The following is a 251,540-nucleotide window of genomic DNA, read 5'->3' as shown; positions in this document are numbered from 1 at the left end:
TAAACTGCTTTCTTCCCATGGGGTTGGGTTCTAAATAGGTTTTTTGAGGGCAGACATGGCAGAAAAATGTTATACTCTCTTTGCCGCCTGTGAGGGTCATCAGATCTGCATTGCACACACTTATATGTGGACATTGTGGCTCCACTCCTGCTCTCCAGATCAGCTGTATGGGAACTGCTTCATCTTCCTCATTACATACATGTGTGCGTGAGGAAAATGGGGAGGAAGAGCACAAACTGCAATTTTGCAGTCTGCAAATTCTGCCCACTTTTGGCTCTGGCCCCGAACACCACTGGCATGTGCCTCCCAACAGATTATCCCTGACTGAATGTGATCCTCAACAGAAAAATGTTCTCCAGCCCTGTGGTAATCTATACTTTGCCTCCAGGTTTTAGCTTGTGAATATTTTTAATTAGCACACACAACTTAAACAGCTTATTAAAGTGGAAAACAAAAATATTTTCATTTAGGGAGTATCTACTTAATTAAAATAAAATATGCACTACCCAAGCATAAATAAGTTGCTTTGTTTTTAAAGGAACATTTCTGCTGATTACTGAAGACTGGCCTTCGTTTAAAGCTGACAGTTGCAAATGTGTTGGCAAAAGTTATAGTGTATCTGCTTCACGCTCCAGATCATCAGTGAATGTGTGCCCCATTGTAAAGAAAAAAGTATTACTGTACAAGAAAGCCATCATCCTTCATTAAAAACCTCTTTATACTCTACATCATCAGTATTACGCCTATCATCTAATCTACCCTGGCCTCAAGGCAGAAAATCCTACACATATATGCAGATAAAAAATTATTTCCTGCAACACAAATACAATTTTGGTTAGATCACGACTGTGTGCAACAAATGGATAAGAAATGTACTAAAATGTAATTGTACTCATCATTGCTTACAGAACAGCAACAGAGTTTATTATTTCCACAACAAAGCAGTATTTGTTCTGGTGACAGGGTGTTTGATATTAAGACATTTTTTCACATTTACTTTGTCATTCTGTTTTTAAAACTTAAGAACATAAGAAAATTGCTGGCAGATCAGACCAAAGGTCCATCTAGTCCAGTATCCTGTTCTCACAGTGGTCAGCTAGTTACTGATCCATTATCCCATGATTGCCAAGCTTTGTCAAGAGTTTTCGGTGAGAGACTTTCTCAAAGGTTTTTTGAAAGTCTAAGGGTGCAATTCAACTGCTGTTTACGCTGGGCTGAGGGGAGTTGGATATGGCGAAGCTCTGGCTGAGCCAGAGAAGCCCAGCCTGGCATAAGGACAGCCGGTGGATGCCGGCAGAAGGCCTGCAAAAGGGGTGTTCCAGGGATGTGTCACCGGAGGGGCCAAGGGGGGGGACTTGCATGATATCCAGCACCCATTTGACTCCCTCCTGTGGCCCTCTGTCACAGCAGCCAGTATGTTGGCAAAAGAGGTGGCAGAAGGAAACATATATGTTATTTCTTTCTTCTGCACCCTGCTGGCACAGCCAGCGTCCTCCCCTACAGATGGCTTCCAAGCGGCAGCTGGATGTGGTGGTCCCTTCTGCCAGCTCCACCTCTGCCATCATCACTCCCATCAGCCTCCTGTAAGTTGGATTGCTCTGCCCATACACAATGTCAGCTAGGCCATTGTGGCTAGTAGCTATTGATTGGTGAGTGATTCTAGAGCTTGATGGATATTTCCCTTTCTTTGCAGCATGGCATATACCTACTTGTATATTTCACATATCTTGTAGTATGTAAGGCAGCAATCCTAACCCTGCTTACCTTGGGGTAAGCCCATTGAATTCAATACAACTTACTTATGAGGAGACATGATTAGAATGTACTGTACATTTGGTATTCCAGAGTATTGCAGGTGACTCTACATGGACTAAGGAAGGTCTCCATGTCTGTTAAGAAGTAGCATAGCACCCATCCACACAAGACACTAATTTCTCTATGACTTCAAGTTGTCGGTGGACATATTAGGAGCTCCATCCTCCCTCACCCCCACCCCAAAAAATAAACTGTGGATACAAATAGTCCAGTTCCAAAAAATTCTTATAAAAAGGGTGTTTCCCAAGGTCCTTAGTTCCTCGGTGAATCACCATTGTGCTTTTCCCTCTTTCATCAAGGTGCAGGATTTTGTATGGGGTGCTATCGTCTTCCCCATCCTTAAAACAAGCACAGTGTGAGACCCCCAGGAAAGAGGCTTCTGAAGGATGAAGACAGATGATACTGTGTTGGGTTTTGTGTATGTGTGTGTTCAGTTTGGATAAACTTTTGTCAGCTCCTTAATTCATAGACGTCCTGCTGATTCTCAGTCCTTATATTTAATTATTAGTTCGCTTATATGTTCACAAGATTCTGAGGCTGGGAGTTTAAAGAGCCCAGATCCAGCTGGGAAAGAGGCAAATAGATGAACTGGATTCAGGGCAGAAGAGGAGGAAGAAGAGCTGGGAAAGAGCCACATGAAGGGCTGGAATTCCTGGGTACTCTTCTACTGCCCTGAAGAAGGTAAGGTCTGTCTTGAAGTTTTTTCTGCCTCAAAGGTACCCACTCCTTCACTGCTGCAGCTGGTTGGTTAGTTCAATGTTCCTGCAGCATATTTTTACTATCCTTTCCAGTGTGGGCCAGAATGTCCATGAACACCTGTCCACAAAAATTGAAACAGTTGCTCATGTGGTGGTCTGGAGCTTAGGTATCAGGTGAATGCAACTGTATAATTGGTCACTGATTAAAATTGTGTGTAAGTGGTGTATATGTGTGTGTGAATCTTACAGAGGTCATGCAAATGCAGCCCCCGATTCCCTGCCCTTCAGAGTTGTTCCCCCCACCTGAAAAGGATAATTTCAAGCATGAATGTTGTTTTCTAGGTGTGACACTTGAGCCATTGTATGTCTGTGGGTTTTCCAATTTTAAGCTATTACCATGCCTGAAAAGCCAACTGAATCTTTTTTTTTTACCAATCTTTGTTAGCTTTTAAAAAAAATTAATGTCCCCTTCCCTAATTAAACCTAAGTGGTGTGCTTTTGTTTAATCGTATATGCAACTTGTAGTTCAGGATTCAAATCAGATTCTTAAGGCAAAGTTTTGAAGGGAGAGATGACAGTGCCTGTCGACCTAAGAATGAAGGCCTGCTTCTCCTCGAAGGAGGAAAGCTGATACTGGCGGTGGCTGAAGTCTCCCAGTGTGTGCTATGTGCCTTCAAGTTGAGTACAACTTATGGCGACCCTATGAATCAGCAATGCCCAGTAGCATCTGCCATGAACCACCCTGTTCAGACCTTGCAAGTTCAGTTCTGTGGCTTCCTTTATGGAATCAGTCCATCTTTTGTTTGGTCTTCCTCTTTTTCTACTCCCTTCTGGTTTTCCCAGCATTATTGTCTTTTCTAGTGAATCATGCCTTCTCATTATGTGTTCAAAGTATGATAACCTCAGTTTCATCATTTTAGCTTCTAGTGACAGTTCTGGTTTAATTTGTTCTAATACCCAATTATTTGTCTTTTTCACAGTCCATGGTATGCACAAAGCTCTCCAGCACCACATTTCAAATGAGTTGATTTTTCTCTTATCCACTTTTTTTCACTGTCCAACTTTCACATCCATACACAGAGATCGGGAATACCATGGTCTGAATGTACCCTCCCCCAAATCAAAGTCACCGTTTGCTGAGTCACTGCCTCGCTTTCCCTTCCACCCGTCAGTTCCTTCTCCTCCCCTCCCCCCTCCCCTTCTTAAGTTTCCATGGAGAGACTTCCCTCAGCAGCCTAAAGAAGAGAAAAGGGCAAGAGTGACCAGAACAAATTGGAAGTGGGGACCTGAGAGACAGACAGGGAACAGCAGGCGCTGCCACATAGTGAAGACCGGCGCTCACAAAAGGCGGGCTTTTGTTCTCTCGCTGGCGAGCAGGTGGGTTTTGCATGCGACTGGCGGCCGAGCTCCAGGCCACAGGTTTGCCGGAAAGAAAGCAGCAACTCAGCTCTCGCACTCTTTCTTCCTCTTGGTGGCACAGACCTTCCGCAGCTCCGGCTGCTGGGCTGAGGCGAGAGAGCGCAAAGATTTGAAAGGGAACCCCGTGCGCTCTGGGATGTCCAGAAGCTGCATTTGGCGGTTTTTCTTTGCTGTATGTGGAGCAAAGCACATGTGAGAACTAAAGGGATAGCAACAAACTGTTCTAAACTTTTTTTTTTTTGTAGTGCCACTGAAAAGCATCCTGCAAGGTCCCTTTTTTGCTTTGCATGTTATATATATTTTTTTCAAGACAGGTACAGTATAGTAGTGCATGTCAGACAAATGCATTGATTTGGCTTGAGCAAAGAAGAGTCTTGTGGCACTTTGTGGCCAGAGGTTTTTGAAGGCAGTCTATGAATAACCTTGGCTGTGCCTGGATAGATCCTCAGTTTAGTTAATTTGGGCATGGTGTTGGACAAAACTTGAACATGCTCGTTTTTGAGGAATGCAATCTGAGTAGTTTCTTGATTGTATAAAGAAATGCATGATTTTAATATTTCTTGAATTCTTTGGCAGAGTGATGCTAGATGCCCACATCAAAGTGAGGGATTATTATAATACTATGGGACTGCCTGATGTGATTGGAAATGTAGAGAACTAACTGACATGCAGTAGATTGCAGACCTGCCACAGTACACACCAACTAAGGTTGTCTGCAGCCTTATTATTTTGCAGGAGGGTTTCAAGTGCATACTGAAAATTTATATTTGTGTGGTTTAAAGTGCTCTGTGAACCTGGTGCAACAAATCAATGTTTTTTAAAAAGGCCTTTTTGTCTTTCGGAAAGTGATGGGGAAATGAATGAATGATTAATGGGAACATAAGAAGAGCCTCCTGGAAGAGGCCGTGGCCCATCTAGTGCAGCATCCTGTTCCCACAGTTGCCAACCAGATGCCCATGGGAAGTCCGCAAGCAGGACCTGAGTGGAAGACTCTCCCTACCGGCTTCTGGCAACTGGTTTTCAGAAGCATGCTGCCTCTGACTATGGTGGCAGAGCACAGCCATCATGGCTAGTAGCCTTTGATAGCCTTATCCTCCATGAAAGATGGAAGATATCTAAACACTGCTCAAGCAAATCAGGATGAATACTTATTCCCATATAACCTCTCCACAAATTGAACAAATGTTCAATAAAGACCCGATGTAGTCTAACCTCCATGTAAGTTTTGTGTAAGCAAATCAGGATGAATGCTCAATAAACAGGTCATCTGGAGGATGCGAAAGTGTGCACTGGGCATACCCTGGACAAGTGATACAGTATACTTGATTCCTTCACTCTTTTCATTCTTTATGGTGAAGATACCATGGGAACTGGGAATATTCACATCAGCCAGTGCAAATATGTTGTGGTTTTGATGGGTGCATACCATCGAAAATATGGACCTCCACCCCAGTGTGCCTAGAGTATCTCTACATTTTCAACTATTTGGACTATCCTTAAGAAGACTGAATTGCTTAGGCAGCCAATCCAACACAAACTTACATGGGGGTGAGCTTCACTGACCTCAGCAGGACTTTCCTCCTTTTGAGGAAATATGCATAGGATTAGATTGTTAATTTACAATAAGTATACTTCTTTTTTTTCCCTTATGGGAGATGTGGGATGTATTGTTAATTGTTGTTGTTATGTGCCTTCATGTCGATCATGACTTATGGCGACCCTATGAATCAGTAACCTCCAATAGCATCTGTTGTGAACCACCCTGTTCAGATCTTGTAAGTTCAAGTCTGTGGTTTCCTTTATGGAATCAATCCATGTGTCCAAAGTATTCAGTTTCATCATTTTAGCTTCTAGTGATAGTTCTGGTTAATATGTTCTAACACCCAATTATTTGTCTTTTTCGCAGTCATGCGCAAAGCTCTCCTCCAACACCACATTTCAAATGAGTTGATTTTTCTCTTATCCGCTTTTTTCACTGTCCAACTTTCACCTCCATACATAGAGTTTGGGAATACCATGGTCTGAATGATCCTGACTTTAGTGTTCAGTGATACATCTTTCCATTTGAGGACCTTTTCTAGTTCTCTCATAACTGCCCTCCCCAGTCCTAGCCTTCTGATTTCTTGACTATTGTCTCCATTTTGGTTAATGACTGTGCCAAGGTATTGATAATCCTTGACAAGTTCAATGTCATTGTTGTGAACTTTAAAGTTACATAACTCTTCTGTTGTCATTACTTTAATTGTCTTGATGTTCAGCTGTAGTCGTGCTTTTGTGCTTTCCTCTTTAACTTTCATCAGCATTCGTTTGAAATCATTCCTGGTTTCTGCTAGTAGTATGGTATCGTCTGCATATCTTAAATTATTAATAAGAGTTACATTTGTCCATAAATGCAGAAAAAGTGGGAATCCCCCAACCAGCAGTACTTTTTAACTTGTTCATAAAGTTCTGAACTGGGCTCCTTTTGGGAGGAAGGGAGGAATATAAATGACCTGGAGGATGAGCACTGAGGTGGCCAAGTTTGTTGATGACCCCAAATTGTTCCGAGTCAAAAAACAAAGGGGGATTGGGAGGAGTCCAAAAATATATTTTCAAAGTGGGCAAATGTGGTTCAGTGTAAGCAAGTGTAAAGTGATGCACACTGAGGCAAAAAACTCTGTCACATATACACTTGTGAGGTAGTTGTGGATAGCTCAGTGAAGATGTTGGCCCAGTGGGTAGCTGCTATGAAAAAAATTAAGCATAGGAATTATTAAGAAAGTGGTAAAAAAAACCCTTATACACATTATACAAAATTCTGTGTGGTGACTGCCACACTTGGAATATTGTGTACGGTTCCAGTCAATACACCTCAAAAAGGATATTGTAGAGATGGAAAAGATTCAGAAAAGGCAACCAAACTGATAATAGGGCTGGAACAACTCTGTTATGAGGAAAAGCTAAAACATATGAGGCTTTTTTTGGGCATCTAATTGGCCAGTCTGGAAACAAGATGCTGGACCAGATGAGCCATTTGGGATGGCTCTTGTTATGTTGTGTGGCTTTTGCAGGATTTCAAAACATAGCATTGTAACAGATCCTACTTTTCAACCTGCTACGTTTCATGAAAAGGGCCTAGAGCTACCTCTCCATAATTTGCTGACAGTGCTACTCCAGTGCTGGACAAGATGTTTGTATTTTTGTCTTTGAAAATAATAAAGAAAAGTTATAAATAAAATAGTTATACAATTTTGAAACTGACCTCTTACAGTTTAGAAAGCTTATAGTTATTTATAGTGCTGATTGTATTTACAGTATTTGTCATGCTTGGTAATGTAACCAAAAGCCACATTCTGCTGATTTTTATCTATAACAAATGACTTCAAACTGGAAATGAAAGAGAAACATACTTTAAAGCTAATAGGTGGAAATTCATTTTATTATTTATTTATTTATTTCATAGCTAGTACCCATGCAACCTGTTAAACTTTGAAAAAAAAGTTAAAGGCACTTACTCCCCCAACTCTGTCCGACCTAACTATAGGCAATACATCAAGCTCAGAGTGGTACTGCTTTCAGCTTGGCACCCAGGACATCCAGAATGTTATTCACACACAGGTTGTAATTTCTACTTCATTGTGTTTGTCCATGTACACACAGAGTCCAAATTCAAATGGAACTGACTAAGAGTTTTGTGGCAACTTACAGATGGATTGTTTCATAAGCTTTTATAGCCCTGGAGCCCATGCAATTGGCACCTTAAAGATTAACAGATTTGTTTTGGCTTAAGCAAAAGCTTATGACACAATAACCTTATTAGTTTTTAAGGTGCCAGAAGACTTACCTGTTTTGCTGCAACAGAATAACATGGAAAATGAGAAAAACATATGAACACTGATACTGTGGGAGCTGCTTACTTTACTTTTATATCTATGTATTGTGCTGGTATAGCACAGTGGGGAGGAGAGCCTGGTTGGGAGTCCAGAGTCTGTGAGATCAAATCCCTGCTTGTCTCTCCTGGGTGCCAAGGGCCAGCTACAGTAAGTGGCTCAGGGGTTACGTGCCCTGCTACCTGTGCAGCCGTGGGCAAGCTGCATAGTCCCAAGGAGCCCAGTTGCCCCCCAGCTGGCAGTTGCGGACAAGGAAGGGGCTGGCTTGTGCAGCTGTAGCAAACTGAGCAGACCCTAGCCAGCTGGGGAGGACTAGCCTCAGAGGGAGGCAATTGTAAACCCCCTCTGAATACTGCAAACCATGAAATCCCTATTCATAGGGTCACCATAAGTTGGGATCGACTTGAAGGCAGTCCATTTCCCATTTCATTGTTATAAACCACCCCTCAAAAAATCCAGCTTTTGCTATGGTAGCCTACACCTGAGAAGGAAAATTCAATTTAAACTGCTTACCATGAAATCCCTATTCATAGGGTCTCCATAAGTCAGGATCGACTGAAAGGCAGTCCATTTCCATTTTTTCTAGACGTGTCCAGCCAAAGATATTATCACCTAAATTTTACTCCTTTCCCCAAATGTCTTAATTACTAGTAGTTTTCAATAGTCTGAAGGTTCTTGCCAGCAGACCCCAAAATAAGATGCATTTCTAGAAGCCATTTCTCAAATATTTTAGACAAGCTCTTCTTGATTATAACAATTTACAAACTTTTAACACCCATTCACAGCCACGGAAAACAGATTTTGCAGTCTTTATTTTTATGTTAATTTTCAAGCCCATCTTGAGCATAAAAGGTGATGCTTTTCACCTTACTGGCTAGGAATCTTTGGATATCCAAGAGACCTCACTTCTCTCTGTCCCAGAACTTTTCTGTGGACTTTTCCCCTCTCCTTCTTCTCCCTTCTCTCTGAAGAGGTTCCCTCACCTCCAACATATGGGACCCCAGACTCGCAGAGCAAGGACATGCATTAAACTGGGGGACGCAAGGTTCCTACCAACCTTTGACTGCTGTTATGTAATGCCAGGTCTGTAACGCAGAAGACCTCACTCATCCATGACATGATCTTGGATGGGCGGGCAGACCTGGCATGCATTACGGAGACTTGGTTGGACGAAGCCTCTGCTCCCATTCTTGAGGCCATGTGTCCACCAGGTTTCCGTTATGCACAGCAGCCGAGGGTGGGAAGGCGGGGAGGGGGCGTGGCAGCCATCTATCGAGAATCCTTGGTTTTTGCAAGACCTCCTCTTCATAGGACTCAATTCGTTGATTGTATGTACTGGAGGTTGGGCCCGAAGGGCAGTTTAGGGATCTTACTGGTGTACCGCCCACCCCGCTGCACAGCACATTCCCTGGCCGAGGTGCTGGAGGTGGTCTCGGCTGTACGGGCATTGTCCCCAGAATTGTTAGTGCTGGGTGACTTTAACGTGCATGCCGAGACCACTCTCACTTTAGCCCCTTGGGATTTCCTGGAAACCATGGCTTCCTGGGAACTGCACCTTAGTAATATTGGGCCCACCCATGTAGCCAGTCATACTCTTGACCTTGTGTTTGTCCTGGGAGAGGAGAGAAGTGGTCTGAAGTTGGGAGTGGTTTATTCCACCCCTGTGTCACGGTCAGATCACTACCTGGTAAACATGAACTTCTCGATACCATGCCCGCTCCGCAGGGGTGAAGGACCTATTAGAATGGTCCGCCCCAGGCACCTGATGGATCCGGATGGATTCCTGACTGCGCTAGGGGAATTGGAACCTGCTGAAGGTCGCCCGGTCGAAACCCTGGTGAAGGAGTGGAATGATGGGATCACCAGGGCATTAGACCAGGTGGCTCCGAAACGTCCTCTCTCCCTGAATAGAACTCAGCTAGCACCATGGTATACACCGTGGTTGCGTAGTCTGAGACAGGAGGTGAGGCGACTAGAACGCCGGTGGCGGAAATCCCGCTCCAAAGATGTCCGGACACAGGTTAGAGCAGCAGTAGCTGCCTACCAGGTGGCAATAAAGGCAGGAAAGAAGGCTTTCTTTGCTGCCTCTATTGTGTCTGCGGAATGCTGTCCCAGGAGGCTGTTCCAGGTGGTCTGAAGCCTGGTCGGTCCAGTTGCTCAGGAACCGTTGGAACAGTCAAAGGCCTCCTGTGACATATTAGCAAAGCACTTCGCTGATAAAATCGAACACTTGCGGAGCTCGATTCCGTGCGCCGTGGATTCACTGAATGAACCAGAGTTGGCCAGTTGCATGCCGGTAAGTTGGGATCGGTTTCGGCTTCTCCCTTCTGAGGATGTGGACAAGGTGCTTACAACTGTGAAGCCTACCACTTGTCTAACTGATCCTTGCCCATCGTGGCTCCTTATGAGCTGCAGAGAGAAATTGGGCGAGGGGATTAAAGCAGTGGTAAACGGATCCTTGAAAGAGGGTGTAATGCCATCAGCCTTCAAGGAGGCAATTGTAAAGCCCATCCTGAAGAAGCCCTCCTTGGATCCCCAAGTTTTCAATAACTTCCGCCCAATTTCGAATCTACCATTTTTGGGCAAGGTCATTGAGCGAGTGGTGGCCAACCAGTTGTCAGCACACTTGGATGAAACAGATTACTTGGATCCATACCAATCGGGTTTCAGGACTGGTCATGGAACTGAAACAGCCTTGGTCGCTCTGGTAGATGATTTGAGGAGGGCATTAGATAGGGGAGAATTCTCCTTTCTTGTCCTCCTCGATCTCTCAGCGGCTTTTGATACTGTCGACCACAGTATCCTTTTACATCGCCTGGAGGGATTGGGAATTGGAGGTACTGTATTACAGTGGTTCCATTCCTTTCTCTCCGATAGGTATCAACAAGTAGCATTGGGGGAGGAGGTTTCAGACCCTTGGCCTCTCAACTGTGGTGTGCCACAGGGCTCTATCCTCTCTCCCATGCTGTTTAACATTTATATGAAGCCACTAGGGACAATCATTAGGAGATTTGGGCTGCAGTGTCACCAATATGCAGATGACACTCAGCTCTATCTCTCGTTTAAATCTTCACCAAAGTCGGCTGTGGAGACCTTGTCCAAGTGCCTGGAATCCGTGAGTGGATGGATGGGAAGGAACAAGCTGAAGCTGAACCCCGATAAGACTGAGGTGCTGCTTGTGGGAGACAAAGGAAGGTTGGGAGATGTTGACTTGAAGTTCAGTGGGGTGAGTCTACCCCTGAAGGACCAGGTCTGCAGCCTTGGGGTTGTACTTGATTCCAGGCTGTCCATGGAGGCTCAGATTTCGGCAGTGAGCCGGGCAGCCTGGTATCAACTACACCTCATACGAAGGCTGCAACCCTACCTTCCTGTTCATCAGCTCCCACTGGTAGTACACGCCCTGGTCACCTCTCGTTTGGATTACTGTAATGCGCTGTACGTGGGGTTACCCTTGAAAACGGTCCGGAAACTACAACTTATACAAAATGCGGCGGCTCGACTACTTATGAACAGTCGCCACCGGGATCACATCACACCAGTGTTGTTCGATCTACACTGGCTTCCAGTTGTTTTCCAAGCCCAATTCAAGGTGTTGGTACTAACCTTTAAATCCCTATACGGTCTCGGCCCAGTTTATCTTATGGAGCGCCTTCAACGCCACCAATTATGCCGCCCGACAAGATCAGCCACACAGGGCCTTCTCTCAATCCCGCCGACAAAAACAGCTAGATTGGCGGGTACTAGAGAGAGGGCATTCTCAGTGGCGGCCCCCACCCTCTGGAACTCCCTCCCACAAGATCTCCGGCATGCCTCTTCCCTAAATACATTTCGTACAGCCTTAAAGACCTGGCTCTTTCAACAGGCCTTCAGGATTTCCAGGGAGGGTTAATTACTAAGATTGGAATGCCTCCTACCCTGTTTTAATATTATTGTCTGCTGCTGTATTGTTCTTATATTGTTTTTATATTGTATCATTGTATTGTATTTTATCATATTATGTTTTAACTGTTGTACGTCGCCTAGAGTGGCCATTGGCCAGATAGGCGACACAGAAATTAAATTTATTATTATTATTAAATCTCCTCTCTCTTCCCCATCAGGGTCATCAGTTGGCATTGCAAAACGCTCCTCCTATCTCTATTTTCAGCCCAATCAGGCCTCTTTTTCTTGGGAAGACTTGATCTCTTTATTCCTCTTGCCATGTCCAAAACTCTTCCAATTGCTTTCTTCCGACTCTTGCCCTAAGCCCAAAGTGAATAACAAGTATATTCCTAACATAACAAAAGATCTTGACTTATATCAAATAACATGGAATAACAACAGGGAGGGCTGTGATGGCATCATACCTGGGAAAACCACCCTTCAGGTGAGACCAATGGTCCATTTTCCCCAGGTAGGATGCCATCATGTGGGATGTACCAAAGCAGCCCTTATAGGGAGGGACCACCCACTGATTAGTCATGAGAAATAACCTGTTACAGAACATGCCTCCCAAAAGAGGCATCAGCAGAAGCGTAGCGGTCTATCTTATAATGCTTAATGAATGAGTCTGGAGTAGACCATACAGCCGCTCTACAGATACCTGCAAGAGGTGCGTTGGTTGCGAAGGCAGCCATAGTAGTGGCTGATCTGGTGGAATGCACCGTTATATTAGTAGGCACTGGAAGGTGAAGAGACTCATACGCTAGTGTAATACAGGCATACAACCAACACGACAAAGTAGATTTAGCAACCTTCTTTCCTAGGGTCCTTTGGGTGAAAGGATACAAATAATGACTCCATTAGTCTTATGTCCTGGGTTCGAGATAGATAGGTCTTGAGAACTCTGTGAACATCCAGCGAGTGCCAGGCCTTCTCTAATGGATGGACGGGCTTGGGACGAATGACGGAAGAACAATGTCCTGGTTGCATGGAATACTGAACTGACCTTGGGGCAAAAAGATGGATCTGGCCTCAATACTACAGAGTCCTTATGGAAAATGCAGAGATGGCGGGCTGATGACAAGGCTCCCAACTCTGAGACTCTTCTCGCCAATGTAATTGCCACCAGAAAAAGGACCTTGAAGGATAACAGTCGCCTTGGTACTGAAGCAAGAGGTTCAAATGGAGGGCGCTGTAGGGCTTGTAGAACCTTTGGCAGACTCCATGAAGGGAAATGGTGATGCATAGCTGGAGAAAGGAGAGTAGCCCCTCTTAAAAAATGTCTGATAAGTGGGTGTGAGCCCAAGGGTTCAGCAGACGAAGAGACTGCCAGAATTGAAAAGATAGTGGATGCATGACAACGCAACTTGTTCGCTTTTAGACCCATTTTCAGCCCTCTGTACAGGAACTGCAAAACCTGTTGTACAGTAACTTGCGAAGGTAAGAAGCCTTGGGACGTGCACTAGTTGGAAAAGGCAAGCCAGGTACTCTGGTATATATGATTTGTCGACGGCCTCCAAGCTGCCAGAATTGTGTCAACCACTCCTTGAGGTAGCCCAGAGGAACTCAGCTGCCTCCGTTCAAACGTCAAGCCGTCAGACTCAACCAGTCGGGATCCAGATGCCAGATTGAACCCTGTGAGAGAAGATCCAGCCTGACAGGCAACCTCCAGGGTTCTGTTACTGACAGAGAGAGAAGGTCTGAGAACCACGGTCAGCAAGGCCAGAACAGGGCTAGCAGGACCACTTGAGCCCCTTCGCGTCGCAGCTTCCTCAGTGTCCTGCCCAGTAGAGGTATTGGGGGAAGGTGTACAATAGGCCATCCGGCCAGGGTGTTATCAGTGCATCCACAGATTCTGCCGTCGATTCCAGGTACATCGAGAAGTAGTGGGGCAGGTGGCAATTGCGACTCAAGGTGAAGAGGTCCACCAAGAGAGTGCCGAAATGACGCTGAAGAAGGTGGAACACCACTGGATGAAGTTTCCACTCTCCTGGGCTCACGTGCTGCCTGCTGAGCCAATCGGCCGTTACATTCAGAACCCCACTGAGATGTTCTGCCCTCAGTGATAGAAGATCCTCGGCCCAGTTGAAGATTTGGGACGCCTCTGTTTGGAGAACTTGAGACCTGGTTCCCTTCTGCCTGTTCAAATGAGATTTCACAAATGTGTTGTCTGTCCGAATGAGCACATGCTCCAAGCTCAAGATTTGCTGGAAATGTCGAAGAGCCAGATGGACGGCTCTTAGTTCCAGCCAGTTGATATTCTACCGAATGATGAAGACGAAGGACCCTGTCTTCCCTGGTACTGAGCTCTGCCCTGGAATTGCTGTTTGTGCCAGGGTGCCCTGGAGTAGTGGAAATCGGGAACTTGAGAGTCACCGCCTCACCCCCCAGGCCGTGCCCCCCGAAAGGGCTGGAAAGAACGATGTGGGGCAACCTTTGAAATGATCTGCTGTCATCTTTCCTGGCTGTGGCTAAAGCTGGCTTTCGGTTGTCTTTAGGGTCTATCAAAACCGCTTTAAGAGCCTCTTCTCCAAACAGCAAAAATCCCGAGTATGAAGCCGTAGACAGGTTGGCTCTGGCTGTGGCATCAGCATCCCAGTGACGGAGCCAGAGAGTTCTCTGAGACACTATTTCAGCAGCCAAAGCTTGTGCTCCTTGGTGGGTTGCATCCAAAGTGGTGTCCGCCACAAATGCAGCTGCTTTGTGCAACTTAAGAAGAGCTTTCTGAAGTTTGGCTGGATCCGGGTTGGAATCATCCAAAAGGTCATCCAGACACATCATAGAGGCCCTTGAGAAGATAGAGGGGGTGGTAGAGGCCCGCATGGAGTAGGCAGTGGCTTCATGGTTCTTATGCAGAGCGAAGTCCAATCGCCGCTCCGAAGACTGGGAGTCTCCTTCTTTCCGGAGGAGAGACCCGGATACCAAATTCGAAATTGGCTGATCCACTCCCGGGACATTCAGAAAGGACATGAATTCAGGGGCCAAGGAATAGATTCTGTTGGCTAAAGGCGAGAAGTGAAGTGGGCGCAGCTGGCGGATCCATTCCTCCTTGGGCAGCTTGTTGATGGGGTCTGGCACAGGGATAGAGTAATGCACCAACCTGGGAGACTTGAGAACTCTGGCCCCTTTCACTGGAGGGGCCATATCTTGTGGCTGTACAGGTTGGATACCGAGGGTGTCCATAACTCTGCGGCAGAGAGGAAGGTAATCAGCTGAGTCAAAAAGATGAAAGGTATAGTTCTCCTTCAGATCAGAGTCCCCACGCCATTCGTCAACTTCTGCCTGAATAAAGGGCAAATAATCCTCCATCCCCAAGGGTTCACTGTGAAGTCTGCCTCTAGGAACATCAAAGGGATTTGGAGAGGAAGGCGGAACCTCATCATTACAGCCATGAAGCCCTGTGGAGCTGGACTGCCAGTGAATAGCTTGCTGAGGTGATATACTGGTCTGAGACAAAGACTGTGCTTGAGAAAAAAACCCCAGAACATCTCGCAACTGGGACAGAAATTCTGGAGTCAGATGTAACCCCAGGGGGGGGATCAGGGGGTACCATCTGTCCTTGTGGAGGCAAATGTGGCTGAATGGGAGTATCAGAATGGCGCGAAGCCGTTGTCATTGAATGAGATGGGCATTCTAAGGTTGTTTGGCTGGGAAACCCTTCATACTCGTCCTCAGATGAACCAGTAGGTGAGTGAAAAAGCGTAGATAACGCCTCCTGACCATGCGCCTCTGAGGCCGGGACAGAGATGTATCGGGCTCATTTGGAAGTGCTATGGGTAGATAGGTGCTTAGTTTTGGCGACAGACTTGGAGTGGAGCCTGGAGTGCTTGTGCTTTGTGTCTTTGTGTTGCGCTGGGGCCTTGCACTACTGGATTGCCCCTGTAGCCTGCGCTGCCTCTGGTTGCTGATCTGCCATTGTCAAAGAGCTAGATACATGCACACAATGGGTAAGGTGCGGTATCGCTCCTGCGCACTAAGCAAGCACGAGCAAAACAATAAATCTGATGGTGTGGTATGCCAATAATGGAGTCAGATACACGCACACAATGGGTAAGGTGTGGTATCGCTGGTGAGCACTATCCAGGCCAGGGGAAAAGGTCTTGATTCAGTATGGCACCAAGCAGCTAGATACACGCACACAATGGGTAAGGTGCGGTACCGCTACTATACACTGTCCAGGCAGGACTGCAAAAAAAAGAAGAAGTCTTGGTTCAATATGGCACAAAAGCTGTTAGGCACACACACAATGGGTAAGGTGCGGTACCTCTACAGTGCTAGCCACTTCAGCTCCTTATTAGATTGCTGTAGCCAAGTATTATTTATTTATTTATTTAAAATACTTATACCCCGCCCTTCTTCCGAGGAACTCAGGGCGGCTCACAATTAAAACAATAAACAATCAGAACAACCAATATGCATGTTAAAAACAATTAAAAATAGATTAAATCAAAATAGATTAAAACTATAACATTTTCAGTTAAAAGCCCGCCTAAATAAAACAGTCTTCACCTGGGCGCGAAAGGACGATAGCGAGGAAGCCAACCGAACCTCGCTAGGGAGGGAATTCCACAATCTAGGGGCAGCCATTGAAAAGGCCCTATTCTGTGTCTCGGCAAGAAGAACTTGTGAGAAAGATGGAATAGTAAGGAGGGCCTCACCGGATGATCTTAAAATCCGGACAGGTTCATAGAGGGAGACACGGTCTAACAGATAGCCTGGACCTAAGCCGTATAAGGCTTTATAGGTCAAAACCAGCACTTTGAATTGTGCCAGGAAACAGATTGGCAGCCAGTGGAGCTGGTATAACAAAGGAGTAGTATGTTCTTTGAACCCAGCTCCAGTTAACATTCTGGCTGCCGCTCTTTGTACCAATTTAAGTTTCCGAGCAGTCTTCAAGGGCAGCCCTACGTAGAGCGCGTTACAGTAGTCTAATCGGGATGTAACTAAGGCATATGTTACCGTAGTCAAGTCTGACAGGTTAAGGAACGGGCGCAGCTGGCGCACTAATCTTAATTGCGCGAAGGCACTCCCGGCCACAGCAGAGACCTGCGCCTCCAAGCTCAAAGTCGAGTCCAGGAGTACTCCCAAGCTGCGAACTTGAGATTTCAGGGGGAGTGTAACCCCGTCCAGCACAAGTTGAATCCCTATTCCCTGATCCGCCCTCCGACTGACAAGGAGCACCTCTGTCTTGTCAGGATTTAGTTTCAGCTTGTTCATCCCCATCCAGTCCATCACTGATACCAGGCAGCGGTTTAGGACCTGGACGGCTTCCTTGGTTTCATTAGGTGGAAAGGAGGAATAGAGTTGGGTGTCATCCGCATATTGGTGACACTGAACCCCAAAACTCCGGATAACCTCTCCCAGCGGTTTCATGTAGATATTAAATAGTATGGGGGACAGGACAACCCTGGGGGACCCCATAGGTCAATGGCCAAGGGGTCGAGCAGGTATCCCCCATAACCACCTTCTGGGTTCGCCCCTCTAGGAAGGATCGGAGCCACTGTAGCACCATGCCTCCAAGTCCCATCCCAGCGAGGCGACCCAGGAGGATATCATGGTCGATGGTATTGAAAGCGGCTGAGAGGTCCAGTAGAACCAACAGGGACACACTCCCCCTGTCCAGTTCCCTGCGTAGGTCATCCACCAAGGCGACCAAAGCCGTCTCAGTCCCATAGCCGGGCCTGAAACCAGATTGAAATGGATCTAGATAATCCGTCTCATCCAAAAATCTCTCGAGCTGGGCAGTTACCACTCGTTCTATTATTTTGCCCAAAAAAGGAATATTGGAGACTGGATGATAGTTACCTAATAATGAAGGGTCAAGGGAGGATTTTTTCAGCAAAGGTCTTATTACAGCTTCCTTTAGACAGGGTGGTAATCTGCCCTGTTGTAGAGAGGCGTTGATCACTTCCTTGACCCACTCGACCAGTCCCTTTCTGGCATTTTTTATAAACCAGGATGGGCAGGGATCTAACATACAGGTGGTAGGACGCGCCTCTCCAAGGATTTTGTCCACATCCTCAGGTTGAACAAGTTGAAAGGAATCCATTCTAATTATACAAGTAGAGACCGAAGTTACATCCACAGAGACTGTATTAATTTTCGCGTCTAAGTCAGAGCGAATCTGAGCGACTTTATCTGCAAAATATCGAGCAAATTCGTGACAGCGGGCTGTTGAGTAGTCAGCATCATATTCATGTGGGTCAGAACTTAAAAGACTCTTGACCACTTGGAACAGTTCCGCAGGACGAGAGTTAGCAGATGCAATGGTGGTGGAGAAGAAAGATTTCTTCTGAGCCCGCATTGCTGCGGAATAGGTCTTTAAATAGCTTCTAGCCCGTTTTCGGTCAGATTCGCTCAGAGTTTTCCGCCAACGTCGCTCTAGTCTCCTTTTTTCGCGTTTCATCACCATCAGCTCTCCAGTAAACCAAGGGGCAGATTTAGCTCCGATCCGCGGAAGGAGACGCTTAGGAGCGATTGTGTCTACCGCCCTGGTCATTTCCTCATTCCAGAGGTCGGCCAAGGCTTCGACAGAATCACCTGCCGAGGTGACAGGAAAGTCCCCAAGAGCCGTCAGGAAACCATCTGGATCCATCAGTCTCCTGGGGCGGACCATTTTAATCGGTCCCCCACCCCTGCAGAGGTTCTGAGTCCCAGTAAGTCTAAACCTGACCAGGTAGTGGTCTGTCCATGACAACGGAACTAATGAGAGTTCCTCCACCCCCAGATCACAAATATCCCGTCCAACACAGAAGACAAAGCCCAAGGTATGACCAGCGGCATGAGTGGGGCCTGATATTACTTGGGACAGACCCATGGTTGCCATGGAGGCCATGAAATCCTGAGCCACTCCAGAAAGGGCAACATCAGCATGGATATTGAAGTCGCCCAATACTACAAGCCTAGGGGACTCCAATACCAACTCCGAGTATTATAATATAGTCAGTATATCTAGCCACATCAGCTCCTTATTAGCTTCAGCTCCTTATTAGAGTGCTGTAGCCAAGTATAATATATTTTTATAGGTAAAAAACAAAGGGGAAGCTATAGCGAAGCGAGGGGAGAAGTACAAAAAACGCGGGAAAGGAAGGAAGACAAACTCCTAAACAAATTCCATGCTATAGAGATATGACTAGTCTCGGACGAAGGCAAGAATGAACAGGAGTGGGAGGGGCTTGGTTGTCTTGGATCTTGACTTCAGTGCATTCTTGCCTTCGGACTCTATATGGCACAATTACCCACATGATGTCATCCTACCTGGGGAAAAATATAATTCTCCATCTTTGGAGATGGTATGTGTTCCCACCACTCACCATATGCTCAGAGGCACATGTTACAAATTCTTCCAAGCTACACAGCAAGTGGATCGGACTGTGAAAGACCAACCCAAATTGTGTTTGCATTTTGACAAATTTGTAGGGCAGTACAATATCTCAGAGAAGAGGTCAGGTCTCCTGCTTCCCTGCTCCCAATTTCCCTGCTTTTTAAAGTTGGATAGAAATATCTGTTGGCTATAGGTACGTTCTTAAACCAAAGGTTTTCTGCTTATTAGTGAATTGGTTTTAAACTTTTTAAACTGAGCCTGTTGCTAGTGTGCTGTTTATTTTTTTAGTAAATATGCTAATTGACTTTTTGATGTAATAAACTTTTTATTTATCTCTTTTGTCTTTGTTAACTCTTGGGGTGTCAACCTATGGAGTGCATCCTGGTCTCAGTCACAAAAGATTCCTAAAATTGAGTGTCAGGATTGCACATGCGAATTTCAGGCTTGTGTACAAGGTACACACTTCATAACAGTATGAAGCAGTTCCTGGGTTTGGACGTAGCCTACATGAATGAAGGGTAGAACCTTATGCAGATAACAGGGCATTGATAGCCTCCATGATTCTATTTAAGAAGGTTTATGGGACAAAGTAAACAGGCTACTTCCAGGAAGACTATTGGCAGAAGAATAAAAAAACCCAAAATGCAGGGAGTGCCAGGTTAGTAAATGGAATTGCTATTGGCAAAAGGCAGGGGGTACTAAAGGCAGAATGCAGGGTTAGTCTTCATCCCATCATGTAAGTTGCTGCTGCCCTGGGCTCCTTCTGGGAGGAAGGGCGGGATATAAATTTAATAAATAAATAAATGGATGTGCTGTACTTTAAGATAAAGCTTTGCTGTGTGTAGGTAATCCTTCCTCTTCTTGCCCCTGGCACCAGATGGTCCAGCCCCCACTAAGAAGGATCACATGTGTGCCTGTGTGCACAGAGATGCATAGCATTCTGCCAGTGGTACCTGCAATATATGGAACCTCTCCCTGCCCCATGCCCATCATACTAATGGATCATTTTGCAAGGGTTTTGGCAGCAGAAACGCATCAGCACTTCCTTCCCATTTTACGATTTTAGACACAGCAGTGAATTGGAGGACCACTCTCATAACTAAAAAAAATTGCAACATGGAAAGAAGCCTTCAGATACAGTAGTGTTTCACATACAAGTAGAGGTGGAGCAAGATTATCATTATTTTTTGTACATTACCATATGCATAAGTTGAAAACAAACTACTATAGTCAAATTGCTGCATTTTAATATATAATAAAATATTTTGTGTGTGTGTGTGATGGGAATAAAGACTGACATAAACTATTCCTAATGATTGGCGGCATTTGATCATGTATGTAAAAACAATATTTTGCTGCCACTATCAAATTATCAATCTGCCGCCCAGTGGAGCTCTTCAGAATTGTCCGAGGACTATTACACTCTGGCCCCAGGGACATGGTAGATCCGTCTGAGGCCCGGTGTAATGAATTTGCTAGGCACTTCCAGGATAAAATCTTTAGCATCCAGTGTTACAGCAGGTGAATCAAACGAGGTATCTAGAGCACAGCCTTGTCCTGATTTCTTGGATGAGTTGGTACAGTTTGAGGACGCTGACAAGGTGCTTGGACAGGTTTGTGGAACCACTTCTGTGCTGGGTCCTTGCCCTTCTTGGCTAATAAAAGCTAGCAGGGATGGAACAGCCGGCTGGGCCAGGGAAGTGATTAATGCCTCTCTGCGAGAGGGGGTGGTCCCTGGCTGCCTGAAAGAGGCGATAGTGAGACCACTCCTGAAGAGATCCTCCCTGGACCCAGAAAATAATTATAGGCTGGTAGCAAATGTTCCATTCCAGGGCAAGGTCCTTGAATGAGTGGTGGCAGGCCAGCTCCAGACACTCTTGGATGCCTGGTTTTGGCACGGAAACAGCCTTGGTCGCCCTGTATGATGACCTCTGTCAGGAGAGAGATGGGGAGTGTGACTCTATTGATTCTCCTTGATCTCTCAGCGGCTTTCGATACCATCGACCATGGTATCCTTCTGGGAAGACTGGCTGGTTTAGGAGTGGGAGGGACTGCTTGGCGGTGGTTCTGCCCCTACTTGGCAGGTCGGCTCCAGAAGGTGGTGCTTGGGGAGCATTGCTTGACACCCTGGACTCTCCAGTATGGGATTCCTCAGGGGTCAGTTCTGTCCTCCATGCTGTTCAACATCTACATGAAACCATTGGGTTCGGTCATCCGGAGCTTTGGAGTGCGTTGCCATCAGTATGCTGATGACTTGCAGCTCTATTTCTGCTTTTCATTTTCTTCAGGTGAGGCTGTCAGTGTGCTGAACCGGTGCCTGACTGTGAGAATGGACTGGATGAGGGCTAATAAACTGAAGCTCAATCCAGACAAAACTGAGATGCTGTTAGTGGGTGGTTCTTCTGACCGGATGGTGGATGTCCAACCTGTCCTGGATGGGGTTGCACTCCCCCTGAAGGAGCAGGTTTGTAGATTGGGGGTTCACCTAGGACCATCTCTGTCACTTGAGGCTCAGGTAGCCTCCGTGGCATGGAGTGCCTTCTACCAACTTCGGTTTGTGGCCCAGCTACGCCCCTATCTGGACAGGGATAACCTGGCTTCAGTTGTCCATGCTCTGGTAACCTCCAAGTTAGATTACTGCAATGCACTCTATGTGGGGCTGCCTTTGAAGACGGTTCAGAAACTGCAGCTTGTGCAAAATGCAGCAGCCAGATTGGTAACAGGGACCAGACGGTTCGAACATATAAAACCAGTTCTGGCCGGCTTGCATTGGCTGGCCTGTATGTTTCCGAGTTCGATTCAAGGTGCTGGTTTTAATCTATAAAGCCTTACATGGCTTGAGACCACAATACCTGATGGAACGCTTCTCCCGACATGAACCCACCTGTACACTATGCTCAACATCCAAGGCCCTCCTCCGGGTGCCTACTCGGAGGGAAGCTGGGAGGCTGGCAACAAGGGAGAGAGCCTTCTCAGTGGTGCCCCCCAAATTATGGAATGATCTGCTTGACAAGGTGCTCCTGGTGCCAACACTGTTATCTTTTCAGCACCAGGTGAAGATATTTGTTTGTAATGTTTTTAATTGTTATAAACTGCCCAGAGAGCTCGGCTATGGGGCGGTATACAAATGTAAATAACAACAATGCTGTTAGTTGGAGGGCCCTCTGCTCAGATGGTTGATGTCAGACCTGCCCTAGATGGGGTTACACTCCCCCTAAAGGAATAGGTCCGTAGTTTGGGGATCTTATTAGATCCGCTTCTGTCACTTGAGGCTCAGGTAGCCTCGGTGGCACGAAATGCGTTTTACCAGCTTCGGCTGGTAGCCCAACTACAACCCTATCTGGACAGGGAGAACCTAGCCTCAGTTATTCATGCTCTGGTAACCTCTAGATTGGATTACTGTAATGCTCTCTACGTAGGGTTACCTTTGAAAACGATTCGGAAACTTCAGCTAGTGCAGAATGCTGCGGCCAGAGTTCTTACTGGGACGAAGAAATTTGACCACATAACACCTATTCTGGCCCAACTGCACTGGCTTCCAATATGTTTCCGGGCCAGATTCAAAGTGTTGGTCCTTACCTATAAAGCCCTTAACGGCACTGGACCGCAATATCTGATGGAGCGCCTCTCTCGCTATGTTCCTACCCGTTCACTCTGCTTGATGTCTAAGGCCTTTCTCTGGGTCCCAACCCATACAGAGGCCCGGAGAACAGTAACAAGATCTAGGGCCTTTTCGGTGGTGGCCCCCGAATTATGGAATGCCCTCCCAGATGAGATACGCCTGGCGCCTTCCCTGTCATCTTTCTGGCGGCAGGTAAAAACCCACCTCTTCACCCAGGCATTTTAATGTATTTTATGCTTTTAATCTTACTTATTTTATTTCTAGTTTTCTTTTACTTTGTTTATATAATGTTTTATATTGTTGCGCAATACACACTTGCTGTATTTTAAATATTGTGGTTTTATCATGTTGTACACCGCCCTGGGAGCTGCTAGCTATAGGGCGGTTTAGAAACGCAACTAAATAAATAAAATAAACAACAACAACAATAATAATAAATGTATGGTTTTCTTTAAAAGTCTTAAACAGAAAGCTGAATATAAGTATGCATTTCTCAGCTAATAAAAAAAATTGAAACACAATGCAGTATAAATGAAGGCAAGTTGGTACTGTTAATTTTTTTTATCTTATGTTTCTAGATGTATACAATTGTAATTTAATTGGAAGTTAGGATTCTGTCTCATACCACAATCTGAGAGCAACAGCAATCACACCCTATGGACAAAGCAATTTGGTTACTGATTGTGACACAGTATGTATTTCAGGTAAGATGTAGTGTCTTCTGCTTTATATCTAGCAATATTTATCGTGCTTTATTTATTATATTATTATTTAATATTATTATTATTATTTAACATTTCAATTATAGCAATACGTTATTATTTACCATGGTCCTTGCATTGCCCCAATAGTACTGATGTTGAAATCAATGAAATACATAGTATAAGATCTAATTTTGTTTGGGGAGGAAGCCAATTTACAATGTGGTAACTTAATTTGAAGATCAAATGTCAGAGTTTCTTGAACAAAAATAGCTTCTATGAGAGGAGAGAAAGGTGTGTGTGTTCAGGATCAGAACTGTGGTAGGCAGGCAGGCATTTCCCCTCCCATGGTTCCAATAAAATTGCTCTCTGAAGCTTCTTTGTGCATGGGAAATATAATAGTTCCACTGGCACTAATAGAAGCTTCCCTCCAGGGGCTAATGCCAGCTATATGTGTATTTTTATTTGGAGGTAGCAAAGCAAAAGTATTCTGACTCCAGTGAAATGTAGAGCTTTCTAGAATGTTCATATAGAATTTTAGAAATTTTCTTCATACCAGTATGTATCAGAAGGTTGTAAATATTTTCTTGAAATCACCTACCTTCTTTGAGACTGCTCTTGTTTACATTACCAGGATATGTACAACATGCATTAATTGACTCACAAAGAAAATAATATTTTATACTGTATTTGCAAAATAGAAAGAATATGGATTAAGTTTCATTTATTTGTCAAATTAGGATTTGAAATGTAACAACGTTGTATAAATGTTAGGGTTCAATACTTTCATAAATTAGAATAATACAATTTTTGTCCTTTAAGATTGTTCTTGTCACGTATAATTTTGCTGTACAGCAATTTAATTATTAATTCCCCATATACAGTATGTGTGGAATAGCTGTCATGTCAAATTATAATACTGTATTTCTGAGACATATCAGGGTTGTCCCACCGGAAAGGTAAGGAGTATTCAAAGACTGCTTGAATGCAGACATTGTCTGCATTATCTCCTTTGAAGCTTCACAGCACAACATTTGGCAAACAGTATCCCTTTACAGCAACATAGTGTGCATTATAACCTGACAGACTGCTAAGTTATGGCATTAGTGGTTATGCATCCCATGAGACCTGCACTGTCCCCTTCTCTTCATCCAAACCATGCCTTGTGGTGAGAGGGGCAGCAGTAACTGAGAAGGCTCTTTTTGAAGTCTCCATTCCTTTCTGATGTGTCAGGCTCTAATGACACATTAGAGGCATTAGGTGCCCTGGTGCAAGAGCTCCTTGCATCTGGAATGATTTCATGACTATGCTCAACAGTCCTGGAAAATGTAATTTCCAAGGTGTCCTGTTTCCATAGTGAATACTCATACACCTTTGTAAGCTATGTGTCCCAGAGGATCCTTGCTGATCTGCACATCTTCAGAAGTTTAATTTATTTTCCTGGTCAGAGAAGAACCTCTTGATAAGATGGCACTTTAACCCAGTTGAGTATTATGAACTGGAGAAGTTCATGTTCTAAACTAGGTAAACATGAACTTTGATAAGCAGTAACAATACACCATTGAGCAACTGTTTTAGAATGTTTTTCAAATTTACAGTTGCTTATCATTTGACATACACCGCATCTTTGCATTGCAGATATCTGGTGGTCTGAAGTGCAGCCAAGTAAAGAAACCATCTAGAGCAGTTTTGTTGGAGTGGCCAGAGTTTCCAAAAGGGAGACATCCAGATTTTTACATTGTAGCATACCGCTTCATTGATGACCTTGTTCAAAAAGTAGGCTGTGTACTTCATCATTACATGTTTCCAGAAGTTATACTAATTACATTTGATTATAGAATTTGGTAGAAAATGTTTGTTTCTTAAAATAGCAATGTTGGAAAAGATGTCTTGGTTGTCCAAAAAAGTTTAGGAGAAAATGGTTAATCTTTGAAAAGAAAATGTGTATCCTGTGGGTCGAAAATTAGTAAGTGTAGAAGGGAAGACATTACAAGATGCTTTTAGATCCTCATGGTATGATGTGATCTGACCTTTATTTCTCCTGAACATAACAGTTAATAAGATTAGAAGGTGCATTGTACTTGCTAGACTCTATAGCTCTTTTCGTTATTGTGCATTCGAACAGAAACGGCACCTGAACAGCTAGTCAGCAAAACTTAAAATAATCAAAGAGATTAGAGACACAAGGGAGGAACTTGGTTCTAGAAATATTACAGGGAGGGAACAATATGCATCTCCCCTGAAAAGGCATTCCAGAACCTCAGAGCTGTAACAGAAAAGGCCTTTTTTTTCCTCATAGAAGTGTCCACATAAGATTAAACTTGAAGCAGGTTCCCATTATTCAGTTTTAAAGTTGAGGGTTCTTGCAGGAGATGCTTTTTAAGTTTAATTAATATCCTGGTGATTTGAGCTTTAAAGTTTGTCTCTTGATGACACTGCAGAAGAGGGCCTTCTCAGTGATAGCATCCACCCTCTAGAGCACTCTGCTTTGGGTAATTCATGAGGTGGTGACAGTAATGTCCTTTAAATGCCTCTTAAAACTCATAATCCATCCAAGCTTTCCTGGACTCTTACATTTTTAATTTTTGTTTTGTACACTGCTCAGTTTTATTTTTGATATACTTGCTTTTATCCAGTTTTTAAAGTAATTTCATCTATTTGCATTTTTATTGTTATACTCTTATTGTAACTTGTTTCTCGAACTGAGCCTGCTCAAAGAAAAAATGATGCATACTAATTTCAGACTTGCTGGGATCACATGTCCCACAAGGAGGCATTTACTACTTCAGCTCTTAGTAGCCAGGATTGGCAAGAGTCAAATGCACAAAATGCAATGGTTAGGCTCTGTACTTGTGGAAGGAACAAGATCGCTTGCCCCAAATATTAAATGCCTAGAATTTCCCGAGGGGCTGGTAGTTATTGGGCAGAACAATGTTTCTCAATGAGATGGAAAATAAGGGCACAATATCGCCATAGTTAAGCATGTCTGACTTTTATTAATTACTATAGGAGAGAAAAATTCCCTTGGTGAATTCTGACTTTTATACTGTGTTTATGTATATGTTTATGTATTTGGATATTGTTTATGTATTTTGCTTTGTAAATTAATTTGATATATGTTTATTGTACCTTGTGTATTCTATTGTAAACCGCTTTGAGATCTTTTAGATAGTCAGCAGTCTATAAATGGAAATAATAACAATAATAATAAAAAAGCTGGTAGCCAGTGCAAATATGCCAAAGTGGGTGTACCTGTTAATAGATGAGTAGCAACATGCTTCATGAGATTTAAGTTTCTGTACCATCTTTTGACTAGCCCCACCCTACATTTAAAGCACATGGCTTCCCCCAAAGAATCCTGGGAACTGTAGTTTGTTAAGAGTATTGGGAATTGTAGCTTTGTGAAGGGTACAATACAGTTCCAAGGATTATTTGGGGGAACCAATGTGTTTAAATGTGCTTTAAATTTGTGGCGTGGATGTGACTCCATTATAATTAGCTGTAGTAGCACCATAATCCCTTGCTCTTTTCTTGCCATTAAGACTTTGGTCCTTTCTTTCTGGACTCATCTCTACCAGGCTAAAGAAACCACACAGACTGCATGGCACAGACTGCAGTGGTCATCAGTTTATGACTCTGGTACATATTGGATATATAATCAATAGCATTTTGAATATATTCACTATCCTATTATAAACACTAATCCATACTGTAATCCTAGGCATGCTTAGTCAGAAGTAAACCCTGCTGTTTCCAATAGGGATTACTCCCCAGTAAGGATTGTCTTTAGGATTGCAGTCTCAGATACAGTGCAGTATTAATTCAAAATAAAAATGAATAACACTTTTTAAAATTATAGAATGTGAAAAGAGTTTCTACAACTCAACTAAATGCACAGAATGTTACAATTCTTCTTGAAGAAGAGAAGAAATATGATGTGATGGTGCAGTCACTGAAGAATGGGAACATTCTATATGCAAAATCATTCAAGACATGTAAGTATAACAGTATAGTACATTTAACATTATTATACACTAGACTTGTGTTCAAGATGGAAAAAGTATATGATTACTTTTAATATTACTTTTATAATAGCCAAGTTCACAATGTTCCTCATAATAAACAGAAGCACTCACCCCCACAAACCCAATAACTGTATCTATTGCTTTTGAAATGTTATTTTTCATGGCATGAATATTTTTTTCTCTTAATCTGATGACATTTTCTAATTTTATTTTCCTATATGTCTTTTACAGGTGGAATTTCAGACAATATTATCAAAACACAGGTGACAAGTACTAGTGCATTGTTTAACTGGAATATACTGGCTAATGATTTTTCTGTTGAAATTACCCACAATAACATTTCTAAGATGTTTAAACATAATGAGGTCTTCTATGAATGGACAGATCTGAGACCTGCAACTTTGTATACTTTTACTCTTAAATTTAAACAGCTTCACTTGGAATTTATTAATGTGTCTCAGAAACTGGATGTTCAAATTGAAACAGGTATGTATTTTAATTTCTTATTGTTGCTATTCTTGGTCTAAAGCCATCTAATGTAGTCCTGAATTTAGCAATAACCAATACCTGGTTGGAAGAGTGCCTAGGAACCCCATGTAGGCTCTTCAGAATTTTTACAAAGAAGGGTGGAATACAGTTATCACCAACAAAAATATGAGTAAAACAGAAATCTATGATTCAGAGTGTGGCATTTTCCTGAAAGTTAAAAAATAATTAACTATAGAATGTGAAATTCATTGAAAAGGACAGAATTCTAAAACAGTTTTAGGAACGCTGTTTAAAGAGAGTGCCACTGGCTTTGGTGAAATGTAGATATATTTTCCTATTGGGTTTTTAAGGGTAAACATCTCTCTGACTGCTCTGAAAAGCAATGCAAGAACAGGAAGCTGTTGTGGTTGTAGCATGTGGTTGTAGCTGTACTTTCTTTGCTGGTCCTGGTAGTCTGTGTGGACTAGCAATGATTGAGACTCCACCTGGATTATAAATGCCTGTGATTTCAGAGCACTGATCATCATCAAAACCAGGGGTGGGGAACATGTGGCCTTTCAGATGTTGGACTCCAGCTCTCATCACACTCTACTATTATGGCCCACTGTCAGAAATGTAGTCCAACAACCTCAGGAGGGCCACAGATTTCCCAGCTTTGCTCAAAACACTATGACTTGGATCCCAAGTTTAGTTAATTCAAGAAAATTAATGGAAGGATTCCTATACCTTCCCCTCCCATAGCTCCTTTCCCCCCTGAAAAGCCTGTTCTGGATGGTTGGGTGTGTGTGTTCTCGAACAATGTGGGTTGCGATGCAGGAGGATGCTAGGGGAGGGTTCTAAGATCAGTTTACTTAAGGAAGTCCACAGAAGGAAAGTCACCCGCCGGCAATGTATCCCACATTGCTCCAGAGATGCATTTTGGAGGTCATAGGTGGCTGCAAGTGGGAGGGAATGGGAAACTTTACTTCTTTTAACTTCGTTAAGTTAGCTTAGGATCTAAGCCTATCTTTACAATTGCCCTAACATTTTAGTATTAATATGGTATATAAATAAGCCCATTAATAAACATAATGCTAGTAGGGATGTGCTTGAATTTCACAAAATTTGAATTTAACACCAGATTTCCTATTTATTTATGCTTTTTTTTGTCTGCGTGGATCCGGGTTTTTTCTAGCCATTTTCTGTGGCTGAAGCAGATTTTTTTTAAAAAAATTCAACTCAAAAATATCAATATTACTATTGATATTTCTCACAAAATATCAATATTAATGATATTTTAAAAATATCAATATTAATATTAATATTTTTGCAGGAAAAATGAATCAGTATTTATAGCAAATAGTGAATATTGATCCCTGATGAAATGGTACCAGAAGGAAGTTCAACGGAGTGAAAATCGAACTGGCACCAAAATGTGTATCCCATTCCTAAATGCTAGTTATGGTGTAGATCAATGAAATGCAATGTGACTATAGGCTTAGTTATCCCAGTATAACTAAAGTAGTCCTTTAGGAGAATGCTATAGGAGACTTGTATAAAATATAATGGTCTCATTTCTTTTAGTAAAATTAATGGATGAAGTAAATATGCATAATTTAATTTTTATCATATATGAAAATAGATTGAAAAATACTTTGGAATATTGTAATTATATGTCTCCTCTAGGTTTATGTTCAGATGGCTGGACAGCTTTCAAACGGGGCTGCTATAAATTAAGTAAAGAAAGCAAGCCTTGGGGTGTGGCACAACAGAACTGTGGATTATTTTCAAGTGGAGCCCATCTTGTTGATATAAGGAGTGAAGAAGAACATACATTTCTGACTTCTTATCTGCAGTCATTCAGTCAAGTAGTCATGTTATGGACAGGTCTTAATGATATTAAGGTCAGTATATTATATCTTAGATATGTTATGAAAATCACCATAGAAGATCTGAGTTCCAAACCACCTCTGCTATGGATTTTCTGTGTCCCATCTGTAGGATAGGTTTAATGGTGCTCTACTTCACAAGGGATTTTATATAATGCATGTGTTAAATTATAAGTGTAGTATGATACAGAGCTTGGAAAAGTTACTTTTTTGAACTACAACTCCCATCAGCCCCAGCCAGCATGGCCACTGGATTGGGCTGATGGGAGTTGTAGTTCAAAAAAGTAACTTTTCCAAGCTCTGTATGAATACATACCAATAATAACTTTCCCTGAAGTGATGTTCCAACTGTTATTGCACAGGTCAGTTAACTGTAGGACAAACAACAAAACCTTAACTTTGGTGCTGTATGTATGTATGTTCATTAAATATCTCTATTCAGAGATTTTCAAGTTTGATCTGTCTGAAAATTTACTGCATGTATCAGCTTCAGCTAATACAGCTGTATTGTCTGTGTTCATAAGAATGGGCTTTATGCTGAAATGTTAGGTAAGCGTGCAACTTGAAAATATTTAGAAATAGATCTTCAAGAAGTTTACATATGCAAGTTGGGAGTGCAACACCCACCATGCTATGCAGGTTGATGCTAGTAGTGGATTAAAGACATATATCCTATATAGCACAGATGGAGAACCTGTGGCCCTCCACATGCAACTCCAGCCAATATGGCATAATGATCATGGGTCAGGAGAGTTGTAATTCAACAACACTGGAGGCTCATAGATTCTCCATCCCTTCTCTATGGTGAGCTACAATATTATTGGACCAAACATCTGTGGCCAGTGTCATACTATTTCCATAATTCACTCTGCTTCACTTCTATCTGTTCCATCCTGCATCCTCTTTAAGAGTTCTGCATCATAGGGTACATACAGAGCAGCAACCTTATTATGCTGATAAAAGTTCAGGCATATAGCTGTTCCTGAGCCCCATACCAGTCACTGCCAGGTCACAGTTATTAAACAATTATTGAAAGAGCTGTCTGACATTCTAGAGGTGTCCATGGTGCAGAAAGGGTAGCTAGGCAGCTACCAGCTCAGCCACAAATCTTTAATTGCACAAGGCCATGGTGGTGATAGTAGTGTAACCACTGTGTGGCATTTCCCAGCCACTTACTCCATCATCTGGTTTTCTTTGGAACATGAATCAATGCTCTCCAGCTCTCTGTTGCTGCTGAATGATAGGAGCCTCTCTTGGGACTGCCAAAATCCAGCCATTAGTACTGTAATGGGACAGCCTAGATGATGCATACAATGTGCTGAAATCATTTACATAAGCTTATAATGGTTTAGTTTGTAGCTTAGTAGTGCATAGAAGGAATAAGTTCTCTTTTTAAAAAGGGTTTCTTCAACCATCCCTTCTAGACAAAGCATCGTTTTCTTATAAAGCAGAGTACGATACAAGATAAAATGTCTGGACAGCTAGCCAATGTGTTATGTTAACTGTTGATATGAAGTGAGAAGAAGATATGGAGCATTTCAGGGAGGCAGCAAATGCTGTTTCCAGAGGGCAGCAAATGTAGCCCCTAGTGGACAGCATAAACAATAAGGCCATGGGAACAAGTCTTCTCCTTGAAAACAAAGTGTATAAAAAGCCAGGTTTAATAGCACTCAGGACCCCTCAGCTCTGCTGGAGTGGGGGGTTGAAGAAAGCAGAAGAAAACCATCCATCTATTCCATCCATGACATCTGATGGGTAATGTATACTGACATATATTTCCATGTACTTTGGAATTTTGGCTTTGTGATATGATTTAGAGCTTAACTCAGTCCTCCATCTATTGTAACTTGTTTTAACTAAGATGTGCCTTCAGAGTCTTATACTTTGATGTGAAATGGATATCCAGCAACTTCTTTCATGCTGATATATATTTCTGTTTTTCTGTTTCTATAATAATGCCTAAGAATGCATTTTGTTAGTTGTAGTGTTCAAGTTATGAATAAATAGCATATATTATAAAGACTGTTCTGCTGTCTGAAGTCTGACTCCCAAAAAGAAAATTTCTGGTACCTCCCAAGACTCAAGAATTTTTGAATGGAGTCACCTCTATTCTCCACCTACACTAGATGACTGCTGTTGATAACCTGTATGTAGACACAGAGGAAGGGAGAAAGCAAGAAGCCTCGACCCTATGCATTCACTGGCAAGGGGGCTAATCTTGCTGATATCAGATGGGGCCCAACATGGGGCTCAATGGGACAGAAGCAACAGTACCCTGAAGAGGAAATTTGATAAACAGCAGCAAATTGAATTTTCTAAATACTGGTCTAAAGTGTTGACAGAACTTTAGAACCATCAGAAAAACTCAGGTGACCTCAACCAGAGAGGGTTGGGAAGTAGGGAGAGTTGATATATATACCCCTGTACCTCAAGGTGCGACAAGTCTTGAGAAGACACACTTTAATCTTTTTGCTGTAAGAGAAAGCTTGAGTGGAAGAGAACCTGTAGGCAGAGAATACATAGTCTTTGAGATGACAAATGGTAACTGGATGACAGGATATCTCTATATGACCATATTATATGTGGCAGATGCAGATGAAGCCCCAGGATGTATGTATGCCCAGAACTGTGAACTTGTGAGAACAGATGTGCATGTTAGAACCAGAGAAGCAAGAGTGGCAGCTTGGTTGGGAGCCATGCCATAGCATCCACCTGGAGTAACAAAGTATGGACCAGTGACTAAGAGAAACAGATCCCTGGGTAGATGAGGGTACACATTACACTCCATTGACACCAGAAGAACTGCCAGGAGTGGTCAACAGGAATGACTTGGCACGAGATTATGAGATCCTGAGAAGACAATATCTATTGATGAAGCAAGAGGCCCTGTACCCACTCCCCTTGAATATAGAGACATGTCTCAGGCATTGCCCATACAAGTAGTTAGAGTTATTGTGGGATCACCACCAGGCATGAAGAATGTAGCAATATGGATCTCAAAGAATGACAGCTACAGAAGGAGTAGTTCTAGTTCCCTCCACCAATATATGAAAGAGACTGATAAATGTATTAGTACCAGCTCCATTGGCATTTACTGATAATTATTGGGTATGTGGCCAAAATGTTGGGGTGATGCAGTGGCTGCTTTATATTTGAAAGCTCATGGACAAGTAGCAGTTGCCAATTTGTAACCAGTGTTGGCTGCTACAGAAAGAACTGAAGGAGCAGCACTAGCATTTTGATTGGGTATGTGCTTAGCCCAAGAAGCCTATGCTACAGTATATGGCATAGTGAAGAACCTGCTGGGAGGACAAACCTTAATGCTAGCAGTGAATACAGCCTTGGAAGACTTACCTCATGACTGCACGTGAGCAGAACAGTGTGAAACTGTTGACTCGAGCACAGAACACTCTAGGCTTAGATCTGCAAGAGCGTACACAGAGAGCATGTGAGATATCAACTGTGGATAAAGCAGAGGAAGAGAAACCTACTTTCAGAAGAGGGAGATGGCGATCTAATCTTCTTCTACAAGGTGGACTATCACAAAGGCTTCACAGACCCACAGAACTCTCACTGAGACCGAGAGAATCAGCTCCCCCAGGGAGGTCCAATGGAAGACCTGAAGAACATTTTCAAGAGTGTTATCAATTGAGATCACAAGTGAGAATACCACCATGTTACGATGGAAATGAATTTTGTGAATGAAGGGCCATTTGGGAAGTGAGAGGCCACACAGCAAGTGCCACTACCCCCCAACAAGGAAGAGGAAAAGGGCACCGCTGAATCATCACACCATCAACCACAACCGAACCAAGTTCACTTATTAAAACCACAGAAGCAAAAGCTGTGTATATACATTTATATATGTCAATTTGTAGCAGCAGCACTAGTGAATGAAATTGCACAAATTGATTATGTTTCAAGGAGAAGCCACTGAGGAAGACTTTCCTAAAGTCGAAACGCGTCTGGCTCCTTTGTTACTTTTATCTATGCTACCTGCACATTGTGATATGGCAATTTATACCATAATGCAATGGATACAATGTTCTGGAAGAAATGTGGTGTGGCAACCCATGCTAACCCTACTAATGGTTGACATACAAGGACTGTATGTAGACACGGAGGAAGGGAGAAAGCAAGAACCCTCAACACTATGCATTCATTGGCAATGGGGCTAGTCTTGCTGATATCACATTGGGTGCCATCTGATATCGCTGGTGGAACTTGTCTTGTCTCAAATGGCCGTGGCATAGCAAGGGATTTTTTTTTTTGAGGGTGGGTGGTGGAATCATAATCAAACATTGCTTCCAGGGATTTTATTTTAATTAATCAAATTATAATCTACTTTTAAATTAACTTGAATTCCTCAAATGGAGTATAATAATAAAAAGTTAAAAACTGCCTTTTAAAACAACGATGTAATAACTGAATCAACAAGTGATCTCATATGGTAGTAAGAGAAAACCCAACAACTCCCAGTATACTGGTAGGTTAATTGCCTGCCTAAAATATAACATTTTGGCCACATACCCAATAATCTTACTCAACAAGAATAAGGCATAACACTTGTTTAAAATATGTCAGGAGTATTGTAGAAAGCAGTTAACTAGTACAATTTAAGAATTTATTTCAGTAATTTTGATTCTTGCAGGAAGAAGGACATCTCTCATGGACAGATGACTCTCCATATTTTGGAAAATCAGAGTTTTCTTCTCTACCAACGGTCCCAGAAAATGAAACTGATTGTTATGCTTTCCAACAAAATCCGTCTGGTCCAAATTATTTATTCATGGCTTTTTTCTGCTTCATCCCATTGCCATATATTTGCAAATATGAGTGTAATTATTTTATCCATTATATCAATGTAAAACATTTTTCTAAAAATATCCTTTTTATGAAAAATAATTAAAACTACCTGTGTAGAATTTACATTTGAATTTAAAATTTTAAATTGTCCTTTTCAGTGCCCTCTGTTCCTGAAAACTTCACACTTAAGGTGCAGGATGTAGGCGCAAATGAAGCAGTACTTTTTTGGAGCAGTTTGATTGGTTGGCTTAATCCAGACTTTCAACTCATTATTAAATACTACTTTGAAGAGTCAGAACAATATTTTGAAACTTTTGCTCTAAATTCGACACACACGAAATTTTTGAAATTGTGCCCTGGTCATTTTTATAATTTTTTATTATCAGCAAGGAGCCCTAAAGGGGCACAAGTTAGCTTGCATCCTGTTGTGATAGTAGAGACAAGTAAGTTTCAATAAAATAAAATATCAGTTTGATATTTAATATAGATGCTCCATGGAAAAATAAAATATTGTGTTTTGGCATGTTATTTAAAGCTCTGAATAAAAATTCAGAATCAAATATTGGATCCAGACTCAGTAATGCTTGGACTAGACCCACTGAAATCAATGGGACTTGTTACAGAGCAATCCAACTTGTTGAAGGCTGGTGGGAACGAAGCCAGTGGAGGTGGAGGTGGCAGAAGGGGTTGCTGCATCTAGCTGCTGCTCGGAGGCCTTGTGGAGAGAAGGATGCTGGCTGTGCCGGCAGGGCATAGCAGAAGGAAAGAAAATACATGTTTCCTTCTGCCAGCTCTTTTCCTGGCATACCCACTGCCATGATGGAGGGCCATGGGAGAGAGCTGAATGGGACCTGGATATCATGTAAGTCTCCTCCCCCCACCCAGAAAGCCCCATTTTGGCAGGCCTTCTGCTGGCTGCCCTTCCGCCAGGCTGGGCTTTCCTGGCTGAGCCCGAATGAGGGTCTGCCATATCCAACTCCCCTCAGCCCAGCATAAATGTGAGTTGGATTGCACCCTTAGTTATGAGTAACTTAAGTCCCATTATTTGAATGAGTTTAAGCATGATGAGAAATCTGCATCCATTATTAGTTTTACAGTTTTAAATGTAGTACTATTTTTTGTCTTTTGATTGTAAGCTACTTTGGACAGGCATTTATTCTGAAAAGCAGCTTGAACAAACAACTTCCTGTTCATGCAAGCTGCCTTTGCCCAATATTTGTTGATTTCCCCCATATCACTTCAAAGTTGCGGTTGTAGAAAATATAGAAATGGAGAAGTGAAGATTATTTGCTGCTTTTATGTAAATTTTGATATTGCAGAAAGGGGAAATGCCAAATTAAATGAGTTGGTTTTTAAGAAATTCATTGTCTATAATAAAGCATCTTGTCAACTGCACTACAACCATTCATAATATAGATTGTAAATATTTTATTTATTGCAACTTCTGTTTGTCCACAACTATTTGTACCAGCAGCTACTCTCATATTAGAATTCTAATTTCCCATCTTTTAATCATTAGGACCGCTACATTTACTCAATGTAAAGGCAACACAGGTGACATCTTCAGAAATAGTTTTGCAGTGGGATTCTCCAATGAGCTCATGCAACACATCTTTTCATCACTATCTAGTTAGCATCTTGGATAGTGGAACAATGAAGTGGGAAACCTTTCTGTTTGGAAAAAGTAACATTTCTGCTGTAATTGGGAATATCAAGCCATACCATCAGTATCAACTACATGTTCAGAGTGTTGCTAAAAAGGGAACTCTAAGCTGCTATGAGGATCCTACACAAGTAATTACAGGTACGTAATTTCCATTTTGTAAACAACGTACATAATTACTTTTAACTGGTAGTGCATTTAGGATATATGTACTAAAATAGTAAGACATAAATAAAATGACATTTACTTAATGGAATTTGAGTATACCAGCAGCTACTGAATGCAATCCGGTATGTAGGCATTTAAACAATATTTCAATCTTGTTGTTATTTAAATTTATATCCTGCCCTTCCTCTGAGAAAGAGCCCAGGGTGGCACACTAAAAACACTCTAAAACATCTTAACAACAATTTAAAATATATTAAGACAAAACATCTCTAAAAACATATTAAAACAAAACATCTTTTTAAAAAGCTTTAAAAACATATTTAAAAGCAATTCCAACACAGATGCAGACTGGAATAAGGTCTCTACTTAAAAGTCTTGTTGAAAGGGGAAGTCTTCAGTGGGCACGGAAAAGATAACACAGATGATGCCCATCTAATATTTAATGGGTGGGAATTCCAAAGGGTAGGTGCCACAGCACAAAAAGTCTTCCTACGTTGGGCAGAACAGACCTGATAAGATGGTATCTGTAGGAGGCCCTCACCTACAGAGCATAGCGATTGACTGGGTACATAAGGGGTAAGACAATCTTTATTTAAGATATTTTTCTAAGCATCCAGATTTGTATTGCAGGCTTAATGTCACAATTATGTCCCCAAGTATAAGGTCAGAGAACAATGTGTTAGATCTGGACTTTGTTTCCCATAAATGGAAGAAATTCTTCCATCCATGAAAGGGGTCTGATCCAGTGGAGGAATCCTGCTGGTGAAATGAGTCCACCGTCACCGTGAAACCCCTTCTGTTGCCAAACATCTTTTCTGGCGCTGTGTAGGAGATGAAGCTGTAGAGGAACAGGAAATTAGTAAGAATGTCTCCCTCTCCCTCTTCTGCTGTTGAGGGTTTGGGGTGGAATACTGCTTGGAATGCTACCATCTACCAGTGGTAGCAAACTCTGGATCCAACCCTTTATACTTTGATATTTATACTGTAAACCGCCCAGAGAGCTTCGGCTATGGGGCGGTATATAAATAAATAAACACCCATTTTGTCCCTGACTAAAATTTAAAGTGCTAGAAGCACATCCAAGTTATTACAGAAAATACATTACAATTTATGCAACCCTTCTCCAATTTTAGTAACCAAGAAAAAATGTAAATATTTTAAAGTAATTCTTTTTGTGAAACTATTGTATGACTGAACCAATGCATGTCCTTTCCATCAGTGACTGCATGTGTCTTTCTCAACTGAGAATCAAGGTTTAACAGTAGAGCCAAGAAATAAACAATTTTGTCTATCTGACGTACACTGTAGATGTAATTTTCTTTCTTTAGGTGTCAGTCCACCTACCAATGTATTCATCCATCCAGAAGATGTAGGAGAGGACCATGTAATTATCTACTGGAAACTGCCACAAGAGGGCCAGCACACTTATATTCAAGCACAACCATCTGGAGTCAAGGATAAAAGCATGGTGTTTTTAGTAAACAACACAGAGAGATTTAAAATTGAATCCCTGATTCCTGGAATGACTTATGAAATAGGAGTGGCCACAGTGATCAATGGAAACAGGAGTGATCTAAATACCATTCAATGCACTCTTAGTAAGACTTTTTTAAGACTGTTTTCTTAACTGTTATTTTTAAAAGAAATATTATTCGGTTTTAAAAATGGAACTCTTCAAATAGTCCCATGTCAGTAGCGCAATCCTTCACATGACTGCTCAAAAAAGTAAGTTCCACTGAGTTAAATGAGGCCCAATCACAATGGGTACAGGATATATTTATTAGTAGCAGTTGCCATCAGGAATTGTACTTTATAATTCAGTTGGATCAAGATTAAAACCGGTGAAGGTCATATGGAGAGATCCAACATCACATTAGTGAACATAACAGGGCTTCCCCTTCCTCTGCTTCCCCTACAGTCCCTGAACCCCCCATCTGCACTGGAGGGTACCCCAACCTTCCAGAGCAGATAGATTTTGCTGGTGCGTGGGGGTTGCAGATGGAAGACAAAAAGGGAAAGTCCCATTTGCGTGAGTGAAAGTCCATTGCACATGTAGGATGTCATAATGTGTAGTAGATAATAGAAGTAGAATTTAATTCAAAGCACTGTATCACAACAATAATTTGGAACTGTTGCCTTTTGGAAATAAGAGGTGCACAGAAATTACTTCTCCTGTGCATGGAAAGATGATATCAGATGGGTAACTAGCTTCACCTAGTGGTTGAAGGCAAAAGAGTACTGCTGACGTTTTACTGTAGCTCCGTTCCTGGTCTGCGCCTGCTCCGTGCTCAGTTTTCTCTTTTGCCTCACAGAAAGTGGTTGGATTCTCTCTGACTCCGTGATTCAGGCTTGTAGCGCTTCATGTATGGAACTTGAATGGAGGAGACTCTTGAAAAAAGGCATCTTTCCCCAAGTGTTGGAAACTATGATGGCTTCTAGACGCCCTTCCACGCTCAGAATTTATGAGAGCACATGGAAGGCCTTCTCATCGTGGTCACGGCAGAAAGGAATTCTTCCTCGGAAGGCGGGGGTCAACCAGATCTTGTCTTTTCTACAAGACGGCTTATCTTTGGGTCTCATACCAAATACCCTGAAGCGCCAAGTTTCGGCCTTGTCAGCAATCCTCTCCACATCTCTGGATAATCCGATCGGATCTCACCCTTTCATCAAACGTTTCCTCAGGGGTGCGACGATAACAGCACCACCTACGGTGCACCGCTACCCAACTTGGGATTTACATAAAGTTTTGTCAGCCCTTCAAAGACCTCCATTTGAACCTCTGAGTCAGGTTTCCCTCTGTCTTCTCTCCTTTAAGGTCTTATTTATTTATTTATTTTATTTTATTTATACCCGTAGAGTGTCTGAGTTGAATGCCCTATCCGTCCATAAAATTTTTTGTATATTTCATAAGGATAGAGTAGTCCTACGTACTGTTCCTTCCTTTCGTCCCAAAGTGTTGTCTACCATTGCCAGCAAGAGCTGGTATTGCCGTCCTTTTGTCCAAATCCTGTCCACCCTTTAGAGAAAGCCTGGCACTCTCTTGATGTGCGAAGAGCACTTAAAGTTTATATTTCCAAGACAAAGCCAATTCGGAAAACAGATAATTTGTTTGTCTCTTTCCACCCTACCTCCCTAGGGAATAAGGTGTCCACGTCCACACTAGCCAGGTGGATTAAGGCATGCATATCATTAGCTTATGCCTCTCTAAGATTATCTCATCCTACCGGAATAGTAGCTCACTCTACCAGAGCAGCGGCCACATCAGCAGCCTTTTCCCGTAATGCCCCTCTTGCAGAGATTTGTAGAGCAGCCACATGGTCCACTCCCAATACGTTCATTAAACATTATAAAATAGACTCCTATGCTTTATTGGAGGCAGCCTTTGGGAGGAGGGTGCTACAGCACGTCCTCACAGATCAATAGTAGCCACAGCCCAGCAGTATTCCCACCCTACATGGGTCAGCTTTGGTATGTCCCATCTGATATCATCTTTCCATGCACAGGAGAAGAGACATTTGGTCTTACCGTGAAATCGGTCTTCTCTGCATGTCAAAGATGATATCAGGGCCACTCCCTATGAGGGCTGGGCTGCGTTTATAAGCACGGTTAGTCCTGGAGCAGAGAGTGTATGAGTACTGTTGTCTTGTCTTGTTTGTGGCATCTATTGGCCTGATTTGGTGGGCTTGTCATCGTAAACTGAGCACGGAGCAGGCGCAGACCAGGACCGGAGCTACAGTAAAACGTCAGCAGTACTCTTTTGCCTTCAACCACTAGGTGGAGCTAGTTACCCATCTGATATCATCTTTGACATGCACAGAGAAGACCGATTTCACGGTAAGACCAAATGTCTCTTTCATTGTCAGCCATTGAAGGTGTGTTGTGGCTTCAACTGGGTTGACTGAGAACAAGAACAGTTTGTTTCTCTGAAAATAATGACACATGGCCTAAGAGTTTCTCCAGTTACTGAGGCCGCAAGAGAATGTGGCAGCAAGAGAATGTATACAATAATTTTTTAAAAAGTAATTTAGAAAGAATGCTGATAATTCCCTTCAAATACATGTAAGATTGTGCAGAAAATATAGTATTCTAAAATTATAATAGGCAGACTAAATATGTTAAAGAGACATTACATTTTTCATTAAACTGGCTTGTTTGTTTAAATGTTATTTATTTTAGTAGCTAATACCCACATTTCAAAATAAAATAAAATAATGCTTTGGAATATAAAGACAATAATAAACTACAATCAAAACAAAATAAAACCACTAAGCAAATCAGAATAAAATACTTACCAGAGCCAATAAACTCATCTGTTGGAAATCTTGCAGAATAACAGGGTTTTCAAAGCCCACTGAAAAGGGAAAAGAGATGAGCCAGACAGCACTTTCAGTGAGAGAATTCAGTTGCTGTGGGGTCACCAGTGAAAAGGCCCTATCCCTGGTACCTGCCATTCTCATTTTTATCAATGGTGGGCTAGAAAAAAGAACCCAACATTTATTTTAAGGGCAGGCTAGGAACATATGGACACAAGTGGACAACCATATTCACAGGGTAAACTGACAGGGTAACCAATGCAATTGGTTGTGGATCGTTGTAAGACACACTAGCCATCTTGTTCCTAGCAGCATCCTAATGGCTGAATTTTGAACCAGTTTGATATTTCCAGACTGCTTTTAAAGTTTGGCATTATAGTTGTCTGTGTACTAAGCATTATGCACCAAAGTACCTACAAATAATTTGAGCAGGATCAGCCTGATACAGTGCAGTCCCATTCTACCAAATATTAGATATGAGTTGATGTACATATTCTATGGTTGCTGAAATACTTCTGGAGTGATGCATATGTGAACCATCCCCAAATACATGATGTGACAATTTTGATGACATGGCTAAGATGAGAAAGGTCAATTGGAACATTAACTTCAGTCTTCCAGGTGCTAGGCCAGTTAATCAGATGCTTATTAATCTTCTGAACAGCTTGGATTTTCAAAGCATTACACCTTCCTGTGAGTTCCATAGAAGTGAACGGGATCTGTGTTGATCACACAGAAGCTCAAGAGAATATAAGTTCTATTCTTTGTAAACAATATTGTCTACAGTCAGTTCCTACAGTTTATTACTTTATTAAGAACAAGAGAAAAGCAAACAAAAATTACCTCATATTATCAGACGAATGAGTTTGCAGCCAAGTCACACGATGTGGCAGAACCGAAAGAACCTCTGATTTACGAAAACCTAATTACAGACTGGGAAGTTGACAAACTGCCAATATGGCTCCGGAATAAAGAGGATAAAAACAACTTCCCAAATCTTGCACAAGAAATTGAGGAAGTGGAGGGTTTTGGGGCTTTGCATGATATCTCGTGGCCTTTGAATCACACCGCCATATTAACAGCTGATGAGGAGGACTCAATGCCACCACTGGAATCCTCAAGTTGCTATGAGGAATTCAATCCCTCCCTTCAGGCTATCGCAACGTTCAAGGAAAAGAAGAAAGAACCTGAATCACCCAATCTACGATCAACATCATTAAATGATGACTGGTGTTTAATGGTTTCCCAATCACTCACACAAATCACTAAATTTGTGGCTGAGGCAAACTCGCTTTTAACAACTTTAACAGAATTTATTGTGAAACGGGAACCACAAACTAATGCTGAGACAAAGGCTCTAATGGCAAACACTCTGGTCTCTCAACCAGTCCAAAAGAAAGACTACCATCTAGCGGAGAAAAAAGGGAAGTGCACCAAACCTCCAATTCTTGCTGTTAAAAAGACCAAAAACCTCAAACCTGCTAGGAGCCATTGTAAATGCCACATGAATTTCCAAAGACTTTTCAAGCTATTGGAAACAACTAAAGAGCCAATAGGAAAAAAGAAGAAGCAGAAAAGGAAGAGAAAGAGAAAGGAAAGGAAAGAATCAAGACAACTAGAACGACGATCACAATGCCCTCTGATGAAGAAATATTACAACCAAGTTCTAATGAGGATATGCAATGTCCATCAAACATGAATGAGCAAGAAAACCTCAAATCTAATCTACAATTAAATGATGTTCACGAGCAGCCAATAATGAACTTGGACAATTCTAGATTGTCCTTTCTTAATCAAAACGATAAAAGGTGGAAGCTGACCCTAAAAGAAAATCAGTTGGCATTGATAAACTTCCCAAAACCGAAGGGTTATTTATTGCTAAGAGATAGAAAGAAACATCTAATAAAGACTGTTAATGAAGTATCTCCTGGGCTTATTCAGATAAAAGACATTGCAAACATCAACTACCTCTTTTATGACTATGTAAAGGCAAGAGCCATAGTAACTTTCACATCGAAAGACAAAACAAGTCTATTTTACCAAAAGAGAGGACTCTTGACAGTATTAAACATATTTACTGTTAGAGTATTTGAAAATTTAGCCCCTCCACAGAGATTAACAACAATCTCCCTTAATCAGTCTCTATGTATGCCGGATACTAAAGAGAAACTAAATGAAGAGGCTCACCAATTTTTACCTGAAGAATTAATATTGCTGGATACTTTTGTTTCTCTGCCTTCTGAGGTAAAGATAGAAATTTGTACTAAACTGGAAAAACTACAAACAACATTAAAGGCAATTGATTCTGCTGAAGAAAGCTTGAATCCTAATACCTACACAGTAAAAAAGAGAATAACTCAAGAGACATTTGATTCATTTAGAATTACTCAAGATAGGACTTCCCAGGAGGATCCCTACGCCTGTGCAGCCTCTGAGACGAGCTCCGTCTTGGATGAAACTTATTCAGTTTTAAATTCAGTCAGAAGGGTCTTTTCTGACTGGGGATAATTTCTTCCGGATAAGGAAGAAACGTGAGATTTCCTACACAGCTTTGCTTTGATTGTTGGAGTCTGGAATTCGTCAGAATTGTCTGTCTTCCAGCAGCTCAGACAGAGCGAGGATTTTTATGCTAGCTCAGCTGGATAAGTGACCCGTTTTTTTTTTTAACGGATTAACAGGCAAATATCCTCCTGTCTACATTTATCATTTTCTTATCTATACAGCTAAAGAGATTTGTCACAGTAACAGCAATTAAGATAACCTAGGTGAGGTAAGACTTTCCTTTTTTATTCACGGAACTAAGGGGGAAGAAAATATAAATAGCTTATCTTTTTTTTTATTGCAAAAAGCTGACATGGAAAATAGCATTTTAAAGATTACAATGGGTGAGGGATTTCTGATTGGAAGAGATAAGAAATCTTTTTGATTTATAAGACTTTTGTATAATATATGGCTGGGACTATTTTTCCTGATCTACTTTTTTTTTTTTTGACGAATCTGCTCATTCTCTCTGCTACTAGTTATTTGGACGCTGTGAACTAAAGTTGTTTTTGCATTTCTGGGCATATAAGAGATAAGGGCTGTCCAGCGTGTGACGTTAGTTGGTTGGAAAGATTAACTCCTTTGTAACTGGATAAAGAAATAAACTGCTCTTTGCTTGGGACATTGAAAATTGAAGGAGTTTTGTTCCTTTGGCTTTAAGAATGACAATTAAGAAGATCATGGATGTACAAGAAGGGACTTTATTTCTAGACATGTTTCAGAAAATAATGAATGGGATTAACTCAATAAAACAAGAACTGAGAAATAATAGACAAGCGTGGAGAATTGAATTTGACGAAATGAGACAGGAGCTGAAAGAAACTCAGGATTCTATGAGAAAGGAGAATAAAGATAGATCTGGAAAACAAAAAAAGGATGAAAGAGAAATTAAAGGCAAGGTTCAAGCTATGGAGATTGGCTTAAATATGGACATGAAAAAAGATTTGGATTTCCTGGCTGTGACGGATCCTGGAGACAAATATTATAGTTTGGAATTCAGCGCTGTCCCTGAAGGAATTGAAGAGATTGGAGATAAAGATATTATCGGTTCAAAAAAATTCCTGGACTGGAAGGATTTGATGGAACTTGAAATGGAGAAAGTTAACAGAATTAATCCCTGTTTTGTGTCAATGGAAAAACCTTCAAAAGATGTACTAGTGTATCATGTGGAAAAGAGGAACAGAGATGTGGCTTTGCAACAATACTTCAGTGATACGTTTGGATTTGATGGCAAGAAAATATCTGTGATGGAGGAAATTCCTATCAGACTTTTATTATATGACTATGACAGCAAGATTTTTGGGTGCGTAAAGATGGAAGATGGACCCAATAAGAGTGATATGAAATTACTGGACTTAGTAGATTTGATGAGTTGGATTAATTGACATGTTTATTTAGAAAAAAAATTGATTGACATATATCTCAAGGATTGGAAACTTCTCTTTGACTTTTTGTGGAAGATTAAAATGATATGATAATGAGATTTGAAACCAACTAAGATAACTGCTGGAGGAAGGTGATTTTATAATCTATTAAGAGACAGGTTTGTTATATATTATAGATTTATAGCTGAACTATGACAAATCGGAAGTCAATATTTATATATATATATATATATATTTCTTTTTGTATTGTATTAGTTATTGATTTGTGTTGTTTTCTTTGTGTATTATTTTGGTTTTGAAAATTAGAATAAAAATTAATTGAAAAAAAAAGAATTACTCAAGATAATATAATTGAAAAAGTTTCCCTACAAACCTCAATAGGAGCCAACGAAGTGGGAGGACATCTGGACAATCCAACCACCAATTGACGCATCAGTAATCTAGGACCCCCCCACTTTGAAAATTCTATCGTGGAACATCACTGGGTGGTCTAGTAAAGTTACAGATCTATCATTTACGAATTTCTTGGAACAATTTGATATGTTACTTCTACAGGAAACCTGGACAACAAGTATAATGAGACTTGATGGATATTCACCGTATCAAATAGAAGCCACTCCTAGTCATAGGGGGGGCCGTCCAAAATGGGGTTTATGTATATTTATCTCAACAATAATTAACGTGCCTATTACCACCTGTGAACCCTTATCAGGACTAGCCAATGCAGTAATGATAAAACTTCCTTGGCAACCTGTATTATTACTTAATGCATATCTTCCGCCAAGCAAAGATAAAAAATCGGGCATAGATAAAGTCATCAAGCTTGAGAATTATATAACCAAATTAACATTAAACTACCCAGATGCTTTATTGATTATGGCAGGTGACTTCAACGCCAGACTAAGCTCATTGGACGAAGCCCTGTTCCATAAATATCAAATGACAGTCCTTTCCCTAGACAGTCCAACCTTTATGCCTACGAGACAATCAAAAGACAGTGGATCTAACTTTGTTGGCCTTTGCTTAATGCAATTGATAATTAAATTAAATTTAACTCTCCTTAATGGACGCACTCCAGGTGACCTTGAAGGTGAATTTACATATTTATCTTCCAGAGGTGCATCCACAATAGATCTAGGCATTGTTGCCCAAGAATTATACCATTCTATAGAGAGCTATACAATTATAGATAGGCCGGAAAGTGACCATTCACCTGCCAATATGGTCATGAAGTGTGGCGACGGCCAATTATACACGGATTTACAAACATTTTCAATTGCTGATTGCGAAATCTACCCGAACAGAATTAAATGGATACTAAAACTAGATAAAGAGGTATCGGATAGATTAAATGCCTCAGATAGCCTGGCGCTAAAGGAACTTATGCTTTCAAAAAATCAGTCAACAGACCCTTATTATCAATTTCAACAGATACTTAAGAATCTTCAGGGGATATTGACACCTAATATAAAGAACAACAAGAAAAACCGGTCGCAGTTTTCTAAATCATGGTTTGACCATGACTGTGTGGGGGAAAAAAAACACATTTAATTGCTACATTTAAAGCCTATAAATTAAATAGGTCTCCAGAATTATTACAAATATATTGTGAATCCAGGACTCAATACAAACAATTGATTAATAAAAAAAAGAAATTAGGATTGAAAGAAACTTGGCAACATCTTGCTTATGCCTCTAAATTAAAAAATCCATCCCTATTTTGGAAAATAATTGCGAACAATAGGTTAAAAACTTCTATTAATTTAGAGTGCTACATCCCTTCTCAAACATGGGAACATTATTTTGCAAATCTATATAGGAAGAACCCAGACGATCAATCCTCCTATAAAGCCAACTTTATAAATGTACCGGACTGGGAACCAGTTACAGTAACTGAAATCTTAGAACTGATTTCTAAATTGAAATCAAACAAGGCTCCTGGCCCTGACAACATCCCTGCAGAAATTTTTAAAGCTAATCCATTGTGGTGGGCCCCAATACTTGCTATGCTTTTTTCTCATATAAATCACACTATGCGAATACCAGTAGATTGGGGTATGGCCATAGTAGTGCCAATTATCTGACCCAGCAAATTTTAGACCGATAAGCCTCTTAAATATAATCAGTAAACTATATACTGCCCATTTGTATACTAAATTAATAACTTGGGTCGAAACTGAACATATCTTGGCACAAGAACAAGCAGGTTTTCGGGCGTGTCTTTCAACTATGGACCACGCCCTGGTTCTATAACATTTGGTCGAAAAATATACTGAAAAACCTAAGACCTCACTTTACACAAATTTTATAGATTTCCAGACAGCTTTCGACTCAATCTCTAGAGTTAAATTATGGGAGAAATTAGCTAACACCAATATTGACATTCGTTTACTGCAATTAATAAGAGGCCTTCATGAGAACACCTATCTTAGGGTTAGATGTAATAATAAAGGCCATTTAACAAATCCCATACCTACCCACAAAGGTGTAAAACAAGGATGTGTCATGGCGCCACTTTTGTTTAATATTTATATAAATGCTATAGTTGATGAATTAGCTGTAGTTCCTTCACACCCTCCAAGATTAGCGGACATTCCAAGACACATACTATTATATGCAGACGATTTGGTTCTATTTTCAAGAACCCCTACGATTTGGTTCTATTTTCAAGAACCCCTATCGGACTAAACGTCTACTATCCGCTCTTGTAAGCTTTTGCTCTAAAGAACATCTAATAATTAATCAACAAAAAACAAAAGTTATGATTTTTTCAAAAAATAAAAGAAGACCGGTTCATATTTGGCGACTGAACGGCCATCTAATAGAGCAAGTTCCTATCTTTAAGTACTTAGGGATAACATTTCATTCATCCAATTCTTGGCAACCACATATGAAAATGGCTATTTTAAATGTGAGACGAACAACGAAAGCCTTACTGTCCTTCTTTTATAATAAAGGGGGACAAATAATACCTGCAGCCATTAAAATATTCGTTGCTAAAGTAATACCTCAACTGACCTATGGTATGCAAATTAACACCTGCTTGAACTTTGGACCACTCGAGGTGGTTCAAAATTTCTTCCTTAGGTCGATTCTGGCTGTTTCTTCCTGTATTCCAAACTTTATTTTAAGATTAGAAACTGGACTGCCCTCCTTAGAATCTCGTATTTGGTGCCAAAGAATCACCTTTTGGCTGAAATTATTATTTAATCCGGTGGGTATTGTTCCTCATACGATGAGTGACATTTTCCAGTCTTCATGGAAGAAGATGATGTCAGATAAAATACTAACCTTAGGCTTCTCTACCCAAATAATTTTAGATATGGGCTATGATAAGGCTAAGATAAACATCTTACAACAAATTAAAGACATCGACTATCAACAACATCTGATGGTAGTTAGGAAGCATAGGTACAACCCTAAACCCTGGACTCCTATGGCGTACTTATCTAATCTGACGTTACGTAAATGGCGCAGAGCATTTATATTAGCTAGATTTAATATCTTACCATCGGCATTGTTAGAAGGCAGATTTAGAAAAGTTCCTTACGACGAAAGAAAATGTCCATGTGGCAGCAATGAAGTAGAAACTGTTGTGCATGTACTGTTACATTGCACGTTTTACTGTGCCCTTAGAGAGCAGTTAATCACTCCCATCTTGAACTCATATACTGACAAAAGTGACATATGGCATGTGGAACTTTTACTGTCTGATCGATATACCCGAATTACTGAAAAAATAGCCAGATTCTGTGCTTTAGCCATTCAACGTAGGAAAACACTGATAACATGACTCTGATAATAATTTTAACCTACATTGATTTGATTTTAATAACTCTTGTATGTTGTACATCCTATATTAAAAATGTGGCCCATGTTTACTACTTTGATTTACAACTGTGTATAAAATGATATGTTTGGTCTGATTTTGCCCCCCTTCTCTTGTCACTCTAGAACCAAAGCCAGTACAGATTGTTATACCCTATGAAGTTCAAAGCAATTATGTGGTTTTATTTGTTAAAATGCCTGCCGTTGGAGTCACTGATGGCATACGTATCATGAGCAAAGAAGGTCTTAATGCAACATTAACTTTACTGACCGATGGGAAAGTAACTATAGAAAATTTAATCCCGGGCACAGAATATTATTTTTTTGTATCTACTACAAGTGGATGTATGTTAAGTTCCATATACCATCTGCCAGCTATAAGAACGTGTAAGTTATTCAAGATTACATGATTATATCAATATGAACTTTTTGTTATGTCGTAATTTGTCTAGTCTATATGTTTTGGTCCATATATTGTTTTTATAACTATATATGGAAATATCTGCCTGGACCATTTCTAATTAACTTAATTAACAGTTGTAGATTCATTGCTGATTTATTATCATCTTTCAGTTTTTAAAGGATTCTTAATAACAGAATATATTGCCTGTAATTAGGACTGTGGGTTGTATCCAGTGTGCACAATAGAACTTCCCCTTCCTCTTCTCCTGCCTGCAGCCCCCCACAACCTTCAGCATCCTTTCAGAGGTTTCAGAAACTCTCTGAAACAGATTGGGGGGCTGCTTGGGCGAGGAGAGGAAGGGGAAGTCCCAATATATGAGTGGAAATTAGCTTGCACAGTTTTGTATACAATAACAATTCTTATTGGAATTTTATTTTTATTTTTGTCAAACTTCCTAGTATCTTACTAGCTCAAAATGTTCAGCCTGATGTTATGCATGTTTGTTTGATGTAAGTTGCAAGATGTAAGACCGTCTTATCCCTTATATACCCAGTCGATCACTGTGCTCTTGTTGAGCCCAGGGGTGACGGACCCAACCTCCTTCCTGAGGAAGGAGGGGGAAGGCATGAGTTTCAGAAGCCTCAGCCGTTAGGGAGCATGGATGATCCAGCTGTTGTTGAGTCTAACCCCGACCTTGGGGAAGAGAGCGAGTTGCCCGCCTCGCCAGTTCCCATGGCTGGTCCTGCCCCTCAATGGGACAGCGCTCAGCCCCCCAGCACTCCTGAGAGAGCAGACACTCCTCCTTCACCAAGCAGTATCTTAGAAACGCCTGACGCTTCCCCGCCCTCCGTTCTCCCGCCTGCCAATCAGGAACCTGTGCTTTCTGATGAGCCTTCGGAGGCTCGCCCCCCTCACCGCGCTCACAACGTCGGGAGAAGCAGACAGGGCAGAAGGAGGCGTGTGTGCGACGGAGTGAGAGATTATGCCCCAAGACCTCTCCTATTTGAGGCTACCGCGCCTGCAAGTGGGTGCTGAGTCAGCTTTCCTCACAAGTTGCAGAGCATGTCTAGAGTGCAGTTAGGGATTGTAGTGAGTTAGCATAGGGGTTTCTATGAGGTGCACAGCCTTTGATGTATCCATTACTTTAATAAAACAAGAATTGACTGCACCCTCATCTCCGACTGGTGGTTCTCGCTCTGAACTGGACAGCTCTGCAGGTGAGGGCCTCCTGCAGATACCATCTTATCAGGAGGTCCGTTCTGCACAATATAGGAAATGGACCTTTAGTGTAGTGGCACCTACCCTTTGGAATTCCCTCCATCTCTGTTATCTTTTCAGCGCCTACTGAAGACCTTCCTATTTCAACAAGCCTTTTAAGCAGAGACCTTACCCCAGTCTGCATCTGTCCTGGAATTGGTTTTTAATATGTTTTTAAACCTTTTTTTTAAAAAAATAGATGTTTTTAAAGCTTTTTAAAAATGCTTTTAAAGATGTTTTGTTTTAATATGTTTTTAATGGTTGTTTTGTTTTAATATATTTTAAAGTCTGTTTTTATATGTGTTAAAGTGGGTTTTTTTGAGAGAGAGCCGGTGTAGTGGTTAGAGTGTTGAACTGCAACCTGGGAGACCAGGGTTCAAATCTCCACACAGCCATGAAGCTCACTGAGTGACCTTGGACCAGTCACTGCCTCTCAGCCTCAGAGGAAGGCAGTGCTAAACCATCTCTGAATACCGCTTACCATGAAAACCCTATTCATAGGGATCGACTTGAAGGCAGTCCATTTCCATTTCAAAGTGTTTTTCGTGCTTTTGTTTGCTGTCCTGGGCTCCTACTGGAAGAAAGGGCGGAATATAAATCTAATAAATAAATACTAAAATAAATAAGTTGCAATGAACTCAGTGGGATTCGCTCCCTAAAAAGTATGCATAGGATTGAAGCCTTGGGTAATAAAATCAATATTTGTGATGTGCACAGTATTTCTCTTGATATATTCAGCTTGAAATGTGAACGGAATTGAATTTCTCGCCCATCCCTAGCCTGTTGCCAAATCAGTAGGAGCATATAGCCACAAGCCTTTGTTTAACAAGAAATAACTTTTCAAAGATGGTGGGAAGTCCACAGATATGGGTTGTAGAAACAAGTAAATCTAGAAGAGAGTCTTCAAGATTTGTTGTGTGGAATTCCACATTTCATTACAGTGGATTTAATTATGCAGTAGGAAAAACCAAATCAACAAGATGAGAACAGAACTGATGGGCATATACTGCTTCATCTGAGGAAATAGGTTATTGTCTGCAAAAGGACACAGAAAGTAATACAAATAGGGTTGTATCCAACAAAGTCATGCTGCTAATGCAAGGACTTCTGCCTGTGCAATGGAACTTCCTCACCCCATGTACCCTCTCCAAATCTGCTCTGGAAAGTTCATGGGACCTCCAGAACAGATTTTTGGAGAGGTACATGGTAGGAGAAGAGGGAGAGGAAGTCCCACAGCAGAGGCAGAAGTGCTTGCATTAATAGGATGACTTTGTTGGATACAACCTGTAGTCTCTAAGACAGGAATGGCTACCTGGCAATCTGTAAGCTTGATCAAGCCTCCAGAGCAATTGTATAATGTCCCTAATGCCCTACAAAGGTTTAATGAAGTTGTGGTAAAAGTTGGATTGATTTGACCCTTAGACAAGCATCTGGGAAAACATAGTAGCACCCATCCCTGTTCTAGGGTATAAAGAAAAAAGATGTTTATGTGTGTGTATCTGTCTGTCTTTCTAACTTTCAGAACATTTCTAAGCTTCTTTATTGCAAAACTACATTTGAAAATAAAAGATAACTCATAAACTAAAGTAAACTGAGTGCTAGGATTGAAAGTAGTTGGTGAAAGATCTCTGCTAGTGCATTTGGGTAATGGCAGAAATCCAAAGGGCTCAGACATTCATTGACTCCAGCTTGTTTTGTTATGACATGAAAAATGCAATGTGTGATGTACATGTTTCGCATATTTTGTAGGCCTTGCAGTTCCACTAAATGTACGTGAAGGCAGAGTTACAGATACTTCAATACAGATTATTTGGGATAAGGCAGATGGAAACTTTCAACAATATGAAGTCACATGTACAAACTATGCAGGTACTTTAATGGTATGTTTTAAAAACCTGCCATATATAACCAAGAAAATTATTGCTGCCAAGGGTATTACAGCAAACTTTAAAAGAGATTAACCCACACAAACTTTTTCCTATTGTGTTGCTGCTTCTAGTGTATTTTTATAACAGGTGATATTATGGATGCACCCAGGTTCTCATACCTTTGGTTTAGTATTTGTGAGCTTGCTAAATGGTGTGTCCAAAGGGAAGGACAAAAGAAAAACAAACACCTATGTAGACTCTAAAATCCTGCCATTCAGCCTGCAGAGGTTCTGCAGTGTGAATTGGGACAGTGGTGAATATATGCAGAATGAAGTCACAGTACATGTTGACTGTAAGAGTTATATGTACATTCGATCCATACATACTCTCTCTCTCATCTTCAAAATCACAAAGAAGACATGACCTGTCTTTGATTTATAGGTCCAAAAAGTCTCAAAAGAAATGGCAGAATTTTCCAATTTGATCCCTGGCTTGCTATATAACTTTACAGTTAAAACTGAAAAAGAAGGATATAAAGACAGCTTTCCTGTAAGCATACAAACAGAGACCGGTAAGAATGACAGAATTAATCCTGTGTGATCGATTATTGAAAACAATAAATGCTTTTCTGTTGATAACTTTCATGTATCTAATTAAGGTTTATTTTTTTAAAGGATGTTAAAAATAATTTCAAATGTATCACTAGCTTTGACTCAATTTCTCATACCAAAAATGGGTGGGACAATAGATTCAATAGAGAAGAATACTACTGGATCAGACCTGCATCCTGTTCAGTGACCAGCCACGTGTTTATGCAAAGCCTGCAAGCAGGACCTGAGTGCAACAGCACTCTCCCAGCTTGTGATTTCCAGCAATGGTCTACAGAGGCATATGCCTCTGGAAGTGGAGGTAGAACACAAATATGTTGCTCTATATGTGATCTCCTATATTAAATTGTTTGGATGGCATATAGGGACCAAAGAGTTTTCTTTGCCAGAGTCAAATCTTTGGCTTTAGGCCTCTCATTTGACTGGGATTATTGTACTAATTCCATTGTCTGGTTTTTCTCATGATGATAATTAATCCTCTTCATTTTTGTATAGCCGTATTTGCAGTTGCTTATCACATGATGTGATAAACATTCTCCTGCCACTTTCTTCTACCTCTCTCACTTTGTCAATCTTAGTAGGATTAAGTTTATTGGAGAGATTACCTTTCCCCAAACTAATAGTACAATTGCTGTAAGTCTCATAACATTGTGGACAGTAAGAAAATATACTGACAATGCAGTCCTACACATTTTTTTCAGATGTGCTGTAAGAGCACTGACTACAGTGGGTCAACTTCCAAGTAAGTGTGTGTAGGGTTGCAGACTAAAAGGCCAAGCTTCTTTCTCCCTATCTTTCATACATTTCATATATCAAGGAGTGGATATTTCCCAAATCTTAGAACATCATAGAACATGGATTGTGTACAGGCAACAAACTGCCATGTTGGCACACAAGAAAAATTAAAAAAATACGCATTGGGGTAATACTTTTATCTAGCCAACCAAGATGTCACAAATCATGTACAACCTTTTGAGAGTTCTCCAGGACTCTTCTTCAGGCTAGATGGTAAACTAAACATATACATACACACATACATATACACAGATGTGCATGTATATGTGTGTGGTTTGTGATGAAGCCAGCTCTGGTTGCGTTTGTAAGAGTCTTAACATGGAGTGAGGCACAAGGCGAACAGACATTCAATTATCTACTGGCCGTTTCGAGGTGAAGATTATTTCCATGCAATAACACGCAACATGGGAAGCTTCCCAAAGTGCATGTACAAATGTCACTATAGTTTATAATTTTAAAGGAGTTTTAATGATTGAAAAAGTTATTTATTTCTTCCTATTATACAGCTATTAAAAAGTGGGAACCTATTACACAAACATCATACTATGTCCTTCCTATGAAACATTTTTTCTATTCTCAGAAGGAAGGTGGAGACTCAAATCCTATTATTCAAAAGATTATAGAAGAGTTGGAGTGGGCCAGCTATTCTGACCTATGGCCTAAAGGCAACAAATCCTATCCATTAAGCATTGCTGATAAACACCTATTTGCATCCTCTTAAAAACATCCATGAATGAAGATAATAAATGTTGGCTTACTGATATGTGCTTGAATTGCTAATTTTAAACATCACATTTTTTGTTGATAGTGCCAAGCTCAATTAAGTATGTGAATTTCAGTAAAGACTCTGGGTCAATAACTGTTACCTGGCCACCAGCACTAGGTGCAATTGATGGATACATCATTACATTGGCTTGCAAAAACTATAGCAGAGAAGAAAAGTTATCTTCAGATATAAGGTACTAAATAAACTATGAAGATTATTCTCCTATAATATGATTAGACAATATGATGTGATTATAGCTGCCTTGAACTTACTGTGTAGATGCCTTTTTGGATGGAAAGGTGTGTTATGCGTAAGTGCATAAACAAGATATTTAAAAGAAATGTCTATATTGCTGTATTATTTTTTAAATATGTTTTTCTGCTAAGAATCTGTTTTATGAATGGCAACTAAATAGGTAAATAAATGTAAAAACTCAAAATTAAAGCCTTGGAAGAGAACTAATAAAACAATCCTCCCTACAGACTTCAGTGTCGATGACTGGGTTAGAATAGCTCATAGGTGCCTATCTGCCCGTCTCCACCAGCAGAAAGTGGGGAATGGCTTCATGGCAGCAGAGGCTTCAACTGTGCCAACTGCAGCAAGCAGCAAGTTCCAAAAGGGAGCATTGCAGCTACTGGATCCAAAGGTACACAGATCCCCTAAGTGGCCTATTCCTCGGGCCCTCTAAATGTTCAGAAGAACCAACACATATGGACGCACGCATGCACATGCACACACACACAGAGCCAGTATGAGCCAACAGGGTTTGGGATGTGATAGTGGATCCATTGATCTTGTTATGGAATATGCAAAGTAAGAGCTGTGTGTGCCATTGTGTGTGTTTACCTAAGAAGCAGGCTTTTAACCTGCATTTAAATCACTGAGACTTAAGACAGTAAAATAAGAAAAGCTACTTTATTTATAGAAATATATAGTAGATAGGAAAGGCATACCTAGTTCTAAATAACTAAGTTGGAGGTGCAATTCCCAGATGTGGGTATTGCCCTCATGGCTCACGAGAGAGAACAGACAGAGATGTCTCCTCTCTCCTTGAACAGTTGAAGAAGATGACGAAGGAGGGGAAGATACGCTTGCCTGAACATATAAGTCTACAATGGAAGGAAGTTAGGTAGAGAACAGTACAGGTAAAGGTAGGCAAGCCTAGCCAGCTGGAGGACCCTAACTCTATTTTCCTTCTGGAATACAAACAAAAGAACCCAAACAGGAGTTGCTGTTGCCCCACTTCCAACAGATCTCCTCCCCAGCACCAGATTAAAGTTGCTCTGATTTCAATTGCCATGATTGCCAATCTGGATTTCACATCTTCCATTTATGTGCAGTTATAATGGATTTTATTTTGGAAATTGTGCACATCACATTATTCCTGTAGTATAGGTCTTGTGAAATATGTACTTTCCTCTGCTTGACTTGATGAATGCACATACACATTCCTAGTCATATAATTTATTAACAGTGTCCTACGTTTGTGTTCTGCTAAGGATAATTTAATATAGAAATACGTGTGTGCTTGTTTAACTAAAGTTCCTAAACTATCTGTTGGTCACACTCTTATTTACATATGTAGTATCATTTATCATCATTTATACTATATATACCGAGTATCATGTAATATAGATTAATCTGCGGGTGCTTTATAGCCTTAATGTGTCTGTTTTCAACATCTTTAAGCAGGTTATGTTTTTTTCAACTATGCAGGAAGTTCAAATTTGATGGCCTTTTCTCAGGAACTGACTACATTATTAAAATAGTTGCTACTAAGAGGTTAAAGAGAAGCCTCCCTACCTCTCTAAAAATTAGCACTTGTAAGTTTATTTTATGCTATATATACAGGATTTTTGAACTATGATCTAGCAATCCTTCCTAATTTAAGAGCAAAAAATTAAGGGCACAACACATTTCACTATAGGTGCACTATCTACATGTGAAGGATTTTTTAGAATTTCATTGCATTTTGTTGATATATAATGTAAAGCTATCCTGGAAGAAAATATTTTGAACAGCAGCTTAAAAAATTCTTAATAAATAAATAAAAACCCTTGGGCTCAAGGCAGCCCTGTTTTTTCTCCTCCTAATCTGCATATATACAGGCAGCACAATAGGCCAGTGGGCTGAATGGGAGATCCATGTGTGCCTCCCATATCCCCATCCAGTCTAAGCATAAGTTAGTTGTGCTCCAGAGTATGAGGACTAAGTGGAAGGGAAGGGCTTACTGGAGATACATACAGCTCTCCCAGTCACTGTAAAGATATTTTATACTGCCTGTGTGTACAAATTTGTCAAATAGTTTGGTCTTGTGTAACTGATGCTGGGAAAAACAGAAGCGAGTAGAAAAAGAGGAAGACCAAATAAGAGATGGATTGATTCCATAAAGAAAGCCACAGACCTGAACACTGATTCATAGGGTTGCCATAAGTCATAATAGACTTGAAGGCATATAACAACAACAGCTGATTTTTTACAACAAACAGCTGGTATCTCTGAGCAAGTGCTGTGTCATGGGGAAGGGGCTTTAGACTTGCTTCTGCCGTGATCCTAATTCAAAACTCCTCTGTGTCTGCTATTCACAATGGGAGGAAAGTGAGAAGGGAACAAAACCTAAAGGAACTCTTCACTTGTAGGTTCTGCACCATGAGTCAACTCGAATCATCCCTTTAATCTTCCCAAAATGCCTTTAATCTTCTAGATAAAGCAGAGCTGGGGAACCATTAGCACTCCAAAGGTTGCTGGGCTCCAGCTCCCACCATCCCCGACCATTGACCACACAGAGGGTCTGATGGGAGTTGTAGTCCAACAACATCTGGAGGGCAACATTCCCTATGCCTCAGCTCAAGAGAGGCATGCACCACAGCTGACATAATTCTTATCCAAGATCTGAGAATAGATAAGCTTGCTACGCTCTCTAAAGCCCATGAGAGAGGAATCTGGGGGAGCAGAAAAACCATGAAAAGTTGGGTTGACCCCTTGGCCCTCAGGACCATAAATCTACATTTCTTTATTTCTTGGCACAGCCATGATCTACACAAAAACTGAATTAGAGACAAGATCAGGGAAGAGCCCTTGCCTGCCCTAGCAACTATGCATACTTCTTTGCACTTTCACAATTATGTCTTTAAAGGACATTGTCATAATTATAGATGATAGTCTATTGCGTTCTTCTAAAATTTGGTATGAGATTATGTTTTTGTTTCATCAGCCATTCTTAGAATTAATGAACTATTTATACAATTTTTCATAAGTAAAGCAAGATACTATGTATATATTATTATATACAGTCATGCAACACACACAGTATAAAATAGTGCTTTTATAAAATTCATTCATGTGTTATTTTTTATATTTTACTGCAAAAACTACAATGTAAAAGCATGAATCCATCCTGTACATTTCTAAAATATTAAATATAAACCATATTGTTAAATATTGTTTCCAAATTTAATTTTCTTCAGCATGAACAAATCATTGTTTCATTGTAATGTCTAACATTGCATATTTGTCTGCTACTGTTCAATTCAGATCCAGATCCACCTTTAGATTTACAGGCATTTGGAATAGAAGAGAACACAGTTTATTTGTCATGGGAATTGCCAGGTGGCGGGTATGACTATTTTGAGGTAAGAAAAATAATAGGTAAAGAAATTATTACGGACTTAATTTTTTTAGTAACATATGTTGAAAATCATAGAGGAAGTTCTGTGTGTATTTTACACAGTGCAGAAAACAAAGCAAAATACTCACACACTTGTGGAGACACACACACAAGCACTTGCCCTAATCCACATATTTTCTCTAGTAGGGAAAAAGGCAGCTTGCAGGAATATATATATATAAATGGTGCAAAGGGAAAGAGATAAGTAGTTTCTCTTTCCCTACACTCACCTTCCGCTGCAGCCTATTGTATTAAAAAACACATATCTCAAAAAGTCATGCAACTTTCACCTGTACAATTTCCACTTCCTTTGGCTTGGCTGATCAAGAAAAAATATAAATCACAAATCCATTTCGTGGTTCAACCTAGAATATTTTATGAAATTTAAATATGTTTTTAATGTGTGTGTGAATGCTTGTGTGAGTGTGCGTGTGTGTGAAGATAACATTCTTTGAATTGTTTGTACTTTGTAAGGATGTTTTTATGGAAAGAAAATGTCATTTCATATTAATCATTGTGACATAATATTATTGTCTGACATACTGCAGAGCAACCAGCCATGCTGTTCTTTCTGAATAAATGAGATTATGTGTGAAATATTAATAAGGCAGGATTTGGTAGAGTTGTTGCTTAGCAAAGTGCACTGCACAAATAGGATCATTTTACCAGTCATTTAAAATTAATCATCCCAGCTCATCCAATTTTCATTACATGCTTAGGAATTGATAGTGTGAAGACAGTACAGAAACTGCTTTAGTAATTTGTTTCACTCTATATCCCTATTTTTAGTTCATTGCTTCTCCTTTAATATTTTGTATTTAGTTATACTTTGCAAGCATAATAGTCTGAATTTAAGTTCACACAGTCTGTGTACTACATATCTATTGGGACAGATCCTTCTGCCCAGAAATCCTTTCTCTATAACTGTGATTTTACTTCTTACTCATTTTCTTGTCTGACCTGAGGCAGTCAACCTGAAGACCAGGGCATTTCACAACCCTATAAGTGGCATAACAATTGTTTTTTTTCGTAGACCTGGGGTATTCAAATCTTGTCAAAATGAGACTCTATCAATTATATCAACATTGAACAAGTAAAGTGGAACTAAATCCAAATATATTCTCTCCTGCCCAAAGCAGCAGTGACAGGTGCCATATAATACTCGTTCCACACTTGTAAGCAATCATTCTTTCAGTGTGGCGCACCTACTCTTTGGAACTCCTTGTCTTGCCTCCTTGCTTCCATGTTTGGTTGCAAAACTGCTGCAGGATCAGAGCTTGGAAAAGTTACTTTGAACTACAACTCCCATCAGCCCAATCCAGTGGCCATGCTGGCTGGGGCTGATGGGAGTTGTAGTTTAAAAAAGTAACTTTTCCAAGTTCTGTGTAGGACTTACTTTTTGTAGAATTGCATAAACTCCTCTGCAAGCGCTCATGCAAATGCTAGCCGCTACTTGCCTTCTGCTCATGTTTATTTGGATCCAGCTTAATATTACTAGACAATACATCTTTCACTGTGTTTTTAATACTAGTTAAAGAGTCAGCCATCAAGACAGATGGTGGTGGTCCTGTTTTGATGACTGACTCCATCAGTAATATTTAAAGTGTTCCTAGGAATATAACTTGAAGATATGTTTTTCTTCTCTAGCTTTCCTATGGTTTGGCAATAAGAGATGATTGTTTCCATACAACCACAGTTCCTGTTGACAGGGCTGTAGTGAAAAATCTGATGCCTGGAGTAGAGTACATCTTTCAAGTAAAGACAATTAAAGGAAACAAAATCAGTGTGGCTGTGGAGAAAAGAGTCACTACAAGTAATTGCCTGATAAATGATTTGTATCCCCCACCCCAAATACCATAGTGTACATGCATTTAGACAGCAGTACGGAGAATATTGAAAGAAACTGAGCTGGTTCAGCACCATGCTGGTTCACATGTTATGTCTTAGCTCTATGTGAACAAACCTCAACAAACCCAAGCAAAGCGTTCAGATGGTGTGCTCCCCTCCCCTCCCCTCCCCTGCCCTCTCTTCCCCTCCCCTGCCCTCTCCTCCCCACTCTTTCTTCAAAGCCCAGGAGAGGACTTCTGCTGACATCATTTTCAGTTTCAATTAATTTCAAACCAGGAATCATAGTTTAAACAAATAACAGCTAAACAAGACGGTTGTAACCCTTAGTTTAATTTCAGTATTCTCTGCTAACCAGATCTATGGGTACAAATGAATGTCGTCTATAATTCTGCCCTGAGTTAAACTGGCAAAAAGCCAAGTATATGTACCTCACTTTTCTTTCCAATTTTTGTAATAGAATTGCAGTAGCTTAGCCAATTGTGTATTAAACCAATTTATGTTAAGCCCACAACCCAGAAGCAAATGTGTTGTGAATAGTCCTGCAGCCATTCATGAATGAGATCTCATGAGCATGAGCAAAATCTGCTGGTAGTATTAGCATGTGTATTTGCTGTGGTAAATGGAACTGTGTCCACCAAAAGTATATTTTCATTGGTTATAGTTATTTCCCTGTTATACATTTGTCTTGTTGGAATAATCAAATCTATAGCGATTTCCTGTATAGAGCTATCTGTGTATGACATCCTTGGCTTAAGTTTCTTCCATTTAAAATAGGTTGAAAGGATCCAAAGGCTCCTGTTCAGAAAGAACCTTTCATCAGCAGAACGGATCTTCTGGATTTAACCCTGTGGTTCTGTCTATATACATTCAGCCTGGGGTACACTGGGCCATGTGAGAAACACCACAAACTCACCTGGGCTTTTACAAATGTCCTTCCAGTGTAGTTCCTCATGCCACCCAAAAGTTGCTCCTGAAGGTTAAGTGACCTTGTGGGATGGGATTCAATGTGATGTGAGGGGATGCAGCCAGAAGAGAAAATTGGTAAATGACCCTGGTCAGTCCACATGCAGAAGTGCTTTCTCCTGGCTGCTGTTCAGAAATCATCCGGTAATATATAGAGCAGGTTATTGACTATTAAACAATGATTCCATTTCTAACATTTTAGTTTTCCTTGAAAACTTCCTGTATTCTCATTGCATTTCTGTGTAATATTTTTACAATTTTCATTTATCTGATGGTTAAGTGGTGTTGAAGGATAATGACTTCATTTGAAGGAAGTGTTTGGATGCAATGCCAAGGCATGGTTTGGTGCTATGTGTATGGGCCTGGAAGAGTCTTAGGTTTCTCCCTTCCCTTCCTCTCCTGTTGTATGTGGCAATTCTCTGATATGACCCTACTTTGATTCAGTAGGTGGTCACACTACGGTTTGTAGAGCCTTGCAAATCAGAATTGCAGAGCAGGAAACTATGATTTGACTGAAACCAGGATTGGATGCCTTATGTGAAGGGGAAGTGGGGAGGGGCTGAAGGAGAAGGAACGTGGGAGCACATGAGGCATTGGCATTATGGAATGCAGCTAATGTGTATCTGACTTAGGATTTGAACTAGGTTTCGTTAGGCCTACGTTTTAAAATATTGTTTATTTCTTAATAGCATGAACTTCAAAGGTGTAGAATGAATAGCTTGCACAGGCTTTTGTAAAATGAAATGTACATATTTAATCTTTTGATGTCTTATGCATCTAACCTGTTGTCTCTCTTTTTAAAACTTTAAATCAGAACCAATGGGAATATGTGGTCTAATGTTAACAACAGTAAATACTTCCTCTGCTACATTAACTTGGAATCCAAAGAAGACCAACTTCACCCATTATAAAGCATCTGTATCAAATAATACATTCACAAAGGAATATAGTATTTTAGAAACTGAGACACATTACACCATTACAGATCTGACTGCTGGTGGGATGTATAATTTCACATTGCAAAGAGTAAAAGATAGAGTTGAAAGTGCAGTTGCCTTTACTGAAATCATTGCAGGTTTGTAATATTCTCTGTTGCTATATTTATTAATTAAGGTGCTGAAAAATATTTATGCACACTACAGCCCATTTTTAAGGTTTTAACTCTTTAGGTCTATGTGAAAACATAGATTAGTCAACTTTTAAAGACTGCAATCATACACACATTTACCTGGGAGTAAGTCCTACTGAACTTTTCCCTGAGTTCCTATGCGTATAGGACTGTTTGGCATCTACCTGTATCAGAAAATCTTACACATGCAGGGTAAGATGGTCCTGCAAATGTTAGCTTAACTCCACATCCTACATGTAATACTGATGTAAGTTAGAAATTGTTAAAAGCATAGAAACTTGATAGTTCATATGGAAGACACCTGCTCTAAGGATTGCCCCAGAGGAGCAGATCTGTGTATTTGAGTCTATGGAGTCAGGGTAGGAACAGACTTCTGAAGTTCTAAAGAACCCAAAAGTTAAACACAAAATGCCCTTAAAATGCCAGAAAATTCAGCTGGAGTATTTTAGAAGAAAACTCAAGTTCAAACTCATACCTGATTTGTTTTCCGCTGGTCAGGTTTCACTCTTGATTTAAGTATTTACTGTAAGTATGCTGTGAACACCTATAGCATCTGTTATTCTCATGCACAAATGATAAGAGTAATAGTAAATTTGTCCATTTTTATTTAGTTTAAGAGAAAGTAAGGCCTAAAAAGTATTTGTGCATAGAATTTATAATAATTGTTTGTTTTGTATACATAGTATATTTGCTCAGTTTGTGAACAGATAATGAGGAATTTTGAGATTTGTAGATTTCCACTGGAAAGAGTAACAAATAAATAAATTCTCTTCAAGAGCCAGAAAAGCCTCAGAAACTAAAAGTCTTCAACGTGTCGTCATACTCCTTTTCTCTGCATTGGAGACTACCGCTTGGCTATGTGGAAAGGTTTCATGTGGTTCTCACACCTCCTCATGGCATTATTTCTATTCGAGATGTGGGAGATGGGGAGTATCAGGTATGTGGGGGCTTTTGTTCTGTAGTGCTTGGATAGTCAGCAATTGTTTATACACTATGTTGATAGGAAAATTGGTCAAGCATGAAGTTCTCTCTATTTAAGCTTTTAAACCTTAGAAGAGAATGCAAAAGTACACATGCCAAATTTGTGAGGGCAGATTTCAACATCTATGGTTTGTTCCCTTAAAAACAGTTATGATACTTTATGAAGTCTACCACAAACCTCCAACCAGTCATTTAAGGGTTCATAAATAGTTTAACAAAGGCAGGGCAGAGCTATTGAGTAATACAGGCTCGTTAATTGTGTACTTGCCAGGAAGTTCTAGACTTAAATCATTAATGCCAGGCAACATTTCCCTCTTAAGCTATCACAAAGTTATAGGAGCATTGTTTAATTGCAGTTCTTGGGGGGGGAAAGATAATTACCATGGTTTTTCATGTTATTTTGCTTCTGTTTTTTATTGGAGCTGCAAAGACACAGGTACTTAATACAAATGCTAACTAATGGTTTTTGTGGGTTATATTTTAAACTGACAGGTTAACAAGTTTTTCTATGACATCTCAGCAGATATGAACAGAATATTCTAGTGTTTTTAGCTGTGAGATACTAATCTGGGAAGCCTGCAGTACCATAAAATACAGTAAACAGAGCTGTGAGATGAGCTATTCTTTGGTAGATCTTGATGCTTTTTTAGTGTTACCTTTTTGACATCTTTTAATAGGCAACATGCATATTGTAATAATGCAAAAAGTATTTTTAAAGGAAAGTACTGAAATGTGATGTGTGTTGTGAATCTTAGTTATATGAATGCCATTTATTTAATGCTAGTTTTGTTTTAGTTGAGAACTGTAGTTCTAACTGGGTTAATTTCATATTCTAGGCTGATATTTCAAGCACTACTCCTGGAACATTGTACAATGTGACTATTTCTTCTGTTACCTCTTCAGTGTACAGCTCACCTGTCAGTAAAACAGTGACAACTAATGTAACTAGTGAGTATTGTGATATTGCATAACTCTTTCCTTTAAATGTTTTGCTTACCCTTTAAAATATATATAATATGCTCTTTCATAGATTGCAGTGTTTTATTACTGTTCTATTAGTCTGTTCATTTCTGTGTTAAAATTATTTGATAAAGGGTTAATTTTTAAGCAAAAGTTTCATGTGTTTGAAAGAGGTAAAAGTTTGAAAAATTAATAGCACTTTGAAGGGTGGCATCATATGTAACACACTTGCAAAAATGCAGGCACCAAGATCAGATAAGGCATCTTCCTTTCATATATTTCTTGGGGAATTCCACATCCACCAAATTTTGTAGTGTTTTAAGTGCAGAAGCCTGATATTAAGGAAGCTTTAATAATGTGTGCTAAAAACTGAACTGGCATCAAGATCTATTTTGTCTGTGAATATTACAGCATTCCATTTTTTGAATTCTTATGGAAAGAATGTACTTGGTGTTCCAAAAGGCATTTAATCATTTCATAAGAGATTATACACTAGCTGCGGGGGTATATGGGTATAATTTAATTAAAGTATGTCCTTTAAACAGATCCAGGACCTCCTATTTTCCTCGCGGGGGAAAGAGTTGGATCTGCAGGAATTCTTCTCTCTTGGAGCACACCACCACATCCAAATGGAAGGCTTATATCCTACATTATTAAATATAAGGAGGTATGCCCTTGGATGCAAGATACTTACACTCAAGTTACAGCAAAGCCAGATAGTTTGGAAGTTCTTCTTACCAATCTTAACCCTGGAACAACTTATGAGATTCAGGTAAGTTTTCTTGCCTGCTTGCTAATTACTTATAAAGTGTGATTCTTGTGTACAGTGGCAGGATATGAAAACAGACCATATTCATTCATTATTTTATCAAGGCATTGTGCATCTATGCAGAAAGGAAAGAATGACTGTTCCATTTTACCTTCTAATTACTTCATCTCTGTTCATTCATTATTCATCTTCGATAGATAGATGATAGATAGATAGATAGATAGATAGATAGATAGATAGATAGATAGATAGATAGATAGATAGATAGATAGATAGATAGATATGAAATTCCTAACTTCAGTGAAGTTGCAACTTTATACTACAAAGCCTAGTTATATTATACAGCACATCATTAATGCAAATCAGGTTGCAGGTGTTCTGCTGGGGGGAAGGGCAGGATATAAATCTAATAAATATATGACAAATAGTATTGCTCCTGAACAGTTTTGCATTTGGTAGCCTCCTTCAGGGTCTAATTGGGTAGCCTCAAGGATACTGACCAGACAGTGTTTTGGAGTGAACTTTGACAGGACTTTGTATTGCAAGCGTTGAATGCTTTTCAGAGTTTTGCTGCCCTGCCTTCTGCTGCCTAGAGTCCAACATGCTTTCTTTGAGCCAGAGACCCCACCGCCCAGCCTCCTGATGGAGTCTTTTGTCTTGCCATTGGTTCACTGTAGCATACAGCTTCTGCTGTCTTCCTTTAATCGTGTAGTCCACCATCATTATGGGGTACCTGGCAGTGGCCACATGACACATTAGTAGTGTTTCTGATTAGAACGCTGTGTTTGAATCACACTGAAATCAGGATTCTGCCTCTCCCCATGCCAGTTTTATATACATGCAAAAGAAGGCTGCACAGCTTCACCTTAGTACAGAAGCCAGTGACTATGGGCTTGAGCAAGATAGGGCTTGAACCTGCCGGCTTCTGATGTGAAGTGAAATGCAGGCACACAAAAGCCAGGCAATATGGAGCCATATTCAGAATTCAGCAGGCCTAGCCTCCTTGCCTCAAGAGGCAGAAATCTTAGAGTGAGTTTTACCCTGTCCATGGAGCTGGAGCCAACTTGGGGTCAAGAGAATAGAGACTGTTGTACCTCTGCAACTGCAGCTGAGGTTTTGGGGAGGCCAGGACTGATGTTTCATTATGTCATGTGCCTTGTCTACTCCCAATGTCTAGTAAGGCTTTTAGATATGGACGTTCTCTGAAATGTGACTCTTGATGTAAGTCTAACAATGCACCTACAAATTGATTAATACAAGTTTCCATATATATATCTACGCTTTGGGTAGATTCAGATTACACAGTGCCACACTGGGGCTATTTATATTCTCATTGCTTTGTGGTCGTTTCCAGATAGCAGGCCAATCACCTGCAACTCTATTGCTCTCATATAATTGCACAAAAATATGCAGAAATGTCATGTTCACTGCATGACTCGTCATCACAACATCTGGCTTTGAACATGGATGTATTTGCCTTGCAATAAGATTATCATTGACCCTCATGTGGCATTATGTTGGCTTAATGTACCTTCTACTCTCTTTCTGTTTAATTGTATATTCTAATTTTATTACTGAGAGGAAATAAATGGAAGTATGTGGAGCTTGTTGCCCTCCTTTTTTTCTCTATATATGTTATCTTGCATCTTAACCAGTCTTGTCTTTAAACTACACACACCTAATAATTTTGTTATCTGTTCATATGGAAGTCTGTTCCACCTTATTCTTGTTGCACTTGAATATTTTCTGTTTCTGCTATTCACTTTTTGAGACGAGGTGATCCAGATTGAAAACCAATGCCAGTTCAAATTTAGTGCACAGCATTGTTTTTTATAATGTCAGAAGTTTTTCATTTTTGTGCTTTCTTATTAAACTTCTAAAATTCCATTACTGTCAGTGAAAATGGCAGCCTGTGTTCAAAATAATTAGTTAACTAGGGATGCCAGCAAAATTTTCTGAGGCTAGAATTTGGGGGGAAAACCCTGCAGAGGCCTGTAGAAGCCTGTCAAAGGAGAGACTGGCTTTACAAGCCTCAAAATTCTTATCCACCGTGGATTAAAATCAGAGTAAAAGAATTGTGGTATACAGGGAGAATCAAATGAGCTTTTTCCTTTTCTTGCCCCTTTCTTTTCCCTTTCTTTCTTTCTGGGAGTTCCTATAATGGTTCCTGTAATGGCTACATCTCCCATGGTTCCCTGGGACATTGTACACTCTCATCCAGCATGATAGGGCAACAGAAATGTGAGAGAGAAGTGAAAAAACTCTCTCTGATGCTCTTCTCTGCTGCTGATTCTCCTACCTGAAAGTCTATAAAAGCAAAGGCGGGGGGAGAATGTGCTTTGAGAGGTCCTTGTGGGACCACAAGGGATGTCAGATGGACTAGCAGGGAAGGCTTTGGAGGCTTGACAGAAATGTAAGGTATTTTTCTAAGCCCTTGAATGGGTTCCTAGAAATGATCTGGGATATCATTTCAGAATTGTCCAGGGGCTATTACACACTGGCCCCAAGGACATGGCAGAACCATCTGAGGCCCACTGTAATGAATTTGCTAGGCACTTCCAGGATAAAATCTTTAGCATCCGCCAGGACTTAGACTCCAGTGTTATAGCAGGTAAATCAAGCAAGGTATCCAGAGCACAGCCTTGTCCCGATTTCTTGGATGAGTTTCAGTTGGTACAGCTTGAGGACATTGACAAGGTGCTTGGACAGGTTCATGCAACTAGTTCTGTGCTGGATCCTTGCCCTTCTTGGCTAATAAAAGCTAGTAGGGATGGAACAGCCGGCTGGGCCAGGGAAGTGATTAATGCCTCTCTGTGAGAGGGAGTGGTCCCTGGCTGCCTGAAAGAGGCGGTAGTGAGACCACTCCTGAAGAGACCCTCCCTGGACCCAGAAAATCTTAATAACTATAGGCTGGTAGCAAACGTTCCATTCCTGGGCAAGGTCCTTGAACGAGCGGTGGCCAGCTCCAGACACTCTTGGATGAGAGCGATTATCTGGATCCATTTCAGCTGGGTTTCAGGCCTGGTTTTGGCACGGAAATAGCCTTGGTCGCCCTGTATGATGACCTCTGTTGGGAGAGAGACGGGGAGTGTGACTCTGGTTGGTGGCCTTCGGTTGGTGGCCCAGCTACACCCTTATTTGGACAGGGATAACCTGGCTTCAGTTGTCCATGCTCTGGTAACCTCCAAGTTAGATTATTGCAGTGCACTCTATGTGGGGCTGCCTTTGAAGACGGTTCACAAACTGCAGCTTGTGCAAAATGCAGCGGCCAGATTGGTAACAGGGACCAGATGGTTCAAACATATAAAACTGATTCTGGCCTGCTTGCATTAGCTGTCTGTATGTTTCTGAGCTTGATTCAAGGTGCTGGTTTTAACCTATAAAGCCTTACATGGCTTGGGACCACAATACCTGATGGAACGCCTCTCCTGACACGAACCCACCCATACACTACGCTCAACATCCAAGGCCCTTCTCCGGGTGCCTACTCGGAGGGAAGCTCATAGGCTGGCGACAAGGGAGAGGGCCTTCTCATTGGTGGCCCCCAAATTATGGAATGATGTTCTTGACAAGGTGCACCTGGTGCCAACACTGTTATCTTTTTGGCGCCAGGTGAAGACTTTCCTCTTCTCCCAGGCATTTTAGCATGTCTTTTTAAATTGCTTTTTAAAAATATGTTTTTAAATTTGTATATTTGTTTTTAATGTTTTTAATGTTGTAAACCACCCAGAGAGCTTCGGCTATGGGGTGGTATACAAATGCAATAAATAAATAAATAAATATTTCAAATTTTCCTGGAAAATCTTGGATTATTGTCCGCGTTAATCCAATGCTAGTTTGGGAAGTTCCCCAATCCCCAGTTAACTGCAGAGCTCTTTAGGATGTCTTGTCTCTAGAGAAGACTTCATGAGTGTTTAGAGCTTGTATTTGCTGTAATTTTGCGCTAATTTACCAGACATTATTCTATCATTCATATAATTTGTGATTGGTAATAAATGTTGCAATGTTGCAAGATTTTGGTCATGAGGATGAGGCTGTTAAACACTGGGATTTTAAATGATACGGTCATCATCCACATCTATTTTCACTGAAATGAATAGGAGCTGTGCAGCATCACTCACTTGGTCTTGCACAGCTCTTTTTCATTTCAAAGAGGCTTGTGCAGAAGAACTTCCTGGTGGATTGCATCTACTTTTTTACGTTTTTAGTTTACAGAAATGTGTGCTGCCTTCTAATGTCTTTACATGTTATTTATATTTGTCTGAAAATAGATATCCTAATACCATTGAATTTGGTCTATTGCAGGTTGCTGCTGAAAACAGTGCTGGCATTGGAGTATTTAGTGACCCATTTCTCTTTCAAACTGCAGAAAGTGGTAACTTGATTTATGTGATGGTTTTAATTAGATTATTAGAGTTTGAAGAATTAAAATGTGACCATGGGTAGCTTCAGCTACGGCTGAACCAGTCCAGATGTGTAGGCGAAAAATGGAAGAAAATCTGGGAAGCTGACAACTTAGTCCCACTTCTTCTGTTATTGATTTTGCAATCTACCAAGAATGTTGCCATGTTCTAGATAAGCCCTTCTGCAGCTGAAAATTCTGGTTATTTTTTACTGGGCTACTAGCATACTTATGCAAAATGATTCCTTGGCATTTTTGTACATGTGTGTGGGTGGATTGTTCTGTGGGTGAGAAATTGAGATTGATTACAGCTGTGCATCAGTGAGAGAAATGTATAGAAACAGATTGATGAGCCACTCTCTGGACGAAAGTGGAAAAGGGAAATATGGGTTAGGCATTATACTGAGCACTTTTCTCTGTCGAACTCTGAGTGTCTGACTAGGATACTCATGTATTAAAATGTGGCTCTCACTAGGGTAAAAGTGATAATTATGATTCTAAATCCTGTTTAATATTGAAATACATTCAAATGTGAACATGTGTCAAATGTATTCATTACTATTTTTCTGAGTTTGGCTTTGTTTTTAAAGCTCCAGGTAAAGTGGTGAATCTCACAGTTGAAGCTTTCAACCATTCTGCTGTAAATCTTACTTGGTTTCTACCTCGACAGCCAAATGGAAAAATAACCAGTTTCAAAATTAGTGTGAAGCATGCAAGAAGTGGGATGGTGGTGAAAGATGTCTCTGTCGAAGTGGAGGACCTTCTGTCTGGAAGGTTACCAGAATGTAATGTAAGTAACGTAAAATGTTTTGGTTATGGATAGACATAAGAATTTGACATTTCTGTATTTTGCAGGTCTTTCTTTATTTTAAAACTATGTATTTCATGTCAAAAAATCCAAAGGGCTTTACTTGTTCAGAAGTTGATTCAATGTTATCATTGTCAGTTTAGTTTGTATTAATCTCTTGGATACTGATTGTGTTTCCTAGAGTGGGTAAATGCTGCAATATTCAGCTACAGATTGTGATCCAGAGGGTGGACCATCTAGGCATACACCTTTTTTTTCCTCCTGAGTTTTCTTCTTAGGAAGAAAACTCACAGAATCCCCAAGATGCTACTTGAACTTTCCCAAGTTTAAAATAGAATTTGGAGATTAAAACTAAACCCACTTGCCTGGAAATAAGCACCACTGGACTTAATGGGACTTGCTTCTGGGTAAACATATGTGGGATTGTGCTGTCAGGTTGCAGTCCGATATCTACTTACTTGGAAGTAAGCCCATTGGGTTCAATGAGTAAACATGCATTGGATTACACTGCTAGTGTGAGAGCTATTTTAAGGGAAATTGCTTGCAAGGCATGTGTGCTATTTTGCCTTATATTTCCTTTTAAATAGCTCTCACATCATTCTTGTTATACTTTTAAAATTTAGTTCAATTTGGGGGTTCTCTGGAGCCAGTTAATGGAAGAGAGCCAGTGTGTTGTAGTGGTTAGAGTGTTGGACTATGACCTGGGTTCAAATCCCCACTCAGCTATGAAGCTCACTGGGTGGACCTTGGGTCAGTAACTGTCTGTCAGCTTGACCTACCTCACAGGGTTGTTGTGAAGATGAAGTGGAGAGGGGGAGCCAGTACACCACTTTGAGCTCCTTGTAGGAAAGATGGTATATAAATGTAATAAATAAATAATATGTAATTCAGGCCACATTATCTCATGGTTCTTTTCTGCACCTCTGCAGCAGGAGCATTTTGTGCAGCAGGAGCCACAGCTCCCAACAATGGGGGTAAGGTATCTTCTCCCCTCTGGGGTCTCGCAAGGAATTTGCATGGGCTCACAAGAGCTCTGGCAGGGGCAGGGTGGCAAGCCTTTCTTGTGTTGCTGGTGAAACTCATCAGCTTAGGTTATATCTCCACCTTGTGATCGCAGGCAGGAAAGACAAGTTGATGGAAGTAGATCGCTCCCAGAATTCCTCAGTTCACTTGCCTGCCTACATCGAACTGATCGCATTCTGCCTTTGCTCGCATTTTCCCTCAGGTTTTTTTTCTTCTTCTTAACTATCATTGTCTCTTTTAAAGCCCTTTCTCCTGCTGTACTGTTCTAGTGACTGTTTTTCCTTTAAAAAAAAGTTCTCTGTCTTTCTCGCCCTTTTCCTTTCTCTGCTTACTGCTCATAACGTAGCCCTTTTGGCGGGGAGTGGGGGGGGAGAACAAAACCGTCATATCTCCCCTTTGCTTACAACAAATTCTTTCAGCCTGGGTCCACCCGTGCCTTCATGTCAGATGTGTGTGTTGCACTCCGCTTGCCTCCTTTACCTTAGCGGGACCGCTGAAATGGCATCCAGCAATCATTTACCAGAGGCATCTACAGCTCCTGCGCTCCCTTCAGCCTGCAAGGCTAAGCAGAAGCGGAAACATTTGGAGCCCCCCCCCCAGCCAAAATGAAGCTCTGGGGGCAAAAAAGCAGTGCACTATGAAGCCATCTGCCTTGTGCCATGAACAGCAAGTATTTTCCTGTGCCTTGCGGTCACGAAGCAATAAAATGGAGGGGTGCTTTTTCCACTGTCATGGTGATACAGGGGATCAAGTTTATTAGCAGTGGGCTCCATCTCCTCATACCTCAGGAGAGGAAGAGTTTCTGGGCTTTCCAGAGTGACCCACTAGCTCAACAGACCCCTCCAGCCTTATCCCATGTCAGACAGCCTCCATCGCATACTCAAGGCTCTGATGATGCTGGCCAAGAGTTCCTCCTTAGTGCCAACATACTGAGGCAAACTAAACAACCCTTAATGGAAGAACTATCAGCAGAGTTAAGGGCTGCCCCTCCCCCTCCTGCTGCTTGTGAACCACAGCACATTGTGCCTCATGATTCTGCAGACCGTGGTGCACCTTCCTCATCACATGCCAGACCTCCTAGACAGTTGCTGGCGCATGCTAATTGCTTTAACCATAGGCAAGCCCATACCTTCATGGAACATGCCTCTACTTCTAATGCTCCTAACCCCTTAGTTTTGGATAGGGGTACATCCAGGGTCACCTCCCTCAGGGATGACCAGGTCACCCTTTCTATGAATGCAGATCCTCTTGACCCTTTTGTCGATCCTGGATCAGAGGGTGGGGAATGGTGTGAGGGCTCCAGGGAGGAAGAACACATGCCCCATCGCCTGTTCCATGATTCATGCTTTGCACCACTGCTGCACACAGTACTGACCACTCTGGAACTTAATTCTCCTCCTACTGACCAGCCTTCAGCCCAGTCTAAAGGCAAGGCAGTGCTACCTGAACCTAAAGCCTCGGGCTAATGTATTCCATTACCTAAGTCCTTTAAGGCTATCACTAAAGCTGAATGGGATACCCCTCTTCAGTATAAAAAAGCTGTATCTTTAGCTAATAAGCTTTATAATTTGGACTCTGAGTTTACAGACTTACTTAAAACTCTAGCCATTGACCACTCTGTTTTGGCTTGTGGCTAAAACTGTCCTGCTGAAAGATGGGGATGCTCAGCTCAAGATCCTAATGAGAAGTGCTTAGATTATTCTATACGTAGAGCCATGAGGCTGCAGCTCTGACCATAAGTACATCCTGTGCTACTTCTGTCTTCGCTTGTGCAGCTTTAGTTTGGCTTGATGATTTAATTGAAAATCCCAACCAGGATCCGGATCGCTTATACAAGACTCTGCTGAAAATTTATAGGGTGGCTGTCTATGTAGCAGATGCAACTCTAGATGCCACCCAACTTGCAGCCCGGTCCCTTGTAGCAGATGTGGTGACCAGGAGGACCTTATGGCTGAAGCATTGGGACGCAGACACCACATCAAGACTCAACCTTTCCACAGCTCCTTATACAGGAGGAAAGGTGAAGAGGCATTGAAAGATGTTCTGGTGGAACCACGGGATAAGAGAAAGGCTTTGGTCTCACATAGAGATGATAGGCATTTTCTTTGCAAGTACTCTTCATACCAGTTGAGTAATTCCTTTTGTGACTCCCGTCCACCATCAAGTTATAAGGGTACCAGACCAAGCATAGGCAACTGGAACAGACCCCACTTCTCTCCACATTTTCAGCAAAATCCCAAGCCCTCCACCTCCACTAAGGGTGGATGGAATCAGCAGTTGTAACGATGCCACTGTTCCAGAAGTCAGGCCCAGGCTACAGCAATTTTCCCAGCTTGGGAGTCTTCAGCCACCAACAAATGGGTTGTAAACACCATCTTTCAGGGCTACAAACTGGATTTCTGTGCCTGGCTGCTCTCCCAATTTCTTTCTTCTTCATTTTCCAACTCTCAGGAGAAGAAGAACATCGTTCAGAAGACTATACTTCATTTGTTATCTTTTTTTTCTTTCAATTAATTTTTATTCAAATTTTCAAAACCAAAACAATACAAAAAGAAAAAACACAAATCAATAACTAATACAATAAAAAAGGGAAAAAATATTAAAATATTGACTTCCGATTTGTCGTAGTTCAGCTATAAGTATAATATATAACAAGCCTGTCTCTTAATAGATTATAAAATCACCTTCCTCCAGCGGTTATCTTAATTGGTATCAAATCTCATTAACATCATATCATTTTATTCTTCCACAAAAAGTCAAAGAGAAGTTTCCAATCCTTGAGATATATGTCCATCAATTTTTTTTCTAGATAAACATGTCAATTAATCCAACTCATCAAGTCTACTAAGTCCAGTAATTTCAAATCGCTCTTCTTCCATTATCCTTGTTGGTTCCATCTTCCATCTTCCATCTTTACGCACCCAATAATCTTGCTGTCATAGTCATATAATAAGAGTCTGATAGGAATTTCCTTTATCACAGATATTTCCTTGCCATCAATTCTGAACGTATCACTGAAGTATTGTTGCAAAGCCGCATCTCTGTTCCTCTTTTTTACAGAATACACTAGCACATCTCTTGAAGATTTTTCCATTGACACAGAACAGGGATTAATTCTGTTAACTTTCTCCATTTCAAGTTTCATCAAATCCTTCCAGTCCAGGAATTTTTTTCGAACCGATAATATCTTTATCTCCAATCTCTTCATCAATTCCTTCAGGGACAGCGCTGAGTTCCAAACCGTAATATTTGTCTCCAGGATCCATCACAGCCAGGAAATCCAAATCTTTTTCCAGGTCCATATTTAATCCAATCTCCATAGTTTGAACATTGCCTTTAATTTTTCTTTCATCCTTTTTTGGTTTTCCAGATCTATCTTTATTCTCCTTTCTCATAGAATCCTGAATTTCTTTCAGCTCCTGTCTCATTTCGTCAAATTCAATTCTCAACGCTTGACTATTATTTCTCAGTTCTTGTTTTATTGAGTTAATCCCATTCATTATTTTCTGAAACATATCTAAAGATAAAGTCCCTTCTTGTACATCCATGATCTTCTTAATTGTCATTCTTAAAACCAAAGGAACAAAACTCCTTCAATTTTCAATGTCCCAAGCAAAGAGCAATTTATTTTTTTATCCAGTTACAAAGGAGTTAATCTTTCAAACCAACTGACGTCACACTCTAGACAGCCCTTATCTCTTATATGCCCAGAAGTGCAAAAACAGCTTTAGTTCACAGCGTCCAAATAACTAGTAGCAGAAAGAATGAGCAGATTCGTCAAAAAAAAAAAGTAGACCAGAAAAAATAGTCCCAGACATATATTACACAAAAGTCTTATAAATCAAAAAGATTTTTCTTTTCTCTTCCAATCAGAAACCCCTCATCCATTGTAATCTTTATAATGCTAATTTCCATGTCAGCTTTTTGCAATAAAAAAAAGATAGATTATTTTTATTTTCTTCCCCCTTAGTTCCGTGAGTAAAAGAGAAAGTTTTGACTCACCCAGGTTTTCTTAATTGCTGGTTCTTTGACAAATCTCTTTAGCTGTATAGATAACTAAATAATGAGCGTAGACAGGAGAATGCTTGCCTGTTAGACCGTTTTTCTTTAAAGAAAAAAAAACGGCTCACTTATTCAGCTGAGCTAGCTAGAAATCCTAGCTCTGTCCGAGCTGCTGGAAGACCTTCTTTCACAGACAATTCTGACGAATTCCAGTCTCCAACAAACACAACAAAGCTGTGTGGGAAATCTCACGTTTCTTCCTTATCCGGAAGAAATTATCCCCAGTCAAAAAAACCCCTTCTGACTGGATTTAAAACTGAAAAAGTTTCATCCAAGACGGGAGCCCGTCTCAGAGGCTGCACAGGCGGAGGGATCCTCCTGGGAAGTCCACTTCATTTGTTATCCATGGTCATTGAGCTGGTGCCTCCAGGTGAGTCCTTCTTCGGTGTCTACTCAATTTTTAAAAAAAATGTTTTTAACATTGTTTTGTTTTAATGTATTTTAAGGTCTTTTTATGATGTTTTAAAGTGTTTTTAGTGTTTCTGTTTGCCGCCCTGGGCTCCTGCTGGGAGGAAGGACGGGATATATATATCAAATAATAAATTAATAAATACATAAATATTCTTTGTGGTCCTGAAGAAGGACTGAAATGCCTGGAGGGCTGTCCTTAACCTCAAATTCCTGAACCAGTGGGTCGTGTACAGGAGGTTCAGGATGGAAACATTGGCCTCCATCAGAGAGGCACTACATGCTCATGACTTCCTTACATCAATAGACCTGAGGGAGGCTTATCTTCATGCACCCATTTATCCAGAGCATTGGAAGTTTCTCAATTTTTTCTACAAGAGCCAGCACTTTCAGTTTCAGGCCCTTTCCTTCAGGTTGGCATCAGCCCTGATGGTATTTACAAAGATTATGGTTGCCCTGGTGGCACATCTCCACCTTCAGGGCATCCATATTTACCCTTACCTGGACAATTTACTAATTCACTCTCCATCCAGACAGAGATCTACAGATTACATTGGATTGCCTACAAGACCATGGCTTCCTAGTGAATTTTCAAAAAAGTCACTTACATCCAGCTCAAACTCTGACTCATCTGGGGGCCTATCTGGACACCACTGAGGGCATAATTTCACTGTCCCACAACAGAATTCAAAGCATCAGAGCAGTGGCCTGACTCCTATCATGCTCCAAACATGCAGACCTCATGTTTCTGGCAAGGGTGCTGGGCCTTCTGGTATCAGCCTCACAAGTGACGACATGGGCCAAGCACTATTCTTGCAAGTTACAATGGGCTCTCCTTTCAGGATGCCATTGCTGCCAGGTGACATATCCAGATTCATATTTCTCCAGACCTCCAGAAAGCAATGACCTGGTAGACCAGCCTCTAACATCTAGAGAAAGGCTGTCCTTTCAGAGATCCGACTTGGGTTTCCATCACCACAGATGTCAGTCTCCTAGGGTGGGGGTGCCCATTGTCAAGGCCACTTCATCCAAGGTCGCTTGTCTCCAGCCGAAAGAAGGCAGAGTATCAATTTTCTCAAGCTCAGGGCAGCATGTCTTGGCCTGCAGTTCTTCGTACCTCAACTCCACCTCTCTCATGTTCTTATTGGAACCAGCAACAATACTGTGAAAGCACACATAAACAAGGGAGGGACGAGGTTGGTGGAGCTGCAGGCAGAGACTTGCCTTCTCATGAACTGGGCGGACCACCGTCTACCTTTCCTAGCTGTAGAATACATCAGCAGCTCCTCAAACATCCAGACTGACTGGTTGAGTCGCAAAATGATAGATCCAGGAAAATGGATGCTGAACTGCACAGTATTTTGTCAAATCAGAAGTCACCTAGGGAGACCACTAGTGGATCTCTTTGCCTCCCAGGAGAATCATCAACGCAACAGGTTCTTCTTTAGGTTCCACTCTCCCAAAGCGGAAGCAATGGATGCTCTATCTACTCCTTGGCCTCCAGGGCTGCTATATGCTTTCTCTCCAATCCCAATTCTTCCTTGAGTGGTTTGCAAGATCAAGGAGGAAAAGGCCACAGTGATTCCTGTGGCTCCTTTCTGGCCTCAGCGCCCTTGGATATCGGACATTCTGAACATGGTGGTGTCCCCTCCTTGGAGGCTGCCACAACGTCTGGACCTGATATCACAAGGCCCTCTACATCATCTGGATCCCAGTTGACTGTAGCTGACAGCCCGGCTCTTGAATGGAGATGTGTAACAACACTTGGCCTCAATGCAGACGTGATCGACACAATCTTAGCATCCAAATGTCCTTCCACATCCAGATGCTCTTCTTAAGGTTTTTCCACATGAAGCCCCAAAATTTCTACTGTTCTAGCCTTTCTCCAAGCTGGACTCCCAAAGGGCCTCCGGCCAAACACACTGAAGAGGCAGGCTGCAGCTATATCTTCCCTATATAGCTTCCCTATCCAGAGTATCTCCCATATCTCGCCACCTTCTATTGAAGAGATGCCTTAGGGGCGACCCTTCAATGTTGTCCTATGGTGCATAGATACCCATCTTGGGATCTTCATAAGGTGCCCAGGGCCTTACAGAAACCTCCCTTTGAGTCCCTCAGTAAGGTTTCCCTTAGACTTCTATCACTGAAAGTCCTTTTTCTTGTGGCGATAACATCTGCCCGTAGGATTCCAGAATTAAATGCTCTATCAATAGCTAAGCACCTCTGTATATTTCATTCAGGCAGAGTGATCATCCATATGGACCCCTCTTTCCTCCCTAAAGTACTTACAGATTCCATAGACAGCAAAAGTTAATCCTTCCCACCTTTTGCCCTAACCTGTCCCACCCCCTCAAAAGAATGTGGCATTCATTTGACGTTAGGAGGGCCCTCAAAGTATACATTACTAGAACAAAAGCCCATAGACAAACGGACTCTCTTGATCTCCTTCCACCTGGCTTCCTTGGGGAAGAGGGTCACTTCCCCTACACTCTCAAGGTGGATTAGGACATGTATAGCACTTGCCTATGAGTCACAGGAATTGCCAATCCTGACTAGAATTACCACCCATTCTACGAGAGCTGCTGCCACCTCTGAAGTGCTATCAGCCAATGCTTCTTTGGAGGAGATCTGTAGAGTGGCCACTTGGGCATCACCCAGTTCATTCACCAAACACTATAAAATTGACAGGTACACTTTGGCAGAGGCGGCCTTTGGCCAAAGGGTTCTACAGCAGGTTCTATCTGCTTGATGGACAGCCTTTTTTATGGCCCTTTTATATATGGCCCTCCCTACATGGGAAGCTTTAGAATATCCCAAGATGATGCGTTTCACCAGCAATACGAGAAAGAACCATTGGTTTCCTACCTGAAGGGTAGTTCTGTGTTGCTGACAGAAATTCATCAGCCTCACCCTTGTGCCTATCCTTCCCTGTTTATCTGGGGTTCTCATGTAATCCTAAATTAAGGGAAGTAGGTTCTTGTCCTCCACTACTGCATGGTTGTTTATTCCTTTGACCTATTTGAGCTTGGCGAGGATGCAAACTGAGGAATGCTGGGAGCGACCTACTTCCCTCAACTTGTCTTTCCTTCTGCAACCACAAGGTGGAGCTATAACCTAAGCTGATCAGTTGCTGTCCAGCAACACAGAACTACTCTTCAGGTAAGGAATCAATGATTCACAACATACTCATACTCTTACTCTTCAGGTAAGGAACCAATGGTTCTTTTTCACTGGTGTTTCCTCACCCCCCCTCTCCCTCCCTCAGTTTTAGGTTCTTCTGAAGACTTTGTTAGCTGCTGGTTAGGAATTTTACCCCCAGCCACAATTGGACTTGAGTTGGAAGGTTTTCAGATTTCTGTCAGTAAGAGCATTTGTTATTGTTAGCTGTTACTTTTTCATTTTGTCATAATTTGAGTGATAAATGGCATTAGGCAAAATCATCAAATTAAGGGAGACCTCCATAAGGAGTTTTGGAGGCAATGTCCAACCCGTAGCCCTAGCTCGGGGTGCTGGGCATGACATCACCTCAGGTTACCAATGGCTTCCCAGATGCTTGGCCTGCACCACAATGGGGACTATTATCCTAGTAACTCCCATTGGTGCATCCAGCATGCAGACTTGGTATGGTTTCGAACAGCAGATGGGTTGTTCAAATTTGGATCCTTACCTTATGCTATGCCAGCCATGCTTATTAGATGGGTTGTTCAAATATGCCATGCCAGCCCTGCTTAACTGCTGTAACGAATAAAGCTCAGGCCTATTTTTAAGTGGTTTGTTTTATTTTCTTCGCTCATTTCTGGGGCTGCATCCATTCCGTGTTCCACACAACCAACACATTGCTTAATTATGGCTGAAAGTTAAAGTCTATAGTAGCAAGAATGAGACATCTATATGCCTAATGTTTCATAACTAGAACAGTTACATTAACGAACATGTTTCTTGATAATAATGTTCATCCACACTAATTAGAGGTAACACCTTATTCTTGTAAAATGTATAATGTTTATGGCTCCTGCGGATTGTTAAGACATTAGGCTTACATTTCATTCAAACAAATGGATTTACAACAACAAAGAGTCTTTAAACATTATGACAAATTACACAACGGTGACAAATAACAACAGTGTTTGTTGTGTGGTGCAACTTGCACCAATTGTGTTAGATATTGTTGTGCTGTTGCAAGCTATAGTGATCAGCATTCATTACTTTACAGCCCAATCTGCTAATTTTAATGGTAAAGATGGAGAGTGCTAGAAACATAGTTTGGAAATGCTTCATTACAAATGCAAGTTTGGTTCTCTCAGGTGTATGCAGGTTCATTAAAACCAATTTACAAGGGTTGACGCAGAACTCAGTAATCTGAGCTGAGCATAATTTTGTACTTGGTTAGGAAATAACTTCTGTTTTCGGAGTTGTCAAAAGAAGAAGAAGAAGATGTTTGAATGATCAACAGTCTGGCATCTAAGGTTTTTATTCTTTTTTCCTTATTTATTTCCATTGAGTTATATTGCTGCCTGGAGTGTTTTTAAAGAAAGTTTTGGTTGTATTCTGTTTCGTAATTAGCACTCCCATTGGCATTGTATTTGTTATGGAATAGATAGTATGAAGCTATTTTGTCTTTACAGGATAACAGCGAATCATTTTTGTGGAGTACTACCACTCCTTCAACTACTTCTAGTAAAACTACCTTATTTATCCCAAGTACAATTGCTCCCAGCAAAATGAGCTCTCTCTGGAATGAACCTATCAGTTTTGTTGTGACTAATCTCAGGCCATACACAACTTACCTTTTTGAAGTTTCTGCAGTTACCATTGAAGCTGGTTATATCGACAGTGCAATTGTCAGAACACCAGAATCAGGTATGTATTTTTTAGGGATGAGATGTTAACAAAAGCAAACCAATTGTAAAATATTCACAATTGTTTTAAGATGCAGCACAACAACAGCAGGGACAAGTATATCTCAAAATTCTTTATGGTGTGACTTTCCTTTTTCCTGGCAGACTCACCCACATAGCCCACATTGGGTTATCAGCCCCCACTAGCCCAGGCAGGAAATCTCTCTTGTTAATTTGAATGCTCCTCCTCCTATCCCTCTCAGTGTCTCCTCCATTTCGATTTCCTGCCAGCCCATGCAGATGGCTCTACTCCTTCTCCGTCTTTTGTTTCTGGCTTGCTATTAGGCTTTAGTTGGTTTGTTACCCTCAGGCATTTCTCTATTATCTTATCTCTATTCAGATTTTTTCCCCTTGGCTTCACTTAAAAAAACCCCACCCTTTGCTTTGTTGGTTTTTCCCTTCAGGTGTTTTTTCTCTATTTATCCTTTCCTTCTCTCACTTCACTGCAAACAAACGAACAAAAAACCCTTTGCTGTGCTTTCAGCATCTTTCTTTTTGTTCTTTCTTTTGTTATTTCTTTCTCTCCCCCCTCCCCTATCTGTGGGCCCGGCCAGAAAAGCGAAAAAAGCTGCCTCTCCTCACAAGAGGAGCCAAAGGACCCAAGATGAAGCAGCAGGGCTACAGCCGAAACAGTAGAGCTCCTCTGGGAGGCAAGCTGAGTGCCCATTTAGGGCTGCTGCCACGGAGCTGACTCAGACGACCTTCACCCGGCTCTTCATCAAACTTCAAGGAAGATTCCCCCTGAGCCGGAGGGCGAGGGGATGCCTCTGTGCAAGCCGTTTACCCCCTCTCCCCACCTTCCAACCTGAATATCCCTTCTCTATCGCAGAGGTGGAAGGCATTGCCATGCATGACCACCAGAGGCCCCCAGTGGATCACATGAGTCCAAGGCACTATGAGCCCTCAGGAGAAGCATGTGTCTGAGTTGTTTAAGCCCGTTTCCTCCACTTGGATGGTTTCAGAGGTGGCACCCCGGAATGCAAACCTCAGACCTTCTTTGCCTCCAGGCAAGACCATTAAAGAGGCAATTGGTAAAGCAGATAGCTCACAAAGGCATAAGTCTAAAAAGCATAAAAGACGCCTGCCTTCTTCAAGTTCCTCATCCTCCCTCCCCTTGCAACAAGAAGTAAGCTAAAAAGGCACATGAGAAGGCCAAAAAAAAAAAAAAAAGCTAAAAGTAAGTCCCCTGACAACTCCTCAGAGTTGTCTCCTAGGAACTACCCTCTGCCTATCATATCTGGCACAAGGGCGCCTCAGGTAATAAAGTTGACCTGCCCATTTCTCCAGTAGGAGACCAGGCAGTAAGCATTCCACAAGTGGATCTTTTAGACCCAGTGTCTAATCCTCCAGATTTTTCTATACTCTCTGAAACTGCTCCCAGTGTGGTGCTTGAGAGGGAAGAGGGGCAGTGGAGTTCCATGTCTGACCAGGAGGGGAACCCAAACCTACTCCTGAGCCATGCCTTTTCAAAGTGCAACATTTCTCCCCCTTTCCCCCCCGGAAGGCTGTTTCTACCATTTTGTCTCAAATGTTCTGAGCAGCCTTCAGAGGAACCACTCCTTAAAGGGGCAGCAGTTGTCCCGCCCTTGGAGATCTCATCCAAGACTATTCCACTACCTGAATCATTCAAAAGGCTGACTATAGCTGAATGGGACACCCCCCTAACCAGGAAAAAAGTCTGAAGCCTATGCCAATATTCATTCTAGATTGGAACCTGAAATGGAAGCATTTTTCGTTTTCCATCCATGGTTCAGCTACTTATTTATCTTAATACTGGGATTTACTTCTAAATGTACAGATGGGTCCTATAACAACCAGGGTAAAAAAGGTGGAGTTGGCCCTCAAAATGCAATTATGAGTCTGCCAACTTTATTTACTGGTGTCCCCCTATCTCCTTGGTGGCCAGGGCTTCCCTTATGAGGCTTTCTCAGGGAATGGCTGATCCAGGAATGAACACTGACAAATTATTCACCAGTCTGGGTGCTAGGAGGGCCCTTTGGTTAACTTATTGGAGTGTTGACATTACTTCTCATAATAATCTGTCTACAGCTCCCTTCAAGGACTTAACCTGTGCGGGGAAGAAAATTTGAAGAAAATTTTAATAGAGAAGAAAGACAAAGTAAGGCCTTTGGCCTCAAAAGAGATGATAAACATACTAACAAGAAATCTTTTTATTCCTTTTGTCCACAAAGAGGAGGTTTTGTTACAGGGATTTTCATGGACAGAGGCCAGCCTGAACCAGATCACATTTCTCCAGAAATCCAGCCTTTACCAACCCCAGACCTCGACCCAGCCAACCCCGGCAGGGGAACAAGCTCTGGTGACAGGACCCAGGAGGTCGGGGCAGGCTGCAGGACTTCACTCAGGTCTGGCAGCAGATGACCTCATATGTATGAGTAACACACACTGTGTTCCAAGGGCTCAAACTGGAATTCTCCTCCCTCCCACACCATCACTTCTATCCCCCACATGTCCCCAAGGATTAGACTAAGGCTCACAATATGACTCAACAGATAGAACACCTCCCTATCGGTGGGAGCGATAGAGCCAGTTCCAGTGGGAGATGAGGGGATGCGGCTTTACTCCCACCTGTCTCTGGTCCCCAGGAAAGGGGGGGTGCCTGGGCAGTTTTAAACCTTTGATCACTCAGTCAGTATGTTCTATTCAGGACGTTCTGGATGGAAATGTTAAAGTCCATCATGGAGGCATTGCACTTATGGGTCTTCATTGCTTCCATAGACGTCAAGGAGGCTTATTTACAGGCCCTAATTTTTCCAGACCATTGCAAATTTCTCTGCTTTGCTTGTGCGCATAGACAATTTCAGTACAAGGCCATGCCCTTTGGACTTGCTTCAATACCTTGAGTTTTCACCAAGCTCATGATAGCATTGGTGACACAATTCAGGCAACAGAAAATACACAAGATGACCTTTTGATCAGGACCCAATCACTACTTCAGGCACAAAGCAATATTAAGCAAATGCTGCTCTGTCTGAGGAGTCATGGATTTCTCATCAATGCCGATATGAGCCATCGGGTTCACCTAGGAGCCTTGGTAGACACCTCCACAGGGATTATCACCCCTGCACCAGACCCATAGCCAAGATCCAAGCCCCAGTCCAGTCCCTCATAGTACACAGATTCACAGACCTGATGAGCCTACAACATATGCCTGGCCTCCTGATAGCTTGTATGGACCTAATTCCGTGGGCCAGAGCTCATACCAGACAGCTACTGTGGCTCCTGCTTCCCCAATTGGATGCAATTGCAGCCAAAATGCACAAGTCAGTCTTGCTGCCTGCAGCTCTCAGACAATATCTCTAGTGGTCATTACCTCTCAGGCAACTTCTGAAAGAAGTTCCACTCCTTTTCCCCCAGCAAATTCTGGTCACAACAGCCGACAGCCTTCACAGGTGGTGTGCCCACTGCCTGCATCTTACAGCCCAGGGAACCCTGGACACGGGGGAGAGAGGGCATTGCATAAAGTGGTTGGAGCTCAGGGCAGTGGCCCTTGTCCTCAAACACTGCAGGCACATACGCCTTCACAAACACATACTAGTTTTAACTTACAACATTTCAACCAAATGTCATTTGAACAAACGATCCAGACATCGCCCAGCCAGCAGGGCATCATAAAATGAGCAGAACAAAATTTGGCGCCTCTGACAGCACAACACATCACAGGAGAGCTGAATGTAACAACAGACTTCCTCAGCAGACCTCAGATTCACTCGGGAATGCACTCTCAACAACAGAGCATTCAAACTGTTTCAGCTCCATCTGGGGTATCCAGTCCTCAATTTCTTTGCATCTTATCCCAAGACCCCTCACTTTTACTCAAGGTACCAGATTTCAGGAGTAGAAGAGACAGATGCGCTCAACATTCTGTGGCCTCAAGGCCTCCTCTTTGCCTTTCCTGTGGCTCCTGTCTTGCGAAGGTACTTCAAGAGGTCAGGCTACAACATTCTGGGTCCTCAATGGCCCAGGAGGCCATGGTTGTTTGAACTCCTACATCTAGCATTATCTCTTCCACTACCACACCGTCTCTCCACAGATCTTCTCATGCAGCATCCTAACAATAATCTCGGATGGCTCAACCAAGCTGCGAAGAGATTGAGTGGCAGATTCTCTGCTAAGCAAGACTAACACCAGCAGGTATAGTCATTATGAGGGCATCCAGATGGGCTTCCACTAACAGGATTTATGAGGCAACGTGGAAAGCCTTTCTCAGTTGGTGCAAACAAACTCACAAAAAACATGGACTTTAAGAAGCTGGAGATTCCAGTCACTTTATGCCTTTTAAAGGATGGCTTAGACCAAGAGCTTAAGCTCAATACCTTGAAGCATCAAGTAACATCTCTGTCATCAGTTTGCTCCAGGCCTGGATGAGTGGTGCTCTCAGGCCACCACATGTTAAACATTTTTTTACGAGGGGCAACTTTACTTTCTCCGCCCATGTTTCACAGGTTTCCTTCATGGAACCTAAACAAGGGGCTCAACGCCCTTACTAAATCTCCTTTTGAACCACTGGCTTCTGTGTCACTATGATTACTATCTTTTAAAGTAGCAGTTTTGGTGGCTATGATTGCAGCCAGGAGAGTGGCAGAACTCAGTGCTCTGTCTATCCAGGGTGATCTCTGCATTTTTTCACATCGACAAAGTAGTATTCAGGACAGACCCACCTTATATCCCTAAAGCCAATTCTGCCTTTCAGAGGTCTGAGGAACTGATCCTCCTTTTCCTTTCCCCTAGTCATCACTTTCATCTTGGAAAGTTATAGCACAAATTTGGATTTGAGGTGGGCCCTTAAAATTTGCATTAAATGCACAACGACATTTAAGCTGACCACTTGATCAGGGCCTCTATTGCATTAGCTTATGAATCCCAACTGCTTAGGGCTTCTGGTCACATTACAGTTCATTCCATCAGGCAGCAGCAACTTCTGCAGCTTTAGCCATCAACACCAGCATTGCAGAAATCTGCAGAAATCTGGGCAGTACCATCTGTATTCACTAGACACACTATAAAGTGGACACTTATGCTTCTTCCCACCCAAAATGGACTTAAACTCTGGTAGGTCCCAATGTGGGCTGTGTGGGTGAGTCTGCCAGGAAAATGGAATGTTGGTCACTTACCTTACGGGTCTTTTTCTGGCAGACAAAGCCCACATAGCCACGCCTCACCCTGTACTCATCCGCTCACTCTCTCAACGCATAGGTTCTTTCTATTCGGTTACATGTTATGCTGTTTTGTTTTTTCAGGCAACGCCCAGTTCTGTGTTAATGTTTTTCTTAGGTTTTATTCTACAGGTCCACAGAGTCTTAGGGCTCGGCCAGAAGGGAAACTGAGGAGATGCTGAGAGGGATAGGAGGAGGAGCATTCAAATTAACAAGAGAGAATTCTTGTCTGGGCTAGAGGAGGCCGATAACTCAATGTGGGCTATGTGGGTGAGTCTGCCAGAAAAAGACCTTTCACGGTAAGTGACCAACATTCCATTCACATATACATTTTGCCATCTGTTGCATTTTTTTAATTTAATTTTTTTTTTGCTTGGGCAAGCTGCAATCAATTCAATGAATATATTTGTGCTTTTTTCCAATAATGAGGTGTATTTAGGTTTTCTTCTGTATTAAATTAACATGGAGGGGATAGTATGAGAACAAGTGTGCCAACTCTACCCCCCATCACTGTTCCCATCACCCTCCATGAGTTAGAGAAATAACTTTTGAAGCAGGGAGACTTTCCTACTCTTATTGGCTCCCTATGATATGCAGAACCCTGATTTTCCAGGGTTCTAAGTAGTGCTGTGCTGAAACTTCTCCTCCACTTTGTCTTACTTTTTCTTTCACTGCAGAGGAGGCTTCTGTTTTTCTTCTGAATTCTCAGGGCACTTTATAATTTTGGTGGGTACAGACAGAGTTGAGGTCATCTTATTGTTGTGAGGTGGCAAAGGGTGATGTGTGGAGTTGGGTTGGATTTTGGCTCATTTTGCATTTTGGAGCAAACCTTCCTGTTTTGTCCCCCTTGAACCCATGCATGTATCAGAATGTAGATAATCATCATCACCATCGCTGCTTTTTTGTATGCCACCTTTCCGTAGCAATCTATGCTCAAAGCTGCTTACAACATGAGAAAAAAGTTACACAACTCACTGTTAGAAAATAAATTCAAATAGTCAATAAGTTAACAAAAACATCTTAAGAAACGTACAATAAAATGATACACCCTATAATTCCTAATAAGATCCAACAGTAAAATACAGAAGTATAATCCTAATAACAGCAAAACAAAAAACTGACTAGCAGAATTAAATTTTTACCCAAACAAAAGCCCCTAAACAACACCCCACAGTAAAGATGGTCTCTGGCATCTTCAGGTAGTGGTACCTTTTATAGCTGCAGTCAATCAAGGCCCCACCCTTCCAGGCCAGGTGAGGCTAGCAAGCAGGGAGAAAGTCTTACAGTCAAGGTGGTCTTTCAAGGTAGATCTTGATAAGTGGATAAAGATGCATAATCAACAAACCAATCCCTTGTAGCTTTACAAGCCTTACATACAGTCACTTGATTTTTAAAGGTTTTTCCCTAAAAAAAAGAATGTCCCCAAGAAGGACAAAACAGACCTGGTTTTGAAAACAAACAAAACTAGCATGGGATAGAAATATGTTGATCCATTCATCCCTAGCGGTGTGTGTGTGTTTCTTTCTATTAAACATTTCTCCTGCACTCTTCAGCTTCTCCAGCTCCCCACGCTTCCTGATCTGAAAAAGAAAAAGAAATAGGAGTTAAAACATGATGTCCTCCCTATCTGCAGGCTTCTGAGACTGATGCATGCTCTGAAATTGTTTTTAAGGAAATTCCTTCCTTTTACCTTTAAAATAACTTTTTTATACTTATTTTGTTAAAAGTAAAAAGACTTCACTTAAAACTAGGGATTGGTGAAAAATTCAATTCAGTTCACATTTCAAGCTGAATATATCAATTCCACAATTTCCAACACAATATGAAAACTAAAACACAGCCATCCTTCAAAATTCATACTTACTCAAATTTTGTGATGCAGTTTGCCAACCAATGTTTACAAAAATGCAAATGTTAGGGGAAAGTGTGCATAAAAATGAATATATGAGTAAAAATAACACAAAAGCTCCCCCTATCTGGATAGGGATAACCTGGCTTCAGTTGTCCATGCTCTGGTAACCTCCAAGTTAATTACTGCAATGCGCTCTATGTGGGGCTGCCTTTGAAGACGGTTCGGAAACTGCAGCTTGTGCAAAATGCAGCGGCCAGATTGGTAACAGGGACCAGACGGTTCGAACATATAAAACCGATTCTGGCCCGCTTGCATTGGCTGTCTGTATGTTTCTGAGCTCGATTCAAGGTGCTGGTTTTAACCTATAAGGCCTTACATGGCTTGGGATCACAATACCTGATGGAACGCCTCTCCTGACAGAAACCCATGGAAGGCCCTCCTCCGGGTGCCTACTCGGAGGGAAGTTCATAGGCTGGCAACAAGGGAGAGGGCCTTCTCAGTGGTGGCCCCCCAATTATGGAATTAAGTTAGTGACAAGGTGTGCCTGGCGCCAACACTGTTATCTTTTTGGTGCCAGGTCAAGACTTTCCTCTTCTCCCAGGCATTTTAGCATGTGTTTCTAAATTGCTTTTTAAAAATGTATTTTTAAATTTGTATATTTGTTTTTAATGTTTTTAATGTTGTAAACCACCCAGAGAGCTTCGGCTATGGGACGGTATACAAATGCAATAAAATAAATAAATAAATAAATAATGCATTATATGATGAAAAATTGCTTGTAAAATGTGTACATTGGTGAAAACTGCCTAGAAAATATGTTTATTAGGAGAAATGCACTAAACTGTTGGAGAATTTTCATTAGGATTAATGCAAATTGCTGCAGGAATGTGGAGAACTGAATTTAAGATTTGAAAAATGAGAAAGTGACAGAACCAAAACTGATGAATCTTTCCATCCTGACTTAAAACATAACAATGAACAGCTGTCAGATACTGTAGGCTGCCTTCTTGGCTTCTCATACTGACATGAAAGTCCAGCTGAGGACGTCTTGGGGTTTTTAGAAAGTATGGGCACCAAAGTAGACTGCAGAATGCAGACCACTGGAAAGATGATTGCATCAAATATGAATTTCACCAAATTCTTCTCTTCCTTTTGATCATTTTCAGGAGAACATGTATGAGTTCCTGTAAAGCATTACAAAATGTTTTAATTCTGCAAGGATAACAAAGCATGGCAATAAAGAACTCAAAATGGGGCAGGTTAATGGCCAGATCTGTAATCCCATTTCTTCTAATTTCTTTTAAAAGCAGCCTGGGTGTTAAGTGTGGGCTTTACACTTTTACTCAGTATTAGTTTTTGATCTCTCACCCCTCAGCTGCTATTTGCCTTCTTAGGAATAACATACGGGTACTTTTTCTTCTTCCCTGCACTACAAAGATCTTCATCTTTTGGTGGGACATTGTTTTTAACACCTTGAAGTGTGGTGATTTCCTGTAAATAAACGAAGAAAAGAAATGATTAACCTCTATATAAACACTGAAATTGTTCACTGAGCAAGATATGTTATTTAACCAGAATTGCAATCCTGTTTAACTTCTTTTAACATTTTAGAATAAAGCATTGATTGTAGCAGATGCCCTTATAGTTGGCAAGATAACAGAGAATGATGATATAATCTTCAATAAGCACCTAAAAAAATCCTTTGAATGGAAGAAATATTTATTTCCTTTCATTAACAGCTGTTCTCATTTTGACAGCTAGTGTAATATACAATATTTGTCCTTTTTATGACTAGCAATGCTTTTGAATAATGTCATGTTTGACCTAATCTTCATTACACTTCAAGCAGCTGAAGCATTTTGTCAGCTGTGCAGAAACAGCAATGTTAGGGATATCACTAACAAACTAAGTGTTCAAATAAATATTCTACGCAGTTTGAATTTATGGTCAAGATTATTTTTTGCAAATGGTGTACAAAGTTAGGATTTTAATTTTTTATGAGGGACCTTGTTGGTAGTTCCACCGCCCTCAGAAGTTTGAGGGGTGGTGGGCCGGAAAAGGGCATATTCTGTGGTGGCTCCTAGATTGTGGAATTCCCTCTCCACAGAGGTGCACCTGACATCTTCATTATGTAGTTTCCACTGTATCCTAAAGACACACCTCTTTGTCCTGGCCTTTGACACTTGCAATAAGTGTTTTCAGGACCCTCCCTATTTAAGTGACTATTTGTTTTAACTGTTGTTAATATTGAATATTGAATTGTTGTCCTGAGATCTGCTGAAGAAGGGTGGGTGACAACAACAACAATAATACTAAAATAAAACACAAAAATCAAACATTTCCACACACACACACACACATCTCCGCCAAGGCAACCAAGAGGCATTATCACTGTTCAAGGACACATTCCAGCCAAACAAATGCACTCAGAGAGGGTGCAGAAGCGGGGCAGTGAGTATGTGGCCTGGGAGAGTCCTGAGAGCTAGATAGGCTGAGAGGGCCGCATTTAACTCCTGGGCCTGATGTTCCCTGCCCCTACTTTAAAGTATGTCAAATGTTTGACTTCAAGGCTGAAGTATTAAGCTGAGAGAATATTCCATTTCCAGATGAATTTGTTTAGAACCAAGGGTAAAAATAACTTTGCTTTTTTTTTTTTAACCCAAAGCTTCTTCCATCCTGTTTTCCCCGTTACAGCCATCTATGACCCTGCTCAAATCCACATTGGAGGGTCAGAGTACCCTCCAGAATGCCATGGAGTAGGTCTTATGGTACCATAGCAGAATGGAACAGTCACTGCATGAGTAGAAGAGCCTTTCCAAACATGCAAGGCAACTTTATATCCATCTTAGTGTCTTTTTTCTATCCTACTACTGCTCTCTTTCCATGTTAGTATAGCAGTTTACAAAACTAGTTACAAAATTGGCTGCCATTTTATATTTATTTATTTATTAAATTTCTTAGTCGCCCATCTGGCTGGCTATCCAGCCACTCTGGGCAATGTACAAAATAAACATACAGATACAATAAACATTAAAAATCTGGACACAAGATAATAAAATCTAGCCCACTCCAAAAGCCTGCCTTCACGGCCTGGCGGAAACTCAGTATAGAGGGGGCATGGCAGAGATAATTTGGGAGGGAGTTCCACAGGGTGGGGACCACAACTGAAAAAGCCCTCTCTCTAGTCCTCACCAGTCTGGCTGTTTTGACTGAAGGGATAGAGAGAAAGTCTTTTGAGGCTGATCTTGTTGGATGGCATAGCTGATGATGCTGGAGTCACTCCTTCAGATAGACTGGGCCGAAACCGTGTAGGGATTTAAAGGTCAAAACCAACACCTTGAACTGGGCCCAGCAAGCAACTGGTAGCCAGTGCAACTCTTTTAGCATTGAAGTTATGTGATCTTGCCGGTGGCTGCCTTTAATCAGGCGCGCCACCGTGTTCTGTACAAGTTGCAACTTCCTGACCTTTTTTTTGAAGGGTAGCCCCACGTAGAGCACATTACAGTAGTCTAGGCGAGAGGAGACCAGGGCATGTACCACCGATGGAAGCAGGTGATTGGGAAGGTAGGGGCGTAGCCTCCGTATCAGATGGAGTTGATACAGTGCTGCCTGGCTCACAGCTGAGACATGAGCTTCCATGGACAATTGGCAATCAAGAATGATCCCGAGGCTGTGGACCTGGTCTTTCAGGGGCAGTTGTACCCCATTGAGCACCAGGTCCAAATCCCCTAAACTTCCCTTGTCTCCCACGAGCAGTACCTCAGTTTTGTCAGGGTTCAGTTTCAGCTTATTCCTTCCCATCCAGCCACTCACCGACTCCAGGCACTTGGACAGGGTTTCTACAGCCAACCTCGGTGAGGACTTGAATGAGAGGTAGAGCTGCGTGTCATCTGCATACTGGTCACACTGCAGCCCAAATCCTCTGATGATAGCCCCGAGCGGCTTTATATAGATGTTGAACAGCATCGGGGAGAGGATGGAGCCCTGCGGCACCCCACAAGGTAGAGGCCAAGGATCCAAAACCTCATCCCCCAATGCTACTCTTTGGTGCCTATCAGAGGGGAAGGAACAGAACCACTTCAGTACAGTGCCCCCTATGCCTAATCCCTCCAGGCGGTCCAACAGGATACCGTGATGAACAGTATCAAAAGCCACTGAGAGGTCCAGGAGGACAAGGAAGGTGCATTCACCCCTATCCAACGCTCTCCTCATATCATGCACCAAGGCGACCAAAGCTGTTTCAGTCCCATGTCCAGGCTTGAAGCCCGACTGAAATGGGTCCAGATAATCCGCTTTCTCCAAGTGCGCTTGCAACTGCTTCGCCACCACCGGCTCGACCGCCTTGCCCAAGAATGGTAAGTTTGAGATTGGGCAAAAATTGTTCAGATCTTGGGGATCCAAGGAGGGCTTCTTTAGAATTGGTTTTATTACAGCCTCCTTGAGAGCTGAGGACATCATGCCCTCTTCCAAGGATGCATTTACCACCACCTTGATCCCCTCACCCAGTCTGTTCTTGCAGCTCATAATGAGCCACGATGGGCAAGGATCGAGTAAGCAGGTGGTTGGCCTTAAGGCTGAAAGCACCTTGTCCACTTCATCAGAAGGAAGAAGCTGGAACCGATCCCACATCACTGGAGAACCACTGGCCATCTCTGGCTCACTCACTGCATCTATGACGTGCGGAATCGAACTCTTTAGACGATCAATTTTATCCACAAAGTGCTTTGCAAACTCATCACAGGAGGTCTTAGAATGTCCCATCGGTTCTGAAGCACCTGGACCAACATCAGTTTGCAATTCTTCCTGAAAATGCATTAACCTTTTAGTATTTAGTCTATTTCTTCTAATATAATATGCCTGCCTGCATTTTTGCCTAATATACACATTTTTGCAAAGCAATGTTCTCTAATATTAGAGGCATTTTAGCATGTTTTTAAATTGTTTTTTTAAAAAAAATAAATTGTGTATTTTTTGTGTGTGTGTTTTAAAATTTGTATATTTGTTTTTAATGTTTTTCATTGCTGTAAACTGCCCAGAGAGCTTTGGCTATGGGGCGATATATAAATGTAATAAATAAATAATATAATATAATATAACACATGTTTGTATGCTAATTTTCACTACTATATGCATTTTATACACACTTTTACTCCAGTATACACATTTTTGTACACATTCAAAATTCAGAGAAGTGTGAATTTCAAAGGATAGCTGTGTTTCAGGTTGCATATTGTTTCAGAAAGAGTTAAAGAGGAACGCACACAAGCAGGACTACAGCTGAACATCAAAAAGACTAAAGTAATGACAACAGAAGATTGATGTAACTTTAAAGTAGACAATGAGGACATTGAACTTGTCAAGGCAAGGATTATCAATACCTCAGCACAGTCATTAACCAAAATGGAGACAATAGTCAAGAAATCAGAAGAAGGCTAGGACTGGGGAGGGCAGCTATGAGAGAACTAGAAAAGGTCCTCAAATGCAAAGATGTATCACTAAACACTAAAGTCAGGATCACTGAGACCATGGTATTCCAGATCTCTATGTATGGATGTGAAAGTTGGACAGTGAAAAAAGCGGATAAGAGAAAAAACAACTCATTTGAAATGTGGTGTTGGAGGAGAGCTTTGCGCATACCATGGACTGCGAAAAAGACAAATAAATGGGTGTTAGAACAAATTAAACCAGAATAAATAAATATTGTGTTTTTAAATTGTTTTTTGTGTTTTAAAATTTGTATATTTGTTTTTAATGTTTTAAATTGCTGTAAACCGCCCAGAGAGCTTCGGCTATGGGGCGGTATATAAATGTAATAAATAAAATAAATAAGTAAATAAACTATCACTAGAAGCTAAAATGATAAAACTGAAGTTATCATACTTTGGACACATAATGAGAAGACATGATTCACTAGAAACAGCAATAATGCTGGGAAAAACAGAAGGGAGTAGAAAAAGAGGAAGGCCAACAAAAGATGGATTGATTCCATAAAGGAAGCCACGGACCTGAACTTATGTCCCATTTGGCGCCAAGAAACGCAGGAGCACTCGATTCAGTAAGGTTATCTCTATTAAAGTTACATCAATCTTAAAAGCCCTTCGACTCATTCACTTAACTATGCTTTCTAGGAAATAATTTCCCTGACTAGAAATGACTAAGCTGCCCTCTGACTACAGACGTTGACTCAGTACCCTCTCCTTGTCAATGGTTCTCTTAAATAGGGTTCACTTTAATGCGCAACTGAGCATTGCTCCTAACCCCTGCCGGCCGTTGCTCTTCATGCCTCTGGATCCTGCAAGAGCAAGGGGAGGGAGGCTGACAGTCTGGGCAGGCATGGGAAACTGCTGAGCATCCAGCTGAAAATCTGCAAGTTGGTCAGATGGCTCCTTGTCCACTGATGGAGGGGGAGTGCTCTCAGCAGCATCTTCTGACACTTCTTCCTGAGCCTCCACAGGGGGAGAGGGAAATTGGGGACATTGCAATTTCTCCTCTGTCAAACTCTCACTCACGTCCTCAAAGTCAAGAGTCCTGCTCATGCATCCCCTCCCCTCTGTCCTGAGTCATGACATCATCCCCCCTCTATGACCAAGCTCCCCCCACCCTGATGGCCTGGGCTTGTTCAGGTAGTTTTCATTAAACTCTCTCACCAAATCTGATGCGTGCACATCAGTGGCTGCTTCCCACAAACGATCCTCTGGAGCACACCCCAACCACTAGATTAAGTACTGTAGTTTCCCCCGATGCTGTTGAGAGTCCAAGATCTGCTCCACTTCATACTCTTCCTGATCATCCACCAACACAGAAGGAGGTGGTGCTTCCACAGTACGATGAGGATCTGGCGGCCCCTCTGGAATAAGCAAAGAGCAGTGAAAGCAGTGAAACGAAACACCACCTGGTTGATCTGAGCTTCCACTTCAAAAGGTCCAGTCTTCAGGATTGCAACTTCTGGCTAGGCACCCAAGTGGGCAAGTAGCATGTGGACAGCCACACTTTGTCTCCGACCTGAATCTCTGGCCCTGGCCAGTGGTGTTGATCCACCTGCCGCTTGTAATTAGCCTTCGCTTGCATTAGTTGTTCTTGTAGCAACTGTTGCATAGCCTGCAGCTCCTGCATGAACTCAGCCGCCGCTGGCACAATCAGAGTGGCTCTAGGATGTCCAAAAGTGCGTGGATGGTATTCCAAATTAGCAAAGAAGGGAGTTTGTTGCGTCAAGGCATGTACATAGTTGTTACATGTGAACTCCAAAGGTAACAGTTTCACCCAGTCATCTTGCTGATAACAATGGAGATATTGTTCTAAAGTAACATTAACCCTCTCTGTTTGACCATCCGTCTGAGGATGATGCACAGATGACAGACTTAGCTCACTTCCCAATAAATCCCATAGCTCTTGCCAGAACCGGGCTGTAAACTGTGAACCCTCAACTTACAAGATCTGAATAGGGTGGTTTATAACAGATGCTATTGGAGGTTGCTGATGGCACATAGCAACAACAACACCTTTAAATCCAAACTGAATTCAATTTCTCCCCCATTTCTATTTTATGGTTATTTTGTAATATGATGAATGATGAGATAATTACATCAGTGAAATGCTGCACATGGAAAGGAAAAACATAAGCATGGAATTCATGGACATAAAAGCACCTTTTTACTTTATTTTAGTTCCAGAAGATCCACCTCAAAATTTTGTTAAAGGCAACATCACAGGAAAGTCTTTCTCAGTTTCTTGGGAGCCACCAACCATTGTTACTGGAAAGTTTAGCTACAGAGTTGAGTTATATGGGCCATCTGGTAAGTAAGAGTGAGTGTAAATTTGTTTTATTCATGTATTCCTTTGGTCAACACATTCCTTCCTTCCTAGAAAAGAGTCTGAAAACCAAAGCACAACTTTTATGGCTATACTGTAATAATGATCAAATTATCTGATTGGAAATGTTTTCCATAGTTCCAAATCTTTGATGAAAAGATGTCCTCCTTTAGCTTCTCTCTTCCCCCCCCCCTTCCCTGGTTTATGTGAATGTATGATGTGATAATGTCAGCACAGGAGAACTTGCAATGTATCCCTTGTGTCTGAAGATAAATGTGGAACTGCTTCCCTGACCATTTGCATGGTGCTACCTCTCTTCTTTTCTTCAGATCTCTACTTGACTAATCAAACTGAAGATTTATCTCAATATCTATTTGATTGGCCATTGTTGTAGGCTGTAAAGCTTACTGTTGCATTATTGCAAACTTATTGGCATACCTTTGTGACATGTATCTATTGGTGTGATTTTTGAGGAAAAATTGGCATTCAACAAATAGATTTTATTAAGCAGAATGCTACTGGTTTTATTGCAGATGTTTCAATTTATTCATTTATTGTTTGGTTTTGATTTTTTCTTGGTATTTTACAATGACTAAAATGATTTAAAAAACTGAACTGTACTGTGTATTGTGCCAATTTAATCTCCATCTGCTCTTCAGGCAGATGCAGCTGTAGTTTTTGTATGCTGATCATAGACTGTGTGGTCCAAAGGTATGTCTGTTTAGGGTTGCTTCCTTTTCATGACAAACCAACCTGTGTCTTAAGACCTGTATGACTGGCAGAAATCAATAGTGGAAGTTTTCCCTGAAACTGGAGATAGTCATGGGAAAATACTGTCTTTTTTATTTTTGCCTGTTGTGCAGTAAAGACCCAGATCTTCTGCCCATAAAGGTAATTCAAGGTTCAACGTCTTTGTGTTAATTTACAAACCCCTGAACAACTTAGGTCCGGGGTATCTTAGGGAGTGCCTGAACCCTTCTATCCCAGCTCGATCACTGAGATCATCTGCAAGAATGGCTTTGTTCATCCCCAAGTTGGCGAGACACAAAATCGACACAAAATTGAGCCTTCAGTGTCATTGGCCCAATTCTCTGGAATGCTCTGCCAAGGCTCAGCAGGCGCGTTCTGTTTTAACTTTTAAGCATCTGCTGAAAACCTTTCTGTTCCACCAGGCTTATGCAGACAATTAAGAACATGCTTTTTTTGCAACAATTGACCTTTGTTTTTATTGTATTTTAAATGTTTTTTATTCTGTGGTGATGGTGGTGGTTTTAAACATGTTGTAAACTGCTTTGATGTTTTTAATGAAATAGCGGTATACAAATATTTTAATAAATAAATAAATAAATATGAACTCTGTTCCTGCTTAAAGAGAAATTCTATGCTCCCCCATCAGCTAAGGCAAAAACACAACAAATGGGTGAGCAGAAGCTCAGACATGCCCTAAGGCAAGGGTAGCCAACATGGTACCATCCAGATGTTGTTGGACTACAGCTTCCATCATCCCTGACCATTGATGACAGGGAAAGAGGCCGATGGAAGTTATACTCCAACCTCTGGAGGGGCACCATATTGGCTACTCTAGCCCTAAGGAGTCAATTAAAAGAGTGACAGAAAGATTTAGTGCAGGAAATAATTAGCAGACAGCAAATCTTCTATTTGGCTAATTGAACAGAGTACATTTGCACTGCTGTTAGTTTTTAACCTTTGACCAAGGCTCATCATAATACTTATTAAAATCCAGCACATACTTGACATAAACTGGCCACTAAACATCAGTTGCCTGTTACAGTTGAATTTGATGGCCTTATAGGCCCCTTCCAACTCTACTATTCTACAACGAATATTCAGTTGCAGTTTAATGTAACTCAAATTTAATAATATAATAAAATAGTAATAATAAAGTAACCATGTAGAAAATGTCAGCTTTCTTTCAACTTACTTCTTCATTTCAGGCCATATTTTGGATAATAGCACAAAAGACCTCAAGTTTACCTTTATTAATCTAACACCATTCACAACCTATGAAGTTTTTGTTGCCGCTGAGACAAGTGCTGGGATGGGGCCAAAGTCAAACCTAACTGTTTTCACACCTGCAGAAGGTAAGCTGTATGTTTAATAGCAAACTACATCTTATTCTTAGTACATTCTATTGTATCTCTCTCTTTGGAAAGCCAGTGTTTGCAATTGTGGCCTGTGAAATATGTGCATGATGTTGAGTAGTGCCCGACAACTAGTTACCAACTTCCTACAGTAGTCTAATAAATAACTATGGTGACCACAATATTTTCTGACAGAGGTCCTGTCTCTTTAATAGCTACATAACATTCAGAAACTAAGTTCTGCCTTTCCCTCTGTGGAGATACAGAGAAGGGAGAAACACACCTGCTGTATTTCTTCTCATGCAGCTATTCAAGGAACAAGCACCCATCCTCCCCAGCCCTGCAACTAGTCCTGTACAAGAGGGACCTTTCACACATATGCCCAGAGCAACTCAGTTGAAATATGAGAGAATGATTGGTATTAGCATTCTGAGGCCTCTTAAAGACACACCTGTTTAGACAAGCATTCCCCTGAACTCCTGACTAGAACCTCCTGTTTTAATTGCTGTTTTAATTGTGCTGTTTTAATGGGATTGTTTTATTGCACATTTTAATTGTGAGTGTTTATTTTAGTTTTTAATGCAATTGTGTTATTGTGCATTTTAATTATGTATGGCTTTTGTGTGTGTTATACTTGTAAACTGCTTAGAAGCCACTTTGTATTTGCCGCCCTGTACTCCTTCAAGAAGAAGGGAAGGGCAGGATATAAACAGAAATAAACAACAACAAAAAGGCTCTTGAAGGAATCCCTGTGCAAACACCCCTTTGGGTTGCCTAAAGATCTTTCTTTTTTTTTGCCTGACCAGAGTACGCCTGGCCCATTCCATCTTGGTTATTTGTTTTTATTTGCTGCTCTTTGCTTTATTATTTGCTTTTTAAAAACCTGCTGTTTAACTGTGAGCCACTTATAAATGCAAATATGAGAGCATGGGAACTGTGTGCCAAATTACTGGAGTCATCAGTGAGCAGTTTACATGCATAAGGAGCTGAACATTGGGAGCCTCAAGAGCGTTGGGTCCAAGGTACATTTGTGTATGGTCCAAGGAAGTTTACACAAAGGTGCCAGCATGGGTTACATTCAATGTAGTGGTAAGGTGAACATTTCTCCTTGCACAACGGGATGTTCTCCTCCCACCACACACACCCTTTTCTTTTGGTCCTTTCTTTTCTGGGGGTTCCCCCAACCCTCTGGAGCAGATTTGGGAATGTTGCAGGCATGCACAGGGGGAAAGTCCTGTTGCTCAAGCAGAAATTCTTGCTGTCATGGAATTATTTGGTTGAATACTGCCCATTGAATCAGGATCTGGACAGGAGATGAGCAATTTATATCCATAAGGAGCTGAACATCAGTCATGGTGGAATTCACTGAGTTGGTGGTGAATGCTGAGCACCAGGACAGGATCTGAGGCTGCTCCACAGGATACCGATTAAAAGAATGCACTTGTATATGTATATGCAGAATTCAATTATGCCCCCATGCCAGAGGCAGCATGTGTGATGCTTTCAAAATGGCCAGTTCTCAACACAAACTGACAGCAACTGGATGCACTTTTAGTTCAATATGTGGGCATGTTTGTTCCCACTACCTTTCCTAGGGTGACAAAAAGCCCAAGCTGGTTCTGTGGTACACATCACTATGTTTGAAGCAGCTACATGTGTTTATTCTATCCAAGAATCTGGAGGGGCACACATTGCATATGCATCTGATTAATTTTTCAGAATTTCCTTTTCAAAAGCTGTTCTATTCATCAATTCAAAAAGCAGTTTGATGATTATGTACAAGAGTAAATTAAATGGAAACTGTTACTGGAATGTAGGGATAGGATCTCCATTTTGGTGCCAGTTCAGTTTTTGCTGTCAGACTTCCAGTACCACTTTGTAAGGTGTCAATGTTTGCTATTTGCGATAAATACCTATTCGGGTTTTTCTCTGCAAAAATATTAATATTTATATCAATATTTTAAAATTTGTCATTTTTCATAGATTACTATTGATATTTGAGGCAATTCTTTTAAACAAAACCCACTTCAGCTGCGGAAAAGCAGTAGAAAATAACCCAATCTGCAAAGACAAAAGCATGAATAAATAGGAAATCTGCCAAATTTGAATTTTGTGAAATTCGAGCACATCCATTTTTGTATATATATGGTATCTTCTCCTAAAATGGCAACAACCTTGCTCTTGTACTTTTAATGCCCTGACTGTTTTTGAAATTAGGTTGGACTTTTGAAAGGCACCTGCCCCTTTCCAAACCCCAAAGGTAGGCACCTGCCCTTTAATTTTCTGAATGAAAACCCTTTTTCATTCACAACACTTATTTTACCATTAGATGGCAGTAAGTGGTTAGAGTAAATACTAAATTGGAATTTCATAGTCTTGCTCAGTGAAGAGACTACCTTCATTTCTACAACTTATTTATCTTTAAAGTAGTATGTTACACTTACAATAAAGCTGTACATTTATATGGAACTGATACATGATGCATTAATGTGAATGTCCTGCACTTCGGAAACAAAACTGCATTTCATAGAATTATATTTTAGTTTTCCCATGCACTCTATTTCCTTTGCTTTTTAGCAATTACAGTGAATAGAAGGTTTATTATGAAGGGCTTATCATAACAAATACAGAAAACACAATTGACCCATATTACAAAGACCTGAGTGGTCTTTGTCACTGAAAGCCAGAACGGGCCAAGAAGCAGATTTTGAACCCTCTGAAATGGTGTCCCCAAGTGCAGCACTTGCCCCATGTAAATAAATGGCTCAATTTCCTTACACTCAAATGTGATAGGGATGGAACTCAAGGACTGGCTATTGTATGTAAGACTAGATGCCTGAATCTGATGATTTATGGAAAGGGAGAGTGATCTGATGCGAGGGAACAAATGGTTAGCTACTCTGAACAAATGAGTAGTTTATTGCAAGATATCCATTTAGCCCTAAAGATTCATGAAAGTCATTATTAGCCCATGTAGAAATAGCCATTCCTTCAATTGGGGTTGACTAGCTATTCTACTGGCATAATAATTCATTATATTTTTTCTGGAGCTGTTAGCTGACCTGAACCATTAGGAAATTGGAAAATTAGCACTAGCGGTATAGCATCCCAGCAAGTAGTAGTGTGCTTCATAAATTAAAAGAAAAATAAAACATGCTATGAGTAGAAAGCAGGGCAGAGGAAGTTCCTTCTTCCACTATCATAAAGGCACTTCGGCCAACTGAGAGTCGACTACATCAGCAGTCAGCTCAAATCAAATATTTGGTAGCCAGTTCGACTGTGTTGCAATTAGTATGCACCGTACGTAGCTCAGTGCACCCTTGCCAAGTTGTAGGGTACTTGTGTTACTGCAGCTTTGGCCTACACTACTGTGCACCATTACAAGTACACATTGCAAGCACACACATTCAGGGTTCCATGGTGTACATCCAACCCCTGAAAATAATCATGGGGAAAGTCCACATTTCATGTCAGTACAAGACTCAACATCAAAACCCTTGCACAAATAATATTCTATGGTACTTACAAGTTTATCTGATATAACTAGTTAGTGATTTTATACAACTCTTGATAAACAGAATAATTAAAGTGTTTTGTTTTCCTTACATTCATTATTTTCCAGTCCCAGGGTATGTATTTGATTTGCATGTGGCAGAAGTAGCTGCAACCTTTATTAGAATTGCTTGGAAGAAACCACAGCAGCCAAATGGAATCATCACTCAGTACAGAGTAAAGGTATTACTTGAAGACACAGGGGAAACGCTTGAAGATACAATTCTAACAGAAAAAAATAAGGTGCTTTAATTTAAAACCACTTATTGATTTGCTATTTATTTTCTGTGCATTCACATTATTCTGTCTTAGTATTCCTCATGCTTATGTAAGTCTTGAAAATTATATAGTTTTAGTCAGCAAGGATTTCTCTAACTTCTTTGCTTTTCATTTTTAGTATTTTATTGAATCTGTGGATCTAGACACATTAAATGATAATTCGCCATCATATTTCACATGGAATAAAATAGAAACAGTAACTGGTCCATATGAAGGTTCAGCTGAGATGCTTCCAGCAGTACATATCCTTTCTCCAGTAAAATTTACTAGTATGTCTGGAGATAATTTGCCTACTTTGAATGGAGCTGCAGAACTACATTTGGATCCTAGTAAGTTTTAAAATCCTTCCCCCACCCCATACACCTACCTCATTGTTTAAAAGGTTGTTGTCACATATATGATCCTTAGCACAGAGATCAGCCAGATTAATGGATCATTTGCTGAAGTCAAATTCCATCCCCCAAAACTGTCTTCTGGAGCAAATGAGGAATGCCACACAAGCAGAGACTACTAGCCTCTTGTCACCCAGATGACCTTCCTCCTAGAGAAAGAAGATGCCAAAGCCATTGGACAAGCTGCATAGACAATCAGTTATTACAGTTGCCAAGGCAGGTGTGATTGGAGGAGATTAACATATCTCCATGTCCCATGTGGACCTTAATGTTTCCAAGAACTTTTGACAAATAGGTTTTCAAATACCACTGAAGGTAAGTAGGTCAAAAAGTTACAACTCTGCTACATGGGGGCCACAAACAGGTGGAGATGACCCCCGTGACACAATGATGTCATTAGCACACTCACTTGCACAGCATTATCAATGGGACATTTTTCTTGACTAAGATGGATATTTATGACCCATTAAACAAAGGTTGGCTGACAGATATAGGCTTAAAATGCCTTTCTGAATTTTTTAAGTAAAGGCATTAAACAAAACAGAAGGCCACATTCTGATTTTATTTACATTCTTGTGAAAGTCATGTGTAAATGAAACCAGGGCTGAAAGATTAGTTTTTAGAAATACAGCCAGTCAGTCTTTTGATTATCAGTAGTGATCTTGCATTGACTGCACAAAAACACATGTTCCATTTCCATTTTAGTAAGAATAACTACCTCTTTTTCTTCTTTTTTGTTTGTTCCATTGTATATACCAGAAGAATGGTACAGACACACCTGGTAGTAAGTCCCATTGACTTCGACAAGACTTACTTCTGAGTAGATATACACAGTATTGTGCTGTGAGATTCCCATTCTTCAGTCTTGTACATATATATTGTATGTACCACAGGGTTAATTTCTCTGCTCCATCTAAGGATGGCCTCTGTTCCATCTCACAACATTGTTTTTGCTTTATGGTGAAAGTGCTTTGGTGCTTAATGTAATGATAACACAACTTTTGTTTTCCTTTTTAAAAATGCATTTAAAGGATTTACTGATACCATCAACCTTTCAACTGAGCAACTGTCTTACCTTGTGAATAGACTACAACCTTTTACTAAATATGCAATCGCTGTGTCTGCTTTTACTATCATTGGAGAAGGACCACCAGCTATTCTTATTTCTAGGACAAGTGAGCAAGGTACAATTTTAGGAGCTCCACCACTGCATGCTTCGTGTGACAACCCCTCCCCCCTTGCCCCAGGTCACCAAGGCACCTCTGCGCCTCCTCTTGTTCCGTGTTGCCAAGGCACCTCCCCCCCTTTTTCTTCTGTACTTCCTTTCTCCCTACTCAGCTTTTCCTGCCTCCCTCTCTGGCCTGGGTCACATTGTAGTTTGCAGTATCACCTTCTGTGGCACTGCAAATTGCAGCATGACAAATATCTATATAGGAAGACATAATTTCATGTTGGCAGTTCTTAATTTCCCTCCAATTTTCTAACTCATACTAAACAGATTGTTTTTGTTCTGCAGTTCCAAGCTCGGTAGAAAATATAAATTATAAAAATATTAGTTCATCCTCAGTTTTGCTGTATTGGGATATACCAATACATCCCAATGGAAAAATCACACATTACACAGTTTATGCAATGGAGCTGGATACAAACAGAGCTTTTCACATGACGACGTCAAATAACAGCATCTTGATTACAGGTAGGGTAGATTAAAAATAATCTATGTAGCAGCTGTCAAATGTGTTTGAACAGAATTTCAGTATAGCTTTTTTGTAATTCTGCATCTCTACTCTTGGCATGCTTTAAGGAACTAAAATATTTCTGAAGAACTGACCCTACTTACAGGTACTACCTAGCATATCTTCATCTTGGAGGAATGCTGAATCAAAGAGCCTTTAAGCTAGCTCTGGATTCTTCTATATTTTTTTGTGTGGTATTTGGAAAGAAATGTTGCAGTAAAGACTACTTTGTATTTCCCTCCCTCCCCCTCTCTCTGTCTCTCTCTTTCTCTCTCATGCGCGCGCGTGCACACACACACACACACACACTTCAATAACTATACATGGTAAAAAGAATTTAGAAAAATAAAAGCACAGATGATAAGGCTACAGAATTCAAAGCAACTATGTTCCACGTATCCAAAGAGTCTGGGGGTCTGTGTTTCTTGAACATCAGTCCCTCCTCATCACATGCTCTATCTCTGACTTAGTGATGGGTTTTAATTGTTGTTTGTAAGGGTTCTACTTTTGTCACTGTGTTATGGGGAATTTACTTTTATACAAAGTTTTGCATAACCAAGTGGTTTGATTGTCTTATGTTTATGAGATGTAGTTATGTAGTCTATTTCTTTTTTTGTGATGACTGCATGTTTTTGTAAGTTGCCTAGATACCTATTTGATTACGGTGAGGATAATACAGGAAAATGCTTTTCAAAACAAGGGAATTTCAAAGGCCAATTGTGATAAAGCATGAGGATGTGCTCTTAAAACAAACAAAAAAGGTGAAACACAGAGCATACTAACCCATAAAAATACAAATTAAAACTAACTTCTACAACTAAGAATCTCAGACTCTAAAATAAGACTTGACTGGTTTCCCTAAACCTTTTTATTTGTAATCTTAGAAGGTGATAGGCTTTTCCCTTTAAATATATAAGCTACATGAAAACAAGGCACATAAAATCTCAAGATTAACAGCTCTTGGGATCAACTTCAGCTTAATCTTTAGAGAATGGGTAGGAGTTTCTGGCCCTCCAGGCCTCTCTGTCCTTGGTACTCTCCCCAGACACATCATCATCATCTTCATTGTCATCAAATTTATATTCCCCCACTTCCTCCCAAAAGGAGGCCAGGGCAACATCCCTGAATATTTTTTCCTGGCTGGAATGTGTCCTTTAACTCTTAGAATGTCTCTTGTTTGCCTGGATGTAGGAGACGGATCTGTGAGTGTGTGTAAAAACTAGCCTTCTGTACAAAGGCAAAATTAATTTGTTTCTCTGACCACTTTTGCATCTGGCCCCACTTATAACTGGCATGTGGTCCCCTGGAAGATTGACCAGGAGGGAATACAATCCTTGAGGTAAAAAAAGTTCCCCACCCCTATTCTAAACTGAATCAGCCCTATATAAAACTGTCTAAGATACCAGTGTATTGGGCTTGTAATGTTTTCTTTTTATTTCTTCTAGGCTTGAAGAAGTATACAAATTATAAAATGAGAGTAGCAGCTTCCACTGATGTAGGGGAAAGTGCTGTGTCTGAAGACAATGAAATTGTTGTGAGAACACTTGAGGACGGTAAGCATATTGCTCATGCTGATTTTGCAGTTTGTAGTGGTTAAGATGCTGGACTATGACCTGGGAGACCAGGGTTTGAATCCCCACACAGCCATGAATCTCACTGGGTGACCTTGGGCCAGTCGCTGCCTCTCAGCCTCAGAGGAAGGCAATGGTAAACCACCTCTGAATACCTCTTACCATGAAAACCCTATTCATAGGGTCACCATAAGTCAGGATCGACTTGAAGGCAGTCCATTTCCATTTTTTCGTGTCGTTGATAAACCTATTTCCCTACCTAAAATACTGAATGAGATATGAATATATAGAAGATAATATGTCAACTGTGTTCAGTTTTTGTAAAAAAAATAGAATTTTCTTGACCTCATTTCAGCCATCCTGTTGTTGTGCACTCTACCTAGTTATAACCTGGTTGAAAGTTAATAAATCTGTGTTTTTGAGGACCTTCTTGGACCTCCTTGTCTGCTTCCCTAAATTTGCTTTTTTTTGGCTAAAACAGGATTCCAGCTTTTCCTGATATGATCTTACATGGTAGAAAACTGTTAGGATACCAACTTTTCCTGATATGATTTTACATAATAGAAATCTAAATTAGGATACCAACGTTTCTTGATATGATTTTACATGGTAGAAATCTAAATTTCTAAATTAGTGAAGCATCAACCAACTACGTTCTATAGTTCAACCCTAACATGCCCAGTCAGTATAGCTAGTTCTTTGCTTATTCAAAAGTTGGGAATGAGTCCTTTGAAAATATTGCCCTTGAAAAGATAAGGTCAGGAGCTGCTTAAAGTGACATTTTTTCTTGCCATATTTATTTTTATTTTTTTAATAATTTTTATTCAAATTTTTCAAAAAACAAACAAAACAAAATCAAAAAAACATAACAATACAACAAAAAATAAAAATAAAATAGTTGACTTCCGATTTGTCGCAGATCAGCTATAAGTATATAATATACATCAAACCTGTCCCTTAATATATACATACAGAATCCCTTTTCTCCATAGGCTGTCTTAATTAGTCGTCAAATCCCAGTATCATCATTTTATTTTGATCTTTCAACAAAAAGTCTAAGAGAGGCTTCCATTCCTTAAGAAATGTATCTGTCGATTTTTCTCTAAGTAAACATGTCAATTTATCCATTTCTACTAAGTCCATTAATTTCAATAGCCATTCTTCCATTGTTGGTGTTGACTCCATTTCCCACTTTTGTGCATATAATAATCTTGCTGCCGTAATCATATATAATATTATTCTTCCATATTTCTTTTCTATTTGTTTATCCATAAAACCCAATAAAAAAAATTCTGGTTTTGACTGAATATTTATCTTTAGAATTTTTTGCATCATCCTACCTATCTGTGCCCAAAATGATTTTGCCTTTTTACACAGCCACCACATATGATAAAATGATCCTTCTTGTTGTTTACATTTCCAACAAACATTAGAAACATTACTATACATTTTTGACAACTTTTCTGGAGTCATGTACCAACGGTACATCATTTTATAAAAATTTTCTTTAAGATTATAGCATAGTGTAAATTTCAAGCCTTTTTCCACATATTTTCCCATTGATCCATTTGTATGTTATAACCAAAATTTTTTGCCCACTTTACCATACACTCTTTTACTTGTTCTTCCTCCATATCCATTTTCAGTAAGAGTTTATACATTTTCGCAATTATATTTTCATCATTTGTACACAATCCTATTTCAAAATCAGATTTACTTATTTCAAACCCATACATTTTCTTGTCCATTTTATATCTTTCTAACAATTGTAAATAGGCAAACCATTGAAAACTATATCCTTCCTTTATCGGTTTTTCTTTCTCTTTCATTATATATTCTCCATGTACATTTTCTAATAGTTCTTGATAAGTTAACCATTTCTCTTTTCCAGCCATTTCTCTTCTGTAAAACGCTTCTTGACTTGAAACACATAATGGTATTTTCGAATAAAACCTTGGTTTATATCTATTCCATATTTTCAACAGAGAACGTCTTATAAAATGATTATTAAAGTCTACATTTACTTTTACTTTGTCATACCATAGATATCCATGCCATCCCCACTTCAAATTATGGCCCTCCAAATCCAATAGTCTTTTATTCCTCAATAAGATCCATTCCTTTATCCAGACTAGACAGCAGGCAGCAAAATAAAGTCTCAAATTTGGTAATCCCAGTCCTCCTCTTTCTTTGGCATCTTGTAGTAGTTTAAATTTAACTCTTGGTTTTTTTCCTTGCCATACAAATTTAGAGATATCTTTTTGCCATTGTTTAAAAGGTAAATCAGAGGATATTACAGGTATTGTTTGAAACAAAAACATCATTCTCGGTAGTACATTCATTTTTATCACAGATATTCTACCCATTAATGACAGTTGTAGTTTATCCCATCTTAGCAAATCTTTCTTAATCTCTGTCCATAATTTTTCATAATTATTATGAAACAACTTTGAGTTTTTATTTGTCATAGTGATACCTAAATATTTCAACTTTTTCTCTATTGTAAAATCTGTCTTGTCCATTAACTCTTTCTGTTCCCTTAAAGTTAAATTTTTCACCAACATCTTTGTTTTTTGATTGTTGATCTTAAATCCTGCTAACGGTCCAAATTCTTTTAATTTGTCCATCAATACATTAATTCCTTCCAAAGGATTTTCTAGTACAATTATCAAATCATCAGCAAATGCTCTCAATTTATATTCTTCTTTTTTTATCTTTAATCCCGAAATTCTTTTATCTTGCCTTATATCTCTAAGCAGCACTTCTAAGACCAGAATAAATAAAAGGGGAGATAAAGGACATCCCTGTCTTGTACCCTTTTGTATTTCACATGAATCCGTTAAATCTCCGTTAACAATTATCTGAGCCTTCTGAGATGTATAAATCGATCTAATCCATTTTATAAAATTGTCTCCAAAATCCATTTGCTCCAAAACCTGAAACATAAATTTCCAATCCAAATTATCAAATGCTTTTTCAGCATCTAAAAAAATCAAAGCTGCTTGTTTATCATTTCGTTGTTCTAAATATTCCAAGACATTCAAGACATTCCTGACGTTATCACGTAATTGTCTTTTAGGTAAAAACCCTGATTGATCTTCCTGAATAAATTGTTGCAATATTATTTTCAATCTTTCTGCCAAGATCATTGTAAAAATTTTATAGTCATTGTTCAGTAGAGATATTGGTCGATAGTTTTTTGTTTTAGTTAAATCTTGCTCCTCTTTAGGTATTAATGTTATGTTAGCATTTTTCCAACTATCCGGTATCTTTCCCTCTTGCAAAATAAAATTCATTGTAGACTGTAAAGGTAGTAAGAGTTCTTCCTCCAAACATTTATAATACATTGCAGATAACCCATCTGGTCCTGGTGCCTTTCCTAATTTAATTTTGTTTATAGCTTCAGATATCTCTCTTGACGTAATAGGGCCATTAATAGCTTGTCTCTGAAAGTCTGTAATTTTAGGCAAATTCTGTTTAGATATATACTCTTCTATTTTTTCAGATGGAATTTCCTGACATTTGTACAATGTTGAATAATATTGATGAAAAATCTTTTTAATTTTTACATTATCTGTCAACGTCTCATCTCCTTGTATCTTTAAAATAATATTTTTTGACGTTCTTTTCTTAATTTATATGCTAACCATTTCCCAGGTTTATTTGCAAATTCAAAAGTCCTTTGTTCAGCAAAATTTAATTTTCTTTCAATTTCTCTAACTGTCAGCATTGATACTTGCTTCTGTAACATTTTAATTTGATTTACAATAGAGACTTTAGTTGGATTCTTTTTCAATTCTTCCTCTTTTTGTTTTATTTCTTCCAAAATTAATTGCATTTTCTGTTGTTTCTTTTTTTTTAATTCAGAGTTACATTTAATAAAATATCCCCTCATAAATGCCTTACTTGTATCCCAAACGATATTTTCACTTGTTCCTTTATGTAGGTTATGTTCAAAAAACTCTTTTAATTTCTTCTTACATTCTTGTACTACTTTGTCATTCTGTAATAAAGATTCATTTAGTCTCCATCTAAATCCAAGATTTTTTTTTTTTAAGTTAATATCACAGGATTATGATCCGAAAAAGTTTTTGGTAATATATCCATTTTAAAAGTATCCTTCGCTAAAATTTTAGACATCCAAATCATATCAATCCTCGAGAATGTTTTGTGTCTTTCTGAAAAATAAGTAAATTCCTTTGCATTGTCATTTATATATCTCCAGGTATCCACCAATTCTAAATGTTCCATCAGTTCAAAGCAAATCTTCGGTAATTTACCCTGTGTCTCTTTGATATTTTTTTCAGAAAGCCTATCAATTTTTGGTGAGATTACCCCATTCCAATCACCCATGACACACCAATGATCATATGAAAACTCTGACAATTTTTCCATAAGTCCTGTGTAAAACCTTGTTTTATCTTCATTAGGGGCATAGATACCCACTATCAAAATGTTTGTACCCTGTAGAGTAATTTCAACCCCCACAAATCTACCACTATCATCCAATAATACCAATTTAGGAAGCAATTGTGGGTTAATGTAGAGAACAACTCCATTTTTTTTTTTTGGTCCAGCCGAAATAAATTCTTCACCCAAATTTTTACAAATCAAATATTTGGAATCTTTCTTCTTAATATGAGTTTCTTGTAAACAAATTATATCCAATTTTAATTTTTTCAAATAATGAAACACTTTCTTTCTCTTCTGCACCGTATTAGCTCCATTTATATTCCAAGTTAGATATTTGTAATCCATCTTTAAGTGTGTATTTTAAAATGTGCCTGATGCTCCTTTTAATCCATCATCTTCCTTCCCTTCCTCTGCATATCTTTGTTGACTTTGTTCCCCAGGAATTATATCCATATCTTTAAGTTTTAAAACTTTTCTCAAGAAGTCCCTTGCTTTTTGAACAGTATTCAATCTATATTTCTGTTGTCTGAATGTAAAAATCACTCCTTCTGGAACATCCCATCTAAATTGAATTTTGCGTTGCTTAAGTTTCTCTGTAAGGAAAGCATATTCTTTTCTCTTACGTAAAAGTCTAGTAGGAATTTCTTTCATCACCAGTATTTCCTTACCATCAATTTTAAAGGTATTTTTAAAGTGTTGTTGTAATACCATATCTCTGGTCGTCTTCTTTATAAAATGAACAAGTACATCTCTTGGAATTTTATTCATTGTTGCATATCTGGAATTGATTCTATACACTTTGTCTATTTCAAATTCCATCCTATTTTCATTCAAATCCAGAAATTTTACTAGAGCATTAACAATTTTATCTCTGATGTCTTCACCTGTTTCCTCAGGGATTGCACGGAATCTCAAACAATGTTCTTTATTTCTCATTTCAATCACAGCCATATAATCCAAGTTTTTTTCTAATTCCAGATTTAATATATCTGTTCTATTCTCCAAGATTTGTACCTTTTCTTTGGTGTTTTTTGCATCCTCCTTTATTTGCCCAATTGTCCCTTTAATCTCATCCACTTGTGTTTTAATATAGTCTTTTATATCTGTCAGTTCAGTTTTCATTTCCTGTTTTATATCATTAATCCCTTCCATTATTTTTTGAAACATATCTGGGGGTATAGCCCCTTCCTGTGGTTCAGTAGAACCTCTTCGCTCCTGGGCCTTAGTTGCTCTTTTAGTTGTCATTTTCAAGAGAAGCCTTTAATTTCTGTTATTAATCACTGTTCCAAAACCTAGAGGCAGTCTATTTCTTTTTTTTTCCTCCACCAACAAAAAAGTTAATATTCCAGGCCTGTTATTGTAGTCCAGCCAGCACAGCACAGTTCTTATCTACGTCCAAGAATGCAAAACAATTCTGGTTCCCAACACCAAACGTTTAGTAATATATATGAGCAGCAGATTCGTCCAAAAAGAAATAGTCCAAGGAGAAAAATAGTCCAAAATATATTTCCATCAAATAATAATTACCTCTCATCCGTTTTTAAACTTTAAAACTCCAAATTCAGGCCAGCTTTTTGTCGTAGAAAAAGTATATAAGTTGTTTACATTTTCTTTCTTCCTTGATTATATTTAAAAGAGAAAAAGTATGACTCACCCAGGTTTCTCAGTTGCTGATTCGTAAACAAATCCCTTTTATTGTAGTAATTTAAGCCAAATGATAAGATTTAGACAGAAGTAGGCTCGCTGGTTAAGGACGTTTTTTTAAGAAGAAAAAAAAACGCTTCGCTTTTTTCCAGTACAGCTTGCATGGAAATCCTGGCTCCGTCTTCAGCCGCTCGGCATGCCTTCTTATCTCAGGGCTTTCCTGATCAATTCCAGCTGCCGACAGCTCAACGAAGTCTTGTGGAAAATCTGATCAGTTCTCCTATACCTTGGAGAACATTTAAGCCAGTCAAAGTTTCCTCTTGACTGGCTTTTAACCTGAAAAAAGCTTTCTCTGAGACAGAGATCTCTCAGAGACAGTCACCAGCTGAGCACTCACTTCCGGGAAGTCTTTTTCTTGCCATATTTATGCTGTCACTATAACATCAATTATAGGTAAGATAGGTAGGGACCTCTCTATATCTTTAGGTTAAAGGTTGACTCATAAATCCACAATTGGTCAGAAAGTGTCTACCTATCATACTTATAATTGATTTATAATGACAGCATAAATATGGGAAGAAAAAGTGTCACTTCAATCAGCTCCTGGTCTTACTATAATTTCTAATTTTTAAGCAAATGTGAATTGATGTGAACATATGTTTAATATGTTGAAAAAGTCTTAATGAGTTTCTTTTCTGTTTTCTAAAGAACCAAGTTCTCCACCCCAAAATGTCAAGATATTAGAAGTGACTGCCACAGAAATAAATTTAAAATGGTCACCACCTGAAAAGCCTAATGGGATTATAACTCATTATGAAGTTATGTACATCAATGCCAATGCTTTAATTTTAAAAAATACTACAGCAACAAGTCTTCTTTTAAATGGTTTGAAACCATACACTCTGTATAACATTTCTGTAAGGGCATATACTCACATTGGACATGGAAATCAGTCATCACCTTTGTTATCTGTAAGAACGGCTGAAACTGGTAAGTGCAGTATGTTGGAATAATGTTTTGTCTCTGTGGCTTCAATTTTGAGAAGTCTAATTTAATTCAGTGATATTTACTTCCAAATAAAAATGTTAAAGATTGGGGTGCGAATCCTACAGGGAGGGTGAGATAAAATTAATTAATTAATCAATTAATCAATCATAAAATGATAACACATATATTTGGTTTTGCATTTGGTATGTTGTAGTGCAGTGAATCACAGAACATACCAGATGCAAAACTGAAAATACCAGATGCAAAACCAAATATGCGACCAATATGCCAAGCATCAAATGGGGGGGGGGGTTGCAGGAGAAAAATATGCCCAGTAAGCCAGGTAGGTAGGAGTCATAGGAAATTACAGCTCCTTGATCCTGACAATAATTAAGCTTCTGAGCATGCTCAAGAGTACTAAGGACTGTTAAGGAGATGCCTATAATTCATCTCCTGCCTGCAGCAAGTCCTCCATGCAAGTTGGCCTGGGAAGAGAGGAATGGCAATGAGGGTTGGGGTTTTCTGGCATCCATTCCCCACCACAGACCCCAGTGCCCCCCAGTAGCCTCTCTTGTGAGTTGAGGACCCTTCAAGATAGGCCTGGGATGTGCCAAGGGAGATTGCAGTGGTATGGGAGAACATCAGGTGGAGTCAGCTTATGCAAGCAGGAGTTTTATTCATTCCTCCACCCAATTTTATCCAGTTCATCCTTCCTACTGCAGCCAGGGGCAGCCCATCCATATAGGCGAACTAGGCAGACATCTAGGGTGCCAAGTTATGGGGAGCACCAAATTTGTGGAAAAAATACAAATAAAACAATGAAGCTCTCTTTATTTCAATTCTATGTAGCAAAGAAGAGATTGCTCACTTAGCGCAAACATTTCTGCTTGCCTGTGGAGTGATCTCCCCTCTCATCCCCCATGTGCTGTGGGGCTGATTTGGGGGAGGTGGGTGCAAGGGGAGGGGGAAGCCATGTTCCACAAGCTGGAATCCTTGTAATTGCTCCTGCTCGCGGGACAGTTAGTTGAATCTGTCATTAATTCAATTCCTGTGCAGGTACAGAGGGAATATGAGTTATAAATATAATAAATATGGTGGTCCATAAAAGAAAAGTAACCATGTTAACCAGAGCATTGGGGGGGTACAGAGAGCCTCTCATATGAGGGGGGCCTCACACATGGAGGGGGCCACTTGAACGTTGGCATTGCTACATTGTTGTCAACTCGTTTCTTTCAGAATCCTACTAACTTTAGCACCATATACCTAATGGGAAAAAAATCACAAAACAAACTGTGTTGGTGGTTGTATCCTTTTCTAATGACAGCACAAGCAAGATGGTTGCAGCCGCAGGCAGGGCTAATAGAAGCAAACAAACCCAACCATAGTCAGACTTTTTTTGTGAGGTAAGTTAGGCTGAGAATCAGTGACTGGCCCCAAGTCAACCAGTGAGGTTCATGGCCAAGCAGGGACTAAAACCTGGATTTCCCCACTCCAATACTCTAACCACTATACCACATTGATCCCACATACACAAAAGGCCTAGGATCATCAATGCAGAGCCAAAAGACACCAGTGTGCTCACAGAAGTATACTAGAGTGTTCTCCAGGGTCTCTGCTCCCTTCATTGCACAATTATAAATTACACTGGCCACCAGCTTTTCTTAACTCTCACTGACATAGTTTTCTTAGGCCCTCTACTATTACAAATGGCCACAGAATCAGAAATGGACACAACCAGCAGAGGCAAGAGAGAGACCAGTTAAAACTGTTCCCTTTCTCCTCTGATGAACACATGAATTAGAACTGAGAGAACAGTTCTAATTGGACAAGACTAGCAGAGAGAAGAGAGAGAATAGTTCTAACTAGACACTATCAGCAGGAGACCATATGAATTCAGAGGAGAGGAGAGGAGGAGAGGAGAGGAGAGGAGAGGAGACAAAAAGTGAGGAGCTGTACCTGTGCCTCAGGAGAAGAAGGAAAGGTAGTTACTGGAGGAGAGGGGAGAGAAAAAAATGGAGGGTCTAGGCCAGGGGCTGGGGAATGAAGAAAAAAATGGAAGACCCATGTGGGAGGGAAAAGGTGTGCATATGGTATAGTGGGGTATTTTATTTAGAGGTGATTTGGGGAAATGACTTCCCTTCTGTAAAATGGATGTTATGCTGGAGCAGAAGATTGTGTATTCAAAGGGGTGGCTTTATGTTTTGGGCTCATATGTCCCACCTCAACTTTTTACTAAGGCTGTTGGGCAAGTATACTTGTGAATAGGCCTTCTATGAAATGAATGTTTTGTTTGCAGTAGTAAATATTGGGATTGTTCACACCCCTATGCAGCCATTTTTTGACTGGGCCGTTCCTGCCTATGATGGCCCTTTTGTAGCAGTGTCCACAAAGTCAAGACAACTTAAGAAAAATTCTACTCCTGAGGAAGTGATGGAGCTTGTTTGTGAAGATAACCTCACAGTTTTCCAAATGTTTTTATAGCTCTACAGATTCTTTTAACTTTTATTATTATTATTATTATTTAATTAATTAATTTGTATCCTGCCCTTCCTCCCAGCAGGAGCCCAGGGCGGCCACCAAAGCACTAAAAACACTTTAGAACATCATAAAAACAGATCTTAAAGTACATTAAAACAAAACAACATTAAAAACATTTAAAAAAAACAACTTTAAAAAAGGGTTAAAAGCATTATTAAAAACATATTAAGCAATTCTTATTGTAAACCACCCAGAGAGCTTCGGCTATGGGGGGTATACAAGTTTAATAAATAAATAAAATAAATAAATAAATTCTAACACAGACGCAGACTGGGATAGATCTCAACTTAAAAGGCTTGTTGAAAGAGGAAAGTCTTCAAAAGGTGCCGACAAGATAGCAGAGATGGCACCTGCCTAATAGTCAAAGGGAGGGAATTCCACAGGGTAGGTGCTGCCACACTAAAGGTCCGTTTTCTATATTGTGCAGAATGAACCTCCTGATAAGATGGTATCTTTGCCAGTTTCCATAGCTAGTGGGGAATGTAGCTTCTCAAGATTAAAACTGATAAAAACATCTGCATTCAACAATAGTGCAAGAGAGATTTATTATATTTATTTATTAAATTTATATCCTGCTTTTCCACCAAGAGACTTGTTAGCTTTGCCACAATGTCAAACAGTGGCTGAATTTTCAAAACTTAAAGCATGAAAAGTAATATTTTCAGAGCTTTTTGTAATTAGAGGTTAAAGTTCATTGAAGAGTTTTCTTAGTTCTTTCTATATTGGATGTGAAGGTAATGGCAATTAAAGCAGGGTAGCGTCAAGAATGATTTTGGATTTGTAATAGTAAAAATTATAATTATCATTTTTGAAGCATTTTTATTTGAAATCGGACTGAAATATCATCTACCTGCTGTGTACAAATCTATTCTGAAAATTTCATGTCACTATTTTATCTGATCTCAGAAACACTGGTTGGACAGACGTATGGATAGCCAAACTGAATAATTATGCCTCTGTTTAAATAAATATGCTTAAAAAACAGAATATAGTGGCAAAATGTTTTCCAGTTTACAAAACACCTCAGCCTAGATCTTCCCTTGGGGTTTGGGGTGGGGGTTCCAACTGCATGGTTTGCCTTGGGCTCCAGTTCCTGGCAGCTAGTCTAGGGCCACCCCTGATTGCACATCCCAAGCCTTTCCCAGGCACTCGTAACTCTCAAAAGAGGATTTATGGGGCAATGGTGTTGCAGGAGGAGTGGGGAGGAGAAGATGGGGAAGTCTTGTTCCATGAGCAAAGGGTATTTGCATAAACTCTGGATTCAAGCTCCTGTGTTTGCTTTTATCAAGCTTTCTCTGAAAAGCCTTGAAAAGATCTAGGCAAATTCATTAATTACAAGGCAAGATGGAGGAATCTCACTCACCTCTAACAAATACTGATCATGAATAAAGATCTTATCCACTACAAATGTTAAAATCTGATTTGAAATAATATATTCTGTCTGAATAATCTTTTCCCTGCTAGTGAACCAGGAATCCAACTGAAGGATAAGGGACTAACATAACGTTTTAAACCTAGTTTTGAAGTTACTAAGTTTCTTTAGTCAAATTATTTGTTAATTTTCCTTTAAAAATGATAGAAAACAAAAACAATGCTGACAGGTTTGCAAGGATCACAGGCTGGGGCTTGGCTGGATCAAGGAAACAATGTGGTCTTTTGTGACTGGGGTTGTTGTCTCTTGAGTTTCAGTTGTTGTTACATCCTTGTTCATACTATATGCATAACAATTACCTGCAATTGTAATTTTAATAATTATTTTCCTATAGTTCCTGAATTTCCACCACAAAACATAACCTATAGGAATGTCTCTTCTTCAGAGATAGAGTTATCATTCCTTCCACCATCTGTCCCCAATGGGATTATAGAGAGCTATACCGTATATCTCAGAGAGACTGATGGAACTGATGAAAGAATCATAAACACCACACATACGTCACTAACTATTACAGGTGATTGTAATACAGTAGTCTGTAACTTTAAAATGAAAGTGTTTTTGCTGGTTTATTTTGTTCAGCTTGTACTAGATAGTATACATTTCATAATGTTGCATTAAATTAGATCAGAATGGTATCTTTTGTCCTGGGCAGAAATGTACCTATATTTATTATTTATTTTGTTTTATTTTTAAAAACTTCTAACCCTCCCTTCATCTGAACATGATATTGTGGTGGAGATTATATAATCAAATAAATAGAAATTTAAAATACAACAACATTAGAATCAGAACAGATAAGCAATAAAACAGTAATGACAGACATAGTCAAACCCAGGCAATTTAACCAGTACCCTTGAAAAAGACAACTCACAGAATAAGTGCCAGTCTTTCAACAAAGGGAAGGGCATTCCACATTTGAAGACACCATCTCAGAATAGGCCCTGTCTTTGATTGCCACATAATGGATATACCAAACATTTGAAACCATCAGATGAATCTCCGATACTTGTCTCAGAGTATGAACAATTGCTGTGGGAGGAGACATTTCTTCAGATATATAGGTCCCAGGTTGTTTGGGGCTTAGCAAGTCATTATACACACTCTGAATTTGTCTTGGTTTTTTTAAAAAAGGTGTCCAATACATATCTCTCAAGATTGGTATAATGTAGTCCCAAGAAGCCAACAGTTAAAATTAAATTTAAGCAAACACATAATTGCATGGTTAGTGCTACAAGGCTAAAATTTTAAATGCCAAAATTCAGCTACAGTTGAGGCAGTAATCAGCCCAAAATAATGCATGAATTCTTGAAATCTAGATTTCTCTTTTTGCATGCTTTGAAGATAATAAAGGCACATGAAAATACACCTTTTCATGTATTCTTGAGTATCTTAGGGAGGTCTGTTACCACTGGTCATGTCCATGACCTAAAGATGTACAGTGGCACATGCACTGTGGCCTTTTTCATGTGTTCAGCTGAATCAACATAGGCTAGTGGCATGACTGGTGGGCGTATCAGCATCAAGGGTTGGTCTACAAGTGTAGTCTACATCCATTGAATAGATGGAGAGGGAATATGCGATAAGGGTTGGTGTTTGCTTGTTTTGTTTTGTATGGATTTTTGTCTCCTTTGCCTTACTTTATTGTTTTCTAAGTACATGAAATATATGCATTTGAACAGAATGATCTATCTATAAATATTGCTATTTTTTGACATCTCTCTGAAAATATTTGATATAAATGCCTTTAACATGGGTTCCCAAACTGTGGTCCATGGACCACCAGTGTTCTGTGAGCTTCATTCAGGTGCTCCACAGCGTGTCCACATTAAATATACATATTCATGTTTAATTGTACTTGTATTGCTTCTTTAATTTCTTATATTGTTTTTGATTGTATTGACCTTAGGCCAGTCACTGCCTCTCAGCCTCAGAGGATGGCAATGGTAAAACCACCTCTGAATACCGCTTACCATGAAAACCCTATTCATAGTGTTGCCATGTTGGAATTGACTTGAAGGCAGTCCATTTCCACTAGTAGGAGTGCTGTACAACCTGTTCGCTTCACTTGCCAAACCCCCCCACACATATACACACATACCCAAGGCACCCCCAAACTCTCTCACACACAGGGATTCTGAAACACACACACTTGGAAATGCACCCCCCAGGCCCTCACAAATGCCCACTTCACTTGTTCCTGCCCTGTCCCACAGTTTCTTTGTGGGAAATGGTGCCACCGTGCAGCTGTATGCAGTGTGCCTAGGCTGCCTGCCCACCTAGGGCATTTACCTGCATCCCGCCCAAGCTGCTGCCACCACCGCTACCACCACTTAAGAACATAAGAGCCTGCTGGATCAGGCCAGTGGCCCATCTAGTCCAGCATCCTGTTCTCACAGTGGCCAACCAGGTGCCTGGGGGAAGCCCGCAAGCAGGACCCGAGTGCAAGAACACTCTCCCCTCCTGAGGCTTCTGGCAACTGGTTTTCAGAAGCATGCTGCCTCTGACCAGGGTGGCAGAGCACAGCCATCATGGCTAATAGCCATTGATAGCCCTGTCCTCCATGAATTTGTCTAATCTTTTAAAGCCATCCAAGCTGGTGGCCATTACTGCGTCTTGTGGGAGCAAATTCCATAGTTTAACTACGCGCTGTGTAAAGAAGTACTTCCTTTTGTCTGTCCTGAATCTTGCAACATTCAGCTTCTTTGAATGTCCACAAGTTCTAGTATTATGAGAGAGGGAGAAAAACTTTTCTCTATCCACTTTATCAATGCCATGCATAATTTGCCCTCCCAGCTGCTTGCCTGCTTGTTCCACATCCTTTCACTCACTCGCCCCCCCAATGCCCACTCGCCTTACTCACCCTACATCTAGCCACCCCACTCACTCAGTTGTCTGCCCCCCACCAGCCATCCTTGCTTCCCTCACACCCTCAACTCGTTTGCTACCCTGCTGCTGCACCATGCCCCCAGGTGATACTGCTTGATGGCTTCAAAAATATTATATAGACAATTTGAATTCTATGGAATGCAAATTATAATACAGCAAAACAATATAAGTAATAAAAGCAGTAATAAAAATACAATTAAAATCATAACAGCATCTATACAGTGCATTACCACTGCTACAACAGGCAGAAAAATAATTAAGTGGTCTGCCAAGATCATCAGTGACTTTCAAGAGGTTTTGGGGAAAATATTTGGGGATAGCAAGGCAAGGCAAAAGTCAGCACCTTGGAGGCAGATCAAGGTGTAGGCTCAGGACCATGAATAGTGCACCCACAGCTAAGGCTAAACAAACACTTCATTTGTCTCAGGGAAATCCTAGAGCAATTGGCTAAATTTTCTGGCAGGGTTGAGTACTGCATCTTGGCCAGTTAAAGGGAATGTGCCTTGTTCTGCAGCTGTGGAGCCCTGTCAAGGTAATGGGGCTTGCAACAGTATCTCCTCAGAGCTCTCTTGGGCTCTCAAGGACTCTGTGGCACAGCCTTTAGCATCTGGTGGCAGAGGTGCTTCATTGGGGCTCAGAGAGGAGACTGGCTCCAATGACACTGGAACAGCATGGGACAGACCAGGGCCTCCTAGAGGACTCTCAGTCCAGGACCATGACAAATTTAAGGCACAATTCCCAAATATTAATCACACTGAAGTCACACTGAGATAATTGCAATTAACTTAAGTCCCATTAATTTCCATGATACTTTCATGTAACATTCTTTGGTTTTTATTTGTTTTAAAATAATACAATGGAAATTGTTCAGTCTTTATTATTTTAACTTTTTCTAATTACAACCTTGGGGCCTTGAAGCCCAGGAGCATTTTCTAAAACTAGTGAAACTAACAGAAAAAGGTGTTATAACTAAAAGTATATTGCCGCAAATTTAAAAATATAAATATGTAACTAAAATGCAAATGTATTCTTTATTTAGGTTTAAAAATATATACAAAATATATAGTTGAGGTGTCTTCAAGCACTGCAGAGGGTGAAGGTGCTCGCAGTGCACCGTTGAACATACTGACTGATGAAGATGGTAAGCTTTTTATCATTGTCTAATTACAATGTTTTGTACAGCTGTTTAATTAAAACAAAGTATTTGGCTAACCAGGAGTGAAGGCACAGAATGTTTACAAACATTCTAGTTGGTCAGGAAAAAAAGCGGTTGGAATGTTTGCAGTCAGCCTTCTGTGAGGGAAGGAAAAGCTGATAGTTATGTTGGTATTTGCTAAATTTTTAAAAACCCTCATATAGCCAAAATTCAGATACACAATAAAGAAAGCAGTACTGTGACAACCAAAAATAATGTTTAAGATGTTCTTTCTTTCTAGAAATCTTTAAATTGTTCTTTCTTGCAAGTACAGATTATTCTGAGTATTAGACCAAAAGTTTCAGATTTCTAATAGCTGTGCTTATGTTCCCAGTTTGCATGTATGACTACAAATATGACCTGTTTTTGGGGGGTACACTATGCTGTTTTGTGTGATTTAAAATAAACACAATTAAATGTTAATGTGCTTGTATCTGATAAAATGTTCCATTATCTATCATTTCAGTGGCTATTCTTATTATTTCTTAAAACATACTAAACCTAAGATAAAATTGCTGAATACAGTTGGTTGAATTGAAACTGTTCACATTATCAGAACAACATTTGTTGTTGTTACTTTATACTGAGGCAGGCTGGTGGGTCTTGAAAGCCCGAGGTAGAGATCTTTTCCAGTTCTACCAAATTCCTTTTTTAAAAAATTCTGTTTCTATGCTACATATGTATAGGGCACTCAAGTGTTGGACAAGGAGCAGGGTGATGTTTGTGGCCACACCCATAATGTAATGTTGCCCTTCAATATGGACATCTGGAAAAGAACTCCTAGGCAGATGTTGGGGCAGTGCCAACCAGGGCACGTCATGTTAAGGGTGAGGCCAGCAACAGCCCCATTCCTACTTCAACATGTTAGTGACCTACACATTTATCATACATGGATCAGGCTTAAGTGACCAGGATAATTAACCTGAATCTTATACATATAAAGCATATGCCACTGAGCTACACCTTGTCTTTACATTTTTCATTGTTATATCCTCTAAATGTGTAGTTCTATTTGTAATTTATTATAAAATGTAAATGTACTGCCTTCAAGTTGATTCCAACTTAAGGCTACCCTATTAATAGGGTTTTCATGAGGCTGAGAGGTAGTGACTGGCCCAAGGTCACCCAGTGAGCTTCATGGCTATGTGGGGATTCAAACCCTGGTCTCCCAGGTCATAGTCCAACACCTTAACCACTACACCACACTTATTATAAAGAATTATAATTATCTTGAGCCTATATGTCATGAAATAGAAAGCTCTACCTTTCTTAATTTAATGGATTGAATAGATTGAAGTGCACGTTATTCTACATTTTTACCATCCTTCAGTGCGATGCTCAGCAATTTCCCCATCCTTTGGACCTAATATAATTTTTTCTACTTCCCTTGCTTCTCAGGGCAACTATTTTACATGGGTTTACACCTATAAAGTTCATGTTTTTGTTACAAGGGGAAAAGATTACAACAATGTACTTGCACCATAGGTGAATCAGAGTAACCACATATTTCTCATGAAATATTTTTGTCCATTGAATGAGAGAAACAGATGTCTTAACCTCGCCATGCAAAATTGTCCTTTATTAGAAAAAACAAAACACCTCAAACCAAATACCCTCAAAACAAAACACCTCAAACCAAATACCCTCAAAACAAAACACCTCAAACCAAATAACACTAACCAATGTGGATAAAAGTACCATTGTAAGATATTTTTTTTTTAGTTATCTCTGAAATCGTAAATATTTAAGAAGATACTGTGCTCTCACTTTAAGCTCCTAGTTCTCCTCCACGATTGCTCACAGTAAAACAGTTGTCTGGTGTCATTGTGATGTTGTCATGGAAACCACCATTGGAGCCAAATGGAATTATCCTCTATTACACAGTTTATATTTGGTAAGACTTTTCTGGAGATAAATATGAATCTGTCACCTACCAGAAATGTAAGAGTTTTTTTTCTTTTACACTTTTTGTTGATTATACGTTTGTTATGAATTAGTAACACCTGAAACAACTTATTCTTTACAAATTCATGCTGAGGTTTTTATAGGCTTTACAAATTTTAGAGGTCAGTGCTTGAAGTATTTTTGGAAACAGGGTTTCAAAAACAAATATTTTGCCACCCATGCTGCTACACTCTGTGCATTAGCACTGCAGGTGATGGTTGCACATAGACATAGGAAGCTGCCTTATACAAAGTCAGAGCAATGGTCCATTTAGCTCAGTATTGTCCACTTTGATTGGCAGCTGCTCTTCAAGGTTTCAGACAGTCTTTCCCAGCCCTATTTGAAGACTCCAGGGATTGAATTTGAGACCCTCTACATGCAAAGCATGTGAGCTACCACTAATGATAGCCCTTACTCAACTTGGTTCTTTGATGGACTACCAGCTTCTGACAGTGCCACTGAACAGAGAAGTGGAATTGGTGTCATGAGGCAGTGGCATAGGCACCTACACTGGCTACTTCACCATGTGGAGGTATTAGCTGAGAAACATCAGCAGTTCTTCCCAGTGATTTAGCCCCTGCCCATCCCTATCCAGGAAAGCTGCAACGACAGCAGTGTTAAGAGGGTGGTTCTGCAGCTCTGCCGACAACACCTGCAGCTAATGACAGGTGGAGGCAAAGGATTAAATTTCCTCTCCCTCCTTGCCAATCTAGATCATCGCCCTCCCTCCATCTATTAAACAAAAATTACACAGCGACCAATCAGATGCTTAACATCACACTCAGTTGGGGCTTTACATGTGTCTGTTGAGACATCATTTTACTAATCAACAATTCATACATTACATTTAATGTATTTAGGAATATAATTTCAAGAAGAAGTATTAATGTAACAGAAACATCATTAGACATAACAGATCTTGAAAGTAACAATGAATATAGCGTTTATGTAACTGCAAGTACCAGATTTGGTGATGGAAACATCAAAAGTAACACGACCAGCTTCAGAACCTTTGAAGGAGGTAAGAGTATGTTGTTGCCATAATTTAGTTTTATACCATGGTTGTTGTAGTTTTCTGTTTGATTTTTCTTGTTGGTTGTTTATATGGTTTATTAACTTTTATTATTAATCACTCAGAGGACATTTTTAATTGTTCTGTTTGCAAACAATATTAATAAATTGGAGAGCAATCCAACTTGAGTTTATGCCAGGCTGGGGGGAATTGGATGTGGTGGACCCTTGGCTGAACTGGCAGGTTTCCAGCTCCACCGGCAGAAGCCCGTCATCCCGACTCAGCCACAGCACCACCGGGACCCTGCCACTTCAGCCAGGGATCCACTGGGTATGGCCAGTCTGGTGAACAGAGAGCCAGCAGTAGCCCCCAAAATGTGACATTCCTGAGGCATGGCTGGGACGGAGCCGCGGAGAGGACGTACACGGCATCCAAGTCCCCTTCAAAGTGCTCCCCCAGGTTCCAATCTGCACAGAAATTCAGCCAGCAAAAAGGTTGATGGAGGAAAATAATTCCATTGATGCTCTATGAGGACTGCTTACTCCCTGGTAGTGCTATTTGTGAGAGCTGGCTCTTCCCTTCCGGCTCCCACATGCAGCTCCCGATGGAGCCTGGGTTCAGCCGGGCTGGCAACTCACAAGCAGCAATTGGATGCTGCAAAGCATTCTACCGGCTCCTCTGCTGCCACCCCCCCTCCACCAGCTATCCCTAAATTGGATTGCTCTGTAAGTAAATAAATGATGAAAGAAACTATTTGGTTTACTATTGAAAATGATCCTACCAGTAAAATCTTATGCATCCAAATGATCTATGGCAATTAAAATAATTTGATATACCAAAAAACCTCCTAAGGAGAACATAATACTCTGCCCTTATCCATAGCATTTCAGTTCTGTTCAAGACATGAGCATTCAGAAGTTGAGTTTTTACTTCATTCAAACAAGGGGACAGTTGATTTCATCACATTACTTCGCTTCATTGGGGTCATCAGTCTTGCCTGTGCTCCCCCAGATTTTTCTTTCCCTTTCATAGGCCAGTATGTAGGGAGAGAATACTTCTTGACTAAAATGAAGTGGCTGTATGAAACTGCAATTCATAATATTTGTTTAATAGCTAGTTTTTTACTTTTTCTGATGTGGTGTTCATCTTCAAACTCAACTTGTAATAGGAACCCCATTTTCCACAAATAATTTCTCTTTCATAATGTTTCTATCTATCAGTCCTTCAGATACCACTTACTTATGTTTCCAGATAGAAACTGTGCTACTGGTTCTTGTCTGCCACTGTTATATGCCCATGTTATATGTCTTGAACAGAGTATGAGTCTGAATAAATGAATGTTGAATAAATATTGCTCAGTGTGAAATCTCCCCCGTACCCAGGCAATATTCTCTGGGCAGGAAAGTAACCTGTTTGAGGTTGTTGTTTTTTTAAGCAAAAGATAAATGTAAACATGTTTTTCAGCTCCAAGTGACCCACCTAAAAATGTATGGTATAAAAATCTTACTTCTTCATCGGTACAAATATTCTGGGATCCTCCTCAAAAGCCCAATGGAGTTATACTGTTTTATTCAATATTCTACAAAAATGATTCAAAAACTTACATGCAGGTACATTTCCTTTTGTTATTTTCCCTGAATTTGTATGACAGAAAATGAATAAATTGTTTGGTAAGTTGGTTACAAAAGTTGCCATATGTATATATTGAGGAGCTTCATATTAATTTTAAACAGCAGTCAGAATGAGCCCATATCACAATCTGATACAGAAACAGGGTTATGAATGCACATATTCCAGCACATACACCTACCCACACTTTAATGAAAACTGCTAAAGTTTGGCTCTTCGTTCCTATACTATTAAAACACCTCTGAATTTAATGCAGTAGAGTTTAAGGTTCAGTTTCCTTACATGCCTGATGGTTTTAGTATAAGCAAGGCTCCCACTAGTGGCTGAATGAAAAATATATTCAAAACCTAACCTTTTGTACACTGAGAAACTGAAATTATATCCTTAAAAGCTGTAGTATCATTGCTACTAAGACGTTTGATATAGTTTCAGTTGTTCTCCAATAAATACAGCCACTGGGTTCATTTTGTTATCTAAATATTATAAATATATAGTTAATTTAATGTAGTTTATAATATCATTCTGAATGGCCATTTAGCTTCATTCACCATTGGATTCAATGTATCCAGGATTTCATCAGGAAATTGGGGGAAATTGGATGGTTCTGCTCTGACCTGAAGAGGTGATGCAGATCACATCCCCCTTAGCTTTGGAGCTTTCTGAGTGCCACTGGGAAAATCACTACAACTCTAGTTGCCAGTGAATTACCAGTCAATGCATGGAGGTAGATGTGTCATAATTGCACCCCATTTCCAGTCTCCATACATTTTTCTGATATACAGTGACTGTGCCGTGCAGCTTGTATGAACATAGGCTCTCTATGCACAATCTGGTACTCTACAAAACCTAAGGTAGAGATCGTATGGAAAGAGCCTGCATACATACAAGTTACATAGATATTCTCTGTCAAAGATGAATGCATGGAAGTCAGGCACAGGGAGTGTGGTAAAAAAATCCACCCTTCCACACATTCCCTGATTTTCTGAATTGGGCTTATCTCTCAGCCTGTCAAGCTAAAACTTGGTAACCACATTATACTTCCTTGGATGAAGGCTTGGATACACGATAGATTGATAGATTATTCCATATAGTTCCTGTGAAGATTTTGATTATCTGATAAAACATTGAGGCAGAGACAGTCCTGTCCAAGCAGTCATCATTTTGTGGTTTGAGGTACAGCATGCTGGAAGGACAAGACATGCAATTGATTAAGAGGATTGCATGCAACTGATGCCAGCTTCTGAACTGATTGCAAGATGTCTGCAGCCATATGAAAAGCCAATCATCTGTAGTGACCAGTCATCTGGTGAGACAAGCTTTAGGATCCTCTTGCTGCCCATGCATTCTCATTTGAATGTGGAGGCATGGGTAATACTTCACCTGATGGCTATAGACAATTTGTTCAACACTAGATGAGTGTCACTCTGTGATAAGTCTACAAGTGGATGCCATGCTGCAAATAGACATTTCAGTCCATCCAGTGTAAGTAGCCCAATATGAGATATAGTCATTTTTTAAAATAGACTTATTATTCCAATACTGATATTATTAGCTAGGAAACAAACCATTTGAGAAGCTAGTTGAGGCAATATGGGAAGACCATAGCTCAGAGAAAGCCCTCAGGTCAGTGGTAGAGCAGGTGCTTTGTAAGCATAAGGTTCATTTCCTGTCATCTCCAGTTGAAGGATCTGAGGTAGCAGAGCCAGGGAAAAAACCCTCCGATTTAGGTCTCAGAGAGCTGCTGCTAGGATAGATGGAGCAATTCTGACTTGGTATAAGACAACTTCATATGTTCATGTGTGTCGACGCCTGGCAATCTGTGATAAGAAATAGGAAAGGAAATTATCTACACACATAATGTGCAAGATAAATAAGTGGGAAGAAACAGAAGCCTTAATGCAGGTGTGGGGAACCTTTGGCCCTCCAGGGCTGAACTTCAACTCCCATCATCCCTTGTCACTAACCATGCTTGCTGGGGCTTATGGGAAATGTGGTTCAGCAACATCTGGAGGACCAAATGTTTCCCAAACCCACCTTAAAGCCTGCTACAACTTTGGTATGGGCCAGTTAGGTCAGCTGAGCTGAGTTAGAATGTCATTTCAGTTAAGTTCAACCCAGACACAAGATTACTGGGTTTGCCAAGGCAGCAGTCCATTGTTCAGTGCAAAAAGATTCCTGATAATGGCTTAGTTCATACATAACACTAAGCCAAATCATGGCTAAGTGAGAATACACAAGCATGTGGATATAGTAAAAATTATGACTGCTTCGTTCCTCTTCACATCTTCCTGCTGTTATGCTACCTGGAGCTAAGTCATAGTTTGCCTTAGCATTATGTCTAAACCCAGGCTTATAGTTTGTCTCACTCCAGACAAACCATGAGCAGTAAGCCAAGAACAAACCTTAGCTACAGCTTGTGGTTTGTCTGGAGCAAGGCTGGGTTTGACATAATGCTAAGTCAAATAATGGCTTAGCTGCAGCAAGCATGGCAGCAGGAGAGTGGAAAAGGAGCAAAGCAATCATGATTTTTATTGTGAGTACCTGCACACTTGCACATTTATGCTTAGCCATGGATTGGTTTAATGTTACATGCCAATTGAGTCACAGTCTGTGTGAAAATGTCAACATATCTGCATGTACACATATATACATACACGATAAGAGGTTATAAATACAAATTTGGTTTTAATTGAATATTTTGTGCTAATATTTCACCCCCAGAATTTTACCAGTTATACCATTGACAATGGTATTGGCAATGCAACTTTGTCTACAGTATTAAACAACTTAGCAAAATGGAGCCACTACACACTTTGGTTAACTGCAAGCACAGCTTTTGGGAATGGAAACCAAACCAGTGAAATAATGCAATTGTACACAGATCAAGACAGTATGTAAACAAAATGCATTTTTAAAATATATCTTGTGAAACTTGTAGAAAATATTGTACATGGAAAGATTTAGAAGGATTACAAAACTGTAGTGATGTTGCCACATTCTGTCTCTTTGTAATGGCATTTATGGTACACTTATGGCTGTTCCCTATCCCCCATGATTTATGACATTCCTTCCACCAGGAATCTGTCTGGGTATACATTCATCAGACGTAGGGCACACCTGAATTCACTATTTTTCACAGGACACTTTGACATCAGATTTACTCTGATATGGATCTGACCCATGTATTCTACACTGCAACTGTTTTTAGCCTATACTAGTCCCCACCCATCTTCTCTGCAGATTTTTCATAATTATATTTGTTTCCTTCCTACCTTCCTCTGAATCCCTAATTAGAATTATGGGACTGCAAAGTTCTCTCTCATCGTTTTTGCTCTGAGTAGTGTAACTTTTTCTATTCTCAAATCTCTAAGAAAGTAGGGACAAGTTTTAGGGCATATTGCTCTTGTTTTTCATAATTCCCTACATTGGCTTTTATATTTGATTTAGAATTTGTCTTTGAAGTTCTATTTGACATTCTAATGGTCATAATTATTAGCTGAATGCTAAAAGTATCGATTTTCAGTATACAATGTGATCCCTATCACACATACCTGGAAGCAAGTCTTACTGAAATTTATGGGCTTACTTCCAAGTAAAAATGCTTAGGAATCAGAGGATAGAATCATAGAATCATAGAGCTGGAAGGGGGCTTGTAGGCCATCGAGTCCAACCCCCTGCTCACAGCAGGAAATCTACAGCTGGAGCATCTCCTGTAGATAGCTGTCCAGCCTCTGCTTGAAGACATCCAGCGAAGGGGATCCCACCACCTCCCTAGGCAATTGGTTCCATTGCCGAACTGCCCTTACTGTCAAGAAGTTCCTTCTAATGTCCAATCTGAATCTACGCTCCTGCAACTTAAAACCATTGGAGTTGTATTTGTAGAGAATGTATTTGCCTCATCAGCCATAGGTTTCCATTTTCATGTGCTGTTTAATAAGCCTTAATTATCAAATTGTCATCCCAAGAAAACTATCTTTAGTCCTTGTTAGATGAGCCATATATAGTGAAAACAAAAGTCCATCAGTTATTTGGGGGAAACATAAAGCAAATAAAAAAATTCCCTGCTTAAGTCCAATAAATACTCTGTAACATCCAAGCTATATGAGCTACATGGTGCAGCATTTGTTATTTTTTTAGCACTTTACAGAGTGATCCAAATGCCGGGTAGCCAGCAGAAGGGGGGCTGGTGGAGGAGGAGCTGGCGGAAAGCTCCCCGGGATCCTCCTCCTGCTCTGGAGCTGCTGGCCCAGCTGAATGCCCACTCTGTGTTGAACCACACACATGAGCCAGCCAGGAAATGCAGGCTCCTTCGAATCAGCCTTCTAGGGAGTAAGCACTCCCCATAGAGGCCCATTACAATTTTTTACTCTGTGGCTCCTCCCCCACCATGCCCCCAGTACACCCTGTTTTCAGGGCTTCTACCAGCCTCCATCTGCTGGGCTGGCTGTCCCTGCTGAATCCTGGCTGTGCCAGCAGGTTCCTGGCAGTGCCATGGTACAGCCTGTCAGAGTTGGGAGCCTGCCGGGGTTCCACAGCATCCAACTCACCCCAGCCCAGTGGAAAGGTGAGTTGGATTGCACCTTCAGACTGCATGTGAAGGATTAGTGTTCCATCATACGAAAAACTTCCCGATTACTAAAAAGTAAAATGTCAGAAAGAAGGTTAAACTAGAATCTTACACCCTGACATGCTAGAAGGCTAGAGAGGTTTTCTGTGTTTATATAAACACTTAAAAAAATTAAGTATCACTAATTCTAAATATTGTATGTGGAAGTAAGCCCCAATGAAACCAATGGGAATTACTTCCACTTTTAGTCCTTATGACTGACTGCATATGAATATATATATATATATATATATATATATATATATATATATATATATATATATATATATATATATATATATATATATATATATATATATATATATATATATATAATTAAGAGTGTATACTTTTTGTGCATACAGATTCTTTAACTTTTGCTTATTTGTGCTATAGTTCCAGATGGACCTATTGAACAGCTGGCCTATCAAAACATTTCTTCCACTGCTGTAAATATAAGCTGGATGCCCCCAACTCAACCTAATGGAATAGTTTTCTACAATGTTACACTAACAACACAGGATGCTCAAACAGACTATGACATTCTTTCACGAATTTTGTATGATACAAATGTGCTCTTTTATAAACTGAAAAAATATACTAGTTACCTTCTAAAAATAACTCCAGCAACAGAAAAAGGACCATCTGAGGTGCACGCTACTAGCCTGCACATTAGAACTGAGGAAGATGGTATGTTCTGTACTTCATTTTGCTTCTGTTTTGTTGTTGTTCCTAAATACTGATTTTGCCCAGGCACATGACTTGGATAACTTCTGTGTGGTGTATGGCTTGCACAGAGACTATGAAGAAGAAAGGCAGCTCCTTACCTGTCATGTAAGTACATAAAGTTTCTAACCCCAGTTACAAACAGAGCTTAAAATGGGATGGAAAAAAACTACCACAGTATCAGAAACAAGGGAAGTGGTGAAAAGGTACATAACTTAAGAACTTTTATTTTTATTTATTTATTTATTTATTAAATGTATATCCTGCCCTTCCTCCCAAAAGGAGCTTTTATGATTCTGAAGTCTCATAATCAAAATTCTTCAGGGGCTGGGTACAATTTTGCATGTCTAACGTATCAATTCAGAACAAGGCTGCAGGAAAAAATGCAGCACTGCACATCTCAGATTTGTGAAAATATGTAAGGGCTGTGATTGTATGTGCACCTGGGAGTAAATGCCACTGAATGTCTGCATAGATGTGTATAGATTGGACTGCATGCTAATTTGCAAATTAACTTCATTACTCTGAATAATGCTGTATTATCTGGTGTTAACCAAGTTGTCCACCTCTGTGTAGGAAAATGTTGGTTTTTTAAAAATCTTAATCCTTGTAATATTGTCCTATGAGATTATTTTAATTATCTTAAACTTAATTAATTATAGATGATTAAGAAAAGAATGGGCATACAATTACAGACATCTACATGTTCTGTAGATTTATGTTTAGATTGTTAAAGAAAGTGAGCTTATATATATTTGTTGATGCTTCCTATAAATTTCATCAAAATGTTTATTGCTGCAGTTTAATATTTCCCCCCTTATCTATTGATGCAGTTCCAGAATCTGCACCTATTATGACATCTTACAAAAACCTTTCATCTACCTCAGTGATGTTATCCTGGGATCCTCCAGCCCAGCCAAATGGCATTATAATAAGCTATGACTTAAAGCTGCATGGACTAGAAAGAAATGAATATTTCAGTACCTCCAATAATTCAGTCATTTTAGACGACCTTTCCCCTTTTGCAGTCTACAGTTTTTTTGCCTCTGCAAGAACTGTAAAAGGACTTGGCCCATACACTATTTTAATGTTCTCCACAGATGAATCTGGTGAGTGATTGTAAAGACCCAGCATGTTCACTGAACATAAACCTTGTTCAAGATTTTGATATCTTCCTATTTGCTGTTAATAGAGCTAGAGTCCTTTAAAGATGGCAAGCCAACTCTGCATATATTAACAGGGATCTAAATAGTCAAGAAATCAGAAGAAGGCTAGGACTGGGGAGAGCAGCTATGAGAGAACTAGAAAAGGTCCTCAAATGCAAAGATGTATCACTGAACACTAAAAACAGGATCATTCAGATTGGTATTCCCGATCTCTGTATGGATGTGAAAGTTGGACAGTGAAAAAAGCCGATAAGAGAAAAATCAACTCATTTGAAATGTGGTGCTGGAGGAGAGCTTTGCGCATACCATGGACTGCAAAAGACAAATAATTGGGTGTTAGAACAAATTAAACCAGAGCTATCACTAGAAGCTAAAATGATGAAACTGAGGTTATCATACTTTGGACACGTCATGAGAAGACATGATTCACTGGAAAAAACAATAATGCTGGGAAAAACAGAAGGGAATAAGAGGAAGGCCAAATAAGAGATGGATTGATTCCATAAAGGAAGCCACAGACCTGAACTTACAAGATCTGAACAGGGTGGTTCATGACAGATGCTCTTGAAGGTCACTGATTCATAGGGTCACCATAAGTCAAGATTGACTTGAAGGCATATAACAACAACAACATGTTCTGCATGCCCACCTACTACAGAGGAGCCCACTTAGGAGCCGGTCTCTGTTTAATATTTATATCCTGCTTTTTGTCCATGGAGCTGAGGGCATAGTGTGCATGGTTCTTCCCCTCATCATTTTATCGTCACAGCAGTCCTGTGAGTTAAGTTAGGCTAAGAGACAATGACTGACCAAAGTATTTGAACCCAGATCTCTCTGGTCCTAATCTGACCCTTAACCAATACACTACACTAGGGATGGGAAGATGTTTCAATTTCAGTTCTCTCCATTTCTCATTTTTCCAATCTTAAATTCAGTCCACATTTCTGCAGCAATTTGCAATTAAAAACCCTAATAAATACATTTTTGTAAACAGTTTTGGCTAATGTACACATTTTTGCAAGCAATATAATGCATTTTTGTATGTTACTTTTATTCACATATTCATTTTTATGCATATTTTCCCCTAACATACATGTTTGTAAACATTGTTTTCTTGGCAAACTGCACTGCAAAATTCAAGTAACTGTGAATTTTGAAGGATGACTCTTGGTTCTCATATTGTTTCAGAAAGTGTGGATTAGATAGATTTGATTTGAAATGTGAACTGAATTGAATTTCTCACCCATCCCTACACTACACTACACTGGCTCTGTCTGACAGGCAGCTCTCCTGAACTCTGGGAAATTTCACTAACTTCCTCCAATGCAATGTCAGGATTTGTTGTCAATAAGAAGGCCTCCCCACTTAGATCCCAGCCAATATTTCAATCCAAAGCTGTGAGGGGAATCTTGTAACTTCTTCTCTACAAGTCTGTGATATCATTAATAGGGAAAAAAGACACTGCTGCTAGAAATATGATAATCATGAGCAAGATTTGTAAAGATAATTGTATGCAAAGAGCTACTCACGCTATAAGTCTTCCATACAAATGTTTTTGGCTTGTAATACATATGTTTGTTCATCTGGACAAAGTGACATGTGAATCAGATTCATACATTCATGCATGGTTACATGAAATCGCAGTAGTTCTCAATCATTGCAGCCCATGTTTTCTTTTGAACTACTGTAATCACAGAAATTGCTGCAGTTCTGTGTTCCTGGGTACATGTGTAGTTATGGTTATTAAATTAGGATCTTCAAGTTGAAGGAACAGTTCATACTGAGTCTGTTTAGGGGGTGAGGAGCATAGCTCAGTGGTAGAGCGTCTGTTTTACATGCAGAAGGTCACAGTTTCAATCCCCAGTATCTCTAAGTAGGGCTGGGAGAGACCCCAGTCAAACCCTGGAGAGCTGCTGCCAGTCAGTGTAGACAGTAGAGAGCTAGATGGACCAATGTTCTGACTCTGTATAAAGCAGCTTCCTTGGCTCTTATTTTTATGTTATAAGGCATATCTTGTTAGCTGAAAGATAACATAAGAAAAAGGTTGCTGGATGATGTGATCGCAAGAAAATTAGGGCCGCCTCTTGAATCATTCTCTGGGTATTTCTAAACTGGCTTTTAAACATGGCTTTTAATTCTTGTGATCAGTACTTATTACAATTATGATAAGATAAAGTATCCTACTTGTTACATAGATTGAGAGAATGTAGAAAACTAAATAAAGTTTTTTTAGCCCTTTCTCTAGATGAAAGTCATGTACTGCACAATCACACTGTATAATGTCTCTTTAAGCACCTTGGGCAATATTTTTGAGCAGGGTGGAGTGATGCCTCTGCAATGATATATTTGTACTTCAATGCTGTGTGAGGCACCAATGTAAGTTGGTTCTCCCCAAGCAGAGTCCCTGTATGGCAAGCAGGGCTGGCACCAGGCATGAGAAGGCCCTTGGGTACCAATAGCTCCTCATGCAATCAGCACGGGATTAAATAGGCCCAGCTGCCCCGTCTCCTGTGTTGTCATGTCAGTGCACTAGTGTATTGTATGCACACACCTTTGCACGCACTGACATGGAAACATGGGAGGTGGGGCAGCTGGGCCTAATGACTGCATTGGGAAGGTAGAACGCCGCAATCCATGCCAGCGTTGTGTTGTGGGGCATGATTTGCAGCCTGGGGTAAGGGGTTGACATGTGCCATAGATCACATCCCATGAACCGACGCTGGTACAGATTGCAGAGTGGGAGCTCCACCCTCCCATGGATCCTTCTGAACCCCAGGGGCCTCAGACCTGTGCCCTACCTGGCCGCCCACTGGTGCCGGAGCTGATGGCAAGTCTTAGAACACACTGTATGTTTCTTTTAATTGCTTGGGCTCAATGGTTCAGCTAACTGATTTTCTGTTTGTGTGAAATTTGCTTTCTTTAGCAATAAAAATCGATATTGTGGTTTCTTACCATTACTCTTTAAAGAAATGTATATCTCCGGAAAAAATATCAAACAGGACGAAAGAACAATTGTTTAACTGGGATGCTTATGAAATAATAGCATTATGATATTGGTTTGAAAGAAGTTGAAGGAATTCATAGCAGATCTGTAAGAGTGAATTTCTTTTATAAAATATCCATATGTATTAGTAGCATATAAAATGTTAAAACTAATAATGTTTCTTTTCATAGTTCCATTGGCTCCTCCTGAGAATCTGACAATTATCAATTACACTTCTAACTCTATATGGATGAAATGGAATCCAAGTCCTAAACCAAATGGTGTTATCAGAAGATACGTTTTTAACGTTTTTGATAACAGCAGTCAAAGTACATTTTATCAGGTTTGTAATCTTATAATTGTAATCTTATATTTAGACATATAATTAATACATTTATTATTAATAAATATAGTGTGCAAGATGATGCACAGAAGAGAATGTGCACAGACAGGGCAAATGGAAGGGGAAATATGGGATCTGAGAGAAGTGCAGCAAATAAATGGTTAACTTACAGCAAACAGAATACAATGGCTGAACTGGATCAGGAGTTGCTTTGCAGAGATGGGGTTTGATGTTTTTGATAAGATTTGTATATATGACCCTATTAAGGGGAGGGAAATTTTCCTGGTACAAAGAACAGCACAGCATAGGATTTAAAAAACAACAACGAACCGTCAGATCTAACTAGCACGTTTTAGACCACAAATCAAATGAGTGAGCATGCTGTATTCTGCACTGAATTAATTATTTGGGAAGAGTTTATGTTAAAAAGCTTCCTTTCCTCAGAACCTCAAAAATAATCTGAACTCTCCCAGTTTCAAAAAGTAGTTTGGAGATTTTGGTACAAGAAACATTTAAAGAGAAACAATTTAATCCAGTGCTAGTTCTGCTCAAAGAAGACCCATTGAAATTAATGGACATGACTAACTTAAGCTCATTAATTTCAGTGGGTCAACTCTAAGTAGGACTTGGTAGAATATAACCCTTTGGTCGTATTCAGCTATGCTCTACTCTGTCATGTCTATTAACTTCAGTGGATCTACTCTTAGGACTAGCACTGAATATTCCCCAAAGTGTTCCACACACTTTTTAAAAAATCACTTAAAATTGCTCACATGCCCTTTTTTAATTTAGGAAAATTGTGTAGAGAAAAGCTAGCAGGGTAGAAGACTGTTTTAATATGCACACTTCTCTTTTCCATAATGCATGCCTTTACAGACTTGCCTATAAATGAGTGGTGGTGAGTTGGTTTACTTTATCTTGTGGCTGGAGATAGGGCCATCACATAAGAACTACATGCTTCTAGCTTCTATCTAGAACACACTGAAAGTTCCATTATCTATAGCCAAGCCCTATGATACAATCACATTTGTTCCATCTTAACAGGACAGGGATTAACACTTTAAGAATTTAGAAAAGAATTTTTTTGAGACTAGATAAACCAGTAGTGGAGAACCTCCAGCCTGCAGGCCTCTGAAGTTGATCCACAAGGATATTTTGGGTAAGTCGTGCACACCTATCAGTCACCTTGATGCCATATTATGTCAGGTGCAGAAGTCTTGTATCTCTAATCTAAGCATTAAGCATTCAGATCGAAGATAAGGGATTTTTTAATCTCTGATCATAGCACTAAGCACCATAGCACTAAAATTGGAGATAAACTTATCTGATAAACAATGCCAGAGTGGTGCCCAGGAATAACCAACCAAGAAAGACCTAGAAGAAAAATTGGCAGAACACCATTTGTCAGCTAAAGCTCCCAGCTAAAATCACTCCAATGTATCATTAATTACCTATGGTGTATCTTGGACTAGGCGCTTACAGATCTTGGGTGGAAGGCCTAATCTTACTTAAAACATCTATTTAAAACATCTACTCACAAGCATCAATAGGCTACTTAACAGAGTTTAGTTTAGTGACTTTAGTTTATTAAATTTCTTAGGCTGCAATCCACTACACACTTACCTGGAAATAAGGCCCATTGAACCCAATGGAGCTTGCTTCTGAGTTTGGATTAAATTAAATAAATTGGATTGGATGACTGAAGGCATTTTACAGCAAAAGAGACACAAACACAGGAATTGGGCCGTGCAGCAAACCCAAATGACAATATCCTAGGGAGGTCAGGTACAAAAGAGGATGGGGCTCCTGCAGGAACCCTGTCCACTTTTGTGTTTAGCTACCCTACAATGGACACTTACACACTCTGGCAACTATTGTAGGATCTAATAATATAGCCACAACATCAAGGGCTTCTTCACCTGCTCATCTTCCGATCACCTGTCAGGAATGCCGGACAGTCTCTATGCAAAAGAATAAATGGACACACATCTAACATCAGAAATGTTGTTGGTGTTATGTGCCTTCAAGGCGATTTTGACTTATGGCGACCCTATGAATCAGCGACCTCCAATAGCATCTGTTATAAACCACCCTGTTCAGATCTTGTAAGTTCAGGTCTGTGGCTTCCTTTATGGAATCAATCTATCTCTTGTTTGGCCTTTTTTTCCCTATTCCCTTCTGTTTTTCCCAGCATTATTGTCTTTTCTAGTGAATCACATCTTCAGTTTCATCATTCAGTACTAAAAAAAAAAATCAGTAAGAGAACATTTCAACCTCCCAGGACACTCAGCTACTGACATGAAAGTTTCCATTCTCCTGTGCATGTAAAAGATGATCTCAGGTGGGTAGCTAGCTCCACCTAGTGGTTGAAGGCAGAAGAGTGCTACTGAATTTTTTTACAAGGACTTCCTGCTCTGTGCAGCTCCTTATTTCAGTTCTCTTCTGCCTTCCAACAAGAATGGTTGGTTCAGGCCTGTATAGTTTGTGTCTGTATGTTCATGTTTCTTTCCCTTTACTATATTCCGTCCTTGTGTGTTTTATTTAAAAAAAACAGAAGTTTTTAGTTTTAAGTTACCGCCTCCCAGAGACTTTGTGGCGGCACTAAGCCGACCACGAAGCGGGCACCCCCCTTTGTTTCTTCAAGATCAGTTTGGTCTCCTTCACTGGCTCCAGCATATACACCCACGAGCCTCGTTATTGCAACCGCGTCTGAGCTGCTTTAATGGTAAATGCCTGAACAGCCTCCTCGGATCCCCTGCGTGAACAGGGGAGCCTATTTCAATGCGCTACTACAGGACACCAATCTCCTACCACCTCCTCTTCATCCCCTCTCCCACGGAAGGTCTCAGTGGGATGCACCAGCCACGCAGAAGTGCAGTTGGCCTTCCCCCCAACACTCCTGCACAAGGCATAACTGTTTTTGCAGCCCTCAGCCCCTGTAAGACCCGCAGCGTGGTTTGCTCCCATGGGGAAAGCAACACGCAAATTGGAAAATCCACCAAAGAAGCGTAAGTTACTCCTGCCTCCCCTCAGAATGGACGTTGCTCCGTTGCCATTACCTAAACAGGCCCTAGGGTCTTTATATTCCGTGGAACCCCAGGCGGAAGGAGCCATAGCCTGCCCCTCTACCTGCAGGCACGAGGTGGCTGAGGCGTTTACTGTGGCGGGCAGGGTGGCTTCACAAGGACTGGCACCTAAGAAAAATAGGGGAACCAGTCACGACTGGCAAGGGCCTGATAATCCACAGGGGGCTGCAGAGAAAGATGCTCACAGCGTCATATGTAGGGCACAGAGGAATCAAGAATCCTTATCTGAGGAGGAAGGCATCCAGCTCCAGCCTACCTTATATGCAGTTTTCTCTGCAACGTCTTCTCCTGAGGATTTTACAGGCTTCATCGAGACAGCTGTGTCTCACCAAGCACTACAGGAGGCTAGGGGAGAAGCATCCAACTTCCGCCCTCTTTGCGTCAGAAATCCCAAATACAGGGTGTGTGTACAACCCACATTGTTCTCATGCTCAACCTCCAGTTGCAACTGTCAGCGCACATGCTACAACAATTACAGGAACAACTGAGGGATTCTCTGCTAATGGATCTAGCCAGATGTCTTCCTACATCAGTAGCTACTGCACAACAACTTCCACAGGACACACCAGGCGCAGCATCCACTCAGTCATCTTCAAGAACGCAAGTGGCACAGGGCTTAGCTACAGCCCGCTCTCCTTCAAATATGTGCCATCGACGAGGCAGTGCATCACCTGACTCTTATGCTGCCTCACAGGGCAGAGATCGTCAACTTCCTGATGGAACGCCTCTCCCTCCTCTGGGTGCCTACTCCAAGGGAAGCTCGGAGGGTGGCAACAAGGGAGAGGGCCTTCTCAGTGGTGGCCTCCAAATTATGGAATGATTTTCCTGACGAGGTGCGCCTGGTGCCAACACTGTTATCTTTTCGGCGCCAGGTCAAGACTTTCCTCTTCTCCCAGGCATTTTAGCATGTGTTTGAAATTGTTTTTATATTGTTTTAAATTTTAAAATTGTGTTTTAAATTGTTTTTTAAAATATGTGTTTCAAATTGTATATTTGTTTTAATGTTTTTGATTGCTGTAAACCGCCCAGAGAGCTTTGGCTATGGGGGGGTATACAAGTGCAATAAATAAATAAATAAACTTCCGGATGAGGCAACTATTGACCTAGACAATGAGCTGATTGTCCTCAATGAGGAAGAATGGAGTGGAGAATCGGAGTCAGAGGAGGTAGTAACCAATAGGATTTTCCAGGAGGCTCATTTCCTTCAACTCCTGTTCAAGGCAATGGAAGCTCTCAGCCTAAATCCCCTGGAAGACCCTCCAGCCCCCTCAGCATCTAGAATTTCAGCTGTGTGTCCAGACCCGAAACCCAAGTCAAGGGTACTAAAACTTCCATCACTACTACCTAAGGTGATTAAGTCCGAATTTGATGTCTCACTGTAGCGCAAGAAATCTGTTTCAATTGCCAACAAATACTATATGTTAGAACAAGACATCATGGACCAATTCAAGGTCCCACTGGTGGATGCTCCTATCATCAATTTACTAAATCCGTCCTTGAACCCGAAGGGCTCGGATGCCCACCTCAAGAATGCATCAGAACACAAGATGGATCTAGGTCTCAGGAGAATCCATGAAGCCAGTGCGCTCTCCATCAGAGCAGCAAAAACCTCCTCGGTCTTCGCAAGAGCATCCCTGCTATGGCTAGAGGACCTGTTGGACGGCCCGCAGCAGGATCTGGCTCAAACACATAAGTCTCTTCTAAAAATTTCCAGAGCAGTGACCTTTATGGTGGATGCATCCATGGATACCATGCAGTTTTCAGCAAGGTCATTAGCAGCTCGTGTTTTCACTCAAAGGACCCTGTGGTTACGCCATTGGGAGGCTGATGCTGCAGCCCGCTCTAATCTCGCATCTGAACCCTATGTGGGAGGCAGGGCCAGCCCCAGACATGCAAGGGCCCTTGGGCACCAGCTTGCCCTGGGCCCTGGCATGCATGTGCACACGCACACATACACGCGTGTGCGTGCCCAGGGCCAGCCCCAGACACACTGGAGCCCTTGGGCAAAAGCCTGCCCCAGGCCCCAGCACTCCCCTTCCATGACTCATTCACAGCGAGAGCTTCGGGACTCCACCATTCCCTTCCTTAACTTACCTTGTTCTGTGGTTGCGCACGCAGCAGTGCCCTTAAGAAAGATGGTGGCTGAGGTTTCCCTAAGGAGCTGAAGCCTCTGCCACCATCTTGGTTCATGGCAGGGATGCGAGTGCACAGCACGTATGCGTGCCATCAGCCAAGATGGCAGCAGAGGCTTCAGCCCCTTAGGAAAACCTCAGCCACCATCTTTCTTAAGGGCACCACTGCGTGCGCAACCACAGAACAAGGTAAGTTAAGGAAGGGAATGGCAGAGCTCCAAAGCTCTCAGCCTGCGATCCACGGCAGCGATTCTGCTGCGAATCACAGAAGGGGAGCAGAGGGGCCCCCCAGAGGCTCCTGTAGCCTCAGGGGCCCTCAGGCCAGTGCCCTACCTGGCCACCCCTTGGAACCGGCCCTGGTCTCAACCTATCAGACTACCCCATGGACACGTCACCACTCTCAACCACTCCAGTGGGCCCTACTACCTTTTCAAAGTGACATTGCGGCCAGGCAGCACCGGAAGGTGGCACTGTCTCCAGCGGTCCATCACTCACTGTTACGGTGGACGCACAAACCCAATCTACTAAAGGGAGTGCCATTCCAGGATCCTCCACAGACCCTGATCACTTCAGACGCCAGCCTGACAGGCTGGGGAGCCATTTGTGATGTCCAAATGATACAAGGGACATGGTCATCACAGAAGTGCACACTTCCAATCAATCTCCTGGAACTTCGGGCAATTTGGCTGGCCCTGAGACACTTTGCAGAGGTCAGACGGTTGGGGGCTGTGCTTGTCAGGGCAGACAATGTATCAGCCAAATCTCATTTGAACCGTCAGGGAGGCACACACTCCCTCCAACTACAGAACGAGGCTGCCCTCCTTTTTTTGGTGGGCGGAAACACATGTGGACTTGATCCTCATGGAGTACCTCAAGGGGGAGGACAACTGCCAAACGGATTGGCTCAGCAGACAGAAGGTTCATCAGGGAGAATGGAAGCTGCTCCCGATGGCCTTTCAGGAAATAGTGAAATGATTTGGCAGTGTCAAAGTGGACCTTTTTGCCACCCACCACAACCTCCAGGTAAAGAGATTTTTTCCAGGTATGTGACACCAGAGGCAGAAGGCATAGATGCTGTGATGGCCCTGTGGCCTCAAGGACAACTTTACGCCTTCCCAACACTTCCGATAATTCCCAGGGTACTTCAAAAGATCCGAGCAGAAAGGGCAACAGTTCTACTGATAGCCCCGTGGTGGCCAAGGAGACCCTGGTTACCAAAACTCCTCGATCTGTTAATCGATCCTCCATGGCAGATTCCCCTCAAGGAAGACCTGTTGTCGCAGGCACAGCTTCGTCACCCAGACCCAGGATGGCTGGCACTTCATGTCTGGGGGTTGAGAGGCAATGCCTCTTGAAGCGAGGGATTCCAACACAAGTGGTGGAAACTATGATGGCCTCAAGGCGCCCTTCCACAATTAGAATATATGAAACTACATGGAAGGTCTTCTCGGCATGGTCACACAAGAAGGGTCTAATTCCAAAGAAAGCAGGTATCAAAGAGATCCTCTGTTTTCTACAAGATGGCTTATCATTGCGTCTCAGACCAAACACTCTCAGACATAAGGCTTCAGCCCTTTCAGCGGTTCTGTCTACATCTCCTGAGAAACTGCTGGGATCTCACCAGTTACTCAAGCATTTTCTTTGTGGGGCAACGGCATTGGCACCTCCTATGATCCATCATTACACAACTTGGGATCTTCACAAGGTGTTAACGGCCCTACAAAAGTCCCCCTTTGAACCCCTAAGTCAAATCTTTCTACGTCTCCTATCCTTTAAGGACTTATATCTTGTGGCCATTACTTCGGCCTGTAAAATTGAATTGAATGCCCTTTCTGTGGACAAGAATTTCTGTGTGTTCCATAAGGATAGAGTAGTCCTTCATACTGTCCCTTCCTTTTGCCCTAAAGTACTGTCTACCTTCCACTATCAGCAAGAGCTGGTGCTCCCTTTTGTCCTAATCCTATTCACCCCACAGAGAAAGTGTGGCATTCGCTGGATGTGCGAAGATCCCTGAGATTATATTTCTAAAACAAAACACATCCGACAGACAGAGAGTTTATTTGTGTCTTTTCACCCAGTGTCATTAGGGAAGAAGGTTTCCTCATCCACTTTCGCTAGGTGGATCAAAGCATGTATCTCACTAGTCTAGCCTTTCCCAACTAGTGGGCCACCAGATGTTGCTGGACCACAATTCCCAACTTTCCTGACCATTGGCAATGCTGGCAGTCTGATGGGAGTTGTGGTCCAACAACATCTGGTGGCCCACTAGTTGGGAAAGGCTGCACTAGTGAGATACATGCTTTGATCCACCTAGCGAAAGTGGATGAGGAAACTCACTAAGTTTAGCCCTGCCCGCCAGCATAGTGGCCCACTCAACTAGGGCAGCAGCCACATCGGCAGCATTCTCACACTATGCATCTCTCATAGAGGTTTGTAGAGCAGCAAAATGGGCCACTCCTAATACATTTATTAAGCACTATAAGATTAACACATATGCCTCAGCAGAGACAGCCTTTGGGAGGAGAGTGCTATAGCACGTTCTCCCAGATCAGTTGTATTCTCAGCCCAGCAATGTTCCCACCTTACAAGGGTCAGCTTTGGTATGCCCCACCTGAGATCATCTTTTACATGCACAGGAGAAAAGACATTTGGTCTTACCATAAAATGGTTTTCTCTGTTCATGTCAAAAGATGATCTCAGGGCCACTCCCTAGGAGAGCTGGGCTGCCATCACTGTTTCAGCATAGGCCTACAGCACAGAGTGTATGAGTGCTGTTGTCTACTGTTCATTTCTGTGGTTCCTTTTGTTTTATTCTCGTTGGTTGGCTTGTTATCAAGAACTGAAGTAAGGAGTTGCGCAGAGCAGGAAGCCCTTGTAAAAAAAATTCAGTAGCACTCTTCTGCCTTCAACCGCTAGGTGGAGCTAGCTACCCACCTGATATCATATTTTGACATGCACAGAGAAAACCGTTTTATGGTAAGACCAAATGTGTTTTCTCCTACAGAGGAATATCAAAGGAAGACTCAAACATGAAACTTCTGAATTAGGCTTATAAATAGATTTGATTCTATTCATTTGGTTATGCACAATGACAATGGTTTCTGTACCACTAAAGTTGTTAATTAACTTAGCAATGCTAGGATGATGGTGCTATTGCCAGTTACTGCTGTTGTGAATTCTCACAGGCTGTACTTTTTGCATTTAATTGCCGTTTGACTCCATGGATTACATTTCAGATTCTACAACCCTTTATATATCTCCCAACTGAGTACAACACTTCATGCAGTCATGAAAACTAATGCCATGATAAATTTGTTAGTCTTTAAGGTGCAACATGCCGCTTTGTTTTCTTATTTCTATAGAAAATCTTGCAAAAATAGCAATTTTATTGTAATTACTTTGTTAATCTAAGAACATTTCAGGTTCATGTAATGAAGCTAATATTCTTGGACTAGAACCATTCAGCACTTACTTCATCAGTGTTTCTGCATTCACAAATGTTGGAAATGGCAATCAATTCAGTAACTTTGTTCAAGTCACAACAATGGAATCAGGTTAGATTACTTAAAATGCAATGCTGTATATATGTATTTGCTTTCAAAGCTAAACTATATTATTTCCACCTTCTCCAAATATGTCATGCCAAAATAATTTTCATCTCTTTATTTAGCATGCATTTTTTTTATCAGTTGTAATTCACATTTCTCCCCCTACCTTAATAGAACAAGAAGGAAAGTGGTACACAATCCTTTCTTTTTGTCTTTTTGTGGGTTAAGATGGTTTGTACTGACAGTTTTAGCTGACATGATGGGCATACAGAGAGAGGGACTGATGCACTCCATTCATGAGTTGAAGTATCTTAATTTAGATAAATGGGAGACACAAAACTGATGCAGTGTCTGTGCAAGCGAATACTTTCTGCTATGTTCCTATGCTGGGAACCACCTCTGTCCCTTGCGCTAGGACGATAGCAGGCGTATTCCTGTTACTCTATGCAATGATACTTTGGCCAGGGTCAAAACAGTGAAGCAGTGAGGAACTAAGGGTGCTTTCACACTGCACATTATTCCGTTATTCTGATGATTTCTTACATGGTAATTTGCAAATTATATTTAACCATTCACATGATGCACAAGCTAGCTCCAGAATTCTAGTGGTGCGTAATGCAAGTTTAGTGCAAATTTCCAAGTTAAATGATACCAGAAATAATTCATTAGCAAGGCTGGGAACCCAGAAAATTGTGGGAGTTTTCGCTAGCTGCAGCCGTTCACATGACGGGCATCCCAGCATGCAGTGCATTCTTTCCCTTTAGTCACACAGGTTTGTTTGTGTTTTTTTGCCTGACAAATGTTATACCAGTATTCTGGCATCGGCGCAGATAGCAGCAGCATTTCCCACACACACTCCTGTATCGATACAACAATTTAAACAGCCAGATCCTAAAGGGAGAGGGTAGTGGGGAACTACAGTGAGCATGTGTATAATGGGTGAGAGATGAAAACAAGACGTCGTTCATTGCAGCCATGTGAAAGATAGTTGTGCGAAATGCTGGTATATTGGCTGAAAAAGTTGCTGTTCCTTAATGCAACAGGTACTGCAGTGTGAAAGGGATTTTAGAAATCAGGACAGAAGCACTATATTTTTAATCTGTTAAACTAACGCAATCAGCCTCATGTGTGAAAGCAGCCTGAAACAATTCATAAAGCTTTTAAAAGATTTGGGAAAGGGCTCCATGTTTCTGGTCTCACTCACCTGGCCCAAGTCACTGCTTTAGCTGTTTCTGTGCAAACTCTTCTTGCATAGTAGCAGCTGCAGTCGGGGATAGAGTCAGGCTGTGCCTAGTCTTAAATGCTAGTACTTCAGTTTAATTGATTTGTAGATTGGGCTCTAAAACATTAGAACGTGATGACTTGGATCCTCTTACTATTAGTGCCTCCAGAATACAGATTGTATTCTTGTTAACTTTCATATCTGGAGGTCTTGCTAATATCATATTTAGTGTCATTCGTTTTGACACTAACCAACTAACCTCAAAGCTATATCTATTTTGCAAAATTTATATTGAAATCCAGTTTGGGATTATGCTGCAATAAAGTTTTGGAATAAATGAAAGGCAGGTTCTCACCCTTTGATGGGGATTGCCTATGTGGGATGGGGGTGGGGGCATAAAGCAGGAAATGGTAATATTATTTGTCTGCCTGGCATCCAACCCAGCTGCCTCACAACCACTCTGTCAGTTCCTGGTGACACCCCCCTGCAATCTTTCAACCAGGCAATTGCTGCACTAGGATGGGGTTGGCCAAAGGAAGTAAAGAGGGGCCAGAATGGGAGTGGACCTCAGTGGTGTTTTTGCCCACATGCCACCATTGAAGGCCCACTTAAGGAGCCTTGAGATATGGGGATCAGGAGCCAGTTCACTTTCAGGGGTTGGTTTAATACGTTACCCCCAGCTGCACAGTCAGCGATAGGTGGACATCATCTGTCACCTTCAGCTCCCCTCATTTTGACTGTTTACAGATGAACAGGGGGCTCCTCTGTGAACAGGCAGGCTGTCAGCTCACCTGGGACCCCTGCCCCTTGGGTAACAAAATTTGGCTGTAGTTAATGCAGCTGTTAACCATTTAAACCAATTTTTGTCAGTCCATTGTCCCTCTTTCTCTCATCTTCATGTTTCCTCCACTGTGGCACAATGCAAAACCAAGACCTTCCCTTAACTGCTAGAAGTCAAGTGCTCTTGTTATGCTGTCATCTCAAATGATGGAATGCTTGCCCTTGCTTGAAATATAATTATGCTTGTACTGAAGTACAGTATACTCTAATGCAACTGCCCTTTCCGTTTAGTAGGAATGTTAACCTCTGGTGCACGCTTTTCTTGAAGCTCCAGATATTGTCCAGAGTATCCAATGTACTGCAACCAGTTGGCAGTCAGTCCAAGTCCAGTGGGAACCTCCTTTGAAGAGAAATGGGATTATTACCCATTACATCATAACATTTGGAAGGAATTCAACAACCTTATCTTCCGATACTAAAACAGCACATACTTTCAGAGACTTGTTACCAAATACCTCTTACCAGTTTAAAATAAAAGCTGCAACAGCTGCTGGGGATGGAAAAGAAAAGATATGCAATGCTAGCACATTTCCAGAAACAGGTAACAATTGCTGTGAATAAAATTGCACTAGATATGAATATATATTTTAAATAATATTTACTAGGCCACATTGTTTATTTTATGTATTTATTTATTATTTGATTTATATCCTCACAGCAGGAGCCCACGATGGCAATATACATTATGAAAATGACATATTTTTGCTGTGTTAATTATGAGTTTCCACTTTATTGAATTTACTAGAACGTAAGCATTTTATTGGATTCTGTGGTACTTATTTTCAAATGAATATGTTCTGGAGTGAATGCTTTTAATAACAACAAAAATAGTTATTATTAGGTCAACATATTCTTAACTGCGTTCACATGAATTGTTTTCTGTTGTGTTGTAGCCACTTGAAACTGGAGACTTGTGATTAGGAATGGAAACAGTTTTATAGTTGTTCTCAGCTTCTTATTTATGGTTGTCTATGTTAGTCACAGTCATACAGCCAAGACTGAGTCACTGCCAAAGCATTTATTTTTGACACCAACTGAAATCAAATTAGGTTCACTGCCTCATTGCAAGTCTCCGAACAAGAGCCCCTCGAAGGATTACTTGATTGTTTTAACCAAGGGGCAGAGTCTAGCTTATCCATGGATGGGCATCTGCTAGTATAGTCATGTATCCAAGCCCCTGGGAATGGCAGGCCCTGGGCCCATCTCATGAGAGGTGGAGAGTTCAACTCTTATTGGAGTATACAGCTTCTGAGGTCATGTGCTGAGCACCAGGTCACTGGGGTTCAGATGAATCTCACAGTTTAAGGCACCAGGAGACTCTTATGTAGGCTGATCACCTATCATTTACTTTTATGGGGTTTAGGTGCCAGGTAAGATTCTTTTATTTGCCCAGACTTTTAATAATTTTGTCAGGTTTCCCCTCCTTTCTACAGCCCCCCCCCCAGTGCTCCAAAGGTTGGTGAGGAGCTCTGAAAAAGTGTAGGAGGTGGTGCAGGAGACTGCAGAAGAGTTGGGGAATGGGTGAAAATCACTTACACCCTTCCATGAACAAAAAGACACCTTCAGATCCAGCCCAGTGCCTTACCACTTTAACGGCAGCTTTGGCCTATGGAATATGTGGATTGTATTTGCAGCATTGCTGGTATTTTATTGTTGCTTCCATTGAATTTTTTGTAAGCCATCTTGAAAAGTTTTTAATAAAAATTCTTCTATAAAATTTACATAAGTAATACAAATAAAAATGCAGCCAACATACCCATGCCCTTTCCACTCCCTCCTAGTTCGCAAGTCGTGGCCTGATTAGCTGTATACTCCCAGAAAAGGTCACAATTCTATTCAGTTCTAAATACTGAAACATTTATGCGTGTACTGTTTGTAAATTTCCTCTCTATAAAAGCAAGCAAAATGCTTCAAATTTATGCTGTGGTAAAATACAGTTAGTTTAGATACTATGCCCTAATATCCTAATTAAGCTTTCTCTTCATAATCCATGTTAAGCTGTATTCAATTTGTAAAAAGAAGTAGGTATCTAGTCAAGGCAAACAAGCAAAGAAAAATAAGGCTACCAATGGCTACTAGCCACAATAGCTATGCTCTGCCTCCATGGTTGAAGGCAGTATGTTTGTGAAGGACAGTTGCTGGAAACTGCAGGAGGGGAGAGTGCTGTTGTGCTCAGGCCCTGCTTGTGGGCATTCCATGGGCATTTGGCTGGCCACTGTAAGAACAGGATGCTGGACTGAATGGGCTACTGGCCTGATTCAGCAGGTTCTTCTTATGAAGCGGGCTTTACAACACACAATATTTTATATGTTTGGGATTTAAGGCAAATCTTCCAATTACAAGTTTTCTTTCTGCTCTTAGGAGAAGTACCTTATAAATATTCTACTCAGAACAAGAACTTGTGAAGGAAGGGAAATCTTTACCAAAATTATTGTACTGGCTACACCATCTTTTAATGCTCTTGCAAACTGGGATTCTTTTGTGACCCCCAATCCCATATTATCTCATATACTCTTAAAAATATGTACCTAGTCCTCATGATTGGTTCACAATTCAAGAAATACTGTACACATATACAATTCAGTCCTGTTTTCCCCCATTCATTCCAACAGAGGAAGCATATCTCTTTGCATATTTCTCTGAATGTGAATCTACCCACATGTGCTAAAGCTCTCATGTTGTTTTATGAATTCCCTATATGTTTACTTAATAAATAGGACATTAACAGAAATAAATACTATTGTATTCAGTGGGACTTACTCCTAGTAACAGAGCAATTTATACCTTGATCTATGCTGCTGCTGGAGGTTACAATTTCCTTCACCAGGCTCCATGAGCAGAGGACTCTGTCGCCATGAAGCCTCCTGCTGTGTCTGTTGAAAATGTGACAGAGCAAGTGTGAAATGGTATATTTCAGAGATGGGGTGAAAAGGGACCAGCAGTGCATCTGCTGGATGCAAATATGATCCAGTTCCTGGAGAGGAACACCATTTGGGTCTCCATGCTGCGCCAGCCAGCACCTTCCACTCTAGCCAGCAGAGCTGTAGATATGGAGGAGAATCTGACACACGCACGCAGCTAAGATCTTTTTATAAGTGGTCATAGGACTGCAGACTAAATGAATGAAATAATAAAGACAACTGCATTTAAATTATTGCATGAGATTTATCAAGAGTTCTAAATGTGATTTTATTGTTCTCACTTGTGTACTTTGAAGTGTATAGAGTTATCACAGGAACACAGGAAGCTACCTTATACTGAGTCAGACTGTTGACCCATCTAGCTCAGTAGTGTCTTTATTGACTGGCAGCAGCTCTCCAGGGTTTCAGGCAGGAGTCTCTCCCAGCCCCACCTAGTGATATTGGGGTTTGAACTTGGGACCTTCTGCATGCAAGACAGGTGCTCTACCAATGAGCTACGGCCCTTCCCATGTTAACATATGTAAATTTTGTTCCAAATTAAGTTGTCTGTTGTTGTGCCTTCAAGTCGATTTTGACTTATGGCGACCCTATGAATCAGCAATCTCCAATAGCATCTGTCATGAACCACCCTGTTCAGATCTTGTAAGTTCAGGCCTGTGGATTCCTTTATGGAATCAATCTGTCTCTTGTTTGGTCTTCCTCTTTTCTACTCCCTTCTGTTTTTCCCAGCATTACTGTATTTTCTAGTGAATCATGTCTTCTCATTAAGTGTCCGAAGTATGATAACCTCAGTTTCATCATTTTAGCTTCTAGTGATAGTTCTGGTTTAATTTGTTCTAACACCCAATCATTGGTCTTTTTTGCAGTCCATGGTATGCACAAAGCTCTCCTCCAGCACCGCATTTCAAATGTGTTGATTTTTCTCTTATCTGCTTTTTTCACTGGCCAACTTTCACATCCATACATAGAGATCGGGAATCCCATGGTCTGAATGATCCTGACTTTAGTGTTCAGTGATGCATCTTTGCATTTGAGAACCTTTTCTAGTTCTCTCATAGCTGCCCTCCCCAGTCCTAGCCTTCTTCTGATTTCTTGACTATTCTCTCCATTTTGTTTAATGACTGTGCCGAGGTATTGATAATCCTTGACAAGTGCAATGTCCTCATTGTCAACTTTAAAGTTACATAAATCTTCTGTTGTCATTACTTTAGTCTTTTTGACGTTCAGTTGTAGTCCTGCTTTTGTGCTTTCCTCTTTCACTTTCATCAGCATTTGTTTCAAATCATTACTGGTTTCTGCTAGTAGTATGGTATCATCTGCTTATCTTAAATTATTGATATTTCTTTCTCCAATTTTCACACCTCCTTCATCTTGGTCCAATCCTGCTTTGCTTATGATATGTTCTGTGTACAGATCAAATAAATAGGGTGATAAAATACACCCCTGTCTCACACCCTCTCCGATTGGGAACCAATCAGTTTCTCCATATTCTGTCCTTACAGTAGCCTCTTGTCCAGAATATAGGTTGCGCACCAGGACAATCAGATGTAGTGGCATCCCCATTTCTTATAAAGCATTCCATCATTTTTCAAGATCTACACAGTCAAAGGCTTTGCTGTAATCTATAAAGCACAGGGTGATTTTCTTCTGAAATTCCTTGGTTCGTTCCATTATCCACCATATGTCTGTGATATGATCTCTGTTACCTCTGTGAGTACAGGATGCTGGACTCGATGGGCCACTGGCCTGATCCAGCAGGCTCTTCTTACGTTCTTATGTTCCCTTTCTAAATCCAGCTTGGACATCTGACATTTCTCACTCCATATATGGTAAGAGCCTCTGTTGTAGAATCTTGAGCATTACTTTATGTACATGGGATATTAAGGCAATAGTTCGATAATTAATGCATTCCCTGGGATCCCCTTTCTTTGGAACTGGGGTGTATATTGAACCCTTCCAATCTGCGGGCCATTGCTTAGTTTTCCATATTGGTTGACAGATTTTTGTCAAAATTTGGACTGATTCAGTCTCAGTAGCTTGTAGCAACTCTATTGGTATGCCGTCTGCTCCTGGTAATTTGTTTCTTCCAATAATTTTAAGAGCAGCTTTCACCTCACATTCTAAAATTTGTGGTTCTTCATCATATGGTTCCTCCGTGAATGAATCTGTCATCCTGTCATCTCTTTTATAGAGTTCTTCAGTGTATTGCTTCTATCTTCCTTTTATTTCATCTTGCTCAGTCAGTGTGTTCCCCTGTTAATTATTCAACATCCCTACTCTTGGTTTAAATTTCCCTTTCATTTCTCTAATCTTTTGGAATAGGGCTCTTGTTCTTCCCTTTTTGTTGTCCTCTTCTATTTCTATACAGTAAGTATTGTAATAGTTCTTTGTTCCTATGTACTAGTTGCTATATTGTTGCATTTAGGGTTCTGACCGTGTTTCTATCTCCTTTTGCTTTTGCTTTCCTTCTCTCTTTAACCATTTTAAGAGTTTCTTCAGTCATCCATTGAGGTCTTTCCCTTTTTTTTAACTAGAAGTATTGTCTTTTTACATTCTTCCCTGATAACGTTTCTGACTTCATTCCATAGTTCTTTTGGTTCTCTGTCAACTAAGTTTAAAGCCTCAAATCTGTTCCTTATTTGATCTTTATATTCTTCTGGGATGTTATTTAAATTGTATTTTGGCATTATGATTGCTTTGTTCTTCTTTAGCTTTTCGATACGACCAGTTCATGATCTGTACCACAGTCTGCTCCTGGTCTTGTTTTCACAGAAAGTATGGAATTTCTCCATTTTCTGCTACCAATTATATAATCAATTTGATTCCTACATTGACCATTTAGTGATGTCCACGTGTACAGTCATCTTTTCGGTTGCTCAAAAAATGTGTTTGCAAGAAGCAAATTATTGGCTTCACAGAATTCAATAAGTCTTTCTCCTGCTTCATTTCTGTCTCCTAAGTCCCGTTTCCCCACTATTCCTAGTTCTTCTCTGTTCCCTACTTTTGCATTCAAGTCTCCCATGATTATCAAAACATCTTGTTTTGGTGTGTGATCAATTTCTTCCTGTACTTCTGTGTAAAATCTCTCCAATTCCTCCTCTTCTGCTTTTGCCGTTGGAGCATAGACTTGGATGAAGGTTATGTTAATAGGTTTCCCGTTTAATCTCATTGATATCACTCGCTCAGACCTTGCGTTGTAGCTCCTAATTGCTTTTGCTACATCACTTCTCACTATTAAAGCAACCCCGTTTCTTCTTAATTTCTCATTGTGGCCTATAGCCAAAATAAAACACGAACAGCATTCATTGGGTTAAATCATGGGCCACTTTATTAAACAGAATCAATTCGAATAATGAACCTACAGAAGGGGAAATTAAGTGCGGGAGCATTCTGATGATCCAGGCAAAGCCTGCTTGCAGCTATAGGGCAACCAAAGCCTGCCTGAGCCTGGGGCTGCCCTGTGCCAGACCCCAGCTCAGGCCACACCCTGAAGATGTGTAGGAGGTCCAACCCGCATCACCGCCCCCCAGAGCCCTGAAACTCTGAGTGGATGAGGCACGTTGGCCCCAAAGGCTGCCCATATTCTGCCCCCGGGCCATATAGCCCTGAGTTGCAGGCCTCTGGACCGCCTATCACCCCCAAAGGTGCCAAAAGGTGTCACCTAGCTGCCTTTTCCCTTTTAACCGTTCCCCGCACTTTACCATCAAAGGGAGACAAGCCTCTGCTTAAAGTAAAGGTAAAGGTGTCCCTGCACTTGTAGTGCGAGTTGTTTCGGACTCTTAGGGTGACGTCTTGCGATGTTTACTAGGCAGACCGTATATATGGGGTGGGATTGCCAGTTCCTACCCAGGTCTTTCTTTACCCCCCAACCTATGCCGGGTACTCATTTTACCGACCGCGGATGCATGGAAGGCTGAGTGGACCTTGACTCCTTTTACCGGAGATTCGACTTCCTCCTTCCGTTGGAATCGAACTCCGGCCATGAGCAGAGCTTTGGCTGCGTTACCGCCGCTTACCACTCTGCACCATGGAGCCTTTGCTTAGTCTCCCTTTACTCCACACCCAATAGGAATCTGGTGTAAGCCCCTCTGCAGGTCCATCAGAAAGATGTCATAGCCCGTCAGTCTGGCTGAAACAGCTCCAACCTATCGTGCCCAATCTCTGGGTTGCGGATGACAGAACCCCCCAAGTCCCTGAGGGCCCTCTGAATTTGCCTATTAACCTTTGTCTGAGCCCTGTCCATCCCCCGTGGATCACGGTACAATTCCATTTCCTGCGTGGCAGGATGTCCGACCACACCAAGTGCAACCCCGGCCAGCGACGTGCAATGGCCCGGAGGTCACTACAAGCCTGTTCGATTAGGGTCTTGCCCTCAACAGAGCCAAGTCATTACCCCCAAGGTGGATGACCAGCACCTGGGGCACCACCAGGTCCACAGCCAGCTGGAACAAGGCAGGTAGGAGCCTGTCCCAATGCATCCCCTGGCATCCCAGCCACCACACTGAGGCCCATTGACTGAGCCCCATTGACTGAGCCCCAGCTGCATACGAAAGCGAGACTTTGCCACCCTGCGGCCTGCCCAGAAAACCATGCTGTGGCCACAGAGGAGGATGTGCACCTGCTCCGATCTTTTCCAGCAACCTGTCAAAACAACAACAAACTATATCAGGGTAAAGGGGGCAACATCTAGCCGCTGGCCTCATGCATCTCAGCGAGTGGTCTAACATAAGCTTTGTATGCGTCCAAGGACCACCTGCCCACTGCCTGTAGCCTCTCCTTGGAGAAACCCAGGTGGGCCACAGTGGAGGCTGACTTATCTGGAAGGAGTGTGTCCCAAACTTACGGGGGTCCACACCTAAGTTTCGCAGCGTGGCCTTTGCCACTGACCAAAACTGATACCTGGTAAGGGGCTGGGAGTCCCTGTGTATGAATAGATACTCTGACTGTGGCCCCTGCACTACAGCAAAACTGCGCAGGGCTGTCACCAGACAGAGTTCCTCCTGCTGGCAGGGAGCTAATACAACCAGGCGCCCTTTACAATGTTGGTCCATTTTGGACCGTCTGAGTTGCAGGAGGGCCTGCCTCACCTTCCAGCTGAGGTCGGAAACCAGAAGAGCCCGGAGGGAGTCATCAGTCTTAGAACCCGCCACCACATCCCCAATTCGGAAGCCCCCGAAAAACAGAGTGAGAGCCGCAGCGTAATATAGCAGCGCCTCAAAAGGGGAAGAACACAAGTCCTTCCACTGTCCCTGCAGGCTGAACAGTAGTTCTGGGGGAAAAGGGAGGTGGGCATCTGGGGGGCATGGGCACTTACAGAACCAACCCTCCAGCATACGGCGGACCCTAAAGTCACCTGAGTAGTCCTGAAAACCCCATGCCTTCGCCAGGAAAGAAAGACCTGAGAGCTAACCTCTGATGGTCCTAACTGAAAGGCCCCTCAGTTTTCCCTCCATGCAGAACTCCATAAGATGCTCCATGTGGATAGGCCACTCCTGGGCATAGCCTCTGGTCTCCCTGAAGTTTGACAGTTCCCTACCTGCCCCTTGGTAGCTAGCCAAAGTGCTGGGTGCCACAGACAGGCTTATGGCCCTTTCTGATTCAGTCCTCCAATCTCCCATAGTGCTGGGGGGACCACGTCTGGCTGAGCCCTTGCCCACGGCGCCAGCTGGCAAAACGGGGGCCAGCTCCACTGCTGCTGCCCCTGCTGCTGTGGTGCAATAGGAGACTCACCCAGTGTGCTGTCTGCTGAAGGCCCCTGCGTGGACTGCAGTGCTGAGGCTGCTTGCAAAGTGGGAGCTGCTCCTGCTTCTATGCTGGGCATCCTCGCCTCAGCCCTGCTGGGCCCAGCCTCGAGTGCGTGCAGTCGCGCTAGGATGGAAGCAATAGCCCCTTTGTTAGCCCCGCTCACTGGACACTGCATTTTCCCCTGGGAACGTTTAGGAGGTGGCTCATTTGCTCTCTCAGGTGCAGGTTGGGCCTGAGGTGCACCAGGCTGGCGTGAGCCATGCTCTAGGGCTTCCAACCTAGCTAGTATGGCTGCCCATGGTGGCCCATCCTCATTCCTTCCATCCACCGGTGCTGGGGGTAGGCGTCTACCCTCCACTTTGGGGGCCTTTCCTTTCCCTTTTGGCCCACCTTGCCCTTTTTTGGGTGGCATCCCTAGCTGCCTTGCGTGCCCCCCCCAAAGGCCTATACCCTTTTCAGAAGGGAGAGATTGTGGCACCGCTTTCAGAAGCGAGAGGTGGGAGGGGGGCACTAAAGGGGACCTAGCCTGGCTTTATCCTCGTGTCACCCTGCACCCCTTAAGCCACCAACCTGCTGGCTCCCCAATCCTGCCCCAGCTCGCCTAGGCCTCCCAGGCCACCAAGTGGCCTAATGGGGGGGTTGATGGCATCGGGTGCCCACCACCCAATTTTCCAGGGGGAGCCTGACCATACTGCCCCCGTTAAGGGTCGATGGTTGGGCTAACGTGCCACCCGCTACCCGCATGGAAGAATCCCTTAATTAAAAATGCAGCCCGAAGGCTGCCTAGCCTGTGCTCCTCGCTGCCTCTGTATCAGGTCCTACGCTGCTGCCGAGAAGTGAAGGCCAGGAAGGGTCGCCGCCGCCGCTGCTGCCACCGCCAGAAGAGACCCGCCTTGGCAAAAGTCACCGCCACCGCAAGGCCTCGCCAAGCCACAGGCCTCATCCGAAGCCTCACAGTAGCTGTTGCTGCCGCCGCTGCAAGACCCTGCTGCGCCACAGGCCCCGCCACCAGAAGCATCGTCGCCGGTGCCACAAGGCCTCGCTGGACCCAAAGCCTTGCTGCCGCTGCAGCCCTGAGAAGCCCTGCTGCCACTGCAGCCCAGAGAAGCCCCACTGCCACTGCCGCTGCAGCCCAGAGCAGCCCCGCTGCGGCACAAGCCTCGCCGCTGCCGCCTCCACCAATCCTCACTGCGCCAAGCCTTGCTGCCGCCGCTGCGGGACCTCGCCATGCCTCGCTGCTGCTGCTAAGCCTCACCACTGCAGCAGCAAGGCCTTGCCACACCAAAGGCATTGCCGCATCCGAAGCCTTGCTGCCGAAATTGAAACAAGGGTGGAAGCTGGTGGAGCGGCCTTAAATGGCCTTCAGCCGCCCTGCCCCCTTGCTGCGTGACACATTGGTGCGCCGGCACGCTGCATGCACACCCCCCCACAAGATGGCGGCCCAGGCTTCAGCTGCAGCTGCAGCTGCAAACTCGCCCCTTCGCCCAGTAAGTACCGGGCACGGAACAGGATTTCCTGCATAAAATATTTTGTAGTTGCCTGATTAAAAGTGTCCCGTTCCCTCCATTTTAATTCACTCACACCAAGTATTGTAATGTTGATACGTTCCATTTCTTGCTTGACAATTTCTATCCCTGGTTTACGCTTCCCACATTCCATGTTCCTATTGTGTGCGTCGTACAACTCCGGACTCTCCTTTTGCATCTGTGCACATCAGCCTCTGGGCTTCGTTTGGGCTTTGACCCAGCTGTGTCATTAGTCACAGCACTACTCGTACTTGTCCTTTGTACTTCCCCAGTAGCTCAATGAGAGCCTTCTGACCTGGGGGTCTCATCTTGCAGCACTATCTCGTGTTCCATTTTTGATACTCTGTTCATAGGGTTTATGTGGTAGGAGGTATTCAGAGGTGGGTTACCAATGCCGTCCTCTGAGTTTGGATGCATCTTAGTCTGGTGTCTCAGCTTTGACCATTCTGCCTTGGGTGCCCCTGCTAGGAGTCTGGCCTCTTGGTCTAGACCAGCCTTTCCCAATCAGTGTGCCTCCAGATGTTGTTGGACCACAACTCCCATCAGCCTCAGCCAGCACTGCCAATGGCTGAGGCTGATCGGAGTTGTGGTCCAACAACATCTGGAGGCACACCGGTTGGGAAAGGCTGGTCTAGACTCCTGACGGCATTGCTCTCAGCTTCTTCAACACTCTCAATCCCCCTTCACCACATTAAGGTGTGCATCCTAAAGGGGTTTTCTATGTATGATTTTACATATAGATTTTACAAAATGTATGTGTAAATTATAGAAATGCATTCTGAGTTCATTTGAGAAATAGAGTTAATACTGAAGGTACATAAGGCAATTGAAATAGATTTTGTATTTCAAATTAGAAAACTTCAAACCAACAATGTTATTGGGTTACAGATACAAACAAGACTGGAATTACAAAGAAGCACAAAGAAGCAGATATTCATTCTTCCACAATAATCAACCCGCCCTCCCAAAAATTTTTCTACGTACAGATGTTCCTAGTTTGAATGCTTCTCAATGTAACCCCGCAGCTTATTCGAATTTTATAAACATGACTCAACCATCATGATTCAGTGATGATCACTTTACTATATATTCTTAAACTAACAAAGTTCACATTCATGAATCATCTGGTATAAGCAAACTTTTTTCATCAGTCCACATAAAGATCCACGCATCTATTCATCAAGTATTCTGTTGTAACACAAATTAACTAAGATCATAAATCTGCAATGATCCCTTAAAATGCCAACAGCTTTTATAGAAAGAGAGAAAGAAAAAGTTAGCTGTAATATTCTTAATAATAGCTAATGTTTTCAGAAAGATTTTAAGGGAAGTATCCTTTATGTGTGCCAGTGTATATTATTTTCAGAGAAATCATGACTAATTAAAGACATCAGAAAAAAATCATGTCAGCTCAATTACCTGCAGTCTTTTTTAGCATAGCCATGTTTTCGACAATAAATGCAAGCTACTGCTTACTGCAAAGTATGGTACATAACATTTTAAAAATTATTTTTAGCTCCCAGTGCTCCCAGAGATGTTTCGTTTTCAAATATACAATCAACAAGTGTGACCTTGAGATGGAGAATGCCAGTTACTATCTTTGGCTACTTTCAAAACTACAAAATTACTGCACAGTTACGATCTATCAATTGCAGTAACTGGGAAGCTGCTGAATGTATTGAATATGAGAAAGAACAATATTCATATGTTGCTGGTGCTTTTACAGAGGAAATAGTATATGACCTGAAAAAATTCAGATGGTATAGATTTAGAGTTTCTGCTAGTACGAATGCTGGTTATGGCAGCTCTTCACCTTGGATTTCTACACAAACTCTCCCTGGCTGTAAGTAAGAATGACTATCATACATTTTAGTTTTATGTTGACATCAAGTCTATAAATATCAGGAATTATTCACACCATGGACAATTGATAATACAACTATTCTGAATCAATGAAAGGTACTCATTGTGTCTCTGGATATTCAATTTAAAAATGCAGTCAAGTATATAAGCATTGTTAAAAAGATTATCTGTAAGAACTTGTATTATTCAGCTATATCCAATTATGTATTCAGGAATGCATAAGCAGTGGATGTGTCAGGAATTAAGCGTACAATATACTCTAAATGGTAGTCATGAAAGAGGAAGAGGGTCTGAAACTGAGAGCAATCATATTGCATTGCAGTTAGCAGGGTTTTTTTCTTTTTCCATGGCTACTTCAGTTTCATCAGAAAAACACTAGCAGAATAAGAAAGGTCCATATTCAAAGTATAAGGATATAGTTGGTATTAATGAGCACTGGTCACATACACAGATGGCTTAATATATCTTAAGAATAATTTTCAAAAAATATATAACTTTCAAAGCAACAAAAGTAACATCTTAGCTCAACAAAAGCTTGACATAATTGAGGGATTTAAATTTTTTAAAATAAGCTTACCGTTCCCAATTCTATGAAGAAATATAGAGGAGATTGTAATGGTAGCCAGCACTTCTGATAAAAAAATGCTCACTTGCAGATCTTAACAGCTGCACGTTGTGGTAATTATCCAAAGCAGCTGCTGAATCTAGATATTTTCAGATTCTAGAAATTGTTTAAAATAAGAGTTAAAACATATTTCACATTCGCTCCCCCACAAAGAAAACTGTAGTTATTTTTTAAGGCTCATCAATTTTGTCTTCCATGTTTTTCTCGGAAATATTACCTAGAAAAATCCTAAACTATCAAATCACTGTTTGCTCTTTACTGTTTTTAGCATAAAAACATACCTGTTGTTACTAATTGTAGTTCACTTTGGGGATTTTGTACATGTGGTTTTAAAAGTTCACAAGCACTAACAATATTTTCCCTTTAAAAGTTCATACCAAACCCTGAGATTGCTTTTGGAGAGAGAGGATTTTAAAGGGCACTTTGGGGTTTCTATTGAGCATCATTCAACAGGCGAAATTAGGCTGCAAGCCATACATGTCTACTCAGAAGTAAGCTCCATTGGGTTCAATGGCACTTACTCTCAGGTAAGTGTGTATTGGATTGCAGCCTAGGTCTTCAGAATTGTGGCCATGGGTATGATAACAAACTAGACACCATGGGGATTAGCTCACACATGATATGGCTATGACAATTTGTATAGTAAAGTTAAAATTGATTCTGTTACATTTTATTACATTAGTAATTCTGGAAAGAATTATTGATACCTTTACACATTGGTAACTATATAGAATATTAACTATTAAATAGTCATCAATGCTGTTTCTGCTCCCATAGTTAGATAAAGTACTCAGCCTTCTGTTTTATAGATTGTCCTCTTAGGAACTGTCTTTCTGTCTCATAAAATAGTTTGATGGCACTGTTATTGCATTGCTGATAAATTATACAAGTCCACTTTGCAATGGAATCTGTTTTCTAAAGAATCTAACTGTGCTGTTAACCATAATGTTAAACCATAAGTTTGATTCACGAAAGAAGAAATTTTGACAGCTGCAGCTTGTCACAGAATGGTGAGAAAAGCTGACCATACTGAAATTCCCTCTTTTTAATAGCTATTAAAGATTGGAGCTCTGTCCTCCTTTGCATCTGGTCACTCTGAAGCCAGTGAATGAAGCAGAAATTCAGCAGGTAAAGTTTTCTTTGTTAGGCAGAGTCAGTGAACTTTGCCTGCTGAATATCTGTTTTCCACACAGTGCTAAAGGCACATGATCCCTGCTCTTCCCCCCACGTTAGCAACCCTGGGAACACTGGCTGCCCCTTGTTTTCCATTCGCAAGATCCGTTCAGACTTGAACCAAAATTGTTTCTTTCAATACCTGAAGATAGATCATGAGAACCATTAGGCCAATGCAGATGACCATGTGAACAGAATGAATGTGGGGTAGGAGGACTGAGGTGGTCTTAGAAACCTGCTAGTTCTGTTGCTGATCTCCATGTGTTCATCCAACCTGTGCACAGTGCTGAAGTATGTACAAGATGTAAACTCATAGGCTTTCTCTGCCTGGTATAGACAACAGATTGGATCAATAGATGCTTCATATATACAGCTTGAACATATGTAGGTTCTGTTCAGAAGATAGGATGGGCATCTAGAGGGTGGGGTAGGATGCAATCATCACTCCCTCCACACACTCATTCTACTTTCATTGTCATCTGCACAAGGGTTATTGTTTCTCTGTCATTAAATGCTTCACTTGAACAAATCTGGATGCCAGTGTGCTGTTCCTAGCTATTCAGGATGTTCTGCAGGGTCTGGGAGTTTATAGAACAACGTTGGCCACCATAATTGCTGAGAACAAGGACATTGATATCATCAATAGATTTTCATTGGAATTATACTGTGTGAAATAGCTTTCCCTCACCTTCACTTCTTCCCTTGCCAGTACCTTCCTTACTAAAATCACCTTACTAAAATAATCTGTTGGATGAAAGGGCACAGGGAACAATAAGAACTGTTTCTATATCCCTAATTCATCACAGATTTTGTAGTAATAGATCAAAAGCTACAATTCTATTTCAGTAATTTTCCCTCTGGAAAATACTGCAGAGGCCAGACACCTATTTTATTAATATAGGTAAAAATATTTGTTCAAATCTGATTTTATGTAAAATGTTAGTGTTGTAAAAATGCAAGCATGAAGTTACATTTAAAAACACTTGGTAACTCATAGCCTTGTTTTTTTAAACCCTCTGCCAATATAAGCACTATTCAAGTGTCAGAGGAGAGTCAGAGGATGCATTTGAGAATCAGAGGATCAGTCTTGCTTTTTGAAGACCTGCTCTGTAAAATGATAAGCTGTCCAGACGTATCTTCCAGCTAACAAACTTAACTTCTGCCTTAGTATCAGGACACAGATGGATGGGAAAAAATGACCCTGACCTCCATAAGACCCACATTCCTGTGCAAGCATAGAAGCATGATAATCAGGAAATGATGGTTATTAGTTACAGAAAATGCATTATTGTGAAAACCAGGAGAAAAGTGCTCATGAGAGGAAGTGATTGGATTATAGGGGAACGAGTGAATAAGACTAGGTCATTCCTACTGAGTAAATTGCTATGATTTATAAGAGAAAGGGTATGGTGATATCTTGCCTCATTACGACTAGACTCATTTCACAAACAATCTTAAATCAATATGTGACAGTTGCCATTGGCACAAAGTTTGTTTGTGTAAGATGTTTTGTTGTAAGGTTCCTAGACTGAAGCTAATAGATTTCCAATTTCTAGTCATGTTTTAGTTCTACCAATTATCTGATGTAAAATTCTATTTCTTGGTGAACATTCTTCAGCTGTGATGAAAACGTGTAAAGGAATGTCTTGGGACATTAGCTGAAAAGTTTTGAATGCAAACATCCTGATCCTAAATGCATTTATGTAGAAGTGTCTAGATGTGCATCCCTTTGAGTCTGTGGCAGCTGTGGTCTTCAGTCAATCTGTGCTGACTTTCAGACATGCTGCCACAGGTTGAGTTGGCTACATATGTGCTGACTGCCACATGCTGACTGCCACAGGCCAAACTCTGCTCAAATCAGATTTTATACTTGAAAGCTCACTAAAAGCTACAGTTGCAATCAGGTTCCCAAAAACTGGCCCAGGCTGAGTTCAGTGCATGGCCAGTTACAGATTGAGTAAGGCTTCATGGGCTGGGCTCAAATGGTCATATGAACAATCCGTAATCTCATTAATTTCAATGGAACTTCAAAGACTTGAACAGTATCGAGGCTATCATAACAGACTTCTGCAGACATATTTGAAAGAGACTATGCAATATTATATTTTTGATTCTGGTTTATATGTTTAGAAAGAAGTCATTGTCAGTGTTCTATATAAAAAAATAAGAAAAGAAATATCAGTGGAACTTGCTTCTAAGTCTGTATTGCAGAAGGGACTTTATTTTTAAAAGTCTAAAATGTAGCAAGCAGCTTATTCTGCCATGACATAGGAATAAATATATTCAGCTGAACAGTTTTAGACACTGCTTTATAGAGTGATCTAATAATTTATTTCCATGATTTTTCCACTTTTTTAAAAAATATGTAATTTTAGTAGCTAACTATTAAAGAAACAAACCCTTCCTACCCGTCCACTTCCCCACTAATGATGTAGTCTAACTGATAATTGTGTCCCTTTCAATAATCAGCAAATAAAAAAGGATAGGGGCAATGTTGTTTTTTTAATATACAGTACTGACCGCCAGGAGAAAAATAGTGAACTTCTGCTACCTGTGGAGGATAATATCCACCCACCAAGAACAACATCTGCTGTTGCCCCACAAATAACCTTCCAGATTCCAGTATACCAGTTTTTTCACCATCCTTATCTCTATGTCTGCCCACCTTGCCTCATGGTGTAGAATTTCCACAAAAAGGCAATCATGATTACTATGCAAATATTCCTGTGTCTTCAGTAAGGGGAATAGCTAGTGAAGAAAGTATTACTGTGTTGGCAAGGAAGGTATTTATTTAAACCAGGGAAAGCCATTTTGGTGCCCTCCAGATGTGAACCACAATTCATATCATACCTGACCATTAGCCAGGCTGGTTGGGGTTGATGAGAGTTATAGTTCACATCATCTGGACGGTACCACATTGGCTACCCCAAAATTAAACTAATTTATTATTTTAAATATCTACTTTCATGTATAGTTATGTATAGCATGTTATTTTACACATATGGTGATAGCATTAGTCATAAGAGTACACCTGCTGAAATCAATAGACTTAAGTTCATTATTTTCAATCAGTGTACTCTACTCTGAATATGACTTAGTTGGATAGCATCCAGATAATGTGGCTGCCATAAAATACAAAATATTTTATAATACTTTGTTAATGTGTTGATTAGCCCAGGTTTGCTATATTTTTGTTAAATGTCATTAAGCCATATTGCTATATTTTAGGTGATATAAACTATTTTCACACATACAGTTCCTTTATTTGTAATTTGGCCACAGTTAAAATCAACATATACAACATGAGAATTATCTAAAAGGGCTCTGTTCTGCTAAACATATGGCTTGCATCAGCTATTACTGCTGCAAAAGAGAAAATCTGGGAATATCATAGATAGTTCTTGCTAAAATTGTTCTGAATGAAATATATTTGTGAGCTAAATATATTTTCTATTTTTTCTCCAGCTCCAGACGCTCCTCCAGAAAATGTAACTGTAGTAGTTACATCTCCTTACAGTATTAACATTAGCTGGAGTGAGCCTGTCATCATTACTGGACCAACATTCTACCTCATTGACATTACCTCAGTAAGTTACTGCTTTTTGCTCTATGTTGATGATAGAAGCTGGTATTTTAGGTAAATTCAGTGTTTATTTTGTGAATCCCAAAGCACAGGTTTACCTATAAATTATAACTCCTGTCCAGAAAGGCTATCAATTGCTACTAGCCATAATGGCTATGCTCTGCCTCTATAGTCGGAGGCGTCATTCTTCCAAATACCAGTTGCTGGAAACCACAGGAGGGGAGAGTGCTCTTTGCACTTAGGTCCTGTTTGCAGGCTTCCCAAGGGCAACTGGTTGGCCACTGTGAGAACAGGATGCTAGACTAGATGGGTCACTGGCCTGATCCAGCCAGTTGTTCTTATGTTTTCATGTTATGTTCTTATGTTCTCCTGAATACCAGTACAGGAATTGCCTGTGGTGAGGGAAACATTATGATGTAAAATTGGCTAGAAGTACCAGCAATCTAAGCTAGTGATCATCTATGATGGAAGAAGATGTGCAGTAATAACAAGGATTATGTGGGAAAAGCAAGTCCCCATATACCAAGCGGGGGCATTACTCTGAAGATGTTCAGTGACAAGCGTTAACTTTCTTTGTTGCTACTTCAATGCTCAACCTTAACTCGAATTTAGCTTTGGAATAACCTTATAGAAAACCCTATAGATAGTTTGAAAACATCCTGTCATCCTGAAAGGTCTCATATAAATGATTTTGAAATTATTTAATGTATGCCAGTTTTCTGAAATGTATGTTTTTTAAAAATAATTTTAGAGCTGTAAACTACTAGGGGGTTTTATGGTGTTGAGATTTTATTTCATATTAAGGTGGTTTTCAACTACTGAGTGATACAAATTTAATAAATTAGTGATCTAATGTTGGATAAATCAATCCAAAGCCCAGATAATAAGACAGTTTGCTCCGATTGATTCAATAATTGGAGCTTTTTCCCTAAAACTAAATTCCATGTTTTTGGGGAGGGTGACCAATATTGTACCTGTGGAGGGAAGGCTTAAGCCCCTGTTTTCTATATGCTGTGTTCCTGATGACACCCCACCCCGCCTAGGGTTGCCAGGTTCTTGGGCTGAGACTGATCCTGTATCTTTAGGAGAAGAGAAAGTCAGCCAAGTGCAGGTGTTCTTGCAACTCTGTAATAGGGAAAACCACAAGGTGAAATACTCCCTTCCCCCTGCACAACTTTTAAAGATACAGAAGACCTCTTGGTTGTCAGGCCTGGCCTCCAAGAGGTCTTCTGTATCTTTAAAAGTTGTGGAGGGGGGAGGGAGTATTCCACCTTGTGGTTTTTCCCATTACAGTGTTGCAAGAACACCTGCACTTGGCTGACTTTCTCTTCTCCTAAAGATACAGGATCAGTCTCAGCCCAAGAACTGGCAACCCTAACCCCGCCACACACAGAGTATTTAATTTTTTAAGAAATCTGCAATATGTTTGCTAATCACAGCATTACTGTCATGAGTAGTTAGGCCCTTGAAGGCAATAATCATGTATCAACTTACCTGGGACTTCTAAGTATTTATGTATAGTATTGTATTGTAACTTGCCTTAAATCTCAACATTTCAATTTGATGGATTATGGTACATTGAACTTTCAAGCAATATGTAGACTTAAAGAAATACCAACCTTCAGTATGTCCCTGCCACCACATATAGTTTTATTTTTAAGAACGGTGTCATCTTAAGCGTTTTCTTCTATGTGATCAAGAGCTACAGGTGTGAAGTCTATATAGACAGGTCCACCGCCACTTTAAGTTCAATTAAACTATCAGTCTGTCTGTAGTGAAAACCCTAAAATAAAATGTTGTGGCTCTCTAGGGAAACTGGGTTAGTGCTTCAGATTCCATAAATAAGTTGTATTGTCAAATTCCTTTTTTAAATATCCTAGTTAATGAGAGCATTATTATAGATTAAGGGTTTTTTAAAATCAAACCTTGCCTATTATGAATATTTTAAAAATATTTTTACTATGCAGATATATGGAAGTTGTCTTTGTGTTAGCATTCCTTTGGCCTTGCAAGTAATTTATTTATAAAGAACCTTACCCAGCCAATATTATTTGCATTGTGCAGAGCCTTATTTCTTTCCTATAGTTCTAGAAAACAGTATGCTGTGCTTTTACTACTATTTACCATTTGTTTGAATTTTTTCAGTGCACAGCCTCTTTTACCTCTCTTCGTTGTTTTCAGGCTGAGAGATTGAGGCCACCCAGTGTGTTTCCTTACTAAGCAGGGATTTATAACTTGTCCATCTAAATGCAGCTCTCTGCTAATTATATTACACTGGTGCCCAATACTGAAACTTGAATATAGTCATTCAAATCAATTTTTTTCCCTATGGTGGAAGGGGTGGATGATGAATGCAATAGCCTTAATCTACTCTCTCTGGGAAATGGGCTGCTAGCTTACAACAGTTGCCTGTAGTACACAAACACTGCAAAATGTGAATGAGAAGCATGCTGGTGCCCACTCAAAAATTTCAGAGATACTTCTCCTCTACTCCTACTGCTAATGCAGCACTGTGGACAAAACAGGAGTCTGGCTTGTCATGTTGTCCAAAACCCAGGCTTATTATTTCTTTCTTTGGAATAAACAAACCATGAGTCTGGATATGGATGATACAAGCTGACTTTGTCTTCTTTCATGGTACAGGAGTGGTGAGGAATGCTACTGGAACACTTGAGCACCTTGTACAAGCACACCGCTCATTCTCATTAAGCCATACTTTGTTTTAAACTATGGATTAATGTGACTGATGAACCAAGCCATTGTGAATAAAAGTGTACTTAGAGAAGAGTCAAAAAGCTCACTATTGCAAACATGAAAGTGTTGCAGTTATATTTCTCTTGTAAATATTTTTGAGTACTGATGTATGAAAAAATACTTTGTCTCTTGATGGTCATCCCAGGAGATGAGTGTCTGTTTAGTACATCAGAATCTTTAGTTAAGGTTAACTCTCAGTGGGGATACTAAGACACATCTGTCAAAGAAAATATATGCTTGAACTATCTTAATGTGTTAGCAGCTGTATCTACTGCAGATTTAACCCACTAGGATCAATAGTTCAGAGCTTCATAATTTTATGTTTTATTGGAATATAGGGGAGGATAGGATTATGGAAAGGATTTTATATCTGATTATATCTATTTATTTGTTGAATGACCTATTTTCTATTGCTGTTTAATTCTTGGGACTTGCCTGTGCCTTCTGGTGCTGTTGTTTTAGCACAAGAAGCAGGAGGTAGGCCATATGGTGGTTTATCCTATGAACTTCAGGAGTACTCAATGGCAACACCAGGTTTCTGAGTTTTCTGCATACTGTCTAGTTCTGTGTTGCAGCACCTGTTCCAGGTTGTGATACTGTATGAATTCTGGTAGGAAAGAGATCCTGTTCAAGCACCCCAAATCAAAGTGCAGTGTGAGAGCATTCTCACAGATTTCTCAGTTAGGGACAGCAAAACTTTCAGACTTAACTCTCACATTTTGCAGAATTTTGCCTTTAGAAACCAAACTTGTTTTAGAATCAGTTCCTTCATATAGTGTGCAAATCCTGCTTTGTGCACATATTGTATGCCCCCAGTATTCAACTATCTCTTACACATAAACTGAGAGGGGCTAGTTTGGGGAGAATGATGACCTGCATTGCTGTATAAAAGAAAACAAGGAGCATAGCATTTCAGCATTATAGTGTATTTATTGTACACTAATGGAAATACAAAACCAATTGGTGCCTTTGGACTATGTCCTGCTTCCAAGGGCCCCTGCAGATGGGAGTTCTAATGGAGTGATAAGCCTACTGAAGCTATAATTCTGTGAGTGAAAAAAAAACTTACATACTGACATCTGAAAATTGCAGCCATGATTTCTAAATCAGTGAATCAGTAATAAATACATGAAACATTCTCTGAGTCTAGTTAAGAAATGTCCAAAGGAATGTCCATAATGTCCATAAACAAGAACTAAGAAAAATTATGGCATTCTTAGTTCCTGTCTTTCTCATCAAGAGATATGCACTTGGTTGTTTGGTCTAAGGGCCAAACGAAACATGTGGTCATGTTAAAGGCATCTGCGCATTTTAAGGTTTATGTATTTAAAAAATGTTGATGGGTGGGTGTGTTTGTGTGTGTGAAAATTTACTGGACCAGAGCAGGCATGGAGGGGGAATTTAACTCTCTTCTCCCCTGCTACGAGTCTGAATAAAATCCTTCATCCTAAAGCAGGAATTTTCACTGGGAAGAAATCCCTCATTGATGCAATTTACTTCTTTTTTTTAGAACTTGCAAATTAAATGCAACGATGCATTTAACATGCATTTAACATCACTTTTCATTTGGACTTAAGTTGTGGCCTATCTCTATGTGCCAAAGCCTTGCTCTTCCACCTCTTAATGCCCTGTTCCTTTTCTTCCTTCCTTCCTTTTTTTTTAATGGAGAGGAGTGCCTCTTTCCTTTCCCCCCTTTATTTTTAGCTGGTATAAAAAACCTGACAATTGTATTATGCATAGCATGTCTGTATTATTCCATGATAGACACACATAGTTTTTTGCACAGATAGATGGCAATCCAGCTTTGCTAACCCAGTTTTACATTTCATGACATGTTGCCCATGCCATCAGACTACAGCCATTCTGTCAAATATTATCCCATTTTTGGTTTGTCTGTCTGTCTGTTTGCTTTGTATAGGTAGATACTGATGACTATAAAGCTTCGTTCGTCAAAACAAATGATGAGGATAAAAACCTTGATGTTTCAGGTTTAAGGGCGTTTACAAGGTATTCTGTAGTGGTCACTGCATTTACAGGAGATATTCATGCTGCTCATATAGAAGGCAAATCCAGCACTTCAGTTATTGTTTCCACTTTTGAAGCAGGTGAGTCATTGTAGCTTTTTCATTATCTGTTCAGAAAAGGAAGTGTAAAGCAATTAATTTTATATGCTTCAAATGAAGTTTAAGATATTAGGTGGTACTCTCATTCCTTTCAGCCATAACAACTGTAGAGCAGCCATCACCATGAATCAGCTTCACCTAAATTTCTGTCTGTTATGCCCTTGCTAAAGGCACATTGCCACTGCCCATAAAAGTGTCAGCCATAAGTGGTGTTAAGTTAGGCAGACAAGAGAAATTAATAGGTTTCTGCTCATAGTCTCCAGTGTGCATCAAAACTGAAAGAACCAATTAAAGTTCCTTACTGGTCTCAGACTTGTGAATGCTGCTGTGCTACTATTTTGCATGAGATAATTTGCCCCACTCCTCTTACATAGAGAGAGGAGCTTCCTTCCGGCAGGAGGGGGAGGTGGAAGAAATGGTGCTGCTTCAGTGGCCAATGGGATGAGGGTGGCTGCTCCCTTTATAAGAGAAGCATTGCCCTTGTGGCACCCTTCTTGCCCCTTTGCAGCAACCCGCTCACCCACCCTTTGAACAGTATAGGATTAGTAGCTACTCACCTTTGGGGGCTAAGTGGGAATTTTTTGGGTGCCTCTGATTGGCTTTCGGGTGCCCTTTTCACCTCTGCACTGTTCTGATCTGAGGTGCGTGTGGATAATTGGCTTCTAATTGGCTTTACCATATTGTCACAACTTGGCATTTGGGGTGGGCAGGGAACTAATCTGGATGTATGGTAAGCACCCAGAGGGCCCTTGGGCTAAAAGGCATCTGACCAACCACCTCTCACTGCCATCTGACTCAAGGGATTGCTTGGTCTGATGTTCTGTGGACCTGAAGGAACCATCCTACTGGACAGTTTGGGCAGGGCAACAGCATCCCCTGCCCCAGCTCTTCTTCCTGGTGAGTTGGCAACAAGAACCCTTCTTTAATTTAAATAAGGTAATTGGGTTCGAGCCAGGCTGGTATTTCCCAAGACTGAAGGATAAGGGTACCTGCATGCCTTTTATACTATACGCAAATCCAACCCCCTGTTATTTGATATTGCTATTCTTGCTGTGGATCTTTTAAGTATTTATGAATAAAGTTGTTACCTTTACATCATATACTTGTCTTGCAAGTCTTCACTCCAGTGGGCAAGTAAGGATTTAGAGAAGAAATGTAAGTGGCAACGAGCACAACTAGATGTCTTTGCCTCCCTTACAGATATTGAGAGTCTTCTAACTACATTTGACAAGCCAGTGTTTGTTTTATCATGTACTATTAAAGCTATTGAATTGGGGTATCAGTTAGGAAGATATGAGGACAGTATTGTCCATCTAGCCCAGTACTGTCTACCCTGACTGACAGAGGCTCCCTAGTGGCTCAGGCAGAGCCCTTTCATATCACTTGCTACCAGATCCTTTTAACAAGGGATGTCAGGGACCTTCTGCATGCAAAGCATGTGCCCTGCATAAGGCCCCTTCTTAACATGGGTGGTGTATAGCAGATTTATGCAAATAATTTATCAGATTATTCTGGGAAAGTAAATCTTTTCCTATGTGATGTTTTCAGAAGCTGGCTGTATGCTAGCATTTGTAATATTTACAAAGACACCTAGGGCTTGTGTGTTTTGTTGGATTTTTTAATTGAAACCTGCGAAGAGCAATTACAAGACTAAAGTGTCCAAAATCACATCAAAGTTTATGTGTACATGTAAATTGGGGGCCAATCATGACCGAGATATAAATATAATAAATAAATGTAATTGGAATTGTAAAAATCAATTATTGAAAATTCTTTTAGAGCCCAGAGACCCACTTAACAACATAACATTTCAGAAGATACCTGATGAAGTTACAAAATTACGGGTGACATTTATACCACCATCTGAACTCAATGGAAATACTCAAGTATATCAAGCTCTGGTACACAAAGAAGATGACCCGACTGTCTTCCAGATCTATAATTTAAGTGTTATAGATAGAACAAACAAGTCAATCACTGCCATAATAGAGGGACTAAAAGGAGGACACACATATAATATCAGCGTAAGTTGAACTATGTGTCTTTCTTTAACATTAGCAAGTAACACAGTCAGTAGTAAAGTTAACCCAGAGCAGTTTACTGTGGAGTGGTTTAAACGTTATTAATTAATTCATGACCTGATTTCCATTTATTCAGTTTATAAATGTGTGTATGTATGTATATATATCACAATACACACAATTAATGCAGAGTAGTCACCAACTCAATATAGGGCCTGGCTTGACTTGTACACATAGAAGTAAGCCCCACTGATGTAAGTTAAGCGTAGTTCTGTGTTGATGTGCTCAGGAACAAAGTCTTTAAACGCTACAATATTATGTAATCTTTAAACACTACATTATTATGTAATGTGTGTGTATGTGGATACACAAAATAAGACCCAGTTAATATACCCCCTAATTGGTGTATGAGTGGGGTAAACAGACTGAGGTATAAGAAAATATATATATTATAAACATTTCATTTATGTGTAGGTGTATGCAATCAATGGTGCTGGTGCAGGGCCAAAGATCCAACTTAAAATTACAACAGACATTAAAGGTAGGTTCATGTAATGCTTTTATAGTTTTTTTAAAAAGACAATGGCAATTGAAAAGTAATGTAAGCTCATTCCATTTGCTTTTTCATTCTCTAAGATGGGGCAGCCAATGTCGTGCCCTCCAGATGCTGTTGGACTACAGCCCCTATCAGTCTCTATCAACATGGGCAATGGCCAGGGATGATGTGAGTTGTAATCTAACAGTATCTGCAGGGCACCATGTTGGCCAACCCTTCTCTAATACATGCACATCTTAGAATGCTTTATCACTTTCTTTCCATTCCCACCCTCATGCTAACTGATTCACATTAATTGTTTGCACCAATTTTGAGCTGTATGGTGATGCAGCTAAGCTAATTAATATTAGGTTCTGGAGAAGTAGAAATGATGTTGAATAGATCTATTTATCACCTACATTAAGGCTGCCATCTTAAGCAGGTTTACTAGGGAATAAAACCCACTGAATCCATTGAAGCCAGATGTGTGTTTAAATAATCGCAATAGCATTGGAATATAGAATGTTTTAATCTCTTCTAGCAATAACATTCAGTGATATGGGTTTTCCAGAAAATTTTGAATTTAAATAGGGCAGTCTGCATCAGACATTTTTTCAGATTGCAGCAGAACAATTTAATAGAATGATCTAACTTAACATATTTATTTGTAGTTAACAAAGCTACCCTATTTACTTTTTTGTCGAAATACACCACAAGTATTTGACCTGAAATACACTTAATGTGGTTTAAATGTTATAATTCCTAGAAATTTTTATTGAAATACTTGTACAAAGTTAAAGACAATAGCACATACTTTCCTCATGTTAAAATTTAAAGAAAAAAGGCACTGAAAATGGTTGAGATACTAATTGCAGTAGAGGGGCAAAATAAAACACAGACACATCAGCTTGGGTTGAACAAGGGCCACTTTATTAAAATTATGGCAAACAAAACCCGTTTTAAAGTGACCTGCAGAGGGGACCTAAGTGTGGGGACTGTCTATAAGCAAGCATCTTGCCATACAGCTCTCGGGCGACCAGCCCCTGCTGGTGCAAGGGCAAGTCCTTCTGCTTACCCCTTACCCAGGCCACACCCTGTAGGTGAGTAGCGAGGCCTTCCCACATCATCCCCCCCGGGGCTGTACAACCCTCGGGTGGATGAGATAAGTTGGCCCCAGAAGCAGCCCATATCCTGCCCTCAAGCCACAAAGCCCTGACAGACAGGCCTCCGGTCCCATACACTATGTCACACCCTGCGTGGGAGCATGTCTGACCACAGCAGACGCACCAAAGGCCAGTGTTACCTTATTAACATGCCTGAACACTGAGGGCCTTGCCCTGCATCAAACCAAGGTCATTACCACCGAGGTGAATGACCACAACCTGCGGAACTGCCCCCACTAAACCTTGCTGGAACAAAGCGGGTAGGAACCCATCCCAACGCATTCTTCTCTGGCCAAGCCACTGTACTGCAGCCCATCGACTGAGGCCCAACTGAGGCCCTCTAAAAGGGGCGAATGTAGCCCTTATATGCACCAGAGGACCAATGTCCAACGGCCTGTACCTTTCCCTGGGGAAAACCAAGACCTGCTGCCATAGAAGCAGCTCCAATTCTAAAAGAGTGGGTTCCAAACTCTGAGAGGTCAGGGCCTAGCCCCTGCAATGCCTGCTTCGTGAGTGCCCAAACCTGGTATTTTGTAAGGGGATCCTGGCTTACATGGGTGAATAAATATCCTTCCCCAGGCCCTTAGGAAAACTTGCAAAGCCTGCACAGGGCAGAGGTTAGGCACCGAGGATGGGGCCAACCGTACTGTCCTTCCCTTACATCTCTGATCCGTTTTAGACCTTCTCAGTTTTATACAAGCACAACCCCTCTCCATGGAGACATCTGAAAGCTGGAGGGCACGTAAAGACAGGTCTCGCTTAGAGCCAGCTACCACCTCTCCTATACTGAAGGCTCCAAAAAACAGCGTAAGGGTCACTGCCTGAAATTGTTTGGCTTCATAGCTGGATGAGCGGACTGTTTCCCACTGACCAACCATGCCCAGTAAAATGTCCAGTGAGAAAGGTCAATAAGAACATAAGAACATAAGAAGAGCCTGCTGGATCAGGCCAGTGGCCCATCTAGTCCAGCATCCTGTTCTCACAGTGGCCAACCAGGTGGGAATCAGGTGTGGCAGGATGTTTTCTAGCCCACCCAGCTAACATACGGCGTACCCTAAAGACCCCGGTATGATCTAATAAACCCCCAGCTTTCGCTAAGAAGGAAAGCCCCGCCAGCTTACCTTGAAGTGCCCTGACTGACAGGCCCCGTCTCCTGCCGTCCACCAGGAATTCCAGTAGGTGACTCACTGGAATAGGCCATTCTGGTGCATAGCCCTTGCCAGCCCAGAATTCCTGCATCACCCTACCTGCTCTCTGGTAACTGGTGAGTGTGCTGGGGGCAATGGAAAGGCTTATGGCCCTCTCCAACTCTCCTCTACAAACTCCCAAATTGCAAGGGGCATGGCTTCCAGCTGAGCCCTGGCCAGTGGCGCCAGCTGACGGAAACAGTCCATCTGGTTCCGTGACAGAGCATCAGCAACACTATTGTCAATGCCAGGAACATGCCATGCCCGGAAAAGAACATTAATACGTAGGCACTGGAGAACAAAAAAGCGGACAAGGCCCATAACCCTGGCATTCCTGGATGTAAGGGAGTTGATAACATGGACTGTGGCCATGTAATCACACCAAAAATGGACCATAGAGTTCTTCAGCCTCTCGGCCCACAAATAGACTGCCACTATTATCGGGAAAAATTCCAGAAAGGTCAGATCCTTGTCCAAACCTTCCTGAACCCATGCCTGTGGCCATTGTCCATTACATCAGGAAGACCCAAAGACTACCCCAAATCTAATACCCCCAGACGGGTCAGACTGAACTTGTAACTCAGCCTCCAAGAGTCGATCCTGCCTCCAGAAGGATATTCCATTGAAATCCCACAGGAAGGAGGACCACACAGCCAGGCCGGCTTACAATGCAGCTGTCACCCTGAATCTGTGGCATGGCCATAAAAGCCCAACCATAGCATCATAGACTCGCCTTAAAAATGCTCGGCCTGGTGCTACCACTCTGCAAAATTTAGGTGCCCTGCCAGTTCCTGGAGGGTGGAGAGGAAAACTTTTTTAGCCTCTCCAATTTCCTTAAACTTGATTTGCAGGACCTCGATCTTCTCCTTGGGGAGCCTACAGTTCTGCCTTTAAGAATCAATTTCTATATCCAGGAATGTCAAAATAGGGGCTGGGCCCTCCGTCTTTTCCATAGCTAGAGGGACCCCAAGTTCCCCTGCCATGTCCTCAAACTGTGCCATAAGGTGCTGACATTCACCTGTGCCAGCCCTACCCGCAAACAGGAAGTCATCCAAATAATGCACCACTGTATTCAGACCTGTCCGTCTCTTGATCGCCCACTCCAAAAAGGTGCTAAAACGTTCAAATACCGCACAAGTGATTGAGCATCCCATAGGCAATGCTTGATCCATATAAAATTTGTTGGCAAAAGCAAAACCCAGCAGCTCAAAATCTGCAGGGTGGATGGGCAGGAGGCGGAAAGCGGACTTAATGTCGCACTTACCCATGAATGCACCTCGGCCACAAGTCCGCACCATGCGCACTGCAGCATCCAGGGAGGTGTAGTGGACTGTACATAGACTGTCAGGAATGAAATCATTAACTGACTGTCCTTGTGGGTAGGACAAGTGGTGAGTCAGCCTGAACTCCCCTGCTGCCTTCTTGGGCACAGTACCCAGCAGGGACACCCTAAGGGTAGGTAATGGGGGTGAGTGGAACAGACCAAGCACTCGCCCCGCCTGTACTTCTTTGTCAATTTTCATTTGTACAATCGCCTCCATGCCCAGTATGGATTTTAGATTACTTGACATAAAGGCGACCCGTGGGCTGCTATAAGGAATTCGGAAGCCTAACAAAAAACCTTGAAACAGAAAACATGTGTCCCCAACTGCTGGGTAACCAGCAAGTAAGGTCTGCAAAACTTAATTGGGGAGGGACCCTTTTCCTTGAGTGGCACCAGGTAGGGGCTGTTTTCTACCCTCTTGCTGGTCCCTGCCACCTCCTCTGTATAATCAAAAAGAGGAGGTCAAAGACAAAGATGCTGAAAAAAGTTCATCTTGGTCTTTGACCTCCTCTTTTTGATTTCTCATTTGGATGCTAGCCACCCTCTGCTTTTTTTCACCTCCTGTGTATAACCTGCCCCTGGGGCAAGCAGTGCAAGGGTGTGCCGCTCCACAAATGGAACACTCGTGTCGGTAACGACACAGGTTACGTGTGCAGACCCCCCGGGAACTAAAATGCCAGCACAGCAGCCGTTGTTGAACCCCTTGCTCTGCATTAATGCGGGGCAGGGTAGCAGTCGTCTGCCTGCTCAGTAGATGCCCACTATCACACCTATTCCCAGTCATGGCTCGGGCCGCTGTCATGAACTGTAGCCATAACTCTGGCTCCTTTTTGTTCCATGGCAGAGACCCATCACATGCTACACGCATAAGAACATAAGAACATAAGAGCCTGCTGGATCAGGCCAGTGGCCCATCTAGTCCAGCATCCTGTTCTCACAGTGGCCTACCAGGTGCCTGGGGGAAGCCTGCAAGCAGGACCCGAGTGCAAGACCACTCTCCCCTCCTGAGGCTTCCGGCAACTGGTTTTCAGAAGCATGCTGCCTCTGACTAGGGTGGCACAGCACAGCCATCATGGCTAGTAGCCATTGATAGCCCTGTCCTCCATGAATTTGTCTAATCTTCTTTTAAAGCCATCCAAGTTGGTGGCCATTACTGCATCTTGTGGGAGCAAATTCCATAGTTCAACTATGCGCTGAGTAAAGAAGTATTTCCTTTTGTCTGTCCTGAATCTTCCAACATTCAGCTTCTTTGAATATCCACGAGTTCTAGTATTATGAGAGAGGGAGAAGAACTTTTCTCTATCCACTTTCTCAGTGCCATGCATAATTTTATACACTTCGATCATGTCTCCTCTGACCCGCCTTTTGTCTCAACTAAAAAGCCCCAAATGCTGCAACCTTTCCTCGTAAGGGAGTCGCTCCATCCCCTTGATCATTCTGGTTGCCCTCTTCTGAACCTTTTCCAATTCTATAATATCCTTTTTGAGATGAGGCGACCAGAACTGTACACAGTATTCCAAATGTGGCCGCACCATAGATTTATACAATGGCATTATGATATCGGCTGTTTTATTTTCAATACCTTTCCTAATTATCCCTAGCATGGAATTTGCCTTTTTTACAGCTGCCGCACACTGGGTCGACATTTTCATCGTACTGTCCACTACAACCCTGAGGTCTCTCTCCTGGTCGGTCACCGCCAGTTCAGACCCCATGAGCGTATATGTGAAATTAAGATTTTTTGCTCCAATATGCATAATTTTACACTTGTTTATTTTGAATTGGATTTGCCATTTTTCCGCCCATTCACTCAGTTTGGAGAGGTCTTTTTGGAGCTCTTCGCAATCCCTTTTTGTTTTAACAACCCTGAACAATTTAGCAGTGGCGTCACTAGGGTTGGTGTCACCTGGTGCGGTAACTCATGGTGTCACCCCCATGGACCTCCTCCCATATCAGACCATACAGAATCCTTAGTAATGTTTTTTGTACTAATGTTACTCGTAAATCGTAATTCCCATATATCACTGAATGTAATGGCAATAGTAGTGACATAAACAACTAGCAAAATTAAAATTACACCTTTAAATTACAATATCATACGCACAGCCCAAATTCTTGCTCTTATCACTAATGGGAGTTAATTATCTTGCATATGCCCATAGTAAATCTTCAGATACTTTCAGACCCTCAGCAATTTTCAAGTGGTCTATGTAGAAGAAAGGTTTGGGAACCCCTGGTCTAAGACATCTGCTTATGTCCCTATGCTGCTCTCACCCCTCATTTAGGTGCCTGGGATGCATGCGTGTGGACACACCTCCTTACAATTATGGAAAGTGAATCTTAATAATAAGTGTCCAGACACAAAGTTACATAGGTATTTATCAGTTGTTTAGTAGAAAATTCAGAGCTGCAGGGTCCCTTCATGATAGTTACATCCACGTACACCCTTTTTTGCTCCTGGATTAAGAATCAGATCTTTGTTAATGCATTCTCTCACAACAACAACCATCTCTAGGAGCCAATCAGCATGAAAGTGGAGAGCATTAGCAACTGAGAAGAGTCTTCTCAGTGGCTGACTCACCTCCTTTCACTCTGATTGGCTCCAATCTGCAGAAAAGGCAAGGAAGCATATTAGAAGACTCTTCTCAGTGACTAACACACTCCCTTTTCATGCTCACTGTAGGATGCTTGGAGACATAGGGACCCTGCTCCCAAAAAAGCAGAGGGACTAAGATCCCCTGGGCGACTACCCTCCTGGTGCTTATGGACATGACCGTAAAATATTTTGTGATGTGCAAGTTCGATATTATGTATTAAGTGTGTTTAGGATTACACTGATGGCATTCCCAAATATGTACTTTCACACAGACTTTGGTTTTCCATAACACAATGTTTGTCCAAGCCTCCACACTTGGGGGGGGGGCACTACTTGCACACCCCTTCCATAAGCACATCAAAGTTGGATACACACCTGAACCAAGACCCAGACAAAAGGGCACTCAAAACAAAAAGGTAATTACAGTGGCTGAGTAGATCTTGTACAGTGGTTATACTGACTGGGCAGCCACCGTCCGTCACATTTTACAAAATACTTCTTCCTATACAAAGATTAAATTTGTGTGTATGAAAAAGTAATATATGAAGTGGTCTCAATAGTGAGAAAAGTAAACAAGTGAATGGTGATCCAAATGTTTTTTATTCTCACGTTATGAAGCTAGCTGCCAGATGATGTATCACCTTCCCTACGCATGCAGCATAGACTGAAAAAACAGCACCCAAGCCACCATTCAATACGTGCACATGTTCTTTCCAACATGAATCTACAGGTCTCAAAAAGTAACGTGTGACAAAGTCCTCAAACACCTTATAACATGCCTCAAACATGGTCTCTTGTTCTACCAGCATGCCTTCACACCATCACTTTGCCAAAACATAAGGATAGGTAAATTGCTTTTAGGGAGGTTCACAATTATGATTTCCTATTTATTTAATCTAAAAATATTTAACATACATAAAAACAGCCAGGAGAAGATATTGGAGAAATATAACATAAATACAAATAAAAAAGGGGGGGAGGTGAAGAGACCTTAAATGTGCTACTCACCATCTCTCAGCCTATCCTCCCCGAGGATGAAAACAATGGAGAACCATGACCACCCCCAGGAAGAAGGGCACACTTAAAATGTAGAGGGGAAAATCATCTACAACCATAGTGTGAAATCAGATACTTATTGGGACACAGTATGAAGAAATATTTATATAAACATGACTATCAAATATGTTTATGAATTACACAATCTTTAAATATATTTATAGTGCAATCCGATGTTTGTTTACTCAGAAGCAAATCCCAATGTATTCAATGGGGCTTACTCAAACTGGGAAGTGTGCAGAGAACTACAGCCTGAAGTGATAAGGAACTTGTTCTTTCAACTTGTTCTTTTAAGTTGAGACCTTATCCTAGTCTGAGTCTGTGTTGGAATTGCTTTTTAATATGTTTTTAAGCCTTTTCTTTTTCTTTTTTTAAAAATGTTTTTTTAAAGCTTTTAAAAATATTTTCAAAGATGTTTTAATATATTTTAAAGTCTGTTTTTATAATGTTTTAAAGTGCTTTTAGTGCTTTTGTTTGCCGCCCTGGGCTCCTACTGGGAGGAAGGGCAGGATATAAATCAAATAATAAATAAATAAACTTCATTCACCCAACCCAAAATTCAGAATCATGCCTCTTTAGGCTGTTTTCCAACTGTTTATTCTTGCTTTATGGTTATTGGATTTTAAATGGCTTTATTTCTTGTTGTGAGCTGCCTTCGTTTCCAACCCTACCTCACAGGGTTGTTGGAAAGACTACACACACACACTGCAGATGTATAAATACATACAGCCCATATAATAGTTTATTGTCAAACCAGTTGGTCATTGCAGAAAAATCGGTATTAGTTTTTAAAAAATCAGTATTCATTTCCTATAGAATAAAAACTGTAATACCTAAGTAAGCCCTGCCTACTTGCTTTAAAATAGGACTGGAGAAGGGAGGGACAGAAAGACAACACGAACACAATTCTTTTTTACATTCACTCCAAAGTCCCATTGATTTTCAGCATATTCATAACCTTGTCTACTCAAAAGTAAATCTTATTGAATTCAATGGGATTTACTCTGGAGATATGGGATTAGCAATGCTTTTACCCCCACAAAAGCAAGTATTGGGAAGGTTTTCAAAACACTGCCCAGGATCTGACTCCTACACACAAGAGGGGAAAAAACTGAAATGTATATACTTACCCAATTTATGAGATTTTCAGATAAACGGGGGGGGGAAACCACCATTTTCTGGCCTTCCAATGAGGTTTACTAGACACTGCCACAGGTCAACCAAACACTTCACTGATTGGCTGCAATCCTGAACGGGTGGGGTTAAAGCTACGAAGTGCTATACAGTAGTTTAAAAAAAGATTTAACGGGGCGGCTGAAGTTTTTATGTATATCTCGAGAACCGGACCACCTAGAAACTTAATTTTTTTTAAATTAAAGCTGAGAATCACCCCCCTCTGATGGTGTCACCTGGTGTGGTCCGCACCCCCCTAGTGACACCACTGGGGGGCAGCTGACGTTTTTATGTATATCTCGAGAACTGGACCACCTAGAAACTTAATTTTTTTTTAAATTAAAGCTGAGCGTCACCCCCCTCTGATGGTGTCACCTGGTGCAGTCTGCACCCCCCGCACCCCCTAGTGACGCCACTGCAATTTAGTGTTGTCAGCAAACTTGGCCACTTCACTGCTCACTCCTAATTCTAGGTCATTAATGAACAAGTTGAAAAGTACAGGTCCCAATACCAATCCTTGAGGGACTCCACTTTCTACAGCTCTCCATTGGGAGAACTGTCCATTTATTCCTACTCTCTGCTTTCTGCTTCTTAACCAATTTCTTATCCACAAGAGGACCTCTCCTCTTATTCCATGACTGCTAAGCTTCCTCAGAAGTCTTTGGTGAGGTACCTTGTCAAACGCTTTTTGAAAGTCTAAGTACACTATGTCCACTGGATCACCTCTAACTATATGCTTGTTGACACTCTCAAAGAATTCTAGTAGGTTACTGAGACAGGACTTTCCCTTGCAGAACCCATGCTGGCTCTGCTTCAGCAAGGCTTGTTCTTCTATGTGCTTAGTTAATCTAACTTTAATAATACTTTCTACCAGTTTTCCAGGGACAGAAGTTAAGCTAACTGGCCTGTAATTTCCGGGATCCCCTCTGGATCCCTTTTTGAAGATTGTTGTTACATTTGCCACTTTCCAGTCCTCAGGCACGGAGGAGGACCCGAGGGACAAGTTACATATTTTAGTTAGCAGATCGGCAATTTCACATTTGAGTTCTTTGAGAACTCTCGGGTGGATGCCATCTGGGCCCGGTGATTTGTCAGTTTTTATATTGTCCATTAAGCCTAGAACTTCCTCTCTCGTTACCACTATTTGTCTCAGTTCCTCAGAATCCCTTCCTGCAAATGTTAGTTCAGGTTCAGGGATTTGCCCTATATCTTCCACTGTGAAGACAGATGCAAAGAATTCATTTAGCTTCTCTGCAATCTCCTTATCGTCCTTTAGTACACCTTTGACTCCCTTATCATCCAAGGGTCCAATCGGCTCCCTAGATGGTCTCCTGCTTTGAATGTATTTATAGAATTTTTTGTTGTTGGTTTTTATGTTCTTAGCAATGTGCTCCTCAAATTCTTTTTTAGCATCCCTTATTGTCTTCTTGCATTTCTTTTGCCAGAGTTTGTGTTCTTTTTTATTTTCTTCATTCGGACAAGACTTCCATTTTCTGAAGGAAGACTTTTTGCCTCCAAGAGCTTCCTTGACTTTGCTCGTTAACCATGCTGGCATCTTCTTGGCCCTGGTGGTACCTTTTCTGATCTGCGGTATGCACTCCAGTTGAGCTTCTAATATAGTGTTTTTAAACAACTTCCAAGCATTTTTGAGCAATGTGACCCTCTGGACTTTGTTTTTCAGCTTTCTTTTTACCAATCCCCTCATTTTGTGAAGTTTCCTCTTTTAAAGTCAAATGTGACCGTGTTGGATTTTCTTGGCAATTGGCCATTTACATGTATGTTTAATTTAATAGCACTATGGTCACTGCTCCCAATTGGTTCAACAACACTTACATCTCGCACCAGGTCCCGGTCCCCACTGAGGATTAAGTCCAGGGTTGCCATCCCTCTGGTCGGTTCCATGACCAACTGGTCTAGGGAATAGTTATTTAGAATATCTAGAAACTTTGCTTCTTTGTCATGACTGGAACACATATGCGGCCAGTCTATGTCCGGGTAGTTGAAGTCACCCATTACTACCACATTTCCTAGTTTGGATGCTTCCTCAATTTCATATCTCATCTCAAGGTCTCCCTGAGCATTTTGATCAGGGGGACGATAGATCGTCCCCAGAATTAAATCCCTCCTGGGGCATGGTATCACCACCCACAACGATTCTGTGGAGGAGTCTGCCTCTTTGGGGGTTTCGAGCTTGCTGGATTCAATGCCTTCTTTCACGTATAGAGCAACTCCGCCACCAATACGTCCTTCCCTGTTCTTCCGATATAGTTTATATCCAGGGATAACTGTATCCCACTGGTTTTCTCCATTCCACCAGGTCTCCGTTATGCTCACTATATCAATGCTCTCCTCTAAGACCAAGCACTCCAGTTCTCCCATCTTGGTTCGGAGGCTCCTAGCATTAGCGTACAGGCACTTGTAAGCAGTGTCTCTCTTCAAGTGTCTTTGGCACTTGTGGTTTGGCCTGTGGTAATTTTGCTCTTCCGAATTTATAACCTGTGCCCCTGCTCTCACAATGCCTACTTCTAGGCCTACCCCTTTTAAAATTTCATCATTTCTTTGGTCTTTATCCCAGGGGGGAGGTTTATTCCGAACCGGACCTTCCTCAGCTCCTGTCGGGTTTTCCCCCTCAGTCAGTTTAAAAGCTGCTCTGCCACCTTTTTAATTTTAAGTGCCAGCAGTCTGGTTCCATTCTGGTTCAAGTGGAGCCCATCCCTTTTGTACAGGTCTGGCTTGTCCCAAAATGTTCCCCAGTGCCTAACAAATCCAAACCCTTCCACCCGACACCATCGTCTCATCCACGCATTGAGACTGCAAAGCTGGGCCTGTCTGGCTGGTCCTGCGCGTGGAACCGGTAGCATTTCAGAGAAAGCCACCTTGGAGGTCCTGGCTTTCAGCATCCTACCTAGCAACCTAAATTTTGCTTCCAGGACTTCACGGCTGCATTTCCCCATGTCGTTGGTGCCAACGTGCACCACGACCACTGACTCCTCCCCAGCACTGTCTACCAAACTATCTAAACGACGGGCGATATCTGCAACCTTCGCACCAGGCAGGCAAAACACCTTGCGGTCTACACGCCCATCACACACCACACTGTCTATGTTCCTAATGATCGAATCACCCACTACAAGGATCCCTCCACCCCCTGGAGATATATCCTCGGCACGAAAGGATAGCTGCTCATCCCCCAAGGAATGGGTCCCTTCTAAGGGATCGTTTCCCTCTTCCTCAGCTGCATGCGAAAAGCCTCGTCATAAGACAGCCAGGCCAGACAGAGCCCTGTATATAATATCTAGGTACTTCACTAGAGACAGCCACTTTTGAGGCTGCCTTTCCATCAGTACTCCAGCGTAAATCAGGTACAGTGGTAACCAATTGGCCCACGTCCGGTCCACTATCCGGTGTCTGGGCCTCACAACGTCACCCTCGCCCTCCTTATCCTTGCCTTTTTGGGGGTAATCCCTATAGAGCAGTGAAAATACATCAACATACTCCCCCCGCCAATTTTTTTCTTTGGTCGCTGGGAGCAGGTGGAAGCCCAGGGTGTCGTTGCAGTTGGTTGTTCCTCAGCCAGCGTGGCTGTTGGAACCAGCCCCCCAGGTGATGTGGCTGATGCTACCACCTGTCCATTGCCTGTATGCTGCCAGATTTGGTTACATGCAGCATGGAGCAGAGGCTGCAATATGCCACTCGCTTCAGCTGTGGAAGGAGCAGCGAATGCTGTCCCTGGTCCTGAGGCCCACAGCCCCCAAGGAGGCCACCCCCAACCTGGCCACCCAGCTGCCTGAGCAGGCCTGGCAGACTCACCTGCTCCCACCAGCGGTCCAGTTACACCAGCAGCCTGACCCTCCCCTGCTGCTGCTGATATCACGCCAGCCTCGGGTGCAGCCACTTCGCATCCAGTCACTGCTGCCGCTGCTAGCACAGAAGGAGTCACTGGCCTCTTGCTCACAATCTGGGTTGAATCAGGGCAGGTCTCTAGGGCATCCAGCTGCACTAAAATCAATGTAATGACATCTTTGTTAGCCCCCTGCTGCTGTCCCATGGCTGTGCCACCCGAGCCTTGACCTTATCACCACCCCCCACTGGGGAAATCAGTCCAGGCCCAAATGCAGCCTGCAGTGCGACCTGTTTAGCCGCAAAATGAGTGCCTCAAAATGGCGCTGACCACATAGCTGTGCTAAAATGGCCACCGCCGCTCTCCTCTTTGCTCAGCTCCGTCCCTCGTTGTTGCGATGGCAAAGAGGAGAATAGGAGGGGCAGCTTGGACTTAAATAAGCCCAGAGGCTCTGCTCCTCCATGCTGCACATCGCACTCACATAATGACTGTGATGCGCGATGTTGCCCCTATTAAAGATGGTGGCAGCAGCTTCACCCCCATCTGCAACTATGCCCCGCTCATCCAGGCTGTGCGGGCGAGCAGGGCGTTATTAAATTTTAACTAGCCAAAGAACTGTGCATGATGTGACGACAACCACTAATCTATCTGGCATCTCTTCACTGTTGTTAATGAACTTATCATCATCATCATCATCATCACTGTTTATTTGTATGCCGCCTTTCCAAACCAATTTATGCACGAGGCGGCTCACAACATGAACAGAAAATAGTTACACAACTCACTGTAAGAAATAAATTCAAATGGTCAATAAGTTAACAAAAACATCATAAAAACATGCAATAAATTGATACATCCTTATAATTCCTAATAAAATCCAACAATAAAATACAGAAGCATAATCCTAATAACAGCAAACCAAAAAACCGACCTTCAGAAATAAAATTTTCACCCAAACAGAAGTCTGTAACTAGGGTTGCCAGGTTCAATCCCTGAGACTGATCCTGTATCTTTAGGACAAAAGAAAGTCAGCCAAGTGCAGGTGTTCTTGCAACCCTGTAATGGGAAAAACCACCAGGTGGAATTCTCCCTCCCCTCTGCACAACTTTTAAAGAAACAAAAGACCGGTCTTTTGTATCTTTAAAAGTTGTGCAGAGGGGAGGGAGAATTCCACCTGGTGGTTTTTCCCATTACAGGGTTGCAAGAACACCTGCACTTGGCTGACTTTCTTTTGTCCTAAAGATACAGGATCAGTCTCAGGGATTGAACCTGGCAACCCTACCCCTAACAACACCCCACAATCAAGGTGGTCTCTGGCATCTTCAGGTAGTGATACAGCTGCAGTCAGTCAAGGCCCTACCCTTCCAGGGCAGGTGGAAAGAGGCCAGCAAGCAGGGAGAGGGTCTTACAGCGAAGATGGTCTCTGGCATCTTCAGGTAATGATACCTTTTATAGCTTATGAAATGGAAAAATTTCCATGGAAAAATTAAGCACTGAAAAATGTTGGCTTCACATTGCTGATTACAGTATATATTTGCTGGAGTACAGTGGACTTAGTGTGAATGAGATCCATATCTGTGAGTACTTGTGAAACAAGTTTCATAGCTTTACTTACAGCAGCGGCAGGCAACCTGCAGCCTCAGCCTAATTTCATGCAGGTTGCATGAGAAAAGTTAAGATCATCACCACCCCAATCATTCTGTCTCTCTCTGTCTCTCTCTTAAGATCATCACCACCTTACCCCATTTCTTTCTGTCTTGAGATTCTTAAGAGTATGGGGTGGCTCTGGCTCTGCTTAACACCATCTGTGGCTCCACCCGATACTGACATGCAATCCCAGGAGATTTCTTTCAATGGAATGTTGCCATTGATGGGTAAAAAGTTGCCTACTCCTGATTTATAGCATAACCATTATATAGCTCCAAATATATAATGGTATCCTTCTGGGGAGACTCGCTGATCTGGGAGTTGGAGGCACTGCCTGGCAGTGGTTCCGCTCCTACTTGGCGGGTCGTCTCCAGAAGGTAGTGCTTGGGGAATTTTGCTCGGCACCCTGGGCTCTCCAATATGGAGTTCCACAGGGGTCAGTACTATCCCCCATGCTTTTTAACATCTACATGAAGCCACTGGGTGCCGTCATCAGGAGTTTTGGAGTGCGTTGCCACCAGTATGCTGATGACATGCAGCTCTACTTCTCCTGTTCATCTTTTCAGGTGAGGCTGTCAATGTTCTGAACTGATGCTTGGCTGCGATAATGGACTGGATGAGAGCGAATAAACTGAGGCTCAATCCAGACAAGACTGAGATGCTGTTAGTAGGTGGTTCTCCTGAACAGATGGTGGATGTTCATCCTGTCCTGGATGGGGTTGCACTCCCCCTGAAGGAGCAGGTCCGTAGTTTGGGAGTTCTTTTAGAACCATCCCTGTCACTAGAGGCACAGGTAGCCTCGGTGGCACGGAGTGCTTTCTACCAACTTCAGCTGGTGGCCCAACTACGCCCCTATCTGGACAGGGACAACCTTGTGTCAGTTGTCCATGCACTGGTAACCTCTAAACTAGATTACTGCAATGCACTCTATGTGGGGCTGCCTTTGAAGACGGTTTGGAAGCTACAGCTCGTGCAAAATGCAGCGGCCAGACTATTGACAGGGACTAGGCAGTCCGATCATATAACACCGACTCTGGCCCACTTGCACTGGTTGCCCATATGTTTCCGAGCTCGATTCAAAGTGCTGGTTTTAATTTAAAAAGCCCTAAACGGCTTGGGACCGCAATACTTGTTGGAACGCCTCTCCCGATACGAACCTACCCGTACACTGCGCTCAACCTCAAAGGCCCTCCTCCGGGTGCCTACTCAGAGAGAAGCCCGGAAGGTGACAACGAGAAAAAGGGCCTTCTCAGTGGTGGCCCCCGAACTGTGGAATACTCTTCCTGATGAGGTACGCCTGGCGCCAACATTATTATATTTTCGGCGCCATGTAAAAACCTTCCTCTTCTCCCAGGCATTTTAATATTTTGATATTCAATATTTTAATACTTTAATATTTAATATTGTAATTTTTAACACCTTAACATCTTCACATCCTAATATTTTAACTAATTTAATTTTAATATTTATTATCTGTGTTTAATTATGTTCGATTTATGCTATAATGAATCTATTTTAAAGTTGTTTAACATATGGTTTTAATTGTATATTGGTTGTTTGTCTGTTGTGCACCGCCCAGAGAGCTTCGGCTATGGGGCGGTATATAAATTTAATTAATAAATAAATAATAAATAAATACTTTTTAGTTGCTTAAGGGACAATTGCTCTTACCTCACCATCCTAAAAAAGAGATTAAGGGAACCACTAGAATAACAATGCTGGTGGCTGCTGCTATACCATTGCTGAATTGTTTGCTGCTTCAGTTCATGGGATCATAGAACTTGGATATTAAAACAATATTGGGTGTTTACTGTGGGATCAGTGCTGCTCAGCATGCAATTTTTTTCCAGGCATCCACACATTATTTGTATCAAATGCTAACATGTATTTCTTCCCATTTAATCCGGATGTACCCTTTCATGGAGGGGGGAGGAGAGAACCTGTTGCCAACAACCCTCCTAAAAGGGGATTTAACTAAGGGGATCTAGGGGATTTAACTAAATACATCAAGGGGATTTAACTAAGTACAGAACTATTTGCCTCAATAGTGACTTTAAAAGAACTACAGTAACTGGATTTAAGAGACCAGCTTCACAACATTTATTTGTCTCAAAACAGAACCACCAATGCCTAGTAAGAAGCCAGTGCCAGTTTATGATACCAGTGGAACACTACTTGTCACTGCTACAACAATTACTATTCATATGCCAGTTTGCTATTATAATGATGACCATGGGCCTATCAGGAAAATACAAATTCTTGTGGCAGAAGCAGGAGGTACAGAATTGTTTTCCTTAAATGTAAACATATGCATATTCACTTCTTTCTACTTTTCTCTCTCTCCTTTTGCTTTATTTGAGTGTGCAAACTTAATATAGAAAGATCGGAGTCTGGGCACTTACCCCTCCTTTTGTAAACAAAAAGCATATCGAGAATAAAACCCATTAGGGTTTTGAAGAGAAACGAATTGCACTGTTGACAGGTCACAAGACCTGTCATCTTTTTAAGCAGTTACAGGCCATGATGCAGTCAAGCTTTGCGAAGTTTTGCAGTGCAAAGCAGTTAGCCCTTTAGAAAGACACATAATGGTGTAGCGACAGCTCTCATTAGATAAGAAAAGCCTATAAATAACTTGCAAACCTGTTGTTTGAGGCCAGTCCTTAGGGACTGAGCTGAAGAGGCACGAAGCCAGTCCTAGCGGCTGTGCCAGGGATTGCCGAAGAAGGCTATCAAATCGAAGGCTACCAAAGCAAGACTGTTTAATGTGGCTAGAGATAAAATTATGAGGTTCATTCTTGGAACTATGACTAAGATTTTGCTTGATGATGATCAATGGCTGCTTAGAAACCCACTTTTCTGGAAGTATAAGTTTGTATTGAAGTTTAGCAAGTGTTTAACACTGAAAAAGTATAAAATATATATATATCCCCATGTGTGGCATTATATGAAGTTTAAGACCCTTGAACTAAGGCTCAAGAGAGAATAATTATATAAAGTTCAGACTCTTTGGCTAAGACCAAAGAGAGGATTGTTTTACAACTAAGAAAAGGCTGTTTGTATGAATAAGAAATGGATAAGGCTGTTTACAAGAAGCATATAAGGCTGTTCTTAATAAATGCTTACACGTATAAGGCATTGTGTAATTGCCTCACTATCTAGTGAATTGCTATAAATCTGTTAAAGCCAGCTATGTGTCACTTTAACCCTTGTGTTACCAGTTAATGCTAATTATTTACCTAACCCATGTGGTACAAGATAGAGTTTGTTTAAATATTATGCTCTAGCTATGGCCAGCAATATGTGACTGTTTTATTATTTAGCTGTTGGCTTACTGGCTAAGGCCACATATATTCAAAATTATGTATGCACAATTTCTGCACTGGCTGAGGCCAGCACTTACTTGTATTTCTAATCTGAACCAGACCTTAGTATAGAAATTTAAAAAAAAATGATTTTCCACTGTGGAACTCTATTATTATATTTCCTGATACATCTTCAGTCCCCAGGGGAACCTGAGTAGGATTTCTTTTTCTAGGTTTACTTAGCCAATCGTCTGCTGTCGATAACAGGACTCACTTAGGTGAGGATGAAGTCTGGCATATAAAACTCTGTTTAGATATAAACCTAGAAAGAGCATGTAGAATCCTCATCCTTGTGCATCCACTAGATAAGGGTCTGGCCGGTAACAAAGCCCAGCATAAAATAACCAAACAATTTAAAATAGGCAGACTGAAACTAACATTCCAAAACAGTAGTCACCTAAAAAATCATCCTAACTAAAAGTCAACTGGAAAAAGTGGTCTTCAGGGCTTTTTTTTGAAGGCTGGTACTGAGGAGGCCAATCACATATCCCTAGGGAAGGAGTTTCATAAGGTAGAAAGCACCAATGACAAGACCCTTTCAATGCAAATGAAAGAAAAATGCTTCAGGTCAGCAGATTGTGGTGCCATTTGCTTTCCTGTGAGATAACTTGCTCTTTATCTCTTCCCTTCTGTTCTTGAAATAGAAGGTCTGAGTACATGAATGAGAGAAGGAAACTGGGCAGGAGTAGGCACCACAGAGGGGGAATGCCAGGGAGAAGTGAAATCTTCCTGTCCGTCATGTGTTCTGGGCTTTTCCATTCTGTCTAGTCCTTTAATAAATAAAATGGGAGACATCCTGGTGCGGGAATCCTGTCAGTTGTCTTTACATTGTTGAAGTAACATTTCAATCTTATTTTATGCTATTCATTTTTCCTTTTTTAAAATTGTATTCTTCAGTTCAATCTTGTAGACATTTATGGTCAGAAGTTATACTTTCTGCCTTGGAAAGATATTGTTGTTGTTGCTGTTGTTGTTTCAGTCTACAGCCCACCCTTCCTCCCAAACAGCCCAGATATGTGAAATTGTATGCTGTTCTGTACCTTTTAAATTCAGCAAAATATGTTCATAAAATTATTTTGATTATCCAGTTTTATTTTGTGATATATTCAGAATATAAAACCTCTCTTATTTTTTCTAACTTTAGTTCAGCATGATGGCAATGTAACCAAGTGGTATGATGCCTACTTCAGAAAACCAAGACCCTATTTTGTAAATGAGGGCTTTCCAAATCCTCCATGTACAGAAGGAAAGGAAGGACTGAGCAGCAAAGAAGATGTTTATGTAATAGGGGCTGATAGTACATGTATGATACCAGGCAGTGAAGAAAATTTTTGCAATGGCCCGCTGAAGCCCAGAAGACAATACCTGTAAGTATATCATTCAGATTTTCTATTTGTGTAATGAATAATCACCAATAAGTAAAATTTTGGGATAAAAATATGGGTTAGTATTTTAAGGCTCATATAAGGAATGGCAACCAAATATTAACTTCAGCAAAATTAGGAAGTTATCTGTTTTTCAAACCTATCCTCCTTTCTTTCTGAACTATGAAAATTTCTAGAGCATTGGAGGCTTGCAACACTTTTTAAATACCTGTATATGAGCAGGTAGCAAGCCACCAGGCATGTAGGTAGACAGTTGTAGACCTAAAGGATTAATAGAAACCTTGAAATCTCATTACTGCTTAGCTTCAGTCAAACGAACTAAGAACTTAAAACTACCTTTTCTCTCCTTAGCCAATGTTAATCTTCTCTTTTTGTTCTCCTTGCACACACAGGCCTGGCTCAGGCATCATGCTAAGCCAAACCATGCTTAAGCATGAACAGGCAAGTGTATGGATACAGTTAAAATCATTCTACTTCACTCCTTCCCTAGTCCTGCTTTACCTAGGGCTAAGCTATGGTTTGGCTTAGCATTATGTCTGAAGAACCTGGGCTCGTGGTTGGGCTCAGACATAGCGCTAAACCAAACTGTGACTTAACCATGGATAGAAGGGCAACAGGACCTGGGGAGGCCACAATTTTTACTGTGAGTATCCACAAACTTGAATGTTTATGCTTAGCCATCATCCGGATTAGCATTATGTATGAATTGGACCACAGCCTTAGATAGAGAACTCCGTACCATAGAGTTTAAACCCCAAGCATCCAGAGACGGGGTCACATTGTGTAGGTTTTTGGAGATCTTTGTGCTGATACAAATAAAGGCAGGAGAGAGAGATATTGGGCTTATTCATATTGAACTTCATGCTATGCTCTGTTTTCTGTTTGCACCGTCTACAGTAAGGGATCAATGCCAGCTGAAAACACGGTGTTTTCTAGTCACACTTGAGGGGAAACATCAATCATGCCGTTTCCTAAAGACCACACCCTGTAATTTAACATTCTCACTCCCTCTTGTTACCTGGTAACTGAGCATGCTCAGTTTGTTCTACTAGTAAGTTTCATTTAAAACAACAACAACCTGGAAGTGCAATTATTTGTATTTTCACTGGTATAATACAGCTGAAATACCAATCTTTGTTTGAGCAGTGTTATGTTTTTGTGCACAAGTTAGGGGGGAAAGAAAATAAAAGCACTGTTTGCAACAACATAAAAAAGCATTGCAGAATGGGGGAGAGCAGCTGTAAGTTGCCAGAAATAAAATGAACAAAGGGAGGAGGAGGGAGTGAGCATGGAGAAGGGAACGATTGACACACCCACCTAAAGCATCAGAGCAAAGTGTCTGCAAGTCCTAGAGATATGGAGTGAAGATTTTTTTCCTTCCCTTTTCCGATTATCCAAGGATTGGATTAGTACAGATTTGCAGGGGGAAAACTGTGTGATAGCCTCTCCTGTGCATGTAAAAGATGATATCAGGTAGGGTAGCTAGCTCCGTGGTGCAGAGTGGTAAGTGGCAGTAACGCAGCTGAAGCTCTGCTCACGGCTGGAGTTCGATTTCAATGGAAGGAGGAAGTTGAATCTCCAGTAAAAGGGGTCGAGGTCCACTCAGCCTTCCATCCATCCGTGGTCGGTAAAATGAGTACCTGGCATACGCTGGGGGGTAAAGAAAGGCCGGGGAAGGAACTGGCAATCCCACCCCATATATACGGTCTGCCTAGTAAACATTGCAAGACGTCACCCTAAGAGTCGGAAACGACTCGCACTACAAGTGCGGGGACACCTTTACCTTTACCTTAGCTAGCTCTACCTAGCAGTTGAAGGCAGAAAGAGCACTGTTGAAGTTTTTTTGCAGGTCCCTCCTGGTCTGTGCCTGTTCCTGCCTCAGTATTCTTTTGCCTTCACCGATCACAGTTGGACTCTGTCTGCCTCCATTGGTTCAGGCCTGTATAGTTTTCTTGTGTGCTGTTTTCGTGTTATTTCAGTGATTGGTGTTATTTCCTTTACTGTTTGTTCTGTCTTTTGTACTAACCTTTCCCTTCCAGTTATATAAAAAAAGACCTTGTGTTCCTTCCCTTGGAAGTTTGCTTTGCAGCAAGTATCCGCCAGCGCCCCCCCCCCACAATACCAGGAGCCGGCCTCTTCAGGCACCATCCTCCCTCCCCTGCCAACATCATTTCCTCTCTGTTGGGAGCAAGCCGCAGCTGCAGCCACCTTAACATCCACACCTGCCTTCCTGGAGGAGGCAACGTACCTAGCACATGCCGAGGCTTTTCGTGCCCTTTGCTAATGGCCAGTCCTTTCCCCCTGCACTTCAGTGGTAGAGGGAAGCGATGGACAGGCGCCATTGTTTCCACAACCACCGTCTCCCCCCTGGCCAGAAAACCAGTGAAGAGGATGGCTACAGCTGCTGGTGAGATCTGCATTTGTCCCCCCAAGCCACCACGTTAATGGCCTTTTAGGAGGGCAGCGGTGATCTTCACCACCTGCGGGGGCACCCCCCATGCGTCTTTTCCAGCCACAGTTTCCACAGGTCCCTTTTTAGCCCTGTAAGCCTTGCAGCATGTTGCTCCCATGGGGAAAGCAACCTGCAAAATGGAGAACCCCCCAAAGAGGATGAAGCCACTCCTCTCCACCTGGCTGCCCCTTCCCAGCCAGGTCACAGGGCAGTCGCATACTTCAAGGGATCACTCAGGATCAGCGGCAGCCTATCCCTCTACCATCAGGCACAAGGTGGCTGAGGCGCGAGTTACGGCGGGAAGGGTGGCTATGGAAGGCAGGACACCTGTTTCCAATAAGTCGACTAGTAGAGACAGGCAAGGCCCTGTTCAACAGCCAAGGAAGGCAGTCAGCTTCACCCTTCTTTGGATACTATTTTTTCCACCACCTCCTCTCCTGAAGCCTTCATAGGCTTTTTGGAAGAACCAATCCTTGTGTCAGATCCAAGAGGCGGGGGGGGCAAAGGCTCATCTTCTTACTCTCAAGCTCAGCTTATTCAGTTACACCTCTCAGCTCACTCAATTCAACAACTGAAGAAACAACTCAGGGATTCCCTCTTAATGGATCTGGCTAGAGATTTGTCCTCTCTGTCTATTCCTCGAGTTCTTTCGCAGGAAGTATTAGCACCCTCACCCTCTCAGGCTCCATTTGGATCACAGCCTTTGCATGGCCCGCCTACAGGCAGCTCAGTTGCAACCCCACTTCCTGCACCTAACCGCACATCTGCGGATCCCTACGCCATGGCTCAGGGCAGGCACCTTCAGCCCCTGGAACAGACACCTCTTGACCCAGACAGCGACTTAATGATCTTGGATGAAGAGGAATGCAGTGGCGTCACTAGGGGGGTGCAGGGGGTGCGGACCGCACCAGGTGACACCATCAGAGGGGGGTGGAGGAATGGAGTGGGGAGTCAGAATCTGAGGAGATTTCATCCACTAGGATATTTCAGGAGCCGCATTTCCTTCCTCTGCTATGTGAGGTGATGGAAGCCCTTACTCACTTCTGCAGAGGATCCTTCTGCTTCCTCTACATCGAGGGTCACAGCAGTGTGTCCACATCCGAAGCCTAAATCTAGAGCGTTGAAGCTCCCTTCTCTGCTCCCAAAGGTGCTCAAGTCAGAGTTTGACATCCCGTGACAATTCAAGAAGTTGGTCTCGATTGCCAACAAATATTATATGCTGTAACAGCCTATCATGGACCATCTGAAAGTCCCTCTCATAGACGCGCCCATTGTGAATTTGCTGAATCCATCTTTGAATCCGAAGGACTTGGATGCGCACCTTAGGGATACCACTGAGCACAAGATGGATCAGGGGCTTAGAAGGGTGCATGAGGCTGGTGCACTCTCAATGATGGCAGTGGCAGCCTCCTCGGTGTTTGCTCGAGCCTTCCTCCTTTGGTTGGAAGGCCTGCTGGACGGCCCACAGTAAGACGCAGCCTGGGTACGCAAGTCTCTGCTGAAGGTCTCTCGGGAAGTTACCTTCTGTTGGGAGGATGAGCTGGGCTCCTGTGGGGTTGGAAGAAGAGGATTCAGATGGCTGGCAGAGGGAGGAGGGAGGAACTTACCCTCTGTGGAGCAAAGCCAAAACAGAGGACATGCCAGAGATAGGGTCGCCTAGCAATGGGGAGCCTGAGAGCCTTGAAGTTTTAGAATCCCCCCCCCAGACATTCCCAGGCCCTCCCTTCTCCGCAGCTCAGAGCAAGAGGGAGGGCTGATCACAGCAGAAAGGCGGAGAGACGGTTTACCCTCAGCTTCTTCTTTATCACCCATAGTGGAATCGGACACTTCAGAAGAGGAGGAGGTAATGCCTCCCCCCTCACCACGCACACGCAGACGGTTGAAAAGACAGGAGAGAAGGGGGGAAGGCGGGCAGTACCTGAGGGAGAGTTAAGGAGGAGCGAAAAGTTGCGCGCCCGTTTAGCCCCTTCTTAAAGAACAGGCGGGAAGCAGCCCCTTGCTCTGTCAACTTTCTCCCAATGTCGCAGGACCTGTATCCCTGTATTGCTTCATGAGAAAGCGCAGTCTTTGTTTGGACATTACTCTAATAAAACACGAATTAACTACAACCTCTGCTCTGGTTCCTGAGTCGCATCCTGGGCCTGACAGTTTGACAGAGCCACCTAAATCACCCTCAACGCTCTCTTCACTTGACTGGGACAAGATGTCAAAGGGAGCAGCGGGGGGGACGAACCCCACTTCTGAGACGGAAGAAGTGAAACTCTTGAGGACTAAGGTAGCTGAATTGCAGACGGATGTCCAAGCCCTGCTAGCAGCAGTCAAGGCGCTGAAGACGGATAATCAAACCTTGAAGGCCACGATAGACCACATGCAAACAGCCCCTCCAGCTGCCGCAGTAAAGGTTCCCATTGGATTGCCCCCAAAATACGTGGGACAAAGTGATCAGTTGGCAACTTTCGTGGCTCAATGTGAGTTATATCTGGATGTCAGGCACATGGAGTTTCCAGACGATGGGGCTAAAGTGGCCTTTGTGATTAGCCTCCTGGAGGGAGAAGCTGCAAAATGGGTGACTCCGTATCTCGTGAGAAAAGATACTGTCTTAAGAAGGTACAGAGGATTTATACAGGAGATGACCGAGATGTTCCAAGACCCGCAAAGAGCTGAAACAGTAGCACGGCAACTAGGCGCTCTGAAGCAAGCTAAAGGGACTGTTTCCAAGTACACTAACGCTTTTAAAATTCTGTCCCAGGAAACTGGTTACAATGACGCCGCCCTGATGTTTATGTACCGGAGTGGATTAAATGCTGAAATCCTGGATGAGTTGGCCAGGACCTCCCCCCCCGCTGACCTACCAGGGCTCATCCGGCTATGCCTACAGATAGATCACCGGATGGAAGGAAGGCGCCTGGAAAGGAAGCAGGAGGTCCCGAGATACTCAGCCTCGGCATCTCGCAGCAAGACCCTTCCCTCTGCAGGAATGGCAGGTAATGCAGCTGAGGGACAGGGAGGGGCTAGGCCAAGACTGTCGGAAGAAGAAAAGGAAAGACGCCGCCGAGAACATTTATGCTTTTATTGTTCAAAGCCGGGCCACGTGGCCAGAGACTGTGGACTAAAAGGGGGGAAAGCCGAGCCGTCGGGAAACTAGAACACCCAGTCCACGTGCAGGCCGGTGGACTGGGGGCAGCGTTGTATAAAGGCCCCCCAACGATCCAACCTCCCTCAAAGGGGGTGTTGGTCTTGCCTATTCGGATTACAACTTCCAGAGGAGTGGTGTTTAATTCCACTGCCTTAATTGACAGTGGAGCCTCCACAAATTTTATTGATGCAAAGTTAGTCAAGCGTCATGGAATTTCCCGGTGGAAACTGAACGCTCCCCTAGCTGTGGAGACTATCGATGGGATACCCCTGAAGTCAGGAGGGGTGACACAAGCCACGGAGGAAGTGAAACTTCAAATCCCCGGGCACGAAGAATTCATTTCGCTATACGTGTCAGATCTCTCGAACTTTGAGGTGATTTTGGGAATGCCCTGGCTAGCAAAGCATGAACCCAAAATAAGTTGGAAGGAGGCGGTGGTGTGGTTCACCTCACAGTATTGCCAGGAGAACTGTCAACCTGAAGGAATCAAGAACACCTTAGCGGGGGCAGTGCAAGAGATCGAGCAAGTGACCCTGCCGCCAAAGTATGAAGAATTCAAAGATGTGTTTGATGAAAAGGAGGCAGAGACTTTACCCCCCCCACCGCCCTTACGACTGTGCGATTGATCTAGTGCCAGGAGCCAGCATTCCATCAGGGAGAATCTACTCTCTCACAGAGATTGAGAGGGAGGCCCTGAAGGAATTCCTGGATAAAAACCTGAGACGAGGATTCATACGCCCCTCACAATCCCCTGCTGGAGCGCCACTATTGTTTGTGAAAAAGAAGGGAGGGGAACTCAGACCCTGTAACGACTATCGCGCATTGAACCAGATCACCATCCCCAACAGCTACCCGCTGCCCCTGATCTCAGAGTTGTTGGACCGACTGCGCTCTGCAAAAATCTTCATGAAGTTGGATTTGAGAGGAGCGTACAATCTGATCAGGATGAAGCAGGGAGATGAATGGAAAACAGGGTTCTTGACCGCTTACGGACAGTATGAATACCTGGTCATGCCGTTCGGACTTTGTGGAAGTCCAGGAATTTTTCAAAAATTCATGAACGACGTGTTTAGAGACTTGTTGGACACATATGTAATCTGTTACTTAGATGATATCCTGGTGTTCTCAAAGAACCAGGAAGACCACGACCAGCATGTGAAAACGGTGTTGCAGAGACTGAGAGAAAATCACCTGTATGCTAAATTAGAGAAATGTGGATTTGACCTCAAGTCTCTAGACTTCCTTGGATATCGAATCTCAGCGGAAGGCGTGGAGATGGACCCAGGGAAAGTAAGCTGTATATTGGACTGGGGCCAACCTGTCACCAAAAAGGATGTACAACGGTTTTGGGGGTTTGCCAGTTATTACAGAAAGTTCATTCCAGGGTTTTCCAAATTGACAGCTCCTCTGACTGACTGTTTAAGGGGGAAGAAGAAGTTTCAATCGACAGAGAATGCCACCCAGGCCTTTGAGGAGCTGAAGGGAAGGTTCGCTTCCGAGCCCATTCTGCACTTTGCTGACCTGACCCGCCCTTTCATCGTGGAAGCAGATGCTTCAGATTTTGCTATCGGGGGGGTCCTTCTGCAATTAGACCAAGAAGGAAAGGAGCTGCACCCCTGTGCGTACTTCTCTCGGAAGTTAAAGCCTGCAGAGAAGAATTACACTGTTTGGGAGAAGGAGCTGCTGGCCATCAAGGACTCTTTTGAAAACTGGAGACAATACCTAGAGGGGGCCCCTCATCAGATCGAAGTGCGCTCCGACCACAAGAACCTGGAAAGCCTCCAAACTGCCAGAAAGCTGAACCAGAGACAAATAAGATGGTCCCAGTTCTTCACCAGGTTTAACTTCAAGATCACTTACCAAGCCCAAGCCAAAAACCAGAGAGCTGATGCCTTATCCAGACAGCCACAGTACAAAGAAAGTGAATCCGAGGACCAGCCTCAGTACGTGATCCCGACGGAGAAATTAATGTTGGGATCATGCCAGTCTTCGTGGGAAGAGGAACTCAAAAAGGCACAACAAGAAGATGCAGACGTACTAAAATATGGGCAGGAGACGGGACAAAGTCAAGACTCAGAAGTAACCTTTCACTGGAGGAATGGACTATTATGGTTCAAAACAGCCAGATATGTGCCAGAAGAAGAATTAAGGCTCAGAATCCTATGCCAGTGCCATGATTCCATCACAGCGGGACACTTTGGGATTTACAAGACCATTCAGAACGTGGCCAAGGACTTCTGGTGGCCTAAAATGCGTAGGGATATTGAAAGCTATGTAAAGTCCTGCTCTGTCTGTCTGCGGACAAAAACACAAACAGGAAAACCAGCAGGACTGTTACAACCGCTACCTGTCCCACATGAACCCTGGAAGGATCTCTCCATGGATTTTATAACTGATCTACCCAAATCCCAAGGAATGACAGCTGTTTTAGTCGTGGTAGATCTACTCACCAAAATGGCACATTTCCTCCCTTGTGCAGGGGCCTTAGAGGCTAAGGAAACGGACAAGTTATTAATCAAAGAAGTCTACCGACTGCATGGGTTGCCAAAAAGTGTAGTCTCAGACCGAGGAACTCAGTTCACAGCCAAATTTTGGAGAGCAATGTGGAAACAGTTGCAGACGGAATTAAAACTCTCCTCCGCCCATCACCCCCAGACAGATGGGCAAACGGAACGCTTGAACGCCGTTTTGGAAAGATATTTGAGAAGTTATGTGTCCTATCAACAGACTGACTGGGTATCATATTTGCATTTTGCAGAGTTCGCCTACAACAATTCTCTACACTCCAGCACTCAACAAACCCCATTCTTCGCGAATTATGGATTCCATCCTAAAGTCTTTCCAAGCAGCTCAGAAGGAATGCTGGTACCGGCAGCTGAGGACTTCCTAAAAGAATTGCAAGCGGCGCAACAAACACTGAAACAGCAGTTAAACGAAGCCAAAACAGAGTACAAGCGAGTTGCTGACCTGCACAGGAAGGAGGGTCCCCCCCTTCAACCAGGAGACCAGGAGTCCACCCGTTTCCTCCAGATGCCGGGCAAATGTAGAAAATTACAAGACAAAAGGGTGGGTCCTTTTGAAATAGAAACTCAAATTAATCCCGTGGCGTACCGGCTGAAGCTACCTGACATGTTTAAAATACATCCTGTGTTTCATTGATCCCTCTTGACGAAAGCTGCCCCTCCCAGTGAGCTGCGGCCGGAGGAGCCTCCTGGGTCCCCACTCCTGATAAATGAGCAGCTTGAGTTTGAAGTTGAGGAAATCTTGGATTCCAGGATCAGACGCCACAAGCTGCAGTATTTGATTCACTGGAAGGGCTATGGAGTGGCTGACAGATCATGGGAAAATGCGGATGATGTGCATGCTCCAGAGTTAGTAAAACTTTTCCATCAACGTTTTCCTCACCGCCCCAAGCCAGACAGGGGGAGGGGGGCACAGCTTGAGAAGGAGGATGGTGTCGGGAGGATGAGCTGGGCTCCTGGGGGGTTGGAAGAAGAGGATTCAGATGGCTGGCAGAGGGAGGAGGGAGGAACTTACCCTCTGTGGAGCGAAGCCGAAACAGAGGACATGCCAGAGATAGGGTCGCCTAGCAATGGGGAGCCTGAGAGCCTTGAAGTTTTAGAATCCCCCCCAGACATTCCCAGGCCCTCCCTTCTCCGCAGCTCAGAGCAAGAGGGAGGGTTGATCACAGCAGAAAGGCGGAGAGATGGTTTACCCTCAGCTCCTTCTTTATCACCCATAGTGGAATCGGACACTTCAGAAGAGGAGGAGGTGATGCCTCCCCCCTCACCACGCACACGCAGACGGTTGAAAAGACAGGAGAGAAGGGGGGGAAGGCGGGCAGTACCTGAGGGGGAGTTAAGGAGGAGCAAAAGGTTGTGCGCCCGTTTAGCCCCTTCTTAAAGAACAGGCGGGAAGCAGCCCCTTGCTCTGTCAACTTTCTCCCAATGTCGCAGGACCTGTATCCCTGTATTGCTTCATGAGAAAGCGCAGTCTTTGTTTGGACATTACTCTAATAAAACACAAATTAACTACAACCTCTGCTCTGGTTCCTGAGTCGCATCCTGGGCCTGACACCTTCATGGCAGACGCATCCATGGATGCCATGCAGTTTTCAGCAAGGTCACTGGCAGCAGGTGTCTTTATGCAAAGAACCCTTTGGCTGTGTCATTGGGAGGCAGACCCTACAGTCTGTTCAAATCTTGCCTCAGAGCCTTATGTGGGAGGCAAGTTATTTGGGGATGACACCCTAGCTAATGTCTTGAAGACAAAGAAAAAGTCAATGCCATCCTCCGGGAAAAGGGATGACAGAAAGTCCTTTCATCGCTCATTCCACCCATATCAGTTGTCTCAGTCCTTTCGAGGCTCAAGGCTGTGTGGAAGACTGAAGAATGCCTACTCCAGCTGTCCCTTCTGGAACAGAAAACGCAACCAGCCTAAAGCTCAACAACACTTTTCCAGTCGATTGGGATTTGGGTCCCAGTCACGGGGACATAAACATAAATTCTGACGCCTCCATCTCACCAGTGGGGAGTCGTCCTTCTCACCCTTCAGTATGGCATATGGTTGGAGTTCACTTCCACCCCTCCGGCAAGATTTATTCCACCCCCTCTCTCAGTTTCTCCACTCAAGAGGGAAAGAGTTTTGCAGGCAGTCTCTTATCTCATACAAATTGCAGTTATAGAGAAAGTCCCGGCAGGGGAGAGATTTTTGGGAAATTACTCTGTTCTTCACTGTCACGAAAAAAGATGGATCGTTCAGGGCGGTACTAGACTTCAAGGGTCTAAACAGATTCTTAAAATCCTGCAAGTTTCACATGCACACCTTACTTTCAATCAAGAAGGCCCTAAGGAAGGGGGATTTTCTCTCATCTATTGACCTGAAGGAGGCCTGTCTTCACATCCCAATCTTCCCACCTCATAGGCGATACCTTCAGTTCACAGTGGGACAAGACTATTATCAATTCAGGGCTATGCCATTCAGCCTGTCTTGTGCCCCCAGGGCATTCACGAAGATTGTGTTTGCCTTGGTGGTACATCTCAGGACACAGGGAATTCATCTGTTCCCTTACTTGGACGACTTTCTGATCCACTTCCCATCGTTGCACAAGGCCTGGGAGGACCTCCATGTCACCTTGGTCTGTCTAAAGGACCACGGCTTCCTAATCAACGAATCCAAGAGTCACCTCTTTCTGTCTCGATGCATAATACATCTGGGAGTGACTATAGATTCACACAGGGGCCTCTTAACATTGTCCCAAGAAAGAGTCAACAAGATATGCAAAGCAACATCAGATATCCTGTCCTCCAACTCAGCAGACCTAATGGCAGCGCTTCTAGGATTGATGATCTCCACATTCCAAACTACACCATGGGAACATCATCATTCCCGCACACTTCAGTGGGCACTCCTACCCTTCCAAAGCGACATAGCATCCAGACACCATCGCAAAGTAGCTCTGTCGCCACGGGTTCGGCAGTCGCTGGTCTGGTGGACTCACGAACCCAACCTGTTGAGGCATTCCATTCCAGGATCCCTCTCGGACCCTGATCACGTCAGATGCCAGCTTATCAGAGTGGGGAGCCATCTGCGACAGTCAGATGATTCAGGGCACATGGTCGTCACAGGAATCCATACTGCCGATCAATCTTCTCAAACTTCGAGCAATCCGTCTGGCCCTCAGACACTTTGCAGAGGGCAGACGGTTAGGAGCGGTGCTCATCAGAACAGACAACGTGTCAGCCAAATCTTATTTAAACCGTCAAGGAGACACACGCTCCCACCTTCTCCAGAAGGAAGCATCTCTCCTCTTCCAGTGGGCGGAGAAGAATGTGGACTCTAAATTGATTGATTGATATCCCTCCCTTCCTCCCAGCAGGAGCCCAGGGTGGCAAACAGAAATGCTAAAAACCCTTTAAATCATCATAAAAAACCTTAATATACATTAAAACAAAACAATATAGCGGCAGAATATCTCAAGGGGGAGGACAACAGCCAAGCAGACTGGCTCAGTCGGGAGAAACTGAATCGAGGAGAATGGATGCTTCACCCAGGGGTCTTTCATCAGATAGTGGCATGTTTCGGCCGAATTCAAGTGGACCTGTTTGCCACCAGCCACAATCGGCAGGTAAGGAGATTCTTCTCCAGGTATGCAATGCCAGATGCAGAGGTGATAGATGCCTTAACATCCCAGTGGTCTCCAGGCAGGCTGTATGCCTTCCCTCCACTACCAATTATTCCCAGGGTGATCCAAAAACTTCGTACCAAGAGGATAGCAGTTCTACTAGTTGCTCCCTGGTGGCCAAGGAGACCTTGGTTTCCGGATCTCCTCGAACTGTCGGTGGAACCCCCATGGAAAATTCCAGTAAGAGAGGACCTGCTCTCTCAAGGGCAGCTTCTTCATCCAGACCCGGAGTGGTTGGTACTTCATGTATGGAATTTGAATGGAAGCATTAAAAAAAGGCATTTCCCCACAAGTGCTGAAAACCATGATGGCTTCTAGACGCCCATCCACAATCAAAATATATGAAGGCACATGGAAGACCTTCTCATCCTGGTCACAGAAAAAAGGAATTCTTCCTCAGAAAGCAGGGATCAATGAGATTTTATTTTTCCTCCAAGATGGCTTATCATTGGGTCTCAGACCTAACTCCCTGAGACGCCAGGTTTCAGCCTTATCATCGATACTCTCCAAATCACTGGACAATCCACTCGGATCTCATCCTTTCATCAAATGTTTTCTCAGGGGAGCAACGATATCAGCACCGCCTTCTGTTCATCACTACCCGACATGGGATCTGCACAAAGTGTTAACAGCCCTTCAAAGACCTCCATTTGAACCTTTGAGTCAAGTTTCTCTCCATCTGCTATCCTTTAAGGCAGTGGTTCTCAAACTTTTTTGGTTCGTGGCGCACTATAAAACAAAAATTTTCTGGCGCACTTCGTGTACAAAATTAAAAACATTAATATATTTTAAACTATGAATAAAAATAACTTAAATACAAATGGGTTTCTTCTCATTTTTAAAATATACTTTCATAATATTCGTGGCACTCCTAGTCACCTCTTGCGGCGCACCAGTGTGCTGCGGTGCACCGTTTGAGAACCACTGCTTTAAGGTCTTGTTTCTTGTGGCCATTACTTCGGCCCGTAGAGTGTCTGAGCTGAATGCCCTATCTGTCCATAAAATTTTTTGTGTGTTTCATAAGGATAGAGTAGTCCTACGCACAGTCCCTTCCTTTTGTCCCAAAGTACTGTCTACCTTCCATTGCCAACAGGAACTAGTATTACCATCCTTCTGTCCTAATCCTGTCCATCCTTCAGAGAAGGCCTGGCACTCTCTGGATGTGAGGAGAGCCTTTAAAGTTTATATTTCCAAGACAAAGGCAATTTGGAAAACAGATAATTTGTTTGTTTCCTTTCACCCAGCATCTCTGGGAAATAAGGTGTCCACTTCTACACTAGCCAGGTGGATCAAGGCATGTATTTCTTTGGCATATGTCTCTCTAAGACTAGCCCTGCCAGCAGGGATGGTGGCTCACTCCACAAGAGTGGCGGCCACATCAGCAGCCTATTACCGCCAGGGCCAAGAAGATGCCAGCATGGTTAACAAGCAAAGTCAAGGAAGCTCTTAGAGGCAAAAAGTCTTCCTTCAAAAAATTGAAGTTTTGTCCAAATGAAGAAAATAAAAAAGAACACAAACTCTGGCAAAAGAAATGCAAGAAGACAATAAGGGATGCTAAAAAAGAATTTGAGGAGCACATTGCTAAGAACATAAAAACCAACAACAAAAAATTCTATAAATACATTCAAAGCAGGAGACCATCTAGGGAGCCGATTGGACCCTTGGATGATAAGGGAGTCAAAGGTGTACTAAAGAATGATAAGGAGATCGCAGAGAAGCTAAATGAATTCTTTGCATCTGTCTTCACAGTGGAAGATATAGGGCAGATCCCTGAACCTGAACTAACATTTGCAGGAAGGGATTCTGAGGAACTGAGACAAATAGTGGTAACGAGAGAGGAAGTTCTAAGCTTAATGGACAATATAAAAACTGAGAAATCACTGGGCCCGGATGGCATCCACCCGAGAGTTCTCAAAGAACTCAAATGTGAAATTGCTGATCTGCTAACTAAAATATGTAACTTGTCCCTTGGGTCCTCCTCCGTGCCTGAGGACTGGAAAGTGGCAAATGTAACGCCAATCTTCAAAAAGGGATCCAGAGGGGATCCTGGAAATTACAGGCCAGTTAGCTTAACTTCTGTCCCTGGAAAACTGGTAGAAAGTATTCTTAAAGCTAGAGTAACTAAGCACATAGAAGAACAAGCCTTGCTGAAGCAGAGCCAGCATGGGTTCTGCAAGGGAAAGTCCTGTCTCAGTAACCTATTAGAATTCTTTGAGAGTGTCAACAAGCATATAGATAGAGGTGATCCAGTAGACATAGTGTACTTACACTTTCAAAAAGCGTTTGACAAGGTACCTCACCAAAGGCTTCTGAGGAAGCTTAGCAGTCATGGAATAAGAGGAGAGGTCCTCTTGTGGATAAGAAATTGGTTAAGAAGCAGAAAGCAGAGAGTAGGAATAAACGGACAGTTCTCCCAGTGGAGGGTTGTAGAAAGTGGAGTCCCTCAAGGATTGGTATTGGGACCTGTACTTTTCAACTTGTTCATTAATGACCTAGAATTAGGAGTGAGCAGTGAAGTGGCCAAGTTTGCTGACGACACTAAATTGTTCAGGGTTGTTAAAACAAAAAGGGATTGCGAAGAGCTCCAAAAAGACCTCTCCAAACTGAGTGAATGGGCAGAAAAATGGCAAATGCAATTCAATATGAACAAGTGTAAAATTATGCATATTGGAGCAAAAAAACTTAATTTCACATATACGCTCATGGGGTCTGAACTGGCGGTGACCGACCAGGAGAGAGACCTCGGGGTTGTAGTGGACAGCACGATGAAAATGTCGACCCAGTGTGCGGCAGCTGTGAAAAAGGCAAATTCCATGCTAGGGATAATTAGGAAAGGTATTGAAAATAAAACAGCCGATATCATAATGCCGTTGTATAAATCTATGGTGCGGCCGCATTTGGAATACTGTGTACAGTTCTGGTCGCCTCATCTCAAAAAGGATATTATAGAGTTGGAAAAGGTTCAGAAGAGGGCAACCAGAATGATCAAAGGGATGGAGCGACTCCCTTACGAGGAAAGGTTGCAGCATTTGGGGCTTTTTAGTTGACAGAAAAGGCGGGTCAGAGGAGACATGATAGAAGTGTATAAAATTATGCATGGCATTGAGAAAGTGGATAGAGAAAAGTTCTTCTCCCTCTCTCATAATACTAGAACTCGTGGATATTCAAAGAAGCTGAATGTTGGAAGATTCAGGACAGACAAAAGGAAGTACTTCTTTACTCAGCGCATAGTTAAACTATGGAATTTGCTCCCACAAGATGCAGTAATGGCCACCAGCTTGGATGGCTTTAAAAGAAGATTAGACAAATTCATGGAGGACAGGGCTATCAATGGCTACTAGCCATGATGGCTGTGCTGTGCCACCCTAGTCAGAGGCAGCATGCTTCTGAAAACCAGTCGCCGGAAGCCTCAGGAGGGGAGAGTGTTCTTGCACTCGGGTCCTGCTTGCAGGCTTCCCCCAGGCACCTGGTTGGCCACTGTGAGAACAGGATGCTGGACTAGATGGGCCACTGGCCTGATCCAGCAGGCTCTTCTTATGTTCTTATGTTCTTATCACAATGTCCCTCTAATAGAAATTTGTAGGGCAGCAACATAGGCCATGCCCAATACCTTCATTAAGCATTGGAAAATAGATGTCTATGCATTGGCTGAGGCAGCCTTTGGGAGGAGAGTGCTACAGCACGTCCTCTCAGACCAATAGTAGTCGCAGCCCAGCGAATTTCCCACCCTACATGGGTCAGCTTTGGTGTGTCCCACCTGATATCATCTTTTACATGCACAGGAGAAGAGACATTTGGTCTTACCGTAAAATTGGTCTTCTCTGTGCATGTCAAAAGATGATATCAGGGCCGCTCCCTAGGGGGGCTGGGCTGCCATTATAAGCACTAGTAGGCCTTTGGCAGAGAGTGTATGAGCACTGTTGTCTTGTCTCTATTAGTGTGTTTCTTACTCGTTTATGGGCTTGTCATTGAAAACTGAGGCAGGAACAGGCACAGACCAGGAACAGACCTGCAAAAAAACTTCAACAGTGCTCTTTTTGCCTTCAACCACTAGGTGGAGCTAGCTACTCTACCTGATATCATCATTTGACATGCACAGAGAAGACCAATTTCACGTTAAGACCAAATGCCTCTTCTGTTTGCCAGTAATATTATGTGAACCATGCAAATTAAAAGGGAATGCAAGTAGCACCAGACACATAGTAAATCACAGTGTGGATAAGTCCAATATCTCAAAACAAAACTGTTTCACATCCAGTTTCTAACTGGTCTTCTCCTTTAAGAAACTTACACAAATTGGTCTCAGACCCACTGTGGCAAGTATGTGTGACTTGTATTTCAGATCTTTTTGTAAGGGTATTATTTAGACCTATACACCAAACCTACTTGCTGTGTACTAGGATGTTGCTTTAGCATCTTGTATCAAGCTGTTTAGGAGAATGGGAGACCTATTTATGCCCCCCAACTAGCCTCCTCTGTTCAGTCAAAGGATATATCATATTGGGATATTTCTTGTACACCAGTTTGGGAAATGCAATATATGCATATACTGTAAATAAATATCCTCAAACTCTAATTTGCAGAAATCAGTAACTTTTGAGTAAGTTGTAAATGTCTTTATTTTATTCTTCATTGGAATCAGGGCCGGCTTCAGGAATGCCAGGGCCCTTGGGCATCAGCTTGCCCTGGGTCCTGGCATGTGTGCGCATTTGTGTTCGCGTGCGTGTGCGCATGCAGCCCACCCCCACCTACCTGTCACCTGTCTTTTACTATTGCCATTAACCAAGATGGCGGCCGCAGTTTCCCTAAGGGGATGAAGCCTCCGCCGCCATCTTTGTTGATGGCACGCATGCATGCTATGCGCGTGCATCTCTGCCATCAACTAAGATGGTGGCAGGGACTTCAGTACCTTAGGGAAACTGCGGCCACCATCTTTGTTAAGGGCAATGGTAAAAGACAGCAGACAGGTAAGTGGGGAGACGGGGGGCAGATCACGGAAGGGGAGCAGAGGGGTGGCTGAGGGGGGCCCTGTAGCTCTAGGGGCCGTCGGGCCAGTGCTCAACCTGGTCGCCCTTTAGAACCGGCCCTGATTGGAATTATCTTGTTCTGAATGCTTCTAGTATGTGTACTGTTCTACATGAATCACCAGTCTGGCCATGGTAATTCCTGTTCTCTAACTTACTTATGTTTCTTTCACAGATTTAAGTTCAGAGCTACAAATATAAGAGGACAATTTACAGATTCAGACTATTCTGATCCCATTAAAACTTTAGGTAAAGAGAATGTCACTACACACATTTCATTACTATAGCATCACAGAATGGTTTGTACCACTTGTGAGAAAACAACCATGCTAAACCTGTGGCTGTCCCAGTTGCTCTGAAAAAATCATTTGCATACAAACTACAGAAAAATCAAGAGTTAGGGTTGCATTGATTTCACAGTTCCAGTGTCCCTGAACAGTGTGCCCATGTATCTCATACCAGTTCCTCTTTGGCAGAGCTTGGAAAAGTTACTTTTTTAAACTACAACTCCCATCAGCCCCAGCCAGCCTGGCCACTAGATTGGACTGATGGGAGTTGTAGTTCAAAAAAGTAACTTTTCCAAGCTCTGCTCTTTGGATATTGTAAGGGACACTTGACAGCTGAACATGCAAGTGTCTCAGAGTCGCTTCCAGGTGATGTTGCTGTTTTGTTATGTCCAAAACTGTCAAACAGTCCTTAAAGTGCCTCACAATAATCTGTCTCCAGTCTTAATACTCTCCCTGCCCATCTGTCTGCCACCAGAATTGTTAAATAAATAAATAAATAGAAACCTTTTGTAGAATGAAACTGTGCCTCCAAAGAGGAAAGGAAAAAGTCTTTGTGCGCCTGTATTAGCCCAGTCACTGCTGCTCTGTTTGGGCTCTGCTTGTCTACTGTCAGGCAGTATGCATCTGAATGCCGGTTGCTGGGTATCACAAGAAGGGAGAACACTGTTGCTTTCAGTCTTCTCATAGGATCTGGTTGGCCAGTGTAAGAACAGGATGCTGGACTAGATGGCCATTGGCCTGATTCAGCAGGCTTTTCTTATGGTCAAATGCCAGGGTACTACCATCAGAGTTATATGTTTATGTCAGCATCCTACCTCTGCATCTTATGAGGAGCTATAAGCAGGTACTAACTCATGATATCAATTTAAAAGGCATGAATACTTGGGCACTTGTACTTTTCCACTTTTTGTTTGTTCATAAGCTACACTAAAGCATCTGCCTAGCACAACCCTACTAATGTCATTATAATTGCATTAGGAAAACGTGATTATCTTGATAGTAGATCCCCCCCCCTCCAAAAAAGCATTTTAGTCTTCTTTGCTAAAATCTGTGATGGTGTGTGCTTAAGGAAATTTTACATAAACACTTCTGCAGAAAATGTATTCTCTCTATCCCACCAATTAAAACACCTAGACTGGTGAGGACTAGGGAGAGAGCCTTTTCAATTGTGGCCCCCGCTTTGTGGAATTCCCACCCAAATGATCTCCGCCATGCCCCCGCTATGATGAACTTTCACCGGGCCTTAAAGACCTGGCTTTTTAGGCAGGACTTTGGGGAGGGTTAGGTTTTTATTATTCTTGGTTGAGATTTTACTGTTTTAATGTACCTGTATGCTTTTTCTGTACGTCACTCAGAGTGACTGGACAACCAGCCAGATGGGCGACTAACAAATCTAATAAATAAATAAATAAATAAATAAAAACTAAACAATGTAATACCACTTTCAGATATTAGTATGTCTTTAAAGTTTCAATTCCAATAGTACTCATTTTATATTACAGATGATGGTTTTTCTGAAAGAGCTGTAGAAATAATACTTGCAGTTACTATGTGTATACTTTCTGTAATTCTCCTTGTGGCTGCAATTTATGCTTTTGCAAGGTAGGTGCATCTCCAGCTGTTTCCATTGTATTATGGATTTAGAGATTTAGATTGCTTAAATTACTTCAGTTTTTTTCTACTTGCTCCATGATTGGAGAGCAGGAAAAAGACACATCTAAGCAGTATGTTAATGAATTGTTGAGTTTTTAGAGATGGAATTACCCATTACTCTAGTCTTAACGTTTTTGTTGTTGTTTAAAAACACACATTGTTTAGGGGGTGAAAATGTCACCTGAAAAGGCCTTTTTAGATGTGAAGAGCTTTGTGCAGAGAAGAGTTTATTATACAGCCATGAGAGTGGCTGTACACTATAGCCAGCATGGATTTTTCACATTCCGCAGTGTTAAATTGAAAATAACCCCCATGCCATGATTTTTACACCCCTGATTTTTAATTAATTTCAGAAATTTTGGCTTGATAGTGTTGGGCATGATAGTGTTGGGCATGTTCAGTAAGAGCCAACTCAGGATCAACTTGAAGGCAGTCCATTTCCATTTTCAAACATGATTGCTCAGAAATAAATCCCATTGAACTCAAAAAGTATGCAAATGATCAAGCCACCCTCCCTTCTCCTCCCTCCTGTCCCTCCCAATCCCCTCCTTCCCCTCCCCCGTCCAAAATTTACACTAAAAATCTCCAAAAACAATTGTGGAATAATGGCACTGACTATTCTGCAGAATAGTCTCAAGTGGACATCAGGAGTGTCTCAGTTTGCACAAGATAAAAGAGTGGGAGGTGAAATATTCTAGCAAACTCCTAGATGTGCTCCATGTTTTTAATTGACTGTGCCCACCTTGCCTTAAATGAAGTAGTTGAAACATAGCAGGCTTAAAACATGCATCCTCTTTTTTCCAACAGCTAGAGTCATTGCTGAAGTAGCAACATATTGTAATCAGTCTGATTTTACATCAGACTGGAGTTTCAGATTCAACTGTTAATGAACCCAAAATAGAAATAGAGCATAACCTCCAGTTTGAAACACAAAAGTCTGTCTTCACCATCATATGACATTGACCAATAAAAAGGCTTTGAAATTAATAAAAATAAATCTAAAACAAATTTCTAGGATGAATAATGAGGGAAATAAAATTTTCTAGATTAGATTCTCTGTAGAAGCATTAGCAACACAGGAGAGAAGCATTAGCAACACAGGAAAGAAGTAAGAACACCAACAAACATACAAAAATATAATTCTCCATCTTTGGAGTTGGCAGGTGTTGGCACCACTCACCATATGCTCAGAGGCACATGTTACCAAATTCTTCCCCTGGTGCATTCACTACAGCTGTCCAATTTCCCTGCTTTTTAAAGTTTGATAGAAATATCTATAGGTACGTTCTTAAACTGCACGTTTTTTTGCCTGTTAGGGAATATACAGTTCTTAGATTTAGTCCAATATTATACAGTTCTATCAAAAATCCAAGTATAGCAGAGCTTGGAAAAGTTACTTTTTTGAACTACAACTCCCATCAACCCCAGCCAGCATGGCCACTGGATTGGGTTGATGGGAGTTGTAGTTCAAAAAAAACTTTTCCAAGCTCTGAGTATAAGTGTAGAAATGTGTTTGTGACTAGGAAAACTGAGGATCCTTCCTCATTATTTATTGAAGTCAGCTTGAACCAGCACCATTGTCACTGCTGTTGATCATAACTCAGTTATGGTCAATGATGTAGAAGAACTGATGTTACAAGATATCAATAGAACTGCTTCCAGAAAGGAAACAGATTTTGTACTAGCAGCAACAAAGAACTGTAAGAGGTTTTTGTACAGTAATGGTTTTGGGTGTGTGTGGGAAATATATTTTAATTTGTCATTATATTGCTAAATTTGATTAAAAGTCTAATTTCCTGTGTTTTACAGAAAAATATAAATATCTGTTTTTCTGTCTTAATTTGAGATAGAAACTTTTACAAATATTCCAGAAATAAAATAAGCTACAACATATCTCAACAGAAATGTCAGGAAATGGATAACAATTACTGGTATTTGCAAATTATGACTTTTCATCTTATTTTTCCTTACTACTAGCATTTTGAAAGCACTGAATACAGCTTTTATTAAAGGTCCAGTGAATTCAAGAATTATGAATAATATTAAATATTCTTTCTCATTCAATTTCCTGTGGTTTGGCTTAGAATTCGACAAAAGCAAAAAGAAGGAGGCACATACTCTCCACGGGATGCAGAAATTATTGACACTAAATTCAAACTAGATCAGTTGATCACAGTGGCAGACCTGGAAATGAAGGATGAGAGATTTACACGGTAAGCATACTCCTTAGGCAAAACAGTAGTTCTGGGGGTCTGTAGTCATGACCCCATTGTGACCTTTTACTTGTTTGGAAGTGTTTTGTGGTGTTCTTATTTACACAGGTCACAAAGATCCTCTTTCAAAGGATGACCTCCAGACACTTTTCTCAGGAATTCAGAAAATCATTTGCTCTTCCACACTTTGAAAAAAGGCCAAAATGCAAAGCATTATATAATTCTGCCAAGAACATTTGCTACATGTTTTTTTAAATTACAAATGTAATCTCTCAGAGTAGTTTTGACATTGTTTTCTTGAGGACTAAGTATGCACTCACTCTTAATATGCTGGGAGCAAATTGCTGATGTTCACTTTGACTCAGACCACCTTTCAAAAATTTGTCAGCACTAAAGCCAGTGTGTTGCCTTGGATGGATCATTCAGTTTGGACCAGGGAAACCTGGGTTCAAATCCTTGCTCAACCATAAAGTTCACTAGATGACTTTGGGCCTGTCCAGCCTACCTCACAGGATTGTTTTGAGAATAAAATGGGGGAGGTGACAATATATAGCCCTCTGAGCCCTTTGGAAGAAGAGCAGTGTGCATTTAATTACTTATTAAAACAGTTCAAACTCGTTAACCAATTCATCATCTCCCTCAACAGAACAAGTAACATAAGAATTAAGCATTAATAATGTTATTACATCCTAATCTACAGCTCAGGGCAGCTTTGGATATGCACTTACCATATTTATTTATTTATTTATTTTATTGAATTTTTATACCGCCCCACTAGCATAGCTCTCTGGGCGGTGTACAACAAATATGAATGAATACAATAAAATCACATAAACAATACAAAACAGATATATATAGAAATCCACAATCTAAAACCAGATTAAAAACATATATAGAAAAAATTAAAATGCCTGATAAAATAGGAAGGTTTTAACTTGGCGCCGGAAAGATAGCAGCATCGGCGCCATTCGTATCTCTTCGGGAAGACTGTTCCGCAGTTTGGGGGCCACCACTGAGAAGGCCCTAGTTCTTGTTACCATCCTCCAAGCTTCCCTATGGGTCGGAGCCCAGAGGAGGGCCTTCGATGTTGAGCGCAGTGTACGAGCAGGTTCATATCGGGAGAGGCATTCCAATAGGTATTGTGGTCCCGCGCTGTATAAGGCTTTATAAGTTAAAACCAGCACTTTGAATCTGGCCTGGAAGCATATAGGTAGACAGTGCAAGCAGGCCAGAACAGGTGTTATGTGTTCGGACCGCCTGGTCCTCGTTATTAGTCTGGCCGCTACATTTTGCACCAGCTGTAGCTTCCGGACCGTCTTCAAAGGCAGCCCCACGTAGAGCGCATTGCAGTAGTCCAATCGGGAGGTTACCAGAGCGTGAACAACTGAGGTGAGATCCTCTCTGTCCAAATAGGGACGTAGCTGGGCTACCAACCGAAGTTGGTAGAACGCATTTCGTGCCACCGAGGCTACTTGAGCCTCAAGTGACAGAAAAGGATCTAAAAGTATTCCCAGACTACGAACCTGCTCTTTCAGGGGGAATGTAACCCCATCTAGAACAGGATGAATATTCTCCATCTGATCAGAGAAACCACCCACCAACAGCATCTCAGTCTTGTCTGGATTGAGCCTCAGTTTATTAGCTCTCATCCAGTCCATTATCACAGCCAGGCAACGGTTCAGCGCATTGACAGCCTCACCTGAAGAAGATGAAAAGGAGAAGTAGAGCTGTGTGTCATCAGCATACTGATGACAACGCACTCCAAAGCTCCTGATGACCGCACCAAGCGGCTTCATGTAGATGTTAAAAAGCATGGGGGACAGAACTGATCCCTGCGGGACTCCATATTGGAGAACCCACAGTGTCGAGCAATGTTCCCCAAGCACTACCTTCTGGAGACGACCCGCCAAGTAGGAGCGGAACCACTGCAAAGCAGTACCTCCAACACCCAACTCCACAAGTCTCTCCAGAAGGATACCATGGTCGATGGTATCAAAAGCCGCGGAAAGATCAAGGAGAATCAACAGAGTTACACTCCCTCCGTCCCTCTCCCGACACAGGTCATCATACAGGGCGACCAAGGCTGTCTCAGTGCCGAAACCGGGCCTAAAACCCGATTGAAATGGATCTAGATAATCGTTTTCATCCAATAGCGCCTGGAGCTGGCCAGCAACCACTCGTTCCAAGATCTTGCCCAGGAATGGAACATTCACTACTGGTCTGTAGCTATCAAGATTTTCTGGGCCCAAGGAAGGATTTTTCAGGAGTGGTCTCACTACTGCCTCTTTCAGACAGCCAGAGACCACTCCCTCTTGTAAAGAGGCATTTATCACTTCCCTGGCCCAGTTGGCTGTTCCATCCCTGCTGGTTTTTATAAGCCAAGAGGGGCAAGGATCCAGTGCAGAAGTGGTTGCACGTACCTGTCCAAGCACCTTGTCCACGTCCTCGAGCTGAACCAACTGAAACTCATCCAACAAAACATGACAAGACTGTGCTCCGGACACCTCAATTGGATCAACTGCTACAAACTGGGAGTCTAATTCCCGACGAATATCCAAAAGATCTTTTTCCCTTTTTTGAGTTTGCTTTTGCATGGTCCTTGGTACCATGTAAGGAAATGTATATCAGAAAAGCTTGAATTTGGGTTCTTAAAGTAACACATCAAAGTATAATATACCACCTAAAAAGAAGTCTGTGCTTAAGAATATAAATGTAATGTGAGTTGATTCCATTGTTTTCAGTGACATAAAATATATTTAAATATAAATACTTCACCTTAAGTAGGTTTTGGATTAAATTCCAGGTTAATTTAGGGCCAAATGACGCATGAACATTAAGATAGTTTTGCCCTTAAGTTTCCACCATGGGGCCTTCAGTCTGGATTAGAACTCTAGTGTGAGGCGAGCAGTTTAGGGGACTTGAACCCTTTGCCAACCACTGCACTGTCAGTCTAGATCTGAGACCTTATGCCTGCAAATTGCATTGCAAAAAAAGTTTCATTTTAGTTGACCCTTTTTACAATGCAAATTGCAGAACAGGAGGGGACCTATCCAGATCGGACCTCAATGGGGGTTGGGATGAAGACCCTCTACCCCCATACTAAGATGCCAGGTCTCTCACACAGTGGTCATTTGTGCCACACTGGGAACCTTCAATCAAGGCCAGAACTACACAGTTAAGGTCACATGTAGTTTAGCACTTATTGGCCAGTCCTCAAAGATAACTGGCCCGTGGTCTTTTTGAGTCAAACTTGCATGAAGGGTGGCACACCATGCTGCATTCTCCAGCTATCTTGACTAGTTAAGTTAGTGCAAGGAGACTGATGTTCTTTGTACAAGTTAAGGTCGGAGATACTGGCTTCCCCCATAGTCAGTGCAGGATGTGGGATTTGAAGTTATTTTATCTTAGTAAAAAATTTAGACTATAATTATGTAGACTGTAAGCCTATAGGCAGGGCTCTTTCTATTTTAAGTGTGTTGCACACAGCCCAGTTATGTTACATATTGAACAAAAATAAAAGTTGTATTATTATAGGAAATGAGTTGTGCTAATTGAATAAGACTGATTGTGATTAATATTAAAGGAAAACTAAATTAAAGATGTCACATAACATCCATTTTTCAGTTTTTATGCTAAAAGTGGTCCTTTATAGCACATCTGCAGGATTAATAAATGTGTCACATCTTGTGTGGCTAATATATTTGTTTGGTAATAATCTGAATAAGAACTCTGGTCTCTGTTTGAAAACTCAGTTCTGATTTAATTTTGTTTCCAGATACTCCTCTTTTTTCTTTAGACGCAAGGAGATATTTGTCATCCAGTAAGTTACTGCATGGCTGAATAGTCCATGTGTGGTTTCCAGTGTGCTGTGTTCACTTGTGTGATACTATGCTTTATTGGTCTTCATCTGATAAAAATGCTTTTTCTTAGTGCCTTAGGTACATCTTGAAACTTTTAGTTCTGGGTAATCATAACATTTATTTTCATTATTTTCGATGCAGGGCCTTTCCAGGTGAAAGAAAAAAAATGAGATGTTCTTACTAATGCTATCCTGGTACTAGTACATATTAATGTAATATTCTATTTCCATACAGTGGTGGGCAACAGATAGCCCTACTGTGAGTAGAAACTCATTTGCTGCTTTAAAAACACAGACACAAATCAGACGATAAATGTATTCCAGTCCAGGAACAAGGGTTTGCATAGTCATCTAAAAGATAAAAATTTAAAAGAAAAATGTTCATACAATGGCTGGACATTGTTATGTGAGAGAAGAGGAAGCATTGCTAGTGTTGCAACTTAATTTCTCTCTTTAAATGGCTGCAATAGAAGTCCTTATACAGACATGTGGATCCTAGGCAAAAAACAAACAAACCCAAAGCAACAGCTGTGTGTTTGTAGTGTGAAAACATCATCTAGAAAAGCCCTCAGACTGGATCAAGCTAATCATTTTACCTCTGGTGAAATGGCAGAAATCTGTTTATGAAAAGTTCTATTAAAGCTTGATATAGTTTATTTTTGAGGTTTGCCAAACCTTTGTTGATCTGTAATCTAAAGCAATTTAGAATCATCCAGCAGCACATTTCTTGTGAGGTAACTATACAAAGCCACCTTCAGATGAAAAAAAAATGACCATATAATTTAGTGGTTAAGGTGTTGGACTACAACCTGGGAGACCAGGGTTCAAATCCCCACATAGCTGTGAAGCTCACTGGGTGACCTTAGGCCAGTCACTGCCTCTCAGCCTCATGAAAACCCTAATCATAGGGTCCCCATAAGTCAGAATTGACTTGAAGGCAGTACAATTACATTATTAATTTACAACAACAACGAAAAAAAAACTGTTGTTCCACTAGTTGAAATTAGATGTTCTGTATGTTGTATATTGCAAATACTATTTGTTTAGCAGTCAGAATTTTTCACATTGGACTACAGTTGGTGATTGACTTTTACTACAAGGCATCCAGATAATTTAAAATAATCTCATAACAATTATATGACAGAACTACCTGTTATAATAAAACAAACAAAGCTGCCACTCAAAACGATAGTTCCATTTTAGGCTCTCACCCTTCATAGCATGGTAAAACTTATATAGGTCCTGATAGTATTATACTATTTTCCTGCCTTCTTCACATCATTGGCTTTGGGGTGTCGTTTTTGAGCAAAGTTGTTTGGATCAATAACAATAACAAGGTAGCAACTGCTTTTTCAATGAGTAAAAACAAATTCTACAGACTTTCAGATAATACTGTGTTCTGTTTCAGCAGCACCAAAAACTAAAAATTGTATGTGTCAGGTCAGATAAAAAACCCAGTGTTATCTTAGTAACAACATTTGATACTATTTTCAGTTGTTTTCCCTCCTTTTAAACAATTCTTCTGGATATGGAAAAGATGAAGCTCAGAAATTGCTGAGAGGGTTGCCAGATCAAAATATGTTATCTGTTTTTGTTTATAAATGTCTTAGACCATTATGAAGTAGTCTTAAGGCCTGGTATTGAGCTCTAGTATGGTGGTTGGAGGGATGGGGTCTGTTACAATGGCTTCTCATAAGGAATTATTCTGTACTGTCCCTGAAGGGCTAGACCTATGAAGATCTCAATTAACCCATTGAAAATTACTTCCTCAATTATTCCTAGCAAGTGTTTGTGGTGCTTATGAGTTAAGCCTTTAGTCTACATATTCATTTCTGTGGTTTTCTATTGAACGTTATAATTCCCCATAGATTTTCAGCTGATTGACCCAGAGAGTAAGCTGATTCTGTGTGACAACATGAACTCCAGCCACCATTGCCAACATAAATAAATGGATTCTTTTTAAATCTAGACAAAAAACTTGAATGAGGGGAAAAGGGAGAATGAAATATGGAACTGAAACTTCAACTAGGCTCAAAGGCTCCATCTACCACTCAGGATAAACTCTAATAAATTGTTTCCAGAGCCAACAAGGCTATACTGGAACAAAACCAAGAGTCTTGTGGCATCATAAAGACTAACACATTTATTTTCATTGAACAACTTTGAATCACTGCATAATAAAGTCCTGAGACATGAATATCTTGCATAGTCTTCTTGTACACAGATATATTGCATTGTCAGTATCAGTAACTCAAAGAAAACTATGCATAATATGATTATACAGCCATGAGAGTGGCTCGTATACTATAGCCAGCATGGATTTTTCACATTTTGCCATGTTAAATTGAAAATACCCCCATGATATTCTGCTGCTTCCCATAAGCTCATTTCAAAACAAAATCTTACAAAACTTATAGTCCTGAACTCAAAAATTCTTACTTAACAACCCTCTAAGTTTTCATAGCAATATACAAAACAAAGAGAATCTAGAGTTCAAAGTGTAACGCCAGGGAAATAAAACCAGACCCTGTTGGACTTTTTTCTGTCAGTGGTCTCATAATTTGCTGAACTTAATTAAAAATCAGCCTTGTTTACAGAGTACCTGTAATCCTATTACTGACCTTGCGCCATACTCTGACCTTCATCTTCTGCAGTTTAAAAGTTTAAAAAAATGTCTGGCTGATTTTTAATTAATTTAAGAAATTTAACATTGGAGTCTATGATAGCACAGGCATGCTCAGCAAGAACCAACTGTCAGTGTTCTAAATGCCAGACTAACAGCTGTTTCGCTTGGCTAATCGGGGCCACACCCACACCAGACCTTTTTTCCACTTTAGTAAACAGTAATGGCTTCCCCCAAAGAATCCTGGGAAGTATTGTTTGTGAAGGGTGCTGAGAGTTGTTAGGAGACTCCTATTCCCCTGATCGAGCTCCAGTGGCCAAAGTGGTTTAACAGTCAGCCCCTTTTCCCAGAGAATTCTGGTGACTCTAGCTCTGTGAGGGGAATAGGGCGTCTCCTAACAACTCTCAACTTTGGTTTAAATTTGGATGGGAGACTACATGTGTCTGCTGTAGAATAAAAAGGTGGGGGAAAACCCCAAAAATAATGATACTGTTAACAATGTTTTCCTTTTGGAAAGGAAAGGAGTTTTCCCTCTGCCCGGTGCGCACCCACCCCATCTACTCACCCCTCCCCTTCCCCTCCACCTTCCTCCCTACCCTTACCCTTGCTCCCCTTCCCTCCCACTTCTCCCCCCTCCCCTCCCCCAGATCAGTTTCACCTATCCTAAGCATGATTGCACAGGAGTACATCCTATTGAACTCAATAAGCATGCAAATGGTCAGACCTATCTTTCCCCTCCCTCCCCTTCTCCTCTCCCCTCCCCCTTCCAAGCTACACAGGAAGTGGATTGGACTGTGAAAGACCAACCCAAATTGTGTTTGCATTTTTATAAATTTATAGGGCAGTCCAATATCTCAGAGAGGAGGTCAGGTCTCCTGCTCCCCTGGTGTATCCACTATAACTGCCCAGTGTTCCCACTTTTTAAAGTTTGATAGAAATATCTGATAGCTATAGGTATGTTCTGAAACCACAGGAATATTTTGCCTATTAATAAATAACCTTCATGTCTCTTTAAAGTTCACTATTACTGTGTCCTTGAGAAGTTTATATTTCTTCCACAGAAATTTCTTAGATAATGAATTTGATCAGTAGGAGGATACAAACCAAACCACAATATAACTCCCTACATAATGAAGCTGATTTTGATTTCTTATATATTAAGAACTATCTAATGGACTTAACTGTGGTCCCAACCCAGCTGCATATATTCTGATGTGCTGAGTACAGTTAAGTTTCCCATTTGGTAGGAGGCCAGTGCTTAGAGCAGAATGAAGAACCCAAAATGAATTTCCTCACTCCAAACAACTGATCAGCATCATTTGTTCTGGACTTCTCTTTAGCAGTATGCATATGGCACAAATTCAGCAAATGATGCTTCACATTTAGCCTCTCATATTATGTGGCATTAATGTTACCCATATGGCACTTGATCTAGAAGAGTGATTTGCATGCAGAATCCTGTTCCCATATGCAGAATGTCAGTGGCAGAACAAATAGATGTGAAGGGTGTATGGTGCCAAAGGCCCACAACTCTATGGGCCCCCCAAACCCAGAAATCTGCTTAAATTATCATGAACAGTAAATAATCATATGTTGTGTTTATACAATAATCTGGGTTTGTTTTTATTTTTCCTCTGACAATAACTTTGGCATGTTGATTAATATTACATATAAAACACATCTAGTATTTGTATACATTTTGAAGTTATATTCTTCATATGTGGTTATAGTTCTTATAATAATAATACTGTTGTATCTCCAATCAGAAGGTATGTAACAGTGGTGTATAATCAAACTAAATTGAGAGGGGCAGCCAAAATGTATTTTGCACAAGGGCCAACAGCAAGGTATGGCTGCTGCTGTAGGTTCTCCTTGACAGAGCAGGCCGTTTTAATCCAGATGACACTTGTCATTATGTAATTATGGCATTATGTCTGCAGTACTATACTACCTTTCATTGGATTAAGCCCTGCTTAACCCAGTGGCACATACTGAAAGCTTTTTTAAAATGTTTTTAAAGATGTTTTTAATGTATTTTAAAGTCTGTTTTTATGATGTTTTAAAGTGTTTTTAGTGCTTTTGTTTGCCGCCCTGGGTTCCTGCTGGAAGGAAGGGCAGGATATAAATAAAATAATAAATAAATAAATATTTCCAGACTTTCACAGGATCAGGTTGCCAGTAAGCAGGATGTTATATGAATAAAGCCAAGCTACTGACAAAGCCATGTCCAATGTATTTCAAAAATCTTATTCTAAGAACCTTAAAGTAATATAGACTGAAATCCTCTGCACACCTACTTGGAAGTAAGCCTATATATAGTGGAATATATTTCAAAGCAAACATTGATAGGCAAGGCACGGATAGCTAATACTCTACAAGATAGAAACAAAATTCAAAGTGATCTTGATAGGCTAGAGCATTGGGCTGAAAACAACAGAATGAAATTTAGCAGGGATAAATGCAACGTTTTGCACCTAGGAAAAACAAAACAAGAAAAGAAATGCACAGTTATAAGATGGGGAATACTTGGCTCAGTAGTACTACATGCGGGAAGGATCTTGGAATTGTTGTTGATCGCCAGCTGTATATGAGCCAACAGTGTGATGTGCCTGCACAAAAAAGCAAATGCTATTTTAGGCTGCATTAACAGAAATATAGTTTCCAAATCATGTGAAGGACTAGTTCCCCTCTATTTGGCACTGATTAAGCCTCATCTTGAGTACTGTGTCCAGTTCTAGACACCACCCTTTAGATGCAGACAAACTGGAACAGATTCAGAGGAAGACTAGTATGATCACAGGACTGGAAACAAGGCCCTATGAGGACAGACTGAAAGATCTGGGCATGTTTCACCTTAAGAAGAAAAGACTGAGGGGAGATATGATAGCACTCTTCAAATACCTAAAAGGTTGTCATACAGAGGAGGACCAGGAGTGCTCAAGTTACAGGAAGCCAGATTTTGACTGAACATCAGGGAAAACTTCTTAATTGTTAGAGCAGGACGGCAGTGGAACCAATTACCTAGTGAGGTGGTGGGCTGTCCAACTCTGGAGGCATTCAAGAGGCAGCCCGACAGCCACGTGTCGCATATGCTTTAAATTGGATACTTACGTTGAGCAGGGGGTTGGACTCAATGGCCTTATAGGTGCCTTCCAACTCTACTATTTTATGATTCTATGGCAAATCTTGCAATACTGAATTTTTGTCCCAAAATACGATAAATTACCACAAAACTGAAATTAAAGATATTTGCCTGAATAGAGCACTAAGAATGTATATGTTTACTGAAATGTAAGTCCCACTGAGTTAAAACAAACTTACTCCCAGGACTGCAGCCTAAGTTAGTAGAAAGAGCATTTTGATGTCTATTCTTTCTGGAACTCCATACAGGGTAAGATCCAACTCTTCAAAACCAAGTTTTGTACGTTACACATCTGAACTGATATATGGCATAGATCAAGCATAATCTAGAATTAAGTTAAACTGAAGTTGCATTTAGTTCTGTTGAAGACACAGGATTTGCCTTTTTCTCTGAATTTAAGAGTTCAAAAGACTTTAAAAAATAAATCACTTGGTTTCTGTACCCCAGAAAGTATATTTCTCTTAAATTCTGCTTTTTATCTGAAAAACATGTTATGTTTATTAGCAGAACAATCCTGTTCCTTCTTGTCACAATAGCAATTTAAACACGTTTATGAATATTATGTTGTCTAATATGTAATTTGGGGGGAATTTTGTCTTTATAAAATGTATTTTCAAAATTGTACAGGTTTCACAAGATTTTCTGGCTAGATTTGCATAGTTATTTCAGCAACTTGCTCCTACCATGAGTTCTGAGCTAGTGAATTTCTGTATTTGCATTGTAATGGTTTACCCTTCTTTCCTTACCTTATAAAAGCACCTCAGGACTTTTATCCACTGATGGCTCCTGCGTCACTTCTTCTCCTGTGCATTATTCCCCTTTTACATGTTAGGTGAATTTTAATGTGATTATTTCTGTGTGAAGCATCCCATGCACTCGCCTCATTTATTAATCTGTTCTGCAGAACTAGAACATCAGCAATGGAATTCTGAAGATGATTGTCATCAATGACATTCTTAAAATCTTCCATTGAAATCAGGATTTAAATCTGGGAAATTCTCCAACCAATTATACTGAAGCCAGTGCATACCCTTTCTAAATAAAATGCATAAAAGCAGACAGAAAAAAGTGGCCCTTTGGAGTTTAGGTTATTCATTGTTATACCAGGTTAAAACAACATGGGAAGCTTGTTGATGTTAGAATGGTTTAGTTGCATAAGGTCATTATATAAAACTGTTCTTTGTTCCTCATATCCCTCTCCAAATTTCATAGCATAGGCATCCAGTTTCTGAATATGACCTCAAAACAAATGAATATTATTTACCAAATTTTCATATTCCAGTATATATTTTATTCAAACTTTACCTTGCAGTTGACACACCCATCTAGAGACCCTGAATACCATGGATGGTATCTAGTGTAGTCATAGTCAGATCAGATTCAATGAAATCAGTTGACTTAAATCCATAGATTTCATTTGGCCTACTCTGAGTATGACTTGGTTGATTATCACCCTATGACAAATGCAGTACAAGAGAAAATCATGTGCCACTTTCAACACAAAAGGCACCCTCCCTTCAGGAAATGAGAGGTCATCCTGGAGCCATATAAGCAGAGCTTGGAAAAGTTACTTTTTAAAACTACAACTCCCATCAGCCCCAACCGGCATGGCCACTGGATTGGGCTGATGGGAGCTGTAGTTCAAAAAAGTAACTTTTCCAAGCTCTGCATATAAAATGACAATTAGCAGCACCTGTCAACTCCTTTATCCTACTTGAGACCAAGTGTCCTTTGCCATACATCTATAGAGAAGGATAGGGAAGATATATTCCAGAGGGGAATCTGATCAGCTTTGCCAGGTGGAGTCAGGTTTCAATGCACTTCCTGATCCCCATCCAAACTTCACTGCTGGCTATAGGTGCTGAGCATTTTTCATTTCATTTTATTAAATTTATATACCGCCCATAGCTGAAGCAAATAGAACCATGAATACATGAAGCATATGGTTACACTAAATGTGTGACTAGTTTATCTGAACTCAATGTGTGCTTCAAAAAGCTTGCTATGGGAGACAGAACAACACTAAGATGTATTAAGCCATAACAGAATGGCCTTTGACACATGGATTTTTCTATTGCTCTTGTGAATACAGGAGTTTGAAGAAAGATGTGAAAAGAGAAATTGTGTAAACTTTTCTATAAAGCTTCCAAATATTGCCAAGAACTCTTACCCACGCTAATAAAAATTTAAAAAATGTTTCAGAACTGGCACAACTGCTTTGGTATCTCATAATTGGCAGCAAAAACAAGTTTTCAAATTGAATCATTTGAAATATTGAATGCATTGTTGACTCCTTAGTTTTATTCCTCTGTTGTATCTATAACTTAACAGGAGTGCCCTTTGACTCACAACTTACCTCATTTAACATAATCTCTGTTACAGGTTACTTAGTTATAGAAAATCCATCAAGTAAGTTGACTGCTGATTTTTACATTGTAGCTATACATTTGCTAGTTTGGTGAATCATAATGCGTGGTTCTTTTTTGTATATTTATTAGAAAAAGCTCCAAGCTGTGTATAAATCATAAAAGCATGACTAATTGCATGGTAACTGGAGAATTGATCTCTCTCTCTCTGGGGTGAAGCCTGCATGCCTGTGTTTTAGCTTGGCAAGTAATATAGGGATATTTAACTCCTTGGGGTTTAAAAACCATGTCATTATGGGTATAAAGTCACTACTATATTTTATATATCTAAAGCCCTACATTGTATAAAATGGTTTCTGTGTGACAAAAGAAGCATTATGTACTTGAACAGAACGGAAAGGTGACTTTGCAAACACAGATTAATATCAAAAGACTGAATTTTGGAGTAATCACATTTGTAACATACAGTTTGTAGGCAACAGTTGTGTTATATCAAATAAATCGGGAGGTTTAAAATGGCAAGAGGCTATTATTTCAAAACAATTAAAACCATAAAGCAAACTATTCCCTTTTGTAAACAATTCATATAAGTATGTTTCTCTTCATTACATATCTGGATAATAATATTTTTAGATTCTGATGATTAACCCCTAAGCTTCTACTAACTAATCTTTTTTAAAAATTATTTCCAGGCCCATAGGCAAGAAATGTTTTCTGCAACATGTTGAAGAGCTTTGTACAAACAACAACCTAAAGTTTCAGGAAGAATTTTCGGTATGCTTCCAGCAGTTGTCACAACATTGCAAAACCTCCACTAATTTCATGTGTCACATTTCATGTCCATTTTAAGCAAGCAAGGCCATAAAGGACTCTAGCCTTGATTATGAATACCTAATTACAAGTCTGATTTGTTTAGAAAGAAATGTTACATTTGTTTAGGTACTACTGCCTTCTTGTTGCAGTATGGTCAGAATTATTCATACCATGATTTTTCTTCTTTCTCCTGTGTAATGACATCATTATTGATTATCTCTTTGACTTTAATAATAGAACAATACATATTTTAAAAAACCCTGTCACTTCAGCAATATATGTGTAATTTAACTGAAATTTTATATGGGGAAGGGTGTGGAATATCTTGAAGATGTACACAAAGTTTTAGAACAGGATTGTGAAGCAGGTGAAATCTTTCTCCCCTCACCAGCCCAAACGTGAGTGGGTTGAATGCCCTCTAGGAAAGGTTAATAATAATAATTAGGTTTCGGGGGGGTGATTGCTCCCCAGTGTACTGTGACATCCCAACTTGATTTGGGAAACGCTGCTACTTTGTTTTAATGTTGTTTCCCTATTACTGTTTTTTTAGCAGAGGTCAGAAATTTATTATTCGATTCTGTTTTCTAAAGCCAGTGTTGGATTAATGTTCCAGTCCACTGTGTTTTGCTCACAGCAATATACTGCATGCACACAATGGTATTCAAATGTATATTCTTCTGTGGAGCGAATGATTGGTGCTGAGTTGCAGGGCAGGGCAGCATGGATGATGCAAGAGCCCAATATCAAAAAGTTTGAGAAACACCTGATATGAACATTCGTTAGATGTTTAGGAGCATGTTATAGTAGAACTTCCACAACATTTATAAAGAGGATTACCAGATGCTAGGGTTTGCAATTCTCACTCCACTTAAGGAATACTTCCATTTACTTTAATTGGCTGCTCTGGAAATAAATAGGTTATAGATTGTAGCCTCTCTGGATGAAATCCTGATTCACTCATGTAAATGCAGGGTTTTAAAGTTCATCTCATTTCACACATTTGCGTGGGGTCTTTTTGTGGTGGAGCAGTGGTGTTTCCCTTCTTCTCCACCATGCAGATGACATAACATATAAGCTGGAGCCTCCATGGGAATGGTTGATTACATGGAGGCACCATTCACATGATTTCTTCACCTTTTGGGGAACGGGAACTTTGAATAATCAGGCATTCTCATGAAGACCCTGGCTCGTGTATTGCTATCTGTATTGTGGAGGGAAGAGGGGTGTGGTGGTTCTCTACCACATGAAGGTCCTAGGTCAGGGTTAGCCAATGTGGTGCTCTCCAGATGTTGTTGGACTACAACTCCCATGAGTTCCAGCCAGCATGACCAACTGGAAGTCACTACACTGGCTACCCCTTCCATTGGTAATGGCTTACTCTGCTAGTCAAAAACCTTAGAACTTTTCTTATGTATTTGTCTCTTCTTGAGCACTTGTAGTTGTAGTGAGAATAATCTGAGTAACTTGTCATGCCAGGAGACGGACAACTATAGCCTACATCTAGAACAACATGAAGGAAGATGGCAGGCTAGCCTGTGGTACCATTTAATTTATTCCAGGCATAGGAACTTAGAGACCATAGGATCCTTATACTGAATCAGACCATCGGTCCATCTAGCAGCATATCTCCAAGGCTAGGACAGGTCTCTCTCAGCCCTACCTGGGATTCAGGGAATTTAACCTGAGACCTTCTGGCATGCAAAGCAGATGCTCTACCACAGACAGACAGCAGTGTTTCATCCAGTAGCACTGCAAGTCTTTATTCCTGTTGAAATGTGCATGACATTTATATTCCTGTGCATGACATTTATATAATAACTATGTCATACCAAAACTATGAAGTCTTGGACTTTTTATTGTTGTTGTAAATAATTTGTTTTATATGGCTATCAAGTTTTTAAAATTTCAAAAATGGATCCTCTTTTTTGTTATCTCAGAAGCATTGTGTTCATTTTTACTAGCACATGGAATCGTTTGCTATTCTAAAAATCATTTGTCATTCTCCAGTGACTTTCTTATTTTGGATTTATAGATTTGCCATGAATTGTTCATTGTCTGGACCTATGAATAATGAAGAAAAAAAATCAATTGACAGTTGTACTATTAGATATTTCACCCTCTTAGGGAATAATAACAAAAGAGTAAGAAGATTAATAGCATTTCCTACAGATTCTTTGTCATGGTTCTTAAGCAGTCTTGGTCTGCATTCAGTAATGAACTCATTATAAGATACTTCTGAACAGTGTAAGGAAAGCTCTTTTTTCCAACAAAAGCAGAAATTCCACCTTACCAGGACAGGAAAAGTTGGAGTTGCACTATATCATACCACTGTGCTAAAGAAAAAGTAGCAAAAAAAACACTAGTAGTAAAATACAAAAAGAAGTGGTAAGGCAAGGATAGGGAACCTGTGGCCCACCAGAATGCTGTTGGACTCAGTCAGCCCCAGCCAGTATGACCAAGGGTCAGATGATGTGAGTTGTAGTCCAACAGTAGCTGGAAGGCCTCTGGCTCCCCATCCCTGGTAGTAAGGTAATGCAGGTGTAGCCTACTCCCACTTGAACCTGTATGTGCATTGGGGATGGGTGAGAATTCTGCTGAACTTGGATTTAGCACCAGATTTTTCAATGATCCACATATTCTCTAACTTTGCAGAGCAATCCTGTTTGCTTTGAACTTCACCAGGTTTCCCCCAACACCAGATTTCATTTGCCCTTGAACGTGCCCTTGAATATATTGTTCTTTTATTGATTTCACTCACAGCACAATAGTGCTGGTTTCTATCTCCCTCTTCCTCTCTATCACCCCCATCCACTCAAATAATCCAAGCTCCAAGTGGAGGAAGCAAACCAAATCTTGCCCATGTTAAGGCTCAGGGATTGCCGAGGAGAAAGTGGGGTTTGGGTGCAATGTAAGCTGCTTTTCTCCTTTCCAGAAGGAAAATAGCCAGTCTCTGTTAATGTGAAAACTGACCAGCCTCAGTCACAGCAGAGGAGGGAAAGGAGGTGGCAAAGCCATTTTCCTTTTCTTTGTCAGTATTTTCTGCCTGCTCATTGTGTTCAAAATCTGAGGCCCTGCTCCAAGGTCCACTTCTTGTGGTGGAGGCATGGTTGATGGCAACACAAGAGCAAGCCTTTTCAGTTATGTTACCCAATTGTGTTACCCAAACTGCGAGACTCCCTCCCCAGAGAGGCTCAAGTGACCTTGTCACTTACGATCTTCAGACATACTGCTAAGATCTTTTTATTTCACTGAGCCTTTGGTCTATGCTCAATTCCTTCTCCTAATGTGTTGGTTTTGGTTTTAATGAGCTATTTCCTATTCTATTGGTCTTAATTGTTTTATAGTCTCAGATTTTTAGTTTATTGGTTGTGTGGTTTTGTCCTTCTAATTGCAAACCGCTTTGCAAACTTTTGTTAGGGACAAAAGGTGGGGATCTAACTTGTTCAAAGAAATAAATAAAAATAACAATAAATAGGTAAGTGTAACTCTAATATGAGGAAATGCAACTTTAAAGAATGCAGTCCAGAAGTGACTCACCTGCTGACGCAGAGCAGCAACACTAACTTCCTCACAGACAGTACAGTCACTGTAACTTATAATTAGAAATTGTTGTACTTCCTTGGATACAACCGTAAGTATCTTCAGCCTTAAAGAGTTAAATTATATGGCCTGAAAGCATTTCTATAATTACTGTTTTGTAACCTGACAGTATGCCATGCTACTTTTTATGTGCATGTACATTAGCAATGGTAAAATCAAAAAGACCATGTCATGGACTTTACATTAGCTGGTAGGAGGAAAGAATTTCCCATGGTATCATTTTACTTTGCAAAGTTTTAAACGTTTCCCAAGCATCTGACATCAGCCCGTGTTCAAAATATTGGTGTTAGATTAGTATTGAATTGTTTATGGAAATATGTTTTAATATGAGTATTGTACAATGGGGTTCTGCAAGGAAACAAATGACACTGTTGTCATTGAGTTAAAATAATTTAGAATTGCTGGGGGTAGGCGAGTGGTGAAAGCAACAAGTCTTCATAAAAATATGATTTTATCTCTCTTCATCTTTTCTATCACTTGAAAAGTTTTGCAAAGTCTATCACTGTATTCTACATGTTATGTGACCTATCTATGCCACCTCTATTCTTGTGCATGTAGATTATCTTTAATACTTTGAACTGGGTTGTGATTCATTCATGTATTTCCTTATCCCTATTCGTTATGCCCAACATTCATCTTCCTGTCCTTCCTGCACTGAGGCAGAGGTCAGTGAGGAATAACAAATTGCCCATTGTCCATGTTTGATTAAATACTTACTTGTTCTCATACTGTAGCAATTGCTCTCACAAAGAAAAGAGTTAGGGAAAATGCATTACTGATAGGCAAGACCAAAGCACTAGGCCATCATGTCCACAAGGGAAGTGACTCAGGAAAAGGCTTTCTCCTTATTTGGCTCCCTCCTTTAAAAGCCATACAAAACCACAAAGGTGGTAGTCCGACTTCATCTAGACTTCTAAATTGAAAGTTCATATAAGCTTAGATTGTTCGGCCTGACCTGTAGCTGATTCTGTAGCTTAACATCTGACAGTAACAAAGGTTGACAGTGAGGTGAAAGGCTTCTGTAATGTTACCAGCTGGCCTTAGAAATGCAATATACTTCGAATCCTTCAAATCTTTGCTCATACTGGAATGAGTCATTTGAGTCCTATTTTGATATCATTGTCACATTTTATTTTATAAGGACAAGTGCTAAAATGCCTCAAAAACGTTTTTACCATAAATGTGTATTATAATTTAAGTGAATTTTCATTTTTTATGACATGCAACTTTAATAACCAGTAAAAAGTTTTTTATATTTTATATTTTAACAAATGGCTCTATTTTCTCCCTTTTGTACCATGTCAAAACACAAATCGATATTCAGATTTATTAACTTACTTAAGGGCAAAAACAAATAGACTTATTAGTGTTTAGGAACCTCACAGTAAGAATATATTCATTACAAGCATACATACCAACATTATGTACAAACCTTGGGCTTCTTCAGGAGGAATGATGGGATATAAATTCAATCAATCAATAATCTTGTATCCGCCACTCTCAGTGGATGAATTTTATATGTGCTAGTAAGTCTACCTGTATCCATGTTCACTGCTGATTGGATTATATCAACATATTAGAGATCTGCAAAGCAGCCCAAAATACATTCTATTATATATGTTGTTTTATAGGAACTTCCCAAGTTTCTTCCAGATCTTGCCTCAACTGATGCTGATCTTCCTTGGAACAGGTCTAAAAACCGTTTTCCAAACATCAAGCCATGTATGTTGTCTTTTACAAATTATTCTTTTTCTCCACTAGCTTAAAAGCTTTGAAATGTGTTTAAAGCTTTTATTTTTCTCTCATTCTAATATTTGAGTGGAACTGTGTTTAGCACATTATAATATCTGTTACAGACTCAATTATTTTATGGATTTTTTTTAAAAAAATTGTATTTTAGCTTTCTCTCACATCCATTAAGCTGTAGGTGCAGGAAACTATATAGTCTCAAAATAGTTCCTTAGCTTTGTAACATTAATCCTGGTGGTATCAATATTTTTATTTTTCTCTTAGTGCAAAATAAATTTATCATAAATAAAAATGTAAATTCCACCTGTTGCCACTTTTCCTTTGAATATAGCGATGCTTTCTTAACGATACTTGTAAATGTGCTGTGTAAGAGTTCCACTAAAGATTAGAGTGAATATATGGTAACTTATAAATCGAGGATAGATTTTATCACAGGAGACAGGAGTCTGTCTCTGTGGAGTCAACACTGCTTCATTTTTCAGTTATTAAGACAGAAATGCCATTATTATTTTAAGCATTAGCTGTGATGTGAGATGAGGGCAAGGCATTCCTCTGTTAATGTAGCCACATTCTATGCTATTTACTTTTCAAAACAGCTGCTCCTGTTATCTGTTAACGGGATTTTTTAAAAATTACTATTTTATTAAAATCATGTTTATACCACTTTTCATTCAGAGAATACCAATGTGCTTCACAGCAGTCAAAACTGCAAACAATATGGTTCTGGACTAGGGATGTACAAACATGCCTCAATCCTTCTGAATGTTCATTTGCACTTTCATCTGGTATTTTCCATGCCAGTGCAATTGGTTTGTTTTGCACAAGTCTGTGTTCATTTTGTTGTCTTCTGGCGTAGAAATATATGTATTTTAATGCATATCTCAGCCATCAACAGATATTAACAAATCAATTAGATTCCCTGCATGTTCCCTTTCAAATTTCAGGAATTTCCAGGGGGGTTAGTCTTTTCCAGCAAAAACAACAAACAGACTTGTGGCATTTTAAAGACAAAGTTAATTAAGAGGCCAATGGCCCATCACAAAGGCATCTATGACTGCAAACCTAATATCTGTCTTCTCAGAAGAAAGTCCCAATGCATTCAATGAATTGTCATCCTATCTCATTTCCCTCACTTAGGCATCAGGGAAGGACAGTTTAGTTATGTCAAGAAAACTTCAGGGGCAGGAGGAGGAAAGAAATTTAATTTTACTTTTAAAACAAAGAGTTAAGGTGGTAAAAATGGGCTTTCAAATCCAGGTGGTTCTCCCCACTATGACAAAGAGGCTACAATTTTAACTGAAAAGCAAGTGCCGCAAGGACTGGGACCCCCTGCCTGACCCTGGCTCCAGAGAGAGGCTGCAGTTAATCTTGCAGCAGCTCCTGGCTGAGACAGAAGGCATAAAAGCCCAGTGCTCTTGGGAAGCCTCTTAGGGACTCCCAAGGGTGAGGGCACTACCCTCTTCTATTTCTTTCTTTTTTCCTAACCACTCTGGGGGAGATTGGTAGTGGGGAAGGCTTATGGCTCATGTGTAGTTCCTGTGCAGGGTGAGAGCCTGTGCAGTGAACTGAATGACAGGAAGAAGTTGCCTGATGCCTTCAGAGTAAGAGTCTGTAACTGGCAGGAGGCTGGCCCTCCCTGGGTGTGAGACAGAGGGAGTAGATGTGTCCTGTGTGAAAAATGTTGAGCGGGTCTGACTGTTCCCAATTCTCACAGAGGCCTACTGGGATAATTGGCTCAGATAGGTTTTGTTGGTGGGCTCTTGTTGGGGCCATATCAGGTGTTTAGGATGAGTCTTATTAAGTGTTGAGCCTCCACTTCCCCACGAGGGCCCGGGAGGGGGAAGACATGAGTTTCAGGTTTCCCAGCTGTCAGAAGGCGTGGAAGACCCAGGAGTTGTTTTGTCTCAGCAAGACCTTGGGAGGGAGAGTGAGGTTGTGTCCGGGCCAGTTCCCATGGATGGCGCTGTCTCCGAAGAGGAGAGCGTGCCACCCCCAGACAGGTCGGATGAGCAGTTGGAAGATTTTTGGAGCGCGCGTTGACTCCCCCTTTACCAAGCGGCTCTCGGGATGCTTCAAGTGTGTCACCGCCCCATGACCTCGAGCCGGTTGCTAAGATGGCTCTTTTGGACAAGCCATTGGAAGCGCGCGCCCCCGTCACCCTGCTCACAACGCTGCGAGAAGCGGACGGGACAGAGGCAGGACTTGCGAAGGAGTCAGAGATTATGATCTAAAACTTTCCCTACTTAAGACTGCAGCTCTCTGGCTTGAGCTGCTGAGTCAACTTTCTTCACACGTTGCAGAGCATGTCTAGAGTGCAGTTAGGGAATTCTAGTGAGCTAGCTTAGAGGTTTCTATGAAGCGCACTGCCTTTGATGTATCCATTACTTTAATAAAACAAGATTTAATTGCACCTGCGTCTCAGCCTCGTGAATCCTGCTCTGAACAGGACATTAAGGAGGGACATGGGTGATGGCACCTCAATTTCAATTATCACAAGTAGAGGGAAGTATAGCCATGGGGGGGTGAATTACCATAGAACACAAGGGCAGCACTATCTACGTCTTGTTCCTTCCTCCCACTCCTTTCATAGATAGGTACTTCATTGCGCATCTGCTGTGCCCACTGGCCTGTGTATGTTGTTGTTTAACGCCAGATCGGTACACAATAAGACCATACTCATCCATAATTTGATCATGAATGAAGGTGCTGATTTAGTGTGCATTACCGAGACCTGGGTGAGTGAGCTGAGAGGAGTTGATCTGACTCAGCTTTGCCCACCTGGATAGTGCAATACCAGCACAGGCTGCAGGGATGGGGGGGAAGGATTTGCCATGGTCTTCAGAACTTTCATCTCTGTCACCAGGAAATGACTTGGTCTTGGAGCTGGCTGTGAGGGCCTGCACCTGGTGTCAGGCCAAGGGAACAGGAAAATAGTGTTGCTGCTGATGTACCGTCCACCCTGCTTCCTGGAAGCTTCTCTGACTGAGCTAGCGGAGGCCATCTCAGCTGTGGTATTGGAGGAGCCCAGAACAATAGTCCTGGATGATTTCAATGTCCATGCTGAATCACAGAATCATAGAATAGTAGAGTTGGAAGCGACCTATAAGGCCATCAAGTCCAACCCCCTGCATAATGCAGGAATCCAAATCAAAGCATTCCCGACAGATGGCTGTCCAGCTGCCTCTTGAATGCCTCCAGTGTTGGAGAGCCCACTACCTCTCTAGGTAATTGATTCCATTGTTGTATGGCTCTAACAGTTAGAAAGTTGAAATCTGGCTTCCTGCAACTTGAGCCCATTATTCCATGTCCTGCACTCTGGGATGATCGAAAAGAGATCCCAGCCCTCCTCTATGTGACAACTTTTCATGTACTTGAAGAGTGCTATCATATCTTCCCTCAGTCTTCTCTTCTTCAGGCTAAACATGCCCAGTTCTTTCAGTCTCTCCTCATAGGGCTTTGTTTCCAGTCCCCTGATCATCCTTGTTGCCCTCCTCTGAACCTGTTCCAGTTTGTCAGCATCCTTCTTGAAGTGCAGAGACCAGAACTGGACACTGTACTCAAGATGAGGTCTAAACAGTGCTGAATAGAGGGGAACTAATACTTCACGCAATTTGGAAACTAAGGTTGCCTCTAGTGTTCTGGTAGCCATGATGACCATGGGGCAGTCTCAAGTTGTCACTGGCCTGACGCATAGGACAGGGCACACCCTCGACTTGGTTTTTGCTCCAGATGGAGGAAGGAGTGGTCTGGAGATTGGGGGTTGGATGTCACCCCATTGTCATGGTCAGACCACTTCCTGGTGAAGTTTAGACTTGTAGCTCCGATCCTGCCCTGCAGGGGTGGTGGATAGAATAAGACGGTCCACCCCCGGAAAATCCACTGGATTCCTGAATGCCCTGGGGAAGTTCCCAGTAGATAGAGCAGGTGACCTTATTGAAGCCCTTGTCACTCTGTGGAACAGCAAGGCACATCAGGCTCTTGACACGGTTGCCCCCGATCTCCCTCTTCAGCATTGTGGAGCCCGGTTTGCACCTTGGTGCACAAATGAGCTAAGGGCAATGAAACAGGCTAGATGACGGCTAGAGTGCAAGTGGCGAAAGACATGCTGTGAGGCTGATCAGGCACGAGTAAAACATCATAACCGTCCCTACTGTATGGCGGTGAAGGCGGCATCCTCAAGTAGCCATCCAGTGGAGTTTTTCCATATTGTCAGGGCCCTTTTGATATCAACTCCAGGAAATGGAGTCTTAGACCCTTCAGAGGCCCACTGTGAATTGTTTGGAAGGCACTTTGAGGGTAAAGTTGCTTGCCTCCATAGTAGTCTTGATGCCCCATCCACATCTGCTATAGTTCCCAGTGAGGTGTCCAGTGCAACGTCTGCTGCAACTTCTTGGGAATGGTTTCAGTTGATGTGGCCTGATGATGTAGACAAGGTGCTTGCAATGGGGCAGCCAGCAATGTGTCCTCTTGACCCTTGCCCTTCTTGGCTTATTAAAGCTTGCCGAGGGGGGTTGACCAAGTGGATCCAGGATGTGGTCAACACATGGTTGCGGGAGGGAGTGGTTCCAGCCGCCCCAAAAGAGGCAGTGATCCGGCCACTCCTGAAAAAGCCCACCCTGGACCCATTGGACTGCGACAATTATCGACAAGTCGCCAATACCCCCTTTTTAGGGTAGGTGATTGAGAGGGTTGTGGCACAGCAATTGCAAGTGCTCATGGATGAAACAGATTATCTTGACCTGTTCCAGTCTTTGTTCGGGCCTGGTTATGGGATTGAATCGGCCTTGGTTGCCCTGATGGTGACCTTTATTGGGAGAAGGACAGGGGCCTGTTAGTCTTACTTGATCTCTCAGCATGTTTTGATACCATTGACCATGGTATCCTTCTGGGTCCACTTGGTGAGATGGGTATTGGAGGCACTGTTGTACAGTGGTTCCGATCCTATCTCCAGAGTCATTTTCAGAGAATGGCATTGAGTGATTGTCTTTCAGCCCTCTGGCAGCTGTGCTATGGGTGCCACAGGTTACCATCTTGTCCCCGATGCTGTTTAACATCCATATGAAGCCCTTGGGAGCAGTCATCAGGAGATTTGGGGCAAGGTGTCAGCAGTGCGCTGATGATACCCAGCTCTATTCTCTGTAACATGTGAATCGGGAGAGGCCGTGCAAGCCCTGGACCAGTGCCTGGCTTCGGTGGTGGGCTGGATGAGCGCCATAAACTGAGTCTGAATCCTAGCAAGACGGAGGCTCTGTGGGTTGGTAGTTCCCGAGTTCAGATAATTGGTCAGTTGCCTGCTTTGAATGGGATCTTACTCCCCCTGAAACAGCCAATCCTTAGTCTAGGGGTGCTCCTAGATCCATCTTTGTTGCTAGAGGCCCAGGTGACCTCATTGGCTAGGAGGGCCTTTTACCAGCTTCAGCTGGTAAGACAGCTGAGGCCGTTTCTGGACAGGGATAGCCTGACCACTGTTGACCATGCACTGGTAACCTCAGGCTGGATGCGTTCTATGTGGGGCTGCACTTGAGGTTGGTCCAGAAGGTGCAGCTGGTGCAAAATGCGGCAGTGAGACTGCTCACTGGGTCAGGGTATCGCCAAGATGTCATCCTGCTGCTGAAAGAATTGCACTGGCTACCCGTTTGCTACCGGGCCAAGTTCAAGGTTCCTAGTTTTGGTGTACAAAGCTGGGGACCAGGATACCTGAAAGGCCATCTTATCCCTTATATGCCCAGTCGATCACTGTGCTCTGCAGGTGGGGGCCTCCTGCAGATACCATCTTATCAGGAGGTCTGTTCTGCACAACATAGGAAACGGACCTTTAGTGTGGCGGCACCTACCCGGTGGAATTCCCTACCCTTAAATATTAGACAGTCACCATCTCTTTTTAATATGTTTTTAACCTTTTTTTAAAAAAAACCAATATGTTTTTAACCTCTTTTTTTAAAGATGTCTTCAAAGCTTTTTTTAAAAAAATGTTTCAATGTTATTTGGTTTAAGTCTGTTTTTATGATGTTTAAAAGTGTTTCAGTGCTTTTGTTTGCCACCTTGGGCTCCTGCTGGGAGGAAGGGCGGGACACATGCGTACATACATACATACATTTATTATTTATTTATTATTTAATTTGTATCCCGCCCTTCCTCTCAGCAGGAGCCCAGGGCGGCAAACAAAGCGCTAAAAACACTTTAAAACATAATAAAAACAGATCTTAAAATATATTAAAACAAAACAGTGTTAAAAACATTTTTAAAAAACAACTTTAAAAAAGTGTTAAAAACCATATAAAAAACATATTTAGCATACATACATACATACATACATATATACATAAAAGCACAGATAAAATCCACAGGTAACAAAAGAGATCACTTCTTTCCATGTGAAAAAAACAATAATGAGCAATGCATTCCATTGGTTTTTAAAGTTCAGATAGGAAGCAGATTAAGGCTCAAATCTTAAACCCACATACTTGAGATTAAGCCTCTCTGAATTCCATGAGATATACTTCTGAGTAGACATGATTAGGATTACAGTGTATAGAAGCTGCCTTTCGTAACGAACACCTCAAAAACAAAAAAAGCAAAGAGGCACCTGTACATAAATTAATATGTAAATAACATATTTTGCAAAGTAATTTACGTATAATGTGTGGATTTTTTTTAAAAAAAAGTTTGTTGTAGAGAACTAAGGTGAATAGCTTTCCCATGCCATAATGGGAGTTCAATAGGGGATTGAAGCACATTCACTTGATAGTCCATTTTCAACAGATGCCTCCAACATCCCTATTCAGGGCATATTCTATGCTCTTCATTTGCCACAGATAAAAACTAGGGCTTGTGGTCTGTGATATAACATGGCCTGATGTACAGTAGCTGGATCTCCATGTTTATAGACTTGCTTTTTATCAACAGTACAAGTGAGTCATGTACACATGAAAAATCATATCCAGTGTTGTATAACTTGTATCATTCCAGTCAGTAGCAGTCACCAGGATGGCACAAGCAGAGCGCTTCCTTCACTGACCACCACTGCTGGTTCTTGGGAGGGGTAGGGTAAAGGTGTGGGGGCTCTTGAGAGGGGGTGGGTAAAAGTGTGGAGGCACTGATTAGCTCCTGTCACTGCACCACCCTGAGCTCCCCTTGCCTCACCCCTTTCTTTCTCGGGAACCAGCAGTGACACATGGTGTTGGCAAGGCAGGTGACCAATGCCACCCTGCCTGTGCCACCCTAGCGACTGCTACTGATTCCAGTACATTCTTAGGGCATATTGTTATGCCTATGTTTACTTTTGAAACTTATTCTAGGGGACTTCTATTCAGTATATGTTTGCCTAGAAATGGACATTATGTTCACACCTCAAGGTGTGAGGGAGAACCATATTAGTTATTATTACATCACTACTACACAGATATGGTAAACAAAGAACTGCTCAAACCTTTAATTCTCTCCCACCCCAGTTACTTTATTACTATTTGGGTAGATGCAGAAGAGAAGTGACTAAAGGCATCTAGCTTATGGTATTATCTGTCAGTGGGTAAACTGCAAGGATGTGTTAAAAACAAAGGCTGCAATGGTAACAAAGAAATACAGATTTTTTTCTCCAAGTTTTGTAGTCTTCTTAGTGCTTCTTAGAACCCTGTCCTTAATTAATAATAAGCACCATAGATAAGGACACAAGGCATGAACATATCATACTACAAGACTGGGATTGTAGACAATGTTTTATAAAAAGATTAATTACTTGCCAAGCTGGTATAGCACAGTGGGGAGGAGAGCCTGGCTGGGAGTCCAGAGTCTGTGAGTTCAAATCCTCGTTCATGTCTCCTGGGTATAAAGGGCCAGCTAAAGATCACCCCCATAGTGAGTGGCTCAGGGGTTATGTGCCCTGCCACCTGTGCAGCCATGGGCAAGCTGCATAGTCCCAAGGAGCCCAGTTGCCCCCCAGCTGACAGTTGCGGACAAGGAAGGGGCTGGCTTGTGCAGCTGTGGCAAGCTGAGCAGGCCCTAGCCAGCTGGGGAGGCCTAGACTCAGAGAGAAGCAATGGTAAACCCCCTCTGAATACCGCTTACCATGAACACCCTATTCATAGGGTAGCCATAAGCTGGAATCGACTGGAAGACAGCCCATTTCCATTTTTCAATTACTTACCGTATAATGGAATGGCAAATAAAACTGGACAAAAATATAATGGAAGAAGAATTACTATAATAATAAAAGGGGTGTGTGATGAGTTCTTACGATTTATGTCAAGATATCAATAGATGTAATGACATTTTTAAAAAGAACTATGGGTGATATCCTACGTGCAGACCCATATCCTATGAGCAGATCTATATACATCAAATAGTCTGAATCAAATATAAGAAACAAGCGTAACTAATTATATTGATTGTTAATTAATTACACTGATTATTCTCACTGCACAGATAACAACAACAGAGCGAAGCTGATGCCTGATGCTAGTATACCTGGATCTGATTACATCAATGCCAGCTATGTGTCTGTAAGTATGAGATCTTTTACAATTGTTATCACATTCTTCTTGTTTTTCATCTTGACAAATATATTTTACATGAAAAAATTGTCTAGTTTTTCTTTTATCTTTTGCAGCTGTTGCTGAGTTGTTGCTTCTCATGTGGGCTTATAACATGTAAAGTAGTGATCTAATTTTAATGAGATTCAATATGATTTTTAAAAATGTGATTCTGCAAACTTTGTAAAAGATGCCACAGTAGATTAAAGTGGGAACAAAAAACATTAATGAACTGTGTTCAACTTTACTACAACTGATCTCAAAATGACTCCTGTTCAAGATTTCAGTTCTTTGTTAGTGATCCCCAGAATTGCTTTCCTCAGCCCACCAATTCACAGAACACTTTGGTTTCTACAACCAGTGTCATTACATTTCGCATATGAGTAAAAAGACACATTCCAATTGACACTACGTTTCCCTATGTACCCAAAGCTATCATTAGCTGTTTCCTACACTTTGCACTAAGATAGGAGCAGGCCACCATGGACAACTGAATGAGAGACACAAACACACTGGCATATGCTATTTTCCAGGAACCCAAGAGACATGTTTGTGGTCTCAACAAGAGGCAGTATGCAACACATCTTATAATTCTTGCCATTCAATATATTTTGGACATAGAAACCAGGCAGCTGCTTTGACAGAACCAGAAGCACTCCAATGCTTGTCTTCATTTTTTTCTTAGTTTCAAAGAATAATGTGGAATGTGCTAGCAATTTTGAATTTCTTAGGTGAGTCAACAGCTCTCTAACAAAGAAAGTTCCTGAGATGCAAACTTTAATGTCTGCTGTATTGGATATCTATCCACTGGAATTTCTAGCATCCATCAGCTTCTTGTAAGCCAACTGACACATTCCAGTATTGACATCTCACAGGAAGAATCTGTGCTTTTCATACATACCTCTGGGTTGTTGAAATCACCCTAGTCTATCTGAGAGAGGATTTCTGATGATCACGAAGAAGCATATTGAAACCACAGTACCTAGATTCCTTCAAAGTATAGCTATATACTCACCAGTTCCACATTTCTCTGTGCAAGGACAATGAAAACAAGATTTTTGAAGTAGCATGTCTGGTCAGCATAAACAGATCTCATGATTCTACTTCAAGTGCTGGACATGTTAGTGTCTTGTCAAGATGTGGTGGGATCAGGACTGATCCAGATGTAGTAGATTTCACACATGTCCTCTTCAAAGCAAGAGATCTTCAATCGAGCATTTCCAGCAAGATGATCTGATAAAGAACTTAGGGAAAGGGCTTTAGTTTAATGGTAGATCATCTGCTTTGCATACAAAAAGTTCCCTGGTTCAATTCTTGGCCTCTCCAGATAGAGTCCTTTCTTAGTAGGTCTCCCAAATTGCCTGGGAGACCACCCATGAGGAAACTGCTATGCTGCATCTTGAAGGATAAAGAATGTCTGCCTGCCTTCATGGAAGAAAGAAGGAATTTCCTATGTTAAATACCTCTTAAGGGATGCAGGAGGGCATTCTGACCATCATTCTGACCATTGGTTCACCCTTCTGGACAACAGACACACGTCAGGGGAGAGGTTTTTACCTTCCTTCTGTGTTGCCTCCTGTTCTTAGGACATTCCCTCTCTCCTGTTGAGCAACCTGTTGGTGTTCCTACAATTAGTATAGTTGTGTCTAGAAAATGGTCTAGTGTCTTATTTCTTGGAATAATTATAACTTCTGAACTTTTAAGCATATGTCAAAGGAAAAGTTAATGGACTGAGTAGATACTTTGCTTTCTTGTGTAATTACAACCAACTATAAGCCAATGCACTGGTTGTGTTTTCATGCTAATTTCTCAATTGTGTTCCAGTCTTTTGAATCCATGTTATTCTTCCATGGTTAATAGTCTTCTGTCTCCATGTGATAACATGGAGGCAAAATCATAGTTTTGGTACTGTTGATTTTTCAGTTGTATAATAATATAAGCATACAATAATGGTAGTTGTACCTCTAGTTAGCCATGTTAGAATGCATGAGGTTAGGATTTTGTTTTGGTGTTTAAAGCATGCAGTGCTACACAACTGGAGGCAACTATTTGGTTTGTCAGTGGAAGGATTTCACTCCATGAACAAGGACTAATTGACTGCATATATGAAAGAGAAAACAAAATTTCCTCAGATGTTTTCACCAGATTGATGATTTTAGGGAGATTCCCAGCTGGTATATGGCCTGGCAAATTTGCTGGGATTTCACCCCTCAGTCTTCTCCCCTACTTTCATTCTCTGGCTGATAAAACCTTGGTAGTTCAGGTACGGCACATTCAGCCCATATACATGCATTGTACCTTCAAACCTCATCTACAGCTTTACAATTCTAGTCCTGAATCAGCATTCAAACATAGTAAGAGGTTTGTTGTTTAACTGGTTTGTTTAACTTGAAAAAAAACCTTGTTAAGTTAGTTAAAAGGTTGTTTAAAAACCTTGTTAAATCAACCATTTCCAGTGACTAAAATGTGCCAGAATCTTTGCTATACCCTCTGACCCAAATACTAATTATTTTTGTTATGGATGCACTTACTTATTTATTTGATTACATTTATACCCCACCTTTCCTTCATCAAGGAACCTAAGGCAGTACATGTGGTTCCCAGGTGGTATCCCATCCAGGCACTGACCAGATCTGGACATGCGGTAGTCTTGTGTGCCTTTAAGCCATACCTTGGGATCAGAGCAGCTGTGATTGAGATCTACAAGGAAAAAAATGAAGTGCAGTGATAGTCACATAATTGATTTCTGTTATGATTTGGCTGGAGTAATGTAAGATCTGCTATTTTATTCCAAGTTTCCTGACATCTTCATTTCCTGTCCCAGTCTAACTTTTGTTATTGTTGCATTCAGAGTGGTCTCAAGAATTAGAGTCTGAACACTGTTCCTCTTTATCATCTATATGCTGCTTTACAATTATAATTGTGTATGATGGCAGGCTACAATTGCTCCCATTTTACATATGGAAAAATTGATCCTAAGAGATATAGAGTTATCCAAGTCATAACAGAAGTAGGATATAAACCAAGGTCTTCTAGGGCAGCTATGTGCTCACGGGATCACAACAACCCTTATGAACTATGCCTAATTTGTTTTTTGGCATTTGATGAATGTTAAGTAATAACCAATAATTACAAGGTTTGTTTGTAGTATATTGCATTAGTGCTAAAGTGCCACAGAATAATTAAAATTGTTTATTGGGATACAGACAAAAAAAGACTATATACAAATACATGGGGTGAGGTCCAAGGTTATCATACTCTGAGTATGATGACTAATATTGAATATCACCCATAGTTCTGTATTTCCTGTGGATCTGTATTATTTTATGGATGTCTTGTCAGGACAGATATCAATAAGAGATTGAAATACAAAAAAAGTGGCACTTGATTTCTGCAGAGGCATTTTAATATGTTCCCTGTGAAGATCCCTTACATTTTTAATTTGTTGGTGGGACATGATGATAGTCTCCTAAGTTTTGATTTGATTATTAAAATGAATTAAATGTAGGAGAATGGGTTTGGAAATCAAAACTATTAGCATGCGTTCCATCCATCTGGTTTTCTTTCCACTGGCATTGTTTCTAAAGGGGGTATTCCAATACTTGTTTGCACTGGAGAATGATTAGTCCTTTACAGAATTATATTCGCAAGTCAAATAAAAATCTAAATACTTACAGGTCAAGTAATTCACAGCTGTTTATTAGTTATCCAATCACATTATATACAGAACAAGAGGTAGGGAAATGCTATTTTAATCCTCTCTACTGCAAGAATATGGTGAAGTTCTGTAACTTAAGGATGCCAGACTTTATGTTTGTATATGCTGTCTTCTGGTGGGTCACTGCTGGAAGCAGGATGCTGAACTAAATGGACCCTTGGCCAGATCCAACAGGACTGCTGGTATGTTCCTATACCTTTGCAGGAGAATCAGCAAAAATAAAACATAGTAATGACAGTATCATTCTCCATTTATAATACAGTATACACCAAACATATCCTTGATTATATATAACATTGTCTGTCTGTATGTGCTGATGAGGCCCAGCTCTTATCTCTCCCTTCTGAATTGGGAGAGGGTGTGCATATGCTGGAGCAGTGTCTAGTGGCAATGATGGGCTAATAAACTGAGAGTGAATCCCAGTAAGATGGAGGTGCTATTTGTATATGGTTCCTATGTCCTGGAAATATTCTGGACAGGGTTGGACTGCCCCTGAAGGAACAGACAGAGGTTGGAAAAGTTACTTTCTTGAACTACATCTCCCATCAGCCCAATCCAGTGGCCATGCTGGCTGGGGCTGATGGGAGTTGTAGTTCAAACAAGTAACTTTTCCAAGCTCTGGGTGTAGTTTGGGGGTACTTCTTGATCCCATGCTATCAGTGGAGGCCCAGGTGGCCTCACTGGTGAGGACTGCCTGTCTCCCGGGCTGGCTGGTTCACCAGTAGGATGGCTGTTGCTGGACCAGAATAGCCTGGCTTTGGTAAACCAAGCCCTAGTAACCTCACAACTGGAGGATTGCAATGTGCTCTATGTTGAGCTGCAGTTGAAAATGGTTTGGAAGTTGCAGCTAGTGCAGAATGCAGCTGCCCGCCTGTTAAGTAGGGCAGCAGAATGGGATCACATATCACCAATTCTTAAATCATTGCACTGGCTGCCTGTAATTGGGCCCAGTTCAAGTGCTGATATTGGTACATAAAGACATGAACACCTTGGGGCCCAACTACTTAAAGGAGCATCTCCACTGGTAGAGCATCTGCTTTGCGTGCAGAAGGTCCCAGACACTGAGACACTGAATCTCAAACACTGAAACACTAGAGAGCTGCTGCCAGACAATGTAGACAACGCTGAGCTAAATGGACCAATTATCTGACTCAGGATAAGGCAACTTCCTATATTCCAATATCTGCTGACTTGTGCCGAGATCTATAAAGGAGGCCTGATTGTGATCTTATAAGTGTGTGCAGCCCATTGGGTAGTAATGCAAGACAGGGTCTGGCTCCCCAGTTGTGGAATTCTCTCACATGAAACTATATGTGTCCTCATTTGCATTTTGGTGTCAGCTGAAGATGATTTGCTCATTCAGGCCTGTGGAGGACAGTGTCTTGATGTCCAACTGTTTTGCAGTGTATGGTTTGTTTCTAGTCTGCTGTGTAATCTGTTCAGGCTAATATAAGGGGTGGGTTTTTTGGTATTTTGTTTTAAATATTTTAATTGTTGTTGTAATTCATTGTAGTTCATTGACCATGCTGTGAATTATGGCAGGAAGAGTGATTTAGAACTGCAATAAACTGAAAAATAAAAATGCTTTGAGGGTTCATAGGCTCTGTGAAAGACTCCTACATCATTCTTTCTAACGCTCAGATTCAGAGGCCAGTTCCTTCTGAATGCCTATAGGAGTACACTGAGTGAGTTTCTGATGGTCTTCATCCAATAATATTTATTTATTTATAAAATTTATATCCAATCTTTTCTCCAAGAAGAAGCCCAGGGCAGCAAACAAAACATCTCCAAAACATCTTAAAAACAGACTTTCAAATATTTTTTAAAAGATCTTTAAAAACATATTAAAACAAAACATCTTTTTTAAACAAGCTTTAAAAAATCTTAAAAGGCAGTTCCAACACAGACACAGACTGGAATAAGGTCTTTACTTAAAAAGGCTTGTTGAAAGAGAAAGGTCTTCAGTAGGTGCTGAAAAGATAACAGAGATGGCACCTATCCAGTTTTTAACGGGAGGGAATTCCAAAGGGTAGGTGCCATAACACTAAAGGCCCGTTTCCTATGTTGTGCGGAATGGACCTCCTGATAAGATGGTATCTGCAGAAGGCCCTCACCTGCAGAGCATAGTGATCAACTGGGTATATAAGGGTAAGACAATCTTTCAGGTATCCTGGTCCCAAGCTATATAGGGCTTTGTACAACCAAAACCAGAAGCTTGAACTTGGCCCGGTAGCTAATGGGCAGCCAGTGCAATTCTTTCAGCAGCGGAGTAACATATTCGTGATACCCTAACCCAGTGAACAGTTGCGCCGCCACATTGTGCGCCAGCTGCAGCTTCCAGACCAACCTCAAGGGCAGCCCCACATAGAGCACAGTACAGTAATCCAGCCTAGAGGTTACCAGTGCGTGGACAGCAGTGGTCAGGCTATTCCAGTCCAGAAACGGTCACAGCTGTTTTACACCAGCTGAAGCTAGAAAAAGGCACTTGTAGCAACTGAGATCACCTGCACCTCCAGCGAAAAAGACGGATCCAGGAGCACCCCTAGACTATGAACCTGCTTTTTCAGATGGAGTACAACTGCATCCAAAGCAAGCAACTGACCAATTATACGTACTCGGAAACCACCAACTGTCAGGGTGCAGGGTTGGGGTCCTGAGGATTCAGAAGAAGAGGAGGAAAGGGAGGGGGCCATTTCGCCAGAGTGGAGTGAAGGAGAAGAAGAAGAGGAAATTCCAGAGATAGAGTTCCCTAGCAACGGAGACCTTGAAAGCTTCACAGTCTCAGAGCCTTCCCTTGAAGTTCCCACGCCTCCTCTTCTCCGAAGTTCAGAACAGGTGGGGGAAGAGGGAGGGCCTCCTAAGTCAGAGACAAGCAAAGAGAAACCGCAAGACAGTTTAAAACCTGACCCCCCTCTTTCCCCCATACCGGAGTCGGAGACTTCAGAAGGGGAGGGGCCCGTGCTTCCCCCGTCGCCGCATACTCGAAGACAGTTGAAAAGACAAGAAAGGAGGGGGGGAAGGAGGGTGGTGACTGAGGGCACGTTGAGGCGGAGTGAAAGACTTCACGCCCGTTTGCCCCCTTCTTAAGAGACAGGCAGGATAGCAGTCCCTTGCTCTGTCAACTCTCTTTCTACGTCGGAGGATCTGTAACTCTGTGTTGCTTCATGAGAAGGCGCAGTCTCTGTTTGGATATTACCTTAATAAAAACTGAATTGCTTTCAACCACCAGTCTGGTTCCTGAGTCCCATCCTGGGCCTGACACCAACCCACATAGCCTCCAGCTTGCTATGATTCAGACTTAGTTTATTGGCCCTCATTCAGCCCACCATTGAGTCCAGGCACCAGTCCAGGGCTTGCATAGCCTCTCCCAATTCAGACGTCATAGAGAAATAGAGCTGGGTATCATCAGCGTGCTGCTGACATCTAGCCCCAAATCTCCTGGTGACTGCTCCCAAGGGCTTCATATAGATGTTAAACAGCATGGGGGACAAGATCGTACCCTTTGGCACCCCATAGCACAACTGCCATGGGGCTGAAAGACAGTCACCCAATGCTATTCTCCGAAAATGACTCTGGAGATAGGATCGGAACCACTGTAAAACAGTGCTTCCAATACCCATCTCACCAAGTCAGCTTAGAAGCATGCCATCATATCCTTCAGTATCAAAAGCTGCTGAGAGATCAAGTAAGAGCAACAGGGTCAAACTTCCCCCTGCCCTTCTCCTGATAAAGATCATCCATCAGGGTGAGCAAGGTACATTTCTGTTAAAAGTATAGTCATAGAGTTCACATAAGATTGCTTGCAAAATGCATCTTTTCTACCCTTTCTCTTTATCAGTATTTACTAAGGTTCATCTTTTTCTTTAGGGCTATTTATGTCCAAATGAATTCATTGCTACTCAAGGACCATTACCAGGCACAGTAGGGGATTTCTGGAGAATGGTATGGGAAACTAGAGCAAAAACCCTTGTTATGCTTACTCAGTGTTTTGAAAAAGGACGGGTAAGTTACCAATATATGAATTTAAAAGATGCTTAATAATTGGCAATCACCCATCCAAAAAGCTTCCAAATTGTCTTTTTTTTTAAATTAAGCCATATTATTCAATACTGATTACAGATACGATGTCATCAGTACTGGCCTGAAGACAACATACCAGTGACTGTGTTTGGAGATATAGTGATTACTAAATTAGTAGAAGACATTCAAATAGATTGGGCCATCAGGGATTTAAAAATTGAAAGGGTAAGAGCAAGTTTGGTGCATTATTTTTTTTAAAAAAGTTTCCATACTTTCTGTGAAAACCACAATCAGTCTGCTGCTTATCTTTCTGATTTCCATCCTACACATGTCTAGCTCTCCATAATATTTATTATTCCTTTATGAATACATTATATTGGATATTATGTTTCCAAATACTCCTGTATTTCTGGATTTGTCATCAGATTATATTCTGTAATACAGTATTAGAGAGGGATTTCCAGCTGGCCATTTTGCCCAGCTCCTGCTAGGGCACTGTAAGCACAAAACCAGAAGTATAGAAAGTGTATGGGCGCAGGGGAAATGCAATGATTCTGAGGGTGAGTTTTGAGTGATGACTTGCTTTTGTGAAATAGTAATCACAGATCAAAATCTTTATCACCAGTCAAGAACAATTCTTTTCAGCAGAGGCAGCAATTTACACACAGCAGTTCATTGTATTCATGATACCAGTTTCTCCTACTTGGAGAGGCAGAACAATGAACTACAATATTAGTCTTCCGACCAGGTTTATTATTCCTTAGGTTGGTTGGCTTTTGTTTTTTGCATTATTAATCATTAATTGTATCCTTCTAAATAATACAGTTAAGGGCAAGGTAGGTGAGAGAGCTTAGTATGGTGCCATCAACAATATCTTACTGGAATGGATCCCAATATGTGTGGCCTCTCAAACTGCAGTTGAACGTTTTTGCAATTCTAAAATAAAACTTTATTTCTTCCAACTTGTCTTTGGAAGCATGGAGATTGTATGATGGTACGTCAGTGTAACTTCATTGCCTGGCCTGAACATGGAGTACCTGAAACAACTGCATCATTAATCCATTTTGTAAAGCTGATCCGTGCCAGCCGAGCACATGATAGTACACCCATAGTTGTGCACTGCAGGTAAGCAGATCATTTATTTCAATAGAAACTCACAGAACTAAATAGTGGCATCGTTTGTTAGGAACAGAAACAGTTTATCCAATTTGTGGCAGTTCTCTTCCTTTTTAAAATTCTGAGGAATTTTAAACTGTTTCATCTCTTTTTTGTTTCAAAAAACAAATATAATATAGCATAAATGTAAGAAAAATAAAATTATTAAGAATTATTATTAAGAAAAATTATTAAGAATATTAAGAACAGGAAACAAGACATATAGTACATACAATAAAATCAGCGTCAGACATGTAAACAAAGCAAGTTCTGGCCTAAATAAGGCCTAATGAATACTTTAGATACTGAAAGGAGACTACAAAGCTAAGTCAGGGGTGTTGCCTATTCTTCTTCCTATGGGCGACATGATGTTGATAGGGCTGGAATGGAGCAGTGAGGAGGCGGGGGAAAGAGAGCAATACAGGAACTACAAAAAGATGCTGAGTTCACACATGTAATCAGTAACTCAGTACTAGTAAGATATATGGAGAAGCCTAGTTCATGTACCACAGCAGATTTTCATGAGTGAGAGCCATCAATTGGACAACAACCTAGACCAGTAAATTAAAAATGATGATGAGACAGCTGCAATGCTGCAAAGACAAATGCCGTAAAAAATGGAACTGGACTGCCTTCAAGTTGATTCTGACTTATGGCGACCCTATGAATAGGGTTTTCATGGTAAGCGGTATTCAGAGGGGGTTTACCATTGCCTTCCTCTGAGGCTGAGAGGCAGTCATTGGCCCAAGGTCACCCAGTGAGCTTCATGGCTGTGTGGGGATTCGAACTCTGGTCTCCCAGGTCGTAGTCCAACACTAACCACTAGCCACAGCCTTCATTTAATGTAAATGAGGGCACTCATGCAGAATATTAGGAATGTATCCAGACCAACAACTTCCTTCTGTTTTAGTTGGATACTATAGTACAGATCTGGGAGTATAACTCGATACAAAGGTGTCGGGGTAACTTGTTCCGTATCGCCAACATCAGTATACCTAAAAACAAATAAATAGTTTATATTTAGCCAAACTGCAATAGCCTTTTTATTACAACTGTGATTTTCTATTAGAGGCTTTAGACATTCACATGCAAATACTTCAGCCTTGACTTGATCCTTGTAGTGCTGGAGTTGGAAGAACAGGAGTTTACATCGCCCTTGACCATTTAACTCAGCATATGAATGACCATGACTTTGTGGATATCTATGGACTTGTAGCTGAACTGAGAAGTGAAAGGATGTGTATGGTACAAAATCTGGTAAGATGCTTTGAATCTATGTTATGGCTAGTTCTGACAAATAGCAGCTGAAATGGCAAAGTATTCTCCTCACTTCTTTTCCCCCATGAATTGTTCTGTTTCAGTGATACACCTTGCTGTATGTATGATGGAGAAAGACAGAGCCTCCTGAGAATTTCCACTGCCCTGTCCTCTCATTTCCTTCTGACCACACTGTGGTGGTTCTTTTTAGTTACATTAATGTGGCAGGCATTTAGTCTTGTTAACATGGTGGTGGTGGTGTGTCTGTGTGTGTTCATGTGCATGTCTATCTATTCCATTCTGGGTGAGCAGGGACAACCCTCCGCTTGGAGGACCTGCTGCAGGAACCTTGGTCTTATCTCCTGTTCGTAGGGCAGGCACTGTTCCAAAGATTATTCAGATACCCTCTTGGAGTTCCAGAAAACATGAATTCACTGTAAGAATTTTCTTTGTGCAAAATGTGCTCTGTGTGTATATTCCAATATGACTTCAAAGCATTTTCCCATTAGAAGCAAGCTTTCCATCTCTAAATAAACTAACCTTTAATTTTCACACACTGCAGGCACAATATATATTTTTGCACCAGTGTGTTTTGGACTTGTTGACAGTCAAGAGGAGCAGCCAGCCTGTATGTTTTGTTAATTATTCAGTACTTCAAAAGATGGACTCTTTGGATGCTATGGAAGGTAAACTGTACCAAATTTATTTTTATTTTTTAACCAGCCATGTGCTGCCATTTGTTTGGCCATATCGAAATAACATGCATTGAGAAACATTATTTGGTTTTAGGGTTTCATTTGTTTTTATGCATTTCTGCCTCTTGGGCAAAAAGCCAATTAGTTTTCACTGTCTACACATTGTCTCTGAATGAACTCATCAAATCCCATGATGTTCAGTACAACCTATATACCAATGACATCCAGCTCTACCTCTTCAGAACTTTCTCCCATCACCCAGTTCCGTATCTCCACTTGTCTGTCTGATATTTTCACTTGGATGTTTGTCATTTCAAAAACAGAAAGACTGTGCTTCTCATCTTTCAGACCAAGCCCTCCTCTCCTCACATACTTCCCATATCCATTAACAGTGTCACTGTCTACCCTACTGAATAAGCATGAAACCTTGGCTTTATCTTTGACTCCTGTCTCTCCCCATTGCTCCCCATATTCAGAACATTGCCAAGTCCATTAAAAAATTCCACTTGCAAAAAATATGATCCTACGTCTCTGTCCCCTTGGTGAAAACTGATTCATTCTCTGGTCATCTTTCAACTTACTGCAGTGTTCTCCACTCTGGTCTTCTATTTTCTCACTTTAGTACCCTCACCTCTAATCAGAACTCTGTTGTCAAAATCATTCATCTGTCTCATTACTCTTGATTACATCACTTCCCTTTTTATTTCCCTACACTGGCTTCCTTTCTGCTCCCCGGTTCAGCAGTAGCTCCTCATCTATGCATTCAAAGCACTCCATCGTCTTTCATCTACTTACCCTCTTGCTCTCATATCCTGATTCCTGAACCCTAATACATCCCTGAATGTGGCCTTCATCCTTCCACCTCTGTCATCCTAAGCTTTCCAGAGGGCTTCTTCTCCCTCAAATAAATCTGCCCCTCCTCCCCTGCTTCAGTTTATGCCTGGGGACTGCCTGGCAGAACTCCTGTGTGATGCCACTCTTAGTCTCCCCCCCCCTTCATCAATGTAAGGTAGGATTGTTCTGTAACATGAGCTGAAAATAGCAGTAAGCAAGATATATCTCACTATAATGATTGTACAACAGATAATTTCCTTTACCTTCCTTTGCTTGTGGCACCAGAAGCAGTCAAATTGTATGTTTTTATAATTTAATTCTTATATGTGACCTGTTAAGACTATTTTTCAAAAGCTTCAAATAGTGCATCTGTTTCTTTTCTAGGTGATGTGGAACTAGAGTGGGAAGAAACCACCATGTAAATAGACAGCTAAAAACCTTACTATGTTTAAAAAAATAAAATTTATTGGTTTTTTTAAAAAAAATCAGGGGCCAAAACAACCCCCCTCTTTCAATGAACTAAAAGCAAATATTAATTTTTAAAAAATAATAATGTTATAGTTTATACTCTATTTATATGCCTTCATAAATACTATAAATTATTAAATGATACTTATGTACAGTTCAATACTATTGTAATAACAAAAATGTTGTATGCATTGAGTGCAGTCCAGCAATAGTTAATCACAAACCCATTGACATCAACATTTTAACTATAAATTTTGTCTCACTGATTTCATTGGGATTTGGGGGTGAACTAGACATTACAAGTGACATTGAACTGTAGCTGCTTCGTAGCCGCTTCGTGTCCCTTTTTCTTCTCTTCCTAGTAACATATAGAATAATATAACTCATGATGTGGCATCCTCACTACTGAACATTTCCATGCTACCAACAGTAAATTGTGTGGCTGGAGAAATGATATCACATTAAACCTGGGGTCATCTAATGAAGCTGACTGGCAGGAGATTCAGGACAGACAAAAGGAAGTACTTCTTCACATAGCTTATAGTTAAACTGATTTTTGCTGCCACAAGATGGTAGTGATCACCACTAGCTCAGATGGCTTTAGAAGGGGATTAGACAAATTCATAGAGGGCAAGTCTATCAATGGCTAGACGTTATGATGGCGATATCTCCAGGTTCAGAGCCAGCATATCTCTCAATACCAGGTGCTGGGGAGCAATGGTGGGAGCGAGCTGTTGTCCTCATGTTCTCCTTGTGGGGTTCTCGGGCATCTGCTTGGATCCTGTGTGAAACAGGATGCTAGACTAGATAGGCCTTTCACCTTTTCAGCAGGGCTGCTCTTAAGTTCTTCGGTGTTATACTGGATGTTAGGAAATTAGGAAGAGAAACGGGTGGGCTTCTGCTTTCTATGTCTCTCGTAATGTTTAGTTCTAAGGCTACTTTTCACTTTACACTGAGGCAAAAGCATATTTGTTACTATGGCTTATTGCGACCGTGCAAATGTGCTCACAGCTGCTTTGCTTCTCTGTGGTCTTTTTTATTCCCATGCCACATAAAGTTAAGTCAAGGATTTGCTTAGCATGTCTTCTGAACCTCGGTTCATGCTTAAGCTTTCTCCTCACTAACCACAAGCTGGAGGCAAGAACAAACATTGGCTACAGCTCATGGTTAGTAAAGATGGAGCTTTACTACAAGCCCAGGTTCTGGATGACATGCTAAGCCAAACCTTGGCTTAATTCAGCATGGCACAGGAGTAATAGAGACCAGAGACAAGCAAAGCAGCTGTGAGAAACTTTCTAGGAGCCCACACATTTGCACAATTCTGGTAAGCCATAGTTTGCCTTACTGAGCCATGTGAACCAGGCTTTAGTATATACAATGGGAGGAAGGTGTGGCCAATTCTGGCTCTCTTTTCTGTAGCGATTCCATTTCAAAACACTTTTTGATTCATACGTTAAATGTATATATGAAATGTTTTGCAATGCTTATCTTAAAAAACATCATGACCACAACCCAACAGTACAAGTGTTCTTAAAACCATTAATTTCAATTGGCTTTAATGTGTGGGATTAACTCTGCATGGGATTCTGGCCAATGTGTGAAGTGGCCATTAGTTGTGACTATATTCTCTGGATTGTGCCCACAATTCTGAAACATCCACACCGTATACCTTCATATAGGCCCATGATTCTACACATGAGCAGATTATTTCAGAATTATAGCCATGAGTCCCAATTCAAAAATGGCAATCTATCCACAGAATCAGACTTTCAGATTTGTAGCAGAAACCTTGCATGTAAGTAGGGTATGTACCCAATCTATTTCTTTCAGTGGTATGCTTATTCTCATCCAGATGTGAACTAAGATACATATTCAAGTGCACATCCAAATGATATGCCATTGAAAATAATAGACAAGTTCTTTTGATTGTGCATTGAATTTATGCTCTCGGTTTCTTGTAAGTTTGCAGAAACTTGCTTTTGCTCATCGATCACTTCTTTGTTCAGGGTATATTACCTTCCTTTAAGAAAATGCTCTGGATGCATTCCCATACCTCTAAGTTACCTTATAATAATAACTTCTAAATGAGCCAAATATAAAGTATTTATATTCCTCAAGGGTATAAAATTCAGTGTGTAAATTTGCTGTCCTTTTTGTGGTTGATGGTGTTGAAAAGCTGCCATCCATAGACTCAACTGAGTTAAGAAAATGTGGTTGATTGAAGTGGATGACTTCCAGGATTATCACAACCTTTCCCTAAATGTATGTTCTGTTTTGACTCTTTGCTTTATGGTAGTTGAAATATTATCTTGTGATCCTGAACAGCTGAAAACTCACCTCTCTGACACTGTGGAGATTTTTCAGCTTTTATTTAGCGCATAGAAGCTTTTCAGGGACACTTGGGGCTCTTTAAACCAATGTGTGATGACCAGAGATTATTGGTTTTCTTGTTCTGTTTTGCAGTGCATTTAGTAATTGTACATAGGATTTAAAAAACTGTCTCACATTCCTATTACTTTTCTAAAGCTGGAAAAAAATAAAGTTTTACATTTTATTATACAATAAAATTCTCAGTGCTGTGTTGTCTCCTATATACAATTCTGTCAGTTAGCTTTGTAAAGTTTGCAAAAACAGACTATGAATTCCGTTAGGCCCAGCCATCATGGTCAGTGGTCAGGAATGATGGGAGCTGTAGTCCAAAACATCTGGAGGGCACCAAGTTGACATAGGGCATGATCCAGCTGGAGTTATTCTTTGAGCCTCATTGATTTTAACACTGGGAAAGGGTTCAGCATGTTCTTAATTCACATTGCCTACGAAGCACAGGCAAAAGGGGGTTGGTGCAAGGAGGCTTCCCTGTCTTTTCCTCTCCCAGGCAGCCCCTATGTACATGCAGAGGCCAAGATTTGTGATCAATTTCCACCCGTCAGTTGCAAAATTTGGCCCTATGCTTGTTGGATTTTAGTCAGACATTAAACTCATGCATGAATGGGGAGGGTATCAAAAGTGGGGCAGATGTGCCTGGTGGACAAGGCAGGAAGGGTGGTTTTTACTCCCTATTGGATATAGAGGCAAGATAAAGGACAAACTGGACAGTCCCCACCCATCCACTACACTCTTTTGGAAATGTCAAAAAGTGAAACACCAAAACTTCTTAACTCCTTTTGTTGCTCATTCTCAGAATGTAAGGGCCTGATAAATGATATATATTACAATACATTTCAGATTTACCTTTTGTGTGTGTTATGGAAAATACTAAATTTAGCTATCTAGGAGAGGAATTCTA

At 41.4% G+C, this 251,540-nt stretch overlaps 2 protein-coding genes across 2 annotated transcripts; both read left to right on the top strand.

Annotated features, from left to right (window-relative positions):
• Positions 1-22,772: 22,772 nt before the first annotated feature.
• On the top strand, positions 22,773-29,868 carry LOC133363334 (uncharacterized). The gene is made up of 5 exons (XM_061582737.1): positions 22,773-22,860; positions 23,247-23,372; positions 25,008-25,145; positions 27,229-27,364; positions 29,549-29,868. Exons 2-5 carry the CDS (start codon positions 23,325-23,327, stop codon positions 29,866-29,868), a joined length of 642 nt encoding a protein of 213 aa, XP_061438721.1. The 5' UTR covers positions 22,773-22,860; positions 23,247-23,324.
• Positions 29,869-63,122: 33,254 nt separating this feature from the next.
• Positions 63,123-248,350, top strand: PTPRQ (protein tyrosine phosphatase receptor type Q). The gene is made up of 45 exons (XM_061582736.1): positions 63,123-63,176; positions 63,577-63,688; positions 64,246-64,472; positions 68,775-68,844; positions 69,462-69,661; positions 79,798-80,032; positions 94,764-94,892; positions 96,864-97,010; positions 100,633-100,805; positions 100,960-101,170; positions 102,265-102,417; positions 102,750-102,929; positions 104,415-104,522; positions 111,306-111,587; positions 115,889-116,071; positions 119,483-119,584; positions 121,412-121,532; positions 122,443-122,603; positions 124,059-124,204; positions 126,945-127,113; positions 129,226-129,519; positions 130,389-130,664; positions 133,896-134,047; positions 142,678-142,819; positions 145,144-145,416; positions 156,584-156,910; positions 162,194-162,315; positions 166,984-167,170; positions 168,968-169,212; positions 169,684-169,750; positions 185,850-186,008; positions 188,238-188,460; positions 205,450-205,523; positions 207,064-207,163; positions 209,299-209,427; positions 221,434-221,460; positions 222,110-222,191; positions 227,462-227,552; positions 236,001-236,077; positions 243,693-243,827; positions 243,945-244,070; positions 244,822-244,970; positions 246,122-246,257; positions 246,820-246,943; positions 248,171-248,350. The coding sequence occupies exons 1-45, from the start codon at positions 63,123-63,125 to the stop codon at positions 248,206-248,208; spliced, it is 6,918 nt and encodes a 2,305-aa protein (XP_061438720.1). The 3' UTR covers positions 248,209-248,350.
• Positions 248,351-251,540: the final 3,190 nt, after the last annotated feature.

The sequence above is a fragment of the Rhineura floridana genome, chromosome 8 (assembly GCF_030035675.1).
Source record: "Rhineura floridana isolate rRhiFlo1 chromosome 8, rRhiFlo1.hap2, whole genome shotgun sequence".
Lineage (NCBI taxonomy): Eukaryota > Metazoa > Chordata > Lepidosauria > Squamata > Rhineuridae > Rhineura > Rhineura floridana.
Note: the sequence above shows the minus strand (reverse complement) of the source record. Positions and strands in the feature narration are given on the sequence as shown.

Bases quoted from the DNA above. Each gene is read 5' to 3' on its own strand.
- LOC133363334 (XM_061582737.1), top strand. From the start codon at position 23,325: ATGGACAAAGCAATTTGGTTACTGATTGTGACACAGTATGTATTTCAG. The intron at 25,146-27,228 runs GTAGGCTGTGTA...TTAAAATTATAG, and splicing joins TTGATGACCTTGTTCAAAAA to AATGTGAAAAGAGTTTCTAC. The intron at 27,365-29,548 runs GTAAGTATAACA...TGTCTCCTCTAG, and splicing joins TGCAAAATCATTCAAGACAT to GTTTATGTTCAGATGGCTGG.
- PTPRQ (XM_061582736.1), top strand. From the start codon at position 63,123: ATGGTTTTTCATGTTATTTTGCTTCTGTTTTTTATTGGAGCTGCAAAG. The intron at 142,820-145,143 runs GTTAGATTACTT...CTTTTCTTGAAG, and splicing joins AGTCACAACAATGGAATCAG to CTCCAGATATTGTCCAGAGT. The intron at 186,009-188,237 runs GTACAGAATTGT...TTCTAACTTTAG, and splicing joins TCTTGTGGCAGAAGCAGGAG to TTCAGCATGATGGCAATGTA.